This window comes from Anoplopoma fimbria, chromosome 7 (assembly GCF_027596085.1).
Source record: "Anoplopoma fimbria isolate UVic2021 breed Golden Eagle Sablefish chromosome 7, Afim_UVic_2022, whole genome shotgun sequence".
Classification (NCBI taxonomy): Eukaryota; Metazoa; Chordata; class Actinopteri; order Perciformes; family Anoplopomatidae; genus Anoplopoma; species Anoplopoma fimbria.
This window is the reverse complement of record NC_072455.1, coordinates 8,468,602-8,700,686: the sequence shown is the minus strand read 5'-3', so window position 1 is coordinate 8,700,686 and position 232,085 is coordinate 8,468,602. Positions and strand designations below refer to the sequence as shown.

Below are 232,085 nucleotides of genomic sequence, written 5' to 3'. Positions count from 1 at the left end.
AAATTGCTTCTTTAAATTTAGCTACAGCACTATCAGATAGACATCTAGTGTAGAAACTTTTGCCTAATGGCGTACACTCTGGTAGAACAAATTCAAAGGTTATTAGAAAATGGTCCGATAAAAGAGAGTTCTGTTGAGAGACAATTACATTTTCTACTTCAATACCATAAACCAGAACAAGGTCGAGGGTATGGTTAAAAGAGTGAGTCGGTTTATGTACACACTGACAGAAGCCAATAGAATCTAGTAATATCTAGTAAGTATGTGGGAGCTTTAAGAGGCCTTTCTCATGAATAAAAACTGATTGACATGGAAATATACAGTAAATTATATATTATGACGAACGCAAAAAGTGCTTGCATCTACAGCCCACCAAGAACACCTTTCTATACAATGTGAAGAGAACAAACATTTACATTTTTGCATGGTTGTGTAAGCCCACAGTCCACTGATGGACCAACAAAACCCCCAGAAAACCTCTATCTGAAGAAAGCTGCTTCTTGATGGAAAGAACAAACATTAGCATTGCGTTGTCTCCTGCTGCTTCCACTCAAGTTATGCAGACTTTTTTTTTTCCTGCAAGCTGATGAATTTTCATCTTTGGCGCGGGTTGTTAGCGTTCTTTGATGGACAACAGAGTTGGCTTCATTCTCAACCATGGCCTGATTCAACGAGGCCACAGAGGGGCAACAAATAAAAGACTCCTCATGTTCTCAGCCGTGGAACACACTGCAAAATAATGACAACTCTGATGACAGAGAACAGGCGGCGTATTGACTGAACACAAAGGCCACGTTGACTGGTCGCGCTAAGTGATCCATAAGCAGCTGTTATCATTGTCTCATTGTTTCAATATGCTGATTCCAGGGGACAGAGGAATGTGTGTGCATGAATATTGCTGAAAGTGTTTGTGTGTGCGTGAGCAAATGCTTGTCCAGTCACACCTATACATTTGTGCATACCTGGATGATTGTGCACGTATGCACCTGTGCTTCCACCTGACTGTACACATATAAAAATTGTATGTGCGTTCGCCAAATGTGAATCAAACATATCTGTGTGTGTATGTGTTCGTATATTGCTATGCAAATTATGGACAGCCGGAGAATCACTTGTTCCATTCATAGTTCCTTGGCTGCAGCTCTGAGGACAGCATGGCGAAGCTTGCTTGACTTCTCTGCAATGTCAGTCATGCACATTTTAAACAGCCAGGGAATAATGTCGGCTTTATGTTCCGAGGAGCGGCAGTAAATGCAAATACAATCTCTGACAAACAGGGGTCTTTGCAACTTTGTCCTCAGTGAACGCATAATTCAATATTGTTTTATGCAACTTAAACTCAAGATGGCGAGATGCCCTTTCAGCAAATCAGCTCAAGCAAAGTCAGGACTGCTGCGTATCTTAAGACAAGTCGCTTTCACTCCCGACTCGTCAAATACTGACGCTTGGTCGGTGCCTATCAAAGTCTGATACCAACGAACGAGGCATACTCAAGTGTCTTTATGAGAAGCACCAGACTCCAGAGTCCAATGTAAACCCATTGTTAGAGCAACTGATGTAGTGTAAAGAGTGAGAAACACAGAACCTTTACTCAGGAGAACATTGTTTATGTAATTTACTTTTGTTGAGTAACATAACTACTTATTTTAAGTGTCAAACGGTCTTATTTTTAAACCTTATTTTTAATATTTTCCCAAGCTTAACCAAGTAGTTGTGTTGCCGTGACCTAACAAAGTAAACCTAAAACTAAGTAAACCTACGTTGAAAGATTATTTTGAAAAACACTGCATGCAGGCAAAAACTGTACACTCCCTGTGAACACTGAAATTTATTTGAAAAGGAACTATGCATGTGACGAGCGGAAACTTAACACGTAAAAGACCCCCTGACACAACCAAAACTCATAGTTTGAAGTGTAGAGCCACTGACCAAACGTCAGTATTTCAAGAGTTGGGAGTGAGAAATGTGTGGAAAGTGTGGCGTTTGGTCAGACAAAATACTCATCCAAAAAGTTTGATTAAGCCTTTAATCTGTTGTGGGGTTCATTGATAATGTCTTTGTCCATTGGCCATCTTGAGCACCGTTGGGCTGGTGACCAGTGAGTCACTGATCTACCAACCCCTAGACAATGGTGTTGTGCTGCATTAGGTTGAACTCATTTTGCTCTGCCTCCTGCTATCAATATACTTATATAGACCCTTTTACAGTTTGCAAACAATGATGACGTTCATAAATGAGCTCACCCAGTTTGGTGACAGAAGTACTGTGGAGTGCAATAGCTTGTCAAGCTCTGGTGGATAATGACCACCGAAGATCACAAATGCAACCTTAACAAACGGACTTTCCAGATCCGTGTGCTGTTAGTGCGTGGGTAGAATACACTAGTATTAGTATGTTAGTGGACCGAAAACCTAGCACGTAACCTTACACCAAATAGAAATTATGAGCATCAAAGGCACTAGATGCTTTGAAGTACTACAACGAGCAACCATGACGCATATGCCTGAAAGTCACCAGTTAACACGGTCATTTGCTAAACTAAAACACCTGTTGCTCTGAAACGGTTGTGATCCTGTCGAAAATTCTGTAGAACTTGAGTCCGCTGTTGGAATATCGATTCTGACAACCGAACAACCAGACATCATGATGCTGGTGATGGTTTAAATTGAATGTTTAAAGCTTGCTAACTAGTCTAGATGGCTGGGGCGAAACGCCACTTTAGTTGCCAACATGCACAGGCACATTTTTGACGACGTCGACTTTAAAAGGATCTATAATATTTGTCAGTTTTATTTTTAATCTATAAAACGTTGATTCAACCTAAAGTTAGCTTGCTTCTATGTAGGTCCCATTCACGCTTATTTTATGTTTGTAATATAATGCTTTTGTTCAAACTCAGCCACATGTGGGTTCATTGGCCATATTAATTGTCATTGCGTGGCATTATAACATTCATAATATCCAGATAGCAGATATTCACATGGATTATTGTCAGGGTTTGTTTTATACGGCACTTCATAATTTGCATTTAGTTTTCCATGATTGTCAAAGAAATGTAAATTTTATTTAAAGCAGTGAGGATGAGAGAGGCAAACCACTAAGCACGTTCCTTATTCCAACAAATATATTGTCCATTTTGTCATTTCCTGTTACTCCTTCTGGCCCATCGCCAAAAAATAACACCAATGTCAATGGGATCTTCAGCCTAAGAATCTGTTGCATGATTCATCAAATACTTTTACCAAAACCGCTGAGTCAGCTGAGGGCAGCTCCAAAACAAAGTGATGGTGTTTTTGCCCTATCATTTGCCACACATTTTCTCCAACATATATGATCTGTAGATATAAGATTTGTTGTAATTTAAGGAGTTATGAAAAATACTTTTCACGGCAGTGCATGGACTACAAAGGGTAGTTTTACATGTTTAACTGGTTATTTTATCATTTACTCCTTTTTCTCATCGCTCTTTAATTTAGTTTGTGGTAGTTATTTTACCCTTTGCAGTTAATTGTACAATTCCATTAGGCTCTGTTTTTTCCTCACTTTTAGAAATTTGTCCTTCTCCCATGTGTTACAGTAAGCAATAAGCACTTTAATTCGGCCATCTTGAATCTGTACAATTTGGTTTGAATTGTGTATCATATGCAAACCATCTCAGTTTCTTAACTGAGTCAATAGATTTAATTGCTTTATAACATAAAATCAGGTGTGAGAGGCAAAATTCATAAAGTGGCTCAAGTGGTCCTGATAAGTCATCACTCGTTTGTAATCCCCAATCATTGTTTGTACCAAGATACCCTTGCATACACTCTGCACCTCCTTCCATTTTGCCTCATACACAGGGGCGTATATATCATGGATGTATAAAGAGAACTGGATACAGCGCTGGAGGCAGCTCCCCATTAATAAAATAAATTCTGAAAGTTGCTCAGAGGCGCATGAAGCAAAGAAATTTTGACCTCCGAGTATAGAATTCAGAAGAAAATACCCGGATCATCCACCGATGTTCCGTATCCACAGGGCCCTTAGAGCAAGGGTACTAGCGTTTCCTTCAACCCCGCCTCCGGTCCAACCTGGTTCTCAGGCCCATTCACATGAACAGGGCAGGGAAACTAACTCGGCTATTGTGTATTTTACAACTTTTAGCACCTAATGATTAAAATAAGAGCTATTCATGTGTTCATACTGGGAAGTTGATTTAACTAATATATATATATATATATATATATATATATATATATATATATATATACAGTGGGGCAAAAAAGTATTTAGTCAGCCACCAATTGTGCAAGTTCTCCCACTTAAAAAGATGAGAGAGGCCTGTAATTTTCATCATAGGTATACCTAAACTATGAGAGACAAAATGAGAAACAAAATTCCTGAAAATCACATTGTCTGATTTTTAAAGAATATATTTGCAAATTATGGTGGAAAATAAGTATTTGGTCAATAACAAAAGTTCATCTCAATACTTTGTTATATACCCTTTGTTGGCAATGACAGAGGTCAAACGTTTTCTGTAAGTCTTCACAAGCTTTTCACACACTGTTGCTGGTATTTTGGCCCATTCCTCCATGCAGATCTCCTCTAGAGCAGTGATGTTTTGGGGCTGTCGCTGGGCAACACGGACTTTCAACTCCCTCCACAGATTTTCTATGGGGTTGAGATCTGGAGACTGGCTAGGCCACTCCAGGACCTTGAAATGCTTCTTACGAAGCCACTCCTTCGTTGCCCGGGCGGTGTGTTTGGGATCATTGTCATGCTGAAAGACCCAGCCACGTTTCATCTTCAATGCCCTTGCTGATGGAAGGAGGTTTTCACTCAAAATCTCACGATACATGGCCCCATTCATTCTTTCCTTTACACGGATCAGTCGTCCTGGTCCCCTTGCAGAAAAACAGCCCCAAAGCATGATGTTTCCACCCCCATGCTTCACAGTAGGTATGGTGTTCTTTGGATGCAACTCGGCATTCTTTCTCCTCCAAACACAACGAGTTGAGTTTTTACCAAAAAGTTCTATTTTGGTTTCATCTGACCATATGACATTCTCCCAATCCTCTTCTGGATCATCCAAATGCTCTCTAGCAAACTTCAGACGGGCCTGGACATGTACTGGCTTAAGCAGGGGGACACGTCTGGCACTGCAGGATTTGAGTCCCTGGCGGCGTAGTGTGTTACTGATGGTAGCCTTTGTTACTTTGGTCCCAGCTCTCTGCAGGTCATTCACTAGGTCCCCCGTGTGGTTCTGGGATTTTTGTTCACCGTTCTTGTGATCATTTTGGCCCCACGGGGTGAGATCTTGCGTGGAGCCCCAGATTGAGGGAGATTATCAGTGGTCTTGTATGTCTTCCATTTTCTAATAATTGCTCCCACAGTTGATTTCTTCACACCAAGCTGCTTACCTATTGCAGATTCAGTCTTCCCAGCCTGGTGCAGGTCTACAATTTTGTTTCTGGTGTCCTTTGACAGCTCTTTGGTCTTGGCCATAGTGGAGTTTGGAGTGTGACTGTTTGAGGTTGTGGACAGGTGTCTTTTATACTGATAACAAGTTCAAACAGGTGCCATTAATACAGGTAACGAGTGGAGGACAGAGGAGCCTCTTAAAGAAGAAGTTACAGGTCTGTGAGAGCCAGAAATCTTGCTTGTTTGTAGGTGACCAAATACTTATTTTACCGAGGAATTTACCAATTAATTCATTAAAAATCCTACAATGTGATTTCCTGGATTCTTTCTCTCATAGTTGAAGTGTACCTATGATGAAAATTACAGGCGTCTCTCATCTTTTTAAGTGGGAGAACTTGCACAATTGGTGGCTTACTAAATACTTTTTTGCCCCACTGTATATCCGGTGAGTTACATACTGTATGTCTTATTCCCAATGTTAGTCTATATAAAGTTTTTGATTATATGAATAATTTACAATTTTCTTCAGTACTTTTGTCATATACAGACATGCAATAAGGAGGTTGGATAACATGTCTTGTCAAATCTATGTTTGATCATGTGATGAGATGAAATAATGGTGTGTGTGTGTGTGTGTGTGTGTGTGTGTGTGTGTGTGTGTGTGTGTGTGTGTGTGTGTGTGTGTGTGTGTGTGTGTGTGTGTGTGTGTGTGTGTGTGTGTGTGTGTGTCGAGCCGAAGAGTTATACTCTTTAATTGGGCAGAAAAGGAAAGGTATAATCATTTGTCTATCATAATCATGATTATACATATATACCCACCTGGCCTTCACCTACAAAATGTCACTCAAAGAGACACATTCCTACAACAAACAGACGCAAAACAACTACAAATAGATGCAAAACAGCTTCAGAGAGACACAAAGAGACTCACAATGACTATGAAAATAGGCAAAACAACCTCAAAGAGACACAGAATGACTTCATTTGTGGTGTCGGACATTACTACTAAAAACGTTTAAAGCTCCACCCACCGAGATTTATCTCAGGTGATCGCTGTGTCTACACCAGTGCCTCTAAGAAAAGTTTTTAAGGGCTAAAACTCCAATCTTTGGAAAGCAGAATAAAAAATTGAACAAATGAGCTCATAGACTACCAGTCTGTCTGATCCTCTGCGATTTCAAATGGATTAAAATCATTTTCCACATGTTTTATCTAATGATGACGGGTCTCTAAGCAACGCGGTCTCATCTTCTAAAGCAACGACACTGCATGTGTCAACCGTACGGAAGTGTGTGTTTGTTTGTGTGTGTGTGTTTGTGAACCTGTAATGAACTGGCCTCATTAATTCTCAAGAGGATATAGCTTGCTTTGTGTCTCCCTCACTCGTCATGCAGAATCATCATACAAAATGCACCACGCACACAAATGCACTTAGTTACTCTCACAAAAAAGACACACTCGTAAAGAGGTACTCAAACCTGTGCCACTGTTCAATTGCTCTGCATGCAAACACACACACACACACACACTCATACGGACACAAGAGATCAGGAAAGCGCGTTTGCTTGGACAGTGTTTGTAATGTGGGCTACTCAGCCCTGTGCTTTGTTGTTGGGTTACCCATACTCACTTCCTTCTGCTCCAGAAGGCAGTGACAGGCCGAGGACACTACAACAGTCACAACAGCTTTTTGACTTCTCCATAGAGGGCAATTTGACATTGTTGTCGCTTCTCTCGACTGAAAGTCAGTGAGGCTCTGACATGGATGGATTAATGAACGGGCCTTCCAGGCACTCGCCCAGAGGACTAAACTGTCAGGGCAACCCACCTGGCCTTCACCTACAAAATGTCACTCAAAGAGACACATTCCTACAACAAACAGACACAAAACAACTACAAATAGATGCAAAACAGCTTCAGAGAGACACAAAGAGACTCACAATGACTATGAAAAGAGGCAACAACCTCAAAGAGACACAGATGACTACAAAGACACACAAAACAACCTCAAAGAGACACAGAATGACTACAAAGAGACACTAAACACCCTCAAAGAGACACATAATGACTACCAAGAGACACAAAGCAGCTACAAAGAGATACAGAATGACTACAAAGAGACACAAAGCAGCTACAAAGAGACATAGAATGACTACAAAGAGACACAAAGCAACTACATAGAGACACAAAGCAGCTACAAAGAGATACAGAATGACTACAAAGAGACACAAAGCAGCTACAAAGAGATACAGAATGACTACAAAGAAAAAAACAGTTCAGTTGTCTGTGCCTGCTAACGTAACCCATAAACTATTACAAAAGTGATTCATAGGACGTTTCCAGATGTGTCGCCTCTCTGTTTAAAGTGTACAGCTTTAAGCTGTATACAACACCTACATTTCAATCCAAGCCCCAGATGATCAAGAAAAAGCCTTCGAGAATAAATGCCTCTGACTCCCAGTTCCACATCTCACCTGACACAAGTACAACAAGGCTGCAGGTGCACAAAGTTACACATAAGTGCTTAGCACATAGGGCTGGGTATTGCTGCTCAATACGTTTAAGATATCATCTGAAATAACACAGTTCTCACTAGTATTGAAGCCCCTCCGGCCAAACAACACCTTCAATCGATCATTTTATATATATTTATTATTATTATTATTATTTTCGTGACCAGATCAAAATAAAAATACTATTTGTATCGTTTTGCTTGCAGCCAATCACAGCAAGTATTTTAATGCGACGTGTGATTGGCTCTGAACACAGAGATGTTTGTTTATCTCTCACATTGCTCTTGGTTTAAACAGAACTCTGTGTTTTCTGCAACAATAAAAACCTGAACGAACTCTTAACTCTGAACAGTGTCACAATGTCACAATGTAAAAATGGCATGTAGATGGTGTGACAGCCGGATGGAAAGATTGAATGCACCTTGTGAAGCAAACGCTGCTCTGTTCTATGATAATTATGTTCTGTGTGGGAATTATGTCAATCGATCTCTCACAGTTTGTGTGCATTACGTTTAATTTCAAAGTGTATGCTTTCTGCAGTTGTTTTGAAACCAGTCCATTAATTATAGAGCATGTATTTAAAAGGGCTTTTATGACAGTGTCATCTTTTAAGTTAATCGATTCTTCTTTTAATTTATTCATTTTACTTAATAGCTGAATTAATTTGATTTATAAATTTAATTCTGTATGTCGTGAAGGTTCAGAACAGATACAGTATGTGCAGTTCTATCTTAACAGAATTAATAAATGAAAAAGCTACAAGGCATCTATGGTCTCAACTCCTGGTCTCTGACGAAAAACCACTAAGAGATCTCATAGTGAGAAGTCTGCAGGATGTTAAGTTAGACGGGGAGGGCTGTGGAGAGTTCAATGGCCTGTCTGGCCTTTCCCTTTGCAACTCTGTACCATCCCTAGGGTACCTGGGAAATGTAGTCTGATTAAAATGCAAGCTGACTTAGTTTTGTATTGTTCTGAGTCTGTTAGTATAGTCCCCAATCCTGCACAAAGACACGCGCGTTTCTATCAAATAGGATCTGATTATGAAGTGCTTCGCTGTTCATGTTCACGTGAATAAGTTTACTTTTACATTTTGCGCTAGAACTACATATCCCACGTTGCTTTGAGTTTCGCGCGCAGGCTCCGTGAGCGTTGACCGAGGAGGCGAGTCGGTGGAAAATGACTAGAGGGGAGCTCTTATCCCGGGGTAAAAGTAGGCATTACGACCGGGAATTGCATTTTGTTTTTTTATTAAAGTTGTATTTTTGTATGTTTTGATCGCCGGCTGTCCAGCCCCGTAGGACGTCTGGTGACACTGAAGGGTTTTGAACACAGCTTTCCTCGCGTCGGAGCCTCGGAGCAGTGCCAGAGACCCCGCTCACCGCCCGGTCCTTCCCTCTGCCAGCATGCCGCGGGGCAACAGAACTCCTCTTATTCAGGAAATAGCAAAGCGAGCCTGCATCACATTTAAAGGCTTAACGTCTTCGGGCAGCGGGGACAATGTGCTCGCCGCGGACCAGCAGAGTGAACTTCTCTCCTTAGTGACCGCGGTCAGGGCTGCTGACCTGAAACTTGCTCTCCCGAAAACCAAGCCGAGCTCCGGGGCCGCGGGGCTCCAGAGACCGCCGGTCACCTACATGCACATCTGCGAGACGGAGGCGTTCAGCATGGGGGTGTTCCTGCTGAGGACCGGCGCCTCCATACCGCTCCACGACCACCCGGGCATGAACGGGATGCTGAAGGTCTCTCATGTCTCTCATGTCTGTCGTGCTAACCCGAACCCATTCTGTGTTCCGGCTAACACTCGTTTACTTTGTTTAAAAGTAACTTCTGCAGCTAGCTGTGGCTAGCCACGGCTAGCCACAGCTAGCCACGGAAATGCTAGGGAAATGCAGCACACACACAGACGTGACTTGAATCGGTTTTGTAAGTGTACATTTAATTAATCATAACATATTGGGTTGACCCTGGGTTTTGGGGCAAATTATAAAACTCCATATTTAATGTCCCTTTGTAGTCAACTAGAAATAGTACATTTAGCCTTTATTTTTCTATCAAAGAGATTGAATGGAATATGCGAGGGCGTGTTACCACCTCTTTACAAACACATGTGCACCCTTCACATCCAAGTGTCCCCGAAGTTCAAAAGCCCCACTTCATAACAATTATGATTTTGGTAATTGCATTTATTGCAAATTTGCACTGGGTCTGGAATTGATATCAAATGTTGTGGCCATGTCTTGTAGAATGACAATCTCCAATTGAATTTTGATTTTGATTATTTCAGTTATCATGCTCAAATTGTGCAGATTCCTGAATACATTTCCACATTTCCTTAAACTAATGCAAATCAAATATGATTCAATTTTAGGAACACAGGATTTCATGGAAACTATAGTTACAGGGTCCATGAACAATGGGGGATCGGTAGGAACTGACATCAAAATTTTGATCCGGGGTCCGCCTGTGGCCAAAACCGATTTGAGCTACTTGTTGATCTGTGCAGATACTGATCTTATGAAACTGATAGAGTAGCAGCCAGAAGTAACTAATCCATGCAACTTTAACAACGTCATTTTATAAACTTTGTAGAAAACTGTAGGAATGTATTGTAAGTATTGCCACGGTGACCATATGTACTGGTGTCATCAGTAGGATTGTCTTCTGACTGTATACTGTCTCTTGTTCAGGTTCTCTACGGGAAGTTGAGCCTCCGCTGTTTTGACAAGCTGGAAGACAATCTAACCGCCGGCGCCGCCCCACCTCACTTCGAGCCCCCGTTGGCTCCATTCCAGACGGCCTCCCTGCGACGCTCCGTGCTCAGCTCAGTCGCAGAGTACTCTGAGGACAGTGGGCCGTGCCTCCTCACCCCTCTCCAGGATAACCTCCACCAGATCGACACGGTGGAGGGGCCCGCCGCTTTCCTGGACATTCTGGCGCCTCCGTACAATCCAGACGACGGGCGGGACTGTCACTATTACAAAGTCCTGCAAACTGTGGCAGAGGGGGGGACGGATGGAAGGAGCGGCGAGGTGCAGCAGGGAGAGGAGACGTGGCTGCTGGAAATCCCACAGCCAGAGGACTTCTGGTGTGGCGGGGAACCCTACCCAGGCCCTGCAGTCTTCTTCTAAATGCAGCCTCTGATCAGAGGAACTATCCTTCCTTAAATGACGGTGATAACATAGTGACATCTATCTACAAGAGGAGACTTACTTTTGCTCTGCCCCACGGGAAAGTCAAAACATGAGGGTCATTATAACCTGAGACTCAAAGGGATTTGGTGCCTTGCTCATGGGTGCTACAGCAGAGCAGAGGCCTGTATAAACAGAGGCTTGAACTCAGAATAAGGACCACTGAACAGCCTTCGATAAAATTATCAATGATCTACTGAGAGAAAAAGAGTCGACACAAGGAATGTGCATTTCCTAATGTATTATTTTTTTTGTTGCACCGTTCTGTTGCCTTGTACACACATGAATGTCATTAGCCAACCGTTCTGTGAATGCTGGGGTGTCATTAGGATCTCTTATCTTCCGTGTGGCTTGGAAAGGCTTTACACATAATTTTTTCCACTCTGCTGCAGAGGACCTCCGCGTGGTCACATGTCTCAATGCCAACGCGTGCAACTCGAGACGCACCTGGCTTACTTGTGAATATGCAATATGTAGTTATTAACAGTGCTATTTTTAATGCACATGCTTTATTTCACGTATGCCATATTACCATATCCAAAAAAGACACTACATAGTCTCGTATCACGATATTGATATAAAATCAATACATGGTATATGATACATAATATTGAGACTGCTGAAGCTTCAGAACCAGTCCAGAAGTCTTTAGAAAAGAATGACATTTTAAGATGGAAGCTGTGTTTGAGAACATTTGCATGCCCTAAAGCCGACACGCCTCCACTCTTCACTGCCTTGTAGCTTGATGAACACTACACCATTCCTATCTATGTGTCACTTTAGCTCACATCTCTGCGGTCACACGGCTCCTTTAGCCTGTCAGCCTGCACAAGGGTCTGCCTGCCAGTTTGACAATGATTCTGTTACTCTGATGTTGAATGTATGTGGATCAATAAAGTAGATGGAAATAATCATGGAACATCTATTTTGTATGCTGTCTGTCTACTTTGTAGTCCTGTAGTGTTTGTGATGGTCAGCACAGCCATCCCCACCGCTGCACATTTCGCCTTGTAATGTAGCGTTTAATATCTGTTGTCCATGGGTCAACATAAGTTCAAAGAATTTGACAGTTGGATCAATTTAACCGTACTAAAGTTTAATACTAGCATGGGTGGATGGGCTCTGTCTTAAGACGGATATCTTTGTCAAATGTAAATTATTTGTTCCATCATAGTCCGTTTATTAATTACCGTTTATGCTGAAAATTCACAAGTGCTGCACGAGTTCTGTGGGAAAACTTTTAGCCGTGTGCTGTTAGCAACTTACTTGTTTAACACTTGAACCACTGGTGTATTAGGAAATATTTCAGTGTGCCGTCGGGATAAGACACAGTGTAACTTTTTTCTTTTACTGACAGATGTAGATTATTTTTTGCCTTTTAAAGATTGTAAAGATTACAATTACAGCTACTTTTTTTATTTTTGTTCTAAAATATAGTTGGATAGTTAAAATATGTACAACTTCAGTAAGGAGAGAAATAGCATAATCTCTGAAGGTAAAATCATTTATTTTATAAAAACATGCATAAATTGGTGCCTTTGCTATTGGGATGAAAATCCTGCCCACAATGCACCAAATAAAATTCAATCAGGAGAGACTTCAATGAAATTGAACAATAATTTATTACACATGCATAAGAATGAATAGTACAAAGTCTTTGGTTATTGGACTCCATGGCCAAGCCTTATATCAGAGGGGCCCAACGCTGAGATCAGCGAAGCACAATCCCCCTGGAGTCCAGACACTGGTGGTGGTGGTGATGATTCAATTCAATTCAGATTATTTTGTATAGCCCAAAATTACAAATTTGCCTCAGAGGGCTTTACAATCTGTGCACATGCAACATCCTCTGTCCCGGAACCCTCACATCAGCACAGGAAAAACTCCCCTAAAAAAACCTTAACAGGGAGAAAAAAGGAAGAAACCTGGGGGAGAGCGACAGAGGGGGGATCCTTCTCCCAGGATGGACAGAATGCAATAGATGTCATGTGAACAGAATGAACAACATAACAGAGTTACAACACATTCAATGTATATGACATAAATGATTCATATAATCACAGTAGGAGCAGAGTAACCAAGGAAAAAATTAAGACTACTTATAATAACAGCAGCAATGATTATAGTAGAAGGGGCACGTCTGCAATATGCTGAACTGACAACTGACTGCAGCAGAGAGCATATTTTTAAAGTTTGACAGCAACGATGTGATTGGCTAAGGGAAACCGTGGCTGAAACTGATTGGTTAATTTTCTACGTGAACGCCCCCCAATCACCTGATAGAGTATTCACAGGGACAGCGAGAATGAGTATTTGAATGAACAGGAGTGTAAAGCTAGTCTTCCTGACTGAACTTTCGCTGAGCTTCATTAAAAGCTCCTTTTCACCAGCACCCATGGTAAAGTGACGGCAAGGCACTTCTATGAAAGAGTCTATGTGATGTTAATAGTGATGCAGTGAGAGGATTGTATATATTCCTACATAGTGATTTTAAAAGCTTGTCATTGGTGCAACTGGGCAGAGAAATCATTACATTACATTACATTACAGTCATTTAGCAGACGCTTTTATCCAAAGCGACTTACAGGAAGTGTATTCAACATAGGTATTCAAGAGAACTACTAGTCACCAGAAGTCATAAGTGCATCTCCTTTCTTAAACAAGCATCTTAAGGCATAAACCAGAGCAAAAGTATAGTGCAGAGGCAAATTACTACGAAAACAATAAGTGCAACAGACTAATACGAATACAATAGGTGCTACAAACTAATACGAATAGGATAAGTGCAATAAACGAATACGAATACAATAAGTGCAACGAACTGATACGAATACAATAAGTGCAACAACTAATACGAATGCAATAAGTGCTACGAGGAAGGCTCAGGGTAGTACTTCTTGAAGAGGTGAGTTTTCAGCCTGCGCCGAAAGATGGGCAGCGACTCTGCTGTCCTGAGGTCAGTGGGGAGTTCATTCCACCACTGTAGGGCCAGGACAGAAAAAAGCTGTGACCGGGTGGATCGACCGCAGGGACCTCTGAGCGACGGGGCAACCAATCGCCCCGAGGCAGCAGAGCGAAGTGGTCGGGCGGGGGTGTAGGGCTTGACCATGGCCTGGAGATAGGAAGGAGCTCTTCCTTTCACTGCCCTGTAGGCTAGCACCAGAGTCTTAAACTGGATGCGAGCTCTTACAGGGAGCCAGTGTAGAGAACGGAGAAGGGAAGTTGTGTGGGAGAACTTGGGGCGATTGAACACCAGGCGTGCTGCAGCTTTCTGGACAAGCTCCAGAGGTCTGATGGCCGACGCCAGGGCTCCGGCAAGTAGTGAGTTGCAGTAGTCCAGGCGGGAGATGACCAGAGCCTGGATGAGCACCTGCGCCGTCTCCTCAGTGAGGAAGGGGCGAATCCTCCTGATGTTGTAGAGGAGGAATCTGCAGGAGCGTGTGACCGATGCAATGTTTGCTGAGAACGACAGTTGGTCGTCCAGGGTCACACCCAGATTCCTCACAGTCCGAGTTGGCGTCACCACGGCATCATCAATGGTGATGGACAGGTCTCGGTGCGGGCAACCCTTCCCCGGGAGGAACAGTAGCTCGGTTTTGTCCAGGTTGAGCTTCAGGTGGTGTGTCGCCATCCACTTCGAGATGAAATCAGAACCAGGACTGAGTGGGGCAGACTGTCAGACCCTGCTGCGGTAAAATTATAGATTTTCTAAAGGGACTCTGGGGCTTGGAAACATTTAACAGGTTTGTCCACAGTGACCACCGAACACAACACAAAATAAAAATGTCCCTCGTAATAACTTTGAAGTATGACATTAATCATGGTCGTGTTCCATTTGTGTTTCATTAAGTCCGTAGAGGTACCAGCCCAGGAACACTCGTAGTGTAAAGAACAACTTTAATGTCGGACCAACACGTTACGACTTGTGGTCTTCATCGGGGTCATCCAAAGAGTATCCAAGCAGATGGTTTACCCTAACACGGGCTGTGCTCAGAATGAAGAGGTTAAAAATGCAGTCACTTGAGTCTAAAACAATTACAGTAAATTCCCACCTGTGAGAAAGTGAAATGTTATTTTTATTTAACGTTTCAACATCAGTGAGGGGTGAGGCTTACATAGTAGGGCCAAACTTAATGGATTTGTTTTTATACAGGAGTTAACACACATGAGCAATTCACTATAATCAAACGCTGACACACAAACACCGACTGATTTAATTACATTTTATATATATTATATTTAATCTACATATGATATTTTAATCAGTGAAACAGGTTTTCATACACTACCAGATGTGCTAGCTGTTCCAACAGGCTAACATCTCCTCCACCTACAGCCCAACATCAGCCAGTGAGTTGATGCTAGATAAGGCCCCATGTTTCTCCCCATCTGGTATTTGTTTTACACCAAACACACCATCAGAACAACATTTAGCTTTAGCTTTTTGGGATTGGTGAGAAACAGCATGCTAACACTCGACCCTCATCCTACCGACTGGGGACCCCACAGGGCCCAGAGGTATACTCATATCTCACAGGTGCTTCTTCTATTATTTAAAGGTTTCATTTTTATGTTTAATTTGAGCTTTTTAAATAATTATTTTGAATATTAACGGATTGATTGTCCTGGCCCCATCGTCTATTGGTCGGTCGATGATAAGCCTCTGGGGGCGAGGGGCCATATTTCTGGGGTTCCAGTGTAAACAGCTGATATCTGGGCCAAGACTTCCTTCTCTGTGCATTGCTCATTGTTCACAGTCCGATCTTGAGACATGACGCTTGAGTTGGAGTTGAGAGACGACGCTTCCCACCAGATTGTTTCACAAGTAGCCAGATTACAAACTAATTTAAAACCAATTTAAAGATAAATCATCTGTCTGACAGCAGCCCGTGAGTTACCAGGGTGCATTTCAATGCGTAACGCCTCTTTTGCTGTCCACACGGACTGCTTACCTGCATTCAACCACAGCCTGCTCCAACGTGATTGGTTAATACTACACTGACGACAAACGTAAAACCAGAGAGCTTCCAATGCAAAAGTCTCGTCCCGTTGCCTCTAAATTCTCCATGTGAATGCAGAATCTGTTTATGGAGATGAGGAGATAAGCAACCAATTGCAGCCTAAGCCTATTTAATAGATGAAATAGAATAGCTAGATAACATGTTGGCCCTGGGTTCTCATTCAATGTATCACACGCTATCAGGGGGGTCAGGGCGGACACACATATCCTCATCTGCTCTGTCTGTTTTCATTTTACACAATATTCCGAAAATATGTCCAGAAGACAATAATAACGTTAATAACAACGTATTTAGAAGATATAAGCTACCTCGTTATAACGGTTGACCCCAATCAGGAGTGTATGTTAAACACGTTTATAGGATGGGGGTCAATAGTTGAGAATGTTATACTGGACATTAATGTTAAAAAAAGTTGCATATGAAAGGAGATGTAAGTGAAATTAAAGTAGAAAGAGTCAGAAAAGTAGAGAGAAGAGAGAGAGAGAGGATTTAGCGCCTAGCAGGACAATGACCCTCAAACAAAATCTGATCCAGACAGAGAAAAGCTTCGAAGAAAAGAAGAGCAGAAAGGTCAACGTCCAGACGGGCCAAGTCTTCTCCCACACTCCAACACAAAGGAGGGACTTGTGGCAGAACTTTAACATTATTGTTGATTTGTCAATCTTACTAAATCTCGCTATGTATTTGAAGAAATCTGTGTGAAGTTTAATATTTCACCAAATATGTATATCGGCTGTAAAAGCTTCAATTTAAATACTTTTCTTCTTTTTAGATTATTTTATTACACCCCATTTTATTCACTCACTTTATGTTGCTTTTTTAAGTAAAATGTAATTTAATATAGTGCTTGTACTCATGTCTGGATGTTCAAACATGCACATGCTTTAGAGGCTTTCACTGAAGGCCCTGCAGAGGACACAGTGACAGTCAGGTCAGTGGATGTGGCTCCTATTAAATGCAATTATCATCATTTCCAGTGTAAAGTCTATCAGGCCTGTATATCAGCATGGGGAATACTTGTGGTGCAGCTCGAACAAGAAAAGCCATTTATTGGCGGCCGCCAGTGCAGATTTCAGATATGTGTGTCTTTTTTTCCCTTTACTGGTTATTCCCCTCTCTGAATGCACTAACGACTGGTTGGATTTAGTGGGAAATATTTCATGATCTGGTAAACATCAGGCAACACCAACATCAACATTCAATAAGATAACAAGACCAGAGAATATTTTTATATATTATTTTTTGTTCCCATATTCTACATTGATGTCTATTGTAGGTCCAAGATCATTTTTATAGTATTTTTTTATAGTTTAATTTTTGTTCCTATATTCTACATTTATGTTTCTTGAACATGATTTTATTGTATTTTTTCCTAATTTAACGCATTTTTTTCTCCTATTCTATATTAATGTTTCTTATAGGTCCTACATATTTTTGACAGTATTTTTTTAAATGTTCTTTATATTTTTTTTCTTCTATTCTGTATTTTGTTGTATTTTTCACATTTTGGATTTTCTTTTGCTTCTATATTTATGTTAAATTTTTGCAATACTTGCTTTTTGCTGTTTAAAGATGATGAATGAAGATAAGATAAGATAAGATAAGATAGGATAAGATAAAATAATCCTTTATTAGTCCCGCAGCGGGGAAATTTGCAGGATTACAGCAGCAGAGAGGATAGTGCAAACAAGAGACTTAGTAAAAACAAGATTGAAACAAGTATTATAAATAAGTAAATAAGTAATCACACAGTAAAGAATATTAAATAAGTGAAAAAGCTAAAAATCCACAATAACTTAAAAATAGAATAATTATTGTATTATACAGTGGATTGCACAGATTTATATAGTCCGTTTGATGATACAAATGGAGGAGTTATAATTGCAGACAATACTTAAAAACTCTTAAACAGTCCGTATGTCTGCTTTTAACACTACACTACAGTAAATGATAACCCAAATATTTGTTTATCTGCTTCTAAATGCTAAACCCTGGGTGTAAAAGTAGGGTATTACCAGACTGTCATTCAGGAGAGGAGGCGGAGAAGACAGTGGCGTTCTTTGTGCGGTTCATCACGACTCCCAGTACTGGTCACTTGTTCTTGTGGTCAAGTTGGCGTCAGAAGACTAAAGATGTCGCAGATTACTGCACGATTCATGAACTCCTTAAAAGCAAAAGTCTGGCGCTTGTGCTCGTCGTCCATCTTCACCACAATATATCAAGAAGATTAAAATTCCTTTAATCTGTGCGTCCTCAGAGACAGGTCTGAGAAACGTCTATTAGAAAATCTACACCTTCTAACACCTCCAAAGCTACTTTATTCATAGTCAAGACACTCTTTGTAATTGATGTTTAAAGGGAACTACCAAATAAAGTAATCTCTTCCCACATAGTGTCAATGCTATGTTTATGAAGGGAGACACTACGGGTCAATAGAGCAAACAATTTAAATAATAGATATCACCATGACACTTCTCAAGTTGATCACTTACATAAAGACCATATTTTTATGGTGTTACAAATGACCTTACATTTTGTGTTTAAATATGCAAATGAGGCATTATCTAATGGCAACTTTTGGTACATGTAGAAGAAATCTACAGACGTAAATAGGAAAAGTAGTAATATGAACACCTGAATGTGTAGTTTGGATGTTTTCTTTATATCTCCATTTCTCTATTGTATGATGGAATTTCATATATTTGTTTGGCTCATGTTTTTCATCCATTATTGCTGATGTTCCTGTGGTTCTATAAAGATGTGGCTTCATGTTGTGAGTTCAAGGGCGGACAATCTTTAGGGTTTTGTGTTGGAAAGAGTCTGGAGATACTATATGTATCATGATAAAGGGGTTATGATTTAATGTACCGCAATATTGTACGCAAGGCTATATATTGTGATTATCAAAGAAATCAAATTTTAGGAAAACTGTCACAGAATAAAGAACACACGGCCATCAGAACAGTGAGATCTGCATCTGCATTTATCTCCGTCCCTGTAACATCTAACACCACAGCAATACCTGACTGAGTTCATATTTTAATGTTTTCATTTATTTAATATGTACAGTCTTTTAGAAAATCTATACACTATCACATAACATAATATGTTATGTTACGTTACGTTATGGTACTCAATATTTTCAAAATGTTCTTACACGCCTAACGATCAGATTTTTTAGTCTTGTTTTTGTTTTGCTCACATGAAACGAATCGTTCTTGTGCATTAGTAAAGTTTACTTTATAGCTTCTGTATTAACTTGGTTGCATTGAGGAATGAAAACATAAGGTGCCATAAATGACTCTGCTACACCACAACTGAAAAGAACCACATCCTGATGTTTATTATCATAAATATGTTTGTTAAATTGAATGGAAACAGGTGACCACAGCTGCCCACTCCAGAGAGGTGTTGACTCACAACAAATAGTTAAAGACAGAAGCAACATCACAACATTAAACCACACACAAAAGACACAATACTTTTACATTTTTATTTCAGCTGCTAAAAACTTATCAAGTAGCATTTTTAAAGATTTATAATCACAGTGTTCCTAAACACTGAAGTCATTCCCTCTGTTTTTCTTTTCTGGGAATTGGCTTTAGTAACCTAAGAGGTTCTAAAATGAAATACTTTTGCGGGCTGATTTCAGTATTTTACACTCAGTATATTTCACGTTAAGGCTAAAAATAAATGGATTAACAAATAAATATTAATAAATCGATATAAGATCCGGTTTTCTCCAACAGAAGTGTATTTCTTGCAGTGTGGGGAATAATTAGAAACAGCATTTAGACCTTCATACAGAGAAATAATCTAAATAAAACTGTTGCATCGGTTCTGCCTGAATACTGTGGATATGCCGGCCATCTGTCTTATTTATTATTGTTTATTCATTCTTATATATTACAAATGTATTTCTCTCCTCTTTTAAAACTTTAAAAATCCGAATCACCCACATCGTGCAATTGTTCAATTGTATTTGAATAGTTCGGCTTGACCGTATGTATAAAAGGTTTTGTCACCTTCACCATGACATATAGTGCATACCAGATCATCGTCTGTTTATAACCTACAGTGATACTTAAATAAAAAGCGAGTGGGTGAAAACTCTGAGTAACAAATGCCATGGGTGACGCAAATCGGGTTTTACCCCATGCGATTTCCATCATCAACAACTTCACAGATTAAACATTCGCCACTTCCAACCCAGCAACGTTTGGGTTCCATGAATGCATCTCGGATTGACACCGCTAGCCGTGTTTTGCTTTAGTTAGTGATGAGTAATAAACCAAACCGATACCAGCCGTGTTTATCATCCACAAATATTTAATAATAAGTCTGAAAAGACACACCACAACAAAAGAAGTGTATGAGTTCAACATATTTACACTCCAACATTGTTTTACGCGTGAACCACAACTGCTTGACACTTGAAGTTACACGAGACGAAATGCGTACAAAAATAGAATGTCTTTCAAATTTACATATTAAAGGACAAATTTACATTGCATTAGAAGCGTCCTTGAACCAGTCAGTGTAAAAAAAAAAGACACAGAGCAAGGCACTAAAGGGGACATATAGTCATCAACAAGCATGTTAGAACGAACACTTTGTCAATTCAATAACTTAGAACAGTTCTCTTGCTTCAAATAGTTATTGCAGTTATTTCACATTTAAACGTGCAGCCTGTTGCGCGCTCGATATGTGTTTGGCGATATATTTAAACAACCCCCTCTATATTACAACCACCCTTGTTATTTCTTATGAATTAACTTTTGTTTTCAGTAGACTGTATAGGCAAAGTGCAATCGTGTCAGTCTCTCTGTCGGTTCTGGATCGGGGACGGGGTGGATGTGCGTAATTGCGCACGACCGCACAGAAGTTCTCGCTCATTCCCATCCTGGTGTTGAGGCTGCTATCTCACAACAGTTTCAGAATCATTATTTAATAGTTGTTTTTCTTTTGAGAGGTTAGTGTGCGTCACGCTGCCATGGTGATAACAAAGTCTTCCAGTGGGAAACTAGGAACACATCCCGCTAGATGCACTGATGGCGCCGGACGTCCGCTCCACCCCGGTGCTGCTGGACGAGGAGGAGGACGAGGAGGAGACGGTGGAGGACTTCCTCTCCTTCTGCCTCAGGTGGATTTTAGTGTGCCTCTTCCTCTCGTCGCTCCGGGCGAATTTGCGGCCGCAGAAGTCGCAGGCGAACGGCTTCTCTCCCGTGTGCGTGCGGATGTGAGTGGTGAGGTGGTCGCTGCGACTGAAGTTGCGCATGCAGATGCGGCACTGGAACGGCTTGTGTCCGGTGTGGATGCGGATGTGTCTGGTCAGTTCGTCGGAGCGAGAGAACCGCCGGTCGCAGCCGTCTGCCGGACACGGGTACGGCCGCTCGTGGATGGGCGTCTTGCTCGGTCTGTTCGGGTACTTTCTGGGCCGCAGGATCGGCCTCAGGGGCAGGTTCTGAGGACTGTAGGCAGATGGGAGCCTCGGCGGCCCCCCCTCGGAGCCACCGCCGCCCGGACCGAGCGTAAAGTTCCTGATAGTGTTCAGCGGGGTCAGGGGTGGGGGCACGCGGAATGTATCGAGCGGACATGGACCGAACGGTTTCCGATCTTGGATACCCGCCGGGTGCATGTCCCGCTGGCAAGCAGGCTGGAAGAAGCCCGAGTAGTCGGGGATGATGGGGAAGAGCCCCGGCGCCTCTGCGCAGCCGGGCTGCTTGGGCGAAGAGTAGGAGGGTGGCGGGTAAGAGGCGATGGAGCAGGTAGACGTGGACAGAAACGCAGAGGGGTCCTGGTACATCTCCCCGCAGCCGGAGGAGGAGTAAGGAGGCGGAGGGGAGTACAGGTGATGATGGTGGTCCATCTCTGCCTGGTTGTGTGCCGCCATGGTGCAACTCAAATTTCCGCCGGAGTGAAAGTGATTTGGAGATCCCGAGGAAGCCGGGGAGGAGGACGCCGAAGAGGAGGGAGGAGGAGGAGGAGGCGGTTGGGCCACGTTGAAGATGCCGGAGACGATGTTGATCACCCCCTCGGGGTTCCAGTTACTTGGATACTGGGAGTCGATGGAGAACTTGCCCATGTAGGTGAAGGTCTGGTTGCGGTGGGATGCGGGCTGAGAGAAGCCGCTGTAGGGGGAGAGCTCCAGAGAGCGCTTCTCCACGCTCATGTCTGCTCCCATCAAGCCATCTGCGGATGAAAAAACAAAACGGCTCGTTAGGGGGGCAACACAAACCGGATTCACTAAGAAGCGCTCACTAGAGAGGAAAGTGGGCTTTGAGTGAGGACAAGCCGGTAGGCTTCGTGTCCATTACGCACGGACTCTGGTTCCATCATGCAGTTATACTTTATATACTTTACGTGTTAGCGAACTTTTTTACTATGACATTTTAATCTTTTTCTGAAGCAGTTTTGTAAAAATAATTTACACTCGTAACTGCTGCAACATTTAGCACCTAGACAACTTTTCATACTAGACAGTTGGCAAATTGTTATCAATATACTCCACACAAGTTGTCATCTTACCTGCCACATTGATTTGGTCGTAATGAGCTCCTAAGTCGCTGTTGGGGAAGATAGCCACGGAGGTCGCCAAGCTGGAGCCGATGTCATCCACCGAGTACACGCTGTCGGGATGCACGAACCCCCCGAGATTCACCGGCACTTTCTCCAAAGTTTTAGCCGTCATTGTGGAGAGAGAAAAAGAACTACCGCGTCTGCTGGCCCTCTCTCTGTCTTTCTGTAATTTTTCCTTATAGCTGATTTAAAAACAATAACAGGGAAGCTATGGGTCACAGCTGCATGTCTTTGTCTGTCACCGGGTGTGAGAGGATGAGCTCCGGGTGTCTCCAGCGCGCTTCATGCGCTCTGGAGATAAAGTCAAACGCAGCGTAAAGTGACTTGTATTTTGGGAACTGGGGGCCCTGCCCCTAGTATGTTTATATGGGGAACCTTTTGAATGCGGGCTGCTACGTCATTACCCAAATATGGAGTGGGAGGGGTGAAGGGAAAGGCGCTGCCGATGCCGATTGGCCCGCAGCCTCCGTGACGATTTCAAAGGGAATCACTTGTCAATGGAGAACCCGCAGCTCTGGGAGATAAAAGTGGCCTCTTTCCACTCTAGAAAGAGATACACTGACATACAACAACACAGAGACAGAATAAACCACAGTGAGAAAATACATCTCTAATACATTTAAACAATTTACTTTATTTTGACATTTTCTTTATTTAATCGTGTTCTAATATCAAAAGAGGAATTCCGGTCGAGCTCCTTAACCCATAAAAGGTCGAATCCGGTAAGCGAAGGGAACGTCCCCCCCATACTCCATATTTGGTTTCGATTCCGGAGTATGATCATCGGAAAGTGACGAGTTCTGCCGAGCTGAGCGAGAGAGAAAGCCGCCCTGGCACAACCGCAATCAAATGAGACGGACACAGGAGCGGAATTTAATCTTTTTGAGCGCGACAGATAAAGTGCTCGGGCTCGGAAAGTCGTGTCAGTCTCATCTGACTGTATTCTCTATAGGAAAGAATAGGTTTGGTTCGCTGACGAGTTAAATATAGTCACTTGGAGATATTTACAGCCAGCGAGAGGAAAGCAGTATGTGAAATAAACACACAGATCTAACTTATGATCCATCAGCATGCTATTGTTTGATAATAATATGTCAAACAACAGGATGCTCTGTGTTGTCATAACGTGACCAAAACTGGTGATTTAAAATTTCTTACATGCTTCTATTGCTTATATAAACGAATGTTTTGCTCATCAATATTGTTGTACTACACACATTTCTAAGACATGGTTATTAGTCCCGAGAGAACGGTGTGCCCTCCTGTGGCATCGTTGGGTAGTGTGCCTCTCTCTACCCCCCTACTCGTCCTGCTTTGTTTGATCTTGTAAAAGTCCCTCCGTGGGTGGAGAAAGTTGACAGACAGAAAACAGATAATACTGGGTGGAATACAGTTTCCATTTTGTGTGTTTGTGTGATGTGATGCAAAGCCACATCACACAATGACCTGGTCATGCTCTGATCTAAATTTAGGATTATCACTGAGCTATAAGGGTGTCAGACGTTTTGAAAAGTCAGATATTCATTGATATTAGGGGAACCGTTCACTGACCCTTCTGCTTCTGACACTGGATACCAATTCAAATGTCTTCTTTTCCTTGAGGAACTTAATTTGTGCTGTGGATAAATAGCTTAAGAGATGCAAAAACATTCCTCTTAGATGATGAATCCTATCGTCTTTGAAGACCCTCTGACCTTTCTTCTAGAGCCACCAAGAGGTTTTAAGTTTATGGTTCTGAGTGAAATGTGTCATCACAACTTAGCTCAAAGCACAGCCTCACATATGTGTTAGCATGGCTGTAAACTTGAAGTCTTGTTGTATAATTTCCAAACATGTCCTAAGGATGAAAAAATGTATTCTATTTTAATGAATCAAGAATCAGATGTGAAGAAATAGGCTGATGCATGTTATACAATATTAATGTTTCACTGATCAAATGTGTAAGGCCATATATAGAGAGGAGCAGGAGGCCTACATTTCAACAGTGGATGTATCATGTTGGTATACTTTCACAACTGATTTTTCTGAGTTATGGTCCCCTCGAATGTCTGTATCTAGACATTTTTTGAATCTCAGTAAGAAAAATGCAGGACTTACTACACTTAGTAATGCTGTGCCACGAACTGTTTAGCCACCACCTCCACTGCTAACACTGCTTGTGTTCATACTTTTCTACTGATTCTAGAACAAATAATAATACAAATGATTCCATTGAAAGAAAGGCGCTGATAGATCATAAATTCTGCTTTCAAGCCTGCAGTTATGTGTCTGAACATCTAACATAAGGTGTGAGTAATGAGACGACTGTCTAAATAGCTTCAGAGTCACATTCACACACACATCCTTCACATTAATCAGTGCACCAGTCAATATACCCTGTCTATAACAGCTCTATTCATTTAACACATGCCCCGATGCTGAGTGTGTGTGTGTGTGTGTGTGTGTGTGTGTGTGTGTGTGTGTGTGTGTGTGCGTGTGCGTGCGTGTGTGTGTGTGACTGTGTTATCAGGAGATGCATAAGAAGTGAAAAAAAAAAAGAGAGAGAGAGAAACCTCAATCTTCACAGGGATGTCCTTTAACTGTTTCATCACAGTACAGTGGAGGCTGTGTGAAATAGTTGGGGACATATTGTGTAAACACAGGCAAACCAGATCACGTTAAAACCTGTCCAGAAGGATATGGTGAGCAGGCGTTACTAATACTAAATGCTGGTGTCAATTAAATAGAGCAAAGACTAAGGGATGTCCAATTGTGGGAGACAACATTTCAAGATATTTCTAATGAATCCCTCTGTAACAGTAGCTGTGTGTCCATTCACGTATATCTTTACACCCATTTTGAAGTATCACATTTGAAAAGCTGTATGGAAACGGCAGAATTTGATAAAACGCAGAAACGCAAAATAGTTTTTATGCTTGCTCGAGGTGGATTTTGTTGAAAAATTGTTGATTTGCTAAGTGTGATATGGAAACGCCTTGCCGATTAAATTCTGACGTAGCGAACATTTAACTAACATGACTGATCAGCAGTTTCTGCTGTCGTTGTCTTCCTGGATATATATTTATGGTAACTTTTTCTCCATGCAACATGAAACATGGCCAATACTAGCTGACATGGAAGAACAATTAAAACTTGCCCAATGGATCTAATTCCTAAACGCCTCTCTCCATTTCCTCTTATAGAAGGTTAGATGGCCAAGCTAACTTGTTTTGTTTCCCCATTCACAACCTCCTCTTCTTTTCCTACTCTGCATACTGGTGGATTACAGCCAAGCATAAACGTGGCCTATAGCACCAAACCAAGCTTTAATGTCGTCCTCAATTGGTTTGTTGACTGCGGTTCAGGGTTTTTGGGCGTCGCCATCTTGGACTTTTGCAACCAGTGAACGGACGTGACTATATTTTGACTTTGATGAGGAACTTGTGTCAAATTGTATGCCGACGTAACAGTTTATGGTAATCCATCCAACAGTTATTTTATATACTTCAGTCTGGACCAAAGAGGTGGACTGACTGACTGTTCCTCGAGCTACACCTCTAGCCGGGCTAGTCCTCTTCTGACTACCTCTTCACAGTCTGATAATCATCTCTTTATTTTCAGACATGAGAGTTTTACGTCATGACTTATATTTGACATCAACCCAAAACAATTATAATTTACTGCAGCAGCAACCCAGGGGAAATCCCTGTACTGTCCCTTAAATATACCTACTGTACTCTGACTGATAGTGTGCCTGTGGTTGCCCAAGATAGACAGGCACTTATTCTCTTATATTATTATTATTATTATCATTATCATATATTATAGACTGATTAAGTGCCTGTGTTGACAGGTTAGTAGCTACTTTAGATTAGATAAAATACATTTCTCAGTCCTACTGATTTAAGACCACGTATCAGAATCTCTTACATTTTATCTGATGATCCCCATAAGACAGTTTGGTCATGTTTAATTCACAAAATCAATAATTTGTAATACATTACATTACATTACGGTAATTTTAGCAGACGCTTTTATCCTAAGCGACTTACAATCAGTAGTATATTGCATATCATTCACCCATTCACACACTGATGACAGGGCTACCATGCAAGGTGCCACCATCAGACTCTAACTAACATTCATACAACATCCAGTCCACACCGATGGCAAGCCTTCGGGAGCAACTTGGGGTTAAGTGTCTTGCCCAATATCAAGACAACAGCGCTGTCTTGCCCAATATCAAGACAACAGCGCCTTTATTGACACCACATCATAAGTATGTCATTATTAGGTAAAAGCATTACATAATGGCCGGCATGACCTTTTTTAGAAAGTTGGAAAACCAACTTCTTGCTAGATAAAATACAAAGGAGCAGCTCTTAATTTGTAGTAGTGGACCCACTGAAGATGTACATTTTCTGAAAATAAGGCATTGTCCTCATCTCCCTCAAAATACCAGTTGGTTCACTTTCAAGCAAGCCCACTCAGGTTATACCACTGCCACGAGTTACATGTGAGAAGGATATACAATTATGTACTTGTCTGTTTAATTGTCACAGACATCAAGAAAAAACCCCACACTGGATACAGTTTGCTTTGTTAGCCCACGTACTTTGTCCGTGTGGGAGTACAGCATCTCGGGTGTGTGCATACAAATGTGTGTGTGTGTGTGTGTGTGTGTGTGTGTGAATGTTTGTTACTGGGGTGGAGAGAGACGATGAGTGTGCAACTGTCAAAGTGAGAAAGCTAATTTGGTTTGAATTTAAATCTGACCGATCTTTATGTGACAGATCAACAAACAGCACTGTCTGCCCCCACACATACACGGTGCCTTTCAAAGCCCATATATGGAGCACCGAAAGTACCCCGCATATAATCTCATATTAAGTATCAGTCATCAGCCAGTCAACATGATGGAGTGTCTTCCTTCTTGAACAAATAAAAGTAAAACAAAATATTCAATACACATGAACTGGGACCATAACAAATTGGCAAATTGTAGGAACAATATGTTTGAAACAAAACCTTCAAAATTATGTAAAAATGAAACAGAATGATTATTCCTTCCTTCCACAGAAGTTGCACTTATGAAAGAAGTCGATCCATACATTACTTGCAATTTGTTTGGGGTCATATGCACTTTTTATTGAACATTTTTCACATGTTAATATGTTCTTAGATATAATATTAATATATTTATACTTGAATTGATAGATGTATCTAGCCTGTCCTCAGTTAACCCTATCCACTATTGTGTGGACCAAAGGCTCAAACTGTTTTTCTTTATTTTGTGGGATAATACCTCACCCACATCACTCCTACACAGCTTTCATTCACTTGTGTGATAAACACTGTCTTAAAAAAACTGTCTATTAAAGCAACAAAAGAAAAACAATCCTAAACCAGAAAATACATCCCACAAACAACCTCTCCTACAGCAAAAGCCTGAATTAATCCCAAGTGAAAAAATAAATAAAATACTGTTGACAGTAGCAAATTAATCCTCTCTGAGAGTTTTTTCGTCAAGGATTCCTACCGATTTTGATTTTAAAAGTTCTATGACTCTTAAAGGGCCAACTCAAAACTGCCCATATGTTGTTTGTATTTCACATCTATTTTGAAACTAATTTAAAATTAGCTCAAATCAGCTTTGTGGAGAGTTTGGGTTACTAAAGCAACAATGGAAATGGAATACAGCCCCAGACAAAGAGATGTTTAGTATTAGGAAGATGTGCGAAAAAGTAGTAGTATACACTTTCAATCACTTTCTCTCTCAGAGTACGGAGCTGGAGTTAGGACGTGGTAATCTTAGTTTAGCATAATGGAACAATTTGTCTAAAGTTAAAAAATTCATCGCATCTAAAGCTTATACGATTATTTATCGTGCCTGTAGAGAAACCTGTGGTCTCATACTGAATCTAGCAACCATTGCTGTAGCTGGAGACGTAGCATTGTTCTTTGTCAAAACCGTTCCAGTTGTAACTCGCCCTAAATCCACAAATGGATTTTTAATTATTAAACAAATAGTTAAACAACTGAGATGTAACCTGGTAATCAGTCAGCTTTAGATGTGTTGGTAGGTGTATTTCTTTAAAACTTTGAACAGGCCTGGCTTGCTGCTTCCAATCTTTATGCTAAGCTAGGCTAACTACGTCCCTGATTCCACTTCTGTACTTGACCCACAGACATGAGATTGACATACATCTTCTCATCTAATAAGAAGAAAATAACTTATTTCCTTAACTATTCATTAAAGATATATCCAAAATATAGTAGGAAATATATATAGCCTATATATTTTCTGTCCTTGTTACATGTATCTTTCTTATCTCTTATGATGCTCCTTTTGTTCAGAATAGCCTGGACAGACCTGTGGCAACAAATTCACAGCAATAAATTCACAGCATATGCATTGAACTTGAATCATTGAGCTGACACTATGATCCAGAGCTGCTTTAACGGTGAGCAGCAGGTCCTGCTCAAAGACACGTCAACAGGCCAGTCTTTCTAACTGTCACACCAGTGCCCAGGGACACACACACATGCCATTTTTCTTGAGGTGGAAGATCATTTGGAAAAGTCACCGCTCTTAAATCCATAATTCTTTCTTTAAAGCAGCTTTTCCTGCCACCATGACTGTTAGCTTTGTGGCATCACAGACTTACAGCTTTCATCGTTTGCTGTTTGAAACATGAAAGCAAGTGGAAAACGCTCTGATATCAGTCCAAGATAGAGGAGAAGAAAAGAAAGGGAGAAGCACAGAAATGGATAAAAGAAGAGCTGCAGAGTGAATTGTACAGAGACATGGTTTGTCTCAGACAGCCTGAACAGCAGCTTTGTGGGGGGGTTAGACTGTTATAATTTTATACTGTAACTGTTATTGTTCTGTACATTGGACACAAAAATTGTCATCTTCTTTAGCTCCAACACATACAACAGCTCTTATAACACAAATTGTCCTTTTTAGATTTCTAAAAACCAACAAGATGCAACATGTTTTTGAGGTTTTGGTGTATTTTTTAACTTTGGACAGAGCTAGGCTAGCTGTTTTTCCTCTAGTTTCAAGGCCCTATGCTAAGCTAGGCTAACAATGCCCCCACCCCAGCTCTGTACTTTCACACGCTTTCTGAGTAAGTGTAAAAACAGTGATAGATACCTACTTAATATGGCTAACTCAAGAATATAATGCACTTGTAAATGAGAATGATTTTCTTACATTTGAGTCACTGTCACAACCTTAACTTTATGTCTTACAGACAACAAAATAAAACAAATAATCCCACACTAACTAGAAAATAAAACCTCCATTATTCTACTGAATCGTAAAAAAAAACAATTGTTACTAATTTCTCTAACTGGCCATAAATCAAGAGAGGAGCAGAAAAATAATAAAAAGCAGGGAACCCCTACAAGTAACCAACACTAACAATACAAAGGGTTGAGGATTAACAGAGCTGTGTCAAGGTGTCAGAGTTAGACCCGTTAAACTCAAACACAGCAGCAACAGGCAGCTCAGGTGAGAAGCAGCACTGGTTCTGGGAGTAGATACAGAGCTCCACTGATTGATGTTGACTGAAAGGTAGAGGAGAGAGGGGCATGGTAGACCTGAACATACAGAGAGAGACAGCTCTCTTCCAAAAGAAGAGGGAGAAACTAGTGGACGTAACAGTCACCCTAGGCAGAGATCTTATCATGGCCCATATGGAGACATAATTACAACTACCAAAAATTACTTTTCAACTTACATATGAGCATGAGAGATGTTTAAAAAAAACAATGGCTAATCTTCTGGGCATTTTGCTCTCATTCAATAGATGATGGTAGAGATTGGGGAGAGAGTAAAGCCTCGCTTATATTTTCCGGTGGGATGGTGGCATGGACATGAGCTGATACAGAATCACGACGAGGAGACGTTTGGATCTTTTACACCCTGTGTTGGTTTCTCCCGGCGGCAAATTGATATTCCCTAGCTCCTCAAAGTTCCCTTCAAGTGCCCTTGTGAAGCCTCAAGTTTGGCGTTTTGGCAGTCTCCATCTTGGATTACGGCTGTCACATCTCAAACTTTTTGCAACCAAAGAAAATAAGTTCCCATTTTTGGAATGTGGAGGAGTGATTTAGAGATGACATATACAGCTCAGATACACCTGTCAATCACAAGGTAGCCCCTTAAAGCATACATTACATTACATTACAGTGTGTCTTTGAGTGACATTTTGTAGGTGAAGGCCAAAGTGAACCCTGACACTTGGGCCCATGGGCCTGTGCCCAATAGGCCCGTTCAATAACGCATCCATGACAACATGCAGCCGTCTGTAACTGTTTCTTCTAGAATACCCATGCAGCAGAGCATGCATAGTCCTCAACCAGAGGTCCACCACAATAACACACAAACACACACAAACTCTCACACGTACACAGGCACAAACACACAAGCAAATACACACAGTTTATACTTTCTTTTTCTCCTTTTTTTCCTTCTACATGGACTCCTATTCATATTATCTAAGATATATATGTATATATGATATACATATATAGCTATTATTTTTATACATTATAGCTATTATTTTTATTATAATAGCTATAATAAAAAGCTATTATGATGAGTTCAGCAGGTGTCGGTTTTAATTCCCTCTTTGTCAATGTAAATGGTGTCGGTATACAAGGCTGCATGTAGACAGTAGAGCCTCCCACCCTGCTAATACGAACATGAAGCCGCCCCTGTAAAGTTCCACAGTAAAGTGTCATAGCTGTATGTGTACAGTCATCGTCCCCGTCACCATCCACCTCTGCTCCATACTACACTGCAGTGCTGATGTGGTCTGACTGATCTGCCATCACACTTCACAGCACTGTTCCACTGTGGAAACACTGCTGTCTCCAATGCATTAGCTTTCTGTTAAAACATATTTGTGCTCACAAATAAGCAGAACCTGAACAACATTTTTTTTGTACTGACAGTTAGCAAGCCAGCTAGCTCAGTGGGCTACAGTGGCTGGCCAGTGCTAGCATGTTCCTGGGTACCTTTCATGCAAGCGCTAGCCCCACAAGTAGCCGGTGGGCCTTTCCCATTTCCCAGTTTGTACATCCTCGATTCCTTTCCTCGGAGGAGACGAGGAAGAGACACGAAGAGAGAGGAGGCGCGGCTACAGGCATTTAACAAAATGAGACATCCTTTTAGATTTTTTTAAAAACGTCAATTAAATATAACGTGGCTATCTATTGTATCGAAAATAAGACAAATGCGAAGGATACACCGGTGCATTATTATACATTACTCCTACAGTGAGCCCCCTCACTCCTCGAAAGGCATTTTTGGAATTGGGAAGTCCTTCAAGATGGAGCATCAAGATTTATTTCACTATATCACTGCGCCACTTTTTGGGCATTAACCCTAAATTCCTAAATTCAAATGATATGTGTTTTAAAATAGACACTTCAAGAACTTAGACCTAGCCGGCAGGATCACAAACGCACATGCACACACACACACACACACACACACACACACACACACACACACACACACACACACACACACACACACACACACACACACACACACACACACACACACACACACACACACACACACACACACACACACACACACACACAGGCTGTCAGAAGGGAAACCGTCCTCCCTGCTAATGTATAATCACTGGGTGAGTAAATGGCAGGAGTGTTTGATAGAGACATTAAACACACAGACACGCACACACATTAATGTGACAGATTGGTTGACAGAGCTGCTAAGGCCACACTGATAGCCCAGTGTCAATGGGAAACCCCTTTAAACATTCTCCCAGTGCCTGAACGCAAATATTAATGAAACACACACATTACATATACAGCACATACATACAGAGTGGTGGTGCTGTAGAAGCGACAAAATGTTGGCACATTAGCACGTTCACACACACACTTGCTGTCATGCCATAATGAAAGCTGTGACAAATGAGGCCGTCCCCCATTTTACAAGCCATATTTGTAAGATAAGATAAGATAAGATAAGATAATCCTTTATTAGTCCCGCAGCGGGGAAATTTGCACGCAGCGGGGAAATTTGCAGTAGTGTCCCTTGTCGCGAGCTGCAGATCATCTAGTACCAGATCCTGGAGATGAGCGCTGACAGCGAATTAACTTTTCTGTTGTCCCGCCAAATCACACATACTCGGAGGTTTATCGCGGACACTAAATTGATAAAGGTATAAACCTCCTGGCCTTGTTCCTGTTAGCATCCTCAGAAGTTGGAAAGTTTCCACCATGAAAAGGGTTCTCTGTAGAACCTCTCATAGGGGGATCCTTCACACAGATGTTCCCAGGTGTAACCCTTTAGGTTGGGTTCTAAGTATAACCCTCTGAAAGGCTTCCAGTTGGAACCTTCATAAAATGTTCTACTAGGAATCAAAAAGGGCTTTCATATGGAGACAAACTGAAGAACCCTTTATCGGTCTAGTGAGCACCTGTTTCTACCTGTGTGCTAGTACTGGAAAAAACTGATGGACATGTCTGCTGCCAGAATGTACAGATGTTTGCTGTAACAACACACACCAGCTGTGTGGAGTGACTCTGTGTGTGTGACAGCTCAGACTGATTTCAGAACTCACCAGGAACTCCAGTTGTTTCATTTATTTTCCTCCAGACTCTCTTACTTCTGCTGCCGTCTCTGTACAGTGGAGCCAAACAACCCACTCTTTTTTTGTTTTTAGTCAACTTTCACTAGAATTAAAAATGTGTGCCTGTGAGTGTTTATCTATATATGTCTGTTTGGGTCTTTTCACTAATTTTGTTTTCTATTTTATCAGGCCCCTATGTTTATAGAAATACAGTTTAAGTTTTAAGTACAAATGACAATGAGCACAAAAGAGCCAGTCAATTTACACACATTTGGGTTTATAGGTTGTTAAGAAAAAGCAACTTTGGTTAAATGCAATAACAAACTGTGAACTGTAAACTGTAAATATATATACAGATACATCCATGTGTTTAATCCATCCTAAGCATTAGGAAGCGCCAGGGGAGAAACTTGGAGTACAGTGTCACGCTCAACAGTACTTTCATTAGAAATGGCACTTTCCCAACAAACTCTTACTCTTACTCTTTTTTTTGTACACATATGCAGAACGGGCCTACAGCACTCCCAGACGGTAGACTGTCCATTTGACATAGCCGCATACAATGGTTGGTATAATTTCTTATGAAAATGTATTCCAAATTTAGTAAGGTTTAGGCAACAAAGTATTTTGTTAGGTTTGGGCATGTGTGCTGAAAAAAACAATTATTCTATAACTAATTATATAATAAAATAGTATAAAATAAAATAAAATGTAGCTACCAATAGTGTGGTTTAATAATGGATCAGACCTTTAGGCTTGCACTCCAAAGGTCCCTCCAACTAATTACCAGTCAGTGAATGTTTAGGAATCATGATTCTTTTTTTGTCTTTAGTTAAAAATTATTCTAAATGTATAAAGAAAGGCCCAAACTATTTCTCTTTACTCGAGGTTCTGGAGCTTTTGACCAAATCAAACTGTTGGTTATGTAACTTACAACACAAGTCAAGTGTTATGAAGTGTTGTTTCAGTCATTTAGTCACTGCTATAAATAAGCTGGTCTCTGACTTCCCATCATGCCTTGGATGTTCTCAATCATCACTTTATCACTTATTATTCTTGAACAATGCAATAAAAGAACAGTGACCCCAACAACAATTCACATCATATGATGATCGCTGTATACAGTAGGTCATTGACAGCGGTGTGCTTGGACCACAGTGAGGCTGCTCAGTCTGAACAAATAAGATGCCAATTGTGTGAGCAGCCCATTGACAATAGCTGAGCCACCACAAAAGCTTCTAAGTTTCTGTGGAACACTGAAAGTGTTTGAAAAGCCCCAGCGTTAATAAGCCTCATCTGAATGTTTCGCATTTTCAGGAATGTTTCTCGTCCGCCTCCACAAACTCAGATGAGGAAACGGTTTGGCCGCGGGGACGTCCTCAGATAATGCGGCCTGTATTTCTCTTGTCTCGCCCACGGGCGCAAAAATGTTTGCACACTGTGGCAGAGAAGTACGAGACGAGTGAAAGCCCTGCCAGATAAGAGAGGAGGAGAGGACGGGGAGGAGGTGGGGTGTTGGGCAGAAGGAGGAAAATAACTGGAAAAAAAGGAAATCAGTGAAGCTGGAGAGAGAGGGAGGGAAAGAAGGAAGAGAGAGATTGAAAGGGAGCAAAAACAGAGGAAAGGAGGGAAAGACAAGAGAAGGAGAGGAGAGGAAGGGTGAGCATAGAAGGGAAGGAGAGGAGTGAAGATGTGGGATGTAGAACAGAAAGGAAAGATACATATTAGGAATGATAAGAGAAGGAGATAAAGGTAAAAAAGGTAGTAGACGCCACAGAAGAGGAGATAAAGAAAAGACGAGAAGGAAGGATCAAAGGGGAGAAGGAGAAGATGGGTTGTAACAAGGATGAACAGAAGGGAAAAAGAAAGGAAGAAAGCACATCATTTGAGAAACAAAAGGAAAGCAAAGAATGAGGAGAGGAAGGAAGGAAAAAGAGAAGAGGAGAAGTGGGGAGTTGAAAGTAGACATAAGGTGAGGAAGGAGGGGAGGAAGAATTGAGGTGGAGGGAAAACAACCAGAGAAAGGGAGATTTAAAGTGGAGACAAACAACGACGGACTATAGAAAACATGTTAAGGTGAAGGAAGCTAACAAGAGAAAAGGAAGTATGAACAAATGTAGAGGAAGGGGGGAGGAAGGATGGAGTAAAAAAGAGAGTAGGAAAGGAAAGAAAACAATCATGGATCATGGGGGGGGGGGTTCGCTGACGAGGCCTTTGGGGTTTGATGGCCAGCCGCTTGGCGCGCCCACGCCGGCCGCTCGATTACCAGTCTTTTATTTCAGCATGGGCTCCAGAGTGAGCCGGGCCGAGAGCAGCAGGGGCCCCGGTCCCCTCCAGCTCCCCCATCACTGCTGACTTACATAATCCCTTTGTTTTCCCTCCGTTTGTCTGTTTAACAGCAAATCAAGTTCCAAACCCCATTAGGACATTTGGCCCCCCAAATCTGCGCGATGTTTGATGATGAATTTATTTCAATATTTTTTGCTGTTTCATGTGTCACCGTGGGATGAAGTTACAGGGCCCAAAGAAACTAAAAGTTATTCTGCTTTTTGTTTTAATGGGCAGCTCGGGGAGCTTGGATTCGACTGACACAAAATAAACTAAATTCAAACCCAACTTCTGATTAATTTTTTGTCGTTAACCACGTGTGCAACTGCATGTGCATTGTCGCCATCACATGTTTTAGTTTTACTTTTGGAATGCAGGTCTTTGTTCTATGATTCCTTACAAGTACTTTTTGTTTGGAAAAAGCAATATATTGGACACGTGGACAAATGTTGACAATCCCAAAGTTGCAAGTCTGAAGGGACTGGTTCATAATTTGCTACAGTGTAAACAGCTTATAGTGATCACGGTTACACTGATCAACCTCTTATATGGATCAAAAAGCTTGAGACAGAATCATTCCTATACAAATTATGTTTACATATTTAGCTTATTAATCAAGTAGTCTGCTTACAGTGATCTTTGAGGGACTTTTTCTTACATGTGAACATATGGGAAAATATTTTCATATTTAAAAAGTGGTTATATTTGGTGGAGGATGTTGTCGACAGAACAGGCAAGAAGGAAAGAAAAGTGCTGACAGTTACGGTGCGGCGTAAAAAACCAAGCCAATGTGTCGCTCTTTCTCCCCGTCTCATTCACTCTCTTTGTCTCTCTATACCTTCATGGGCTCTCAGGGCCTGTCACTGTCCACCCACATCCTCAGATTCCCCGCGTCACCCCGCACTGCCAGGACACCCCCAACACACACACACACACCCAGAGAGTGGTGAGGATGACCATGTGGGTGATGGCAGCCCGTTTGGCTGGCGGATTGTCTTTCTTCTCCTCAGGCCGTGGGAGGTTTCTGTTTTTCTTGGTAATTTGGTGTAGGTGGCTCTTTTCCTCTATTGAGACTGACCATCAAAAGGAATCTATAAAGAGGGCCCAGAAATAACATATGACAGTGGAGAGGAGAATTACCATAATCTGATTGTTGCTATTTTAGAACTGGTTTACTGGAATTATCCTGCTGCTGGAATTAATGGTGATGATAAACCTATTTTTTTGAGAAAATGTTGGATGGGAAGCTTTGTCACTTCGACAACAACCCACAATTGTTTCCCTCCTTTTCCTAATTATTCTTCTCAAAAAATATACAAAGAAAGAAAGAAATTCCTGAAAACAATTGAAGTTTTGAGTAGGCGAAAAGCAATGGAATTAGTGCTACTATACACTGTGCTTATGCTGTCAAATTGTATCAGTCTGATTACTCTGACTTTGAAACATGTTCCCTAAAATAAAACATTCAAATGCGCCAAAAAACTTGAAACCCACACACGGAAATACGTGTGAATATTATTAAAGAGGATGAGAAAAATTCCCCCTTTTTTGCTCTTTCTACAATCCACTCTCTGAAATGAGCCACTTGCTGTTTCAAAAGAGAGCATTTCCATCTGTTCTGAAATCTGCTCACAGACAACTTACAGTATGTTAATACTAACCAACAGCAGCAGCAGCAGAGGGGGGAAAAATCTGACATGCAGATGCACAAATCTGTATTCTAACTGAGAACTATGTAGTTTTGTGGTTCAAATCCCAAGAAAATGATTTGTTTAGCAGAGCTGCTGCAGCTACTCACTGTCTGATGCTGGTTGGCTGCCTGGGTGCTACATCTGCACGCTAGGCTGGTCGGCAACATCCACCTCTAAACCTCTTTTCCTCCGGCATGCCTCACTTTGTGTCCGTTTGGTCAGTTCAGTAGCTGGTGGCATTGCTTGAACGGTTCGGTTTTCTGACCGTTTTTGAGCTGAAGCTATCCTTCCTCATCTAAACTCTGTGTTTGTTTGTGTGTGCAGTAAAAAGCATCACCTGTGGCTTCCTAAAGAGAGCGTGGAGTTTGTTACATGAGAAGAGAGTGGGATGCAGCAGTGTGTGTGTGGGTGTGCATTATTCATGTTGTGGGGACAAAATCTGTTTACAGAGTCACACTGCGGGGACTCACCTTCCTTTTGGGGACAAAATGCACGTCCCCCATAACATAACCGTTTTATTCTAAAGACTTGGTTTATGGTTAGGTTTAGATTAGGGTAAGGTTGGGTTTAGGCCTGGTAGCGGTCATGGTTAGGGTTAGGTTCCTCTAAAGTAATGAAAACATGGCTGTGTGTATGTGTAAGTGTGTGTGTGTTGGGGAGTGATGGGAGTTGCAACAAATATTAGCAAAGTAGGCCTGAAACAGTGTAGTGTAATATGACGTTTTAATGATGCCTTAACAGTGACATCAATGTGTGTGTGTGTGTGTGTGTGTGTGTGTGTGTGTGTGTGTGTGTGTGTGTGTGTGTGTGTGTGTGTGTGTGTGTGTGTGTGTGTGTGTGTGTGTGTGTGTGTGTGTGTGTCTGCGTTTCCACTGCACATGCATGTGGTGATGTCATACTGGGCCCCTCTGAATGACAAAGTTTTGTGGGATGGGGAATGGTCAAACAAACAGGACTTTCACTCAGGAGACTGCTGTTCATGTCCCATGTGAAAACATATTGACTTATTCTACCTTAGTTTTGTAACGCATCTTACAAACTTAACAAATGCCACCTACAGACTGCGACCGTATTTATTTTATGTAACAAACCTACTCAAACCACAAATTTTGTTCTTAACGTAACCAAGTAGTTTTGTTGCCATAACAACAGTCTCTATAGAGCAAGTGCTTGCGCAGGCGCACTGATCGCTCCTGTTGATGGACATTTGTGGGGGAACGGAGGAAAAATAAAAAAAGGGAAAAACTTTTTGTATGATATCATGCAAACTGGTGTATGAGAATACATTGACGCATTCTCAATTGCATCCTAGATGTATGATTAAACACACATAGTGATTGTGTTTAGTTACAAACCATGTTCATTAATTATACCCATTGTGGCCTTAGTTATGATAACACTGCCTTTAGGTGTCAGAAAAGTAAGGAAATTATGTTGAGACGGATAAATTAATCAGGAAAATTGTTTGTGTAAACAAAGTTTTTGCCAGCTGAAATCAAAACAAACACTTCCATCCTGCTGTACAATATCACTAACATTAGCTAACAATCTGGCCTGGTTTTATATGATGGATGGGGTTAACTCTTTATTCCAACTCAAATTAGACTGGATACACTTTTGCGACCACCCCTGAGTTAAAGATATAAAAAAAAATATATTTTTTAATGTAAAATAATCGTAACTGATTTTAATTTCACATTGACTTGACTGTAAAATAACAGGCAGGATTTGACATGATCACCATGCTGCCCTGCTGTGATCGTTAGTAAAAAAATGTCGGAGTGTCTGTCATTTGACGTAACTCCTACTCTAACCCAAGCCAATTTCTTTTTTTTCAGGTAACAAAATCCCATTTTTTTAAAGTGATTGTTATATAATTGTGGAATGAATCTCAGAGCTCCCATTCATCATCTGCAGCCTGTCTGGAGGAGTTCACATGGGAGCAGCCAAAGATCAGCAGGTCAGAGTTGATTGGTTTCCTCTCATTAAAGCGATCCCTTGTCTCAGTCATTAGACTGAGCCGGGCTCCACCATTGACATTTGACTTCTGTACCATCATCAGAAAACATTAATGCTAATGTCCTGTAACAGCAATAAAGAGTAAAAAAAAAAAAAATGCTCCCTCATATCAGAGTCATTAGAGGAAGATGGAGAAAGAGTTCATACTTGTCTGTTGTCACATGGGTATGAATGTAGGTAAGTGCATAGCCATATTGTGTGTGTGTGTGTGTGTGTGTGTGTGTGTGTGTGTGTGTGTGTGTGTGTGTGTGTGTGTGTGTGTGTGTGTGTTTGTGTGTGTGTGTGTGTGTGTGTGTGTGTGTGTGTGCGTGTGTGTGTGTGTGTGTGTGTCATTCTGACAGCCCCATTAATACCCGTCCTCGGTGAGTTTGAGAATGACTGCTGCTATGAGCTAATGGATCCCTCCAACTAAAGGGAAGCAGAGTCTTAACAGGTCAAAGAGTTCACTAGCATTTCACAGTCGTGTTACGTTTCATCTTCACTTCACACCGTGTTCAACACGATGAGAAGGAGGGAAAAAGACAAGCAGACAGAGGCATAGACATGTGTCACCCCTTCAATGGCTACATTTGAATTTGGAAAATGACACAGAAATCCATTCATATACAGCAGCAGAATTGTGTTAACCAACCCAATACATTTAATTCCATTAAATCAAGCTTTTTAATGATAAAACCTGCTAATAGAATGTAATAATCTGACCATTATGTAACTGAAAGTTTGCTAAATTTTTTCTTTTTAAATTTATATTTTAGTGTGTTCAATTCAAGCTGCTTTGTACTTCTCATTACATTTCTTTAAGGAAATATTTTACACCAAACACATATCATTTGATAAAAGAAGATACATCGTTATAGATGTAACCACCCAACAGTATTATAAAGTAGTTTAAAGTGCTTACACCTCCTCCGGCTTGAACATTCAAATGCTGCCATAACATAATACTCGTAGGTGCCTTTTTTTCCCCCTTGAGAAATTTCAACTTTGATCTTTATCTTGGTGCATTTGTCTGATGATAAAACTTAGCTGGAGACTTAAGTGGAGACACTACAGGTGAAAAAGGTAAATAAATTGAACTAATAGATATTTCCATTAAGATTCTCCAGGTGGTTACTAACATTAAGACAATTATTTTTCATATAACAAGATGTTTAAGACAATTGTTTTTTGTTGGACAAGTTTTCTAAAATGTTATGTTTTAATATGCAAATTAGGCAGTATCTAACTGTAGCTGTTGGTAAATTTAGGAGTAAATCTATAGACACAGATAGACAAGTAGTAAAATAAACACCTGGATGTGTATTTCAGATGGTTTCTTTTGCCACTAGTCTGAAAGAAGACATGTTATGGAAGCTAAAAAGCCCACACTCTCAAAATGGACCAGTGCATAAAAAAACATGGTTCTGCTTGTTGTGTCTCACCTTATGCAGCATTTTGAATGCAGGAATTTCACTTGTAATGGAGTTATTATTTTATTAGCTTGTAATTGTGTTATTGCTGGCTGTTGTAAAACAATACTCATATTGGAACACAATGTTCTCCAATGAACAACACGATAGTCTTATGAGAAGTTCTTAATTATTTTTTTCATTTGATTTAATAATAAATTGAAAAAAAACAGTTTTGAGAATGTTTGACCAACATTTCATGACAGTTTACTTTGTTTCAGAGAAACGAGAGAACACAAACAGATAGAAAGAAAATAGCAAAGACATTAAGCAAATGGCATCATTAAAGCCTGTTAATCTTCACCTGTTGACTTTGTACTTGTGGAGCGCTCCATTCATCTTCCAGCACCTCCCAGGAGCAGGTCTGGTGTCAGACAGGCTAACAAATGACCTCAACTAATCGCTATTTAATTTACTACCAGCAGTCACATTGAGACATGAGGGCTAGGTAGAGTCCAACTAACAATGTCCAGTGTGTGTGTGTGTGTGTGTGTGTGTGTGTGTGTGTGTGTGTGTGTGTGTGTGTGTGTGTGTGTGTGTGTGTGTGTGTGTGTGTGTGTGTGTGTGTGTGTGTGTGTGTGTTGTTTTATTGTCTGAGTACAAACATGGTGGAAGTTTACCCATTAGTGGATGTGTGCATTAATCATACGCAGAGCTTCTCTCAGCAATAAGTTGCCGTCCATCAAAATAATTAACCACCATAGCAGTGGTAATGAATGTCTCCCATCAGCCTTATGTCTTCACTTGTCTTCTATGCATTTGATGTTGCTGCTGTTGTTGTTTTGCAACTAATAATGACCCCCGACCAGACAAGGGTTCCATCAAATTGAGGTTTTAAAAATCTAGCACACACGACATGGTTAAAGAAGTCAGTTTGACCATATTTATGTGAAGAAAAAAAACAGTTGTGTGTTGGATAAAATCTAATGACTTGAAAATGGGGTCAGACTGATATACTGTATGTGCTGCTATTAAAGATCAAATGGGGTCTGGGTCGGATAACATGGAAGTTCCTCTGTGACTGGAGACATTTTAATGATGATGACAAAAATCCCCCTTGAATCTGGTCTACTGGTCTTGCTAGTCCATTTTTTCTTCAGGATCTCGGAAGGGGGTCCCCGCTGGCCATATCATCGGACTCCGTTTGAATATCTGAGCCAGCCTGTATGAAAATATACACTGTAAAATCCTCCGCACTCATATTTGGGGATGCCATTTCCCTCTTGGAAACGTGAACGAGAACAAAGACGTTTTTTGAGTGGCATTGTGCCCCACAGCTACCAAAGCTGATGTAGCACTGTGTAGTTCTTCCTTGTCCCTGACAACGTCAATTTACGTCAGTAGATGCAGGTAGAGCAACACATTTTGGAGCCATCCCCCAGAGAGAAAGAGAACATCGGTAAGAACTGCAGCCTTTTCCACACTATATCCCTAAATCTGATAGATGGAGACAAGGTTGAAAATCTCCCTTTAAACACAGCCTTCTCCTTTTTCTGTTCTGCAGTAAGTGGTCAGCGTAGCCCCAAAGAGCCACACTGCATTCATATACTAGACTTAGAAAGAAGTAGAAATAACACTTAAATGCACCTTTTGTCGTACTATCAAAACACTTTGATCTTATTATAATCAGGCATATTGCTTGTGATGCTTACGTTAGGCTATAATTAACCTAGATTTTACTCACACATTGAGGTCAGTATGATAAAATTGTAACACAAGCACCTTGTTGTAGTTTAGGGGAATATTCACAGACAAATATCTGACATCTTATTGGTCCCCTGCTTCTAGAATTGACTGATCTGACTGATTTCAGGGCAAGTTCTTTAATGAGTCTATTAGAACCATAAAATCTACACAGACGTATTGATAGATTAAACCACTGGAGCCCTGTGAGGCCTGACCCTTCTCTAATAGCCTGTTTGATTAGGATCCTGACCAGCCAAGTGACCCAAGTAAACGTTAATGCAAACACACACTTACTGTACATATACAATCGTCTCCATTGAACCAGAGTCATTAAAATTTACAGGGTGGTAAATGGGAGACTGGCATTCAGGCATTATTAAACATGTGTATCTCCCCCATTACCTTGATGACTTCATTGATACCATTATGATATCTGATCATCTCCATTAACCTTCACAATTTCATGCTTTGTTGAAATGTGACGGATCAATTGAGCTCTTCAATTCGAAATAGAACATCCTGCTAATCCTGCACGAAGAGAAAGAATCTAAATTATGTGCAATTAATTTTTATTGCATGCCAAATCATAGACAAGAGAAAGGATGACAACTTTAAAAGGACTGGAAGGAACGTGTTCATCTGATAGAATCAAATGCTGGTTAACGTTCAGAAGCTGTGTGATGACACAAAGCATCTTTAGAGACGGAGCAATGAGGTGGCATGTTGTTAGCAGATGTAGAGAATGATCACATTAAACAAAAAAAAGAGAACATCCAATAAATTATAAAGAATAAGAATTAAAACATCATTTTATAACTTGTGGTCATCAATATGTCTCATTCTCATTAATTCAACATACAACGCTCCAATTGGCCGAGTAAAACAGTTGTTAATGAGCCCACCAGAGCAATTAGGAAAAAAATGACGGTGTGCGTTCCTTTAACTGTCCAGTGTACTCTAATAATAGTAAATTATTTTTCTCTTCCCACGTCAGTCAAACCACAGTTGTCATCATGTAGAAGCTGGATGACACTAATTCATCCAAAACCCATATTATAATAAAAAACATTTCTATATATACAGTATCTTCTGATGTAATCCCATACATGTACACACACTCTCTTTCACACACACACACACACACACACACACACACACACACACACACACACACACACACACACACACACACACACACACACACACACACACACACACACACACACACAGATTATTAGTGTGATCACTCTCCCCTCCTCTTGTCTTCCTGAAATTGAGTGTAATACTATTAACATGTTATTGCTTTGACTCTCTCTCTGCTCAACAAGTCCATTAACACCGCTAGGTGAGCTAATGAGGAGACGTAATTGGTTAATTGGGTACGTTTGGTTTGGTAGCTGGTGGATCATGTTTTGTTTTAATTTAGTCCAAGGTTACCTCCTCAAATGCTAATATACAAACAGCAATATAATATATCACATCTAACTGTCTATGTGTCCAGGGGGGCACATAACTTTTCTGGTTAGGTATCCGGGTGAGAACCAGGAGATGGTGTTTGGTACGTGCCCCCTCATGCAGCGTAGTCTTTTTACAAACCCAATCGTCCTCGTTGTCCTCATCGGTTTATCCCATACCGTCCTTGGCCTCAGCCTCCTGCATGGTAGATGATGAAGATGAGGCTCCCAGTCTTCATCTTGAGCCTCCAATTAGCTGTCTCTATCCACAGGTCAACAGCTGGCTTTGGGTCAAAGATCTCTGTGGTCATTTTTGACGGGTGAATGTGCTTAGAGACGAGTACTTGACAGACAAGATCTGTAATGTTTTTTATAATGTTGAGATGTGCGAATCACTTTTCAACATCAGGCAGCAAAGAGACCACCTTGTTGATGTTGGACTAACAATCTGCTTTGCTTATATTCACTATTTAGACCAAGAGATACACAGAGGATGCTACCAAGCATTTTTCCTGCATGCTTCAAGCACGCCCACTCTCTCACAGTGGAGTCTCTTCAAGATGCAAGGTAGCCTCATATTTTTCTGGAGAATGTTGCACAGGTTGTATTTCCTTGAGTCCAAGGCTCCCTTGGACTCAAGAAACTTAAAAATAATGAATGGGTTGTGTAAATTTGAGTTGTGCCCTGTATATAAGCTTTAGAAACAGTGTTTCCCCAACAAGCCAAAGTGGGAACTATACAATGGCGACACCTTTACACCCTTCAGTGGTCAACATTTCTATCTGAAACCTATTGCTATTCAAAATATTGCCAATGTCGAGCATTTTGGCCAGAAAACGGTGAAAAACGCTCTGTGCAGATGTGCTGCAGGTCACCATCATCAATCGTTGTCAGTTGAATTTAAATGGCTGCTAACTGTCTTCATATTGTTTATAGTGTGATTTACCAACTTGCTCTGCTGCCAATCGATCGGTTGAAGTGTTGGACAGATCCAATCATCCAATCACCTACCAAGTATTTTTAAAAATTCCTGCTCTTTTCCAAACGGCTTCCAATGACGACTTCTCAGATGAACAAACCATCTATCACGTCAGGTTAACGAGACTGTACCTTTAGCTCAATGTGAAAAACTATGTGAGCTCTAGAACTATCTTATGCAGAATACTGTATACAGGATGTTAGATCAGATTCTTGAACTCTGTCTTTCTCTGCTGTCCAGTAAAAAGCCGATTGGTGGCTCAGTTCTGAGCTTCACGTGACAGTCATTTCAGTGGAAAATCAGCAGCATTGAAATCATATTCTGTTTGTGGATGCAGTGCATTAGGCAGTCTGTGATCCTCCGCTTGATAGACATTCTGTGTGAACGTTATTTGATGCAGAGGACGGTTACTTATTGGCTGAACTTTGGGGTCAATGATGAACAAACTTAGCTCAACTCTGACCTCTGCCAAGCCCCAGAAAAGAAAAACCCTACCCTTGTTTGTCAAAACTGGCTCAAACCCAAACCAAACCCTCTGTGAACGTCCCCAAGAACCTCCTCCGGTTCACACTGTCAGACCCACAATCGGACCATCCATCAGCATCACAACACGGCAGCTTTTTATTCCGCTTTCTCCTTTCGGCTTGACATTAAATCGATTAGTCCCAGTCGATAAAATGACTAATCAGATTCGCGGGGTTCATTGTAGAAATAAATAAAGATAATGCTATGAAGGCTGATTGTATGCTAATTTGAGGTATGAATCATCCGCGTGTACGAAGTGAAAAAGATGGACATGAGAAGGTGACAGAGGGTGGGAGGGGAGTGTTGCTGTGCCAGAGAATATATTAGAACCATATCTCCAAACTCTCTGACTCGACTCTATGAGGATGAATGTGTTGAAATATAAATGTAAAGGTCTTATCCGACATTCATGATTCTGTCATGAAAGCAGATGGTAGTGGGGGTTATTTGAGTGTGTAAATATGCCTTCATATAAAAGAGCATCCTTCAAGAGCTACATGCAGCCTTAAGAAGCAGTACCTACACACCATAAAAAACTCCTACATGCTATAAAACACATTCCTGTGCCAGGTGACCTCAGGAAACCTCAAGCATCTAATGTACAAGTGATCTGATGACCACATAATTACCACAGACCAAGACATTAACTGTTTGGGAGTGTTACCAAAACATTGTTTGGAAAAATCTGGCGTTTGAAATGAACAACTAACAGTTTGAGATTCACGTTTTAAAGTTATTGACAGAAACTAAATCAGATTAAAATGTTGTGTGCACGTCATGTGCTGTTTCATGTGTTACAGGTAGCAGGAATTCTGACAGCTAAGTATAGTTTGAAAACCTGCAGATCCACCTACAGTTTAAATAGAATTCGCTCACATTGGCCTCGTGTTGGCCAACAACAAACTAAATGTCAATTTTCAAGACAAACTGCAACATGTGGATGCTTACCGTGCAACACACACACACAGAAAGAGTGGTGGGTGGGAAAGGAAATCCCCTCTGTGTGTTCTTTAGCTCCAGCTATGAGTGTGTGTCTGACATTCAGCTAACCCTGTTCAGCAGCGTCTGATCCAACCAAGGGATTTTTCTCTCTCCTAGTCAACATTACCGGACTTACCTTTTAGTTTTGTGAAGTGAGCATACTAAAAATAACCTTCGATGCCGATAAGTGAGATCTAATATACAATCACCCAAAACATATTTTCATGCAGGGTCTGAGTTTCCTGAATGACTCACCTCTTCACAAGCAGAAAACAGAGGGATCAATGAAGAGAGTATGATAGCAACATCAGCTTCAAAGTCTGAATATCCCATCTTAGACAATAAACCACATGGTAAGAGGTATCAAAACTTCTGTCACACTGCTAATCACTTACTCAATTCTAAGCTACAAAGCAGCTCTGTTAAGTCGAGTGATGCAGTTACAGTTAACAACGTTGTGTGGTTTACCGGCTGCAGGGTAAGAGGTATAGCAGGGAGTCGCAGCAAAGGCGTCGCGGCTCGCTGTCTGAAAGCACCACCAGCCTGCAGTTGTACCGGACAGACTCTAAAGCTGCTTCATGACAAGCAGACCTGCACCAGACCGTATGTTAGAGGCTGGACAAGCACATCTAGTTCCTCTTTAGCTGCATTGATCCTCCTCCATCACTAAAGCCATGACACATGGGCGACATTCTGGGCCACTGGTGTGCCTTGTAACCCATCATTTTACCTCTATTGATTCTGTCTGGACAATAAAATGCTCCTGCTTTCTTCACTGTCTCTTTCTGTGCTGTCACGAGCTAAAGGAAACACACCCTTTGTCTATCCACAGTCTTTGTTTCAGTCTTTTTCTATTACCTTTTTCATCTTTTCTTAATGCCTTTTTCATGTCTTATGTACAGAACTTTGAATTGCCTTATAGTCAGCTTTTTGTTGCACTTATGTTTAAGGATTTATACGTCAAAAATAAACGTAACTTAATTTCACATCTAGCCAAAGCACCAAAGGTAAAAGTGAAGAAAATGTGCACCTTCTTAGGGAAGGGTGAGCAAGAAAAAGTAAAAGCAGTGGAAGTGCAATTAAATAACACATTCCATAGTTGTCTTTATGGCAATACGTACGATTTTATAGGAAAAACAGATTTACTCCCATGAATGTATAAGAATTTTCCAATTAAAGTCTGAATCCACGCAGGAATTAAAAATGGCCTAACATAACATACACACCTCTCAATATGTAGGGCTGGAGGTTATGGCCAAAAATGTTATGAAACATCGATCAGTATAAAAAAAATGTTTTTTTTATACTGATTGATGTTGATTATTATCGCAATATATATTTATTATAAATAATCATATTTATAATATCAATAATCAAATTACAGGTGTTTTTTGGAACACATTTTTTTAATTGGTTTACCTTCCCCCACCCATTTTATTCATTACGGTTGAGACATTACACAAAAAAATCAAGTGACATATGTGAATACATTAAGGTAATAACAAATGCATTATAGATGCACATAAATTAACATTCACTTTGTGAAAGGGATGAAATACAATAGATGGTGTGGTTTACAATTATTTGATTACATATTTACAGCACATATGACACTTGTGGGCCGTTCGACTGCTGCCCTCTGAGCCGGCTAACTTCCGGTTAGCCTTATGCTACCTTGAATGGGGAGAAAACAATTAAATCCTGCAGCTTCTCTAGTCTTTCCAAAGGTTTTCTGACTGAATCGATCAAATGTCGCCAGTGAAACGAGTCATTTCGCAGTTTTGAGGTTCCAAATGAGTTATCCACCTTTTAACAGCTTACTACGTATCAGATGTTTGCCTCATGTGTGATATTTAAGTGTTCACTTAAATATCATGGTGTTTGTTCCACAATGTGTACTACTGATCTGGGTATGACTGTGTACAGTGAGGGAGGAATCAGCTGGACAGTGAGTGTGTCCAGCATTAGACTGTATCACACCATCAAACCTTAATTTCTGATCACTGAGGCTGTTGTATGGATTAACAATTCTATTAACCCCATCAGCTTCACATTGTGAACAAAGCAGCGAGAGCTCTGACTCCATATCCTATTTATTGCAGATAAACAACGATGAGCTACTGTAATAGAGGTTATCAGTGACGCACGACCATGGGGACAAAAAAGCCAAAGTACAAAATTGCTGAGCGAACATGCAAACTACAAACAGCCCTCTTCAGCACACGCACACACAGAATGTGGAGTATTGTGGAGTATAATGGTGCATTGGTTTTATGTATTATGACCGAGTGCGTCACATATAAAGAGGCTCTCCACTCGTGCTGCTTCACCTCTCTTTCCCTTTCCTCTCCACCCCTATTTTTCTCCTCTCTTGTCATCTTTTTCCTCTTTCCTTCTTTTGGCCCTCTCGCCACTTCTCTTCCTTTCTCATCACCTCCCCAACCTTTTACCTCCTCTACTTTCCTTGTGTAACCACCTCTGTATCCTTGCCGCTTTTCTTCTCTTCTTTTTTCTCCTCTCCCTTCTCCTTCTGTCCCCTCCTTCTTTCCTACTATTTATTTTTTACTCCTTTTAACTCTTCTTAATTTTTCCTCTCCTTGCCTGCCCTTCCTCTTCTTTTTCCATCTCTCCTCTCCATATCTCCATCCCTACCTTTCATCCTTTTCTTTCATCTGGCCTCTCCTCTCCTGATTCCTCCTTTCCATCTTTTGTCATCTCCCCTTCTCTTTTGCTCTTCACCTGTCCTCCTCTTCTACATGTGCATTTGCCCCTTTTTATTTTCTCTTCTCTTTTCATCTCTTCTCCCTTTCTCTCCTCTCCTCCTCTCCATTATCACTTATCCTCTCAACTTCTCTCTATTTATCATCTCCTCCCTGCTTTTTTGGTCTTTCCTTTCCTCCTGTCTTCTCGTTACCTTCTCCTTGCCACCTTTTATCTCTTTCCCTCCCTTTTCCATTTCCTTCCCCTTTTTTCCACTTCTCCTACTTTTTTTCATTATTTAATTTCTCCTCTCCCCTTCCTTCATATCTCTCCCTTTCTTCTCTCTGTTCTCCTCTCTATTTTTTCTTCTTCTCTTTATTTCCTTCTTTTGTTTCTTTTCCTCCTCATCACTTCTCCCTTCACCTCCTTCCCTCCCCTCCTCTCCGCTTCCCTCCTCCCCTCCTACACTCTTCTTATGTGAAAGTTTGACGAAGATAACTCATATCATCATCCTGCAGTGATCTCACACACACACTCACACATATGCAAAGACATATACAAATGCACCCACTGCAGCCCGCCCACGCCGTGTGTCTGACATCTAACTGTGATGAATGTGTAACCTCTGACCTCCAATCCTCTTGACAGCCAAATCTTAAAACAAGTTCATCTTTAATTACCTTGAGCTGATGTTAAATCACACGCAGACACACAGAGATATACACGATCACACACAAAAAAAGTCAAAAGAGTTCACTTTTAATAACGTACTATACCAACCCCCTGCCTCACACACATGCACACACACACACACACACACACACACACACACACACACACACACACACACACACACACACACACACACACACACACACACACACACACACACACACACACACACACACACACACACACACACGCCATTCATGAGTGATTACATTATGTCTGCTCACTAATGATGCTGGTGAGTCTTGTGTTTCCTCCTGGATAAAATTGATAGGAAACTGTAGCTGCCCCAACGCGTTAATGCTGTTAAAGCAGCATAGGAGACGCTCATCCACTCTCTGCTTTCATTTAGCTGGGGATGAGCTGTGGGGAGGAGGTGTACACACATCATAATCAGGCATTATTATCAGATGCCATTGTGTGTAGTTTAGATAACGGAGGAGCGGGTGGGTTGGGGGGTTTTAATGTTGTGACAACAGAGTAGGAGTGAATTAGACGCGGCCCTAACCTCCAGGCTGATAATAGCGCTTATAATTGAATGCCACTCAGTTGTACAGACACTGGTTAAACAAGCAGCCCAGTCAAAGAAGAAGAGAAAATTAATACAAATATAAAAAACACATCCACTGGACTTCATTTTAAATTATATCGTAGGCCTACATTCCAGAGTGCCCAATGATGCTTACTATGTCAGACTGGATTCAGGTGCCCTGATGTGCCCGACCCGCACAGGGTCTCACGCCCGGCCATGCACACCTGTAGTTATTTATTTTGATTTTACCATCATTTCTCCTGAATTTTTCATTGCCCCAACATGCTTCTTGAATGAAATCCCTGTGCGTTTCATTCAATTATGCACAGTCAAGGTACTAGCAGGGTGCCAAATATTTTTTAAACTTATGAACTTATGAGTTCTTTGCTCAAAATCAGCAGGGGGGGAGGCGTTCAGAAATAACTGTGTGCTGTGTGCTGCTTGCAGCGTTCTCTCTATTTTAGTTTCCCTTTTGTTTGTGAATTGCTAAAACAGCTCAGCAATAATCACATGTGTCTCAGCTAATAATGTGGTTGTATTTGCTATTTTTCTATTCAAAGCTTAAACCGAAGGGGCCAAAAATGCAACTGAGGGGGCTTAAGACCCCTGGTGGCAACGGGCCCAAGTAGAACTTAAAGAGTACTATGTACATGTGACTCATGCACATGCATGACAGTGAGGTCCTTGCATGTCAAGTTTGCACAGGACCTCACCCCCACCCACCCCTCACACACACAAGAAGTTTATGTTCCATCTGTCTCGAGTCACACCGGTCCCAAAAACTTTCAATGTGAATTTACAGGATTGTTGTGACTCCAGGCGGCTCTGGCTATCTTGTAGCAATCCAAGGAGAGGGATAGATTAAGAAAAACACTGGATTTGTGCTTATTTGGCGAGACATTGTCTCTGGGAAAGAGGTGAAAGAGTTTACATAACTATTTAAGTATTGACATAGAAAAAACAAGACGCAAAGAAAGAAGCATCGTCATCATCTGCCAACCCCTGTCTCGTACATAGTTACGTTCCTGTAAAACTGTTGTCTTACTTAAGATATGTAAATTAAAATAAGTCAATGCTGAATTTTGGACATAACTAAGGTATGTCTAGAGTTTTTCAGCCTCTATTGGAAGATGAGAAAGGAATGCTTCTACTGATATCCTACATTTCTTCTTTGTGTGTGTGTGTGACCTTGAGCTTCTAAGTTTTCGGACGGGACAAGGGCAGCGGTCTCCTGGGTGAAAGTCTGTCGCTCTTTATGTTACATCAGAAGTGTTGGCTCACAATTACATGGATTACATACAATTTGATAACATGTGTTGTGTATGAATTATGGTGCATTCATTTCCGTCGGTATAGCTATGAACAGTGTGTGAAAACAGCCTAAATAAAGCTCCTACATGAGTTTGACTTTTGATCTTGCAGCCCTGCTCCTTCAGTATATATTTGGACCTATTGTACTCCTTGTGGTTTTCTCCTCAGGGCAAACCGACATTCTCAAAACTCCTCAAAGTTCAAAATTTGTGGATGTGCACAGAAATGAAGCATAGACTTGGCCCTACAGAAATCTTGCATGTGGTTCAAAAATCTTTCAGTACTTACTTTAATTTACGATGCTGAGGAATACTGGCAAAAAATCTACTCTTTGGCATTCATTGTAGAATTATGCTGCTAAAGGTCCAATTCACACTAAAGTGGAAGCCCATAGCCACCACGTTTCAAAAACCAAAAACGCTGCTATTGTTCTTGAATTAGCTGCTGCATCTTAAAACCCCCACACATAGTATCACATCATTGGCCGTTTCCGTGGCAATTAAGCGACTGCAACTTTATTTTTGTTCCATGTAAATCTTATCCTGCACGCCAAATCAAGAAAAAACAAATCACCCTGCACCTGCGTCTTGTCATTAAGAAACCACGATTATACCATTTATTGGATTTCCGTGCCACTGGAGGATGGCAGGAAAACCACAACACCGGCATTAAGCAGAACCCGATCCAGCTGTCTTCACGCTCTTTAGCAGGTTTTAATTGGAGGGGAACAGGAGAGTGGAGAGCGGCAAAAACATCATTACAGGCTTAAACTACCACAACAGGGTATTGCTGGGATTTAATTACACCGGGCTATTGTTTAATTTGCCTCTCAATGCTTCAATTAAGCAAAAAGGGGAATGTGAGGGTTCAGGTTTCAGGCTCATCTGGGCAGGAGAGGAGAGAGTTTCCCCAGTGAAGTTCATATAACATCACACAGTGGAGATCAAATGAATTTGTCATCGTTTGACTAATGACAGGAAAGAGGAATAAACCCTATTAGAAAATCATCAAGAATCCCTCTGTCTCGGCTGATAGTCTTTGTGTGCGTTGTGTATCTGCTGTAGAGAGGCCTCGGAGCCGCTGCTGATGTATTTACTGCTATATTGAATGGTGCAGATGATGCGATCTGAGGTTGATGCGCACCGAAAATAGCAAAATCTCTCCCTCTCTTCAGGATAAAGGAATGTACAGAAACTCAGTGAACCATTTCCCTTATTAGTTTTGTAGTTATTCAATCTCCATCCCCTTTCCTCGCAAATAATATTCTCTAATCTGCATCCAAAGAAGTATTTACACTGTAATTTTATTGAGGGAGACACTTAAACTCTAAATCTCTTGGTAGCCTTAGCTCCACCGCCCGGGGTCACACTGACAAGTTTTCTTCTCAGAGTTAAGTTTAAACTGCAAGTCAAATATCTTTATAAATGCAAAATATAGATATAGGATGTTAGTATAGCCACATTTTTGTGTGTTTGGGTGTATTTACTTGTACATATACAGTACACAGTATGTATATACACGCTGCAACAGTCTGTTAAGAAATCCTGCACATAGGCCATTCATATGCAACTACTCTGGATTGGCGATTTACCTTTAATGGTAGTATTAAGAGTCAAAAGGTGCATGGGCACGACGCGAGCACCCGACCAGGCAAAGTCGAACTATTATCCCAATTAGTCAATTAGTCCTTTTTCTCTTTCAAAAGGCACATAAGAGATTTTTTTTCAAATGTATTGGGGTTTTTTCTTATAAAAATTAAGAAAAAAAGGATTCTGGGATAAATCAGAAATACTCCTTTAGCCTCTGAGTGGGCACTTTGGTATACATTTTTGAGTGGCAGCTATTTGGTGAGAGAATTGAGAGACACATCACTAACTAACAAGCTGAGAACAGACTGTTTTGTTTGGTATTGGGTAACAAGCACCACACCACACATCATCTAAAACAACCAATGCTCTCAATTAGAAATCCATTTAAAGCTGTTCCATGTGCTGAGAAGCTAATTAGCTAGCCAGCAGAGTGACATTAGCAGTGCACTTTTCCCGGCTGGATGTGTGGTGGCGTGTTCTTCATGGCTCTGGTAATTGTTAATCTTTCGACTGCTAAAACCATCACCTACTCTGGTTTAGTCAAAATAAACCCTTAGTTTAGATTCATTAATCTAACTAGTTTTTAGGTTTACTTAGAAGTAGTTTGAGGTTAGGGTTCAGATAAGTACATTTGTTACGTGACTTAGGTATGTGGCGTTAGTCAAGTAAGTAACATCTCAAAACTATGGTAAAACAAGTCAATGTTGACTGAGTTTTACACGGGACACAAACAATGGTCTCCTGAGTGGAGGTCTTGTGTTTGTTTGACCCGCCCATCCCCCCCGACCTCATCCCTACATGGAATTTCTCACTCTTTACAGTGCGTCGGTTGCTCTGACAGTCTAATAAAGATGCAGATGGGTTAACATTTCAGTTAGCTGTGAGCACGGTGCATCTCAAACGGACACTAAAGGGTGCCGCGGTGCATTGGAATCAGACGCCCTGGGGCACTTAACAAGTGTCGGTATTGGACGGGTTGGGAGTGAATCTCTGACTGTTTCCTAAGCCGCTCTGCTCATCTACCAGCAGTGCTGTAACATCTTTATTGGTGTAGCTGTAGTGATAAGTGGCTGTGATTCCATAGGATTGAAATTCACTTATCTGTCTCCTTGACACATCCAGACAGACTGACAATACATTTTCTCCTCATAATCATTTGGAGGGTGCTAATGTAAATGTAAGTAAAAAAAAATAATTCTTGGGGTAAATTTTGACTTCAGAGTGGATGTTTGGTGTGAATTGTACGATATTTCGTCTTTTATTATTTGAGAATCCTCAATGAGAGCCAATCTAATGACCTCTGCATGTTAGCCTGGCAGCAACTCTCTGCTCTCTTCACTGCGAGACATCCCAGAATATCCATGTAAAACAGGACGGATCGCCTCCATTCCCAATATTAGCATGAGATCTTTAAATATAATTCTTCTTTGCTTGTTGGAACTCGTCCATCGTCAAATGCAGATGGATAACGTGATGTTTTCTTAATGTCCTGTGTTTCAGGAAACGGCCGGATCAATACTTGTATCCCATAACTTATCGCAACAAACCACAGTTCATGCATTTCAGAAACGATGGGTTCTTTTTGCTTCAAAACCTGTGTCAACTAAAGAATGTTTGCTTTTTATGTTAAACAATCATGATATTTTTTCTTTCAAATAAGCAACTCTTTGGGAAAGAATTCAGATCTTTATGATTTTTCTGTCTTTCCTGAAATATTCATAGTCAGGGCTGAGATGTTTCTCTTCGTCTCACTGCTGTGGGCATATGTCCTGCTGGATCAATACACTCCGGTCATAACTTATCAGCAATCAATATGTCAGGGCCTTTGGTAACCTTTATTTTACCCTAGGTAGAAAGAGCCTCCGCTGTGCTCTGATCTTTATTCAGTCGTACACATGCTATAAAACAGGACTTGTTTTTTGTTCTGACGTCTGAGTATGTTAGGACATGTCAGGAAGTGTTTAGCCTGGCTAAGCATAAAGATTGGAAGGAGAATTGGGGGAAACAGCTAACCTGGGTCTGTCGGAGTTAAAGGACTACACCTACCAGCCGCTCTAATGCACACTATTTAACACATTGTTCAATTTGTTCAGAACTGCATGACACACTCACAATAAAATGAGGAACATGCATATGCATAGGTTTTTCAGTGCATATAAAAATGTAGATGTTGTCCCCGCCATCTTAGCCAGCGTTGCACTGTAGAATATATATACTGCTATGCGATTTCTTTTGGAAGCTCTTTGTGGTTTAGGTAGCCACATTTTTTAACTTTAGTTTGCTGACATTGTTACAACGGATGGAACCACAGGGGAAAAAAGGACCCAAATGGTTAGATACACAGGAGATCGTTCAGAATATCAGGCTAACAATTCAGGCAGATATCATCTAAATCAGGAACATGACACACATGGAAATCGACTAAACGCTTGACACAGAGGACTAAGATGAACTGGCACAGAAACAGGGGGACCTGCATAGACACAGGTGGATCCAATCAGGGGCGGGGCAGACATCACAAAGGCTGGAAAAAAAAACATAGGCAGGGTGTTAAGTAGTATGAAACAAGAGGAGAGGTAAGTGACACAAAATATAACAGGCAATATTGAAATACCAAAAACAAAAGACAACATGGCCTAATACGAGTGTCCCCCCCTAAGGCCTTGAATCCTGAACCCTCAGGAATTTATCTGAGGTCACCTGTTAAATGGTTGAGTGTTAGAGACTGCAAGTGCTTGAAATGGTGTAAACTGAACTTTGCTGCAACATATCACCTTACCATGACAACGTCATGAATTGTGGATATTTATTTTGTACCTTTTACTCCCTGATCTGAACGTATTCCAGGATCTTTTCTCATGAGGTGAGAGGTAATTTCAAATAACTTCTTTTTGTCAAAACAGTTTCAATAACAATATTAAATGTGTGATTAAATCTGTGTAATATAATCTTTGCTTCTATTCCTCTGCTTTCATGTGTGTTTATGTACCATCTTTAATCATGAATGTTTCAAAGTAGATTTAATATGCCAGGCGGAACACCATGTGCTGTCCTCTTTGTTTACCTTTTTTTAACATCTCCCGCTTGCATGCTTCCACTGGGGTTGTGACGTTAAACAAGGAGTTACCTTGTTTAACGTCACAACCCTATGAATCTTGGGTAATTCCCTCAGGGAGAGTCTTCAGAAATGCAGACTTACGGAAAGTGTTCATCATGTCTACAAGAGAGCCCTCAAACACTCGACGATTTTAAATGTTAAGTTACTGGTTGCATTTAAAGCAGGAAGTTTTACATCCAATCACAGTAATGATGTTACCAATACATTTGTTTAGTGATATCCCAGCAGTTGTGGTCTTGACCAGACTTGAAATTAAATCCTCAGCCCTCTTTGTCTGAGAGGAGTAAAAATGTGGTGCACTCTGAGACGAGACTGAGGGACCAAGACCAGTATTGAGTACTACAACACTGTCTGGTGAGTAAAAAAAAACAGGATACACCTTATTGATTAGCAAACTTTAGAGGTGCTGGAATGTTTAATCTTTTTTACTTTGGACAGAGCAGGCTAGCTGTTCCCTCCTACTTCAAGTCTCTATGCTAAGCTAATCTAACTGGTGCACATAGGGTCACATTGATATAAATTCCGCACTTTAAGTAAGCCTTGTGCAAGATCAGCACACTTTTTGTTGTCAGTAATTTCTATGACTTTTCATGTGACTTCCACCTCTGTACTCCGTTTCCTCTCTGCAGCTCTCAGTTGAGTAGAAAACTACAGACATGGCCATTATGGCTGATGTGTTGTCGCTCCTGTCTTGTTTCTTCCAGAGAACAAAGACACCTAGAGATGGATTACCTCTGTGTGTGTGTGTGTGTGTGTGTGTGTGTGTGTGTGTGTGTGTGTGTGTGTGTGTGTGTGTGTGTGTGTGTGTGTGTGTGTGTGTGTGTGTGTGTGTGTGTGTGTGTGTGTGTGTCTGTGTGTTTTGTGTTTGTGACGAGACCAAGACTATAAGCCTCATTACAGGCCAACAAAGATTAAAATTTTCTAGAAAGCTACAAAATAAAAACCCAAGGGCTGTTTCAGAAGGTTGATTTTGGAGCTTAAATCCGACATGGTTTTTAAACAGCGATGCTTCCAATCACGCATTTTTATTCACATTTTGAAGTTAAGATCCTAAATTGCGAGAAACAAGTTTTCATGCTCGCTCGAGTTGTTTTTTGCCTTCGTCGAGTTTGGATAATGGAAACGCCTTTTCATGGTAGATTTCAAAAATTCAATCGACAATCAAATGGAAACATTGTTACTGACACCAACAGCCTCACCACTAAAGAGAAACAGGTAGTTACTATAGTGATGGATATAATTACTGTATGCAGTCGAAAGAAACTATGAAACTATATAATACATATGCGATCTGTAAACTTGATGTATCTGCATACTGCAACTATAGTAAAAACTGAGAATTGTTCATATGACATGATGTGAATTTATAGGATTTTTCAAAGACAAATTTTGCTCAATTTGATACCATACCAAGTGGGCCTAGCATTATTAAAGCCGCTAACCACCAGCTCAGCCGACGCCATGCTAAGGGCTGTGTTGTGGCAATTGATGTGCTCTGAATTTTGAGTTAACTACCTTTACGACATTATTTTTAAATTGTATGAAAATAAGACATAAAATAGAGAGTTTAATGTGAAGTCTTTATAAGTTAATTCTGATAGTGTCAAGTTAGGTCAAGATTTTATAATAGAAAGGGAAAATATTTTAATATGGCAGGGCTGTTTTGTTTGTGTGTGACTTTTTTTCTAAACAGTTTAGTTTTTTGTTTACAATGCAACAATGCACTCCTTTTTATTTATTTTTGGATTTGATCTATATAGCCATAAATTCCAAATTTGTCTTGGAAGGGCTTTAAAAATGTAATGCAACACACAGTGCCATTCATTCCTTTTAATTATATAATGGGGAAAAAAACTATACAAAGAAATAATATAAAAAAACAGGAAAATACTTTGAAATAGGGGGAGAGTGTCAGGGAGTAGGCAGAAGCAGCAGTAGTAGAATAACAATATGGAGAAAAATAAATGAACTAAAAAAACTCCTCAATTCTACCTCCAACATAGGAAACCGCGTGGACAGCTAACTGCTTCATGAAAAGTGCTTGAAAGCTCAGCATAACGCTTCTCGTCCACCTCCCTGCTTCCTCTGACTTCCTCTCCTCCGCCCGCTGACTGGGTTCCTGCTGCAGCAAAAAACTACAGACGAGGCCGTTATAGCTGACGTGTTGTCATCCCTGTCTTGTCCTCGTCCAGACAAACAAAGACAGAGGATCCCGTTGAACGGCCCTGTGATGATGAGACACTGGCAGTCTCCTGTCTGCCCCAGCGGGGCCTCAGGATGCAGCGGAGAGCAGGAGCTACATTCACTCCCTATTCACAGTGGCAGCTCGTGATGGAGAGCCTGTTAATGTTCAACCACAGACAGGAACTGATGCAGTGCTTCTGGGGAACCGTACACCCCCTCATTACACCTCTTGTGATGTATTGGTAGGTTGACTCAAACAGGCTAGGAGATTTAAACAATATATACACACAGAAAAAAAAAATGTAATCAAATTTAGGTATGGAAAAGAAAAAAATACACACTGTTCTGATTTCGGAGCATGTTGAAAATATATTACATAACCTATACATGAATGCAATATGCACATACCTGTTGTTCCAACATCATATAAAGCTTTACGTATATAAATACTAACATAATCATATGGAAATATAATACGCATGCACATACCTCATCATCAAAATTGCATGTACATATACACAATGCACACTAAATTGATTGAAGTGCAATTTCAGTACCACACCGCACCCCCGCTGACACCCCAGTACACGTTTATGGCAATGCTGGTATAACTGAGAGATCCATCCGTCTCCCAGGTGACAGCCAGTACTACTCCACCATGCCTCCTCCCAGCTTGCAGCTCCACATGTCCTGTTACCCCCTGCTGCTCTCTCTGCCGCTCTCTGAGAGGCGATCTGTCCGTCCATCCTGCTGCTGCTGACCTACGCTTTGGCCCCAGAACAAGATATCTACACATCTACTGGACTAATAGGATATTCATGGTTTCCAGCAGATGAAGATTAATGTTTGGGTGACCCCAGGATCTCGTTTCTACTTTTCTAAGCCAATCTGTAAGTCAGGTATCAGATGCACTTCCATGAGATTTGGTTCCGAAATTCATGGTCCACAGAAGGTGAATCTTAATGGCTCAGGGTCCATGTACCCTATTAAACCAAAAGTCATCATTGATCTATTTGAAGTTATGCAAGTATGTTACATGAAGTACTTTCACCACATAGGTAACATTGGCTATGGAACTGAAGATAACCCAAACCATGAGCTTTTACTAAAGCTATAGTTTTTCTGCCCTAACTCAAGTGACACCAAGGGGTCCTGACCACACAGATGAGAGTGAGCTTTGATGCAATTCCATTAAATTGCACACCCCGTGTTAGGACAAAAAATTAAAAACATCAGACACTTTGTCAATGAACGCAGGATAGACCCCAAAAGTTTGGTGAATGAAACATGATATACCTATGTATGACTCAACAACTATGGCTTGTATTTAAAGTTCTGCGGCTGATTTTGACCCTGCACTATTCCATGCAGCTGATTGTAGTTTATAATATTTGACTCTGGTGATGGAGCCTGATTTTAATTACAGATTGTCAGAATCAGAATCAGAATCAGCTTTATTTGCATTATTTTCTGATTTTTCTGTCGCTCTCAGCGTACCTTCATAGAAATAGACAAATAAATACAGAAAACAAGGACAGCAAAGTAGGATAAGGGAGGCATAAACATTTAACTTATATGTACAAGTATAAATATAACTATATATATATATACAAAAAGTACGTATATGAACATAAAAACACAACAATGAAATGGAATTAAAAGAGCAGAATGGAGGTAATAGTGCAAAATGGAGGCACTATTGTAGTATTAATTGTAGTGTTAATTGTTCATCAGGGTGATTGTGCAGAAGGTATTAAATCTATCCAATGTATGGAAGTTGATTACAACCAACTCAGACCTAACACCTCTGTTCAGGCCCATCCCATTGCAGTTTGTGTGTGTGTGTGTGTGTGTGTGTGTGTGTGTGTGTGTGTGTGTGTGTGTGTGTGTGTGTGTGTGTGTGTGTGTGTGTGTGTGTGTGTGTGTGTGTGTGTGTGTGTGTGTGTGTGTGTGTGTGTGTGTGTGTGTGTGTGCCTGTGTCCTTACAGTCACCAGTGTACTGTGTTAGCCCCCTGCTGTTTCTTTTCTCCTCATCCCCCAGGACTGCTATTCACAGAGTAGATCAGCTCATCTTCCATTGTTGGTTTGTTCGCTGCTCCTCAAATATTTCAAAAACGTAAATCACAAACCACGCTATGGCAAGATATACTTCTGCATTCCTTTTGAGATTAGCTGACTTGGAAGGGAAGATTTTTTTTTCAGGGTTCACTCTGTCACAGTTAATCCCAAATTTCATGCCAAGTAATGTTTGTGGATGTGTAAGATTGACTGTTTGTGTCAGGAGCTCCCCAATGGCATTCTACACCTCTGAATGCAGAAAGATGCCGTCAGTGGGTCGTCCCACAAACGCAGCATCGTATCGTCCATCTCAGGGCGTCTTTGTCTCTTTGACAGGACAAGACAGGAATGACGACACGTCAGCAATAATGTCCACTCCTGTAGATTTCTACTGCAGCAGGAAGTCAGTCAGTGGCTGGAAAAGGGGAACACAGAGGAGTCACGGAGCTGGAGCCGATAGTCAAGGCCTGAAGTTGTGGTGTCAAGACAGAGTTTTTATCAAATCTTGTCTGTAATAATGTCTGTAATGTCTGTAATAGAGGAGTACTGACCAACGATTACCCTCGACTCACACAAAAAGCTCTGCAGTCTTTCACAACCGACCAGTTGTGAATTCACTGCCATGTTACTGAGCCCATATCCACAGCAATCCACATTACACAGAACTAAAACGTCTTTTGTTCACAAAAGAGATTCACATTTTGTTAGCTGAAAGTTAGAAACATGAACAAAACAGAAAAGTGTCTACATGTATTTTCTCTTTGGAGGAGTTAAATGAACAAAACATCGAACATAATATTACTTTGAATTGCATTGAACATTTTTTTATTTAATTTGAAAATATAAGTCTGGTGATATTTTGTTTTTAATTTTGTGTTATTAACAAATCCCATTGGAAGACCCAAACCAACCCTGAATGTTTCTTACTCACAAGTGTAGTGTGTAGCCTTCTTCCTCTCTGTTACAGACGTCCATTGTGCTCCAAAAACTATTGAACACATGTAAATACTCACTAAAACAAATGTGGATTAATCCACCGCTGAAAATAGTCCACAACAAATGCATTTCTGCTTTTTGTCTGTTCAGTTTGATGTGTTACAAACTTCAGTTTCCAGCTGTTCTTAGAAATTAGTGAGTCTTTTTAAAAAACAAGCATTTGTGTATTTATTAAGAACCACGGCTGGAGCCAGGTTCCAGTAATAATGAGGTCCAAGTCTTAGCCCTAACAAAAGGGATGGCTAAGAGTATTTTTGTATGTTTATAGAGAGCTGTTAAATCATATTTACTGCAATTGATTTAAATAAAGTAGTTCTGGTTATAAACTCGACAAAACTAGCTTCTCACTAAAATAAATGTATTTTCCAGATAAAATAACAGATTACATAGTTCTTTTCACGAAAATAGTAAATTAATAATTAGGAAATGTAGGCCCCATAAAAGTACCACTTGATATTACCATATGAGAGTATGAATGTTTTTTTTAACACAGCTCTATGCATCCAGGGCTATAATCTAGTGAGACAATACTGAATCCTGGCTAAAAAATACTTGGTCCAAAAGCAGCCAGTCAGCCTAAATATTATTAATTTGTTTTGCAGAAGAACCTAAATGTTACTTAAAATAAAAAATTCCAAGACTTTCTGAAATTTACAGAATTTCAGTTTCCTCAATGGTCCTGAGAGAAACGTATATGCTTGGAGCTGAGTCCCACAGACAGGGATGAGAAGATGAAAATTATGGGATTTGTAGACAATGAAGTAAATATGGAATATCACCAGCCTTATCAGGTATACATGCCAGCTGATGCTAACTTCAGGCTAAGAATGACTGTATTTATTCCTCCTCAAAAAAGAAAAGAAAATACTGGTGAAGCTGTTAATATGATGCGTTTAACAAGCGAACACATAAAACAAGGAAGTGCCCTTTGTGGAGACTGGAATCCCTCCTGGGTGTGTGGGGAAGGTGTGTGGGAGTGTTGTGTGGGCTTTCCCCATACAGAAGGACTCTAAAGGCCAGCCTACACACCCAGGATCCCGCCTCTCTCCCAGCCATGACATCCAGCTGGAGTCCGTCAGCAAAAGAGCCAGCAAGGCAGAAACCATAGAGGTAGAGGACAACAAGGAGACCGGAGGAGGACAAAGGCTGTGTGAGAGTGAGCGTGTGAAGAAAGGAAGAAAAACGGTGATATATAGAAAGTGTGAGGTGGACGGGGATGCAGAGAGTGTGTGTCGGTGGGACCGTCCTGTTGTGCAGAATAGGCAAACTCCTACATGCACATTCCTCAGTATTATATGGAAGTCAACAGGAATGACAGTGTGGACACGCACATCCTTGACAGCTGCACAGTGAGCAGGGACAGGGCGAGTATACCTGCAGCAGGAACAGATGTGTGTCAGAGGTGGTGCTCCTCAGAGACAGCAGCTCGTGGCTCTCTGACTGATCTCTGTCTCTTCTAAAACATGTGACGGATACTTATTTATGTGCACATACAAAAAGAGTGAGCAAACTCAAACCGGCTTTATTTTTTAATGATTAAATATATGTTTTATAGGAACAAGTCAAAGTGGTCTGTAATAGCTTTGTGCTACGTGTACTTTATTTTCAATACAGTAACACAGTTAGTACTTCAAAATGTTGGTATTGCTTTCTACAACAGCCATGTTTAAAATGCAATTTCACATTAAGGAATATGCACCATGTTTGCACAAAATCAACATAAAACAATAGAGGTTTTAGCTAGAATAATGCAGGTAGGGCCCATAAACTGATACTATATTTTATAGCACCAATTTGCTATTAATCAAATGACCAAAAAACCAATGACACTGAGCTACATTAGGGACCCTGTGGACGGACTGTTGCCCACTTTGCTTAGTTGGTAATGGCACATGATTACCCTTGACTATGCATGGTCCCTACAAGAAATATAACTTCATGTTTGTAACCGATTCGGAGAATCGCTGTAGATTCTGCAAATCTTTATATTATTTTAGCATGTGCGTTTTTTAAAATTTTATTTATATGTTATTGTTATTGTTATTATTATTATTATTATTATTATTATTATTATTATTATTATTATTATTATTATTATTATTATTATCATTATTAGTAGTAGTAAAAGTATGATTGTTATTACTGTTATTGTTATTCTTAATAATATTATTATCACTATTGTTATTGTAATTATCATTATTGTTGTTGTTATTACTGTATTTTTATTAATAATAACAATAATAATAAGTAGAAGAATTCCTCTTTTTTTATTCTCCAATCTCGGGGAGGGGAGTGGGTTGTAAACATTGGCATACTGTTTAATCTACAATGTTTTAATGTTTGAAAACCAAGTAAATACACATTAAATAAATCCTACACACACACACACACACACACACACACACACACACACACACACACACACACACACACACACACACACACACACACACACACACACACACACACACACATACACTTGCATATTGAGATAGTTTGCCACCCACTCTCCCGCTGACAGGTCCAGCTCAGAGCCAGAGTTTGTGACATGGCGCCCCCTGATGGTCAGAACTTCACTGATGAGTACTGTACTGCACACATTACAAACATTAGGGATTTTGGAGGCATGGTTGGAGCACATACATTAATATGTATTACTCCAACAGGAATTTAATATCTTCCGACAGACATTTATTATCAAGTGCGGATAATATCAACGTACACACAAATCACATTTTGAGAAAGAAGACAGACCACTGTGCTTGTTTTGTGTTTAAAGGATTGGTACACCACAAAAGAACAGTCAGATTCCTGTTGCTGGATGGCAATTTTGTATAAGCTTATGCTTTTTAATGTAAATCTTTATCTGAATCATAAACGTAACCACAGCTATAAAACAAATGTTACTGAGTAAAAAGTACAATATTTGACTCTAAATTTGAATTCAGGTATAGAGCAGTATAAAAGTTAAGTAGAAGTACCTCAAAAGTCCAGTACTTACCACTTAGCAGTACTACTGCATTTATATTAAGAGTTAGTGTGAATACACTCACCATGTTTTATATATAGTAACGCAAGTTCATTTATGTCTCATGTAGATACAAGCTAAGAAGAGCAGTTCAAAGTGGGACTTTCACACTGTGTCACTATGAGACAGTGGGCCCCTGGGCACAGACATGCAAAAGGCCCCACCACTCTCCTACATGCAAGACACACAGACTTTATAGTTGTTTCGTTCTTTGTAGTCATTTTGCATCTCTTTTTAGTTCTTTTGAGTCTCTTTATGGCTGTTTTGAATCCCTTTGTAGCTGCTTTGAGTGTCTTTTTGGCCATTTTGCATATCTTTTAGTTGCTTTAAGTTTCTTTATAGCTGTTTTGCGTCTCTTTGTAGTTTCTTTGTGTCTCTTTGTAGTCATCGTGTGTCTCTTTGTAGTCGTTTAATGTTTCTTTGTGGTCATCTTGAGTCTCTTGCTTGGTACATGTCTCTTTGAGTGACATTTTGTAGGTGGCCAGGTGGGCCCTGACACTTTGGGCTGTGCTGTTAAGTAAGTCAGTATGTCTGTGAAATATAAAATATCTTAAAGAGAAACTTTTGAAACTATGAATTATTAATATTATCAGTGATTTACAGGCATGTATAGAAAATCAATAATAATAATAAATGTTTTAAAAGTATTGTATTATAATGTTATTTCTTACATTTGTCTGCAGTATTTGTTTTAATGAATAGTGAAACAGCCTTTCTATAGTACTCATATTTCTTTCATTTTGGGTCAATTTAATGTTAATGTTGTTAAATTGACAAACAATAAGTCAGAGTTAGAGTTAGAGGTGAGTTTATGCTGAAAAGAAAGGATGTCATGCATGTGGGGGTAAAGACAGTTTTAAAAAAGACAAAAATAAATGCAGAGAAAGATTTACCAAAAGATCCATCAAAATGAACCCTGAACTGAATGTCTCCCTCCATGCCTGGATCATCACTGTAGTGCCTCTGGTGTGTAGGATTCTGTAATGGTGTTCTGTGGAAGTGTGTCCTAATATCATACATGTAATGTCCACAGCTCTCCATGCTCTTCTCTTGTTTCAATGGTGTTCCTGTGCTGAGAGGCCACTGCAGCCCTGTGACAATGACACCACTGTGTTATTAAGCTTTGTGTTGTACTATATTCACCCCCCCCCCCCCCCCTTCATCTCCCTCTTCCTATGACCCTGCTCCCTCTCACTCACAGCCTTCTGCCTCTCTGGCAGCGTCTTGCTTAAGATCCCCTCTTTCTTCCCCAAGCTCTCCCCTCTGCCTCTCTCCACTTCTATATTTTATTCAATGAGCTGGGACTCGATTCACATTTGTCTGTTGTTTGCATGGACGCCTACTGAGTTCCTCTCACACTCAGACAGTGGTAAGGACAGAGCAGCTGGAAACTGTGCTCCATATGAATGTATAGGCCGGGCTGTGCTCAAAATATGAATGACAAAATATTCATTGTTTGGATGCAAGACACTTTAGATAAGATAACACAAATATGAAATACGTTATTGTTATTTTTTGCTTTTACAACACTTCAAAGACACAATCTTTACTCCTTTATGAAATTAAATAAGTCATGAAGTCAGCCGTGTGTAGCATGAGGAACAAAAATGACCCCTTCTTGCTGTGAGGACTTTTGTGAAAGCCAATGGATAAACCAATTGTTGTTGTTTTTTAAAGGCACTAAATAAATATATGATTCTCATTTGACTTGGGTGGAGTTCCTATCCTGCTATTGATTTAGAGTTTTATGAGGCATATGAACAATAAACATACTTTTTACTTCATGGATACCGAATGAAACTGTGAACAAGTTGACACCTTTAATGTTTACACTTTAAGATATATATATATTTTATATTTGACATTTATGGTACTGCTAGTGGCACATCCAAGAATATTTGACCTGTTTTATGCAGCTATAGACAGAATATAATTCCTGAGGTCAGCAAATGCTCATCTGTACATGTTGATGTGCTTGTGTTTCTACATAATGCAATCAACAATCTATCAAGAAAATGAATTTAAAAAACTGTCATGAAATGTATAAATATTGAAATATATGTTTACATATATACAGATATATAAAGTGAGTGAGCGATTTATCATCACATCTCTTTGTGGAATTAGATATGCGCAGGAAACTGTATGTTCTGAGCTCCATCTAGTGGTATGATATAAAGCTAATCTAGCTTGTTATTAATGACTATTAACAACCATCTCAAGTGCATCAACTGTGCACACGCTTACCAGTAAAGTGCCATAGTAAGTATTTGAAGGAACAATTCTTGTCTACGCGTTCTCGTAATAATTTTATCTGCATGCCTGGCTATGCTGCTCCTCAAATGGTCTTTATGGAAGACATTTAGGGCAACAGTGGCTATATTTATACTCATGTTTCCATCATGTCAGCAGTGTGAAAGCAGCACTCATCCTGAAATCACTCAGCAGATGCATTGCTATTGGCCCTGTTCTTGTACATTATACTTAGAGAGGCCCTCTGAAGCACAAGAACATGGAAGTGGAGCTGATGGCAGTAAAAGCAGTGTCTTCACCTGTAAAACAATTAGAATAAGAAATGCTCTTTTTCTGCTATTACTGATACATATCAGGCCTTTCCCTTCTTAGCTGGATAGAGGCGGAGGACCAGCATAGTATAAAATGAAACACGCCGCTATGATTAAATATTTTTTATTTGAAGTTCCACTCACCATTTGGTTCCCTGCCAGATTTAACTTAAAAGACACAAAACATAACATTTAAAAAATCAACTTCAAAATGAAAAAACAAACCTCTTTACCTTCAACAAATTTAAACCCACATGTCAAAGTACACACTTTACATACAGGCCAACTACCAGAATATTGTGCAAAGTAAATGCTAAGAAATTCATGCGTCCGCATTTCATTGGCCAAGTGCAAGATGATGAAAATGAAACCAAATAAACCAGGTCAATTAAACTTCCTTGAAACATCATTTAAACTTACTGGACACTTCGTCTGTTTTACACAGAGTATATCACCTTCAGCATGGAACACCGTTTCTAAGAGACTAATATCAGGGCTTCAAAATGCATCATCGGCACATTTCAGGCTGCTGTTGGACACAGCAAATTACTTTTCATTAATACAGTTATTAGTTCAGTAATACTCGAGTGATCATTTTATGCCACTGATAATGATAATATGATAGAATTGTAATGCAAGTAAACCCTTTCAAAGAGTAATTATCTTCTAATTCTTAAAGATATTCCAACTTAGGACTTTAACTAATGTTAAACATCCTTAAAAATAAAACATCAATAAAATAAAACCTTACAAACAAAAAAGTGTAATGCCTGCACAACGCCCTACTCTCATAAAGGTAGGGGGAACCCAGCTGTTTATTCTGGGATCATGTCAGGGACATTCCTTTGTGAACAAACACACATGTAAACACAAAGGCCAATATGATAAAACACTTCAAATCCGATGAAACCATTTCGGTTTACACGCTGTAATTACCAACAAAACAGGGCCTGAAAACAAAAGTCACATGATTCACATACAGCTCAATTATTGGACAGAGTTTTGTACACAATAGGGAATGCAGAGGGAAAAGGTGCAGCAGTCCTACAGTTCCAGTTTTATGTCCCTCTCTGAAGGACTGTTGAACAAACAGCAGCAAGCGGTCACAAACATCACAAGCCATTCTTTTTTCCACATAAGGTGGACAGTGGCAGCACAGAGTCACTGGAGAAGCAAAGAAGCTATCACAATACATTTCTCACAGTGAGGATGATATCACAATACGGATGATTCTGTAATACAGGCAATATACTGCAAAAATAATTACCTATACACCTACAATGGCAAACTAATTTTTCAGAGAGAATTACCCAGCCATACACTGTATTTATTCACTGCATTATGAAGTGCTTCAATAAAATGTATAGACAACTTAGATCACACTGTGCATTAAGATTTTGAAGACATTTTTTAAATGTCTTTAAAAAGATCCATATAGTGGCCAAAGGCTGAATAAAAAGAACAAAGGAGTTTAAAGTGACTTCAGAGAAAAAAGAAACAGCACGCGTCTTTTTAAGAATTCAAGTAAAAAAACAAATGGCAAATAACTTCCCAAACAGCAAGTAACAATGGTAGCACTGTCAAATAACATAACAAATAACTAGTCAGCATGACACCTCATCTATTGTGAAGAAACCAATTCAACTGCATTTCATTTTGTAGTAGCAGAAATTTTACACTGCTAAATTGGTTTTGTAATATTTGCTTACAAACAGACATCCTGCAGCTTTTTTACTTATTTGAACTTTTTAAAGCAGCATACGCAGACGAAACCCTGTTTCAAATAATGACATTTATATACCAGATGGTTTTGCCAAATACCATGGATGGATTAGTGAGCGGTACCGTTCTGGGCACCATAGAATCATTACAGTGCAACATGGCGGAGTTTCAGTTGATTATTCACTTTTGAAAACATAATTATGAATATTATATTACATTTCTTGGAATAAGTCCCACAAAATGCTGTACACTGGCCTTGGCATTGTGGGTTTTTTTTCAAAACATATATGTTGCAAACTCGAGATATAAAAATGTAATTTCTATGAGACAGGGTTGTCAGGGGACACTTTGACATCTTAACATCTGATGTCTTATCTTATTATAGGGTTCTTCATTCTGACATCACATGATTGCAAATTAGGTAAAAGGTGGACCTTGTCAGTCCAGTTTTAAATGGTTGGTAATGCTCATTAGAGGCGCAGTTAGTTTCTGATCCATCAGGCCATTTCAAAGTGTGTCACTACAGGAAACTCCCACCCAGACTGAAGGGGGTGAACTTCTGGGCCTGCTGAGCTCCAATTTCAGCCACGTACAGGGCCCCTGACTTCAGGTCCAGGTCCACCAGGTGGGGCTTCACTTCGTCAGCCAGCTGGATCACGCTGGCCACACTGCACTGGCCAATCGAACCCACCGGTGGAGCGTCCAGCAGCGAAATCTGGTTGGTGTTGAGCTGGACAACGACAAAGTACTTCTTGTCCGGGGTCAGGCGGACCGAATAGGGCGCATCCTCCGTGAAGCAGCTCCCCCACGTCCCCAGCCAGTCCCCGGTGATGGAGTTAAAGACCTGGATCCTCTTGTTTCCCCTGTCGGCCACCCACACCCTCTGGACGCTGTCCACAGTCACGCTGTGGGGGATGTTGAAATGAGCCGGGCCTTGTCCCTTCTCTCCGTGCATCCATAACACCTGCTGCTCTTTGGACAGCTTGATGAGGCGGTTGTTCATCCCGCCGTCACCGTCCACGATGTACATCTCTCCGGAGTCGTGGACGAAGATCTCAGCCGGTTGGTCGAACTGCAGAGGGTTCAACCCAGAGCCTGCCTCCCCCGGCGTACCAAGCACCTGACGATACAAGAAAATATTCAAAGCCGAGCAACATTTGGCGTTTTTCTAACTCTATGTATCACGCTAAAACCTGAACCAAAGACTTTAGGTGACAATTAAAATCCCAGATATAAAGCGGTCACCTGCAGAAGCTTCCCAGATGGTGAGTACTGTTTGATGCAGTGGCCGTACGGGCCGTCCCCCACATCTGTGATCCACACAGTGGGGTTCAAAGAGGCGGGGTCTGCTAAGAATATTCCATGAGGCATCTCCAGGGTGGTTGTGTTCCAGGACATGAGGAAATCTCCATCTGTGGTGAACACCAGCACCTTGGGCACATTGTCACCTGATGGCAAAGCAAAGGCACAGACATAAGGCTGGGTATTCAATATGATAATATATGTCATTTTAACAGAAGCATACTGTGACGAAATCAATATATTGAGATGTTGCGATACACAATCCCGTTGTTGAAACTGATATTATATATTATTTATATTATATTATATATATAACTTAGACCTAATACGGGATAGAAGAGTTTGGACATATACCATAGCACATTTCATATTGATTTGAAGAACAGAAAAATAAAAATCTTAAGTCTAAAATCTGGTATTATCCTCACAAATGTTAACGAACTTTACCAATTCATGTGTTTTTTTGTTTTTTTTAGGTAAAGGTTTTGTCCCGAGTGTCATCAACAAACCCACATTTACAGTCCATATATATATATAAACAAAAAAGAAAGATGTAGATTCACTCCAGCTTTAAGAATGGAGTATAAACACAGCTGATACTGTTTACCTCTCTGCGCCACATACACGGCACCAGCGTACTGGTTGACAGCTACTCCAAACACCTCCCCGGTGAACAGCTCCGGGTTCTTCGGCCAGCTCAGGTCCAGCTTGTAGAGGGGTCTTCCCAGCAGCTGGTAGTCGTGCCTGAAGCTGGAGCTCCCTGACTGCTGACTGCCGATGGTGCCGTACAACACCATCATGAGCACTGCTAGTGAAGCCATACTGGACGCAATGCAACACGTAGGGCCTCTCCTCTTGATCAGCATCAGTGGTGTAAGGGCTCTGAGAGGACACTGGTTGGATTGGTGTACCGTTAGTCCACACAGTGAGAAACCAGCAATGCATTAAGATGCCATAAAGTTAAAATCCAGGGATTTAAATATGATCTGAAATTCACTTACCACATTCAACGTAGTCACTTCCTTGAGTCCTGAACGAAAACGAAACAGAGAGCTAATCAAGTGGGTAACATATACAGCATTTCCGTTCAAAGTGTCGCAGTAAAAGTATCACTGAAGGACCCGTCGATCGTAATGCTCCGATGTTACTGGTTATGGGGCCGGCAAGAGGTCAGGCGACGTGTGAACGCATCTTAAAGACACGTAGATGCGTTCTTTAGGTGTTTTGCATCGACCATTTCCACCGCTATTATTTTAAGGCTTTTATTTTGTAGGGCTTTTTCTGTTCCCGTTAACTTGACGCAGCAAAACATCCGGCCGAGACGTGCTGTGACGTCACGCCGTGTTGACGCAGCCGTGGCTGTGGAAGCGACTGTGCTCCTCTGACAGCGTCCAACACTCTTCTTCTTCTTAACTCAGTCTTCTTCAAGACTCTCTTTCTTTTGGTCGCATTGCGAGTGACAGTCCGTGGGGGACGGAGACACCTTTCATGCAGCGTGAACCATCGAACTATCGATTCCATGGAAGTCGTGGACAGCCCGCTCAATCTCGTAAGTTTGGGTCTCGGTGTTGCAATAGCAGGCTAGCGGTGCTGTAGCTAGGTGAGCTACATGAGCTAGCTCCCATAGTGAGTGAGCGGCTGAGCGCTACGTTTGCATATGTTCCTGTTGTCGTCTGCTAGCTTGGACATGCTACACATAGTAGACCAGAAAGACCTCTGACTCTGGAACATTGTAGCCATTGCCCGGTTTTATTCTGATGTAATGACTAAGTGACGTTAATAATTGTAATTAACAGCGAGAGATGATTGTGTGACAAGTTGTTAGCGTTTGACAACAACCTGCTGTTAGCCGATTACAGTGTTTCTGAACCTAACGGTGTGACGTTATGGCTAACTTTCACATGTTATACATGACGGTGCCTTAACAATCTAATGAAATGCTACCTTAGTAAAAGTTCACCTCCATATTGTCTGGTTGTTGTCAAAGAAAAGGACAATGACAGGGGCATTCCCTTAAAGGGAAGTTATCTGGTTTGATTCAGCACACAACATTGTGATCAGCATTATAATTAAGGACGACATTAGAGGGTCTGTATTTAGGTGTATCGGTGCAAATGGAAAAAAATGAAAGGAGAAGAAATAGATTATAAAGTGATCATGATCAAGGTATTACTTCACCATGATCCTCTGATGACACAATAATCTTTAAAGATATTTCCTTTTGGTGTCTATGATGATAGTGGAGGATAGCCTAAGTTTGTGTGTCTTATGAATCTTAATAACAATAAATTCATAGAACTGAGCATTCATTTTTCTCTGAAAAATAAATCACACTTCAGGTATTTCCTGAATCCTCAGACTCCTAACTATTATGGTTTAAATCGGTGTGTGTGTGTATATATATATATATATGTATATATATATAAACATATTGTTTTCCAAATTTCAACTCTATAGTAAACAATATTATAATAAGATTTTGAGCGAAAGCCAGCGTAACTTAAAACACTAGCCACCGTCGTATTGCCTATTTCAGGCTAAGAATCAGCCTCACCGACAGCCGGATGTAAACAGATTTGTGTGAGCACTAAAGGTTGTGGAGGGCTTTTGGTACTCCAGGATGTACCCGTTTAAAGGGCCACCACTGGAGGAAAAAAATCTGTGCAGTTGAGTACCTCGCTCGATTATGAAGGGCAGCTCCATAATCACATGCAACAACAGGCATGATAATCCAGCAGAGCATAATAAACAATCTGAGCCAACCAAGTTGGTAAATCAAATAAGATCAGGCAACACCACTTTAACCTTAGCTCGTAGCAGGTATGTCATTCACATTTGTACTCATTTATAACCGTCAGCCAATCCCAGGGGGAGAGCTCACTTACCTTCAGTAGACTATGAGGGCAGCCTCAGAGATGAGCAAGACTGGACTTTGGTTGGAGTGCACAAAATAAAAAACTTTTATTTGTCTTTTACAATTAAAATAATATTAAAGGACACAAAAATGGATTATGCAAAAAGGCAATAAAAGAAAAGACAAAATGTCAGAAAGTGACTACTTCTGAGAAACCTCAAGGTCATGCCTCAGCCTCGGACCGAACAGACCTGCTCCACCCCTTCCCTTTCCAGTCTCCTCCTCTGTATAGTTATTTCTTCCAGCATCTTAAACTTCTAGGTCCATATATGGTAGATAACTAAACATTGTCAAATCACTGGATAGAGATTTAATGCGTTCAGCGTCATATTTCCTCACCACAACGTTTTGGAGCTTTTAATGGTGCAGGCTTGTCTCCTGCATCACTTTACATTACATTACATTACAGTCATTTAGCAGACGCTTTTATCCAAAGCGACTTACAATCAGCAGTATATTACATATCATTCACCCATTCACACACTGATGACAGGCTACCATGCAAGGTGCCACCATCAGACTCTAACTAACATTCATTCACATCCAGTCCACACCGATGGCAAGCCTTCGGGAGCAACTTGGGGTTAAGTGTCTTGCCCAAGGACACATCGACTGCCGAAGCCGTTTTCTCATTAAAAAAATGTAGTGTCACTGCATCTGAAGAATGGTTATCCAGCCAACAGTGGTGAAACATGACTGTCTCTATCCGATAATGTGTCCTGATCGTGTTGATACTCAAACGGAAATGGTCAGTGAAATGATGCTTTGTATGAATAATTATGCTTTTTTCTTTAATTTAGTCATTCGACAGTTCCTCCGCGTCCTAGATGAAGCTCAGAGGCCCAGCGCTGTAGCCTGAGAATAGCTGATCTAGATCTAGATCCAATATCAAGCTGAACTGGGCCTGCTCAGAACTTATATACACGTCACAAAGCATTATGGGATGGTAATTGCTTAATTGAGTTAAAATACACCAGTATGGAGGCATCAGCCTTCATTAGGTTTCTCCACTCATTTATTCAGGTTTTCCTTTAATTTGTCACCTGTCTATCCAACAATCTATCCTTCAGCAGAAAATCCTCACATTTGACAAGCTGATGACCAGATGTTGTTCTGGCACCTAACTTGATAACAAGCACACACTTACTTACATTTTCTTGAATTGAACAGAATTCTAATGACTGAAGATTATTACTGAAATTACAGTTTAATTCTCAAAATTCTGGCCAATTCATTTTTGTGTGGATTGTTTGTATTGATCAACTTATTATTAACCATGAACAATAGAGAATATTCCCTTGATTTGTGTGATATTAAATGATATATTTATGAACAACTCCCTCCATCTACATCTAATTCTCCACCCACTTCCTCTTTATCTTCTTTCCTAAATTCTGTACACTCTGCCCCCTTTTAAACAATCCCGCCACCCACGGACTTCCTTGTCTTCTCCGTCTTAAACTTATTCTCTTTGTGCTCCATGTGTTGGCCTCTCTTCAGGCTCATCAGCAGTGCAGGAAGGCGGACCGGTTGCTCGTGGCCGGGAAGTATGAAGAGGCCATCTCCTGCCACGGAAAAGCAGCAGGTGAGTTCAGTTCAGTTCCCCCTGTGGTGAGCTGCTCTCAAACATGCTGATGATCTGCGTTCTTACAGAGCTTTTTACTTCATTATTTTATTTTTTTGAAGTGAAACAATGACTCTTGGGATTAAAGTCAAGCTTGTCATGCAATTGACTTGACACCAAATTACAAATATGATGACTTTATTTAAGTTAATGTTGACTTCTCCATGTGTTGCTGTATCTCACAGTCGGGGACTAAGTCAACAGAGAACCGCAGTTCCATTCATAGTTTATCTGATGTGGTTGTGAACACCCTCAAATGAGACATCGCCATAACCTAACGATCCTTGTTTCATTTCCAGTCCAATGCTGGAGAACAGAACTAACGACACAAGCAATGTGACAATGTGTCTTTCCTAATTATCTGAAATAAGTTGCTTGTCTCATGAATTCATGTGAATTGTTACAGCGTTAACAGTAAGAGGCTGTATAGTATGTATTGTAGCCTTTATTTGCATCGTGTTTCTCAACTCTCTGTCTCTCTCTCAGATCTTTTGACAGATGCAATGAAGACAACAGAGTGTGAGCAGGTGAGACATTTCACTTTTTGGGAGGATGAGGAAAAATGAAAAAAAATGAAATAAAGAAATCCAATTATTGTTGTTATTATAAAAGAGAATTTATGATGATACATAAAATTAAAAAAAAAAATCTTATTAGCGATGCCAATCTTTCTAATTGCCATCACGACATAAGCTGTCCATGTTGACCTGTGACCTGAAATTTAGCTAGCTAGCTTACTTATAAAACAATGCTTATAATGACAAACATAAATACTGAATCAAATGGAATACTTTGAGATTCAAAATGCAAATGTAGTTATCATTGCATTAACAAAAGTAAGGATATATGTATATTCAGGTTTTGTTTTTATTCTTTATTTTATTTTTTACATTTGCTGTAGTATTGTCAATGTCTTGCAAAAGGGGGTCCCAGATATAATACTCTTTAAATGTTCCGCGATTAATCTTTCTCTGACGTTGTATCGATGTTACACATCAGTAAGTAAGCGTGATAATGCTGTTAAGTACTGATGTCCACAGCAGTTCAAAGTACCATTGCCCTCTTTCTCCGCTCTTATTTCACATCATAGTTGTTGTTCCGTACCCCAGAACACCTGCGTCATCATCTCCATCACATTTGTTTACGTTGCCACGGTTACCTTCCACAAAGATGTTCCTCAAGTGCCTTTCAACTGGGGTCCGCTTCCTTGGTTAAAGTTAGGCTAAGCAGTCGGGCTACATACAGACACTTTGTTTGTCGAAGTTTTATTGACCTCACAATAAAGAGTGTCTCTGTGGCCTCTCCGCTCCACTCTACACAAGGACGTAAATTACACAAAAAACATAGTTCCCTTTCTGCTCACCTGTTTCCCTGGTTTTCTTTACGTACCGATGACACAACTAACCTTAAAAAACTCTCCGGATACTTTACAAAGTTAGAACCAGCTCCAATTCAGAACTGGGTTTGTACCTGTTTTCTAATGCTTTGGACATAAGGTCGGGTAATAACATACTAAAATACTATTCATACTAAGATTGAGTAAGTACTGCGTTCTCGCTACATAGTATGGGGATTCTGTGTACGTGAGAAATGCCCAGATGTGTGATAGATAGATAGATAGATAGATAGATAGATAGATAGATAGATAGATAGATAGATAGATAGATAGATAGATAGATAGATAGATAGATAGATAGATCGATCCCAGGCCTGGCAAATATAATCTGCTACAAAGAAGTCTCCTTTCCTGAAACACAACTCAAGTTTTTCATAGTCATCCAGCCAAAAGAATTCAACATAAATGGAAGTCATTTTACTAAAGAGGATACCCCTTATGTCCTCGTAGACAGGACAGTTAACAAAAAGTGCACCTCATTCTCAATTTCCCCGAGCTCACACAACAAACAGATTCTGTCCTCTGGAGTGGAATGAAACCTACCGCTCTCTATAGGTCTCGTGCTAATGTTCCTGAGCGTAACTGTGCACATAGGGATCTTTGTCTTTTGTTTAAGTTGTACTTAACATAAAGTTCTGCATTATAGTTATTCTTTTTGAGACAATAAGTTCGTAACCTTGGTTTACACCATATGTCAACTGACCATTTTTCTTTATGCATAAGAAACAGTTTGGTCCTAATATCCTGAATATTACAAAGTAACCTGTTCTGAAAAATGAAAGACAGGTCGGTCATATTACACAGATATTTCAAACCCTGAGCCCAGGGATGGCCATGCAAAATGTCTCAATGAAATATCTTTTTTGTAAGGCTCTGATCAGACATCTTCACAAGTCTATTCCAAAGTCGAAGCATTTGACATTTATGTCGGATGTTTGGAGGCTCCTAACCCATATCCCCAGTAATGGCCAAAACTGATGTTGATTTTTGAACTCCCAAGAATGATCTAATCGCTCTGTGGTGCACAGTGTTGCAACTTGTGTGCTCACGGAAACCCCAAACACCGGAAACATAGTCAGACACAGGACATACACGAGTTAAATAGTTGTGTATGAGTAAGAAATCCTAAATTACCACAATGTTTAACTTTGTTCAGTACAGATCCTAGTGCTCTTCCCGCTGACTGAGCTAGAACATTGACAGCTTCTCTGCCAAGATATGTATACTGTTCAGTGTAAGATAGCACTGTTGAACCAAAGTCAAAAACAACTGAACTTCTCTGTAAGATCAGTCTAGATCAGCAGTGTGAGACTTGAGCTTACCCCCACAATGCACTGGGCCGGCCTTCAGTCTTGTGGGATTTAAATGTGACTTAATTAAGCTTTAATATGTTGTTATGTGAAGAAAGATAAACTATGTGTGGTCAGTTGCACAACACAGCCTCAGTCTTTGCCTAGAATCCGTTTGATGTGTCAGTGTTATGTGTTAACGTTGTGAGTGCTGTGGCTGGTGTGATACTCTGTGTCCGTAGGCCCGTCTGTCCATGGAGCTGCAGAGGGACAGTCATATCAAGCAGCAGCGGCTGATCCAAGAGCGCTGGAAGAGAGAGGTGCGACGCGAGGCGACGAAGGCCCGATCTGGTCAGGTGCAGCCCTCCAGCGGCCCGGCCAGCCTCACCCAGACCCAGACCACGGGCCAGCTCCAGCCCCACGGTTCCCCAGGGCTCTCAGAGGGTGCAGGAACCAGGGAGAGAGAGTACGACACCTTGCTCTATCAGCTGCAGACTCGGCAGACTGGAGGCTGCCAGCCTTTGACTCCACCGTGCCCCGGATCTAAGACCACCAAAAATGACAAAACTCGCCTGGAAGAGCAGCAGACCACCATAAATGACCTGCGGCGCCTGGTCGACCACCTGATGGACGAAAACCAGCGTCTGACGACCGAGAACAAGCGGCTGCAATCGGAAAACGGCCAGCTGCGCGCCGAGGCAGTTGATGCGGCGGACTTCGTGGAACGCTCTGAGCTCTGGGTGCTCCCGCAAGCAGGCGGCGCTATGGGGACCGGGGGCGGGCAGGAGAGGAAGAGCACGGGCAAGGGGAAGGAGATCGCAATCCCTCAGCTGCCCCCGCTGGAGATGCCGGCTCAGGAGGATCTGTGTCTGGACGACCTGCCTCCTCTGGAGCTGCCAGAGGACATCCAGAATGAACTGCAGGAGCTGCTGGACAGGGATAAACTGTGATGAGAGACATGTCTCACACACAAACACACACAACCAGTTTGGAGTCTGGATGCCAAAATTGTTTGACATCAGTAAACCACAGGCTCCGTCCGATCAGACCTCCGCTTAAAGGAGGACAGAGCTGTCATGGGAATTCCACGACTTCTCTCTGATTCGAGAGAAACCGGTGCCACAAAGCTAACCACAGTAATCAGGTGGAGAGAGTGATGACACCTATACCACTAATACAATCTAAGATAAAGGAAGCGTTTATCCACCATGTCAGTTGGAACATCGGTGTGATTGCGATGGATTTTCTTTTTTATGTTTATTAATTTAACAAAATGTTTTTTTGGGTCTGCAAGTAGCCATTAAATAACTCTGAACAGCTTAGGCAGCATCATTTCATTGTTCCGAAGCTAAATGATAGTGCTTTTATCTATAGGTCGGTTATTTACATGATATTTTGTGCAAGTGTCAGCACAGTAGCCAACATCCCTTTAAAAGCTGCTGGAAATATATTGTACTGAGCAGAAAGGTGTGTGTGTGTGTCTGATCTGAGTGGTAGGAACATTGGAGGAACACAAGCACATGTAGGCCAATGGCTGCAGAGATTGATGATCATTTGTTGGGTATTTAATTTGATGAACATTAAATAAACAACAATATTGCATTGTTTTCTTATTACATTGGTGGATTTTCTTTTTGTCACGAATGTGATTTTGTATTACCTTTTATTTACTTCTTGCATCAGAACCTGGGAATTCTATTTCCTTTTTCACTCCAAGAAAGAAGAACGAAAGCGACAATGTGAGGTCTTTAAACGCACCATTGCCTTAAACAACTGAACTCTTTGATGATAAGTGTCTATTCTGTTACGTGATATTCTTCCAGGAGATAATCGCTAACTTTTGGCCCAACACTAAAATAGTTCTGTTTCAGAACACTCAATATGCTACAAATATCAAGTTATTAATATTCTTTCCGGTTGTCAGAGGAGTTAGAGGATGCTGAAACGGAGCAGCATCAACACACTGATGTTGGTGAGCAGAAAGAGACTATTAGTAGAAACCCTGTGGATGAACTGCTCCTTTAAAGGCATCATGGGAAGTGATCAGAACCAAGCTGCAGAAATGTCAGAGGTATTGGTCAAACCCTTACACACACACACACACACACACACACACACACACACACACACACACACACACACACACACACACACACAGGACTCAGGACCATGTGCAGTTTGATTCAGTCACATACACACATATTGCTGTTGTTGAAAAAAAAACTACCCTGCTGCATTTTTTTACTGTCTGTTAGCGAACATGAATTAGAGGCTTTAATGAGCATTTGTGTGGATAGTGATTGTTTTTTTTCTAGCACACACTCTTGTTTTCTTGCAGATTGGTGTTTTTGTGCAACAACAGCAATACACACATATACATACACACACACACACTTATGACATTAAAGGGATAGTTTGGGTGTTTCGAAGTGGGGTTAATGTGTTACTACAGTAGATGGAGTTTGGAGAACTAGCAGAGTACCAGCAGAGCAGTGTACTGCTGTAGACGTATTTTAGACACCTGAAATAACTAATATCAGTCTAAGTGTACGCTTTATTTAGAATATTTCCACAGGTTTGTTTTGCCGTCAGACAGCCCGTTCTAATGGAGAACTGAAGCCGTTGTCTAGGCTCTCCTCAAAGTCACAAGACTCCTTTGACAAAAACAGTCATTTTACCTGGCAGAACACAGGAGTCGCTAGTTTACTGCTGCCTCTATCGGCTCGTTTGTTGGTGTTAATGTGTGACTTTGGTGTTTTAAAGGGTTAGTACTGATCCACAATAACACCAGCTAGCCCATCCAGCGGTAGACCAGCAAAAAGGTCAAATGACAGTTTTTGTTTAAGGATTCTAGTGGCTGTGAAGAGCATAGATGAATATAACAGCTTCAGTTGCCCTTCAGAAAGGGCTGTATGACAGCAAGGTAAAAAGGTGATTTTTTTTTTACCTGTCTTATACAGTCAGGTCCATAAATATTTGGACATTGACACAATTTTCATCATTTTGGCTCTGTACACAACCACAATGGATTTGAAATTAAACAATCAAGATGTGCTTTGAGTGCAGACTTTAAGCTTCAATTTGAGGGTATTTACATCCAAATCAGGTGAACGGTGTAGGAATTACAAGACATTTTATACGTGGTCCCTCCGTTTTGAAGGGACTAAAAGTAATTGGACAATTGGCTGATTAGCTGTTCCATAGCCAGGTGTGTGTTATTCTCTCATTATTTCATTAACAAGGAGCAGATAAAAGGTCTAGAGTTCATTTCAAGTGTGGGATTTGCATTTGGAATCTGTTGCTGTCAATTCTCAATATGAAGTCCAAAGAGCTGTCGCTATCAGTGAAGCAAGCCATCATTAGACTGAAGAATCAAAACAAACCCATCAGAGAGATAGCAAAAACATTAGGTGTGGCCAAATCCACTGTTTGGTACACTCTTAAAAAGAAAGAAAGCACTGGTGAGCTCAGCAACACCAAAAGACCCGGAAGACCAAGGAAAACTACTGGTTGATGACCGAAGAATTCTTTACCAGGTGAAGGAAAACCCCTTCACAACAGTTGGCCAGATCAAGAACACTCTCCAGGAGGTAGGCGTATCTGTGTCAAAGTCAACAATCAAGAGAAGCCTTCACCAGAGTAAATACAGAGGGTTCACCACAAGATGTAAACCATTGGTGAGCCTCAAAGACAGGAAGACCAGATTAGAGTTTGCCAAAAAACATCTAAAAAATCAATGTTCTGCAATGGCCAAGTCAATCACCTGACCTGAATCCAATTGAGCATGCATTTCACTTGCTGAAGACAAAGCTGAAGGGAAACTGCCCAAGGAACAAGCAGGAACTGAAGACAGTTGCAGTAGAGGCCTGACAGAGCATCACCAGGGATGAAACCCAGCGTCTGGTGATGTCTATGGGTTCCAGACTTCAGGCTGTCATTGACTGCAAAAGATTTGCAACCAAATATTAAAAGACAATTTGATTTATGATTATGTTACTTTGTCCAATTACTTTTGGTCCCTTCAAAAGGGGGGACCATGTATATAATTTGTTGTAATTGCTAGTGTTGAGTGGAAAACAAGAGAGACTTCTACACCGGATTCATCTTAAAACAAATGTGACATTTATTGTAGGATAACAGGAGTATATCGCCCAGCAGTTGAACGTGCACGGGCCTAGCAGTACTGAGAAGTTCAGCAACTAAAAAGGCGCTTAAACAGAGTGCGCATCATGTTATATAGGCTTTATGAGTTGAATATGATAGGTCCCTAAAAAAGGAAGGCGGCTCTTGGTTTAGACTTTCTGAGGGCCTTATCAGTTAGTGAAACTGGGTTTCTGTGATCTGGTTTCTCTGCAGCATGAGCTCATCCTTCTTTATGTGTCTCTGTTCCTTTTCCATCGTACGGCCAGGCACTAGAACGCCCTGACCGGAGTATTTGACCTTCTAAGAGAACTCATAACATTTACCGCAATGTGCACAGTGATAGTGTGATGTGAGAGCATGAACAAAATATACTGTGCTCGATATTTGTATGTGGGCATTTATACATATGAATGTAATATTTACATGACACTAGTGTTCACTTGATTTGGATGTAAATACCCTCAAATTAAAGCTGAAAGTCTGCACTCAAAGCACATCTTGACTGTGTCATTTCAAATCCATTGTGGTTGTGTACATAGCCAAAATGATGAAAATTGTGTCAATGTCCAAATGGACCTGACTGTATAGTTTTGTTGCTGCCCCCTCATTGTTGTTGGCAGAAAGGAAAGAAAAGAACTCGAGACAACTCGTTGCCTGTGTTGCTTGGGGTCTGAATGAGGCGTCTGCATGCACACACCATCCTACGCAACATTTGTACAAACTCCTGCACTAACACTGGGAGCCGTGTACTGGAACAATAAAGACATGCAGAACTGTCTTCAGACCCGACACTATGCTGCGTTCAAGACCTATGCTAGACATGATCGACCCACATTCTCAACAACGGAATACTCAATTAGTGTCTAGCTTCAGCTGTTAAATACTAAAATAACAAACTCCTGTTGTTGATCATCATTCTCATAGGATGTGCACGCATTATTAGCACGAAGACAGACACACTTCATACAGCTAAAGGGAGTCGCACGTAACTGTAACTTGAACCAAGGCAAGTTACACTTCAAGTTACATTTTTTGACAATACCCTTGTAGACGTTTGGTTGATAATAATAATAATAATGGATTTTATTTATATAGCACACTTTAAAATACAATGAAATATCAGGTGCTGTACAGGGTAAAACAATCACAATAATCAAATATAAAAATAAAACGCTAAAAACAAATCTAAGAATATATATTAAAACTGAACTACTACCCAAGAAACGCAATCTAAACTACACAAAGCCAAGACCTTAGGGGAAGGCAGAGAGGAACAGGTGAGTTTTATGATTTGATTTAAAAGCGGTGAGGGAGTCTAAGGCCCTGATCTTCTCCGGGAGCTTATTCCACAGGCGTGGCCCCAGCGAAGAGAAGGCACGATCTCCCATGGTAGCCAGCTTTGTCCGGGGAACCGCAAGGATGTTGGAGTTGCCTGACCTGAGTGTCTTGGATGTGGATTGAGGGGTGAGGAGGTCCAGGAGGTAGGTTGGACCGGTACATAGCCTTGAATACTAGGAGAAGTACTTTGAAAATGATGCGTTGTTTTATTGGAAGCCAGTGGAGGGAGTGGAGGACTGGGGTGATATGTTGTGATTTCTGTGTCCTGGTGAGAACCCGGGCGGTGAGAACCCGGGTTCTCCTGGTGAGAACCCGTCCTGGTGAGAACCTGGTTTTGTACATATTGATGCCCAATAAAAAGGCACTGAATAATATATTTCCACATTTTATAACCGGCTAAGGAGGGTGAGTTGTAGTGACGGTAATGGTTTTTAAGGACAAAAATGTCTTTTGTATAGGCGATTTAAGTTTTATGTTCATCCAAGTGCTGAAAACAGACAGTCAGCTGAGGGTCAATAAGCATTTTTGTTCAACTAACCGGACTAAACAAAAACTAAAAATAATGTGACATATCTTTGATTTCATGCTGTAACACACCAGTATTGATTTAATAAAAGTTATAAAAATCATTTGTATTTCTGTATTTTTTTTGCTTATTTTTTAAGGTTTGAATGATTTATTTGTTTCGAGAGAAATCAGGACATTAGAATATCTTGAAGAACTACTCAAATATGTAATACTTTGTCACAGTTATAAAGTGACTTTCATTCATTACATTTAGGTGACGCTTTTATCGCTGGTGACTCCCACAAAGTGCATTTAAAGTTGATATAACCCAAATATTACAAGAATCATGCAATTACATCAACTTTAGCAAATATGCTGAAATTCTTTAAGTCTTACATTAAGAGAAGTCTTTTTTTATTTTATTATATTGTATTTTTAATGGGCGGAGGTGCAGTCAGAACAGAAGATCTGTTGAGTTTCTGCCGTCCTGATGTCAAAGGGGAGCTCAGGTCGCTGAAATAATAATAACAATGAACTTTAATTATTTTGCACTTTTCTTATCAAGGTGACAAAGTGCTTTTCAGAGAGAGAAAAAAAAACAGCAGATAAAATCAAAAGCAACAATAAAACACTGAACTAATGAACTCAGTAGTGTGTCTATGCTTTCTGATTGAGGATTAATCAGTGGCATTGGCCAAAACCTGGGCCCTTTGTGCCCCAAATATATATATATATATAGTTGACATAACAATGAAACATCGTGATTTTTCTTTTTCTTATTTATTGTATTGAATTTATAATCCACACACCAGACATTTTACCCACACAGATAAAAAAAACACAAAAACATCCAGCCACACAGCTTCCAGGTGAGTAAATGAAGCTTTGGTATCAATATTCAGTTATGAGGATTAAAAGGGCATCATGTGGAAGTTTGGCTTATTTTTTGGGGGATATTTTTTGGTTGGAGAATGCTAAAGTCATTTGACTTCAGCCGAACTTACTGCTGCTGAGTCAGAAGCACAGCGACATGTTCATCAAATGAACAGTGGACAAAAACGAGCCAAACTTCAAAATGTCACAAGAGAGGGCCGTTAGTATTAGCATCCATCATCAAGAGTGGTTAAGCTAATTGTGTGCTGCATCCTCCCACAGCAAAGTACATTATATCATGAGATGACAGGCAACAACAGCATTGATAAAGAAAAAAAAGTTTGGGAGGAGGTATATGTGCAAAAACAGGTGGTTATCTTACAAAAGACTCCGTTTAATTCAAAGGTAACACACACACACACACACAAAATAAGATTTAAATAACTCAAACAAATCTTCACTGATATTTAAAAAAACACAGCTAAAAATTAACAACCAGGGGTGTGATTGGGACACACAGCCATAAAAATACACAAGTAAAAAGTGGAAATGGTCATTATTGTGAGGGGGAGTTCTGGGCCTTCATAAAGGCTGGAATTCTGCACAGAGAAACCTGGAAAGAGTCCCTTTGTTTCATTCATTTGGTTCTCTCTTCCCTTTTCCTTCTCTTCATTGGTGTTCGTGGTTTCTCCTCCTCTGACAGGAACGAGGGATAGTGTTCATCTGCTGGTGCTCAAGTGTTGCATTCATTAGACTTCTAAAGTTCACGTCTGCTGTTAGAGTTGGTGAACAGTGGGGCTCAGAGCTTCAACCAGTGAAGACAGCTGAGCGGAGAGAGTGAACCAGAGCAGGACAGCTGTGGGCCGAAACAGCGAGCTGAAAGAAGATCACTCTGCTGAGTTCAAATGCATAGCCCTGCAGTTTGCTAACATTAGCCAGCATTAGCGATGTCACAATACCAGAAATGTAGTAGTGGATACAAATACCAGGGAAATTCCACGATTCTTGGTACCAAATTTGATACGACGGTAAAAAAACTAAACAATAAACACTTACAATTTTTACGAGATTACATCTGAACGTCACAGTGATGTTAGAATTTACCTCTGATAGGGAACTTACTGTGTAGAAAAAAAAGTTTTACAAAGTTTACCAAAGCGTGGGTTTTTGTGACATCCCCAGCCACCGGAGGTCACTGCTACACCTGGTGAGGTTGTAGCAGCAAAAGCAAGAGTGTACTGAACTAAACAAGGGTGCACTTTATTTTCTTGGAAAGTCAACTCTTCATTTGTGAGGGGGAGGAATGCGTCTGTAGCAGCATAGTCATTAACAATGACAAATGATCCCTGTGTACTGTGAGCTTAAAGGAGCTTGACTATTGGACTTTTATTCGGTGTCTGCAGGACGTGTATATAAGCGACTGTTATCGACACGTTCGCTGCTGCAACTTAATAAAAAAGGGATAATTTAAGTTTGTCATGCTGGCCCCAAGTGGCCAAAGGGGAAATGACACTATACAATAAATCTAGAGTTGTAAGTGTTATTAAGCTGTTAGACACAGAAACCTGTTTGGGTGCAGATACTGTAAGGGTCTCCCTGACAAATAAACGGCTACAAAGTCAAAGCAACCTTTGGAGGCACAAGCCAAAAGAGTTCTCATGAGTAAATGATTTACCTATCCGTTAGGCCATCAATTGCAGATAATCAACTCTTTATAAAAGAAGGCCTCATGAGAAAGTAAGACCACAAAGCTTGGTTGAAATGAAACGAAAAGACTAAACAATCTAAAAAGACTGCACAACTATAACTCTAATGAACGACGGATGAAATACACACAAGACCATGCAAAAATGTACGCCACTAAACCAAAAGAAAAATATCAAAAGTTCCCAGAGAACTCCGGTTTTGGATGAATTAAGTAATAAATATTTCAGAAGGAAGCTCATCATCGGATACATTAAAGAGCTCAGCAGAGTGAAAACTCAGACCGAGAAGAGCTGTAATACCATCCACCAATCAGCACGCTGCTCTGTGTGCGTGCGTGCGTGCGTGTATGCGTGTATGCGTGTGTGTGTGTGTGTGTGTGTGTGTGTGTGTCTGCTTTATTCTTTTCACACTCCGTAGTTCACAGTGTTCAGCGCTGGTCTCTTCTTGCTTTTAATCTTCAGGGATCCGTAACGAGCCTGGTGAAAAAAATACCCACAGGTATGAGTTTCTGTTCCGTTTGTTCTGATGCAAAATGATTTTACATATACCTATATATATATACATATACATATGTATGTAAAAACAACACTTACGTCTCTGCGGACTCTGGATCGGGTGATCTTGACACTCTGCGATCGTCTCAGTCCTTTCTGAGTGACGGCCTCGTCCTCAGAGAAGATCGGCTCGCCCTCTTCATCAGTCCTCTCCTCCTGGTCATAAAAGTAGTCTGAAAAACAAACACACACATATATTTCAGCACTCACTGAAACACGGACTCAGATTGTGTCGTAAATATTTCGGACACCATGTGTGAATGACTGATCCCGTCTGTTCCACAGCTGAGGCTCAGATGAACAAGTGTAACTAACGCACGGGATAAAATTAAAGGTTGGGTTCTATGTCCCTGCTCCTGGACCTGGTGAACACCTGGATTTGATTAAATTTGAACTGGGTGAGTGTGATAGGTGGAGATAATAAGGGAAAGCAGTGTTTTTCGAGGGATGCCCCCCCCCCGGAAACCCGGTTCTTAATATGTAGTACCGGAGTTAACGGTTCTGCTCTTATTACTTTAGAAGTTACGGAGTGAGATGTCCTCGTCTCAAACTTCCTCTCTCTGCCTCTTTGTCTTTTTCTTTAAATCTGACACACACACACACACACACACACACACACACACACACACACACACACACACACACACACACACACACACACACACACACACACACACACACACACACACACACACACACACACACACACACACACACACACACACCCAAAGTGAGGCTACATTTTCCTCCCGTAGACGTTGAGAACTCTCGTTGTCTCAAACACAATAAAACCCTCACAAGTTAAGGGAGGAAACAGCAGCAGTTTATCACAACATCTGGACAACAAGCAGAACATCAGTCTGCAGAAATGATCAGTTTTCTACTGTTTGGAGATCAGCCGTCCATCCTCGTCCACTGCAGGTAACGTTAGTTTGATCAGAAGAACAGGATAATCAATGAAAGCTAAACGCTCAGCTAATCGATAGGCTGTAAATGTATTTTTAAAGATTGTGGAACTTCTTGTATTGCTGTTCAAGAAAGACTATTTGTTTACATAGAAGAAGAATAAAGCAATGTTGTTTCCCCTCCTTAAGTAACTGTCTTTTGATCTCATAATGAAGGAAAAAAAAAAAGATAATAGTATCATTATAATATTATCTACAAAATCCTAACCCATCCATAGTACCCATCCCTAATGGATAGGCTTTTATTTTAGCATTGGTAGAATATCTAGTGTCCGTCTGGTAGCCTCGTACGGTAAGAGGCTGCTGTTTAACAGCAAGGACATTTTTTTTTAAAATAGCATAGTAGTAGCAGTGCACACTCTGACCTTGAAATAGAGACAGAAAAAAAAGACGATAGAAGTTTATGTGTCGACTTTGATGGACTATTACACGTTGTGGTAACAGGCCTGTGTTGATCAGAGGCAGAGGAGTGAAGGGAGTCACAGTGTGAGTGAGGGAGACAGCCGATCCAGCAGAGGTCAGCAGACACCCAGCTAACACACCACTGCCTCCCTGCGTGGCTCTCCACATAGAAACACAACAGCTAGAGAGGTTTCACACCGCGGCAACGAGAACGACCTTAAACAGGATGAGAAGAGGAGATTTCACTACAGATTCCTCAAACAGGAGTGTTTTCTGTTCCATCATGAGGATGAAGACGGTCTGTTCATCAGTTTCATTCATTCATTCATTCAGGCATGCATGGCACTGCCTTGACTTCAATACGTTGTTTAATTTTTAATAAATCGAATACTTTAAAAACACAATGTCGCATTTCCGTGTTTGGCTGCATTCTTCCCAGAAAACAAAAACAAACCTGCTACTAGGCCAAATGCAAATGTTCTACAACATGCCACAGTTCTACAAATAAAGTTAAACATATCAAGACATTTTCTGGAGCAAACATTCATAATTTGAGAGACGCCACCAAAAACACAGCAGTATGAAGAAGAACCAATGTTCTGTTCGATTAACCTAAACCAAGAAAATATGTGATTGCAGCAGTATGTCAGCCCAAGGGGTTATTATGGTCGGAATGGGATCAATGGACCAATGGTCTTCTATTTCTCTTATAATCCAACCATTATAATTACTCTGTTGCTCAAATTTGAAACGTGTTTCCTTGCGATGGACAAAATGTTCTCTCACCTAAGAGAAGAGAAAACATAGGTGAATCCCAGAAATCACTGGGGTACGAACAAAACAAAAACATATAGTGGATCCGAATAATAAGAGGAAATCTATTCTTATATTGCTTCCTGCATGAGGGACAATATTGTTACTTAGAGTATTACCACCTGGACGTGTTCTGTCGGATAAACCCATCAGTGTTTTCTGAAGCCGAGTTAGTATTTGAACAGCGACGTGTTTTCCGTTTGTTCTGGTTCTAGCTCCCGCTGGTGCTGCTGTTGTCACATCTGGAGTCGATTAGAAAAAAACCTCCCACTCTCCAGAGCTGGAAGCAACGTTTCCCTTTCCCAGAGGAAGCAGGGCGGGATGAGACAGAGGCCAGCTTCACATAAGATCTCACATTCCAACACAGGTTTAAACATACCATATGAATACTGTGTTTATGTTGTTCTGACGGGGCATCATAATTCATCACAAATAGGCTCCAGAGTCATACCTTTTAAGGTCTATTGATAAAATAATCCAGTCCTGCTACTTGTGAACAGGGTTCAACTCCGAAACTCTAACTACCGCTTGTCTCCAAACCAGGCGGTCCAACTTCCCCCAGCCTGCTTGGCTTCCACTGTACTGAGGAAACACAGGCATAACATGTTCCACAGTAATGTTCCAGGGTGGAATCTAAATGCTCTGTCTGGACTGTGGAAAACAAATTCAAGTCATTCCAGTCATTCCAGCAAATCTAGTCTATTCTGTGTAGAACTCTCCAATTTCCTGTCATGTTGAGATCTTAGGGCTTTGTTGAACAGCGCTCAGCCGACAGCAGAGACCTGGAGCAGCCTGTCTAATCACAATTTAACATTTGTCTATGTTTCTCCAGGGGAAAAAAAGGACACTTGTGTTTTCTTGTCCTGGTTTATTCACATTGTCTTAACCTGCTGTTGAGCTTTACTTTCACTCTCAAAACACACTCCATCTTCTCATGGCACGCTCCCAAAACACCAGTCAAAATCCACCTGTAAATTCAAAGTACACCTGATGTATCTTTGGACAAACTCTGAAGCTCACAGACCTGAACTCCAAGGCATCCATTCTCCACTAAATGTTTTAAGATACGAGTCCGCTTTCATCTTCTGTTGACTGAGATAACAAAACACAGCTAGTCTGCAGAAGAGCGAAAAAGTTTGACATTTGGTACCAAATATTTTGCAGTGACGTACGTCTGTTGAGATTTATTTTATTTTATTTATCCAGTAGCAGTAGCCTTTTTCCATTTCGCAAATTTTAAACACTCACACAAAGTCTTTCCCACTGTTAAGAATGAAAACTCCTGGTGACCTTTTGGGAGTTTAAGATGCTGGGTTATTGCAGCATCCCCTTCTGTTTAATACTTTTGAAAAAAAGCGATTGATCCGAAATATATGAATGGTCAATGCACTACGTTGGTGCACTGTTCTTTGTGCATACCAACGACAGAAGATTAATCTGAGAGAGTGCCAGTAGTTTTAGAAAACAGGAAGAAACGACATTTGTTGGGGACTATATTCAGCTGTGGATTAATCTACACTTGATGCTCTAGTCAGTATTCATGACGGCAGGGCAGTGTGTGTTCATGGTAATGAAGGAACATGTCATCCGGTGCAACAGTGTGGCTCACTGATGTGTTTTTAATAGTTGCTGGACAACAATGGAGCTCTATGACAGAGAGGAAGAAGATATTTAGGCTTTGAATCACACACAACAAAAGCACTTGAAACATTCATTGATGATCTGACTGCTGTTTGGATTTGTTTACAGTAAGATAAATATGGAATATCATCTTTGACCCATATGTTTAACGAAACAATAATCTGTAGAAACCCATTGTCGCCTAAGAGCTGAGGACCTCCATCATGACCACCAGAGGGGGTGTGATGTCACGGGAAAAAGCCTCCACAGCAGCGAGGAGCGTATGAAAGAGAGCAGTTGGAGGGTAAAAACGTATCTTCCTCCCTTCATCCCTCTCCCGGCTGGCTGAGCTGAATACATAATACAGCCTTTTCCTCTCTCAGTATGCTAATGTTGTCCACCAGCCCTCGCTCCCCTCCGTCCATCCACCTCTTCTTCCAATCCACTCCTCCATCCATCCCTTACATCTCCACTCTCCTCCTATACATTCATCTCAGTCTCCTCCTCCACCCCCAACCCCCTACTCTCTCCCTCATCACGCCTCACTGACTGCCTGTGTGTGTGAGTGTGAGTGTGTGTTGGAGAGAACCATAGACAGAAGGAACACATAGAGAGAGAGTGTGTGTGTGTGTGTGTGTGTGTGTTTGACATTCCACCAGCATCCCACTCAACCTCATCCCATCCCCTCTGTCTGCTGGGAAGTCATCTCACACACACACAGCTTTCATTGACATTGCCAGCCAGCCTGCAGATCTCATCGAAGGAAAGAAGAGAGGATAGAAGGGAAGGAAGCTTACAAAGACAAAACAATAAACACAAAACCTAAACTATTCAGCTGACAAAGCTAATATAGGCTGATATTGATAGCTTGATCTGTGTGTCTATGTTAGGAAAAATATTCGGGGTGATTACACAGTGGCACTACTGAGTCTAAGGGTATTTCGCCTTAAAATTTGGATATTTGCACTCTTTCCAAGCCAAATTATGGACAAAGAATCCTTTCCTGAGTCCACCTGATCTAGTTAGTCTGAAATCAAATCACTGTGTTACAGTCTTTACTCCGGAAAGAACATCCTCTATAATCAGTGGTGTTCCTCTTGAATTACTTTGATTTCTCACATTTGAGGCTTTTTCCAACATTTTCTCCAATTATATCTTATCTTACAAAAAAAAGGGGAGTAATGTAACGTTCATTTATTAATAACACACGTATGTTTTCTACTTCTTATTTCTATTTAGCATTAATAACTCCCACGGATCCCATCATGTTTTGGGTGGTGGATACAAATCCGGTTTAGCCATGGAGTCGGTGAGCTGACGGCTATTCCTATATTTGGCAACTATTTGGTTACACTTTTTGGAGAATCTGCCCGCTTCCACCAGTTCTTGTTGAAACTTGAAGCATTGTTGTACACACAGCAATCACTGGATTACTTTTAACGCTGAAAACAATGTCTAAAACGTTGTGGTTATGAGGAATGAACTGAAGTTTATAAAGTCTATTTACATCCACTTCTTTTATACAGTGTTATGGTTTAAGTGTTAGCAACACTATAGCACGTTACATTTGCTATTAAATTACAAATAACATCCGCTGTGAGCTTTTCAAATAATTTCCCATGATTATTCACAATCAACTTTAGGTTTGTGAGCCTGACTGATCCTGTCTGTACCTTTAACTCAAACACACAAATGTATGCTTTTTTTCAATACTGTACAAAAGCAAATGCACAGGGTATGATAACGGTCATTCTTAGAACCGTGATATACCGTTACACCATTACAACTGTGTGTGTGTGTGTGTGTGTGTGTGTGTGTGTGTGTGTGTGTGTGTGTGTGTGTGTGTGTGTGTGTGTGTTGTTGTGTGTGTTTTTGAGCGTGCGTGCGTACCAGCTCCATCTGCAGCGTCGGCGCTCTGAGCTCTCCTGACGGCGGGGTTGGCTGAGCGGGAGCTGTACTGGTAGAGTTGGTTTCCTTCTCCGTCGTCCTGCTGGCTAATCTGTGTGAGGTCGTGCATACTCAGGCTTCGAAGCTTCTCTGTGATGGCGCCCTGACCCTGTGACACACACACACACACACACACGTCAATACTACATCAACAGCAAACCGCACTTCAGACCTCTCAGAGACCCAAAGGACAAGATCCAACACACTGATGAAGTGAGTGAGTGTCAGACTGAACACTTACTACCTACTAGTCGGGCAGTTCCATCGGAATTTCTGGAGGTTTTGGGTGAAGTTTGATTTTTGTTGCAGTCAGAAACAAACTCAATTTGTGAGGTAGACTACTTTGTGATATGACATTTCAAAGAACTCGTAAAGTACACTGAGCTTTTAATCGTTTTGCTTTGAACTTTTCGGGATAGTATTGAAATAAATCTTCTTGATTTTTCCGACTTTAGAATTTTTATTACTGTGTTTTCTGGTAAACATAACTACTATTGACTTGTTGACTTAGTTCTTGAAACATTTTATTTTGTTCTTGTAAAATGTAAGAATTTATTTTTCCTTCACAGTGGCCATACTACTGGAAAAAATTACATTGCGCTGCTATTGTTTTAATATTGCAGGGTCCGACTTCAAAAACATACGAATTCAACCCTCAGTGCATAACCATATAATGATTATGGTGTGTCGACTGCACTGAGTCTACATCAGAACTAGCTTGACAGGGATCTAAAGATTGGGATCCATCCATTTACTCTACTCTGACTTGACCAGTGTTCATAGAATTGATGAGTCAAATCATTAAAGCTCACTCCAAATTCAGGACTGTAGCACATTAAAAGCTATGATCAGTAGAGATATTATTAACAAGAAACCAAAATTCTATAGTGATGAAGACATCGTCATGGAAACAGTTCACAAAATGAGCAACAGGGGAAGAACAAAAAACAGAAACAGGAAGAATATGTCAAGGGTTATAATGAAAGGAAAGGTTTAAGCACGGGTGAAAATGTATTTGTAAATTCTAAATTGTTGATTCTCTTTTGCAACACTAAGAACAAGATGGAAATAAACACCAAAATGTAATTTCAGCAACCAGGTCTGGTAAAAGAACAGAAAATCAAAGGATGGGGGAAACATGGTGTCATGGGAGAATAGTGCTGGTATGAAATAGAAAATCTGTCCATGCTGCTTACACTCACTGGTTTTATCTCCCAGAGTAGCCTGATGAAGCACACAAACCCTGAAGAAAGAAGAATGTCAGTACAGAGAGAGAAAAAGAGAAACAAAAGCACAAGAGGGTTAGCTAGTGGGCAAGCTGGGGCAGAACCACACAACATCATCCCGACCAAATCATGATAAAAGAGTAGAAACACCACAGTGGAGCAGAAGCCCAGAAGAAGTGATACAGTTCACACCGTATTAAGCATTATGTAGCAAATATTCAATAGACCCAGGCTGTGTAGCAGCAGAAATGTGATTTTTTATTTATTTTTTTGCCCTAGGAATGTTCCGCCAAGTCCCTACTGTGCTGTGATTGGCTAGTGCTGGTAACCTCAATGCAATCCTTGGATGCTGTGCATTCTGAGTGACAACTTTTTCGGCAACCAATGTACCATTAAAGCACGGTTGTTTTAGCAAGCTGGCTAGCTAGTCAACTAGACAGCAGCTAAATGAGAAAAGATTAACAACATCATTCTTAGCCACACGCTCTTATCACGGCGTAAGAAAGCACATTGCTATTTCCTGATGAGGGTTAACTTCGTTCAGCTTATTTCCGGTAAGGGGCGTAGCATTAAAGCATTGTGGTACAGCTAGCTTGCCAGCTAACTAGCCAGCCGCTAAATTATTACGATTTTACAATTCCATCCAAAAACTCTTTGTACGTTACTATCACCAAATAATCAGTCAATCACAGCAAAGAAGTAGTAGCCAATCACAGCAAACAAAGGTGGAACCAAGTGGAACACTCTTGAGAAAAATATAATGCAGCAGGAACGTGCCTTTTAATAACCTTCAATCATTTCAAAACAAAGAACAGGACAGCTATCCATAAATTAATTACTAAGTTTAGCACCTAACTTCTAACTAGTGATTAACAAAATCCGGTTGAACCATTAAATCATCAGAAATGTCTCATAAAGACAGTTGCTAGGGATATCCATAGCGCAACCCAATCAAGAGAAACTATGTCAACTGGAAGTCACCGTGGCATGACAGGCAAGCATAATGTAAAAAAATACAGTTTTAGAGGCACAACAAATAAAGCAAAAATATGAATGAAAGAATACATTTTATTTGTGTCTGAATACTTGGATAAATTCTGCGTGTTTCAGAATTAGAAGTAATCATACAGTTTGGAATGAGTTGGGAACATCCAATTATTTCGAAACTCATGACTTATTCAGTTAGTCAAATGTTATTAGCATTTTGTTTTGTTATTTTGAGGTATGTTGTATACATTTTGGGGAAATCTAAAATAAAATGTTCAAGATTGACATTGTTATTAACCGGTTAGGTTAATTTGCGACTCTAACTGTCCAGGGTGTAGTGCGCCAAACATATTTCAACCTGAAGATTCTGATTCAGGTGCCGTGTACTGGCTGTTATCCCTCACAGTCCAGACACCACAGCTACAACGGCAACAATTGAAGTTAATGTCCTTGCATGACTCTTGCGCCCACGTGGCTGAATTGTATTTGCTTGGGATAAACGCGTCGGCTAAATAAATGTAATATACTGCAATTGAAGGTAGCAGTAAGGACAGACATGTAAAGAACAGTCTGCTTCTTCACACCTGTGGAGGCTTTACAGATGCAATTTAGATGAGCCTCAGGCTACATCCAGATCAATATGCATGTATGTGGCATGCACAATAGAGGGTGCTGCATAAAGCAGCTTGACATATTGTGTGAGTTTCTAACTCAATAAAATGGCATGTTAAAAAGGCCAAAAGCATGGCTCCGGTCTGCAGAAATCTTTTCAAAGTGCTGTGAGCGGTTCGCCTCAGTCCGTAGGGCAGGTTCAGACAGATGGATTGTATGTGCGATGCAGCTGCTTGTATTGTACAAGCCAAGTTTAATAAAATTCCAGCTTAAAACACAAAAAGCTTTTAATGGATTTGAAACAGCGCTGTGACCTAAAACTGTTATGACAAAACTCATAGGGAGAGGAAATAAGAGAAACAACAAAGCCAGGGGGAGGAAATAGAAAAGGAAGAACTAAGAGGAGAGACTTTTCAGATAGAGTAGAGACATATAAAAAGAGAGACACGCAGCGTGGTAGAGAGGGAGAGCATGAGATTAGAATGTTGGAGAGTGAGAGAGAGGCTCAGCTTTGAAGCAGTGATTGACGGCATGTTTAGCGTTAACAGAGATAGGAGGGATTTTACAAGTCCCAAACTTTAAGGACAAATACACTGCCGTTAAGTTCAAAAGGTACAGCCAACATTTTCTTAGTTTACAGAGCCACTCCCTTGGCATTGATCCTTCTGATCCAGATCTCCTTTGTTACATTATATACAGTATATATATAAAAAAATATCAGTGGGTCAACATTTAAGTCCAACACACACAAATTGAATTGAAGAGTAACAGTGGGCCAAGTTCTCAAAGGAGGACGTTTGAAGAGCTTTTGAACATGTGGAGAAGGTATACTTATTACACATGTGCACAAACAGGACCTATACAGATACTTTATGTGTCCCCAGCAGTTGGGGCTTCAGGGGCCTTTTTGCTCAAGTCAGCCATGGCATGTTCAGTCAGCATGTATTATTTAAACTGTGTTGTTTACAAACCCGTTGGTACACAAGGCTTCTTGTTTAGAAGAAGTAAATTGGCAGAATATGCCGTTTTGTGAGCTGAGATTTAAAATATGGAAACCACATCGACCTGTTAAACTCGACACAAAGCTTGAGAACTACCTTGGAAACGTAGCACCATATTTTTATAGCAAGCCAATCAGAGCAGACTGGGCTTTTTTTCCCAGGAGAGTGGCCTTAAAAAGACAGGCGCTAAATCGGAGCGTTTCGGACGGAGGGTGATTCCAGCTATATTCAGACAGCCTGACAAAAATAAAGTGTCCTTTCAACATGAAAGCATGTAAAGATGTTCTGATAGAAACCCAAAATATACAAAAAGTATGAACCTGAAAAGGAGCGTGATATGTTCCCTTAAACTGGCATTGTGCCGTAAAGGTTTTGAAGGACACCTACTGTTCCATGTAAACACCATATCACACATATGATCAAAACCAAAACAAGCCTCAAAACCAGGTTACTAGTCTTCATGTTAGTATATCAAATATTGCTTGCTCCTTCCTCCACAATCTTATCTCTCTGTATGTACTTAACCATGTTCTCAATCAAGTTACATCTATTGCTAGATAGCATCTGCTGTGACCTTTTAATAGTAGATGCCCACCGGCTGGGATTACCTCAGTGCAGTGAAGCCTTAGAAAGGAGATCAATAGGGATTACCCGACACACTCAGGTATTCACGCGATGCTGATGAAAACAGTTCACACACACTTTATTTGTACCGACTCTGCAGTGTGTGGTTGCTGCGGGAGAGACACACTTGCTGCTGATACATTAGCATGAGCAAAGTTAAGATCTTATTCAGGATGGGCTGCAGCTTGTCGTGCAACTCTCCTGCATTCATTTACACACTGATCATACTACATCTGTGTGTGTGCGTGCGTGTGTGTGCGTGTGTGTGTGTGTGTGTGTGTGTGTGTGTGTGTGTGTGTGTGTGTGTGTGTTGTGTGTGTTGTTGTGTCATTGTTTGTGTGTGATTATTGTGTGTGTGTGTGTGTGTAAAATGATGTTTTCTGAATAATCAATAAACATGTGGTTAAACAAGCCGAGTGAGCACATTCTGAGCTGACAGGTTGAAATTAGCAAAACAGTCTGCTGCATTGCTTTACTGCATAAAACAGGTAGAGAACAAAGTTTCTCACAAAGTCAGATAGTAAATAGAATTAAGTAAATCCTATTCAGTAAAGACGGAGATGCTAGGAAGCGGGGACAGGAAGCCGTGGTGTTTATGGGAAATGTTGTCATAATTTGATGAAATACCACAAGAGTCAGATATAGGCTACAACTGCCTCAGCCATGCTATTGGGACTTTTTGGTAAATACAGAGCGACATCTTCAGTAAATCAAAGAGGAAAAAAAAGAAAGATAAAGTATCACCTTTAAACACGTATCAAACAGAATGTAGAGCAGAAGCCAGAGACACTCACCTTGACAGCTGCAGAGACAGCAGCGGTGGCTGCTATGCTCAGGCCCTGCTTGCCAAAGTTGACCATGGTCTCATAGCTCCTTTCTTTGGCCTGCACGATATACTCATCTATTTCCTGCAGGGGAGACAATCAATAACTTTTCCAGCAGACAATTTCACCGAGTACAAAGTAGTGCAACTATAATAATCTCAACAGGGAATATGCGGATGGATGGATGGATGGATGATGATCTTACTCTCTCTCTGGAGGACAGCAGAGGGTGCAGACACTTCCTGTAAATGAGACTTGCTCCTCTTGTGTAGGGGGACAGCAGCCAGATCACAAAGGCTATCTTCAGCTCGTAGTACAGAGGGAACCTGGACATGTACACAAAAACACACAGTTGGAGCATCCCAACTTTAGTAATGTCTGGAACTTAATTTGGGCAAAGCTCCCTAGGTGTAGATTATACAAATAAAGGATCACAATGATAAACAAACAAAATAAAAGTAGTTGGACGGCCCTAAAAGCCACAAAATTGCTCGAGCCATAAAAGTTTGATTCGCCCTTCAAATGGCGTTTCCCCTAAACGCTATCTTCCGTGATTGTGTAAGGACTGAGGGTGCCTCCACACGTTAAGACACAACGTTGAGTGGAGTACAGAGCAGACTGTCACACCAACTCAGGACACCGCATCACAGGGAACCATTTAAATCTCTGAGCCGATGTTTTCTTTGAGGTACAATTAACAATGAATTGCATTCTGCCGCTTTGCCAGTATTTGAGTCTGAATGTAAGACTCAGGTAACAGGTTAGGTTATGGTTAGTTGTTAACCTGAGTAAATGTTAAGTTAAAGGGTAACTAATGAGGTAGAACACCGCAATGTAATTTCTTTACCTTTCACCTGGCCTGACCTGTTTGTAACTGTGTCATGTGAATCGTTGCCAGAAGACGCTGGAGAGGGGAGAGCCAGTATTGTCAGAGTTTGTCGAGTTGGCGAACATGCTGTGTTCACACTGTGAGCGACAAGCAAAAAAAAACCCACCAAGCTGGGCTGGCTATGTTGTTGCAGGGCCGCCGTTGAATAACGCTCAAGTGCTCGTTGACCTAGATATGTCCTTATAAAGCTCAACTTTCTATTTGTCGGGGTGTCGGTTTGTAGCTTCATGTCAACGGCTTCCATAGAAAATTAACTTGTAGATAGTTGCTGTGTCGCTCTTAGTGTGAACGCAGCAGTGTGAAAAGATGTTCATTGTCATAGCTGAATGTTTTGCAGATTTCACCGATGTGAATGCGACACCAAAAATACAGAAAGTTACCCTTGAAGAGGAAACAACAGATCGGTGGGGAAACTTTTTGACACAACATTGGTCCCAACAGTGCTCTAGATTCTCCATCGTATAAACTTGTATCTTGAATTTTCTCAGAAACGTGAGGAACAACAACAATATCAGCAAGATCATTTTTGCTTGGGATAGAATCATCCCGTGACCAAGACAGTGTACAAACCAGAGGACAGTTGAGACATGTGTTTGAGGTCATGATTAAGTAAGATGGTTTCATGCATATTTTAGGTGTTCCTAAATACAACCATGTGTGTGTGTGTGTGTGTGTGTGTGTGTGTGTGTGTGTGTGTGTGTGTGTGTGTGTGTGTGTGTGTGTGTGTGTTTAACTCACCATGCCAGTGTAAGGTCGGTGATGGTCTCCACCACAGTGTAGAGGGCAAACACAATCCAGTACATCATCCATCGTACCTACACAGACACACACAAACAGAGAGTACACTTAAGAACAGCACCACTATGTAACAAAAAGCACCTTAGACTGCTACAAGGAACTTTTATTTTGTGTTGATTTTGGCAGACCCTGTGGACGAGAGTAGGAGTGTTTCTGAGCACCAGATTCCCTTTAGAAAACCTCTCATTTTACTGCAGCAGAAGTGCTACGCTTCAGTCCCGGATCTGGTTCTACGGTTCCTCCTAACTCCAAACTCCTAAATCCGGGATATGAACCGAATAATGACTTCTGTCTATCTTTTCATCCCTACATGGCAGCACAACTTTGTGCTGCTGCTAGGGCTGAGTATCCTTTAAAAATGTATGATATCATGCGCAATACCAGTGCCCTTAAAGTGCTACAGACAAAAAAATAAATTGCTTTCAAATCTCTCTGTGAAAGGTTTAAGAAAGACAGGTAAACGCCATGGTAGTGACACACACATCGTAGCACCGCCCTAAAGCATACCCTGCTTTATGGTCTATTTGACTAAATGGACCATCATTTACTAAATGAACATCATGCTGTATTGAAGAAGACTTGAAACTAGAGATTGAGACCATAAACTCATGTTTTACAATGTTTACTGAGGTAATAAATCAAGAAAGAAGTAGAGTCATTTTCTCATAGACTTCTATACAATCAGAGGAGTCGCCCCCTCCTGGACATTAGAAAGAATGCAGGTTCATTGTATGTGGGAGTGTCCTCCAGTTCCAGATGTTCTGGAAAGACGAAAATGACAGTAGGTGTGGTAAATATGTTTATTTCATACGTGTATGTATATTTTTTTTGTTGCTTGAATATTTCCCCGTTGTACATACTTATTTTGTTTCTTGTATGTGTATAAATGTGTTTTTCCCTCTTGTCTTGAATTACTTACTTCTATTTAATATTTTGTTTGTTAGGTTTTTCCTCTGATTGAGAATGTTGTGTGTTGTTGAATGGATTGAGATATTTCACAGATGTGTTTCTTCAAATTGAACAAAAAGCACATAGTATTGAAAATACTTATTAAGAGTTGCAGGATTTAAAAGGTTCATATTGTATTCTTCTCTTTTCTTTCCCTCTCAGGCCCGTCGTTGTGAAACTGAGCTTCAGGATTTTATTTCTCTCTTCGCTTTCATGCTGGATTCTGCCGTCCTCGCCGTTTTCTCTTGCTACTCTGTCCCTCTTCAAGGGCTTTCCAGGGTCTTCTGGGCTGGATTTCCATATCAAAGCCGGTGGTACACGGTGGCATGCTGGCAGACGGTCACATGGCAGGCTAGTGGTATTAGCCAGTCCCGACCATTGCCGCATGACTGAGCACACACGAGCTAATGAAATGTGTGTGTGTGTGTGTGTGTGTGTGTGTGTGTGTGTGTGTGAGTGAGAGGGAGTAAAGTCTGCGTTTGAAAAGAGGGAGAACAAGAGAGGGACACACAAAACACAGACGCACACTCACCTGTCAGACAAGCACAAACCCTCAGAATCACACACACACGGGTGTGCTTCTGACTCACATTTCTGCTAGGCTGGTTAATTGGTGACCGCATGGAGAACAAGAGAGGGACACACACACACACACACACACACACACACACACACACACACACACACACACACACACACACACACACACACACACACACACACACACACACACACACACACACACACACACACACACACACACACACACACACAGACAGACAGAGACAGACACAGACAGACAGACAGACAGACAGACAGACAGACAGAAAACCCAGAGAGAGGCTCATGGAATGATAAATGTAAAGAGGAGAGGGTGAAACTGAGCCTGTGAGATGGAGAGGACATCTAATTTATACATTTCAACCCACTTGTGTGCCTCCACTGCCTCTGTCTCTCTTCAACCTCTCCCCTTTCATCTTCAACTTCATACCCCCTTTCTTTCTCTGTCTCTAAGAGCAGGTTTTTTTCTCTCTTTCCCTCCCTCCTTCATCTCATCAGCGGGGGAAGACATTAAGAGGTGACCTCAATGAAATATACAGCAGCCATTTTGCCTTCCTGAGGCAATAGCAGACATTTACTGGCCCCTGTCTCTGAATAACTGCCTTCCATTAAAAGAGAAAAAAATAAAATAATAAACACCTGACATCAGCTCTTTACAGCCTAAGGGCCCTCTGCTAATGTTAAACTTGGTAGACAGAGCGGGGCAGCAGAGGAGACTGACCAACAGGGGCTGCATGGCTACGCTCCGTCAGCTGATGAGTTTCATTCAGCGATGTAACTTTGAAATATGTCAAATGCGTAAACGACAACAGTGTCAATTTAAGCACAAAGAGGGCTGCGATTATTTCCATCTATTGATGAGCGGCATATTTTCTTGTTTAAATCAGCCAATGGTTTGGTCTATAACATGTCACGAAATACTGAACTAAATATCTTGCAATCAATAATAGTGTTTGATGTCAATTCAAACCAGATTTTTTTTTTTTGTTCAGAGGATTTGATTTCAATTTTGTTTAATATTTATCTCATTATTATTATTATGTAACCAAGATCTTCTTCGTATGTTTTGGTACATTTTGTACAAAAAAAAGAAAGAATAGTTGAATGAAATCTTAAGTAAAGAGGTGAAAATGAAACACCAAAGTGTGGTTTACATTTGTGTTGTGTTGATTGTAAAAATCACAATTTTTTCAATTCAAATTGCTTGTTGTTTGCAGTTTTCTGCACTCTAAAAGCATTCAAACAAAGCAGAACCACGTGGTGGATTGTCTCTGTGTTTACATGGATGGTAGACATGTGTTAAATTACAATTCAACTGTTAAGTGCACATCCTTATTCTCACAGACATTATTCCATGTGTCAATTGGGAACTAGTGAATGTTTTTGCGCTGATCGTCTACCTGAACCATGAGTTAGTGCTGGAAATATTCCAAGATCAGACAAAAGACACATATACAGTTCTGTTTATACTCTATTTCGGTGTGGGAATACACAATAGAGTCTCCCCTTACCCGCCATTCCACCGCTCTGCTGTTTTACATTAAAAGGGCATCATCCCTCCCTTTCCTGGTAGACTTTTTAATGTGAAACATGTGCAGGAAGTTTTGAGCCCCATTGAAAAAAAACTGAAGAAATTTGTGAAATAAATCTTTAAAAAGTATTCTGCAGAGTTGTGAGAACAACTCATCTAACTATGAAGCATAAATCTCTGTGTTGTTCACATATCTTGAGAAACCGCTCATCTGATCTGCCTCACACTTGGTGGTTGTATTGCTGGGGACCCAGAGTTGTTTTTGTTTTTTTGATAATTTAGTGCAATTTGGACATGCAACGCGTTCAATATTAATAAACTTTGAACTTTGATTGCGCATGTTTTTTTATCTTACTGATTTGTAACATTAATAACGTTGCCCCCGGCAAAATAAATCCACTAAACTGGGCCTGGCTGCCTGTGAGTTCCTCGGCTGTGTTCAAAATATTAAATATGATTTTACCAGCAGACTGTTCACCCCGTGGGTTCACTGAATAATGCTGAAGCGGCTCTAACATTTCTCATAACAATCAAAACAAATTTACAAAACGGTGATTTCTGGATAATATGACCACATACTGGGAATCCTACTCAAGGTGGAGTTTTTTATTCTAATACGACACATGATAGTTCAATGAATGATTATGCATTATATTTAAATTGTTATATTATGCGAGTCAAAATCTCAGTCAGATTAATGTAGTACTGCAATGTTATTTTCTGAGGCAAAAGTACACAGTAAGTAGTGCACAGGTGAGTTGCATATTATTTAAGAGCTTTGTGGGCCATTTGCAAGTTATTTTTGGCTACAATGAGTTTGAATATTAACATAAATTATTATTTTTCATATTTTAACATCAATCCCCTCTTACTGGAGTAAGGTAAGGGTAAGGTCTGGTCCTGGTATGTTTTTCCCTGAACCAGAATGTTTGTCATCCGTGTTTCTGACTGTGAGTACTTGGGTGTGTGAGGTGTGCTAGCAGCAACGCCAACCATGTGATCCATGAGAGTACGGGTAATTCCACCCTCATCAATGAGGTTTTTCCTGCTCCTACACTTTCGTTATTGCATCTTTACCTTTCAGAACAGTTTTGGTGCAGAATGGGGCATCACATAACACAGTGCTATAATTATGTATAATCAGGCTAAGAAATTCTATATGTAAAACATTGTTTCACAACTGAGAAAACTGATGGCCTCAACGCGTGTCATATTAAATCTAAATTTGTGTTCATTAATGTCCCATTAAAGCTGACACTTTATCTTAGTCAGTCCAGAATCAGAATGTCCTCGAAAAACAAGGACACTTGTCTGAACTGACACAGAAATAAATAAATACACTGTATCCACAATCAGTTCTTGGTGCTCTCTGGGGATATTGGCCAACAACACAGACCATCAGACAAGTCTGCTCAAGTCAGGCTGGGATCCAGACTGCTCTGCATAGAGGCCCACTTGTCTGAAACAGAGTGGATTCAAACAGCGTCGCCTCGGGGTCAGGGGCTTTAACTGCCCTCATTCAACACACTATCATTCCTGTGTCAACAGTGGGTCGGTATCAGAGATGTAGTGGGGGATAGGGGACAGCCATGTTAATCCTAACTGAATGGTGTCCAGTACTGTTAATGAGCTGGAGCAAAGGAACGAGGGAACGAAGGAATCTGAAAGGAGGAAGAAGAGATCGCTTCAATCACTGGTTTGACTTTCACCAGAGGTGAGTGTGTTCCACAAGACACTGGGAATGGGAGGCCTGTCTGGCAGCATGCACAATGTGTCCTGCATGTATTCATGCACACACAGAAATACACAGTGAAGTAAAAAAAAAAAAAAAAAAAAAAACATGAATAAGAGGTCCGGGTCCTTTGAAATAAATGTTTGGAGCCAGCTTCGTCATGAACCGGAGTAACCTCTGGCAGGGTGCGCTGTAGCTCAAATCACATGAAAGCAGCCACAGGCCGGTTTCATCAATCCTTCACATGTGTGATTCATTTAAAACTAAAAGGCAGTGTTGTGAATTCACTTGGGCTGGATGATCGTGACAGTGGATGCTGCTCTAGAGAGATCCAGTCTTCATACACTGATTCAGCTCTCCTCTTGACATTTGTGAGGGGAGCACCGAGTGTGACGTGTGCAGCTGAGGTCTTGCTTCCATCCGGATTAAAAAGGATGGTTAATGCTAGAAATAAAAATCACATTGTTGAGCGGAGCTTCCCCCTCTTAGTAAACCAATTGGTTGTTTTTGGCTTAGTCGACTAAAATGTCGTAAATTGACTTTTTTCCCCTGCAGATTTACTTGTTTCCAAGAAACTTATGAGTACATCTCTGGAAAACACAACATTTAAAGTTCATTGAAGGAAGGATTTATTGCAGGACTATTGGATTAAACTGCATTAGTTTCTAGAGTCGTCATATAACATTTTTCCTATACCAACTGAACTGCTTTGATGCAAAAAAGCAGTGGACCTGAGAATAAGTAACGGCAGAGATGAAGTGACAGAAGCAGACAACAGGAAGAAAAGAAGGAGAGTGAAAGCTGAATCTTTGAGTTGGTGTGTTTAAACTGTGTGTGTGAAAGTGTTACTAACTCAGAGGACTGGGATTTCACTCTCACTGGCATTTCTTACATCAGCTAACTCCAAAAAAAAAAAAAAAACACCTCCAAGCCCTCACATCTATATGCATGTATATGTTCCCATCAAACCCTTAGAATGGAAATGACTGCAAAGACGCTAAATTCACAATCTGTTATGTCTCAGGTGGCACATATTTCATCAACATGACTGTCGTGCAAATGGTGGGCTTCCAGCTGGGAATTAAAAACTTTGCAGTCAAACTATTCCATTAAAAGTATATAGAGGATCCAGGAATAATGTCTGTCCCTCTGCTACTCACTGAATTTCACTAAAACTTAGCAGTAAAATCAAATCCAAATGCTAATTTGTCCTTGACAAGTGGTGTCATCAACATCAAACTTTATATCAGATATTAACAAGGACGTCAACTTCATGAAATATTTTCTTTTTAAAATGGTATATGGTATATGCAGCATTCTGATGTAAAATCTGCAATTTTCTTGTAAACAGAGTGAGCAGATTCGGATTAGTTTGACCAGTTCCTTGTCACTATTTCATTTTCATGCACTCATTTAATCTTAACTGGGCCCTAACCTGAACCTAGAATCTTCTCTCAGATTATTCATTTTTTTCTTCTGTATGTAAAATTATCGAAAATCGGAATAATTCAGGCGGTCCTTCAGTTAATTGAAAATAAGAATATCTGACAAATCTGACAAACTAGACAAGGGGACTAAAAGGAATGGGCGATTGGACAAATATATCACTGGCTGAGTTCATCATTGATTGATTTTGAATGAAATGTAAAGCGTAATTCAAAATTTGCGCAAATAGGAACTGGTAGTTGGAGTCTGGCCATTTCATGTATGTTGTAGTAGCACTGACCGCTGATGAGTCGTTTTGGTTTTAGGGGACAAGTTTTTTTTAGTCGATGAGTCGTTTTTTCAGCTTTTGTCATGCTGAAAAAAAGAAACTAATTAGCACGTTTCCAATAAAGTGGTGATTTTGTGTTATTCTTTCAGAATAAACTACTGGTGTAAGACATGAAGACATGAATATTGTTGGCTGAAAGACAGCGGTTACAGGAGACGGAGCTGCCTATCAAAGCGCTGGGGTTTTATAAGGGTAATAAAGGGTAATAAAGATAGAATGACAGGTAAAAGAGGAGAAGCAGTCACTTTCCCACTTCTACATGCTGGAGCTTGAACACTGAACTGTGAGGGCATGGTTAACAAACACACAAGGAGCGCGGAACCAATTTCATAATCTTTAGGCTTGACCTGCCAAATCCATCACATGCAGATAAAAATGAAATCTAGCAGGCAGCATCATGAAGTTACAGGCCAACTTCCCAAGTGCTGAATCTAACAAGATCACACGCAAAATGACGGCTTCTGTTTTCGTTCAAATGAATACAATGCTATCTGCACAAAAGAGGTGGACGAAGACAAATAGAAATGAAAAAGGGATCGGTGAAAAAACAATAACTTCTCAGTTTCAGACTAAATACTCTAAATAGACAAATAAACTCTGTCCTGGAGGTTTAGCATTTCACAAATATGGCATTACAAATTGGATCTTGTTATTTTGTAGCTGAAGTTGTGTACTCTGTGACTCTTTAACAGAGGAAAAGTAAATGGTTATATTCCATCTAAACATACTAATATATGAGTTTGAATTGTTTCTTAAGATACTGCATAGATTTGACACCAGTGAAATAATACATACTTAACATTATTATACTCAGATATACGGGGCATGCAATTAATCTCTGGTTTGTTAAAATAAATATTTAGGGTAGTGAAAATTCAGAATAGCTGTTTGTGGGTTGGGCTTAGTGTCCATGTGGGTGTTTGTGGTTGAATCATACAAAAATCAAGCAGGTCATCCACACATATCAAGTTATGCTATTGTACTTACATATTCCTTGACGTTTTTGGTCTTGACAGCTTTGTAAGAGTAGTATGCTGGATACAGAGTCCCAAAAAACAGCCTGCAGGGAGAGAGAACGCACAACATGAAGCCTATCATTTCAAAAACAATCACACGTCAAATAACCCAGACTACCCTTTGACGGAAGATTTCTTGCAACCCTGGAACCATCATCGCCCTTAACATTGTGACGACATTGACATTCCCACCAGGATGTGGGGGAGCGTTTCCCCACTCCACAAGAATTGAAAGATGTTTTAAATATGCTAATGGTCGCAGCCGCAGGCAGGCCTATTGAATTAGCGTGGGTGGGTGTTCACATGGTAGGAGAAACACCGATACATTAAATTGCTCTGTTTACAGTTTAAAGCCGACAGATTGTCTCTGTCTTCACTATCTGGTTTCTACAGTCCCCACACGCTTGTGAAGTGGAGTTTACACTCAAAACCAAAATGGCAGCCCGGAATAATACAAAGTATACAGAGGCTTACGTACAACATATTCGTTTTTTCCCCCAGTTAAAGGCCATCATCTGTTTCTGAAGAAAAATCTGGGACTTATTTATATCCTGCTATGATTGGGTGTTAAGTTCTGACCCAGAGTCTGAAAACCACTGGAACACAAGACAATGACTCAATGTTTCCCCTGTAATCTTCTGCAGCGGCAGCGGTTAGGGGTAATGTGGGGTTTGGTTCCCTGTTCTGGTCCAGTGCAGGTTTCAACGACAGCACAACACACTGCACTCTTCCTTTGTTCTTTTGCACTGAGATGAAAAAGTTTGCCATGTACAAAATCTGCTAACTGCACAGCCACTAACAAACAAAATGGAAACATAATATAATGCATTACTTTCTGGGTATCAGTAGATTAAACAAAAGAGCTATGAGACAATGATTACATACACACTCATATTCCACTATTATTCCAAATACAATATGGCTCATGCAAACATCATATTCCGTTTGGATATTTTGAATTCTAAGGTCTTATTTCGAAATGAGAGTTTTCTGATTGATACATGTGGGATATGTTGATGTTAATCTGGTTTGACGAGCATTCTTTGGACATGTATACAGCTCAATCAGAATATGCATCTCAATAGGGGTTTTATGGACTCTTTCCTGTTTATGACCAGCTCTGTGCTTTGAACACAAACCACTTAGCCAATAGTTTGTAAAACTGAAGTAAAATATTATGGAGGAGGATTTGGATATCAACAGTTTATTGGAGTTCATTTTCATTAGCCATGCAAACAGCTCATCAGGAATATTGTCTTTTTCGGATAGCATCAGCTGTTTTATTATAACATGTTTGATTATTGTTTGAGTTGGACCCTTTATAATCAGCCCCAGATACACATGTCATTTGAAGCGTCACATATGCAGATGATTAAATCCCATTTTATACAAATTTCAGGGTTTAGAGTTAATGTCCTTTTAGAACTTTCCCGGTCAGCCAAGTGAGTCAGCACTCTACTAGCCCAAAGCCAAGTTGTTTTATTTATTATTATATAGTTCCAGTTTCAATTTTAGTTTATTTATAGAGCACATTTAAAAACAACAAAGGTTGACCAAAAGTGCTATACATTGGTAAGGAACAATATAATATACAAGAAGGCTCCCTCCTACTACTTCCATCATTGGCTCCCGAGAAATACAATGCGTTTAATAATTTTTTTACCACTTGGTTGGTTAGAAGATGGAGTTTCTGGAGAGGCGGTACGTTCCAGGCTAAAGAGCAATATTCATTTGGCAGAGCTTTTTCATTGGAAGCAGCAACCAGCAAATATTCAGTCTTGGCTTTGAAACTGAACCAAAACATACAAATGATACAAATAATAAGTGCTTTTGAAGCAAATATTGCAATATATTGCAGAGATTATGTACGGGGCTCAACAATAAGAATTGCTCGCTTGCTCAGGGAAAGTAAAATGCCACACGGGGCTAGTAAACTAGCAACCGACTAGCCCGATGTGGTAGAAGAGAATTAAACACATCCTATCTTTGATGATGATGGAAGTAGCTTAGGAGTGAGCCGTCTAGCTTCCTTCCATCTCTGTTGATATTTGCACACGTTCAGTACCGATCAGGCACTTGCGAGAAAATGGCGACAGTCAAATACAAATTTTGTCAAAAGAGTAGTTTAGTGGCGTTAGATGAGGAGGGCGAAACTCCAGATTTACGGACATGAAAGTTAACATTGATATTTGTTGTTCTTTGACAACCACTAATAAATAAAACAACTTGTATAGGGGAAAGTAAAAGATTTCTAACCCACATCCCGGACTGGGTGAGTGAAACAAAACCTTAACGTTGAACCCTGATCTGTTCTTCACCTCAATGGTGAGATAAACGCCGCAATTATAAATAAAGGACCAACCACTTAAAGAGAGAGTACGACTACAGGTCTTTGTGGCTACTGTGCACCATCCTCTAAAATCAACAGAGCTCTCTTTCTATCTTTTATCCACACACACACACACACACACACACACACACACACACACACACACACACACACACACACACACAGAAGGCACAAACAAAAGAATGACTATCTACACCCATGCTCGCAGACACACACAGTAACAAGGGCAGTTTGTCCACTCTCTCTGTTCTAAGCAGCCGACCATATATTCTCCCTGACAGGACTGTGGGTGTGTGTGTGTGAGAGAGAGAGAGAGAGAGAGAGAGAGAGACAGAGCAAGAAAAACGACTAGATCAATTTATAGCAGGCACTCCCTCCCTCCAATCTCTCTCTAACATTCTACTCACACACCACACACACACACACACACACACTCACACACACACACACACACACACACACACACACACACACACAAACACACACGCACAAACACACACAAACACACTGATCTTGCCATGTCTACAGCAGTGTGCTCTCTTCAGAACTGATGGGCTGGCATACACGACAACGTTATATGTGGTAGAACTCCTCGAGCTTTTCCCAGGTTTCGAAATTAAAATCAGGTATAAAAGGTTTTTTAACAAAACAAATCACACACTGTGCATCTATACATTTACTTTATGCACTTTTCTTTTGGGGCAAAGTTGTCACCATCAACCAGTCATTCTAAGGACCAGACATATTGTACACAAATGGATAGCCATTTAGTCGCACTGCACTTAGTTGTAGATTGTAGTTCAGTAGAATCCAGGGTGTGCTGAGAGAGTTCAATGTCCCAGACTAATGGGAGGAATTCTGGTCAAATATTGTTTGTGTTTATTGAGCTTGAAAATAATTGATATGCAGGCTTAATGAAGCATGATACAGCCAAGGCTTCAGACTCTGTATGTATGTACGTGCGTTATATGTATTGAATTGAATATTTAATATTTTCATAATTTCAATATCTTTGTTGTAACATTTTACTCTTACATGTGTTTTCTTCTTTGTGTGTTTTAAGCCAATCATTGCACTAGCAAACTGATGTCCAATCATCTCAATACACCAATATTTCACAATGGCATAGTTGTCTGGAATGAAGCATGAATGGATGACTCCATGATTGACTAATCTGAAAACGGTCCATTTTTTAAAAGACAAAATGCCGTGTAATCTGATCGCAGCATTACAAAAACAGTCTTTCTGAAGGTGCTTTAAAATGCTGAGCATCTGGTAAGGGTGCATTGATACCCTGCTCTCTAGGAATGACTGAACGAGCTACGTTAAAAGAACATGGAACCCTTGAACTAAAGTAGCGATGAAGCGATAAAAACTTGGAGGATTTCACAATAACAGCAACCTACAAACAGACATACTCTAGCCTTCTATGCAGACACATTGACCAGAGTCCCTTCAGCAGCGGGCGAGCCGCCAATAACCACAGCAGTTTATTTTCCTGCCGTTGCTATAGAAACAGCAAGGCTGCCAATGCATGCATGCTCTCTCTTCATGTCTACATCTCACTGTGAACTCGCTGTGCTCTATTTTCACAAATGTAGAGAATAATAATGCTGAACCGTCGGCCCAAATTAAAAAAAGCTGAATGAATCCCTGCCCTCTCTCACATTGGTGACTCGTATGTGTGTGTGTGTGTTTTGTAGTTGAGGAACAGCAGCCAGTCTATACTGCTCAACCGTGCAACTACATACAAGTGTTTCCTCTCCGACACCTTGATCTGAAGACCCTTTGCTTAGCTGGTGGCTCTGAGTCGTGTTAATGAAAGGCGATTGCTGATGCAGTGGTAATAGCAGGGATTTGTGTCCCAATTGCTCCTAATTTGCTTTGACTGTAGGGAGAGCGTAGTCACAGAGCTCCTGCTCACACACATGGCTGGGCCCATGGTGTGGAGGAGATAAAGACAGTAATAAACAAGCTCGACAATAACAACAATAACGGGCTCACTTAAGCCCCCTGGGAATTCTGCAGTCCAGGACTGTTTTCATTAAATTTTTATTTTTTTCTGAGCAAAAACCTACAAATGACTGATGCAATTTCATTCTGCACACAGGTGTCACTGTCCCACTTGTAGGATCGCTATTATGAAGGTAAATGGGGGATGGGTTCTGGAGGGTTCCTCTCGGACGGTAAGGCAGTCGAGGACGGGGAAACCAAGCCTCTTTTCAATGGTTGCAAACATACAACTATTTGCTCCACATTAACCCTCTGAACCCCAAAAGTTTATCACCGCCAGAAGTTGTAAAAAAACATTGGTATCGTCAGATTTTCATCTTTCCAATGGTCCTCGAACACATCACGTGTGACAAACACAATTCTGATATTTCATCAAAAACATTTTATTACACGTCTCATTTAAAATTACGGCCCCAATAAACTGTTTACTCTAAACAGATCCTGTAAAAACAGTCACGTGACGAAGTAGAGGTTGTAAAAATGTTAATAGCTCAATATATATATAATATATATATATATATATATATATATATATATATATATGTGTGTGTATATATAGCATGTGGAGCCTCCCTTTTTTTTCAAACACTTGTAGCAGCTTGGAAACAAGTCGTATGTATGGATTCTTTTTTGTTTGCCATTTTTTTGTAAAATACATTTTTAAAGAAATTCAACCTGTTTTTTTTTTTTTTTTATGATTGATGTAATTGTGATGTGTTGTTCTGCAATTTTGAGTTCTCTCTTCTTTTAGTCATGATTGTGCAGTTTCCAGAGGTGAAAAACATACATTAGAGTGAAACTCAAGGGTAGATAGAGAAAAATTTGACAGAGGGGTTAAGAGGGGTTCATTCAGAACCATTTATCAAATCCATCAATACACAACGTGCCAAAAGGACAGCTTTTATGAATGTTTTTGTCTGTATGTCCACAGGTGTTCCATCAACACAGCACAAGGATCTGTTAATACATGGAAAGGAGATTTTCAGAGTTCCAGGGATATAACAACCATTATACATTCTGAGCCTTGATAATGTCAGAACATCTATTGGTGTGAAATTAAAGTGGTGATAGAAACCAAACAAAAACAGCAGACACTCAATAGTGAGCCGTAAAATTTAGATTTTAACATTACTGACTAAATTCGAGTTTTTTCATTTGCTTTCCCTGCTGTTCCAAAAAACGTACCGACCTATGACCCCGAAACGGAGGCACACAAAGAACCATGAGTTTAGAGCCTCATTTCCACCAGACCCTTTTCTCGGTTTCCTTTCCACTGATCCTTAGTTTAGGCGGTACTCTCGGCTGATTGCTGAAGGGCCTCCCAATGAGACTGCCGTAACACCCATGTTTTTACTCTGCCTCATAGTATTGGCTCATACTTGGCAATACTTTCACTCCCCTAACTTTCCAATGACTGTACAAATAACATTTCTTTATCTTTCTTAAAGGTCTTATATATACACATTTACGGCTTTGAGGGTATCAGAAAAAAAGAAGAGACAGCCAGTGTCTCCATAAACTGAGCTCACAGAAAAGAAGTTGACACCAGAAATGTTCGAGACAATTAAGTGAAAAGCAGGGCCCCCTCATACCAAAAATACAACCTCTCCATTTCCCTTCTCTCCCTCCTTAATCCCATTTCAACACCTTCTCCCCCCTCTCTCTGCATGCAGCTGAGAAAATAGCTTTCAGATAGACCTTGACTCTGGGCTCCAGGTCAATTTCCCTGGTTTCCTGACATAGTACACCACCAACAACCAGATGGAGGGGGAGGACAGGACGATAAGAGAGAGAGAGAGAGAGAGAGCAAAGTAAAAGCTAGAAAGAGAGAACAAGGGCAATAAAAAAAGGAGAAATGCAGAGAAGAGAAAGGATAAAGAGAGGAGAGAAAGAAAAAAGGGAAACTGAGATCTCCATCCAAGATTTGAGCTTTCACCATCTGGTTTGAGCTTTTAGGAATCCTCCCCCTGAAAACACAGAGGGAGGATTGTTGAGAGAACTGCTGCAACAGCAAATGAAACTGGTTACAGTCCAGGTCTGCACATATATACACAGAGGATTTCTTCATGGGGGAAATAAAATGCATATAACATTAGACTGGTCTCACAGCTCTGTGATTTTTCCCCACATTAAAGCACTGACATAACGCATCATAGACAAGTTCAAGCTTTAGCTCAGTTTGCCATATCCCTGGAAACAGAAAAACACTAAGATAGTCTTGAAGACTTGCATAGGCAACACAATCTAAAAACAAGTCTGGTTTATTCAACTTGAGTCTTAATGCTTGTACCATCCTTTGTTTCAGTTATGATGGTTATTGTGAACTCAAAATTTTGCCCCAAGCTTTACATTCTGTAAAAAACAATACATTCTGCGCTGCTCAACGCAACTGGGAGCCATGATTGACTGGCCGGAGGCAAACAGTCGCATGAGAAAAACTCTGTGAATCTTAAATGCAGGCTGCTGCAAAAAAATCTGATGAAGATGTGGATACATAGTAGTGAGGATCTTCACTGGCCCCACGATTCCATCATGGTACACCTCAACGAATGCCAGCGATTCTCAGCCCATCTCGATGTACCGCATCATCAATTTTCTACATCACTGTACATGGCTACTTTTTTATCCATTAATAAAAGCAGTCGGATAATTCCAAAAACATTTTTGATTTAGAAAGTGCTTTCAAAAATTAGGTTTTCACATAGCCGCTCTTCGACAGGGCACTGAATGCCTATGGCAATTTACAATGCGTGTATTAACCTAGCGGCAAGCAGACTTTTCCCTGAACATAGCTCTTCTACTCTTATTTGGTTTAAGTTCCAGTATTTACCACGATAACCCTTATCAACACCCCGGTTGAATTTCAACCAGCACGCAAGTTTTTTCGGCACAACAAAGTTGACGACAGAGCAGCCAATACTATTAGCGAGAGCAACACGCTAACGGACTAACGCGTACCATCACTCAACTCTGCACACACGCCGTGTATAAGCTCTGCCCACAGTGAAACACAGAGATCAGAGGAGAGGAGAGAGACAAGCGCAACAGGCAGTAAATGAAAGCAAAACGCAGTAAAGACTCACACCAAACTCATGACTTTGTACTGTCACTGCATGGATGCACAAATGTTCATTTCCACATCAAGTGTGTTTTCAGGGCCTTTCAAATGGCTGCATTTTTGGGTTATGCTATTGGCAAATTATTTGGCTGTATAAGAATGTTATTCAACAGTAAGCCATGTGGCAATAATTCAATGTGCCAAGGGCAAATGAAAGCACACCGTGCATCCTACTGATCCTGAAAGGCTTGTTCGTCACTCTGCTGACGATGAACGAGCAGGCCGACTGCACACAGCATTCCAACTCATGACGACTGACAGAATCAGAACAGGTTATAAAGTCAGGAAATTACCACTCATGAGTACTAAAAAGGTATTTTCAATCATTATTCACTCGTGTATAATAAAAATCTGCACAGTTCTGAGCTTCTATCTTTTTTAGAATGTGCCGCTACATTTCTCAGCATACGAACACAGCTGCTAAAAGTGATGCTGTAACAAAGACAGAGAGCTGGACATATACGGTCCAGGAGAGACACAAATATTCCAGAACCATTCCTTGCAGACTGCTGCCTTAAATAGTTGTTCACAGAGATGGAAACCAGCGTCTGACTTTTGTTTAACTGTTGCATGACCAGGCAATTTCAAAGTGTTTTCTGGTTGCTTTTCCTCTTTTGACAGAAAACACATTAAATAAGGTTGAGTTGTCCCAAACTACATAAAAAATGTTTTAAGGCAAATTAGCGTTAATGTTTACACAAAGAATACATTTTGAAATGAATGATCCTGAAAGAATTGGTCATTACATAATTCCAGCGTTATGAATGAGGTACAGGCTTAAAGAAGCCCACTTCACACTGCCCAGGGACGCCACCGTAAAGGAAATGTATCAACACTCCTGACGTGGGCAAAGGACACCCATCGGAGATTCAAGCCCTATACACTCCAGAGAACAGAATCTATAGGTCAGCGTACTTCCACACAAGTTTGAGCTTGTCAAGATGAAATGTAAGCGGACTCGGCACTGCGTACCATTACATAAATCCAGATATACTCAAGTTCAGTTAGGGGTAAAATGGCACAAACAAAATGCCACAATCATCCCATCATCAGCCTGTTACAATGTTGGCTTTGCAGATACCTGTGGATCCTAACATAAGCAACTTACTTACTGCGAACCATTTGACTCAAAATAACAGGGTGACTTAATGTATCTCAATATTTAATTTTGGCCCCTTAAACTGCAGAGCTGTGGAAAGCCAGGACTGCCATTCCAGCAGTGTTCATATCATGGGGATGTAAATAGCCTCGAATTAAAGCTAAATGTTAGATTGTTTATCTTAGAGTCACAATCACACGTCAAACCTACTGTTCTTATGTAGTGAGGGACAACAACAAAAATGGACTGGACAATACTGTATATTGGAAAGCAGCGACGGGCTGAATCCATTGTTAATGTACTGTGGTGTTGTTCAGTCGTAATATATGAAGTTGCAGCATTTAGAGGCAGGAGAGTAGAAAAGGTTATGGACAAGTTATAACAAGCCCGAGTCCTTTTTGAACCACATATAGACCTGTGACAGCAGTCTGTCTGTTAAAGAAAAAGGCATGTGTTCATTTTCTAACAGCTGTTTGAAAGTAACATTAGAGAAGAAGGAGAGGCATTTACGGATTTTTCCTCCACTCCCTTTTTGTCTTTTCCACCACATTCCTATCCTCCATTATACCAAGTTATGCAACCGCTGTTCCTGAACGTAGAGACACACACAGACACACAAAGACACACAGGGAGAGAGGTAGCTCAAGTGTTATGGCGACTCTTGACATTTGGACCCAAAAGTAAGACACATGTCCAGTGTGATGAATAGGAATATCTGACTTTGTTCCAGTGACATGGCAACAGGAAGCTGGTTAGCTGTCCAGTTAAACTAACGGCCTGGTTGCTAGGTTACCTCTGTAGCGGACACTCCTTCACAGAGGAACGTGTTAGAACGAAAGGTTCCACCTCACCGATACTTCAGAGAACGTGTTCTCACGGCGTATTGTTACGGCTGACTCACCAGCAGTGTGTGCACTGCCATGATTCGTAAACAAGACGGTAGCATTAGCTTTTGTCTCAGCCACAATGCTAACTATTTAACTAAAAATACATGTTCGTGTTACAAAATAAACTCTGCTGGATGTGTTGTGCCTAGTAGCTGTTTGCTAACCCGAATGATCTCGTTTCTTATTGGTAAAGTATCCGCGCTTTAAAACATTAAAGGACCTAACCTAGGTCACAAGTTAGCCCAAGGACGCCAACACGTTAGCCAAGCTAAGCTAACAAAGTCCAACCCGCCGACGTTCATTGTCGCCTTGAGTTAAAAAAAGGACCCTTTTTTTTTTTGTTTACTTGCAATACGTTACTCTCAAATGTCTCAGCAGGTACTTACACGACGCTTCTCGAGATCATCCAGGACACCATGTTTCCTGTGTCCGGGGTGTCGGGCAGTGTCAGCGGAAGGATACAGCCGGTGACCGCGGTGATGTTAGCGAGGCTAGCCCTGCAGCGCTGCACTTCTTCAGCCAAAAGCTCCGGATCAAGGACCAGCTGGTTGTTTCCTGTAGCGCTACGTCAACACATCGTCATGTCAGTAAAGAGGTGCATTAGTAGCCATAGCTAAGCGGTGGAATGTCTATCCAATACGACTCCTGTTGTTTTGTAGCCTCCCCTCCAGGTTCCTCCTTCCCTTTACTTATTACTCCAGAACCAGTTCCTGGCACCAGAACGGTGCTCGGGTAGCCACTGACGTCAACAGGAAGAGAGAACGGCCTTCCGTGCATACTATTGGCCAGTTCGGTCTGTTTACAACAAACACGACCTGCCATTGGTCGGCCGCTTTGGCCCATGTGACTTCTGCGTTTGACAGGAGCGGTGGGATTTCAAACCCAGTGAACCGCGCTCTGATTGGTCGGCCTTAGATTCGTGGCGAATTCTAACCAACGGGTGAGAGAAGCAGTGAGGCGGTTTGTTGGGTTTTGCGAGCGCTGTTGTCGGGGACTCGAGTTCCCATGGACGGTGACTTTGATTTACGTTCTAGGCAGGTTCAGTCTTTATAAAACACACATTTGCTACTTGAAACGTTTATGTATGTATTGCAAAATGACAAAATGTTAATGAATCCCTGTCGGATCGAACAAATAAGTGTGACAGTCCGTAAGAGGCGCAGTGTGAATTATAACAAGCGCTATCTTTCTTTAAGTCATAGCTGATCCATAGACGTGTGTTTGGAAATTAAAAGTATATAATCAAATCTAATGGACCAGAAATGAGTTACTGTTTCTTGATACATAAGAAAAAAAACAGTAAATAACATATTTTAGATGTAAATTGTACATATAAGTGGGTTTTCCCCTAAATTATTTAAAATAAAACCCAGGTTCATTGTGTGTTTTATGTGCATTGTGCAAGTTATGGCATGGTAAAGCATACTAACTACTACTAACGACTGTATTTATGCTGCATTTCCTACACAGATTTACACCTGCACCAAACCTGGGATTCACGTTTATTCTGTATACCCAACATTTTGTTGTCATTATTCCAGATTGCTGTATTCTGCTTGCAGGACAAAATGTGCTCTATTTTAAGACAAAATAAGAGAAGAAATTATTTTATTTATGTGTTTCTTGTGTTTGCACTACCGACTGTATACCTAGAATACAAATTCAGTGGCCTGCCTTTGTCTTCCTCATTACCTAAACCACACTAGTCTTTAGGTCGTAATCATATTCATTACAGTTTTCCATGCACAGCACTTGGCAGACACGATCCCCCATCTGTGAGCTTCAGCATGCCTGTCTCTTTGTGTGTGCAATTCTGTCTGTCTGTCTGTGTGTGTGTGTGTGTGTGTGTGTGTGTGTGTGTGTGTGTGTGTGTGTATGTATGTGTGTGTGTGGATATCTGAGCACACAAACACGTGTGTGAGCTATGAGCGCGTGCCTTAACATGTTTGCATGAGGTTCATGATCGTGACCACATGCAGATGTGTTTTGTGTACATATGATGCATGTGCGTATGGGGGAGGAGGAGTCCTTAGCTACTTGTTATTCATGAACGGGGCTGCTGCAGTGTGCAGCAGTGTGAGGGAGGTTCCCGGTGGAGCCTCTCTGGCCACACTGCATGTCTGGGACGACACCATGGATCACTTCTGAACAGAAAAACACCTTCATGCAGAGCATGGAGCGGCTCCACTGCTAACCTATCAGTCCTGTAAAATATCACAAACGGCGGCAAAATGCATCCACGGACAATAAACGGCAAATAAATCAAACTAAGCAGAGATACATGCTGAAAATCAGCCACTTTGGAAAAACCAAGTCATATTAACGATGGCATTGTTGCTGCAGGGCATTCAATCACGCAATGAATCAATATTGAGGGATAGATACAATGTGACATTTACAGCCTGTTCAACAATGGGCCTATCAGATTCATCACTACATCATCCACATTCCCACCCAGATTACACACCTCCACTCACATTGTCCTGTTACATAGGTACATTGTGAATGGTGGGAATGCCTATCAAAGTCAGGCTAGAATCTCCATTTGACCTTTGGTCCCTGCTTATTTGGAAGTAATGATTTAAATGGCGGTTTCAACAATATCTTCAGCAAAACCTTCATCCACTCTGGAGTCTAAACAGGAGTTTCCACAACACATTCTTCTCCAGCAGCTCTTTCTTTCACAAATACATGCATAACATTAAAGCTTTTTTTTGTAGATTTTCACAATTATTTCTGAGAGTTCTGCAATCACTTGTTTTGTACTATTACACTTTCAAAATCATTTTAAAGACGTGTTTACCACAACAACACAATTTCAATTTCATGACACAGCATAAGCTGGAGAACTAGACCCAAACAAACCACAAACAAAGTGACAAAGAAACAAAGAAGAAAAACGCTTAGTAAACAGTCGAAAGCAGCAATGACCTCGGGGCAGACTATTTTGGAGCATTATTCTATCACTGCTTGGATGGAGATGGACGGCCTTTGTGGCTGTAACAGCAAGAAAAGTTCCAGGAAAAGACAGCGGAAATTAGCGTGTCCACCCGGATGTGACGTTTTCCATTGCTGCTGATCGGATCTGGAGCCGATAAATCCTCCTAAGTAACTGCAGAGTCATCTTTCCCGGGAATGAATGCAGATTGGAACCTTTCCCACTGCAGACAAAGGCCAGATGTTAGTGGGGGTTTATGGGGGTTTTGTCCAGTGGGAAAAGGGGCTTTATTGTCCCCCAGGTCAGACTGAGGGAGGAGCTTTAACTGTTTTCAAATTAAGAATGAAAGCTGCTTGCATTAAGATGCATCTTTCTACTCTCTCACTCCAGCTGTTAACGTGTGCTGATGTGTGTCACGTCCTCAGCATTCACCTCACAGCGTGAATTTACGTCTGTGTGTGTGTTAACATCATCCTAATATTTAATTGTGCGACACAGGGGGAAAAAATGCTTTGATTCTGATCGATCTCCAGCTCTACTTAACAATAGACAAAAATTGGTGTCCATTGACATGTTGTACAATTCCTTCAAACTACACAGCTGTTCCTCATCTGTGACTATGTGCTGAGAGCAGGTGCTTCCTCTTTAAATTAAAGGAACATTTTGTGAAACATATTTTTGGCCATTTAATCTACACGCGTTTAGTAAACAGGACCTTGATATGTAAGTAAGATAATAAATATGTTGATTTCACTTCTTCACAGTTGTCATGTTGCTTTTGCTTTCAATAGTTACATTTTCTACTCCACCACTATAACCCACCTCTGCTCCACTCTTTTCTTTTTCTTTCTTCTTTTCATCTTTTCTCTCGTGTGCATTAAGCGTGACTGTGTTTCTTCTGCATCTTTTCCTCTTTTTACAGTTTATCTATTCATCTCCCTGCTCGTCTCCACCTCCATCGGTCCATCTCTCTCCTCCTTTCTCTTCCCCTCCTGCATCCCACCCATGAGGTCGCCCCAGGCTGTTTGCATCCTACGTGCTTCACACACGAACCTCAACACTGTCCTTAAGATCCCCACACTCGAGCAAAGGCACGCAGGCGTGCAGTCCTCTGTAGAGCCATACACACACACACACACACACACACACACACACACACACAAACCTCGCTCTTTTTTTCTCCTTCTGTTGCTCTGCTTTATAATCTTCCCTTCACAAATTCCCTCTCTGTTTGAGGCTGTAAAGGAGGAAGACAATAAAACTAGTAAACTAGTACATCCACACTGTAAGAAAGAGACCAAACGTGCCAGCTGCATTTCAAATTCTGAATGAAATGCTCACATACAATAGAGCAAGATTAAAGAGGTGTATAATATACAAATATACACAGCAGATTAAAATGAATGGGAGGATAATGATGATAATGATAACCTTTGTTTGTATGCCACTTTTCTGACAATAGCAATGTTGCAAAGTGCTTCACAAGAAAATAAAAAAACGGCAGATTAAAACAAATAAAAAATCAAAACGAGGACAAAATACGGGTGGATATAATAAAGAATGTACAATGGAAAGAGTATGATTATAAAACAGAAAAAAACATATCAAATATTGATAAATGCTCACCTATAAAACATTTAAAAGTATTAGAAAGAGATCTAAAGTGAATTTAGGATTCTAGACGGTGCAGCAGTGAAAGACTGATCAATCGTGGATCATCATTGGAGACACTTGAGTTGTTTAATTCAATAATGCATGTAATAATGCAGATTAAGTACAGACTGATTTTCAAAATGCTTCCACTGAAAAAATTATACACGATTATTCTGACTTGATTTTCCCTGTTATGGGTTACCACAAGTCGAGTTTCTTTGCTAATTTTCATACAGAAAATAATCTTAAACAATGGATGCCTAGGGTGTGCGTGGTTTATAATATATAGGACATGCTAAACCACTGGTGTTGTCCTTTAAACACTATTTACACTATGTTTTTTTCTTTTCTTTCTGCTATATCCACTCCCTTACCTCCTTACGTGTAAGTTATTCATTCATTTCACACATGCAACTGTTATTTGCACAAGGTGGTCTGATGATGGTTGTTAACTCTCCTCTGCATTGGTTCCCTGTGTACACAGGACACAAGTGCAGCGATACTGTGTCACGTGTTGCATTTATAAGTAAAACATAAAGCTGCAACTGAAATAAAAGAGGATGAAACAAACATAAATTATTATTAAACTAGTTGCAGCACGTTTATAGTCGAAGGACCTGCTGTATATTTTTATGAATGGCACTTACACATCTGGTGCGACATCAGCATTAGTTCTTCCTTGCCTATTATTTATAAAGCCAGCATGAATGCTGCTGTTTCTGTTTATAACACTGTAGTAGCAGCAGTAGCAGCAGCAGCACTAGAGCGAACGATAGCAGTACTGTTATAACAATGGAATTATCAGCAGAAGTCGTCTACACTTGGAGTTAGAAGTGGTAGTCGTGGCAGTTCTTCAATTACGAGCTGTTGTATGAATAATATGGGGAAAATAGTACCGATAGGATTCGACCGCGCGGAGGGACACAACCGCGTTGCGGCCGGTGAATGGCTTGGGATCCAGCGGAGAAACACCAGTGTGGATGGCAGCGGTGATGCGGCTCAGTGCTCCACCGTTGTTCCACGCAGAGAGAACAGAGACTGACGCTGGGAGCGGTGCAGACTGCTGCACGTTTAAATCCCCCGGGTCGGTTCTTTAAGCGTTTTGCAACAAATAACTTCTCCTTTTTTTTTTTTTTTTTTTTCTACTGTTGGATTCTTTTAGAGCGGGTTTCATGTCGTAAGTGACAGGTCTGTACGGGTCGTTGTTGGGAGGTTTTTGGAGGGGGGGTGGGTTTGACCAGCGGAAGGCCATGGCAGTCGAGGCTCGGCCGGAGCTGGTCGGGAAACGGTTCCTCTGTGTCAGCGGCGACGAGCCGCCAGAAATCGGCGACACCGGCCGGTGGCCGTGGAGGTCCGGCGTCATACGAGCCGTTAACCACCGTGACAGCGGAAACCCCGACCTGACGGTAAGGAACACGACTTCTGTTGGTCTGTTACATGCAAAGCAAATGGGAGAGAAATCTCTGTGGTTGGTGGCGAGCCAGCGAGGAAACTATGATGCGGCTTTCTCCAGTTATTATGGCTGTTTGGACCCCTGGTTTTAAAGCGTTTGTCATTGTTTGCTTGTACAAGTGTGGCTGGTTATTTGACCACTTCGCTGGCTGAGTTAGTGGGAGGCAGAGGGGGGGTTATGGACACAAACAGCTCCAGACACTCTCACTTATTTACACCCCAAAGGTTCAGACCTCTGCAGGTATCTACGAAGGATTCAACGGCGGCGGTGTGAGTCGCGCTACACGGTGTGTTTAAACCGTAAAGCGACACCGTGAATCTAAAGTGGTCATGTCAAAAACACTACTTTTGTCAACGAGAATCCCCTGATGGCTCAAACAGATTCAGTGTTGTCCTCCGCGTGGAGGAATCTGCGTCTCGAGCGGCTAAACGCTCTAATCTGCCGAATACCGCGAATCAGCTGAGGAGGAGGAGGAGGAGGAGGAGGAGGTGACGGTCGGCTTTCTAGATGTGACCGCCGCGCTACAGCCATCACGTCGACATAATCCCTGTTATCTCGTGGTTGTGGGGTCACAATCCACATGATTTTGATGCGTGATTAGTCGTCCCGGTTTGCCTGCATACCCCTCCGACTCGGGACAGGAATGCCGGGACTTATGTTAAAAACAGGCTGAACAATGGGCAGTTGGTCTGCGGCTAAAATATTTGTCTACGATATTCAAGACGACCCCTATGTTGTCACTTGTGGAGCAGATGTATTTGCAGCTTGAGGTGCAATTATTGCTTTTTCTTAAAGCAGCCGAAATGTCTGATCCCCCCCCCTCCTTTTAAAAAAAACAACAACAGCTATTTTCCTAATGGGATAACATGCCAAAACCAGCAAACAGTGAAATATTTGCCCTGACGACTCCTTGGCTGGCAAACACACAGTACTGGCTCACTGCTCAGTGTGCCTGCTCCCTGTTTTTTCTTTTGTTCGCAGAATCTGCCTGTGCAGATTACTGGCCAAACCCCAGCACATCATCTCTGGTGTGATTTCTGTGCACATATGTGCTATTTAATGCAGTCAGCAAGCCATCAGGTATTATCATCTGATGGCTATAGGAACCTGGTAGTTTTGTTTTTGTGCATATATATATATTTATTTTATTTTTTTCTGGGGAAGCATTGCAACATTTTTCAAACCAGTCTTTACTTAATCTGCATTCCTACATGCATTGTTGGATTAACCAACTCAAGCTATTGAAACGTTGAAATTAACTTCAACAAATGGCTGAATCAAACGGTAGAAAGAATACATCCATAAATGTAAAAGTGTGTAGCATGCATTCAAGAATGTTCAAGAATTTACAATATATGCAGCTGAAAATAGCAAACACACTATATATATATATATAGTGATATGTGTGTGTGTATTTGAAAGCGTACATTAGGGCCAGCACACATATCACAGGACAATCTCACATGTCATTGATGTTTTCTATGAGATGCAGACGGTGGATACATTCCAGGTTTCACTGCCTCACAGCTTTTTCCGTCATTCTGCACTCAACTCACGCTCCGTTGTCTGTTCTATTCTTTCAACTGGAACGGTGAGGTGACGCGATTCCCCACGAATTGATTGCACTTTTTTTTTTTTTTTACGTGTAATTGCAAGCTCCCTCATGTACTCCTGTTTTTATACATCAGAGAACAAACATGCATCCCAGCTTCCCCTAAATCCCTTGTAGAATTGGTCCGTGTGTGATGTGATTGAGGCAGTGAGTAGTGTTCTGCTTTAATTCCATACAATGGGGCACAGTCTCATTAGCGCGGGGGCTTAACTAGCCGAGTGAATACAGTGGAGAGGGATTGGAGATTAGATTAGAAGAAGTGTGTCAAGCCAAGCTGTCAGGCCTTTGTCAAGTGGATGTGGTCAGATAGGTGGTAGAGTATACCGGGTGAGCGGCGGCTCACTCAGGCTTATTGGTTCATAGCTGTGTATTTTAGCAGAAAACAGGTGTGTGTCCAAGTCAAAGATTCAATACGTATGAATACAAATTGATGTAGAAATCTGTCTGAGATTACTGGTTATTAAGCACCGATATCTAAATCAACAAGTTATCCGTCACACTGGCTTTCTTGGTCATAGACGGTTCTCATATAGCAAAACATTATAATATAGAGCCGACTGTCGTCGTGGTTACAGTTTCGCGGATGCAGCTTTTCACATTCACTGCTCCTCTTCCTCTCAGATGACAGTGAACTGATTCTTTTTGTGCTTTGCACAGCTGGTTTGGACAAAACAAGCAATTTGAAGACGTCGTGCAGTCGTTAGCTCACAAACCACTCAAGGTCTTGACGTCTTTGAGTGCTCAGCATCTGTTTATACCTGACAGTGCTTTTCATTAGCATTTAGGGGCCTGGGGAACAGCGATGAGCATTAGCTACTACTATTTCGGACATTTTATGAACCAAATAATGCAGATTTATCGACAATGGAAAGCAACCGTGCTTTGCCTCTCTAGTCCTGTATGATTTTACGACGACATTTCTTTCCAGCTTTATAAATAAAGCTATGACAGCTGCAACCTGGAGACTGTTATTGCTATATCAGATCATTTAAGGTATTTAATGGTGTATTTATGGTTAGGGTTTCTGTGGATAAGACCAAGGACATCATTTTAGAATTATTGTTGCATTTGCCAATCCTTAGTATTGGATTTATGATGGAAGTAGTAGCAGTGCACCTCGTTTTACAGAGCCACTGTAGTAATCATCGTTTTGACATACCAGCCATTTATTACTGTGGGACATTCTATCCGTTCAGCAACAGGCCTTACACTCACACATAGTCAAACCTTAGTCCACATTGCATAAAGAGTTCTGTTTTTTGTGTGTCTTAATGTATCTTAATCCAGTTTTGTTTACTGCACACATATCTAAGGTAGTGTTTCCTTGATTGAGTGCCCTTTACATGATAAACCTGACAATACGCTTAAAGAAAAAGAAAAAGAATTCTCTTTTGGGCCCTGGCAGGAAAAAGGTTTAGGAAGTATTCAAATGCAGCGCACCATCAATGGCAAGTGTAAATTCCTCAGCAGTGACCCGGTATTGGCAGCACAGGGACAGCCTGAAACTGAAAAAAACAGAAAAAACACATGACAGAGTTGAAATGGCAACAACAGAGACCGCTAGATAAACAGATCTGAGAATGGGTGCAGCACCGACACACAGGGTGGAACACAGAGCACCTGAACAGCGTGGCGATCCCTGCCTCGCAGACACTTGGGAGGGGGGGGTTTGGTTTTGGGACCTGAGGGGACACCGACACAAGCTGAAAGAAAAAGCTCAGCAGCAGAATCCCGCGCCGGCACATTAGGCATAAAACCGCCACACTCATCTGGATTCACGATGAATGGAAAGAGCAGTGGGGCAGCCAGGTCATTGCCTATAGGAGCCTTTGTTTTCCATCATAGTCCACTGTGTGTGTGTGTGTGTGTGTGTGTGTGTGTGTGTGTGTGTGTGTGTGTGTGTGTGTGTGTGTGTGTGTGTGTGTGTGTGTGTGTGTGTGTGTGTGTGTGTGTGTGTGTGTGTGTGTGTGAGTATGTACAGTAGCAGAGCTGCCACTTTGTTTTCGGGGCCGCGGCCCGGAGCTCATCTCTGTGGCTAATCAGCAGAAAAGGGCCCGGGGGAAGAACCTTCCACATACAGAACCTGTGCGTGTTCAGCCAGCTCCGAAACTTTTCCCCCCGAGCTGCGTGTGAGCGTGCTCTGGGTCGTGAATAGCAGCATTGTTTGGAGCACAAATCCAGAACCGGAGACCCAGAGAATAAACACGAGGCAGAAGAGAGGCTTTCACCCTCTAACGTGGAAGCTCCAGACGGGCCGGTACCAATATATGTGTACCACCATACGGATCTGGCTATATTGCTTGTTTCTGTAGAGAACGGACATTATTTTGAATGCTGCTCAGTGCTTTGTGTAAATTTCAGTTTCCCACTTGTAGCCTAAAGTGTTCTAAAGGAGCCCAATGGATAACTTATGGTTGGCAATGAATGGTTACTATTCCAGATGCTAGATTTAAGTTACATAGTATTGAATTATGACCGAGGGCAAACAACTATAAATAATCAACCCTCCGAAATGGGCCTGGAATTCTAGTTCATTATTATTGTAGTTTATAAAATATCTGTGTAACATCCTGATCATATGATCTCTACATTTCTTTTCTCAGCCAGCTGTAGTAACAGACTCCTTCATTACAGCGTAGCGGGACATATTGGGATATCTCCTATAGTGGTGATACCAAGAATGATCATGATTAAACTGCATTAATCATATGAGAACACCGTGGTTTATTTATCCTCTGCAGTCAGCCTCAACATAGACACATCGACAGGCCTAGACAGATAAAAGTATCGTCCCGATGCGTTTCCAGGGATGTTTATTCTCACATAACCTTCAGGTATGTTTGAACGTGTCTGCTTCCCTTCGCTCGCAGTGCAGCGTGTCTTTGCGCTGATGTGTGCATAAGTGAACTCCTCACGTTCTCAGATGCTCCTTGTTGTTTAACAGTGGCAGTAATAATACATTTCAGGGAAAGGGGGGGTGACAGAAAAGCAGTTTAGGTGTCATGACGAATCCTTATTTACCAAGTTGATATTTGCACACTAAACTGCAGCATTGCTGCGTGGCGTTCAGGGCAGCGCGGTAACCAGATACTCGGTGTGTTAGTGGTTTGTTTTCTGGTGCCTAAGGAAACATAATGTAATCCGAAGCCAGGATGGGCTGGCTGGATTGCCGGCTAGCTGTTCCCTTCCCCCAGTTCTCTTAACACACACACACACACACACACACACACACACACACACACACACACACACACACACACACACACACACACACACACACACACACACAGTGCACATAAAGTCTCCTATAGGCTTGCAGGCTTCCCAGATAACCCTGGGAATACATTAGTCCGTACTACTCGACAGCTGCTGTGGTTTTCCTGCAGCACCAGGTCAGACCTGAATGGTGCACTGTGCCACACTACTTCTATTCTCGTAGCAAGGCAGCGTTTTAGAGGCACACGGTGCTAAAAATACATCGTGTCTAGAAAACTGACAAAAGAGCACCCACAGAACTTTAATGAGAACCCAAAATATGGCACCAGAGGCTTGTAAAAAAACCCCAACTTGATCTCAGTTCCAGACAGATCGTGGTCTTTGTTGGTCTCAAACTTGGACTTCATGGGGAATTGTACGACTCATCTTTCGTATACTTAACGGAGACGTTAAACCAATACCTTATTTTATGACATCTCTGACCACAAATGGGTACTAAACCAGCCTCGTGTGAACCGACTTCATCTCATGACCTCTGTTCTCACTTTGCACCAAGAACATTTTTTAAGACTGAGAAAGCGAGCGCTGGAGAACACATACCGACCAATCAGCACACGTTTAGATCACCTCTGTTTACGATTTCGGAGAAGTAGGGGAGTTGTTTCAGAACAGTTGCAGTAAATGGTCCCTTCAGTCCGGTGCGGCAAGGGTTTATGTTGATGTCTGAGTTTAGGAGATTACACTTGGTTATCTTTGCACAGCCTGAAAGGATGTCAGAGCTCAGTGAGCAGAACCAAAACTGCTGGATGCCTCTAACAGATTGGTATCAAACGTTTAGGGATAGGCACCCTATATGTTAACATGCAAAATGAATAGATGGTATGTGTTAATTGTCACTGATAAAGAGACACATTATGTTTGCCAGCTTTGCTGAACAGTTGTATCCTAAACAGGAAAGCCAAGGTCTTTTGTAGAGAACACTGAGCGAGAAAGCAGCCCAGACTGGCTGTGACAGGGTCCTGAAAAATGGAATGAATAACCTCACCCTGTCTGACTGCTGATATCTGTGTCGCATCACTAGACAGCCCACGCTGCTCCCCACTGCTCTGAATGAAACTTGTCCTTAACTGATGGGAGATGGAGGAGCTGATAAAATACGGAAACCCTCTTGTTGACTATTTGGTATTTCTACACATGTAGACTTAAGACCACAACGGGACACTGATAAACTATGACAGCAGTTTTTATAAACGTCCTTTACTCAGCTCCGTTGGAGAGAATCATGTATGTCCAAGTTGCGTCTTGGACCAAGAGCTGTCCTATGTATTTTTTTTTTTTTACCCAACACTGCTGTCAGGGAATACTGGGCCCGGCCCTCTTAACGAGACTGTTTTGCCAAAGAATGCAAGGGAAGCTATTTCGGTGTAGTCAGTAATGAGGAGGTTGTGTTCTTGTTCAGTTTGGAACATCTCCCACATGGATCGAGCAACTATGGCTCATGTGCATATATTCTAGTTAAGAGTAGAAGACGAGATCTCGCCGGCCGCTGTTCATATCCTGCTTGTTTGTGGGACTGGGACAACCATCTCCCCCCTGAGGTCGCGCTGTAATTCTCGCCTTTCTGTTGGAGAAAGCTACCTCACTGACACCAGTTGACCCCAAAGTGTAGCACACTTAATCATCAAAATATATGACGTGAACGTAGTCGCTCTGTGCCATTAAGGCGATGAACGCCGATAGTCCTGCTTATAGGCTCAATAGTTTAATTTCTGATCATATAAAAGCTATATTCAAACTCAACAGAAACAAAATGAAACTCTTCAAAAGCATCTTTATTGGTCCTAGTCCGAAGTAACAGAATAGTACTAGATAAGCACTAGAGTGTGTCATAGCTGCTAAACCCCTGCTGAAGTCTAGCCCAGTCCCTTTTCTTTTCTGTCATTTCCCTCTCGGCTGTCTTGTCTCGTTCTATTCTCTATTGTCCCGTGCTGTTGTGTGTTGTCCTGTTCTTCCAGTCCACCCTGGCCTGTTCTCTCCTTCCATGTCTGCTCCTGACCTCCCCGGTCCTTTCCCAGGATGTGCTTTTACATTAATTTCACTAACTGGATAATGTGTGTTAGCGGGAGTTGTAAAAAGAACAATGCTGCCCCCCCAGAATAAACCTTTGTTCCTCTTCATGCTTCCATTCAAATATGGCATACTTATTATGTCTTTTGTATAAGTAACAAAGTTCATACTAGATCTCTGTGCAGTGACTATTTTTTATTTTATTGTTCAGTATCTGTATCTATTTTGATAATAGATTCATTGTTTCTCTGCATTTTTTCAAGCAAAAATACCAGAAATATGATTTCTAATAAGATTAAGCTTTCCGAATGTTTAAATTTGTCACTTTGTCATAAATGTCAGTAAATAATCTTTGGCTTCTGTGGACTGTTAGTTGGACAACGCGTCTGCGATAGACAGGTTTTACATGAAATACATTTAGAAGATGAAGGGATGTGTTTATGTCCTATAAACTATTGCACTTTTGTGTGCATAACCTTAATGGTTTTATGTGCTGTGCATTACCTATTGGATGAATTCAAAGCAGAGATAGATGTACAGCCTGCATCGTCTGCTTTACTAAACAGAGCTTCATATCCTCATGGGTCCTGGTTTTATTTTTTTAATCTAAAGCTTACTGCTTTTAGTAGCTATGTTTGGTCATATATATGCTGCTTTTCTCAGCTGGGTCTCTTTAATTTTGTCTTTAAATTTGTCTTGACTGTAACTCAAAACGGCTGAAATGCACACTGGCATACTCGATCTGGGATTGTGCTGTTGGTGCATGACTCACTGGCTTGCCTTCTGATATTGCAGAAAGGCAGAGAGAGAGAAAAAGAAGGATGGAGAGAGATGGAATGAGGGAGAGATGAAGGAAGGGACCGAGATAAATGTTTCAGAGAGCTGAAGTGAAGGAGAGAGTGAATGTTGTTTGAAAAATGAAGCTAAAGGAGGGAGGGAGGGAGAGGGAGAGAGAGAGAGAGCTGTGTACTCTCATTAGTCGTTTGGTTTTCCAGCCAGCCAGCCTCTCTGGCAGAGAGAGAGAACGACAGAGCAGCGGAGGGGGGAGAGAGAGAACGACAGAGAGAGAGAGAGAGAGAGAGAGAGAGAAAATGGGAATGTGAGAGAGAGAGAGAGAGAGAGAGAGAGAGAGAGGTTTCTTTCTCCTCTGTCTGGCCTCTCTCCCATAGCAACAGTGGCTTAGCCACGTGAACGCCAGTTCCTTTGAGTTCACCCACTGCACAGAACTTAACTCCTTCAGCGCCGGATTACAGCACAATACAGCAGCACACAACAAGAGAACAGAAGAGAACTGCAGACAGCGTAAACATACAAAGAAGTACCTTTTTTTTAATCTGATTTAACCAACTGAACTGGGCCGAATTTATTTAGAGCTAGTCAAACTGGAATACCTTACAAATGGTATTAGACACAGCAGAATTCAACTGAATACAGACAGTGTCGAAACAAAATTTGCAATACATAAATGTGATTATGTCCATGTTCAGTGACTTCACAACATTTAATGTCTTGACTACCAAAAGAATACCCTAATATATAGTAGAGTAGAATATCATCATAGAAAATCGTTGAATGGTATAGAATACAGTTAAATATAGCCGAATAGAATACTGTCATATAGAGCGGAATGAAATGCACGCATATTGAGTGTAATAGCACTGTATTTTTCTATGACATTCTATTACACTCTAAATAGAATCCAGTCACAAAGAACATAATAGAATGTTGTCATAGCGTGAAATAGAATGCGGTCATATAGAGTGGAATAGAATGCTATTATATAGATTGGAATAGAATGCTGTCACAGAGTGGTTAATAGAATGCTGTCATATAGAGTGGAATAGAATGCGTTCATATAGAGTGGAATAGAATGCGGTCATATAGAGTGGAATAGAATGCGGTCATATAGAGTGGAATAGAATGCGGTCATATAGAGTGGAATAGAATGCTATTATATAGATTGGAATCATATAGAGTGGAATAGAATGCTATTATATAGATTGGAATAGAATGCGGTCACAGAGTGGTTAATAGAATGCAGTCATATAGAGTGGAATAGAATGGGGTCATATAGAGTGGAATAGAATGCGGTCATATAGAGTGGAATAGAATGCGGTCATATAGAGTGGTTAATAGAATGCGGTCATATAGAGTGGAATAGAATGCGGTCATATAGAGTGGAATAGAATGCGGTCACAAAGAGAAGAATAGACTACGTCATATAGAGTGGAATAGAATATATAGAGCGGAATTGTTGTAACTTGGAGTGGAATAGAATGATGTTGTACATAAAGCAGAATAGAATGCCATCACATGAAGTGGAATAGAAGAGGGCCATATATAACCTAGCTGAATAATATGCTGCCACGTAGAGCAGACGTAGTGTGTAAAATGTATAGAGTGAAATGGATACAGAACAGTGGAATGATTGTTGACTGGAACCAGTGTGGGACAAAATTGGTTTCTGTGGGTTTCCTGACTCCACTGCTCCACTTCACTCCGTCAAAGAAATGCAAACAGAGAAACAAATCCCCTGACCAAGACAAAGTTAAACAACTCTATTCAGTTACTTCACTGTCGTCAGCATGTTTTTTTCCAGATGTATATAGCTAGTGAAGGTTTGGGAGCACATACTACATACCCCAAATCATCTATAAAAAGCAAACCTGTTGTTTTACTACATACTGTCACTCTTAAAATACTGGAACCTAGCTTGGACTGCGACTCCCACCATAAACTTGTCGATACTGGAGGATCTTCATCTCCATTCACAGAGCTCATTTTTTGTCTTTTTCCTTCTCTCCCTTTTCACCATGTTTCTTTTGTTCAACAGCAAGTGAATTCTTTCCAGATGGTGACGAGTTAATCCTCCTTTCAAGATGTCTTTACTGACATAAATGTTACTTGAAAAATCTGCCTATTATTACTGCACACTGTAGGAAATATTAGATAAAGTATTATTGGGGCACAAGGTAATAGTTGTAAAGATTTCTCAGTTTAATAGCGTTGCCAATTAAAAGCCAGCGTTGTTATTATTTATCGGTCCATTTTATGACAATGTAATTAGATGATGGTATGAAACTATTGACTTTTAGAATAAAGTTTGGACTTTAATATGGAATGCCTTGGGAACAGTCATAACTTACTTCGTTGCCTCTGTAGATTTTAATTAATTAAAATCTGTTTTGTTTGCGTTACTGCACTATACAATATAATGTTCATTACACGTTAATACTTATTGAAATATAGTTTCATCTGTTGACTTTAGCTGATTTTAGTCTTGATAAGCCAGCGTGTTTTTCTAATGCCTGTTTAGATATTCTACGAGTATCATAATGATGTGATTAGTCAAACACATCCCGGTTTGATAAAAAGCCCAATATTCATAATGACTGTAGATTAACAAAGCTGCAGCTTTGACTGCTGAATACTGCAGTGCTGATTGGCCTGTAAAACTCTCACCGCTTCTACCCTTGTGTGAGTAGACTTGGTATTTGACGTGTCTCAGCTGGAATGTGAGCCGCAATTAAACAAGTTAACTCTTGTTACCTGAGGGAGGAAAGATTCCCTTTGCAAACTAATCACCCTCTCATTGTCTGCATCGTCTGCTTCTCTCTGTTTGTGTGTCTCTCACTAGTGGGACCTAGTGCTGCAGCGAATACCTATTTTCTAGTCTTTATTATTATTTACATTTTATTAACTGAACAATTGTTTTAATCCATAACACTTTTTCCCCAAAGTCCATTGCGATGTCTTCCACACAATTTTGATACATTAATTGTTATAACGTTATAATTATCATTTGGATTAATCGACCAATCAAAAAATAAATCAATTAAATTAATCAATTAATAAATAACGTCTCATATCACTCAGGCTAGAAAGGAAAGCCAAACGTGGACTGCAAACAACTACCCACACACACACACACGCACACACACACACATACACACACACACACACACACACACACACACACACACACACACACACACACACACACACACACACACACACACACACACACACACACACACACACACAAGCAGGTTCATCCCTTCTAGTGTTGGACAGAGGCTGAGAGAAAATGAAAGAGACTCCAGCAGAACACACCTTAAAACACCAGTGTGTTGGGCGTAACTCTGAGCTCAAACAGTCACCCACACACACACACAAACACACACACACCTCTGTGTAGTGAGGCGTGGCTGTAGTAGTGGAGTCCTGTGGTGTAGTGAAACTTGTGAATGGAGAGAGAGAGCGAGAGAGAGCCCATTCTCTGCACTTTAATCTGTTTAATATCAGGCTTGGTTTGTGCTTAATGTCTTTATTCTAAGCCTGAATGAAGCCCAATGAAGCCAGAGCTGTCGTTATCCAACTGTCCCCCTCACTGCTCTACCTATTATCAGGTGGACAGGCTCACTCCTGAGATCGGTTTCAAGGAATGGGGCTTGGTTGTTGAAATTCCGGTGTGAAAATGTTACTTTTGAACTTTTTGAAATGCCCGAACGTCAGCATTAAGTGTATCTGAGCTCCAAGTCCAAATGAAGCTGTGAAAGACCAATGCAGTCCGTGCACACTGTGTTTAATGTGACCCGGAACCATTCAGACGGGGGCCCAGAGAACGAGCTGCGTTTTGGTCATCTGTCGTTTAAACACAACAATGCACGCTGAAATGTCATGTGTACAAGACATGCGCTATCTGTGTGGTTGTGTTCTGTGTTCTGTGCGTGTAGTGGTGTGTGAGGTCCAAAGTTTCTGTTGATGTTATAGGAGTACATTGTCACAGCTTCTCCTCTCCCACTTTTTCTCCTCTCTATTGTGACATTATACTTTAATGTGTTTGTTTTATTTCATCATATAAGTTGACCACTTATAGAGAAACATTTTTCCCCATGTCATTTGAGAAAACCTCCCCGTGATCTAAACAGCAAATGGTTAACAAGGTTTAAGACCTTGAATTATTGTTTGAAATGTCTTAGTACGGGAGCATTTTCCCTTTTTCATTTTGCGGTCGTCCATTCTTCTACATACTTGGTTTCTGGGTTCAACCAGAAAGTGATTTTTCTAGTCTCAAATTAGGACTTAATCTTGTTTGTACGCAGCAAAATCTAAACATCTGACTTTACAAAAAAACCCTCAGCTACTAATGTGTGTAAAACACAGCAGCGTTCAGCACAAAGGTCAGTATATATAAGTGTGTGTGTGTGTGTGTGTGTGTGTGTGTGTGTGTGTGTGTGTGGTGTGCCTCTGCAGCGCTGCACATGCCGGGCCTGTGAGACGTTCTGTGCAGCCTTGACATGCTGCGCCCGCGAGACCGGAGTTGTAACACGAGATATGTTCCCTGAGAATCTAGGGCAAGGTTCCTTCTCCACACATGTGCCGGGCCTGCCTGTGTGTGTGTGTGTGAGTGAATGTTCAGCTTGCTCAGCCGTTCCAAGTGTGCATGCATATATATTTATGGGATTTGTCCGGGCACACTGTTGTGTAACTGTGTAACTGTGTGTGTGTGTGTGTGTGTGTGTGTGTGTGTGTGTGTGTGTGTGTGTGTGTGTGTGTGTGTGTGTGTGTGTGTGTGTGTGTGTGTGTGTGTGTGTGTGTGTGTGTGTGTGTGTGTGTTTGGACCCTGCATGATAACTTTTCTGCACAATCCTACTTGGGTTTTGTGAATGCCAGTGTGTTTAGCATGCAGCAGATGAAGGCAGGGAGGGGAGTTCTAGCACTGGACCCATTGATTGGTTCCATACAGACTGAAACTTGACCTTCACAGCAGATGTCTGTAAGGCTGCCAAAGTCAGGCACACACAGAAACACACTCACACACACACACACACACACACACACACAAGAAGACGGAGTACGCTTCTTATGTTGCTCTGTTTACAGTATGTCTGTCTTCCCGTCCATGTGTCTCATCGCCCTTGTGTCTTCGTCTGTGTGTGTTTTCCCCTGTGTGATCGTGACAGGCTCTCCTAATCTCCAGCACGATCCGCGAGGATTATTTGACATTTCAAAATTGACAATTTTTTTTATCCAACATCCTGCACACACTCACAAATTACTTTTGCAGCGAGGAGAGGAAGATGAAGCATGATGGGAAATGTGTCACCAAATTGGGCCGATGGTAACATTTAAATACTGGTTCTTAAAAAAACAAAACACAGGTTTGAACTATTCAAATATTGACGTTTGCACATTTTGTCCATGACACCGTGCCCTCCTAACTGGCCTGGCTGGAAAGTTTACTTCTTGCTGTTGGCTACTGCATATGTCATTTTCCAGTAAATATCACAATATTTACTGGAAACTAGTAAATATCACAATATTTACTGGAAACACCCGTCATGCGGTGCGTTTAGTACACACACACACACACACACACACACACACACACACACACACACACACACACACACACACACACACACACACACACACACACACACACATCAACCATTTTTTTTGTTTGATATATATTTCAGTTTAGAATATTCATCGTCAGCCCGAGCACCCTTTGTCTGATAACAGCAACGGCAACAAAGCGTCCATGGAGAGACTTTTCCAGCTTCCCAACACTGCTGGCTGTTGCAGAGTGCAGCTAGAGCTGCGTTAAGGCCAGAGCAGCACCTTTCTGTAGTATTTCACAGCTCTCAGACAGCTTTAGCATGAGAGAGAGAGAGAGAGAGAGAGAGAGAGAGAGAGAGAGAGAGAGAGAGAGAGAGAGAGAGAGAGAGAGAGAGAGAGAGAGAGAGAGAGAGAGAGAGAGAGAGAGAGAGAGAGAGAGAGAGAGAGAGAGAGAGAGAGAGAGAGAGAGAGAGAGAGTCTGCCTAATGTTTTTTTGTGTTTCAGAAAGAAAAAAAAACACCATTGGGCCAAATAAGTTTAGTTTCTAACAATACATGAACATGGTGAAGCTTTTTTATAGGCATACAAATGAGTCCTCTATATATTATTATATATTTTGATAGAGTACCGGACAACTCATAATAACATCAGTAACAGTCAGCTGTTAGCGTCACAACTCCTACTACAGCCCCACGGTCACTTCTAGTCCCACTCACTCTTTTTTTTATTGCTTTCAGATCCCTCCTCTGTCGCTCTCCCATAGCTTTATTCCTTTTTTCTCTTGTTAGGCGAGTTTTTCCTGTGCCGATGTGAGGGTTTAGGGACAGAGGATGTCACATGTGTACAGGTTGTAAAGCCCTCTGAGGCAATTCTTCTATTGCTGCAGCTACCGTTCCCACTGCTGCTGGTCATACCTGCAATACTGCTGCCATTGACGTTGTTGTTTTAATTCAGGGACACAGCAAGGGTTTTGGAAATACCGAGGCCCAGGGGTCAATGTCCTCTGACCCCCTCACCCAACACATTTTAGCTAAAAAACGCTGGATAAGGGTGTGTATAATCCCCCCAACACACACCCCCCACACACACACACACACACACACACACACACACACACACACACACACACACACACACACACACACACACACACACACACACACACACACATTTTCTCATTTCTTGTAAACATGGTCTCTCTCTATGTATCAGTTTCATAGAGTGAGGAGCGTAATACCTTGATACTCCTCTTACTGCTGCCATGTTTTTGTTGGTGTAACTGCCGCTGTAGCCATAAAGGCCGGCTGTGATTTTGATTCAGGTTGAACACTGGAGGATGATGGAGACGCAGCACTCCTCCAGCCACAGTGCACACACTGGCCGAGCCTCTTCCTGTCACTTAAAGTCTAACGGTAATAGTTTCCCCGTATGGTTTATTGATTTACGTCAGTTGGCAAAGGGGCAGGAAGATCAAGTCCAGATGGTTTGAATGGCCAGCAACTGTCAAAGACTACAGTGAATGAGCACACACACACTCCTTCACACTGATACCGCTCATAATGCTTCTAGTGAAAACTGATTGCCACTCTGTTTGAGCTCTCCATCAACATGAAACCTAATCACCTACTTTCTTATCAGCATTAACAGTTAGGGCCGGGCAATACGTCAATGTTGTCATTGATTAGCTCCGCAGTGGAACGGAATCCCGATGATATCTTATTGCTTTGCTTAATACCGCAAATTGTGCATCAAACGTAACATTATTTGTAATGCCGTCCCTTAATTCAAGTCATAAAAACATTACATTAGACACCAGACAAGTGAAGTCAGTGTCGCATGTAGGGAGCTTACCTTGGTGTAACCTGCTGTAGAACGTGAGCAGCATGAATGAGGATCCGGTCCAGATGGATTTAAAGGGTAGAGAGAGCCAGACGACACACACACACACACACACACACACACACACACACACACACACACACACACACACACACACACACACACACACACACACACACACACACACACACACACACACACACACACACACACACACACACACTGGAGAGGAGGGGTTTAGCAGTAAAGAGCTTGTTTGTATGTGATCTCCACATGATTCTGGGCTGGGCTTGCTCCCTGGCTGCTGCTGGGGAGGACCTCCATAATACTTGTGTATACTTTGAATCCATTGAATGCACTCACGTCTTTCAGCTGCGTGTACCCATAGACGTATTTAAACTGTACTGTTGATGTGAGCCAGGCTCCAGTTGTTTACCAGATGGAGAAATTCTGTCATGACCATTAAGGCGAGACAGTGCGCTCTTTAAGCCTGCGTGTGTATTTTGCTCAGTCAAAGATGTTGTATAAAGAAAAAACAAATCTATTTAGTTTAACTATTTGAAAAGGGGGATATTGAACTATGTCGTATTCTGCAAATAAATCCAACAAAATCGTGAGTAGATAGAATTACAAGACAGCTGCTGCTGCGCTTATCAAGCCGTCAATACTGATTTTAAATGAATAGTGAACTTCTTGCACATATTGAGACAGAAAGTGGTTATGTGACACTCTCACCCAGCATTAGCCTAGTTGGATAACTATTACAGCATGAACTAACTCTTCAGCCTTGACGGAGAAAGAACATCTAGAACAATGACGTTGAAAAGCAGAAAGCAAATGACTAACAGACTTCAATTTCAAAACTGACCCAACGGTGTCTTCAGTAAGAACATGATGAGGGTTTGGACACGCAGCTGTTTTATTGTCATTTATTAACTTTTCAACAGAAGCTATTAACTAACTTAAGCCCCAATTAGCAAAATCCTACGCGCCCTAACCTAACTGCAGTAACTTTAAATTACAGTCACATTAGACTTTTATTCACCCTGAGAAAAGAATACGATGGTCCCCTTATTCTGATATAGGACACAACACAATCTGTAAACAATGAGAGGGATGCGACAGTTTGGAGATTTGTATTTCTTTACTAATCAAGGTGATGGCACGCTGAGCACGCTGAGCAGCATGGAAGTGTTGCTGACCCAGATTACCCTGCATCAGGCTGTTAGCGACCGGATAACCAGCCGGTAATGACAGTAGTTAGTGGTCCATAATTCATGACGGTGAAGTAGCTTTTTTTAAGGGACATGTCAGCTCCACAGCTGAGGTGCAGACTGTCAACAGGATGATTTAGGGACTGTGTTCTCTACATTGTCAGACATGACAAATGTGTATCTTTGTTCAGTCATCATAGATTAATATGTGAGTATCGAGGGATGTAACAGATTGATGGAGAATCATATCATTAAATCAATTAAAGTCATTCATTTTGTAATAATCTATAGTCTTCCTGTTAAAATGACTGAATGGTTTTTGCTTATATAATCCCTATTCAGTTGTGTGTGCACATGAAAACGTGCACATGTCAGTGACAATTATGCATTTTGAGGATGTGTGTGTTTTCGTTCCATTTTGCAGGAGGCAGGCTATGTGTGTGTGTGCGTGTGTGTGTGTGTGAGTGTGAGTGTGTCTGTGCGCGTGCACATGCTCTTTTCGAGCCAGGAAACATGCAATTTGAAACGGTGGGATGGTGGAATTTCTAGCCCACATGCTGTTGCAGGAGACGAAGACACGTGAGCCGGTTGACCTCAAACCATCTCTGAGAGAGAGAGAGGAAGGGGGGGGGGGGGGGGGGGAGCGGCACAGTGGTGAAATAGAGACTCAGCCAGGAGAAATGCGTGCGTATTAAACAGAGGAAGAGAGGGGTGGAGGGGAGGAGGTGGGAGCCTGTGTGCAAACAGTGAGAGACATGTTCGGGAGAAAAGTGAGGCAGAGGGAGAAATGAAAAAGAGGCAACAGACGGGGGAGAGAGGAAAAACCAAGAGCAGACAGAACCCAGAGAGATGAAGGGAAAAGATGATGTCCTGTAATGAGTTTCCTCCAACACCACCAGCAATGATGGTTCAGTTCCATACAGCTGCATTCACTGTCAGATCCGTCACTTGAGGGAGGGAGGGAGGGGGAGAGAGAGAGAGAGAGAGAGAGAGAGGTTTACTGTGTCTGGTTCCAATTAGCGTGCTTAACAATCCTGCTGTGTTTGTCTCTTGGCTTTCACACATGGACATGTGAGAGTCTAGCTGCTAAAGGCTTAACCTGCACACAGTTTGAGCGTTACTTCATACAGCGGCGTGTCGTTTAAAAAAAGCTTTTGTTACATTCACGCCCGGCGTCCACGCCATACGGGCGTTTAAGAACCACTAAAACGGAGATGTCTTTGAGTTGCGTTGTTTGTGTGATATCTTACGAAAAGTTACTCCTTCCTTTACCCTTCTAACCCAGATCGTCGTTTGGGTTGGGTTAACTACTGAAGTGCCATTACTGAAGTACGCAAGTTACATGAGAAACAAGTTACATTTCTCACCACCTCCCACTCCCGCCTGCCCAGACCGGGCGTGGATATCTACGGATTACCACAATTCATTAAGAAACGTTTTGTAGGAAAAGCTACGAACGCTGGATAAGACCAGCCTTACTACCAACATGCGCAGGAGGCGAGCTTCTATTGGGCCGATTTGTGAGTGGCGTGTCCAGCGGGGTTATCAGTCTCACAGAGGGGACGTTTGAAGGCACTGTTTTGCACATCTTTCAAAACAGTGCCTTCACACTGTAGCTCTGCCACCCGGCAGAGCTACGAGTGTAAGAGCAGACAACAATGAAACCGAGCAAACAAGGGAGAGTGTGAGTTGTTGAGCCATAATCTAGTAAAACTTGAATTTTTAAACCCAGTCGTGGTAAAATATTTTTTCACTAAGTCATCTCTGTTTGGTATCAAATTAGACCCTGTATTATAGGAACTAGGATAAAACTTTTTTCTGCAACTTACCGCAGAGGAGACAACCTGCCTTCCTGTTTACACCAGCACGTTAATGCCCAGTGCACGTGAACGATCATGTGATGTTTTCGTTTTCAGGCTTATCAGTATGGACAGAGAATATTTCTAAAACTACTGTAAAACGCTCGAGTGTGCGGAAGATTGCTTTCCTTTTAAAACCAAAACGCAACAAAATACTTTAAGACCCATTGTGGAATATATATATGTATGTATATATATATATATATATATATATATATATATATATATATATATATACACACCGTATACACACACCGTATCGTAACACACATACATATCAAACCATTCTTTTAGTAGGCTTTAGAAATGCTGTCTGTCACACTGTTTTCCACCTTGTCCAGTCTTCACACTCATTCATAAACACAACAAGAGTCCTTATCACTGCTTTGACATTTCTGCTGACTAATCTATGAGGAGCACTATAAACATCATGGAACACAAGCCTCACTTTAGCTCTGGCTGCTGGCTAAACAGCTGACTGCTCACCTCCTGTCTGGACGGCATCTTTTTATTTCAACCACAGTGAGGCAGCGTTTGGAGGGGTGGGGGGGGGGGGGGGGGTGTGAATGTGTTGTTAGTTGGCGTGAGTCATCAGTCATCAAGGCGAGTGCATGTGGAGCAACAGCAAAGTTAACACTTGGATTCTCAATGAATCCGAGAGCTACGTTAGGAAATGTATGTTTGCATTATCATTATTTAACTGCATTTAAAAAAATCATCAACACAAAGACAAGATTTTCAAATGTAATGTCCAATTTAACCGCCTGGTTTTCTTTCTCCGCTGCATAATCAGAAGCTCAACAGTTCACTCTTCACTTTTTTTATCAGGCCTTTTTCTGTGCCTTGGTTACCGTGGTGAACGTTGCCTTTCTGGAACCGGGAAATGACAATGTTTGGGTAAATGGGAACATAAAAACTCTACTCCTTTTATGATATATATATATACGTTCGAAATAAGTTAATTAACACAGATTGCTTTCTTTCCTTCTTAAAATCGAAATTTGTCTCACTTTTTACCCATAAATGTATTATTTAAAGCACTGTGAGCTGCATTTCTTCTTTTGAAAGGTGCCATAAGATAAAGTCTTTTATTTTTGAAGAACAAGCTGGATGCTCTCACCCATAATGCAACACAAGGAAAATAATTGAAAGAGGTTACAGGTCTTCAGCCTTATGTGAGAGGTTGTGACCGAGAAGTTACTAAAGTTCACGACAAACACAGAGACAGGCTTTTTTTCCCCTAACGTGGCAAGAATATGTGTCCTGCTGTCCGCTGGATCAATGTCACACACACGCACAACCACACACACGCACAACCACACACACGCTGACTTTGTTGATGTTTGCGTCAAAAAGTTTGGGGTCGAGTAACAGCTCCTCTCTGCTCCTCCTGCTCTCACTATGTGGGATATAACAGCTGTCTGTTTAAAGCTGTAGTCAAAAGTCCACATCAAAATAGACGCAGCTGATTTATCTTTAACTAAAAGTACATGGAGAAGGAACACAAAGTGGGATTACATAGCTGACACTGGAAAACAACAGTTTAAAGATTGTTTTTGGACTGTGGAGTTTGCCCCTTGTTGAAATGTGGATCTTACTCTCCGTGGTTTTGGCCCCACAGAACCAGCAGTAAACAGGCCTCGCAATAGCAAGACCGTTCTTATACTTTTGGGCGCCAGAATAGCACCCTGAGGTTTGAGTCTCATTGTGCCGTGTAATTAAGCTGGAGCTAAATTTAAACCCAACTGTGATTCAGATTTAACAAGCCAACAAACACAGACGGCACCGCAGCTCCGGCAGGACACATGCATGCTTGTATTCTTAGACATATTCACATGTGCGTGTGTTTGTTGGTAACTGCAGTTGTACACGCAGGGAAAAGGAGAAAGCACATGGATTAACTGCAAAATGTAGAGGCTTTAGCGTTAAAGCTCCTGAGCCCATATTCTGGGGCACGTGCTGCCGAAAAACTTGGGTTTTGGACTTGAACACACACATTCACACACACATATACATATACATATACACAGTGGCGTTGCCAGAGCAGGGCTAACAAGTGATCGTACCGATGCAGAATTACAGAAAGCTGTTTTCCACGATGTCAGTCATTGGCCCTGACATGAACACAGAAAAACCCAGCTCAGTCTGGAGCTGTCATCCAGTCCCCGAGTCCGTGTCCTCTCTCTATCGCGCTGTCAACCAACCAGGGAGGGCGAATGTAGCTCAGTGGTAGAGCAGGGTCGTCCTCCAATCAGAGGATCGGTGGTTCGATCCCCGGGGCCGGCAGTCCATGTCGATGTGTCCTTGGGCGAGACACTTAACCCCAAGTTGCTCCCGAAGGCTCACATCGGTGTGTGAATGTTGTATGAATGTTAGTTCGAGTCCTGATGGGCAGGTAGCCCCTCCCATCAGTGTATGAATGGGTGAATGATGACATAGTGTTAAAGTGCTTTGAGTGGACATAGGACTAAAAAAGCGCTATAAACGTACAGTCCATTTACACAGTGTGTGATAACACCTTCACATTATGATTGACAGGCTGAGGAACATCCCTTTAGACCCTCTGTTTCTCTAAGTAAACCCGATGACATATTTTTATGGGTGGAGCGTCGGTGGAGGCAGAATGATTCTCTGAACTCGTTGACTAACGCTGGAGAGCAGGTTTTGTTGGCTTGTTTTTTAACAATGGATAAAGTAATTAACAACCTGCCACTCACTCTGCGGGTCCCCGAGTGTTGAGTAAATGAATGTTACCCAACGGGACCCCGACCCCTTACACGCTGACTCTATGGCCAGACATTTACACACACGAGAAGCCAAGCGTGCGTAGCAGAGAGGCACACAGGAACAGACTAGAGCAAGACATTGAACTGTTTTCTGCGGTCATTTGACCAGTTCAAAAGGAAATGGCGATTGTTGTTAGTTGTTATGGTGACAATACGACAAAAAACTAAAAAAATACGCTATTCCCAAAACAAAGTCTGTCAAACAGAGTTTTACAATAAAGTGAAAATGTGAACTGATAGTTTAGATTTGGGATTAGTGTTTGCTTCCAGTCTGTCCTATGTTTCGGCTTCAGCTAACACCGTGCATTATCATGTTGTTCCCACGAAAAAGGGTCCACAAGGGAACCGCAGATGGAGGGAGAGCATGAAATGGAGAGGAAGGAGAAAAGAGAGACAAACGCAGAGAGGGTGGACATGTTAAAGTGCAGCAGTGGAGGAGGGATCGGTGAGTGGCAGCAGCCTGTAACAGCCTGTAAGTGATAGTCCAGCTAGAGGTCAGCCAGGCTGCTGTGTGTCCAGTCAGCAGACGGAGGCTCTCACACCACCCCAGCACTTATGTTTCACAGCTCGCTTCGCCATCCGTCAAGCTCCTGTCTTCTTGGACAACATGCCGCTCGTCATTTTATAAAAAAAGATTCACGATCACTTTAATCAAAATGATTTAAACACAGTGAGTAAACAACAAGAGTCCTTAACAGATGTTACTGCGAGTACCAGCGGGGGCGGAAACCAGCGCTTTTGGATTAGTCACTATTCAGGAAAAAAAGAAATCATCCTCAATGTATACAATCATTTGTCATTTGTTGCAAAATCCTTTTAGAGGATGTTGTTGTAATTTAAAAAGGCATTGCGTTTGTGCTTTGTATACTAGGGCTGGCCCTTAATCACTATTTTTACTGACATTTTATCGACTACCTGACGTGTCCATAAAGAAATATGACTGAACCCTTAAATGCATCTCAGGGTTATTTTGTCTGAAGAGAGGCCAGAGAAGTGTGTTGATGTGTGCAGAGAAGGACAATCCCGTTCCCTTCCACGTCTCTTTTCCTTCAGATTGGACAGGTTTGTCTTCTTTTGACTTGTGTGTCAAGCAGAACATTTATCTTTGGAGCTTGGCTTTCATTTTTGAACTTCTGTTAACAAGAAATGGTTTGGATCTGATCAAGAATTAATTAGCAGCTGGAATGTGAGAAACCAACAGTTTTTTAAACGTCACCATAGACATGCACTTATCTCACAATACTCACAGCCTCTTTAGTATTTAGTTTACTGCCATTAAAGCCACAGTGGAGGGGCAAGGGAAGCACTGATTTCAGACTACAGACGCTGTAGAGCTGATTAATCTGTCTTCTGTAGATGTGTGTGTGTGTGTGTGTGTGTGTGTGTGTGTGTGTGTGTGTGTGTGTGTGTGTGTGTGTGTGTGTGTGTGTGTGTGTGTGTGTGTGTGTGTGTGTGTGTGTGTGTGTGTCTGTGTCTGTGCACAGGTGTGGTGCTTATACCTGGTTTAAAAGCTGTACTATTTACTATGTCCATTTTCTGCTACTCCATTGACGGGCCTTTTTTAACAATAAAGGAAAAATCTGAAAGCCATATGTGTTTTTGACTGACATGTGTGTCAGTCAAAAACTCTAATTATATAACAATAATGCTGCTTCTGTCTGCATGTCACAAGAAAGCAGGTTCAAGGACATGAACAGGGATTTAGCATGCCGTCAGCCCATTTAAAACATACTCCTCATACTTTACACCCCTGCTCCCCATTTAGCACCATGCTGTAGTGCTTGAATGTCCATGCTGCATTCATATCCATTCCTGCGAGTTGGAAAATGTATCAATTTTCTCGTTTGCAGTTTTGCTCCTAAAATATCTCAAGGCTGAGTGACAATGGGGGGGGGGAGCAACATCAAATACGGTTTTATTTTCCTAGATATGCAAATGCAGCGAGTCCACAGTGTGACGGTGTCACAGGGATCTGATGTTACTCGCCTCGCTAAATGCCTTGTGTTGCAGGATAGACAGAGTGAGGCCAGTCACTCTACACAATTAATAGGCTGTATTTGATGTTTTATTGTACATGTTGATGTTACCTGTTGGCTCACAGGTGTCTGTGTACCATTAACAGTGGTGTCACTGTGTTCCTTTACCAGCTAGACTGGTCTCTCCCCAGGGAGTCTGAACCGGCTGAGTGCCACAATTATCAGAGATGTTCACTCACGCACGCACACACGCACGCACACACGCACACACACGCACACACACACACACACACACACACACACACACACACACACACACACACACACACACACACACACACTCATATGGCAATAACTTATTCATTAGACCAGCAAAAGAGTAAAAGAGCTTTTAGAATGTCCCATGTGAGTTTAATTTCTAAGCTGCAGAAAGTTACCAGTATCAGAAATGCTGGATGGGGTATCGTAGAGTACGCTACTTATTGCACCGATCCAACATCAGGTAATCATGTCCTTTATGATTCATCCCGCCTGATCCGTACTGAGCACGTGCAACTCTCAACAGAGAAAAGAGAGATGAGAGAGACGCGACACGGCTCACTCGTTAGATACTTCCATGATCAGCTCTGTAAAAAAGAAAATCCTTTGCTGCGTCTGAAATCCATGATTGAGGCGTTCAGGTATTGGAATCAGAAAAAAAACAAAACCGGGACATCTTCGAAGTCGAGCAACTCGCCAGTCATTGATGCCCGTCATTTGGCTGATTGTCAGTGATCCTTTAAAGCCCTGAGGGGACTGTTACACTCTTAGTCTCTCTGTTTGTTCAGGAGTTATCAGGCCTTTTTTTTTTTTTTTTTTTTTTTTATTAAAAAAGGATCAGTTTTTACATTGTTTATGCCCCTAATGAATTCAGGAATAGATGTGGTGGTCTTCTTGTGTCAACCCATTGTAAGAATGGATCTGTCATAATCTACATATATATTAATCAATAAACGCAGTCTGGAATCATTTTCCTTAGTGATGGCATGGCTGAGTTATCAGCTCTGTCTTGTTATGAGGAAATGATATCACACCAGAACTCTCACAAAAAGCTTTATCTCACTTTATATCACCGTTATTGGATTTCGACACTAACCCTGATCACTAATAGCATGACACTTTGTATTTGGAATACATTCACAGACAAAGAACGTAACGTACTGAGTATATTTAACCCTGGTAAATATACTCGGTTTAAGGCTGCTGCCTTATTCCAGCTTCAAGTCTGATTTAACAAAAGACTGAAAGAGTGTGGTGTCAGTGTGTGTGAATAGATATACGATAGAACAATGTAAATTATTGATAAGAGAGAGACCGTGGGGGAGAATACCGATGCGGTGCCTGCTTGCCGTTAGCGCGTCGTGGGAGACGTTCAGCTCTGAACACTCGACCAGATGTCGTCCTGTGTGCTGATCCCAGCTCCACATAACTCGCCCTCATTGTTCCTCATGCCGGCTGTGCAGCGTCCACACAATGTTTTTGTTTTTTTTGGGTCAAATGGTGGAAGGTTACAGTCCCATTCACACCCCAGAAGTCTGGGCGCAGTTTGTAAGAAATCCTCCACAAATGATACAAAAAAATACACATGGGTCAAATCCCCGGCAGCAGCAGTCTTATTCTATTCCAGCTGGAATGAAAAGGGTGTCAGGATGCCCTGACATAGTGCAGCTAAACTGATTGTAGAACTTCCATTAAAAAAAAAAAAGAATAAACGCATCAGTCTGTGTTGAATGTGCCTCATGTATCCCCCGCAGTACTGTATGAATGTGTCTGTGGTTCTATCAGCACTCTGATCAGAACACTTCTTTTGTCGCACTGCTACTATTTCATTCCTCTCATAGTTTTCATCTCACGGCCCCCATAGAGTTGTTGGCTCAGAGCTTTTTTACGGAGTCGGTTCAGCTGTGATCATGTGTTAAGTACTCAGGTCACAGGTAGTAAACTAATCTCTGTGGGCGTTGCTCTAGTATCGTGTCTAGTAAGTTCTTCTAGGAGTAAGGTTATTAAAGGTCAGAATACTGTCAACACAAATAGTTGTGGTGATGTGTGAGTCTGTGATGCAGTGATAACAGGAAAGTGATCTTATCAATATCTCCCTCTGCAAAGTAGGAGATTGATAGAAAAGAGAGAGAGGGATACAGGTAAAGAGAGAGAGAGAGAGAGAAAGAGAGAGAGGGTGAAAGAGGGAAGTAACAGACAGTCCAATTCTCCAGAGTGCCTCCAGTCGTTGGTCTCGTGCTATGAAAGAGGAGACGCTGTGTGTGTGTGTGTGTGTGTGTGTGTGTGTGTGTGTGTGTGTGTGTGTGTGTGTGTGTGTGTGTGTGTGTGTGTGTGTGTGTGTGTGTGTGTGTGTGTGTGTGTGTGTGTGTGTGTGTGTGTGTGTGTCGTGTCCTCAGCCAGTTGGTTCATGGTAATTAACGTCAGTGAAATAACAGCCTCTTGAAACAAGTTGTTCTACTGGCCTGGCTCGTGGAACCGTCTATGTGGGTGTGTGTGTGTGTGTGTGTGTGTGTGTGTGTGTGGAGTCAGATTTCAGACAGGTAACGTTGGAATCCATCCACACCCTGAAGCATGTTGGGTAGCAGAGAGCGGAGAGAGTGATCGCTCTAATCAGACACCTCTTAGCCCTGTGGTTCACGTGTTGCGAGTGACGCTGTACTGTCTTTTATGTTTTTATTGATCAAACTACAGTGGTTGCCTAGGAGATGCACAGCTGAATCTAAATAGATTACTCCTATATAGCGATAATTATTTGTTTTGAACAATTGGCCGATCCAAAACCAAAGTACAATACGAGCCCGAGAAAAAAGCAACACGGGGACGCTGGTTTCCGGTTAGCCGGGTGGCGTAGTGCGTATTAGGTTCATGGGCATCAGGCAGTATAACTACAGGAAGCTGAATATGCAGTGACTTTTCCTGTTTGGATGTCAGACGTTGTATAAATCATAATAAATAACACCAATAGTTACTTTGGGGCAGACCGTAGCCTTACTGAAGATCTTCGATCTTTTGATCCGTGATCTTTTCCAGCCATAACAAAAATTCATCAAGCAAACAACCTGGCTGACGTTGTTAATCTGACATTAGGCTAATTCCTCCTGATTCAGCTGTATGTGCCATATTTACTGTAATTAAGAAAATACTGCTGAGGCCATATTCTGACCAATGTCATGATAAGAAAGCAGTGTAACGAATACATTTTGGATTCTTTAAATTCAACTTGACAATCTTTTAGAAAACACTACAGAGACTCACATTGTGAAGAGAAAAACATTCATTTTTTTGAAGATACAAATGTAGAATTATTATGTTATTAAGGTCACACCTAACGATTATCATTTTCTCTTAATCTGTTGATGTGCATGTTTAATATTGTGATATTTCCTGGAAACCACATACAATCCAGCCAACAGCAAGTGGGACATTTTATTCTGGGTTGTGAAATGATGAATACATGTATCAATAAGTCCTCAACCTCACCCATCAGCCATTCCTCGTCCATTGAGTTGCTTTCACATCAAGCAACAGAAATAAATAGAAACAGGACTCTAACAAAGTTGGACCCTATGTTTTTTTTTTTTTGTTTTTTTTTACAAAAAGTCATATTTTTGTACTTTAAGTATCTCTGACCTTACAGACCAAAGTCAAAAGATGTTCAACTATTTCAAACTACAGAAGAAATGCAAAAACAAAAGCTGAATAAAAAAATGAATTGTTGCAGCTATACGTGCAATCAATCCCCCTTTGATCCCCCCTAACAAATTCAGAGTGGGCGTGAAGCCAACGGCTCAAGTGGCGTGTGCACGCCAAGTAGAAAGCATTAAAGCATGGAGGCATTTATTAAAAGAGCCAGAGAGAGAGAGAGCGGCTAATAAAGAGGTGATCACAACCGTGCTGCTGGAGGTGTGACGTGGTTTATACGTAGTCAAGGAGGAAACTAAGGTCACCAAACCAACCCCTCTGGTACCAGGCTGTTCCTCTGTAATAGCCTGAGATGTCAGAGACCATTTGTCTTCTGCGACACACACACACACACACACACACACACACACACACACACACACACACACACACACACACACACACACACACACACACACACTCACACTCACTTTTGTAGCTCTCCAAAGCCAGCGCAGACCTACTTTTGCGTGCTCGCACAAATAGAGGTCCTCTTTGTTCACTGCAACAACCCGGAGCTCTCTCTCTCTCTCTCTCTCTCTCTCTCTCTCTCTCTCTCTCTCTCTCTCTCTCTCTCTCTCTCTCTCTCTCTCTCTCTTAGAAACACACACAGAGTTAAGTCTCAGTGAAGTCTCATGAATCAGTAGTAGGACCCAGCCCTGCTCCGTTTCCCATGTTGGCCTGACACAACACCACAGAGTGTTCACGTGATGGTAATCTGACCTGGTGTGTGTGTGTGTGTGTGTAGTTGTTTGCACTCCACGTTTGGCTTTCCTGTGTTTATTTGTCCCTGCTCTCAACCAAAGTAGGGATGTTAATAATTAACCGTTTAACCCACAATAAGACTTTTGACTGATTCATGTAATCAGTTAAACTATAAACATAACCTAAAGTGTACACACACACTGCACTGCTACGTCCAGCTATGACTCCACTGCTGACTTCAGACTAGTTAAGTTAGCATCCCGTTGTCCGTGTTAATGGTCAAACTGAATATATGATGTGAGGTGCAGAGAGCGTCGACCCGTAACGGAGCTGACAAGTCTGAGAACTTGGCTAGTTGGCACATGCGATCAGTCAGCCTCTCATTACCCTACACTTGTATTAACATTAATTAGCAACAGTTTATCTAAATTGGCAGAGTACACTTGTACTTAACTTGTCAGACAGCATTGATGATGTTTGAAAGTTGCACTTAGCCCTATTTGGGTGTGGGCGGAATGGCAAGGTTAAACGCTGTTTGATGGAGAATTTCCATAACCAGAAAAAAAACTAACAAAGATATCCTTTTTCTTTTGAGTCCTTTTTTAATCATCTTGTAACCATGGGATCCTTTCAGGGGTCACGACCCCCAGGTTAGGAGCCGCTGACCGAACCTGTGAGCTCATCTGCGATTAAGTCATTAGCAGGCCTCAGCTGTTTGGCAGACTGCTGCTCTCGTCTTTGTGTCTGAAAAGATGGCAGCCATACCAAAGCTGTGTGATTACTGTTAATGTTGCCATTCAGTTGGTTTGTTTTTTTTACATACAGAGCAAGTACAAGGATTAAGAAATGAACAGGAAAGCAATAGGGAATGTGTTGTCAATGCACCACTGTGTTCCTACAGGGTGACCCTTTACATCTTAGTTACTATTACACCCAGTGTCAAAATGATGGACACTTTAGAACCCCTGAAAACATTAATCGCAAATTTTGGGGGTGTCTGCAATATCATAGGACAAATACTGATCTCTTGCAATTGTCACTAAATGTCTGTGAAAAAGCTTACTAGCGCCAAGCAGTTTTCATTATTCAAAGTGTGAAGCATCTATTCTCAAACATGAGGAGTGAGTGTGAGAGACGACTGTGGGCTGTAAATGACACAACCGGTCAGTGCAACAGGTTGCTCTGAGCAGTGGAACCCCGTCTGGACAAATCTGATCTTGTGGCGTTCTTGAGAACCTGGATTAAAGCTGGACGTCGTCCCTCCTTTGGGTATTTCACACGCTGATTACACCACTATTAAGACACGTTGTAGTGTTTCACAACTGTGACTTCCCAGTTTTGGACACCTCGTTATGTAACATACTAAACAATAGACCATCAAATATGAGACATGAACAAAGCTGTGGTCTTAAATCAGCTATTAATAATACAATAATTAGCTTTAGTGTGTGGTTCTCTGTCCACCTTAAATGTCCCCTGAATCAGCCGTGACATCACAACACGTAGATGTCATGTCATGTCATGTCATGTCATGTCATGTCATGTCATGTCCAGATAGAAGGTCAATGTCCAAATCATTTCAAAGATCAAATGTGAATGAAATGTCAGTTGGGTGTCAGCGATGGCTTCTCAACATTAAATGAATGTACAGGGAACGATCTCCTGTGTGAGAGTCAGAGGAACACATTACTCTCCAAGTAACGAATTCAATTAGGATGTGTACAAATGTCCTGGAGGCTCTGATTTTGTCACTTGCTCTCAACTCATGCAGCCCACACACATCTACTGATGCATTGATCGGTCTGCTCATGGATCCAAAAGTCACACAATAATACAAACAAACCAACCGATCGAGGCAGGGTCGACCAGCAGCGTCTCTGCTCTGCGAGGTAAAATAAGTGTTTTTGTTAATGGATACTGGTGGATTTGAAGAGAGCATAGATAAGTCCCCCGTCCAAAACGACGGTCGGAAGGTTGAGTGGTGAAAATATGCTTTTTGGGGGGTTAACGTGTGTTTCTCTGCTGCTCCCGTCCACAGCTGCTTTAACTTGCCATCAGGAAGCTCTTTTCTGATCATAGCTCACCTCGAGGCCCCCAGACTCCTCTCATAAAGCAGTCATTTCACCTCGCACAGCCTGACTACAGCCCTTCCTCAAAGAATCAGAACCCTTTTCGGTAATTTCCAAACCTAGCACAACTAACGTTGGCTAGTGCTAGCGTCCATAGCCTTATGATTAGCTTACATTCGGTATTCCATGTAACAGTGGGCATTACCATTTGAAAACCCTGGAAAAGAAGAGTTTATGTTTTGCATGTCATTAATATACCTGACTAGATTCTATTTGGCCAATTCAACAGTAATTATTTTGAGTTTTCATACTCCTTTACGTACTGAGCTGAGCATCCTAGGGTTCATATGAGCACGGACACGCTTGACACACCTTATAATCCTCACACCACCATTCTTTCCACGAGGATGTTGCAGTAGTTTGATTTAGGAGTCGTAAAGGAAAACCATGTGTGTTATGGGTATGTCAGCATTCTAAACGTTTAGCAAAGGGAGCTTTATCCCGTATGAATGGAACACAGTGTTAAATCTAGTTTCTATGACTATCCACAAGTTTGGTGCCGATTTTTCCAAAGAGGCTCCCACACCGACAGATACAGCACAATGTATCGGAGATGCTGCATTCAAAACATAAAGAAAGACTTTTTAAAAAGACATCCAGCAGTTCCAACTCTGAGAATCAGCTCTGTAGCTGTTGTGTACAAAGTCTTTAGCCCCCGGTCTGCTTCTTCCTGTGCAGGACAGATTGAATGCCAACACACACACACACACACACACACACACACACACACACACACACACACACACACACACACACACACACACACACACACACACACACACACACACGTGTGTGCGTGCGCAGTCCGCGGGCATGCGGGCTGGAGAAGGCAGGAGGGATTTTCCCATACTGCCTCTGCAGCGGCTGCCCTAGATTCCACCCAACGATTGTGCCGATGCAACTGGGCTATTATTAGAGGCGTATTATCATGAGAGATTCAGTGAGAGGAGGGAAGGAAGGGAAACGCAGAGAGGAAGAGAAAGTGGCAAGAGAAAAGAAAAGCAGGTCTTGTTTTTCTCCCACTTTGTGTCCTCACCCTTCTGCTGAATAGTGTTCTCCACACTTTTCCATATTTCAGACCCCATATAGGGTCTATGTTAGATATGGAGTTGCACTGCAATGTGATTAAATGTCGTCTCGTTGTCTTCCAATCTGACCAATACTGTTCTCACTGGCATTATGTACAATTTCGAAAAATGTTCAAATCACAAGTTCCCAGAATGCACGTTTTGTCGAGACATGTGATTCACAGCGATAATCAACATCTTTAACCAAGATGTTGATTTGTTTTATGTCTGACTAATAGGACGTCTCTAAAGAGGGATCATAAAGCTTGATGAGGTCACATCAAACGGCAATCAGATTTGTTCAAATAAATAACGCTGTTTTGAATTTGGAAGTAACATAAAGTTGACAAACTGTTGTTTGTATCACTTCCGACATGGCGTATTAAAGTGATTCAGAGCACTTTAATCCTGCTGTATCGACGGCGCACACATGCTCGCCACAGCTGATTAATGGGGCTGGGAATGCCTAAAGAAACAAATGTGATCACTTACAAATGATGGGCAGACGGCACTAAAGGCTGGACCTGAGAAACAAATTGGATTTGGCTTAAGTCTTAGCGTGTAAGTCAATGAGCAGACTTGGGGCCAAACATGTTGGAGTCAGTGGATTACATGGGAAGCAACGCTGTCATCTGCTCTCCACAATATTTTTTTACTCTGTGGTTTTAACATGCCGTTGCCGAGTCAAAACAAATCTGAATTTATCTACTAACTGCTAAGAAGCACCGTGTGAATCCAAGCCCTGATGTATCTTCTTCATCTGTGTCATGGAGCTCCATTGTTGTCCAATACCTATTAAAACACATCAATGAGCCGCACTGGTTCATCACTTCATCGCCATGAGCACACACTGAACCAACGCAACGCAACGCAGAGCGCAACGCAACGTGGAAGACGCATCAAAGATGAAACCATTCTGAGCCTGAAATTAGTGGTTCAGGAGGAAGAGTTAGTATTTTCCCTCGTATTGCGTCTACAACAACACAGTGCTATTTTTGGATGTGATTTTTTTTTTCTTCCTCTCTCACCTCTCCCTCCCTCCCTCTCTCCCTCCCTCTCTCCTGGGCCCACACATCCTTCGCATTGGAGAAGATGAAGGAGGCATAAAGGAGCGGGGAAGCTGGGTCACATCACTCTGCTCAGGGCTGTTTACGTTGCCTCTTTCTCTCTCTCTCTCTTCCTCATTCTCCATCTTTCACTGTTTATCTCTTTTTCTGTGTCTGCCAGATTTTTTTTTTCTTCCCACTTTCGCTCTCCTTCCTCTTCCCTACTTTTCACCCCCATTTCTCTCAAATCTCTGTGCCGTGTCTCTTCGTTCTCGCCATCTTGTCTCTGCCCTGGTTCCCATGTGGGTTTCCACGGAGAGAGGGAGAGATGACCTTGTGGAAGAGGGGATGTCTCTTCATGCTGTCATTGGGCATTACTTCAGCTCATCTGCTCTCTCATTCTGTCTCTCTCCTTCACATTACTCACACCGCAGTGAACCACCACAACAGAGCCACTCTTCTCCCCTCTCTACTCTGTGCTGTCAGAGCTTTAACCCGGTTAGAGCGTTTTTAAAGCTCATATATTGTTGTTTAACCGCATTGAACGCTTTTTGTTAGCTTGGTGATTTAACAGAAACGTCAACGGTCCGTGTCGATTCAGAGCTCACCTGTGGACTTGAACGCTCGGCGTCGTGGCCGACCATTTGGAGTCCCTCCGTGTTTTTTCATCTCCAGTAGCCACTGGTCCTTGTTCTCTACAGAGAGACACATCTGAGAGGTGAAATGATGTGACAGGGGAAACTTTAATGATGCCATTGGAATAAACATACGACCAGGGTGTGTCGTTTTTCACACGTTCGCCAGAAGTCCAAAAAAACGATAGCCCCGTTCTAAAATACTGCAGGAGTTTTTCCATCTCTACTCTATGTAATCCTGGGAGATTATGGGGATAAATGTAACAGAGCAGAAGTCACAACTGCACACACAGTACGCAAATATAGGAATTATGAACTAGAAAAGGCATTTCCACTGTGCTTTTAAGGTGAACGCTGTAAACAGGTCAACGTGTGATTGATGTGTGTTCGTCGGATTTGAAAGTATGCAATATGCTAAATGATTATGTGTGAGAGCAGAGTTGAGGTGTGAAATTGAAAGCTGAAGCACTGCAAAGATTAAGTTTCATTCAACGTGTAAACGTCAGAAGGATTTGATGGGTAAAAAAACGAATGAATCCACAAATCTTCAGTTTGCATTGAGCGCCGAAAGCGCGCTGAAGAGCAAGAGCAGAAAGCTTTGGAGCTGTCGTTTGAAGCACAAGAGAACGGCTGAAATGTGATTCTGGATTCAGTTTGAAGGTGCAGGTGTGCAAGGAAACAAAGCAGAAAGTTAGCAGTGGAAACCAGTACAAGAGATTGTCATTGCCCAGTGGGAAACCAGGGTATAAAACCAAAACAATAAGTCTCATTTACTTCAACATACACTTTATTACTATTTGCATACTGTTTTTTTGCAAATTCGATTACGTTTTACAAGATTACTTTTGAACACATCATGAAAAATGTTATGGTTTGAACTTTGCCCAATTCTCATTTTTACTAGATCTTGAACGCATCATAATGCATCTCCGTGCCGCTTCTGTTAACTCCGTTATTAGCCAAGCAGGACTGCTAACGTCAAATAGCTTTCATCCTGCAGATTCCAGCACAGATTTGTAGTTTACAAGGTAGCGTCCTCTGGGACATTTTTCTATCATCCCCTGATCTCGCTATAAGTGACTACTGTGGTTTAAAACATTTAGGCATTGACTTGGTACACCAAAGTGTCGGTTCTTGCTAATGTGATCATGCATCCAGCAGTATCATCCATCCTTCATCTATATCCCTCTCTCTCTCTCTCTCTCTCTGTCTCTCTCTCTCTCTCTCTCTCTCTCTCTCTCTCTCTCTCCATCTCCCTTTGTCCTCATTCATCTGCGTGTCTTCTCATCGAACAATTGCCTCGTAACAATTTCAGTAGTAATGACACCACACACACACACACACACACACACACACACACACACACACACACACACACACACACACACACACACACACACACACAGAGAGTATCTCCCTGTCTGTGTTTTGTATTAGGACGGAACATCACAGCAGCTCTACTTGAATCTCTTTTTTGCATGATGAGATTTCTCTCTCTCTCTCTCTCTCTCTCTCTGTCTCTCTGTCTCTGTCTCTCTGTCTGTCTGTCTGTCTGTCTGTCTGACTCTGTCTTGCCTGTTAGTAATTGCAAAGGGGAAGCCAGCCAGCATCAGTGCCTCAGAAGCTGCTTCATATATTTATGTACCTCTGGGGGACCATCTCTCTATCAAAGTCTGTGTCTCGCCCTCTTTCTCCCTCTCTCTACTCCGCTGATTGATATTCTGTAGCAGTAGAGAGCAGCAGCAGCATCATTTGGTCCGTTGTCAGGGAAGGGGAGCCTTGGTTACGGCGTTGTCAACCTGGTTGCCGTTGTGGTGGGCTAGTCACTCCGTTTCCAAGCAGCTGGACTCTCCTCTGTTCATGTTCATCTCATCCATCCTCCTTTTTTATTTTTGTTGCTATATATTACCCTTCTCCTTCTGAGCCCTTGGTTGCATTAGCCACGTTCTTCTCCATCACCAGGTACAGATGATGCTCTCATCTCCACTTCCTCTTTGTTCTTCATATCACATCCCTGCGTGCTTAACGTTTCCAGTCACTGGTGATGCATTCCCCTTCATCATTGTCATCCTCCTCTCCTCTGTTCCCCGCATCTCTTTGTCCGTTTCCTCCCCCACGCTATTGAATCCTTTTCTTTCATCATCTCGTTCATCTTTTTTTTTATTGCTCTTTTAATTTTTGCACAAGTATCGGAATCATCCGTTTTTTGTCTCCTCCTTTCTCCAAATGATCAGCAGCTTCACTTGTCTCCTTTGTCTTGTATTTTCTTGTCCTCCTGTGTCCGTTTACGACCCGCACACACCACTTTCCTCCCCTAAAGTCCTTCGGTTTTCAATGATTTAATTCTTTATCATCTTACTTGGTGTTTCCTTTATGCGTCTCTTTTCACCCCGTTTTCCCTTTTTAATGAGACATTCTCATCCCTCATCCATTCCATCTTCTTCTTTATTTATCTTTTGTTACATAATTACTTCTTTGTTTCTTGTGATCCACTCTCCGTTCTCTTATTGTTTGCCTCCTCTGAGGATCTGCAGGTCTGTGTTCTTGACAATCACATGATGACAGAGGAGCGACTTGTCTTTTGTCAGGCTCAGCTGCTGCCTTTATCTCTGCTTTCCTTTCTCTCCCCCTCCCTGGTTTCTAAATGAAAACACTGATGGCTCTGTGCTTCTTGTATTGGAGTAGATCTCGTGCCACTCGTGCACTCTTGCAGTGTTGAAATGCCTCATCCGTCAGGACTTGTTGATGCTGATCACTGATACATACAGTTAACCTTAGGGCTGTCCTCCACCACGGCAGGTCCTAGTGGACTAACACTTGTACGATTGGGGGGGGTAAAGGGATAGAGGTGTCCTTTTAGCTTGGATAGTCTACATGTTTTCTGTGCAGTCAAGCTCAATAAATCAGATTAGAGCTTTTGGAGAGCAGGATAGAGCTGTGTCCGTGTGTGTGTGTCCGTGTGTGTGTGTTTCTGTGTGTGTGTGTCCGTGTGTGTTTCTGTGTAACTCCATTGCTGCAGAATGAAAGTAAGGCTTGTGATCTGATGGACTCCTCACGCATCTCGGTCACTCTCAGTAAAATAAAAGAGGAAGTGAGTAACACATATTTTCTAAATGCAATTTATTTCACGCAAATCACAATCTAAAGAAAACCACATTCACACAGTAGTAGTACACGTAGTATTAAGAGTATTCCAGTCCTGTCAGTGGAAACAGTCACAGAGCACAGCCTCTGTTTCTCGTCTCCTCTGTATTCTGCATCTGGCGCTCTATTTAAAAAGCAGATTACGCCGCTATGTCCGCATTGGTCGCTCGCCGCCATGCTCTGTGCTCATTGGCTGCCGGCGGCCCTGGTGCAGCCAGCCAGAAAGCTGATCTGCAGCCGTTAGTGACAGGCAGATTACACGCCACCCGCTAAACGCACATTCACATACGCTCATGTATACTGTAATGTTCTGTATCACAGAGACACTTGAACACATCCGTGTACACACACATCAAATACATGATATTTCTCTTCACTTCCTGACTAATGTCCACTCATTCCTCTGGCCTTGGATCGGCTGTTTTCTAAGACACTCAAGGTCTTCAGATGGACTGAAAGAGGCAGTCAGCTGCATCTCATCGCCGTTTCTCAGATGGAAGGCTGGTGCGTTCACTGGCTCCCATGTCCTACCATGTGATTTTATGGGAATTGTCGTATTTTTTATGCATTATTCAGGCATGATTTCACTGTTTGTCATTGAAAGAAAGTGTTTATAAAACATTTAATTTAGGTAGTTTCACAACAGTGGAGTTGTGGCTTTGGACATTCTGAAATGTCAATGTAAGAGTGGGAACTATTGTCATTAATTGTAGTAAACTTATGTTCTTCCCTTTCGGGAATCCAAAGCAAGTGTGAAGTATATGTATTTAAATTAATACACTAAACAAACACGGCAATATGCTGACACACCGTTATTACGTTAAAGAAAGCAAAAAATTCTGCGAAAGACATAATAAATCCATCAATAAATAAAAACAAACATCATTAAGAAACAAGAAAAAAATTTGACTAATAGGATACCTTCAGTAATTCACATATTTTTTCCCCCATTTGTTGTACAACCTGGTGGCAACCTCTGGTTCAGAAAAGTGAGGCCATTAAAGCTGCATTCTCTCTAATGTCCTCAGGGGGCGACTCCTCTGATTATATAGAAGGCGGGCTTATTGTGATTGACAGGTTGCTACCACAATGTTGTCCAGTCTGGCAGTTGTCCGTGTATTCGTCTTCTGTGTTTTCAAATCATGACAGTTTGTTGCAACATTTTGGTCGCCTTAGTATTTCTTATAAAGCGTCCAGTTGTACTTCGCTTCTCCCTCTTGTCTCACCTCTCATTCCAAAAAAACAACAACATGGCGACGGGCAAAATGCCAAACTCGAGGCTTCACAACAACAGTCCACAAACCAATAGGTGATGTCACAGAGACTACGTCCACTTCTTACATACAGTCTATGTGTGCAGATGTTTTTCCCGAAAGTAAATTGCCTTTGCACTGTTTTTCTAATTATAATTTTTTTAGGAAACTTCGATTGTACTTGTTTGTATATTCTTGAGACATCTCACATGCTACAAAACATCCCTGCCAAGTAAATGAAAGCCGTCCTTGACAGCAGCTGTTATAGCAACGGTGCTGCTGACACGATACATGGTCTCATGTGAGAACTGACACATGCAGGTAGCATCATCAGGGGTCCCGCTACTGACTCTGGGCCGGCCTAAAAACAGGTCTCTCCCGGGGGCCCTTGTCCATCTGTGGGCTCCTGAATCATTCAGCCACACATACACACTCTCACCATCTGCACACAGTGCGGAACAGGTTCCTATTGGCTGACCCAGGAGTATGCGGTCTGCCTCATTCTTGCATCTAGCTTGGCTTCTTAAGAACAGAGTGACAGGCGGCCCGTAGTGATAGTGGGAGCCCATGTCTCTAATATCAGATGCCTCACGGAGTTTCAAATGTGGCACCTGCTCTCCTTTGTTCTCTGTCTCTTATTTCTGCCCCTCACTGTGGCTGATAGAAGCCTACTGATTTAGTGTGTGTGTGTGTGTGTGTGTGTGTGTGTGTGTGTGTGTGTGTGTGTGTGTGTGTGTGTGTGTGTGTGTGTGTGTGTGTGTGTGTGTGTGTGTGTGTGTGTGTGTGTGTGTGTGTGTGTCCAATACTCACTGCTGCCGCCCGTTACTATAGCAACAGAGTCTCCCTGTTTCTATCATGTGTATGTTTTCCCCGACTGAATACTCGATGTGTGTGCAGACGGACTACGGCATCGTCCTCGCTCAGGACGTGTCTCGGTTATCAATAGTCTCGCTGACGGTAATCAGCGCGGGCAGATGGATCAACATCGTGTACTGTACGCTGTCGTAATCTGCACGCAGTGGGATAAATAAGAGTTGACCCATACGCAGTCATGACAACACACAGACACATGTGATGAAAGCGCTCGCACTACATGTGTGTGGTGTTTTTTTTTTTTTTTTTTTTTCAGGCTGAGGGTTTGACAGCTTTAAAGGATCAAGGCTCTTCACAGCTGCTGCCACTCCGGCACACACACATGCACGCACAGACAGGAAGTGATTGACACATGACGGGTTTAGCGGGAACGTCTCACTCTCCCTGTCGTCGTCTCTCATCTTGTGCCCGACGGGGAGGCAGAGAGTGACGTCAACAGATTGTGCAGAGAGATAGACGAGGCCGGCTGCTGCGATTTATATTCTGATGATGAGGAGAGGCATTTTAGACATAAAATAAAAAATCATATATATATATATATATATATATATATATATACAGTACCAGTCAAAAGTTTGGACACACCTTCTCATTCAACTACTTTGAAGAATCTAAAATATAAAACATATTCTGGTTTGTTGAGCATTTGTTTGTTTACCACATAATTCCATATGTGTTGCTTCATAGTTTGGATGTCTTCAATATTAATCTACAATGTAGAAAAAAAGAAAAAAGAAAGAAAGAAAAACCATTGAATGAGAAGGTGTGTCCAAACTTTTGACTGGTACTGTGTATATGTGTATATATATATATATATATATATATATATATATATATATATATATATATATATATATATATATAATATTGATCAAGTGCAGTATTGGCTCTTTGCATTATTGAGTGTCAAAGTCATCATAAGCAGGTGTTCACAGTTAAAGCGTTGTTTGGGCATTTTCTATCGATGTGGTCATGCTGTATCAGCGTGTGATTTTGAGCACATGTGTGTACACATATCGTGATATTTATCTTTGAGACAATATTCTTGTGATATTGACTTCAACCATATTGAAATGAATATTTTTCATGTATTAACCGGTGTAAGGGGCTAGAAGTAGCGATGGAGGCCACTTCTATGTTTGTGGTCTACGTTCCTTTGTCCCAGCTCGACCCCATAACTCCCTGTCCCCATGTGGCCTCTTATAGACTCTGTGCCAACGGGCAACACTTAGTGTCAGATTGAGTTTAAATGGACCGCGCTGACATGCAGCCTGGCAAAAATATGTAAATGTCCATATGCATGACTGTCTATATTTGTGTGTATCCTGTTTATTTGGGGGACAATAAAACACACACACAGTAGAGTTGAGGCTGCATAGAGAATTGTAAGCCAGATGTGTTGCTCGCATTCTGTGGCACCGTTACTAAAATAGACAAGATACGTAAAGAAAAGAGTGTGTGTGTGTGTGTGTGTGTGTGTGTGTGTGTGTGTGTGTGTGTGTGTGTGTGTGTGTGTGTGTGTGTGTGTGTGTGTGTGTGTGTGTGTGTGTGTGTGTGTGTGTGTGTGTGTGTGTGTGTGTGTGTGTGTGTGTGTAATGGAACCGCGTCTGTTTCATGAGACATATGGATCACCATCCCCATATATTTAATAATAATAATATTATTATTAAGGGACGGGTGATTATCGTATAGAAAAATGAAAAATACCAATTTCGATGCAAACAGTCCTGCACTATGTTTAGTGTTTCCGTTTACTAACTAGTATTATGCAGCAGCTCCATTTGCTTTTCTCCCCGTGTCTCTCCTTATTCAAGCCCTTAAAAAAGGACCTTGTTTACCCAAGAGTGTGGCCAGCATTATCTCATTATAGCCCAACACCAGATAATGTTTGGACTATGTCTGTATAAGGAGTTAAAATTACTGGAAATAGATTTCTTCCATGACAATCTGTAAAAAAAAAAAAGAGCTTTATTTTTGTAATTATAATCAACAATAATTCAGATGGTCAATATATTTTTTTAACTAACTTTTCCAATCATTCTTGTAATTACATTGGTGTTGAAACAATTAGTTTATCAAAAGGTTAGTTTATCTAAAGGAAATTAATCAACTGCTATAACAGTTTTGAGCGTATCTCTATTTAATGACTTTATAGTTGTGATTCTCTTTTAGGGCTGAAATTAGTTTTTAAGACAGAGCCTTTTAACGTTAGCCGTTAGCAGCGCAGTGCTTCTTGGCCATGTAATGGAGCCAACAGCTAACGTTAACAGAGGTTTTATTATGATGAGTTCAAGCTCCGCTTGGTAAAAATGAGTATTGGGAAAAATGTAAATTACGACATTACAATGACTTGTTCAAATGTAATAATGTAAGATGTAGTATTGAGAAACTCGAATGATTCCAGTTGTTTGAAGAAACATAAATGGATGTTAGAGAGGGATTTTACAATACTGTCTATATATATATATATATATATATATATATATATATATATATATATATATATAATATAATCAAAATACAAATACCATTACCGTTTGTTTTTTCTTTCTATCAAAGCAAATATTTAAATATTCAATCATTCATTTTCTTATCATTTCATTTTTCTATTTTTATTCAATTAACCACTATCTATGACAATATTTTGGACCAACTTTTTGCCGGCTTAAATACTTTTTGGGGACAGTGATAAAAAAAAAAAAAAAGTTGGTCTGGAGCCTTGAAACACAGATTGTAATATGGCACTTTAATACACTAAGTGGGTGTAGTTTTGACAGATAATATTCTGAAGGCAAACTAATTAGTTAGCAAAAGCGTTTTTTTATCTGATTAATGGATGGAATAGTCGGTAGAGTACTTGGTCGATCACAATAATCTGCAGCCCTGATCATCTTCGCCTGTTTTCTCCAACCAACAGACCAAAACATTCCATCAACTAATAAAAAATAAGTTTAAAAAAAAGCGATCAACAAATACAGTTGACCTGAAGAAAACAGTTGTGTTTGTAAATGAGGTGACGCTGAAAGGTGAATAAATATCAGATGTTAGTGGCACTGAGACAGGGACAGATAGAGTCCGCTATGAATCAGAGGCTGGTACAGCGTGTGAGAGTGTTAGACTAGACCCAGTGGGGGTCCAGTGTCCTGGAATGACAGAGACCAGGGATCAGTGGAGACGGATGTGTGGCGTGTGGTGGGTCATAACGATGGAGGTAACAATATACAGACAGGTGGTAATACACACACACACACACACACACACACACACACACACACACACACACACACACACACACACACACACACACACACACACAGACTGCAGTAAACACAACACAAAGGGAGGACCCGCTCAGGTAGCCGCCTCCGTGCCTGCTGGCAGAGAGCGATCACTTGGTCGACTGCAGTAGTGCATCATGGGAGAGGGGGAGGGCTGAAGGCTGACTGAGGAGAGATGCACCCGTTGATCTCTCTCTCTCTTTCTTTCTCTGCCTCTCTCTCACTGCCTCTCTCTCTCTCTCTCTCTCTCTCTCTCTGCCTATGGACGGGGGAGGGGTGAGTTATATAGAAGCAGGAGTGAGGGAACGGGGAGGTGGGTTAAGATGAAACGGGAAGATGAAGAAAGGAAGATGGCTAACACACACACACTAATACAAGAACACACTAATACAAGGCCACTGGCTGATATTCCTACAGCCAATAGAAAGCAGTGTTTGAATACCTCCACATTACTGTTGACTCTGTGATCAAACTGCGTCTAATATTATCAACCATTATCCAACACCTGCTGGTGCTTCACTCATTCATCCCAAACCTTTTTTTTTTATATAACATGAAGCAGTTAGGATGACTGATATATTGATATGATAAGAGAGTAGTATTCAGGGGTATAAATAGTATATATATTTTTTTTTTAACAGTTTATATGCCTTCTGAATTGTATTGTGTACATCAAAAGTACTGTTTGTATGTGTAATTCTTTGATTCTGTTATATGCAGATAGGGCTGAATGATTTAGAAAAAAAACCTAAAATCTCAGCTGTGATTATTTTGACTGATATCATTGTTCTTATTGTTATTTTTTTTTGGGGGGTGGTTGTTTTCTGTGTGGATCCATACTAATATTATTGATATGTAATATACTACTGACTGTAAGTCGCTTTGGATAAAAGTGTCTGCTAAATGACTGTAATGTAAACATGTTTTCTCTAGAGTATGATGTGTAAGCCCAGGATGTCTCTGCAGAGACCACAACGTTCAATTTAAATGGGGTTTTTAACACTTTTCACCTTTTGTAACAAATGTTGCACCAGTGGGCCGTATTGTGATTTTCATAAATAAAATTGGATTAATTGTGCAGCCCTATGCATAAATTCTTCTTCTTTTCTTTCTTCTTCTCCTCTCCAGCCTGCACTGTAGAGAAATGTGAAGTGAAATTGTCTCATCAGTCTAACACTATGCTTCAGTAGGCCGATCTTAAATACAAAAGAAAAACAATTGCACTCAACTTGCGATGTTGTCACTGAAAGTTTCTTCTCTGTGCTCTGTGCAGGTTTATGTAGAGTTTGACGACCAGGAGTGGGAGAAGAGAGAGTGGGTGAAGATCTATGAGGATTTCCAGCTGTTTCTACTGGAGCACCAGCTGGTCTGGGCCAAGAGGAAGGAGGGCGCAGGAGGAGGACTGCTGCAGGGAACCAAGGCCAAACACATACAGTGGCCTGCCCTGGTAAGACCTTTGTGTTTCTATTTATAGGCTGGACACAGTAATAGAAGGAGGACCACACGTCTCGTTAAGCCCCAGGATCATTGTTCGTCCTGGCTCTGTGCTGGTTCACGTGTTAGTCTTTGTGGTGACTGGGTGGCGGCCCCGCTGTGTTCACCAGCTGTCCCTGTGTAGGGCCGGGTCTGTTGAGCTACTAAACGCCACCTTTTAAAAAAAATCCCCGTTGTTTGGGACATCGACGCGCTCATCCAATTCTTTGTTGTTTTTACGACTAATTCTTCTGCAGCCGAGATACTGAACGGGTTTGCCTCAAGAAGCCTGGTGTTTCAGGAACCCAGCAACCGTTTAAGAAACTAGGTAGTCTGAAAGAGCGAGTTAAAGAGAGAGGAATATGTGAAAATGAGCTAGAGGGCAGCCATCAAGAGAACGAAGCATGTGGAGGAGAGAAATTAAACTTTATTTGCTATTTGTTAAAATGCGGTTACGCATTAAAGCTGAGCAGATCCTCTATAACACTGTATATACAAAGAATAACAAGTGGCTGTGTTTCATGCGTGTCTAAATAGTGCCTTGAGCAACGCTGTCTGTGATTGGTCTAATTCTAATGTTCACTGTTCTTCAGATGTGGTGGAGGCCCAACGAGGAATGCGTAGAGGGAACTTTTAGTTCCTGTTTTAGTTCCTTGGGGCCCTCAGTGCTTTTAGTTTCTTTCTGTTACTTTGAATTGAGGGTGCTGTAACCGCCGTATGAGAGTGGTGCAGAGAGGCGGCATTGAGTTACAGTGGGGCACCCTTATGTGCAATCAAAGCACGCCCAGCCTGAATATCAAATTTAGCACCTCTAACGAGTAACACAGTTTATTTAGAGAGGTGCTGCACAACACAGTTTAACTGTTAGTTTCCCTTGAGTTAAACCCACTCCCCAACACACCATCTAAAGCCAAGCTTAGCCAGCTAAAGTAGAACAGAGGCTTTGCATTTGATGCCTGTTTCCAGACAGCCTGGTTAGTATATCTAGCTAGTAGTCGACTGCACACAGAGAGTCATTAATAAAAAGGATCCTGAACGCAGGATAACCTACATTTTCCTTTCCAGAAAATGCAGCTTAAACAAAGCTTAACATTGTGATGTTTTATCGAAAACATTTTACTCCACGTCTCATTTAAAATCTCGCCCAAAATAAACCTTTTGCTTTAACCAGATTCTGTAAAAAAAATCAAAAAAAATCTGAGCTCTTCAGCACAACTAGGAAGCCTGATTGACACGCTGAGACCAACAGACAAGTGACAAAAACTCAGTGGAACTTGGACTGAGCTACAGGCTGCTGAGCACAGAGCAGAGAGGAGATGACAGGCTGTAAGTAGAGGTTGTAATCAATGTTGGAGCTTGAGGTTCAGACAGTTAACATGTCACTGTCTGATAGTGGTTTTGATAGGGTGTGTGTGTGTGGTGTGTGTGTGTGTGTGTGTGTGTGTGTGTGTGTGTGTGTGTGTGTGTGTGTGTGTGTGTGTGTGTGTGTGTGTGTGTGTGTGTGTGTGTGTGTGTGTGTGTGTGTGTGTGTGTGTGTGTAAGTTTGTCTTTATCAGTAAACAAATCGGATATACTGATATACTGAGTCTCTGCATCACACAAAAACACACACACACACATGCTTTGTTGTGGTGCCGTGGTTCCTGTGGTGTTTTTGTTGTCATCTTTCCTCACGCACACACTGCATCAAACCATACACATCACACACAACGCTGTGTAGACAGAGTCACGCTGAAGCGGTGCGGAGGACGTGTGTGTGCGTATGTATGTGTGTGTCAGTGGCAGTAAACTACTACTTGTAGTCTGTCGGAGCCAAACGTTTCTTTGTGTTTGTCCCCGACGGGATCTAGTTCAGCAACGTTTGACATTGACGGCATTCAGTTTTGGACTGTGTGTGTGTTTTCTCTGTGTGTGGAAATGTGATTCACTGTTTTGATTATGTAATAGCAGATATGCAATAGCTGGCACACGCATGGGAGATAAGAGTTCAAAGACACACACACACACACACACACACACACACACACACACACACACACACACACACACACACACACACACGCGCACACACACACACTCATTGTTTTTTCCTGGTTGTTTTTCTCTCTGTCTGGCTCCTCTTCCTGTTTTTTTACACTCATTTTTTCATATCAATATCCCTCCGTTGCTATTGTCATAGCAACAACATCAACATTTACTACAGACACACACACAAACACACAAACACATACAAGCGGGAAGTAAAGCTTAAGAATCATTGATTTCTGCAAAGAAAGTGTTCAATGATGCGTTTAATTTTAATGAATAACAATGAAATGAGATTAAATGAAATCCAAGTTGAGCAGAACATTGAGAACATACGATGTCCTCTCTGGTTGAATTTTGGCATTTCGTTCATAGACGATCAAAGTGATGGTCAAGGATTGTTTTTTCTCGCGCCGTTATTACGGCAATTTTACCCAACCTACTACCAGAACTAAGATGTTGTGAAAACAATCTCCAGAATCATTTACAGATGTTTCCACTGGAGCAGCTTGTCGGCCCGCTGAGCCCCGTTAATCAGCACGAGTGACGAGTGAATTTTAAATCGTCGATTACATGTCGTCTCTTTTTCCATGATCCGACGTTCTGAATCTGCGTTCTGCCTGCTCACCAAAAACATAGTTAAGTTTATGGATATGATTTGGATTGTGACATTAAAGATGAGATGAAATGGAAACATTCCCCCAGAACCCTGATCAAAGCGGCACCTCGAATCAAAAGACGGCACAAACCAAACTAGTTACTACTCTCGCTGTGAAACACTAAAGCTTGTTGCTTCATGGAACTGTGTTTACTGCAAAAAGCTGTTATTAAAAATGACGGCACGGTTTCATAAAGAACCAATATAATTTGCTATCCCAATTTGTCCCACTGCAATTCTTAAATCCCAGGTGGCGTCAAATGACCAATTTAAATGAACTACAAATCATATTCTACAGACTTAAGAGAACATCTTTGTTTGGTCCACATCCCAAATATAATCCTTGTTAATGTTTTTCCATGAAAATGAGAATGATGATATAAAAATTGAAGTTAGATATTTATTTAAAATCAGTCAGCCCTGTTGAATATTTTTACTCCCATCATTTCCATCAGAAACAAGCTCCCACTGAAAGCTTGTTTTCTTGCTCCTTGATAACTACAACGATTTTCATTATAGTTATCAAGGCTACAGAGTTTATTTTCACTGCAATATAAAAGTCCTGCATCTCTATGGAAACAGCACAACCATGGCTAGAAGGAGAGAAAATCACGTCTGTTGTTGAGCTATTCCCATTTTTACAACCTCTACTTACAGCCCTCCTCTCCTCCTCTGTGCTCTGCTCAGCAGCCTGCAGTTTAGTCAAACTTTCACAGAACTTTCGTCACATGACTGGAGTTCTCAGCCAATCAATCCTGGCTTCCTAGTTGAACTGAGGGGCTCAGAATTTATTGTTTTTACAGGATCTGTTTAGAGTAAAAAGTTTCTTTGGGGGGGATTTTTGGGGGGATTTTTTTTGTGTGAAATATCCCAATTTTAAGCACCGCTTCATTATAACAGATTATAACCGTTTTTACAGCTTCTGGCTGTGATAAACGGTGTAGTTTTGGCAATTGTATTAAGAAAACATGCTTTTCCATGTTTTTGGGGGTTCAGAAGGGTTAATGAAACTCTGAGCCAAGTGTTCAGAAACTGTGACTCAATATACATGCTCAGGCTTTGAACTCGTCTGCAGGAGCCCTGACATTAATTATCATTGACACATTCACCTAGAAACGGACCCCTCCACAGTCAGCCAGTCACAGATTAGTCCTCACACAGACAGAGCCAGCAGATTGCTTGTCATTTATCACGAAGTTGCATAACTAAATCCCGGTGACCTCCACGGAAAACACAACACACACACACACACACACACACACACACACACACACACACACACACACACACACACACACACACACACACACACACACACACACACACACACACACACACAGTGTCTCCCTGTTTCCTCATGGTTTGTCATTGTTGGCCTCCGTCTCTTTTATCTCATTCCGTGTCTCTTAGTTGTTGTTTTTTAACTCGGCTTTAACAGCTTCCACATATTTGTCTTCTGATTGACAGATCTTGTGTGTTCATGTGCAGGTAAATCTGTGTTCGTGTGAGCCTGTTCCAGGGTGCTCTGATACGACTCATAATGGAACTAGAGATGCACCGTATTTATTGATATTATTATGATAATCTCTCTAATCCAAAGTATTAAACCCAAAAGGGATCCATTTTCCAAAATGAGAGTGGTAGCTACTATTTGGTGTTTGGACCGTTAATCTTTAATTGAAAGTAATCCCTTGTGTATCCACCAATCAATCAGTTGTTATAGCTCCACGAGGAGGTCGAAGGGTCTCCTCCTCAAAGCAGGTTAGCCGAGAAGAACAAAGATGCAGTTTACCAGCACTGGAATGAGTGGACTGATGGAGGAATGAAAGAAGTATGGGATGTAGCAGAGAGTTGCCTCTGTTGTCGGAGCGATTGTCGCTTCTGTGGTGCTAACGGCGGCAGTATTAATAGAACACGTGATGCTGGACGCAGAGCTGCAGCAGTAGGAGCTGTAGGATGCAGAAACCATTCATTTCTAACGTTCAAATGTCTGCAGTGTCCAAGTACACCAACACTTTGGGTTTTAAACCTAATAATAATAATATAATTTATAATATGCTAATGTAATTTTTTTCTCTACATCCATAATTATTCTTGTGGTGATGATAAAGTCATGACTTCACATCAGCATTACTGATGCATGCCTGCTTACACTTCCAGTGAAGACAGTCGCGAAGATAATTGAATGGTGGGCAGGTTTTACAGAATGCAGACACTCTCTTCATATTATCCTCAAAGATATTTCATTTTTCATCTTCGCCGTGGTTTGCACGTGTTCTTTCCAGGACAGACGGCTACATGAGAAGGACACATTGTTACATAATGTGTGTGCTGTTGGGCTGTAGGACATTTCCCATTCAGTCCCCTTCACATCAGTCATTTGACTGGCCTTAGACTCACCATGAGACCAGCCAATGAGCTTCTCTCTTCTCTCATCAGCAAACAAACAACAAATTTAGCATCCATTTCTTGTTTTAAACGGTAGCCCTTTAGGAATAATATTCTTAAAAGCTTCGTACTCCTTGAAAGCAAAAGAGGCGTCTGAAAGGTGTGTAGACTTTGACGGATCGGTCTGGCGTGTTTCACTCGAGTAGAGCCGCCTCCCGTACAGACACGGTGTGAGACACGCTGTAATCCCACAGGAGCTGGATAATCCACATGTTTCATGGACTCTCCATCCAGAAAACAGGTTTGACCTGGCATCGATAGAGTATACAATGCATTATGGATCCATGTTGATCTTGACCTCCACACTACTACATTGTAGTTTTAAAACACATAACTTTTGCTACGTCTACTACTTTTAGAACTTCTAAAACGTTTGAAACGGGAAAACTTTTTTCATAATACTTTTTTCTGTAACCAAGCAACAAACTGCAGAGTAGACAATCTGCTTCCTGTTTACACCAGCACGCACATCCCAATTGCACGTGAACGGTCATGTGATTTGCCTTTTCAGGTGTGTTATTTCGGACAGAGATTATTTTTAAAACGGAAACGAGTGTACGAATATAGCCTGACATACTCTAACGGATGACTAGTGTGTGCGTGCGTGCGTGCGTGCGTGCGTGCGTGCGTGCGTGCGTGCGTGTGTGCGGGCGGGCGTAATGTCAGGCTGTAGTGTCATTTACCTCTCCTGTAGGATAACCATGGCTATGTTAGACCGCCCTTTTTCATCAGACACACACACACTCTCGTATGTTTGTGACCTTTTCCCTTTCACACTAGTCATCCGTTAGACTCTAACGGTTAGAGTATGTCAGTACAGCCGTGTGTGTGTGTGTGTGTGTGTGTGCAGCTGTGCTGATGCAGGCATCTTTACATAGAGCGAGAGCGGTGGCAGTCGATGAGAAGTCTTGTGTAGATTAAAGTTTGAGTTGGGGAGGTTTCACGAGAACCAACACGTCAGTATCAAGTCAATGCCCAAATTCTGAAAACATGATGTGGTTGATTTTCTACAGCATCAAATCGATAATGGAGAAGTAATAATGACCTGTTTCACTTCCTAACACTAACTTTAAGTGTTTATTGTGGGTTTTTACTGTGGTGTCATATTGGTATTGAGAATCGTAATATTTCACTGACACTGGTATCAAATACTACATTTCTGGTATTGTGATATCCTTAGTCCTAGTAAGGGCTTTTGTTTGCGTGCGTGCGTGCGTGCGTGCGTGCGTGTGTGTGTGTGTGAGAGATAGACAGACAGATGATCCTGACTGTGTAAAGTAGTGATGTTACGGACCAAAATCGATCCGTGATCTGTATAGCCGATACGGCTCATCAGCGATCGGTATCAGTGGCATCGTTGTGATGCCCTTTAACTTTTTTCTGACGTGTTATCCACCAGAATGACAAAATAATGACAAGATACGTTGATAATGAAAATAATGCCTTGTCCAGAAGTAATATTTAGTTTGCTGGCCTGGCTGCTTTTGATTTGCTGCCAACGATATTCAGTGATTTCAGTAAGGTGAGCCAATTCGGTCACAATGAATAGAAATTAAATGCAAAAGCCTGGTTTGTTGTGGGAACCTTGTAATGGCCGAAAACTTTTTGAGCAGCTGGCTTGAAAACACAGCACAGACCAAAGTTTGAGTTGAATGAAATCCAGTACAAAAAGAACAAAATCCTTCAATCAACTTGTTTGTTTTTTAATCACCATCCGCGATATGAAACTTTATCGTTCCGTTGACGATTCAGGATCATATCAAATTCTGCTTCTACGATTGCAGATATCCATATTGAATAGAAGTTGTGTGTGTGGTCCAAATGAGTTAATGAGCTAATCACCGCCGCTCTGCACAGCGATCATACAGTTATTGTTGATAACACCGACCTCTGACCCGCGGTGGCAGGGAAGCTTCCCGCTCCCGCCCTCCAGCTCCCAGCTAGCTGCTCCGGGTTGCAGCGGCTGACATAGTGGGCCAATCACAAGTCCTGTTAAGTAGAAGAACGTTTACAGTGATTGGCTGCCAGCAAAACCAAACAAATACTTCTCTTCAATCCATCCTTCTGGTGCCCAGATCTAGAGATCATTTGACTGTTATTTGGGTCGACACCCACTCACAGTCAGCCCTTCAATACAGACACAAATGCACAGAAACATGAACACACACACGCATGCTGAAACACCTGGACACCACACACACACACACACACACACACACACACACACACACACACACACACACACACACACACACACACACACACAGGTCTGACTGTCACCCCTCTGCTTTTCTCTCGTATTGTTTTTGTTCACAGGAGAGGAAGCACTCACGCCTGCCCATTCACTTGTGTGTGTGTGTGTGTGTGTGTGTGGGTGGGTGGGTGGGTGGGAAACGACTCCTCTGCGGGTTTCCTGTCTGCCAGGGGACTGATAAGGTGTTTGGTTAGGCAGGATTTGCTGCTGCCTCTTTTTACCGTCTTCATTCTCCTCTCTCACAAGCTCACGCGGCAGTGATGTAAACACTCTAATGTGGAAATACTTGATTGTGAAACTGATGTTGAATTTGGGGTTCCTCTGAAAGGTTCCTGTGTTTCAGTTTCAGTCTGCTGTCTAGCAGAATGTCTATTTATTCGTCCTCCCAATGATGGATGGTATGTAGAATTATCTGTTAGCTCTGGATTGAGTATCGTTCGGGTCTCATCCCTTGCTCGTTGTTGGAATATTATTGATGAAAGAAAAGAAGTTGAGAGGAAAAAAAACTACCATTATTTACAGAAGATTGCGATGAAAAACAGAGATGTACTGCAGTGTGTGGACTGAGGGTTTTTATGTAGTCTAAACAATAGAGTGATGCATCTCCCAACTAGCAGATCATGTTTAGTTAACGATTTAGTCTTGGCCACTTTATGGTTTGGAAAAATGAAATGAAGTTAAAAAGATTAAGGTGTATCTGCAATATACAAATACATGGTCTAAAAAAACCGACTCTTTCCTAAAACACTGCTGGATCTGTGGTGCTGGTCGTGTTCAGCAGGTTTTTACAGCCTTTTCTATGAAAATGCTATCGTCATATTGTTTTCACGTTGTCATAAGCCAGGATTCCATCCAAATGTATCGCAAACTTTAACCAGATTTTGTACAAATCAGGAAAATGTGAATCGATGCTTGTTTTCGTCCACTATGCGACTATTAGGATTTGGTTCATGCAGATAGACAGTAGGTGGAAAACCCTGTACCACTGCAGAAGAAGGAGACGGCGCAACAAGGTAATTAAAAGAGCGTCAGTCGAACCTCAATCGGCAAAGAAGCAGTGTAGAAAGAGGACCAGAAGTCCCATGCTTCCACATTATTCATTGGCTCAATTTCTTTCCATTGCACTTGAAAGCACCTTTCTTTTTACCGATACCCCATCTTTTCCCCCTCAGCCGAGCGTAAAAAGACGTTTCCTCTCAGGTTTCTTTTATGTGCAAATAAAAAAGTGCATAAAAACAGGACGATTGAAGCGCACTTATGGGATGTTATATTAAATGCGTGATAAAAAGAATCATTCTAGAAGCTTGAAGGAGTTGCTGGTTCAAGCAGGTTTGGAGCTGGTCAGCAGCATTATTACTCCTTCTACTTCAGATTCAAACAGATGACAGGGAAGGGGACCGTACACATCATTGTGATCTTGATCTTTTTAACAGACAAACCCTCCAAACCTGTGACATTCCAGACAGCCAGATTACTCCTGTACGTCTTTAGGAGCACAGATTTGTCGGAGGCCTCTCTGGTCCTCCGTTGGTCTGGTTGAGTGTTGATGCGGCTCTGTTTCATCATGAATAGGTTTGGCTCCGCGGGGTCTCAAGTTACCAGAATGATCAGAGACGATTCTGTCTCGCCGCTCTGTCTTCCTCCTCAGTCTGTCCGTGACATGTGGTCTGTGATGACACATCTTCCTCCCACACACTCGCACCATTACACCTTCCATGTGAGGACAGCTGCCGACACACAGGATGTGATGTAACGTTCTGATGTAACGTAGTAGTAAATAGGACCGACTGATGATTGTGGTATTCATAATTAATTACTGTAGTTTAGTGTTGAATGCAGAAAGGCATCCATACCTGCACATTTCACTGTGGTAAAATGAATGTGATCGGAAGTACAAAAAAACATTGTCCTCATTCCTGGTTTGAACTGGGACTGATGGATGACAGGCCAAACGACTTGGTTGTTAATTGGATAGAGTTATTTTAACATCTTTACTTCACACACGCACTCCAATCCACCAACCGTGACATTTTTTTTTCAATAGAAATTATTGTTTTTTTGTTCTAGTTTCCTGATTTCTGCCATTGTGTGATTTGATAGTAGATGAGTTGACTTACTCGTTGTTCTGTGGCTGCTATCCTTTGTTGGCTGTGACCGTGGACTGTATATAGAGAGTGGACGTAGTCATGGTGACGTCACCCATTGGTTTGTGGACTGCCGTTATGAAGGCTCGAGTCTGATTTCGCTGTTGCCATCTTAGATGAAGGCCAAAGCTATGTTCTTGTTTTTTACCAGCCAATAGACGGAATTTACCATATTTGGAATGCGGAGGAGTGACATAGAGACGCTGTATACGTCTCTGGTAGCGACACAAATATGAATATTATATTCCATTTATGCTAATAGAGCCCCCCAAATGCCAAATTTTATGAAGAATTTATAAAGAAATCGTTATTGGGTTTAAACCAGTTTTTCAGTGATCGGTCAGGATAAACGCCTATCAAATGGATTTGCAGCACATTGATGTAAAACTCGATGTCCAATATGGCGTGGAGCTCTGGCTGGAGCAGAGTGAGGGGTTCCTGCGGGACGGTTTGATTACTGCAGTAGCTGACTTTATTCCAACAGTTCCATGCTGATTTGGTCATACAAAGCTTTTCTTCATCTTTTAAATCTAGAAAAAAAAAAAAAAAAAAAACCCAGCTTGTTTCACCTTGGCTTCAGCTGGATGCTTTGCATATCTCTGATTGTTTTCCATCCGTGTGTGCCAATGCTCATAAAAAAAAGGAAACAGAATATGATGTCTCAGCATTTTCCACAAAGTTTGCACAGTTTGAACATAGCAAATGGCAATCGTTTTTAAACTTATTTAAAACCAACTCTTGAATCAATGTTTTCCTATCTCCATTGCTTCACATGTGTGTGCTGTGGTCCAGGGAGGCATGTTGGTAGCTCTTTGCTAATATAGCTTGTTCACACACACACACACACACACACACACACACACACACACACACACACACACACACACACACACACACACACACACACACACACACATACACACTAGTGTTTATCTAGTTATTTGCCTGCTTAGGAAGGGCGTCTTCAGGCTTCCCCGCACTTACCCCTCGTTGCGTTACGCAGGGACCTCTCTCACTGACATCACTCCATAACCGGAGGCAGCATTACACAACAGCAAAGGAAATTATGAAGCACAGCTGTAACATGACTTCTTGGCACACGCGTGTAAGATCAGCCAATAGAAACACACTGGAGACCCTAACCTCTTTCTGTTGAAGTATTTGTTCAATCGTCGGCCGGCACGTTCCTCATCTGACACCGCTGAGGACTCCATCAGCGATGGGAGAGAGAGATGGTTCTCGTGAGTCGAAGCCCCCCAGATCTTCACACCTGTATATCTGTTCCCCCAGCCCCCCTGTGTTTGTGTGAGCCGTTGCATCTGTCATAAAGATATTACATCATCTCTCTCTTCTCTCGCTCACTCCTCTCCCCCTCTCTCTCTCCTCTCTCTCTCTCTCTCTCTCTCTCTCTCTCTCTCTCTCTCAAGCAGCGTTGAGCACTGTGTGAACTCATTAAAGACATTCACTGTAAACTCCCATCAAAGATAGAGTGTATTCCAATGACTAGACGACACCGGAGGGCAGAGGGAGAGGGTGTGAGAATGAGAGAGGATAGAGGAGATCTCGCTTCAGCCATACTGCATCATAGCATTGTGGGAGACGGAGGACAGGATGTAGGATTTAATAAACCCATTCAACGCTTGATGCAAATTTCCAATTGAATTTATCCCGTTTGACATTCTGCAGTAAATGCACCAATGTAGGCAATAAATGGATTTTCCTAAGCTTCATCATGGGAAGGGACTCGGCCAAACAGTGAGGGTATTTCAGAGGAAACGCACCAAGCCACAGTAAGAGCGCCCATACCTAGAAGCAAATGTTGCATAGTGGGCAAATGGTCTAATTACAACTTCCTTGTATGTCATGTGATGCCATTAGCCCTAAAGAGTCTTTTTCCTTTAGGTCTGGACTGAAGAGTAGGAGGCGGGGTTAAAGGAACCTCTGGTGCTCTCGCTGTAAGTGCTCTTTTATGCCTCATAAAATAAAAACTAACCCGGCGCCGCCTCTGACGTCGTATCCGGTTCTCTTTTTGCATCCACGGTTCTCATGGCCCAATAAATACTTCAACATTAATACGCCTCTGTGGTAAAAGACTTTTCGTCCACACCATTTTGCATATACCAGTTGGAAACCATTAATGTGTCTCATAGTAACCACTCTGAGGAATATTGTTTTTACAGAAACTTTGAATTTGTTTTACTGGATTAATTAAAAAAAAACAGCCATTTGGTTATTTCATCTTGACCAATTTACTTTACAGAAAATTCACTACACTATAGTCGCATCTAGGCTTTTCCAATAAAATATTCCATATACTAGGATTCCACTAGGGATGTCACTATTACAGAAATGTAGTAGTCCTAGTCATTACCAGTAGAATTCCCTGATTCTCGATACCAAATTGACAATCTTGGAAAACAAGAAAAAATATAAATCCCAGGTAGTTCAAACATACACTCCTGTATTAGCAATTTTATACAGTTTTTTGTCAGAAAGTCAAACAGATATATCCATGCATATGTGTATTGCCCACTGGAAACCCAGTAGGTTAGAATGGTGGCGCTTTAAATGGAGAGAGACTGCTGAACTAACCACGAGATATTGTGTCCGTCTGCCACCTCTGTAGCAAATGGTGCAGAGCCAGTAATTCAACTGATGGGACACTCTTGTAGCTGACGCACACACACACACACACACACACACACACACACACACACACACACACACACACACACACACACACACACACACACACACACACACACACACACTTTCATGCTGCGATCTGGCTGAGCGCCCTTGCGCTGCTACACAGCAACATTATCTGGCAGAGATCTACTCTGTCCTAATTTCAGAGCAAGAGAGATGCAGACGGGCAGAGAGAAGCTGTAATTTCACAGATCTTGTTTATGTTCAGTGTGTGTGCTGTACTTTATAGAAATGCACTTCTGTGGAGGTTTTATCGGTAGCCGCTGCCAGCAGAGCGGATTTGATGGAAGTATCCCTGGCTGAAGAGATGCTATAAATATCTCCCCAAAACAAACGCCGGCCCCGATGATTTGTGATTCATAAGCTCGTCTCATTTGTCTCTGTTAGAAAGGAAGTAGGCGATACCAATAGCAGGAACATTTCCCGATACTCAATGCCCAATTTAAAAATCCTATATTACTGTTTTTATACTGGGTTTTTTTAGGACGTTTAACGGGCCATAATTCCCTCTTAAATTGATTTTATATTGCTTTGAAAATATCTCTATTCTCACCAAAAGCTGCTTTTTACAAGGTTAGGAATTCAAACACCCATCAAGAAATCGTTAAAATTGACCTATGCACCCAAATAATTTAGCTAGGTGTTTTGGTTACGGCTGCTAACCTCAACGTTTATTAGCTCTTCTAACAATTTCAACAGGGATTAGTTGTTCGCAGTGTAGCGTTGAAGAGTGTTGAACCACAGCTGTGTAGTACTAGTGTGTGCACATGTGCAGTAGATAAGGCAGGATCAAAGACTATATATAAGAAGTGGACATTGTCATCATAACGCTTTCCACTGGACTGATGTTTGAAAGCCTTGAGTTTGGCGTTTTGGCAGTTGCCATCTTGGCTTTTTGCAACCAGTGAACTGGAAGCAACCTGTCATGAGGTAGCCCCGCCCTAAAGCATACTCAGCTTTAAGGTCTATTTGACTCTAAATGGACCATAATTTACTAAATGAACATCATGCTGTATTGAAGAAGACTTGAAACTAGTGATTGAGACCATAAACTCATGTTTACAATGTTTACTGAGGGAATAAATCAAGTGAGAAGTAGAGTCATTTTCTCATAGACTTCTATTCAATCAGAGGAGTCGCCCCCTGATGGACAGTGAAGCAAGTTTTAAGACACTTCCTCATTGGCTTCACTTTTCAGCCTCAAGGTTGCCGCCTGAGCAGGATGTACGAATCGGGTAGTGAGTGAGTTTAGTTCCTGTGTGGCGTAAACAAGCTGATAAACAATGTAATATCGGTGCATAAACTAGGGTACTTGCTGATACCCGCTCATGTTTTTAAGCAGTATCTGCAAAGCATTTCTCATACTGGTATTGGAATGGGAACAACTCTACCTATGGTAGCTACGGAGAATAAAAATGAGTGTAATATCTTTGTTTGACTTCTCAGACAGCTCTAGTCTTGCTACGTTACCTAGCAACAATGGCCCACTTTGTAGAATGATATACAGCGCACACACGCTCACATATCAGCAGGCATCTTGTTATCTGGTCACTGTGCCGGCTCTGTTTCTGTTGACAAGAGAACAGAGGAGTGTGTGTGTGTGTGTGTGTGTGTGTGTGTGTGTGTGTGTGTGTGTGTGTGTGTGTGTGTGTGTGTGTGTGTGTGTGTGTGTGTGTGTGTGTGTGTGTGTGTGTGTGTGTGTGTGTGTGTGTGTGTGTGTGTGTGTGTGTGTGTGTGTGTGTCAGCTACAAGAGTGTCCCATCAGTTGAATTACTGGCTCTGCACCAAACCAACAGTTTTTTAAACGTCACCATAGACATGCACTTATCTCACAATACTCACAGCCTCTTTAGTATTTAGTTTACTGCCATTAAAGCCACAGTGGAGGGGCAAGGGAAGCACTGATTTCAGACTACAGACGCTGTAGAGCTGATTAATCTGTCCCCTGTAGATGTGTGTGTGTGTGTGTGTGTGTGTGTGTGTGTGTGTGTGTGTGTGTGTGTGTGTGTGTGTGTGTGTGTGTGTGTGTGTGTGTGTGTGTGTGTGTGCGCCATCACATGCTGCTCTCTCCTTCTGACAACTGTAACTCTAAACCGTCTTCACCATTGTAATGTATCCGTAGCACATAGCACAGTGGAGTACGTCTCGTGAGCCACAGACCCACTCGAACTGGTACAGGGGCTTGTTAGCCGGCCTGAGAGTAAACTAGTTTGGGATGTAGTTTTTGGTGGAAATTAGGTCAAATAAAAATCCCCTCCCTCCCTCCCTTCTCTCCCCCCTTGAGCAGATGGGGCCGGTCTAGTGTAATCTCCTGCCTCCTGTGGATCTGTGTGTGCATGTGTAATTATAGCTTACCTTTATGGCAGTGAGGGCTGTAGAAAGAAAAGCCACTAGACTCCCTGCACAGGAGCAGTTCAGGCCTCTCAATCCGACAACACAGGAGGTGTGTCTCTGTCCTCCTTCCACAGTGATTTCAGTTCACACGTCCTCTATGGCCTCCATGTTTAGACGCCGGTGTGGAAAATAGGATTGGAAACATGGAGGCTAACGGTTGTTTTACTAACAAACCTCCTACGTGTGTTGTTTCCAGTTTGTACCATGTACTATTGTTTGTGACGGACTGTGTGTGAATGTTGCTTTAATCAGAGTAACAGATGGACTACTACTGTGTGTGTGTGTGTGTGTGTGTGTGTGTGTGTGTGTGTGTGTGTGTGTGTGTGTGTGTGTGTGTGTGTGTGTGTGTGTGTGTGTGTGTGTGTGTGTGTGTGTGTGTACTGTTACAGTAGCAGAGTGTAAATCTGCTGAGCGTTGACCAGATTAATCAGAGCTGGTTTGTTGTCAGCTGATGAGTTCAAAGGTGTGTGTGTGTGTGTGTGTGTGTGTGTGTGTGTGTGTGTGTGTGTGTGTGGGTGCGGGTGTGGGTCAGGGTTCAGCTGTGGGGCAGTCTTAATACTGGTCTTACCCTTTTTCTATTTGTTCGTCAGGATTTGGTATTTGACCCTGTGTGTCACATTATTAATGTCAATGGGTCAGTGCTATTTTAGTCAAAGAAAAAATATCAAACTGACCAATCCGAACTCAACATCCCTCCAAAGGTTTGATTAGAGCTGCACCGGATCCCCAGAAATATGGCCTCTCGCCCCAGATGGGTTCTGAGATTTGTGTCGAGATTGAAAATAACCAATCAGTGTTTAAATTGACTCGAGGAGGTCTAGTAACGTTGGCAGCCAAGCCAACAGCTAACAGATGAAGGTTCTGTTCAGGTACATTATGATGCATTCAGGCTCTGTTCAGTGAGAATGAGTATTGGGCAAAGGTAAATTATAACTTCATCATGATGTGTTCACATGTAATCTCGTACAATATAGCGTTGGTGAGAAACTTGAATAAATCCTTTTTCTTTAAGATGTTTTCACAACAACATAAATAGATGAATTATGACCTGTTTATAGTACCTCTAAGCAGATTATAATGACAAGATTTGTTCTAATCCTTAAAAATACAATATTTTATTTCCTTATTATTTTAATTGTGTCTTTTTATGAAGATAAAAAACACCTTAAATTACTAAAACAAAGTGAAAGAATAACATTTAGAATTGTTTATGGTTTAAACTGACTTCTGAGCAGTTGAACAGATTTTTGGGACGGTGGTAAAATAAATAGTCTGTAGCTTGTAGACCAGAAGAATGACTTTAGATGTTTAGAGTCTAGATACTTCAAACTTTTCCTCTACTCCTATGTTGTGTTGATATTGAGATCTTAGTATATGTGTGGAAGGAACTGACTTTCAATAACGCTAAATTGAACAGAGCAGCGGGGGAGGAGTGGGAGTGAGACAGATTGCTCTAAAGAGAGCTGAGAGGCAGGAGTGAAATTCAAAGAGTGTGGTGAGTAAGAGAGAGCGAGGCTGCGACACATACACAAACACACACACACACACACACACACACACACAGAGAGAGAGGGAAAGGAAGTGTGCGTCGGCCGGCCCTGCCTCCGTCCCTCCCTCCCTCCCTCTCTTCTTTCCCCCCCTCCTTGCGTCAGCAGCAGTTAAAATGTCGGCCGTGTAGCTCGTCCTCTGCTCTGCTTTCTTTCCTTCTTGGCCATCTGTCTTTTCTTGCCACAAGAAGAAACCACATCGCTCTTGTTCTCTCTCTCTCTCTCTCTCTCTCTCTCTCTCTCTCTCTGCCTTATTTTTACCCTCGTCATCCTTCCTTTTCTTCCTCCCTGCCTCTCTCCCCTCGCCCGCTGGATCAAAGCTAGTTCTGTCAAGTGTTTTTCTTCAGAGCCATTGCTCCTTGACGTTGCTCGGAGACGGAGGAGAGAGGTAACGTTACAGATTTATATCCCCTGCAGTTGCACAAATCGCTGCCGTTTTCCATCGAAAAACCAGAGTTGAGTTCGATCTGTGCGACTAAAGTAGCAAACTGCCGGGGAGCTGAGGACATTTCCTAGAATAGGCTGTATGGTCTTCCTAATCTGCTCTGTCCTAGATGTCTACGTGTAGGTGTGTGTTACTGTGACTGTGTGTAGCCTGTAACAGTTTCTGATGTTTTTAGCGTTATACTCTAGCTACTTCCTCAATACATCATTACTAACATACCTGCTACGACTAATGTTGTCATCTAAACCAAGGCTCTGTCAAGCTCTACCTTGTAATAATCTGTAGTATGTTTGTAGAGCAGATGGCGCCGTTCGATTCCAGAATTTTGTGTTATTACTTGATTAACACAAATAATAATAATTAAGCCTTTATTAGTCCCACAATGGGGAAATTATTTCTCTGCATTTAACCCATCCCGGAGGAGCAGTGGGCTGCAATGAAGCGCCCGGGGAGCAACTTGGGGTTAGGTGTCTTGCTCAAGGACACCTCGGCATGTTGCCAGTAGAGGGGTTTGAACCACCAACCTTGTGGTTACGGGACAAGCGCTCTACCTCATGTGCCACAGCCGCCCCTATGAATAAATATGTTGTAGATTTAAGAAGAGAAAAAGTATGATAGTGCCAGAGGATTCCAGTTCATTGGTTTGTTTGTTTTTCCCACACACTCAGTAGTTTTAAGGCTCGCTATGTTCAGTGATTGACTTTTCCATTTCTCTCTGCAACCTCATTCTCCTCAAACTCTAGTCTGGAGTCATGAGCCTACGCTGCACTTCTGATTTTGTTGTGATATGGTTCTGTCAGAGTCGAACAGAAATTACCATATTTGGAATGTGGAGCAGTGACGTAGCGATGCTGTGTGAGGCTTTGGTAGCGGCGGCGGCGACCTGTCAATCACAGTAAGCCCGCCCTAAAGCATACTCTGCTTTAAGGTCTATTTGACTCTAAATTAACCATCATTTACTGAATGATCGGTTACCTACAGATAACACTTAGCTTTACCACACCTGGCGATTCAATCAAATAGCATCATCGCTCCACCATGTTGGGTCATTGATCCACTCGGACAGGGGACGAGCGGATACATTTTTGTTTAACAAAAAGTAAATGCATACAAACGTTTTAAATTCACAACCCTTGATGTCTCTCTCTGTGACCTTCGGGTTTCAATCCTGCAAAAAGGTGCTTGGCCTTTTGCAAACTACCCATATGTACCTGTCTGCTCTATGAAAGACACCTTCCAGCTGCATTATGGGAAGCATAGGATCCAGTGTTTTCAGAGCCAGACAGACTTAACGTTGGGATATCTCCACCTGTGCTGTTAACATTTTTTTTATCTGTCTCTTGCAAGTCTGTCACCTTAATCAAAGTGCCATAATAAATTACTAAAGTACCCAGTTAATCATTTTTAAAGAGCTTTTGAATGCACCTCAAGCTGTATCCATGACAAGATGAATAATTAAATTACAAGATTATTTTATCATCTTGACCAATATTCATCTAACAGTAGTTTGTTGAGACTGATTTGTATTTTATGTTGCTGTGTTTTTTTGGGCGCAACCTCCAGTTCTGAAAAGTGAAGCCAATGAAGAGGTGCTTTAAACTTGCATTCTTTCTAATGGCCGTCTATGAGAAAATGACTCTACTTCTCTCTTGATTTATTCCCTCAGTAAACATTGTAAACATGAGTTGATGGTCTCAATCTCCAGTTTCAAGTCTTCTTCAATACAGCATGATGTTCATTTTGTCAATTATGGTCAATATAGAGCAGGAACATAAAGCAGGGTATGCTTTAGGGCGGGGCTACACAGTGATTGGTAGGAAAGCTCCACCTTATATAGCATAGATATTTTGCTATGTGTCTTTAACTCCAAATTTATTTTAAAATTCCAAAAGGTGCAGCAGCACTCTTTTTTTCACAGTTTGAACAGACGTGTGTGTGTGCGTGTATATGTGTGTATGTGTGTGTATATGTGTGTGTGTGTGTGTGTGTGTGTGTGTGTGTGTGTGTGTGTGTGTGTGTGTGTATATATATATATATATATATATATATATATATGTATGTGTGTATATATATATATATATACATGTATATATGTATGTGTGTGTATATATATATATATATATATATATATATATATATATATATGTATATATATATATATATATATGTATGTATATATATATATGTATATGTATATATATATATATATATATATATATATATATATATATATATATATGTATATATATATATATATATATATATATATATATATATGTATATATATATATATATATATATGTATGTATATATATGTATGTATATATATATATATGTATGTATATGTATATATGTATGTATATATATATATATATATATGTATGTATATATATATGTATGTGTATATATATATATATATATATGTGTATATGCATATGTATATATATATATACACATACAGGGCATAGAAGAAGAACATAAGCAAAAGGAAAACAGACACATGAACTAACCCTTTGCATACATTGCTACAGCTGTGGGTTATAAATAATGTGTGTCTGTCTTATGGATTCCTCTTTCTCACTTTCAGATTGTAACCTCAGTTCCTCTTTGTTGATGCACTTTGTGTTTGACAGATGTCATGACTCTCTGGAACACCCATTCAATTATTCAAATCTTTATACACTTGCCATTTTGGAAAAGACAGGCTTCTTCTGTTGCCTGATTATCACCTGACTAATTCTGCTATTTGGTGTTGAACATGCTCTCACCTTTATTTTTAAGTAGTGTTGTACTTCTGGATGAAGGTCAAAATGAAAGTGTGTGGTGCTGTATGATATGGGTTGTACCTGTAGGGCTGCCAGCTGCAGTAGCTGTTGGTGATGTTGGGTGGTTCCCTGTAGAGGAGACCAACCTAAATGTGGCAGCGGCACAGAGGAAAGGCACTCAGCCACCTGTTTGATGGAGGGAAACAGTATTTCTATTCATCCTGCTGAGACGTGTCATTCATCCCTCAGCCCCCTAGAACCCTTTTTATTTAGATTCATGGGTGAAATCTTCACAGCTTGACCCTAAACTAAACCTCAGTCACACCAAAGTGGTGACTGTGATCACAGCCGCGTCCACGGTCCATCTGAATGGGTCCACTTGCATTTTCATTTCCTTATTGTTCAGTGTAAATACAAGCGTTTCCTGTATGAAAGAGGGGACAAATCATGTTTCTATTCTTCTCCATTGGACCTGAGCGTGTTGCTCTCTAGAATGAAAGTTTGTGTGTGTGATTTTATGGTACCACAAAACAATTTTTTTTGCAAAATATTGCTTTCATGCTTAGTGGATTAATGATTTGTTCATGGCCGGAAAATCTATATTCCACTCTTCTGGTAATTGATTCATCGTCATTAATTAAGCAGAATTGCCAAACGTTCTCTGGTTCCATCATTGTAAATTGAACTCTTTGTAAAGGTGCTCAGTGTGGAATTCATTGCCTCAATACGGCTCTCAACATGGAGATGGCCTAGGCTAGAAGCTAACGGTGCTAACAGTGCTAACATTGCAAACAAAGGCAACCATGAAGGCAGGGCCTGGCACTTGTGTAGAGAGAGAGGTGAGTTATTGTGTGTCAATAACTGATTTGATATAAAAACCAGCCCTCATGAAAGAGAAAATAGTTGATCACTACCTTTCTTTCTTGGTTTTTCTTTGGCAAACTGGATTATCTGATGCTGATGCCTCTGTCCTTCTGGCTACTCTTGTTTTAGCTGCCATGTTGTCACCACCATCTTTGATTTAATGCGACGTGTGTGAAGTATTGCTGTGTGAGGCTCCTGTGGTGTCTGATGAAAATGATCGTTGTGATGGTGTCATTTTACAAAACGTGATGCTTCCATTCACTTGATGGGTATCGAATGAAGTAGAAAAAAATCATACCAAATGTGGTACTCTATTCCCCTCGCTATCACTTTAAGTGTCCTCTCATTGTTACACGTATCCTCATTTTTTAAAGCATAACCAGCCTGGTCAACTAGAGGCCGACTGATTAATCGGCATCTTTATGGAGGGAACAAGGCCCTGTCACATGTGATTAACTCCCTATGCTCCTGACTCCCCAGCTGATTTTACGGCATCTGAAGAGTTATATCTGACCCGTTTCCCCCCACACAAGTTACCTCACCATTATGTAACTCTCAATCGGTATCGACCGTTTGATCTGCTGTTCCTGGTCCAAACTATCGTTAAAGTATCGGCCTTTAAAGATCGGTCGCCCTCCACTATGAACCACCCGCTGAAATCTAGATCCACGTGGGTGTTCTACCTGCACCAAGTACTCATGTAACTGTCCTGATAATGTAACTAAAAACTGAACATCCTGGGCCCCTGGGTGAGCATCCAGTCCACCTGGATAGTAGATTACATGTCAGATGACACCAAGCAGCAGAGAAAGGCTTCCCATCTCCAGTCTCTCTCCTGAGAACCCCTCCAGTGTGGTGTTGTTTATGAAATGTTCATCCAGGCTGTTTAACATACAAAACTCTCTGACTCTCTCTGCCTGTTTCTCTCTCTGACCTTCATCAGATAATGGCCCCCCTGGAAGCTTTAGTATGTGTGTGCGCACCTCTCTAGGTCACTTAGCGATGCATGAGCTCCATCATCGGCTCTTCATCTCCTTTACATTCTGCTGCATGTTTTCCGATCAATGATTGAACACACACTCTGCCGGACAGTAGAGGATATGTTGCGTTCACTGCCCTCAGAAAGGCGTTCTCTCGTGTGTGTCCTCTTAATACCTTATTCCTGCCTCATAGCTTGTGTGTGTGTGTGTGTGTGTGTGTGTAAATAAGGTCTTCATCATGTCTCTGGTTCTCTTTACAAAGACTTTAGTTTGTCTACTGGTTTTCAATGTGTGGGACGGGAACGTGTCTCATCCACTCTGCTGCCGCCCGTCTGGAAATCCGCAGTGACAGAATGTTTTTTCCCGGCACAGTGGCAGATGTGACCCAATTGCGGTCGAGCGGGATGTGTGTGTGTATGCGTCTGTGTGAAGTAATTTTAGAGGGGATGGAGGGACTGTCAGGTCCTTTCATTTGGAGAGAGAGAGAGAGAGAGGAATGAGAGCAGTGGGTTCCACAGATGGCAGCCGTGCTCTGTTTGAGTCGAGAAATTAAATGTCTTCCATCTCTCCTGACATGTTTCTATGAGCCCGGATGAACCCAGACAGGTTTAGCTTCACACGTCTGCCTATCATCAGCTTCACTGTTCAATTGACATTCATGTACCTGAATTAAAGTCCTGCTGTGCTATTATTTGTAGTCTGTCAAAGTCAGCAAAAAGCCATTTTTTGACTATGTTGGTCTTAATTCGGTTGATAAATGAATCCTAATTAAACAATATACTTTCAATATGATTTCTTTCCAAAGAAGGAAATTCAAAGACTAAGAACCAAAGCTATGACTGCTAGCAAAACGGGACACTGGCCAAGACTCCTCCTTCTGCCGGAGGAGGGACAAAAGTGACATTTTTACTTTTCAATAAATGCAAATCATTTTCCAAATAATGTGCAGTGGTGGGCCTGTATGCCAGAGTCATTCTGCCATTGGAGTCTGCTAATGTGATACGAATAGACGGACAGAAATAGAGCTACCCACACACATACACACTATCATGTTTTGCATGCAACTGTGCTCCTGCATACTGTATGGGGGGGGCACAGTGGTCATGTTTCTCATCTCTAATCTCCCATCTCTCTATCAGATGACCTTGTTGTGTAACTATAAATCACAGCAGCACCAGCCCCCCACACACACACACACACACACACACACACACACACACACACACACCTGTACCGTCGCGGCTCTCCTCTCCAGCCGTACTGATATCTGGGCCTGAAATAGAAAATTAGGAGCGATGTTGTCAAGACGACCTCTCCAACAGTTTGACGGCTCTACATTCACATCAGTACAGATGGACATGAAGAGGATATGTGGACATCTTGTATGCGCCGTAACAGCTGAGCTCAGCCGGCCGCAGGCTGACAGACATCGTGTGTGTGTGTGTGTGTGTGTGTGTGTGTGTGTGTGTGTGTGTGTGTGTGTGTGTGTGTGTGTGTGTGTGTGTGTGTGTGTGTGTGTGTGTGTGTGTGTGTGTGTGTGTGTGGAAGCAGCAGCAGCATCAAAGTGAAGCGTACTGCCTTTGAACTGTCAGCCTTCCTCTACTTATTAATGTATTCACGGCTCCGTCTCTTTCTCCCCTCTCCCTCTCTGCCTCGTTTCATCGTGTCCTCCCTCTTATCTCTTCTGTTGCTCTTCTACTGTCATTCATCTCTCTTCCTTCACTCCTCTGTTTCCTCTGCCTCAACGCTCCCACACTCGATTTACAGTAACGCAGAAACCAACAATTATTTTTCATCATGGATTAATCGTATCTCACAACGAAGCTGTTTTCTCGGTCAATTGATTCATTGTTTGGTCGAAGACATAGTAAACATATCCCTGTTTGTCAAAGTCCACAGTCTTTAAATGTCTTGTTTTGTGAGTCCAAAGCTCTCAGATACGGGAAATCCCTCTGTGTTTGGGAGGCTGAAAACGGCATATTCTGCCATTTTTGCATGAAAAAGTATTAAATGCTCAATCGATCATCACAATTGTTTTGGTAAATATTTTTCTAACAACTGATTTATCGATGAGTCGACTTATCGTTGCCGCTCCAGTTTATAGTGTTTTGTCATAGAGAACTCCAAAATACATTATACATGCATTGTTTGTTATTGTTATGGAATTGATGAGCTATAAAAAATGAGTTAACCCATTGTGTCACTGTTTCTGTGCTGTTGTTGACCATGCTGTTTGTGTTTTCTGTGTGTGCAGGCGTTTAAGCCAGTGGTGGGGAAGAGCCTGTTGTCATCGGTAACAGCAGTGGAATTCTTCTTAGACCGACAGCTGGACTTCCTGTCCGACCATTCAGCCTTCCAACCGTACCAGGTAAAGATCGCACCCACACTCCTGAATGCACCACATGGTCTTTGAGCCCTGCCAATTGATGATTCCTTCAGATTTTATATATATAAATTATGAATTTGAACTAAAAAGAGGCTTAACAACAGTATTTACATACTTAGGTACTTGCAGTACACACACAGTACACATGTATTTGCTTCCTTGTAGAGAGTTTGATGACAAAATGACCACCACTCTCATGTCAGCGTGGTAAATATGAATCTACTACCACGCGTGCACATGCTGCAGTGTTTCATCAGCGTTAGCCTCAGTTGTTGGCAAAAAAGAAAAACATATTTTGACACACAGAAATGTGTCCTAAATCTAAATATTTATGAGCTATACGCTAACCTTCACTTTAATAATGACAATAATAACAGTGTCTATACAGCACTTGTCATAGAGAAATAGATGTAGCTTAAAGTGGAGTAATAAAAAGGAGTAATATAGCTAATTAAATCAGGGACGTTGATTCGGAGTGAGCCGTCTGATAGCACTGCTTTCAATGTCAGAGCGGTTAACACTATGAAATCGAACCAAAGCAAAGCCTCCTGCTGTCACAAAGTGAATAAACGTTTTCTGTTGGCTTCAGAAAAGTCCTTTGGCAGACGCACACGTTGTAACTGGGTCTCATTTGCTAATGAAGAATTAGTCATTCACAATTAGTTTTTGGGCCGGACACTGCAGCCGCAGAGGGCCGTCGGCCCTAGAGAGCAGCCGGGGTCGGCCGCTGAGTTCCATATGGATCCCACACTGCAGGGGTTTAATGTGAATGTCTGTCCTCTCCAGTGATTACACACACGACCGCCCAAGACCGACTCATAAATTACACACACGTTAATACTGATGAATACATAAACACAGCATAGATACCGTCGCTCCACAATCGGCAGTAAGTCACAGGGATGTATGCTTCTGTTCTGGGGCTGTGTGTGAGATGAGAGTGTGATGTGATGTGTGTTGCATTGTGCTGGCTGGAACACCATGTTCCACTCTGTGTCAACCCAGACAGGAAGGCAGTGTTCTGCACTCTCCCCATCAGTCATCAGAGTTTGCTTGAGACGAGAGCAAATACCAAGAGAGACACACTCTATTTCTGTTTTTCCACTTTTGTTTGTGGCCAATCAGGAGTCAGGTCCACTGTTGCCGTGTCCTCTGGTGATTCATGCTTTGAGTGTCTGTGGTTGTCCATCCACCGTGGCCAAGTGCACCGGCTGTTTTCTTTCTATACTGACATTTGAGGTGTCCTCACTGCTCCTCCTGATGTTTTTTTAAGCACGGATGGGGATTTTATGGATTTGCTAGAATGTTCTTCTCTGGGTGCTTCACAATGTGAAGTCTTTTTTAAATGGGCAAAGCTATGCTGCATAATGATATGACTGACAGACTGTTTTGGAGACATGACCTCACAGATGAGTGTTTTTAGAGTAATCTGATTGTATCTAGACTTAAATAACACCAGAGTCGTTTATTATATCTGTTCATTATTGCAGCGTTGCCAGCAGAAGCTGTTGTTTATCGCCAAAATGATAATCACAATTGTTCTGATCAATATTTGAATCACAATTGCTCATCACTATTATTCATTGATTTCAGGGCTAAAATATGTTTGTTATTTTATTCATGAACAGAGTGCTGCTTTTATTTGTACATGTGCTACATGCTATTAACAAACTGTTGTCTTCTACAACTGTATTGAGTGCATTTTGGTTTTGCCTGTCTGCTCTCTGTTAAATTGATTAATATAATGTATGTTGTTTATATGATATTTTAATGGTTTAAAGCAGCGGTCCCCAACCTTTTTTGCTTCACGGATCGGTTTCATGTAAGACAATATTTTCACGGACCGGCCTTTTGAGGTGTGGCAGATGAACACGACGAAATAAAATGATACGACCGGCATGAAAACAATATAAAATGCATAAATATACAATTCGCCATACCGCTGAATCAGTGGGAGCCCTGAGCTTGTTTCTTTGCAACGAGACCGTCCCATCTGGGGGTAATGGGAGACAATGACACCCAAAGTGTGTTCCTTATGACCAGTCTACTCCGTAATTTTGTTTTGATTGCTGTCACTGAAGTGTGTGTCACACACTTACACACAGGCACAACTCCAGTTTGATAGTAGAAATGGGATCCTACGAAATGTTACTCCTTCCAGCCTTGACAAAGGCGGAGCAGACCAGACCCGCTCCTCCATCACTCCCAGCTGACCAATCACAGATCCCTTTCCTGCCACTAAGAAACTGTGTAGTTACATGTCTTGTAGCTATCATAGACTGAATACAAGAAGTAGAAGGAGTTGTCATGACCTCACCCACTTGTTTGTGGACTGCCGTTTTGGCCGCTGCCATCTTGGATTACGGCCGTCGCCATCTTGACTTTTATTGACAATCAGTGAGCAGAAGTGAAAGTATTTCGACTGTGGAGGAGTGACGTAGAGACTCCATAGACATCCCTGGTAGCGGTAGCAAGCTGTCAATCACAAGGTAGCCCCACCCTAAAGCATACTCTGCTTTATGGTCTATTTGACTCTAAATGGACTGTAAAATGAACATCATGCTGTAATGAAGAAGACTTGAATCTAGAGATTGAGACCATAAACTCATGTTTACAATACATCATAGACTTCTATACAATATGACTTAATTTTGCAACCGGAGGAGTCGCCCCCCCGATGGCCATTAGAAAGAATGCAGGTTTAAAACACTTCCTCATTGGCTTCAATCTGCTAAACTGGCGGTTGTTGCCTGGTAGCTATGCATGTAGCTCCTAAAAGCAGAGCTGTAAGTGAAGTCGCCTTTGTAGACACCGTGGAGATGTTCAACTCAGCACATGCTCAGTTGCCATGACACCTCTTGACCCATACAACACCAGATAATGGGCCGGAAGATGAAGAGAACCAACTAGCAACTGAAAGCTCTCCCTGTATCCCGTCCGACTATTTTTCAAAACTGCAACTTGCGCTGTGACAATAAACTTCTTATTGACATATAAGCTGATTCTATTTTCCATTTTAGCTAGTATTGCTAAAATAACGCACACACTAGCATATCGCTACGCATTGCCTCAAAACCAGAACACCATTTCTCTCACACTCTTCCACTTTCCCACATCAGCAGTAACTGCAGCCATCTGAAGAGAAGGGAAGTGGGAGCCTCACTCCTCTGGCACTGCTAACTTCAGAGATGTGTGTACACACACACACACACACACACACACACACACACACACACACACACACACACACACACACACACACACACACACACATTCCTCCAGTCTTAAACCACTATGCCCACACAGAGCAGCCTATTCTTCTGGAGACCTTTGAGCCCCACCGAGCAGTAAAAACAGTTCCACACTCTCTCTCTCTCTCTCTCTCTCTCTCTCTCTCTCTCTCTCTCTCTCTCCCCCCCTCTCTCTCTGTCTTGCATTCCCTCAGAGCGGTGCAGCCGTGGCCACTCCCCTCTCTGTTTTTCCAGTTGGACAGGAAGACCAGAGGGGGAGGGAGGGGGAGGGAGGGAGGGGGGAGGGGGTTGCAATCTGTTTGGCATAAACTGTACAATGAAGTCACTGTTTAGTGGGCCAACCCAGCCTGCTGCTCAAGTCTGTGTGTGTGTGTGTGTGTGTGTGTGTGTGTGTGTGTGTGTGTGTGTGTGTGTGTGTGTGTGTGTGTGTGTGTGTGTGTGTGTGTGTGTGTGTGTGTGTGTGTGTGTGTGTGTGTGTGTGTGTGTGTGTGTGTGTGTTGAGGCTGAGGACAGGAGGTAGAGAATAAAACTGTCAGTGCTGACTCAGTTTGAGCAAATGACACACACACACACACACACACACACAGCTCAGTAACAGAGCACTGTGTTTTCTAAAGTACTGTTCTGACACTCTCTCTCTCTCTCTCTCTCTCTCATTTTTCAACTCAATTCAAAGAATTGGCATGTTAAAGACACGTTTACATCCACAAAGCAAGTATGAAATAAAAACATGATAAAAAAATGTATGTAGAATAAGTAAATATCTAGAATAGAAGAATACAGAAATGTGTGAACAGAGCTGTGTAGCGTTGCAACATTTAAATAAAATATTTAGATCAAAATAAGTAGGCTAAACTTTAACTTAAAGATATCTTAATCATATTATGTATTTGAACAGACATTTAAGGCATTCAAGTTTCAGGAACTAAGCATCAAAACACAATGTGTCCAAATATTGTCCAGTCTCTCTGTCCCTCCTCCCTGCTGTCACACACTTCATCCCAGTGTCACGTTACTTTGACAGTATCTCGCATACCCACACATACACACACACACACACACACACACACACACACACACACACACACACACACACACACACAGACACACAGACACACACAGACACCTGTGGTGTCAGTTCACACGGCTGCTAGATACAGAGGGATCGCTTTACATGCGGCCGCTTGCTCTCCAACTACCAAACAAAAGGCCTCTCATCCTAGCGGGTGACAATAGGTTTGGCCGGGTGGAATGACATCTGCTATCGGTACATTACCAACATAAAACTGGACCAATGAAGCGCCTCGCTGTTTTCTGGTCTGTGTGCTCCGTGAAAGCAGATGTCTGTACTTTTTAGATTTGACTGAAGATGGGTTTCTGGGAGAGACACTGATAAGTATCATTTCAGATGACAGCCAGTTGACTGTGACTGTTTTTTTGCTTTAGGTGAGACGTTTTTTATGGAAACTTCCTGTCGAATGTGTCAAAGATGGTCAGCATACTGTATGAAACTGTTTTTAATAAATACAAATTCAATTTTGAGCATTGGTTCTCTGTTGATTTTGTAAATCGTAGTTTGAAATAAAAATCTTCTTTACCCAAGACCCACTTACTAGCTTTTTCGACCAGCTTTCGCACTCTTCATCGGCAAATGGTGTTTGCTTATCCCATGTCTAAAACGCAAACATATCAGAACGTTTTTCATGTTAATCTATGCACATGTTTTCTGCAGCTCCATTTGCGCTTGTATCTCAGCTGCGTCTCACTGAAGCAACCCCGACCTGAAGCATTCACTCACACTTAATTTGCAACATAAGAAAATCATGATAAACAAAACCAGTAGTACATTCCTGTAGTATTTTTTTATTTGAGCCATAAGGAATGTAAACAGCAGCACAGAAAAACATTCCACCGGAAATATAGACGACATCTTATCATTAATTCATTTTTCCGTAACCGCTTATTCTGTTAAGGGCCGTATGAACCATATCAGATTAAGGTTGTGTACATAAGCAGGCTGAATAAAACCAGTTTTGCTCTCCAAGTCGGGTGGATACGACACTCTGGTGGTGTTGGTCTTTGGATGATTTTGTGAGTGTGTGTCAAGCTGCTTTTATAGAAATCTGGACCACAATCTCTTCTAAATTTAACTATGGACACAGTGTTACATCCATGAGGCGTCTGAAATAGACACTGGGTACTGTGTATCAAATAAATCTGACCACTGGCCGACCCCCCCTACTCCTCACAAACACATATCCAGCATTCACCGTTTCAATCCCCCAGCATCAGTAAGACTATCAGTGTTTAAAGAATAATAATCAGAAACTCTCCCACAGTTTCCTCATGCCTCAGCATCTCCATGGCAACAGGCCTATTGTCCCCGAAAAGGCAACGCATTTGAAGTGTTTAACAGCCCATCTGTCTTAGTCTCCGGATATGTGTGAACGCGTGTCATATTTGTTGTTATGTTACTAATTATCCCGTGCATGAGTTGTTCTTGTGTCACACTGCAGGGTGTGTGTTGCCTCAGCTCTTTTGGTGTATTCACAGCAGTGTGATTAAAAGATGTAGGTCAAAGACGATAATGAAAGTGGTTATCCATAATGTTGTTTTAATAAGTAGATCGTAAAGCATTGGTATAAGTTTTGCAAAGCACACAAGATATCCTGTTTACTACAGACATGGCTCTTTTTTCCCCTCAGTTTGTGAGACGTGCTTGTCCAGCACCATTACAGTCTGTTCAATACCATGGCTGTTACTGTCACGCATTCAGTGGAATAGCTTTAAATTAAAAAAGCACAAAGCTCCATCATCAGTCCGCACATTCATTTCACCTTCCACTGGACACGGAGGTCCTTTTTTACACCTTTATGTTGGATTGAATGATTCGTTACTCACTGAAACAGGCAATTTAAAGTCATTAGTAAAGGTGGTGGTCGGGTACATGATGTGTTTTTTCTCTGCTGCAGAGTGAGACAAATGTAGCTGTGTTTTCAGAACACAGGGCATGACTCTCAAAGCTGTTGCAACAGTATTTATATGAAAGTGATGACAAAGTTATTGTTTGTTATTCAAATGTTAAAAGGAATGCTTCACCCTTAAAATGATCGTGTGTATATAAAGTACTCACCTCGAATTACTGAAAGAAGCCTCCACTGTGATCCGAGTATCGAAAACAACAACATGAGGGTAACGAGTAATTGATTCTTTTGGGATTCACAGTGAATCTTTTGTTTTTCATGCACTCGATTCTGTGCTCATACTCCATTTCTATCCAGTCTGATGAAAACAGACCAATCGGCGGCCATGGTGACCATGTTGCCTTGGTAACACAGTCTCTGTGTGTATCGTGTCCAAATAGGCTGGAATCGTAGAAATAGACTCCTGTGCACATACATGCATTGTTTCCTGAGGCTGTGCACTAGATGCTGCAGTATTCCCTCAGATGAAGGTGGGAGAAGTGGTAGAAAAACGAAATGTGGACATGTTCTGAGCTAAGCTGGTTATATCTCTTTGCACACTATTACTTTGTTGATATGATGCAGTACAAACATGAGCAGATTGCCTGTCTTTAAAGCAGGATGATCTCTGATACAAATATTAAAGAAGTGGTTATTGGATGCGTCAGAGCCATATCGTTTTATGCTGAAAGGTGTTTATGATTCATGTGTCTCAGGTGAATCCAGGGTTAGTATCTTTGGTAGTAAACACCAAATATCAAGATGCTGCAGTGTTTACATATCCGTTTGTTTTTTTATTGTTATTGTGTGTGGAATCAGCTGGCTGGACAGAGAGTTTAAGCTGTGTGTGAGAGAGGTTTCTCTACTTTTAGTGTTTGATTTAGAGCTGAACAAGGCTGGGAGACTAGAGCACTGCAGCAGGACAAGAGAGAGAGACAGACATAAAGAGAGAGGGACACAGACGGAGAGAGAGTGACACAGAGAGAGAGACACAGAGAAAAGGACATAAGCACCATAGTGAACAGTGTTTTTTATTCCATACATTTCGGTTCTACCTTTTGTGAACTCTGCTTTGGTCATATTTTTATTCAGTAAACATTCATGACAATCCGCTTGTTGTGATGATTGAGGCGATGAATGATGCAGACTGAACATATCAGCCTGTCATTAATGCAGACAAACTTCAGACCTCATCCACTGAGTGAAAACAATGTCCTTTTATGCAAATGTATGCATTCTTTTAAAAATATGAATCCATCTAGTGAGGTCTACTTAGACTCAGTGCATTCTGAGTGAGTTCAAAGGTCGACACTACAAGCAGAGGTGGCTTAGTATTTCATTCACCCATGACACATGTGATGCATCTCCTTGAAGTATCTTCAAAATAACCTAATTGAACTGCGCGTACCCACACACACACACACACACACACACACACACACACACACACACACACACACACACACACACACACACACACACACCGATGCACAGAAGAGCTGAGTGTGTTACTAGTGTGGTGACTGCGGTTTGGTTTCTTCTTCCTCATCTGTCATCCGTCAGCGTTGTACGCTTGTTTTTGTGTGTTTGAGTGGTGAAGAATTTTCTTTAAAATACGTTTCTCACTCTGTGTGCAAAGAGGCTCATGGTTCCCCTCTTTGCTGAGGAATAGTGTGAACGCAGCTTATCCTAGTCTAGTGTGGACTACTGTAAAGAAGTGTGTCTTAAGTGTGTGTGATGCTGATCTGTTGATGTCCTGTGTGTGTCCTTCAGGATGAGGTGGACAGTCCGAACCCAGTGTTAAGAGACAACCATCAGCTCCATGAAGAAGTGAGGGGCTGGCTCAAAGACCAGAAGGTGCAGGAAATTTTTATGCAAGGTAAGCTCTTTATTACGCTCTTTATATCACACTCTGTAGATACCATCGTTACAATGTGTACAGTTTAACACTGTAACAGTGCCTCTTTCAGTCATCTCACTGCTGTAACTAGTGCGTCTTATTGTACGAGGAGTCTGTTATGAAGTTTGATACGTCCATCATGGGGACAATAACACTGCATGGAACTGTTTCCTGTTTCTTCCAGGTCCCTATTCATTGAATGGCTACCGCGTGCGTGTCTACAGACAAGACTCGGCCACCCAGTGGTTCACTGGCATCATCACACACCACGACCTCTTCAGTCGAAACATGGTCGTTATGAATGACCAGGTACACACACACACACACACACACACACACACACACACACACACAATGTTCTTTAAAATGTACGTGTACAGTTTTCATGTTGGTGTAACATAAAGAAGTATAATGCACAAAGGGGAATGACAAGATGGAGACTAATGAGTAAGTACCCGGCAGTTGAGGTAGACAAAACCAGAGTTCATTTTTGCATCCGATGGTGATTTAAGTTTTAGTTTTTTGATAAAAAAAAGGTATGTTCGTTTTAGTCACAGATCAGTCATTAGAATTTTGTCCCAGCTGATTTGTTATTTTCAATTGGATTATAGATCGATTCCGTCTCCCAATATGTTTCATTTTTTTCCATTCAAGAGCCAATGACATTGCCCAACATTACCAGCTAGTAGTTAAGTCAGTATTTTTGGGCAGTCGAGGATACTGTTTAATAAACTAAAAGCCCATTGTGACAGTGAAACGGACCACCCTCAAAACCAGGAGGTGTTTAGATCTAATCCACTCATTTCACATGTGTAAAGTGAATCTGGTGTGTGTTCAGGTGCTAGAACCTCAGAACGTTGATCCGTCTATGATCCAGATGACCTTTCTGGACGACGTGGTCCACTCCCTGCTAAAAGGAGAAAACATCGGCATCACTTCCAGACGGAGGTCACGATCCAGCCAGAACAACAACTCTACCCATGTGAGTGCGCACACACACACACACACACACACACACACACACACACACACACACACACACACACACACACACACACACACACACACACACACACACAGCTAGTAATAATCGTAACAGCTGACAGAGGTACTGACAGGGACGAACAAATTGAAAAATATACTGACATATTTCACTTGGCCTGTTAGCTGTGTTGTATGTTAAAAAGGCATAAAAGTACAACACAAAGAAATGAAGAAAAATAAAATACAAACGTTACACACAGAATGGTCACATCAAGTACATTAGGAAAATGTACTGTCAGTCAAGAGTTGGAGCTTACATGATTTTAATGTTTTTGAATAGAAGTAATATTAAGAAAGAAAACGCTGCCCTTAAATTCAGCAGGCTACAATTAGCAAAAGCTTATCTATTTGCAACTATTTATTTTCATCTTTGAAACGCTTCGCTGATATCAGACTCTCTTTTTGGCTTTTCCTGCAGGATATTCCTCTGTTGAGTCAGGCTTTCACTTCCCAGATTGACGAGTATTTAGGGCATTTGTTTAAATTATCCAATAATGTGCTGATTATCTTCTGGACTCATTGATTGGGCTCTAAAATGTCAGTATATGTTGTTGTGTGTCTGTCGCTGTGCATAGGCTGCTGCTTGTTTTGATTTGCAAACCAATCACACAACCTCAGCATCGTCCACATCGCATCTGGTTCCTAAACCGGGCCATGATTATCTGTGAATTCTTTCTCATAACTGTCATGTTTTTGCATGTTATGAAGATACTGTTGAAGTAAAATAAGTTCCTATGTGCCATTTGTTTAGCTTTACATTAATACGCACACAGACATACAGTGCACTGTTGCCCTGGTTACCAGGTGGCTCCTTTCATGTTGCGTCACGTATGGAAGGAGCTCATTGGTTGAACCAGCCAGTTAACCAGTCATTTCTATTTCTTCTTTTAATTTGTTTTGTCTTGTTGTTGCTTACATATTACAGATGACAGGAGGGAGACCCGGAGGGACCACTGGAAGCACTCAGGTACCCCCACCACCACAACCCTCCACACCCAAACTTTCCAAAATACACTACATTTAAGTGTAGAGTCACAGCTGACGGACATGAACTGTGCTTGATTGAAAGGAATTACCAAAAACATTTTTGTATTGGCACCTCCGTGAACCATATATATATGGACATATATCTGGAATGAATGATATACGCAATAAGAAAGGCTTGACTAAGTCTTGGTATCTGTTGAACTGTGAGGTTCTGTGACAGGCTTATAGCAAAGCAAAATAAGATGCTTAAAGCACTCTTCATGTCTTCAGTTATATTGTAACCATGAACTTTTCATTTTGATATGAACTCTGTCTCTCAACATGTGTATCCTTAACTTGCCTATCATTAGAGATGAGGCTTAATAGAGAGAAATAAAATAATGTTTGTACACATTGTAAAACAGGGACAACATTTGGATTATCACAGTTGAACCCCTTTGAGTTTTTGCGCAAATTAACAGCGAACAAATAAAAATCAGGCACTAAACAGTTCATAGAAAGGCAGTAGTTTGGACTCACACCGACAAATGTCTGACACAACGTGGAGAGGATCCTGCCTGCACTACCATCTTGTGGCTGCTGACTCTGCCAGACACTGTGCAGCACAGCATTTCACACTGTACAACATGCTTCATCACAGTTTCCCGTGGTCACACTTACACATGCAGCACCGGGAAATGGATTCAATGGAGTGCATGAATGCGATCTCAGAGTCATAGAAACCATACATTCCGGGCTTAGAAAGGGAAAACCTTGTACTTGTGCAGCAACAACCATTGAATACTAAAAACACATTCTAATATACATTTACTAACCCGTTTATTTGGAACACCTAATTTAAAGGACCAGTGTGTAGCATTTCTGGGTATCTATTAACAGAAATGGTATGAAATATTCATAACTATGTTTTCATTCATTAGTATAATCACACACTAAAAAATCATTGTGTTTTGGGTAGCTTAGAATAAGCCCTTCGTAGGGAGCAGGTCCTCTTTTGGGAGTCTGCCATGTTTTCTACAGTAGCCCAGAAAGGACAAATCGAACACTGGCTCTAGAGAGCTTTTTTACAGCACCTCAAGGCCATTGAGTTCTCCTACACGCTTGTGAAACTGAGGCAACCTGAACCGCAGAGTGCCACACCACTGTACCGTCAGCCACAGTCTGACTTCCTAAAGTAGTGTTATTATGGTATGGACGGCCTCTGAGCCAGGCCAACGGCTTTAGCATGGTTTTGCACTCGGCTGCTCACGTTACCACAGTTTTGTAAAGGGAGGAGAGAGAGAAGAGGTAGTCACCACACTGCTTGACTCCACCAACTCCTCCACACGGTCCCTTATATAAACTAATGCAGTCTAATCCAACAGTCCTGTAATCAATCCTCCCTTCATGAAGGTTCTAATGTCAGTGAGGTGTTTTTAGTTTATGCTCATTTTGGAGGCAGCGTTTTTCATATTTGCTTACTGTCATTTAAACAGAGGGGATTAAGAATATTAGAAACACCTCTAAGTATTGAAGTCCAGCAGTTGATGCCACCACCTCTAGCAGCAGGAAACGTATAAGTAGCATTGCGTAAATAGCTCTATCAAATCCAATGCTGGAATGTGGAATGAACGTGAACTCCTCTCAATATGGGCGAGGAGAGGTAAACACGTCAGCAGCCACTTGTTGTATTTCTGATTTACTTCCCAGGACCTCAGCATTGGAGGGTGACTGTGCACCCTACTGGCAGATCCAGTTGTTGTCAGTGAGCTCCACTGCTGAGGTTGTGTGAGGATATGCTGCTATTTTTAGGCTCATAAACAACTGAGGTTCAGGCACACATGTTTCTACAGTACTTGGCTCTATAGCGCTAAGACGACAAGTGGAATCTAATAGAATTTACTAACTGATTGACGTAAACTATGCGTTATCAGTTTTTTTGGGCATTCCCTCTGCCCCAGAGGAGCACATTACTGCAGGACCCGAATAACCCCAAACTATGACCCCCAAAATGACCATACGGTTAAAAGAACTCTCTAAAACAGAACATTGTAACCTTCACGTGGGGTTTACTGCAGAGCGATATGATTGGACGGCAATAGTTATAGCTAGGTAAATAGTAGATAAATTGCAGGGTTATCATATTGCATAGCATTTAACTGTTGAGGTGTATAACATAAATTGGTATACATTCCTAGTAATGTCTGTGTGTCTCTTTACGTGAGCTAATGTGAGACTGTTTGATTAAAAACACTTGCAGAGTCATTACACACGAGCCCAAGCCAACAGCCCCCGCCCCATCATGACCTCATCAGGCCCCAACCCAAAGGGTTCCCAGGGGACGCTGGCCTCTCAGCAGCAGAGCCAATCCCAACAGAGCCAGCAGCCGGCCAGCCAATCACACCACTCGCCCGGCGGCAGTGGGAGGGAGCAGAGAGAGCAGCGCAACGCTCGCTCCTCCAGGAGGAAAGGATCGGATAGCAGCGTTCCAGAGGAGGACAAGGACCGGAGAGAAGAGACCACAGCGAGAGGTGAGGACTTTAGTGATGCTCTCCTCTTCTCCTTTTAATGGAAGGCATACTTCTGAACATATTTTAGGTAGTCAAAAATGACCCGCTACATTAAAAGAATAAACATATTAATTTGAATCATCATGAAAAAGGTCAATCTGAATAGAAGCAAGTTGCCATTCATGATCAAACTGTTTAAGTTTATTTTCTAGTAGTTATTTCTCATGTGTCTTTATAATGCCACAGTCAACAGTAGTTCAGTGTAAAGAGGACACACGTCTCCAGTTAGCTATTGATGTCCACTGTCTTCAGTTTCTTTACATGTCACCATGGATACCTTTAAAACATTGAAGAAGCCTATGAAGGTAATCGTCACTGGCAGTGTGTTTAAGCGATTGTACAAATGACGGATTCATAATAAGAGGCCAGTAGTCCCTGTGGTGTAGTGTTATAGACAATAAACAAATCTGTAGTAAACCTGATGGTAGCAGCAAACAGTGGCTCATACATCGGTCCGTTTGGACTGCATGTCAATAATGGTGGTAGCAAGAGACAAACGGCAAGAAAGCTACAGTTTGCATTACAACCTCCTACCATGGTACAGTAGACGTCCCGATGTGAGGAGACGCACCACTCGGTTTTAGAGAATTGAGGTATTTTATCAACCTTGAACCAGATCAGAAACTAAACTGATCATTGGAACGAGATTCTTGAACACCTTGCTACGTAAAGTGTCTTTTGTTTGTGTGAATATAGTGCAGACAGCCACTATCCCTTCTTTATATTGATTCTTCTCTAATGGTCAGCATATTACAGGACATTAAAGCTGTTTAAGGTTGTTTTGTTCCTCAAATAAAATATCCACAGAGCAAATTAACAGTGAACATGAGTTCCAATTGTTTTTAAAGTCTGACCTGCCAATTGCACTCTACTCGTTGTCACTTACCAGAGGAGTTAAAGGGTAGTGTCCACAAAGCCATGATCTTACATGCTTGTTGACCAAGCCACCCAGCTGCAATGATAACTGATGCAGATAAAATTCATCATTTGTCAACAGATGCACCCATCCTCCCTTGACCCTCAGGTAAATACTGCGAGCTCTGTCAGCACTTTCCCCGTAGTTTGCACCGTTAGCGCTGTTAGTAGCGTTAGCTAGGAGCCGCTGGCTCGCGGTTGACATGATGAGAGCCGTTAAGCTGCGATCGAAATGTTGCCCCCAATTTGGAATCCTGCACCTATAATTATTTGGGCATACCAACGTGGAGAGTGGGAGTGCAATCAAAGGTGTGTTTGAGATTGCAAAGATGAATCTTTTGTTTTCACCTTTTTGTTTCTTCAGACTCCAAGTCAAAGGCCAAGCAGGCGGTGAACAAACGCAGGAAGGGCGAGGAGGATGAGAAGAAGGCAGGTCTAAAGAGGCTGAAGACTGACATGACCTCTGACCTGTCGGAGAGCAGCGACTCAGAAAACCCCCACAACAAGAGGACCGCCCACTCCTCATGCTCCTCTTCCTCCTCATCGTCCTCATCGTCGTCCTCCTCCTCCTCTTCCTCCTCTTCTGAGCCCAACTCTGAGAATGAGCTAAAGTCTCGCGGCACTGATGTGAAACAAAGCGGCGTCTCCAAAAAGGAGGAGGAGGAGGAGGAGGAGCAGCCACCGATGCAGGCCACCAAGATGAACGACTCCTCATCTCTCATTGGTCGCCTGTCCCCTTGGGCGGAGCTTCAGGAAGCAGAGGACAGCAACAAGGGCGTGGTCAAGGAAACAGGCAAAATGTCAACCAAGGAGGAAGAGGAATTGGTGGCTGTGACGCAGATCACCCAGTCTCCACGGCAACAGATGCCTCAGATATCTGACACGGTCCAGGCCAGCAGTACTGAGAGCAGCAAGAGCACTGTGAAAGGTACAGTCAGCTGATAAACCGCAGCTCTCAGATACGTCCTGATTATTAGTAAGCTTTGTATTCTTATCATATAATGTGTTGTTTTTTTAGCGTCTCCTCGATCCCAGACGCCATCGTTGTCCCATCCTGGCGGCGGCAGCGGCGGCAGTGTGATCGACATCACAGATGAGGCCCAGGCCACGGTGCACCAGGAGAGCTCAGAGGCTGTGTCGGCTCTGCTCGCCTCGCAGAAGGCCGAGTCCACGGCCCTCTCCCCTTACCTCCCCCTCAACCCCTCTCCCGTCTCGTCGCCGCCCGTCCCTCCGTCTCCCTCGCCATCGGAAGGAGGCCGCAGGACGGATATCGATCCTCCCATGCAGCAGCAGCAGGGCATTATGGGTGCTGGCATGACAGCAGCCAGGAGCTTAAGCAACAAGATTGAGTTTGCTCCCTCTGAGGTCATCAGGTGAGAACACAAGGCTGCTAATAGTGTTTGAGTAAATTTATTTAAGTCAGGTCCTGAATGTTACAACTTGCGAGGCTTTTTGAACGTCCTGGTACGATGAGTTGGTGGCAAGAGGAGTTATTAGATCTCCAGATTTGTCCCATCCAGTTCTCCTCTAAGGAGCTGCAGTATGTATACCAGACAAATGGAGTTCATAGATAGTTTTCATGCCCTGTAGTGGGAGTTAATAGTTGTCCCAAAAATTAAACATTATCTGTTCCAGGAGCAGAAATGTGTTTTTACTTCAGCATTTCAAAAATTGTGAAATGTGCATCCAAGCCAATATATTAGGTTTAATAAAGAACAATCCTACTTTCAAAGCATGGTTCACATATTTTAACTGATGTTATGATGCAAATACACCACTTCCTGTTTTGTGTGTGTCTGAGGGCAGATGTACTCTGTGGTGAGAGCAATTCAACCTTCCTTGAACTAGCAAGAATGTGAGGGAAGGTTTCATGTAGTTTGATTTTCAGTGGTGGAAACAGACAATATCGTACTTCAGATGGGGATGATTGAAGTCGTGTCTAAAGTGTGCACACATGGTTCAACTTTGAATTTGAACACAATTAATTTCCCCTTCATGCAGAGAGGCAATGATAGAGGTTAAATAATGTAGAATCTTTTCTATGAACATATATGAAATACATTTTCTTCTGTCCTTTTTTTCAGGCCCATCACATCGATGGTTGAAAATGTGGTGCTGGTGGAGAAGGAGAAGACTGTCCTTCCTCATCATCTTCATCATCATCATCATCATCAACAACAACAACAACAACAACAGCAGCAGCACGCACAACAACAACAGCAACACTACACATCCATCCACCCCAGCATTAAGAGCCCGTCTCTGTCCGAGGAGACGAGAAAACACCCACCGCTGCAAGCACTCCCCCACAAGATGAACACTCCCCCCTGACCTAGCCAGATCCAGAATGAGCCCCAACCCAGCTCAGCTCGATGCCCTGAAACAGAAACCCCAGCACCCCAACAACTCTCAGAGCCACCCCTACCCCAACACAAACCCCGCCGACCTTCTCAAGGCCAAGCCCCACCCGGGCCTGCTGGACATCTCCAAACCCAAACCGAACACCTCCCCAGAGGTCTCTAAGCATAAAATACAGAGGTACTCCGACACCTCCCCACCTCCCATAGGCCGCTTGTCGGCCAAAGTAGAAATGGCAGAACCCCCACGGTCCGGTTTCAAGCCGGTACCGGCGCGGTCAGAGTCGGGCGGAGTCAGTATGAGCAGCAGCACCAAGAGCCCTCTGATCATTGATAAGAACGAGACCTTCACCGTCTACAGGGACCCGGCGCTGGTCCGCTCCGACGCTGAGAACTCTGTCTCTGTCTCCGTGTCCTCCAACCACGTGGCAGCCTATCTCCATCCCCACCTGCACACCCTTCACTCCCCCTCCCCCCACTCCCCCTGCCTCACTTCCGTGTCTCACTCCCACCTCCTCGCACCTCCTCACACCTCTGCCCTACCTCACCCGCACCTGCTACCCCCCGGGGTGCTCCCAGCTATGCCTCCTCCCACAGCGTCCCTCCTCGGGGGCCACCCTCGTCTTGACTCCCCCAGCGGGCTGGGCCACCTCGCCCTGCCTCACCCGTCAGTAGCACACCAGCAGCAGTTCCTACAGGTCTGATTCCATATACATACACACCCCCTCTCCCAGCTGATCCAATCAGAATCTGTTTGAAACTCAACATTATTTACAACTAAAATGTGTCTATGCTTTCAGGGTCAGGGCCCCCCTCCACCCTCTCTACTCGCCCAAGCTCACGGCGGGGCAGCAGGGCTGGGCCTTTACCCCATCCTCTGGCAGTACCCAAACGGAACACCGACCTCCTACCCCCCGGGACTCAACCTGCCCCCCACGGCCAAGTGGGTCCACCCTGAAAACACCGTCAGCTTGAATTCCGATGCCTCACTCAGGAGGGTAGGTGGATGCAGTTTTGTGGGGGGGTAGGGTCACGTTACATGTGTGTACAGGCGGAAGTGGATCATTCCTCCAATACCATTTCCACCTGCAAGCATCAAAACTTTAAACAATAAATTGAATATAATATAATTTTGTTTCACTTTCAAATAAAGATTTTCACTTTCGCTTTACTACAAATCTTTATCAAAATTGCATTATAGTAAAAACTCAATCTTAAAAGAAATGTTTTGAAACAGCTGCATCACACCACAATGAAAATGAGAATAATGATGTAAAAATGATCTAATTTTCTGTAGATTTTACATTTCTGTTTATGGATTTTAAAGATGTTATATTTGTATGTTGCGTGTTCAGAACACAGCCAGTCCTTGGCTGCACCAGGTAGCTGGTAGCGCTGGTGATGGTCTTGGTTTGCTGAGCCACGTTCCTGTTCGGCCGGCAAGCGCCGACCCCCACCGGCCCCCTGTCAAGATCAATGCACACGCGAGCCCTCCGCTGTCAAAGGCCGGCATGAACGCTCATAAAGAGTAAGTAGACTGCCCTTTAACGTGTGACACTCTCCATGGTGCATCGAACGTTCCTTTTGTTCATAAATATAATCCATATAAGATCTGGTCTCCTTTAAACAGAATGAATCTAGCTCCAGACACGGAGTGTGTTAGGTCAAGAGGATATACTCACGCATTCATAGCAGTTCAGCCCAGCTGCATTAGAAGCTAGTCAGTAAAGCTGTTCCCGAAAAAATCCCAGGGTCTGTGAAAAGAACAGGCATTGCTTTTTGTCTTAAGTTAGTTGGAAGAAGCACTCTGTAGCAAGAAAGATGGGGCACACAATCATTTTGTACATTTGAACAGTGTGCCCTTTTCTTTTATAAAGCTAGATGTGTTCAGAGAGCAGCTAGAGAGCCAAGTTTGCCCTGAGATGTAGACAGGCAATGCCGGGTCAGACAGACAAGGTGAAGTGGCACTAATCCGACATGAGAGCAGTTGAGACAGAATGCTGTTCATTCAGCAGCCTGAGCTCTGCTTATGTAACCGCTGGCTTTTATTTAGACACCAGTGAATACATAAAGCATCGCAGAGGAAACATCATCACCTCATTAGCCTAGTTATGTCATGGTCACTGAAAATCTGCTGAACAGCCAGTAAGAGCATGATAGCCTACCTGAACCCGTCTGTTAACTAAGTGTAGTTTAACTCTCGTACACTCACATATGTGCTGCCATGTCCTGTTTTAGTTTCTAGTTGACGTTCTCGCTAAACGTTTGACTTGTCCGTTTGCAGAGATGTGGATAAGAAAGGCTTTATGGACCCGATCAGGACGTTGACACTGGCCCAGCTGAAGCAGGAGCAGACGGACCGGACTCGAACTCCCACAGGGAAAGACGTCCACCTCCACCGCCTCTACCTAGACCCCCACAGCAAGGCTCGCCTGGCAAATACACAGGTACACTACCGTACCTAGGTTTTATTATCAGCACTGTTGTTGTTGGAATCAGTAGCTGTAGCACTAATAGCAGTATCACAACAACATGAGTGGCTGTGTAGAAATCATTATCTTATTTCATAGATAAGCCTGAGCAAATACTTCATATGCTAAAATAAAAAGGATAACAAGGATCACACCTACATACAATCATTGAAACATGCTCATGGTGTGGAAGGTATGAATTTGCCCTACGGTAAGGAATTTGAGTGTACCGTACAGACCGTTAGAGACTAGAGATGAGCCGACTGAAACAGGGCGGTTTCATGACTGGCTGATCAGTTAAATTTTCTTCTGGTCACATTTCCACTTGTGTGCCACCGCATGATATATTTCCCTAGAACTTAATTCAGACCCTGGTCCCAGCTGACGAAAAGCAATGAATACCTCAAAAGGTGTCTGGTCCCAGGGCAAAGTTACTGCAGTCGAAAATGGGCTCATGTAAATCAAAAGACTAAAAATGTAAAATGTAGCAGTGCTGCAATCTGAAAATGAAAACAAACAGTCCTTAACAGCGTTTTCATTTTCTTGCACAGGATGCTGTTCAGGCAGCAGACCGGGCTAGTAAATACAAAGAGGAGAATCGGCAAATCCTGAAAGAGAGCATTGAGGTCGCTCCCTTCACCGCCAAGATCCAGCGCTCCGGTGACCCCGGGATGGACCGGGACAGAGAACGGTGCAGAGATCAAGCCTTCCCCGTCCGGTTAGCGGCTCTCACCTCCCCGAGCCCCAAGGCTAGCCACATCCATCCCCACGTCATCCAATCAGAAAAGAGCAACTACTTCACCACGCTGTCCAACAGCGTAGTAAATGAGCCTCCTAGACTCTACCCCTCTAAGGAGCTCAGCTCTTACTACGACAAAGTGTCTGGTGGAGCTCCAGGGGTGGTGGCCAGCGTCGGGGCCGCCGTGCCAAGCCAAGGAGCCCTGTCCCTGGGCAGCTATAGCTCAAAATCCTCCCTCTCCAAGCCCCCACCCCTCATTAAGCACCACCCGGAGGGAGGAGAGGGCTTAGCGGGGAAAATCACGGAGCAGCTCAGCCAGCAGGTGCCCCTAGTCCAGCAGCAACATCAGCACCACACGGGTGGTATGGACAGGATAGAACGCCGCAGCCCCGCCATTTCTCCTACCTCCTCTACATTGTCCTCCACAGTACCCAACCACCATCATCATCACCACCACCACCACCAACAACAACATCACCATCAACATCAACAGCAGCAGCAACAGCAGCAACAGCAGCAACAGCAGCATCACCAGCTCAGGGCAATGCCATCTCTCCACCGAGCGCCTGTCTTTAACCCGCCCACACAGCACGCACTGGATCGCAAGGAAGCTGCAGAGCGAGAGATGGAGCGGGAGAGGGAGCGGGAGAGGGAGCGGGAGAGGGAGAGGGAGCGGGAGAAGGAGAGGGAGCGCGAGAGAGAGAGAGCCGGTTACGGCGGACGCCTGTCCCCGCCGACCCTCACGCCCATCCAGCCGGTAAGCTTGGCGGCAGCCGGTAGCAAAACATCAGCGGAGCAGCAGAAGCCCCCCACGCTGCTGCCGGAAGGTCTTGGGAGCGCCGCCGCCATCACCTCCGTGGCCTCGGCCATCAGTGGGGAGATCATGACTTCATCCGTAGACGCGTGGAGACACGGAGAGATGATTCAGGAGAGAGGGGGAATGTCGAGGGGAAAGCCCCATTCCGCCATGGCATCGGTCATCGTACGTCCGTCGTCATCCCTCAAGTACGACAGTCTTGTTGGTGCTAACAAATCTGGTGCTATGATCTCTAAGGAACTCCCCCAGGGGAGGTTCTACCCAGCCAAGCTTCAGGGGGAAGGTCTGAGACTAGGGGAGAGTGTGAGAGAAGCTGTAGCCGGCAGGGTTATCATACCCAACTCAAACCTGGACGACATGTGTGTCCTGTATAAACATACTTCTATGCGTGGCATGCAGGGAACTATGGCACCCGGGATCACAAACTCTGTGTGCAGGACTGCCATTTCAGCCGCATCAGCTTTTGGCATACAGAGTGTCAGTGGGACAGCCATCCCCGAGCTGGGCTACTCAGTCTCAGCACATAAAACTGGCATTTGTGGCCGGGTGCTAAGTCACTCAGGACCAGGAGAGTACCAGGAGGGGTTAGGCTCCCGCACTACATCTCCAGGGGGGTCCCTGCCTCCCCCTAGTCCAGCAGGGACACCCCAGCCCAGTCCATGCCTCACCCCGACACCCAGCTGCATTTCTGGCTCCAGTCAGCCTTACTCCTCCTCCTTTGTCCACCTCAAGAAGCACAAAGCTGCCTTGGCTGCAGCCCAATCCAGAAGCAACTTCTCCACTGCGCCCACATCCGTAGCAACAGGAAACTGCTTCCTACCTGTGGATTCAGTCGACAAAACTCCCATTCGCAACTCGCCCCATCCTCCCTCCTCCAGCCAAGCCTCGTCATCTTTGGTGGACAGCAGTATCAGCAGCTCCAGTGGGAGCACAACAACAGGGAAGTCCAGTCCCCTGCCCAACGGTCAGACCTCCGGATCAGCTTCGACAAGCAGCGGTCAGCCCAGTAACTGCCACAAGCTGAAGAAAGCCTGGTTAACCCGGCACTCAGAGGAGGACAGGAACACAACTGCTACTACAAGCTCCACCAGTATTAAACCAGAGAAACCGCCCAGCACCAGCACCATCAGCACCATCACCACCATCACCACCACCGCCACCAGCACCAGCACAAGTAACACCGCGGCCATGTCAGAAATGATCAAACCCTGCACAGTCAATCTCAGTGCCTCCACCTCCAGCGAGGTGGAGCTGAGCAAAGACAGCAAAGCGGAGAGAGAGCGGCAGCTGGAGGAGAAGCTGGGAGGAGCAGCCACAGGGGGAGGAGGAGGGGAGGAAAGGAAAGCAGCTCCCTTATCAAGGAGAGGGAACAAACGGTCATACGAGTCCGCTTCAGAGAGCGGGGGAGACGACTCCGACGCCAGTGAGAGCAGGATGGAGGGCCGAGCCAAGCGCCAGCCTAAACCCACCTACAAGAAGAAACAGAATGACATGGCCAGGAGGAAGGGAGACAATGAAAAGGACGAGGATGACTTGAAGCCCAATGGCATCTTCCGATCAGCCCGAGAGAAGACGAAACTCAAACTAGCCAGCAGCAGTAAGTCTGACAGTCTTCTATAAATTGTTTCCCCAGCAGTGTTAGTCGGTCTCTCCCCCACGCTCAGCCCAAAGCCCATTGGTTCCCACTAAATAGAGTTTGTTAAAAACTCATGCTCTCATTTGTGGTTAACTTCTGTATGTGGGATTTGTTAAAAATAAGAATAAGTATTTACTCATCAACTATTACACATATCAGACATGTGTCAGCTTTTACCCCCATAAACTGACTGCCTTTGAAGAATTCTTAGAGGAAAGATTTCTCTAACTCAGTACTTCTAGATTTTAAACGATCCAAAAATGTGCATACAGAATATGCTAAATATAGTCCACAAAAATAGGGACTTGTAATTGGAGATAAACTGCTGGAGAAGGGAAGTGAAATGAAGTGAAATAACTTTGACTAGTCTGTGATATTCTGCATAGAAATGTCAGCTCTCGAGACCAAAAAGATCAATTTGCTCCCTTGTACCTGTCCTTAGCAGATGGTGTCTCTGACGCCAGGTTTTTGAGCGACTCTTTAATGATCATGATGAAATTTAGGGAACTGTCAGTGACTTAATCAGGGCGTCTCTTCTCAGATGGGATCCCCCGCTCCGTCCTGAAGGACTGGAGGAAGGTGAAGAAGCTGAAGCAGACGGGGGAGTCGTTCCTGCAAGACGACTCGTGTGCCGAAATCGGGCCCAACCTGCAGAAGTGTCGGGAGTGCAGGGTGGTGCGCAGCAAGAAGGGAGAGGAGCCGACGCACTCCCCCGTCTTCTGTCGCTTCTACTATTTCAGACGGTAACACGCTTTTTTCTTTCCCTTACGCTTTTCCAGGGTTTTCCCTCTGGTGTCCTGCATGTGACAACACTGTCAAATGCACCCATCAACCCTACATACATTATTAACTGAAGATCCTGTGGGATCCTGGAACTCTACAGTATGTAGCTGCTGCAGCTGTAATAACCCCCCAACTTCTCCTCAAACACGTATGTAGATGCAGCAAACAATTGCTCCATGATGCATTGTACCTTCGCTTTAGATTTCTCTGAAGCGTGCAAGAATAACACAGGGAGAGAAGAGGAGAGGAGAGGAGAGGAAAGGAGAGAAAAGAAAAGGAAAGGAGAGGAGAGGAGAGAAAAAGAGAGGAGAGGGAAAGGACGTCGTGATCTTGTCAGAAACCCTGCCCTAGCTACAACTCATAGATTATTCATCATACGGCTTGTGCAGTATGTACTGCTTCTGTCTGTGTTCCTTTCTCTCTAAAACACGCACAGTGACTGTGAATGCACATTGAACACACACACACACACACACACACACACACACACACACACACACACACTTACACTTGAGTTGGATAAGCAGCAGCTGCAGTCTGGGGTCTAACAGGGTAAATCTGCCAAAGAGGATTTTCTGCTCTATAATCTTTTTCCTCACTGCAGAACTGCTGCTGCAGCAATCTCTCCCTCTCTCTGTCTCTCTCTCTGTGTCTCCCCCTCCCCTACTCTCTGCATCTCCACTTCTAATTCTTGCTCTCCCTCACCCTATCTCACCTCCTCCCTGTCTGAGCCATAAACATTCACCTGAGCTGACTGGGTTGTTTGAGGACACCATAGACGGTGGGAGATGGCTCATCTAGAAAGGAGGGCATATGCAGTGTTTTACTGGCACTGACACATGGGCGTTTTATACTTATGAGGATTACTTATTGATATATAATATTTATACTTTTTTATATCCGTTCACAATAGGAGTACTTTAGGTATTTGAACTGCTTGGAAATACACTGATACATCAGGATGAAGAGGATGCTTATAAGGGCTTTAGAAATATTTGCAGCTGCATCCTTTAAATATGCATCTGGAGTAAGGGCTGTTGGAATAGTTCCTATTGATTAATTTCCCTAAACGGAACTTTAAACTTAGACTAGTCAACTAGCCTTAAGGTGCCTTCACACCAAACCTGTTTGGTCCGGTTGACATCAACTCAGGTCTGTTTGCCTAGTTATTACGGTTAGTTTGTGATGGTGTGAAAGCAGTGCGGATTAAACAACCGAGCAGAGACTGCTTATAAAGGTGGATCTCTAAAGGAGTGCAGATTATGTAAATATGAAATTGAAATGTGTACATTAATCAAATAATAAACTTGATAAGTTTTAATGATGAGTGTCTTTGGTGCTGACTAGCGAGGCAAGAAATGTTTATTCACTCACATTTCTACTTCAGAGTGGTGATGTGAGGAGATGCAACCATAATGTACTGATATTTAACTGGTGACATTTCTGTAATTTAAGCAGCATGCAAACATGTTGTAATGTGGTGCGCAGTGTGCTCAAGAGGTTTTTCATTTGTCTCCATGTATAAGCCCAAGAGGATCCTTTATCTGGCTGTCCCCAGTTTACATGTCATATTTTGCTCTTTACTGGACAAACTGTGTGCATTAACCCTGTTTCCTCCCATCCAGGCTGTCCTACAGTAAAAACGGGGTCCTCCGGATGGATGGCTTCTCCAATCCGGACCAGTTCGACGACGAAGCCCTGTCCCTCTGGGTCCCCGGGCTGATGGAGGAGAGCCATCTCGACCAAACCACAGCCAAGTACATCCTCAGCTTCATCGGAGACAAGTTCTGTCAGATGGTTGTGACCGAGAACACTGCAGCCACCTGGGTCAAGAAGGATGGTGAGCTATCGTTTTGAACCTGCTGACACTTTGATTCAATAACCCTGACTGCTTTTTGTTTCAATTTATTTCATTTTGTGTGATTTTTCAGCCAAGTTGGCGTGGAAGCGAGCTGTGAGGGGGGTGAGGGAGATGTGCGACGCCTGCGAGGCGACACTCTTCAACATCCACTGGGTCTGTCAGAAGTGTGGCTTTGTTGTCTGCCTTGACTGCTACAAGGCCAAGGAGAGAAGGAGCTCCAAAGGTCAGTTGTGTGTATGTTTGGACAGACGAGCCGGCTATGCAAGGATTCTTGCGCGCGCTCATATCACACGAAGTCAGCGTGCAGACCGCTACCGGTCAGCGAGGATGAACCGCCACATCAAAAGTAGCCTCAAAAGGTCATACAGCATATATAAAATGTCAAGTCGTACTTACTTCTTTAGACTTTTGGTGCTGCGATCTTTTTATTTATTTATTTTTTGTATGTACTGGCTTGGTCTAGGTTCCAAGGTTTCTGGACCTGGTAACAAAGGTGGCAGTAAGACGTAAAAAAGTTTTTATTATGCGTGGTAAAAGTTAAAGGACCAGTGTTTAGCATTTAGGGGGATCTATTGGCAGAAATCCAATACAATATTAATAAGTATGCTTTCTTTGTGTATAATCACCTAAAACTTAGAGTTGCTGTGTTCTCGTTAGCTTAAAATGAGCCCTTCATATCTACATTGGGAGCTGGTCATCTACACGGAGTCCACAGTGATGCACCTCCATGTTTCTACGGTAAATTCAGAATCGGTGCTTCATCTGATCGGCTCTTGCGATCGGCTTTTGTAAAGATCACCATTCAAACTATGTATAATGAATATCAGCTGAGAGCAGTCGATGGGAGCACGTCGTTCCTTGAACAAGGCAGTAAACCAGAAAAAAAAGCAAAGCCAACAGAAAATTAAATGAAGGCATGTCGTTAAAATTCAAACGCCTCTTGAGTGGACATAGCGCTTCGAAATGCGGCACCAAAACTCTTTGAGGTCAAGGAAAGTGCCACTTGTATTTTAAATCTATGAGTTATCGATTAATATGTATCCGTCCATCAAAAATAAAACTAACCAAAACTGACACCGCTAGTTTTAATTCAGCAAAAAATTGGAAAACCAACTATATGATCTTAACCTGAAAGCTACCTGACAAACGCTTCTGTTACTGACTTGTTTGCGGGTTGCAAACGTGGATTCACCGACTATCACAGTCCAAATGAACACATTACATTACATTACATTACATTACAGTCATTTAGCAGACGCTTTATAATGTATAATTTACTGCATAACCTTTCCACAGGTTGTTTAAGTAAGAGAAAGCATTTCTGGAATCGTTCAGACAGACAGTGAAGAACTAAGCAGCATCAACACGATAGAACTCCTGGGTTTGCTGCAGGCTCATACAGTCACATGGTCATTGTGGCGTTAATACAGTAACTGATGTGCATCTCCCTCTGTGTGATCAGATAAAGAACTCTACGGCTGGCTGAAATGTGTGAAAGGCCAACCCCACGACCACAAACACCTGATGCCCACACAGATCATACCTGGCACAGGTACAGTCCACACTCTACGCTGACATCATTTCACTGCAGTAAAGCGATAACCATCACACCAATAGCCCTCCGGTATCATGTTCCATTTTGATAAAGGTCCTGCTTTTCTTTCCTGAAGTGTTTAAATTCTGCTCCTATTTTTTCTTTGGACGTTTTCAGTGCTGTCAGAGTTGGTGGCTTCCATGCATACTCTGAGAGAAAAACACAACATCAAACCCCACTGTCCCTGCACCAACAAGCAGAACCTCCTCACCAAACTACCGGCCACCAACGGAGTCTCACAGGTACCGCTGTAATCACACATTATACGATCATACCATAATCATAACACATTCTAAAGCATTTGATAACGACTTATAATGTCCGGTAACATAATACTTCATAATTGATGTAATTCCCATAGTTGTAACACATTATATTATTTCAGTTAGAATGCATTATAATCAGTTCAAATGTATTATAATGTGATTATAAGCTACTCTAGGTGGTCTTTGTTTTCTTAAAGTAAAGTGAAGAAAAAAAATATAATTTCCACTTTACTGAAAGTCAAAAATGATCATTTAGAGTTATCAATATTTACGAGTGCTATAATTAAACAGTGCTATAATGTGTTATAGACAAGGCTGCGTAGAAAGTGCTACTGGAACTTCTTGTTAATGGTGCTTACAGACACGTGTTGATTTGTAAAGGCCACAACAGACACCATGTTAACAGGTCTGAAGAGTAGCAGCTTGATTCCATTCAAGCCTTTTATTCAACCAAAATGAAAAAAATAAATCCGGTGCAAAAGAAGTTCAGCATTTTATTTTATTTCAGGTATGCAGTATATAAACACATGCGCAAATTATTTCAGTGAGTTGGAGTCATACTGTAGTACTGAATGATTCAGGTAGTTGTTTTACATGTTGGTAGATCTGGAGGATGAGCACTTGTTTGAAGAGTCTTTTCACCGTCTCTCTCTCTCTCTGACTTTCTTTCACAAAGGATCCCAAGTTGATTTGAGCTTGTGAGTAACCCTCACCCTTTCTCTACCAGGTTCTGCAGAATGTCCTGAACCACAGTAACAAACTGTCTCTGGTGAAGGCTGAGCAAGGATCTCAGCAGAACTCTGACCAAGGAGGAACCAAGGTGGAGACCAACGGGGGAGGCGGTGGGGGAAGCAGTCCGGGCAGCGATGCGGGAAGTGCTCCCGTCACCCCGCCTGAGTCCCAGTCGCCTCTGCACTTCCTGGCTGACCTGGCAGAGCAGAAATCCAGGGAGGAGAAGAAAGGTGAGGGGAAGGGATCCATTTGATCGCCTTTGTGGCTCCTCCTAGATTACCCCGTTCCCTCATGAAGTCATTCTGTATACTTCACCTCAGGATAGTACGTTGTCAGTAACCTCCTCCTCTTTTGCTCGCAGAAAACAAGTTGGTGCTGCTTGGTAAATCAGTGAAGGAAGACAAGGTGGGGGACAGCCTGGAGGTCTTGCAGCAGTGTAAAACCACCTCGCTGGTGGCCAACAGTACAGAGCAGGGCTCTACACTCCGAGACCTGCTAACCACCACCGCAGGGAAGCTGAAGCTGGGCTCTACCGACGCAGGAATTGCCTTCGCGCCAGTCTACTCTACTGCGTCACAGGTACACACACCGAGACCTTTCTGATGTCATTGAGAGTCTGTTTACTGCCTCTGTAAAGAGAACCCCACTGTAAAACAAATGTGTGCCATATATATACATAGAATATTATAAACATAATAGCATGTTTTCCATGGATATTCATTCATTCTACAAAAGCAGCATCAACATTACACCTGTAACTATTGTTTGTCCTCACACTATAGACTGGAAAAGGTGGGAGGACCATGCCTAATATCCTTGATGACATCATTGCATCTGTGGTTGAGAACAAAATCCCTGCCAGCCGCCAAAGTATCACCTCCAAGCTGTCAATAAAGCACGAGCCCGTCACCCCGGTTAACAACAACACCCCTGCCCCTGCTATCGCTGAGGACGCCAAACCAGACAGGAAGAAGTTGGTGCACGTTACTGCGGCAGTGCCAGAGGAATCGACCAATCAGTATCCAGATATTCCCCACTGCTGGTTAAACAACAGACGGTTACTGTGGCTCAAAGATCACCGCAACCAGAACAACTGGAAGCTGTTCAGAGAGTGCTGGAGACAAGGACAGGTACACATCAGTCCTACTAACAGCAGCAGTAGCTGTAGTCATAGTAACAGTGTTACTATGACAGTGTATTACAGTGTGTTGAAAGTCACGAGTGATAACGACAGCCATCTGTTTGTGTTTGTCCAGCCTGTGTTGGTTTCGGGGATCCATAAGCGACTGAACGGCGGCCTGTGGAAAGCTGAATCCTTCAACCAGGAGTTTGCGGACCATCAGGGAGACCTCCTCAACTGTAAAGACCAGGTGGTGTCCAACTCCGGGATCAAGGAGTTCTGGGATGGATTTGAGGACATCACCAGTGAGTTCATCTCCGTTCTCTTCATTCACCGTTTGCTTGATTAGATAGCTAATGAGAGGATGTCACCACAAACCAGGAATCAGTGACTAACTAAACTCTTCTTACTTGCTCAGAGCGGCCAAAGTCCAAGGATGGAGAACCGATGGTCTACAGGCTGAAGGACTGGCCGTCTGGAGAGGAGTTCATGGCCCTCATGCCCTCAAGGTACGCATACACACTTAAAGAATAACTTTACCCTGGAACCTATTCTCCCATGTTTTTTAGGTTCCAGTTCAATTTAGCGGTCCAGTATTGAGGGAGAACGCTGCAGGCGACAGTCGCCAAACGGGCTCAGATTGTTATTATAAGTGTCTAATAGCATCATGGGGGGGGAAAAAATACGGAGAAATAAAATAAAATATTTTTTTTCCTTGAGTTAGACACAACAAACAGAAAGTGAAAGGTAAAGAAAGAGGTTTCATTTCTCTGTAGCTTCTTCTCTGTAACGTTATTAGACACTGATAACAATATGATCCTGTCAGAGACAGAAACGAGCACTTCTAGTGGACATTGTTGACAGTGAGTTGCCCTGAGGGATTACATTGCAGCCCGTTTAGCGTGCAGCTTTATCTGCAGCTTTCTTCCTCAATACTGGATCAATTTCAAAAAAATGTGACATAAAATTCGTCGTTCAGACATAAAAACATGAAAAAAGGGTTAAAGAATACCAAAGTTACCATTTACCTTAATGCAGTTGAAGCTCAAGCTTTCCAACCAAATATATAAATGCAAACCTCTAATTTGCTAAGAAAAAATGCTGCTGATAATAATGCATTTCTTGTCTTAAGAAGTGATTGTGAGTCCATCTAAAAGAGTGTTTCTTTGCAGATATGATGACTTGATGAAGAACCTGCCCCTGCCAGAGTACTCTGATCCAGAGGGAAACCTCAACCTGGCCTCCCATCTGCCATCTTTCTTTGTCCGGCCGGATCTGGGGCCCCGACTGTGCTGTGCCTACGGTACGGATGGAGATGAACAGCAGATCTAACTGCAGAAATGATGGCCTCAGAAATGAAGAGTTAGACGGCCTGAGAGCTCAGAAGATAAATAGTATACCTAATCAGAAGTACCTGTAGCCCCACCCTAGTTAACTGATACATCTGTACCTGACAAACATCTGGATTCAGGGTTTAACCTGATGGTTCTGCCCATATATACCTTTAATACCTGTGTGTAGTTCAGAATGATTTGATCTGATCAACAAAGCTTCCAGCTAATATTAAGTAGAGTATATGTTCTAGAATATCTCTCCCCTTCTTCTTATGAATCACTTGGTTGCCTCCCTGCAGGTGTAGCTGCATCTCAGGACCAGGACTTCGGAACCGCCAACCTCCACGTGGAAGTCTCCGATGTCGTCTCCGTTCTGGTCTACGTAGGAGTGGCCAAAGGCAATGGGGTCCTGTCCAAAACTGGTAAGGGTTCTTGGAGTCAGTTAAGTGATCAACTCACAGACTGTGTGGACTAACATGAAAGCATTCTCAAATACTGTGAACCGGAGGGAAAGGGTCAATAGCCAGATGAAGGAATGAATAAAGGTGCCAGACCTCTTCATCTGAGCTGGAGCAGCCAGAGGCAGTGAGGTGGATCCAATGCTGTTGGCAACATGCAGCTAAATACCTCTCTCACCACTTATTGAATGTGGACCTAGAGACTCACTACTGCTCTGCTCTCCTCCTCCCCCGCTGATAAACAGACACGCTCATCGTCCTTGGAAATATACCAAAAGTTGTCTTCAAAGAGTCGACTTGTCTTTAAACTGTTTCCAAACAGAGTTAGGCTCCTATTTGTGATTTTCATTTGAAATATTATGAAAAAATGGAAATCAATATGTGGCGGTCAATGCTGGTATACTGGCCGGTTGCCACAAATGAATGAGTGGATGGGCAACACTATAACCTTCATGTGTAGTGTGTCATCCTGCTGCTTTAGGTATGTGAGGGTCTGTTTGTTAGAGTGACAGAAAGAAACTCCTGACTAGTTTTATTCTTTATACCCCTTTGATCTGCGAAATTCAAAAATGGATGCTTTAAGAACCACAATTCCTACCACAGTGGTCCTTAATGGAAGATAAAGAGAGGCCGCGCCTTCTTAGAAAACATTCTCTTTTGCATTAATCATTGATAAACAGTATTTTAAGAATCAATATTTTTTGAACTTGTTTGAACAGCAGAACTGTGGGTGTTGGATGGGTTTGTTTTTGACTTAAAGGCTAAATAGTGAACAATTATTTAATGAATTGGGGAAAAACAACAACAATCAATTCATTCAGTGCAGCCTCAGTAACACGTGTGTGTGTGTGTGTGTGTGTGTGTGTTTGTGTTTGAAGGTGTTCTGAAGCGTCTGGAGGAGGAGGATCTCGACGAGGGGGTCCGAAGGAGGCTCAAAGACTCCAGTGAGACACCGGGGGCTCTGTGGCACATCTACCTCAACAAAGACATGGACAAGGTCCGGGAGTTCCTGCACAAGGTCAGCATGAATAAAGATAACTAATGACGTATAATAAGAAGAATAAAAATGTATCAACATCCACCTCACCACCGCCTCTCTCTCTCTCTATCTCCTCCACCACCTCGGCTCTGCAAGGAGCAGGGATCAGACGTGACAGCGGACCAGGACCCGATCAGAGAGCAGGGCTCCTACCTGAGCAGGAAGCAGCGTCAGCGGCTGCTGGATGAACACGGAGTCCAGGGCTGGACTGTGGTTCAATTCCTGGGAGACTCTGTGCTCATACCAGCAGGGGCCATGCACCAGGTATATAGAATACTCACACATGACCTCCTCCAGTTTGAGTAGCGTTGACCGGCTGTTTTAGGAAGTTATTAAGCCTTAAGGGGTGATTTTTAAAGTTTCACATCTTCAGTAGGGATCAATGGGCTTGGAGCGTCACAGACTGCATAGGGAAGTACTGAGAGACTGAGTATCTCATTATTGGTCCTGGTCATTTCATGGGCCTTATTGAAAATGAGAAAAATATAGAATAACATCTGCCTTATTCTTAAAATTATTTCTAGTTAAGATGAATTGAATTGACACTTCATGCATCTTCACAGCCCTTCGTAGTCTTTTTTTACATAAATTAAAAGCACATTTTTCCAACATCAGATGTCACCAATCACATTTGTGCTGTAAATCATATTGAATGTATTTCACATTTGTGATATATTTTTTTATGACAGTGCTGTAGTTCAACAAGACAACATGTCCCTTTTGATTGTATCCAATGTTATCTGAGTCCCGTGGGTCAGAAACATGTCCTCACATCCTCTCTCTCTCTCTACGTCCCGTCGTCAGGTCCAGAACCTCCACAGCTGTGTCCAGGTCATCAACGACTTTGTGTCTCCCGAGCACGTGGCCAACTCCTTCCACCTGACCCAGGAGCTCCGTCCCAGCAAAGAGGAGGTCAACTACGAGGATAAACTACAGGTGATGGGCCGCAGCTCAATCTGCCGTCATTTAACACGGCATAGGATGGAGACGCTTTTTATTAGATTAGAGAGTCCCTCTCACAATGACATCATTACTGTGATTTTGGGCAGTGCAGCTGTGCTGTTAAAGGGATAGTTCAGGTGTTTTGAAGTGGGGTTTTATGAGGTTCTTCTCCATAGTCGCTGTATTACAAACAGTAGATGGAGTTTCTAGAATCTGATAGGAGTATCAGCACGGGAGCAAAGCAATGTACTGCTGTAGACGTATTTTAGACACCTGAAAAAAAATCGTAATGCTCAGTGCACGCTATATGAACAATATTTTTGCCGTGTTATCATGCAGTGATCTCTGAGCATGTAACACAATAACACCAACAAGCTAACTGATAAAGGCAGCCGTAGACCAGCAACTCCTGTGTTCTGCCAGGTAAAATTACAGTGTTTTCAAATGGAGTCTGGTGTTTCTTTGGTGAGAGCCTAGACAACGGCTTCAGTTCTCCGTCAGAACAGGCTGTCTGACGGCAAAGCAAACCTTTGGAAATATTCTAAATGAAGCGTTCACTTAGACTGATATTGATTCTTTCAGGTGTGTAAAATACGTCTACAGCAGTACACTGCTCTGCTGGTCAGTTTCTGTTATAGCACACTGACTATGGAGAATTACCTCATACAACCCCACTTCAAAACTCCCCCTCTCTCCTGTGTGCGTGCGTGCGTGCGTGCGTGCGTGCGTGCGTGCGTGGGACAAATAGAGTGGTAGAGTGAGTCATCATCATTGATGTTCTCTGGACATGGAGTCCCTGAACACACTCACACACACACACACTCAGGATAGTAAACTTGCCGTAGTGATTCCGGCGCCATGCGCACGCCCCAGATAATGACATCATCACGGCTTGATCACGGAAATGGTGCTTGGTTGCGTACCCTCTGACTTTTTGAAACTAAGCGATATGAACATGTTTTGAAACATTAACATTAGGAGTCTTTTAAATTCTTTAGAAACAGGTCTAGTATTTTTTTTACAAGCTAAATTTAATTGTTTACAGGTTATTCAACCGTCATTAGTTAATAATGCATGTAATACTTAACGTGTTTCCTTACAGGGCTTGTCTGCATTGAGGAGGTTGGTTTCACAGATGTTTTAGAATCAGTGAAAGGAATGAAGAATAGTAGTTTCTTAATGACTCCCTGACCAGGATTCTGCTATTCCAGTCATCCTGAAGTTTCTAAACTTCTTCCATGTTACATTGATGGCTTTTTTCCACGGGTCTATGCCTGGACACAGCTCTATCTCAGACAGTGAGTGCTGTGTGAGAGTGTGTGAAAATGATCCCTCTGAAATAACGTCCACTCATTGGTCAGGTGCCCTTTAAATCCCAGCGTAGCACAAACATAACACAAAAATGTCGACTATGCAGAGCTACAGCAAACTTCTGATAACATTCTCACTCTCAATCATTCAACTGGATATTAATTATGATTCATTACGTCCAGAATGAACACGGTGTTTAAGACTGACCTGAGAACAGTATCCTTTCAACAGTAACACTCTGTGTTCAGTTCAACACTCATTGACACTTCAGGTCCTGTGCATAGGTTATAGCCACAACATGTAGTGATGGAACTGTGCATCAGTGCAACTGTGACAACTCTTCCTCCTCCTCTTCCTCAGGTGAAGAACATTCTGTACCACTGTGTGAAGGAGGCGGTGAGCGCCCTGAAGAGGAGCGGCTCTGAGGAAGACAACGAGGAGGAGAACTCATGACACCCCCTGAGCCTCGTCCGCGCCTTCCAGAGAGGGACCCGACTCCCACCGGCACCTCGCTCTCCCCGCGCCCGCCTCCTCGAGCGCAGGGCCGTGTCACGTGACAGGCTGTCGGGTCTGAGCTGGTCACATGACCCGCTGGGACCTCCCGGCATGCGAGGCACGCCCGCATCACATCACATCCAGGTGGCCCCCGTCGTCACCCCCAAACCTTCAGTGCCAAGAGGAGACGAACACGAGACCGGAGGGGCCGCCAGACCGACAGGGATTAAACCTCAGCTACCACACACTCACAGGGAGGACCGAGGGATTATGGGAAACAGAGGACAGCACGCAGGTTAGGAAGCCTTATAAAAAGCCACTATGCTGGAGTGATACAGCACTACGAGCCTCCACCGAAACTCTTTAGTGTGACTGTTGGCGTTTCCATGGAGACTCCTGTCAGATGCAGTTCACAGGTTGGACCCTCCGCGGAGGTTTAATCCCTGTCTGTAGCAGCAGCCGACGCGACGTCGCAGAGAGAAGATGTCGCTGATTAAGACAGCATCACCAGCAGCAAGCAGCATCAGGATCCAAACTGTCATCTCTGCTGTTTAAAAAAAAAAAAAAAAAAAATCCAGAACAAAAAAGATTTTGGGGAGGGAAAAAATAAAAAATGCAACGCGTAAATCTCAGATGTTTCGGGCGGCGAGCTTTGCTGCTCCCTCGTTTGTTGTTCCGTCTGTAATCTGTCTGTCCTTGTCCTTTTTTCTTCTAGTTCTATCTGTCCGTCGCTGTTTTTGTTCTTCATTTTCTTTTTCACACAAACATTGTTTTATTTTCCTCTGTGAAGATGTATTTATTTTATAGCTGTATGATACGCAATGTTATTGAGACAAAAAAGCATTCATGTAAATGTGACTTGTACAGTTTTTTTGTGTTTTTTCTTTAGTATGTGGTTTTCAGTTGTAATACGGCTCTACTGTGATGGAGGACACACACACACACACACACACACACACACACACACACACACACACACACACACACCAGCTAATGCCTGTAACTTTGGGAAACATTGATGCTCTACAGTCCTCATGCCATAAATACATTTTTTTTTTTCAAATGAACTGCCAAACTATTGTAAAGACTGTGTAAAGTTGTATTATGTAAAGACAGAACAAAAATGGCTTATATACACTTCAGCATTTTATGGAAAAAAAAATATTTGCTGTAAAAAACATTTACAGAAAAGATGTAATTTATTTAAGGAAAGAATGAATTGTCCTGTTTTTTTGTTCAGTTAAGATTTACTATGGTGAAGTTTTGAAGTTAAAAGATAAATGAAAATGTTTACTATAATGTGTAAATATATACATATATATACATTCACTGAGGTATTTTTTTAAAACATGGCTTGCTTCAATTTCAAATTTTAAAGTGCAAGTGTTACATGCTTTGTACATTGAAGTTCAAAAGGGTTTTACATTTTCCATTAAAATGGATTTATCAAACGTATGGTGTTGTTTTTCATGATTGGGCTCTCGTGAAGGACCTAGAAATTTGGTTATAAAAACGGTTCTCACAATGAGTTTACATATTTTTTGGTCTTTCATTTAGTGTACTGGGTGACCAAATGGTTAACTAATAACTAACATTTTTGGCTGATGGATGCTTTCATGGAAAAAATCCACAGTAAGAGAAAAAAAGAAAAAAGTTATTTAATTTTACACGGTAATTAAGTACATTTCCCAGGCCTTTTTTGTCCCATAACAAATGTAAGCATGCATACTGTAAATACATTAAAGAAGGGAAATGTTGCGCATCACAACAATCTAAAAGATGATGGTTTCAGTTTTTACAAACTGGGGAAATGAGGAGTTTGATTCTGTGTCAGGGTCCCTAAACAAGTTAGTAAATATGAAATGCGCATCTATCCAGCTAACAATTAAGTAACAAGAAAATGAATATCTACAGGCAATGCTCAATCTTTAAAATAGTTAAAAGTAAATGGGAGAACTTCTGGGAGGGGGGGTAAAGGTGAATCTACATGCTATGAATTGGCTGTGTTCAGGGGATTTGCACTGTGTGGCTGTCAGCACCAGGTGGTGCTGTTATGCCATGTTACTCATGTTTGCTGTTAAGACGTTACCTTTCCTTAAACCAGGCTGGAGTAAACAGTGTCCCAATCCAGCGGCTGCATCCTTCGGAGGGTGTATTTGTAGACCGATTGCGTCACAGCGGCCGCGACGAGGCTGTCCCATTTCGAAGACTCCTCCTAATGCGGCCGACAAATGCAGCCTACTTTTCCCAGATTGGGAGGATACAACTGATGGATCCTTCACGGCCCAACATATCCCAAGATTCATTGCGTGCCGGTGGAGTTGATTTTTTTTTTTTTATCGACATGGCGACTAGTGGACCAGCAACAGGAGAATTCACATTTAAATGTAATTATTGGGATTTCAACTCAAGTGAATATCTACATATACAAGTGTTAAAACTAAATACAAAGGACCTGATCAGATCACACTTATGTTAAAATGATCGGTTAACTTACGTGATGCTATTAACTAACCAGCTAACGCTACCGAGAGCCGCTGCGCTATTTATAGCAGCTCGTCCACTTTAATCTTTTAACTTAGCTTTACCTCTTTTATGACAACTGCAGCTGGTTGCTAGGAGATGGGCAAACAGGTGGGGGCGCGAAAAGCTGGTGACGCAAACAGGAAATCCTCTGTCGACAAGAACGTCTCATTTCGGGGACTGCTCGGTCCAGCCTTCGCGGTATTCAGGACCCGGCCGACGTAGACCGCAAAGGCTGGTTTCTCTGAAGGCTGCAGCCGCTGGATTGGGACACAGCTAGTCAAATGAACTTGAATTAAATCTGACACGTCATGTTTGGTGATTGACAGCAAGGGCAACCAATCCAAGCAGACTTCTATATCATTATTTGGAGGACACCACCAATCTTTTACATCTCCACAAGTGTCATTGTCACTTGTTCAGTTTTGCGCCCAAAACCCCAAATCCAGACTAAATTCTGATTCTGAGCAGGTTTTTGGTGTGGAATGTGTTCGCAATGGAAAAGTGGCAAGATAGAGTGTAAAGAATTGTGGGACATCGTGGAAATCAAAGGCTCGAGGGCTTTTCCGTCCAGCGTGTCGTCCGCAGAGGGCCTGACTAACTGTCACTGCACTTCCTGGATGCTGGGCCGGTAAATCGCCTTTAATACTATTGCCACGTGGTTGCCGGATATGTTAACGGTACAGGGTTTCCGGATAAAAGGTTAAAACCAGACTCTTCTTCTCTGCCCCTGAAGTCGGCACAAGTGGGTGTGGCCAACCGGAAGCAGTCTCGATACAGAGTGTACCTCACAGGTGTGACCGTGAGAACGCCGCTAGTTGTGTGTGTATTTATAATGTGTCTCCCCGGTGTATGACGTCATACTGATTTAATACAATAAGCACATCCCAGCCAGGACAATAGATCTGCTAATTAAATACAAGCTCTACTTTATAACCTTGGTAGTGGAAAAGAAACTGCGCGTCAGTAGTGTCCGGCTTCACTGCCATAGTATCAATAAGTGTCTCAATGTTTCTGTGTTTTCAGACCAGGATTCAGGGATTTTTCAGCCCCTGTTTAAACGTTTCCCTCTCTCTAACTGGAAATGTGGTAGTACTCATACATTCCGAATGTTTTCAAATGTAAAACAATTAACTATAAATAGTAAAACAATTAATACCGCACAGTTAAAGTGCTGCATTCAAATGTTTTCTAATACCATGCTGGACAGACTGATGAATGATAATGCAGCACATTTCTAAGTTATATTATGTAAGTCAAAATCTGCAACATAACCTGTTATGTTTCTCTGTCAGTTAAAAGTAGTACTACAATGTTTTTCCTCTGAGGTAGAAGTGAGCAGTAAGTAGTACACAGTTGAACTGCATGTCTTTTAAGTACTTCGGGGGACATTTGTGCTTTGTTTTGGAGTACAGTGAGTATTAACATATTTCAATACTTCTCATATCTAAACATCATGATACATCTATATCTGTTTAGGGCCTACAGGTAAAGTGTGGACCTGGTGTGTTTTTTTTTTTACCAGAATGTATTTCACTGGTGTTTCTGCGTTGAACGTTGAAGCTGTGACTTAGGTGTGTGACGCAACTATGTAATAGCAGGTGTGTCTGAGGACCAGAGGAGGCGCAGTGTCGAGAGGTAAGAGCGGTTCAACAGAAAGCTGCAAGCTGCAACACCACAGGACCAGCGCTGGGCCGCTTCCAAAGAGCACAGACATCTTTATTTAACAGTAGTTGGTCTCTGTTTACTTGCTGCTAAAGCTCTACTATCAGCTCCATGCTGAGCCTTCTTCAATGAGATCCGACTCTTTGAATGAACTGAGTTAAAATGATCTAATTTAGCAGACGGGGAGGAACACCATGCCTGCTGTTATGCCTCATTTCATGTTTTCTCTCTGCTGTGACGTGTTTACTTTGAAAACTGGAGGTCACATTTGGTGCTGTTGTGTATATGCATGCTTGTGCATTTGTGTTTGTGTGTGTGTGTGTGTGTGTGTGTGTGTGTGTGTGTGTGTGTGTGTGTGTGTGTGTGTGTGTGTGTGTGTGTGTGTGTGTGAGACAGGAGCCAGTGCTGACATGACTAATGCTGGGATCAGCTCCCATTCATACTTCCAAAGCTGAACTGGAAACACACATATTATCCTCCTGCACTCCATTATATGAGCTGAAACTGTGCCTCCTGGCTCAGTGTGTGTGTGTGTGTGTGTGTGTGTGTGTGTGTGTGTGTGTGTGTGTGTGTGTGTGTGTGTGTGTGTGTGTGTGTGTGTGACAGGTTAACTGGAGTACACTGAGGCAGAAGTTCACCAGTGAGTTCAGACAGAGGTCACTCTCTCTCTCTTTCTCTAATTCCTACTCTCGGTCTTTGTTTTCTCTTTCTCTCTTGTCCATGGCAGTTCTTTCTTTCTGCCTGTCTTTCTTTTGCCGTTGCTGTCTCAGTATCTCTCTATCATTGTTGACCTTTCTACCTCTCTCAGTGTTAATGGCTTTTTAACAGAATTCATTATTTGCTGACTGCTTGTTTTCAAACCACAACAACTCAGGTGTGTGTGATTGTGTGTATGTGTGCCCTCCCTGTCAAAGTACAGCTAGAGGACGTGTCTATAGGGTTCAGCCAGAGGTCACTTGCAATGCAACTCAGCCCACACTCACACAAGCACACACACACACACACACACACACACACACACACACACACACACACACACACACACACACACACACACACACACACGTGTCACACACACACACGTGTCACACACACGTGTCACACACACACACACACACTGTGTATTAGACTGTATAATGCATGGTAGTCATAGATATTTGATCAGTATTTCAAACTGGTGACAACAGTACGTGTGTGTGACTGGTGGCTCAATGAAGTACTCCCCACATAGATGGCCTCCCTGTGTGTGTGTGTGGTTGACTGCTTGCAGCGGTCACTGTGTACAAACAGAAGCCGCTCTTCAAAGAGAGACGAGGTGTCATAAATCTCTCGTGTCGACAGCAGGCGGCTTCCCACTGCTCCTCCCCGTCTGAGGCTCTAGCAGAGCCACGAACAAGTGACCCAGGGGACAAATACAGAGCCCCACATGTACTTGCAGACCGACAGCAAGGCCCCGGGGCACAGGGAGTCCTCTCCAGTAGGGGGCAGTGCTGGTCTAAAGGGCGGAGGAGAGGGGGCCTGAGATGAGCAGAGTGAAAGCGTAGCACCTCCCCTCATCACCACCACTGAAGTGCCTTTGAGCAAGGCACGAATCCCTAAATGCTGCCGTTGAGTTGCTCAGTTCACACTGTGGTTGTACTTTTTTTAAACAGAACAAAAATCAGAGTAAACAATGGTATCTCTAAAGAGTCTGCAGTGTGAGAACTGTCTCTGAGGTGATTCCTCCAGACTCCTGTCACCTTCAGAGGCTCGCTTGTGTCTTCAGGTAGAATGGACAGCGTTCAGTGACAGCATGCTTAAACATGTGAGCGATGGTCTATTTGGGTTTTAAAAAAGGCCTCCCATAACTATAATCAAACCATAAACAAACATAATGTTGTTACAGTTATGATGATTATTATTTCTGGGATGATCAGTGTTACTATTGCTGTTGTTATCATTATTAAGATGATTCAATTCAATTCAATTCAGTTTATTTTGTATAGCCCCGAATCACAAATTACAAATTTGCCTCAGAGGGCTTTACAATCTGTGCACATGTGACATCCTCTGTCCTTCCCTCACATCGGCACAGGAAAAACTCCCCTAAAAAAACCCTTTAACAGGGAGAAAAAAGGAAGAAACCTCTGGGAGAACGACAGAGGAGGGATCCTTCTCCCAGGATGGACAGAATGCAATAGATGTCATGTGTACAGAATGAACAGCATAACAGAGATACAACACATTCAATGTATATGACATAAATTAATTTTAAATTCTATTCTTGATTTAACAGGGAGCCAGTGCAGAGAAGCTAATACTGGAGTAATATGATCTCTTTTCTTAGTTTTTGTTAGAACACGTGCTGCAGCATTCTGGATCAACTGTAAAGATCTAAGAGACCTATTAGAGCAGCCTGATAATAAGGAGTTACAGTAATCTAGTCTAGAGGTAACAAATGCATGAACTAGTTTTTCTGCATCGCTTTGAGACAGGATTTGCCTGATTTTCGCAATGTTGCGTAAATGAAAAAAGGCTGTCCTTGAGATCTGTTTTATATAAGAGTTAAAAGACAGATCCTGGTCAAAGATAACTCCAAGGTTCTTAACGGTAGTGCTGGATGCTAGAGCAATGCCATCTAGAGAAACTATATCGTTAGATAATTGAATTCGAAGGTGATCTGGGCCTAGTAGGATAACTTCTGTTTTTTCAGAGTTTAACGTTAAGAAGTTACAGGTCATCCAGGTTTTTATGTCCGTAAGACATGCTTGAAGTTTAGAGAACTGGTTAGTTTCGTCTGGCTTAATTGATAGATATAACTGGGTATCATCTGCATAACAATGAAAGTTTACTGAGTGTTTTCTAATATTACATTACATTACATTACAGTCATTTAGCAGACGCTTTTATCCAAAGAATAATAATATTCCCCAAGGGAAGCATATATAAGGTAAATAAAATAGGTCCAAGAACAGACCCCTGTGGAACTCCGTGACTAACCCTGGTTTTCATCGAGCTTTCATGGTTTACATATACAAACTGAGATCGGTCTGATAAATACGACTTAAACCAGCTAAGTGCGGTTCCTTTAATGCCTATTAGATGCTCCAATCTCTGTAATAGGATTTGGTGATCAATGGTATCAAATGCAGCACTAAGGTCTAGCAATACAAGTACAGAGACAAGTCCTTTGTCTGAAGCTATTAGAAGGTCATTGGTAATTTTCACCAGTGCCGTCTCTGTGCTATGATTCACTCTAAATCCTGACTGAAAATCCTCAAATAAACTATTGTTATGCATAAAGTCACACAGCTGATTTGCTACTGCTTTCTCAAGGATCTTAGAGAGGAACGGAAGGTTAGATATAGGTCTATAGTTAGCCAACACCTCTGGATCAAGAGTAGGTTTCTTAAGAAGAGGTTTAATTACAGCTAGTTTGAAGGCCTGTGGTACATGGCCCGTTAGTAAAGACAGATTGATCATTTCTAATAAAGAATTGCTAATTAAAGGTAAAACTTCCTTAAGCAGCCTAGTCGGAATCGGGTCTAAGAGACGGTGGAAGGTTTAGACTTAGAAATAGTTAAAGTCAATTGTTGAAGGTCGATGGGAGAAAAGCCATCTAAATATATTTCAAGTTCTACAGCTATGGATCGATCGGTACTGGTTGAGGGCAGTAGATTAATATCTTTTTCTCTAATAGTTAGAATCTTATCATTAAAGAAGTTCATGAAGTCACTACTACTGAGGTTTATAGGAATACACGGCTCAACAGAGCTGTGACTCTCTGTCAGCCTGGCTACAGTGCTGAAGAGAACCCTAGGGTTGTTCTTATTTTTCTCTATTAATGCTGAATAATAGGCTGCTCTAGCATTACGGAGTGCCTTCTTATATATTTTAAGACTGTCTCGCCAGACTAACCGCGCTTCATCCACATTGGTGGAACGCCATATCCTTTCAAGTTTTCGCGATATTTGCTTTAAATCGCGGGTTTAAGGGTTACACATGGAGCAACCCTCCTTTCTTTTATTAGCTTCTTTTTTAGAGGAGCTATAGAGTCTAGTGTCATTCAGTGAGCATGCAGCACTATCAACAAGATGGTCAATCTGAGACGGACTAAAGCTAGCGTAGGAGTCCTCTGTTATATTGAGCAATGGTACTGAATAAAACCCTGAAGAAATCGCTTCTTTAAATTTAGCTACAGCACTATCAGATAGACATCTAGTGTAGAAACTTTTGCCTAATGGCGTACACTCTGGTAGAACAAATTCAAAGGTTATTAGAAAATGGTCCGATAAAAGAGAGTTCTGTTCAGAGACAATTACATTTTCTATTTCAATACCATAAACCAGAACAAGGTCGAGGGTATGGTTAAAACAGTGAGTCGGTTTATGTACACACTGACAGAAGCCAATAGAATCTAATAATGAACTAAACGCAGTACTAAGGCAATCATTATCCACATCCACATGAATATTAAAATCCCCTACAATAATAACTTTATCTGTCTTAAGGACTAAACTAGATAAGAACTCTGAGAATTCAGATAGGAATTCAGAATACGCACCTGGTGCACGATACACTATAACAAATAAAATTGACTTTAATGCTTTCCCGCTCGGGTTTGAAAGACTAAGAACAAGGCTTTCAAATGAGTTGTAATTTAATTTAGGTTTAGGGTTTATTAATAGGCTTGAGTCAAAGATAGCTGCTACTCCACCTCCTCGGCCTGTGCCTCGAGGAATATGAGTATTAATATAACTTGGAGGAGTTGATTCATTAAGGCTAACGTACTCTTCATGACACAGCCAGGTTTCAGTAAGACAAAATAAATCAATATGATTATCTGATATTAAATCATTTACAAGTACACCCTTAGATGACAGAGATCTGATATTTAAGAGTCCACATTTAACTGTCCTGTTTTGATGCACTGTTGCATCGGTTGCCTTAACTTTTATTAAGTTATTTTGTATAACTCCTCTTCTGTTGACTTTAAATAATTGAAGTGGCCGTGGGGCAGACACAGTCTCTATAGGGTTTTGGGTGGGTAAATGGGTGGGTAACTGCTCCAAAGGAAGCGCAGAGAAGTGTGAAAGACTGCGACTCTGCTTCTGCTTCCTGGTCTGAACTCTGGGTCATGGATTAGGTCCACTAATAAACTGGGTCAGATTTCTAGAGATGAGATCCGCTCCATCCAAAGTAGGATGGATGCCGTCTCTCCTAATCAGACCAGGTTTTCCCCAGAAAGTATGCCAATTGTCTACGAAGCCCACATTGTTTGCAGGACACCACCTCGACAGCCAGCGGCGGAATGATGACATGCGGCTATACATCTCATCATTGACCAGATTAGGGAGAGGGCCAGAGAATACTACGGAGTCCGACATTGTCTTTGCGTACGAACACACCGATTCCACGTTCAATTTAGTGACCTCCGAGCGACGTAATCGGGTGTCATTACCGCCGACGTGAATAACAATCGTACTGTATTTACGTTTAGCCTTAGCCAGCAGTTTCAAATGGGATTCTATGTCGCCCGCTCTGGCCCCGGGGATGCAGTTAACTATGGCCCCTGTCTTCGCTAACTTCACGTTTCTCAGAATGGAGCTGCCGATCACCAGAGTTGGTTTCTCAGCGGGTGTGTCACTGAGCAGGGAAAACCGGTTAGAAACGTGAAGCGGTTGGTGGTGACCCGTGTGCTTCGACATAGAACTATGCTTCCTTCGGACAGTCACCCAGCCTCCCGGCTGCTCGGGGGGTTGCCGGGGGACGGCTAGCAGGAGCTACGTCTGGTTGGCCCGCACCGACTACGGGGGTGGGCTGGCTAACTGCAGGAGCTAACGACTGAGCTTCAATGGTGCGGAACCGGGCCTCTAACTCACTGAGCCTCGCCTCCAACCTAACAAACAAACTACATTTGTTACATGTACCCTTATCAGTAAAGGAGGCAGAGGCATGGCTAAACATGAGACACACTGAGCAGGAGGGAGAAGGAGAGGGAGAAGGAGAGAGGGAAGGAGAGAGAGAAGGAGAGAGGAGCGCCATCGCTAGCTGCTAAGCTAAATGAGGCTAGCTAGCGTTAGCAGAACTGAACAACGTGTAAACTGTTGGTTTAAGCGA

General features: G+C 42.0%; 6 protein-coding genes across 6 annotated transcripts; 3 read left to right on the top strand and 3 right to left on the bottom strand.

Annotated features, from left to right (window-relative positions):
- Positions 1 to 9,068: 9,068 nt before the first annotated feature.
- Positions 9,069 to 12,021, top strand: adoa (2-aminoethanethiol (cysteamine) dioxygenase a). The gene is made up of 2 exons (XM_054601562.1): positions 9,069 to 9,658; positions 10,607 to 12,021. Exons 1-2 carry the CDS (start codon positions 9,323 to 9,325, stop codon positions 11,045 to 11,047), a joined length of 777 nt encoding a protein of 258 aa, XP_054457537.1. The 5' UTR covers positions 9,069 to 9,322; the 3' UTR covers positions 11,048 to 12,021.
- An 8,433-nt stretch (positions 12,022 to 20,454) lies between these two features.
- egr2b (early growth response 2b) lies at positions 20,455 to 23,025 on the bottom strand. Its single transcript, XM_054601622.1, has 2 exons — positions 22,657 to 23,025; positions 20,455 to 22,320 (listed from the first exon to the last, which is right to left on the bottom strand). The coding sequence occupies exons 1-2, from the start codon at positions 22,817 to 22,819 to the stop codon at positions 21,152 to 21,154; spliced, it is 1,332 nt and encodes a 443-aa protein (XP_054457597.1). The 5' UTR covers positions 22,820 to 23,025; the 3' UTR covers positions 20,455 to 21,151.
- Positions 23,026 to 67,336: 44,311 nt separating this feature from the next.
- LOC129093465 (NHL repeat-containing protein 3-like) lies at positions 67,337 to 71,316 on the bottom strand. The gene is made up of 4 exons (XM_054601492.1): positions 71,254 to 71,316; positions 70,860 to 71,145; positions 70,196 to 70,398; positions 67,337 to 70,070 (listed from the first exon to the last, which is right to left on the bottom strand). The coding sequence occupies exons 2-4, from the start codon at positions 71,116 to 71,118 to the stop codon at positions 69,471 to 69,473; spliced, it is 1,062 nt and encodes a 353-aa protein (XP_054457467.1). The 5' UTR covers positions 71,119 to 71,145; positions 71,254 to 71,316; the 3' UTR covers positions 67,337 to 69,470.
- Positions 71,317 to 71,590: 274 nt separating this feature from the next.
- On the top strand, positions 71,591 to 79,091 carry nrbf2b (nuclear receptor binding factor 2b). The gene is made up of 4 exons (XM_054601508.1): positions 71,591 to 71,801; positions 74,667 to 74,751; positions 75,277 to 75,317; positions 77,718 to 79,091. Exons 1-4 carry the CDS (start codon positions 71,772 to 71,774, stop codon positions 78,423 to 78,425), a joined length of 864 nt encoding a protein of 287 aa, XP_054457483.1. The 5' UTR covers positions 71,591 to 71,771; the 3' UTR covers positions 78,426 to 79,091.
- A 5,147-nt stretch (positions 79,092 to 84,238) lies between these two features.
- reep3b (receptor accessory protein 3b) lies at positions 84,239 to 117,047 on the bottom strand. Its single transcript, XM_054601204.1, has 8 exons — positions 116,721 to 117,047; positions 106,839 to 106,911; positions 99,246 to 99,322; positions 97,824 to 97,944; positions 97,589 to 97,702; positions 92,288 to 92,453; positions 86,637 to 86,770; positions 84,239 to 86,519 (listed from the first exon to the last, which is right to left on the bottom strand). The coding sequence occupies exons 1-8, from the start codon at positions 116,750 to 116,752 to the stop codon at positions 86,448 to 86,450; spliced, it is 789 nt and encodes a 262-aa protein (XP_054457179.1). The 5' UTR covers positions 116,753 to 117,047; the 3' UTR covers positions 84,239 to 86,447.
- A 5,128-nt stretch (positions 117,048 to 122,175) lies between these two features.
- On the top strand, positions 122,176 to 223,240 carry jmjd1cb (jumonji domain containing 1Cb). The gene is given in 32 exon segments (XM_054600926.1): positions 122,176 to 122,331; positions 164,416 to 164,589; positions 188,103 to 188,216; positions 196,222 to 196,327; positions 196,533 to 196,657; positions 197,187 to 197,330; positions 198,318 to 198,359; positions 200,619 to 200,889; positions 202,208 to 202,771; positions 202,862 to 203,216; positions 203,928 to 204,164; positions 204,166 to 204,898; positions 205,001 to 205,198; positions 205,556 to 205,728; positions 206,485 to 206,647; positions 207,223 to 209,824; positions 210,405 to 210,606; positions 212,272 to 212,486; positions 212,578 to 212,730; positions 213,970 to 214,059; positions 214,219 to 214,343; positions 215,095 to 215,329; positions 215,461 to 215,678; positions 215,882 to 216,229; positions 216,356 to 216,524; positions 216,638 to 216,728; positions 217,392 to 217,522; positions 217,853 to 217,975; positions 218,890 to 219,029; positions 219,147 to 219,314; positions 219,855 to 219,986; positions 221,664 to 223,240. Coding segments are annotated over 32 exon segments (8,790 nt in total). The 3' UTR covers positions 221,757 to 223,240.
- Positions 223,241 to 232,085: the final 8,845 nt, after the last annotated feature.

What these genes read in the sequence shown, in the direction of transcription:
- adoa (XM_054601562.1), top strand. Translation starts at nt 9,323, where the DNA reads ATGCCGCGGGGCAACAGAACTCCTCTTATTCAGGAAATAGCAAAGCGA. An exon ending in GCATGAACGGGATGCTGAAG is followed by an intron (nt 9,659 to 10,606) that starts GTCTCTCATGTC and finishes TCTCTTGTTCAG; the next exon opens with GTTCTCTACGGGAAGTTGAG.
- LOC129093465 (XM_054601492.1), bottom strand. Translation starts at nt 71,118, where the DNA reads ATGCTGATCAAGAGGAGAGGCCCTACGTGTTGCATTGCGTCCAGTATG. An exon ending in CGTGTATGTGGCGCAGAGAG is followed by an intron (nt 70,399 to 70,859) that starts GTAAACAGTATC and finishes CTTTGCCATCAG; the next exon opens with GTGACAATGTGCCCAAGGTG. An exon ending in CATCTGGGAAGCTTCTGCAG is followed by an intron (nt 70,071 to 70,195) that starts GTGACCGCTTTA and finishes TTGTATCGTCAG; the next exon opens with GTGCTTGGTACGCCGGGGGA.
- reep3b (XM_054601204.1), bottom strand. Translation starts at nt 116,752, where the DNA reads ATGGTGTCCTGGATGATCTCGAGAAGCGTCGT. An exon ending in TGCTGTCCTCCAGAGAGAGA is followed by an intron (nt 97,703 to 97,823) that starts GTAAGATCATCA and finishes TCTCCCCTGCAG; the next exon opens with GAAATAGATGAGTATATCGT. An exon ending in CGACGCTGCAGATGGAGCTG is followed by an intron (nt 86,771 to 92,287) that starts GTACGCACGCAC and finishes TTTGTTTTTCAG; the next exon opens with ACTACTTTTATGACCAGGAG.
- nrbf2b (XM_054601508.1), top strand. Translation starts at nt 71,772, where the DNA reads ATGGAAGTCGTGGACAGCCCGCTCAATCTC. An exon ending in TGGACAGCCCGCTCAATCTC is followed by an intron (nt 71,802 to 74,666) that starts GTAAGTTTGGGT and finishes GCCTCTCTTCAG; the next exon opens with GCTCATCAGCAGTGCAGGAA. An exon ending in CTGCCACGGAAAAGCAGCAG is followed by an intron (nt 74,752 to 75,276) that starts GTGAGTTCAGTT and finishes TCTCTCTCTCAG; the next exon opens with ATCTTTTGACAGATGCAATG.
- egr2b (XM_054601622.1), bottom strand. Translation starts at nt 22,819, where the DNA reads ATGACGGCTAAAACTTTGGAGAAAGTGCCGGTGAATCTCGGGGGGTTC. An exon ending in CGACCAAATCAATGTGGCAG is followed by an intron (nt 22,321 to 22,656) that starts GTAAGATGACAA and finishes TTTCATCCGCAG; the next exon opens with ATGGCTTGATGGGAGCAGAC.